Below are 230,310 nucleotides of genomic sequence, written 5' to 3' on the forward strand. Positions count from 1 at the left end.
GTGTCTGCTGATGTACCTTATAGTAGAAAACTCCTGAGAAACCAAATCAGTGGCCAAGGAAGATACTTGAGTGGCAGGGATCAATACGGGAAACTCAACAGGGAGAGGAGGGTGCTAAGAAGAGCTCTGGTCTGGAGCCTGATTCATTTTGGCAGTCCACAGGAGCAAGTACTCCTTGCTTTTCTTTCTGTGTCCCTCAAACTGGCTTCTCTGCCTTTTTCAAAGCAACATTAATAAGGGTACAACAGCACACCAATAGGAAGTCCAGCAAGAGACCACCCTGGCTTAACCAGGACATCTTGAATAATTTAAAAATCAGAGAGGAGTCCTATCAAAAGTGGAAGCTAGGTCAAAGTACAAGGAGCAAAATTAGAAATGTGAAGGCACAAAACGAGCTCAATCTAGCTAGAGACATAGGGGCTGTGTCTACACTGGCATGAATTTCGGGAACTGCTTAAAACAGAATACTATTCCGTTTTCAGTTTTTCCGGAAAAGGAGCGTCTACATTGGCAGGCTGCTTTTCCAGAAAAGCCCTTTTTCCGGAAAAGCGTCTGTGGCCAATGTAGACGCGCTTTTCCGGAAAAGAGCCCCGAGCGCCATTTTCGCGATCGGGGCTTTTTTCCAGAAAAGACTACTGGGCTGTCTACACTGGCCCTTTTCCGGAACAGTGTTCCGGAATAAGGACTTATGCCCGAGCGGAAGCAGAGTAGTTTTTCCGGAATAGCAGCTAATTTTGTACAGTAGAGCATCGTTGCTTTTCTGGAAATTCAAGGGCCAGTGTAGACAGCTCGCAGCTTATTCCGGAAAAGCGGCTGATTTTCCGGAATAAGTGGCCCAGTGTAGACACAGCCAGGGGGTAACAAGAAAATCATAGTACAAAAATATTAGCAGCAAGAAGATGACCAAGGACAAGACAGGCCCATTGCTCAGTAAAGAAGGAAAAACAATAACAAGAAAATGTGGAAATGCCAGAGGTGCTTAACATCTCCTTTGTGTCAGTTTTCACCAAGGAGCTTGTTGGCGATTGGATGTCTGACAGTGAATGCCAGTGAAAATCTGGTAGGTTCAGAAGTTTAAATAGGAAAAGGGAGGTTTAGGTGGGACATTAGGAAAAACTTCCTACCTGTCAGGGTGGTTACACACTGGAGTAAATTGCCCAGGGGGGTTGTGGAGTCTCCATCACTGGAGATATTGAAGAGCAGGTTGGACAGACGCCTGTCAGGGATGATCTAGATGGTGCTTGGTCCTGCCGTGAAGGCAGGGGACTGGACTTGATAATCTCTGAACGTCCCTTCCAGTTCTATTATTCTGTGTTAACAAATGGGGCCCCTACTGCAGAGACACAGGTTATGTTAATAAAAACCAGGACTATGTAGCACTTCAAAGACTAACAAGATGGTTTATTAGGTGATGAGCTTTCGTGGGCCAGACCCACTTCCTCAGATCAAATAGTGGAAGAAAATAGTCACAGCCATATATACCAAAGGATACAATTAAAAAATGAACATATATGAAAAGGACAAATCACATTTCAGAACAGAATGGGGATGGGGCGGGGGGGGGGGAGAAGGTAAATGTCTGTGAGCTAATGATATTAGAGGTGATAACTGGGGAAGCTATCTTTGTAATGGGTAAGATCATTAATGTCTTTGTTTAAACTTAGGCATAAAGTGTCGAATTTCAGTATGAATGGCAGTTCAGAGGTCTGGCCCACGAAAGCTCATCACCTAATAAACCATCTTGTTAGTCTTTAAAGTGCTACATTGTCCTGCATTTTGCTTCAGCTACCCCAGACTAACACGGCTACATCTCTATCACTATTCTACATGCAAGGTTATGTTCATGTTTGTCCTTTATCTTTGCGTCACTCTTTATTGTGTCAGCAGACAGGGGAGTTACAGCAGCAGGGGCACGTTTACACTTCCACTGTTTTGTCAGTAAAAGCTGATTTTTGTCAACAAAATTGTTAGTGGAGACATAGCTTCAGGAGTCCCCAAATGCAGTGAATCTTGTACTGCCTGAGTGACAGCTTGTCATACAGTTAGGGCATAGCTTAAGTCCGTTAAATCTAGAGTGCAGACATGGATTTCAAGTTCTGTAGTGCTAGTGGTACAGCTATACTGGTTTAATCCACATTAGTAAGTGCCAAAAGCCTTTGTGGTGTAGATAAAACAATATAGGTCAGTATCCCAATCACCCTTTAACAACCAAGACTCACACACAGCTCTTAGGTGACTTGTGCAAGATCACCCTCGAAGTCCATGGCCTAAATGAAGACACAATCCAAGAGGCCTGATTTCCTCTGGACAAGAAGGGCTCTATCGTTACAATGTCACCAGAACGTTATCCTGATTAACCCCCATCAAGTCCAGCCTGCCAGAACAGCCACAGCTGAAATCTTCCTCCTCCCTCCGTCCGGCACCCACCCCATCACACTGAATCAGTTAGCTTCCTGGGGCTTTTCCCATCATATTGGGTCTCCGCATCAACACCTACAGCCCACCCTCAGCTCTCATTTTCCTCTACTGCTTCTCCCACTCCCTAAGTGCTTCCAAGCTTTTGTGCTCCTTTCAACTCTTCCTTCTCTTTGCTGTGCACGCCTGCAGTACTCTCCCTGTGTTCATCTGGCAAGTGCCCAACCCCTTTTTACATTCCACCTTTTCCAAACTATCCCTCTCCTCCTCATGAATTAACCCCCCCTCCACACACACACACTCCCTGCCCTGGATAGTTGGCTTGTGTTGTTTGTCTGTCTTTATTTAGATTGAGCTCTCTGGGTCTCTTTCTTAAAGGGATGGGGAAATGTATGGGGCCAATAAATGTTTCAATATAAAATGATACGTCTCTGAATACTCACGAGCTAAGAAAACCCTTTTGTAACTGGGATAGAAGATTTTTGCGGAGAGCCATTACATAGAAATACTTGGCAAGCCAGAGAAAATTTGTGGTACACACACTACTCAAACTACACATTGATCTGTGATAGAAATGTAGCCGTGTTAGTCTGGTGTAGCTAAAACAAAATACAGGACTATGTAGCACTTTAAAGACTAACAAGATGGTTTATTAGATGATGAGCTTTCATGGGCCAGACCCACTTCCTCAGATCAAATAGTGGAAGAAAATAGTCACAGCCATATATACCAAAGGGTGCCATATATACATTAGACAGGATCACAAAGAAAAAACAGTTGTTTGCCATTTCAACCAGAAAGGACACTGTCTCAATGACCTACTCACCTGCATCCTACTTCAGAAGACATTCAAATCTGCACTTGAAAGAGAATCATCTGAACTGGCATTCATGCTAAAATTCGACACTCTCCGCGGAGGCCTGAACAAAGACTCCAGCTATCTTACCCATTACAAAGATAGCTTCCCCAATTATCACCTCTAACACTATTAACTCACAGACATCTACCCTTCCCCACCTCTAATATCATTAACTCACATTCACCTTCCTCCCCCCCCCCCCCCCCCCCGCATCCCCCTTCTGTTCTGAAATGTGATTTGTCCTTTTCATGTGTTCACTTTTTTTTAATTGTATCCTTTGGTATATATGGTTGTGCTATTTTCTTCCACTATTTGATCTGAGGAAGTGGGTCTGGCCCACGAAAGCTCATCACCTAATAAACCATCTTGTTAGTCTTTAAAGTGCTACATAGTCCTGTATTTTGTTTGCACATTGATCTCTTTAAGATAGATTTCAGCGTTAACACTCCATTAGGGGAAATGGGGCAGGGTGAGTTTGCACTGCTACTCTCTCAGAACTATTATTTCAATCCAGCTCCAGACTCAGGCCTTGACTACACATGAAAGATGGTTTTGGGTGTAACGTATTGTGAGAGTTATACTGATGTACCAGTAGACCCTTCTGTGTGAATGCTCTTATACTGGTGGATGAATGGCTTTTTTGGTGGCTCTTCAATCACTCGGGATGGGGTTTAAGCAAAGCCAGAAAAAGCCACTCTCCCTGCTAGAGGTGTGTGCCCAGACGAGGTGTAATATCAAGATAGCTATAGCAATGAAGTCAGTAAAGCTTTCCCAAGTAGGCAAGACCTCACACGTCTTAATTTCTCACTGGCAAAATTTTCCTTGCTGCCAGGAGGGAAAAAGTGATTCTTGCAGAAACCAATGTCTCTAACTGAAAGTGTGGCACATCACACCCCTGGCTGAACCTGACCACCATTCATGTCTTATGTAGGATTTGTGGAGAAAAGGTTCCTGGGGATAAATGTAGGACTGCCATTTTATGAGTGATGATGCAGGTCATCCCAAATAAGCATCAATGAAACTTTCCTATCCCTGTACACCATTGCATCTAGTGTATGTATGACAGAACTTTCAGAGTTAAAACTTTATCATTTCAGTTCCTTATCTCTCTCCACCAATAAGCCAGATTGTCTTAATTACCATGAGCAGACAGGCTTTCAAGTGTATGTATTATAGTTTTTCTAAAAACAGTTTGTTTAGAAAGGGAAATTGCTTCCCTTCTTCCTGATTTTTTATATATATAACATCACAGGAGATTCTGGCTCTAAGCTCCGTGGTCGGTTTGTGATCAGGCAAGAACACCTAGTACTGAAAAGCTATTGATGCTCACATCAGCAGCTGTTACAAACCCCTCAGTCAAGTGAGTTGGGCTCCTCCCTGCAAAGTCTATGGGTATGTACTTTCCAAAATCAAGTATGACAAAAGGAGTACACACAAAAGATAAAGAATATTTCAAATTCTAAGGAGAGGAGGGTGGATATGAATACATTGGAATCTACTCTGGTAAGTAATACCACCTCACTCTTGCCAGCAGTAAATCAAGTACTTTACAAAGTAGGTCAGTATCATCATCTTACAGTTGGGGAAACTGAGGCATGAAGAAGGGCTATGACCAGCCCAAGTCACCCAGCGGCAGAAACCAGATTAGAACCCAGGTTTCTGGTCTTCCAGCCCAACATTCTGTCCACTAGGCTTCTGCAGCCTAGCTTTGGAAAGTGCTAGTTCAGTAACAGCCACAGACGTGTCTCATCAGGGAGAGTGGACTTACTACAGTGGACTTACTCTTGAAGCTAGAGCACTTGAGAGCTGCCCTTCAGGAGGAGAACCCAACAGCCAGCATTACAGGGATGAAAAAAGCAAAACTGTCTCTAGCTGGTAAAGAGGGTTCCCCCTACCGGTCTGCTGATGAAAAGTGCTGTCTAAAACCTGGCTATTGTATTACCCCTTGTTCCCACCCCTACTGAGCACACATTCTTGAACATTTTCACAAAACAGAGAGTTCGCAGGCATACAGAGGTGTCCACATTGAGCCTATCATTGTGATGCTAGGGCATCTCCAGAATTAGGTATACAAATTCAGCCAGAAGAATCTGTGTACTCCACTTTCCCTTCAGTCACTCTGGATGTACAAAGAAAGGAATTCAGGTGTCAGTGTGTGCTACCAAGTCATTCTCATGTTATTGTGGGAAAGCAAGCACGAAGAGCGACGGCTTCCCTAGCGGTGAGATCTGGGCTCACTAATTTCTGGCGAAATCATCGTGCGTAGCTGGGGTCTTTTGCTTCCTTGCTGGGGCATAGGCCGTCACTTTAGATAAGCCTGAAGGTGAAGGTGGTGCAGCTGACTGTGATGGTATTCAACAGGAAAAGGCACAGCTCTTGCATGGATGAAAAAGGCATTTACCACAATTGCTACTGGGTTCTTTAGAAGCACCAAGGAGTGCAGCAGGACACCAAGACTATGTGTCGTCTCCACGGCTGAAGCATAAATACCGTCCGTGGTTATGGATTCAGTGAACTCTTCCAAAGCTTTCCCTTTCCTACACCACCAGCACCATCCTCTTGCCTGTGCTGCATTTTATCTAGCTGTTCCAGACACGGGGTCTGCGGAGTGATGTCACTCTACCTAGGACAAGGGATAGAGCGATGGCTTTTGTTCGAGTAATGCTGGCACTGTCATCAGCTCAGTCCTGGCCCAGTTAATCTCTCTCAACCAAGGGATGTTTTCAAAACGAGGAAAGGGGGTTCTCAGCTGTAGCAAGTGGCACATGACCTTGACAATAAAGGGGGCTGTACATAAATGCCTATTTTTCACCTGTTCATAGCAGGCCAAAAGAGCGTCTGAAAAGACAAACGAGGTACTCACGTTGATTGCATTTGGGGGCCCTTAAAGGGTCTTTTCACACCAGACTTCAAACTGTTTCTGTATAAAGCTATAAACCCTTCTGGCTCTCTGCTTCTAAGATACCAAGAGGACTTGAAATGCTGAATCAAGAACATTATGCTTCTGAAGTTGCACCCTGTCGGGGCCATCCTGGATATACAGTGCGCACTCAGAGTCTAAGGCCAGGCTATGTGACTGATAAAGCTGGCAACTCTCCCTAAGTAGATGGAGAACAGTAGCTGGCTGAGCGAGTACTGGGAGTCCTCCGACTTACCGCACAAGTCTGAGGAATAAATTGGGTCGTAAATTGAAATGTTGTTAAGTCAAACCCTCTTTTCCCATAGGAATCAATGGTGTAAAGGGAGGACTGGTTCCCGAATCAAGGTTTGATGTACTATTGTCACCACATTAACCCAGATTTTTGTGCTAAAGGAATTGGTTAATTTTCTTACTGTTGTCTTTGGAGAGCTAATATCTGGCCGATTCCTCAATTTACAGCACATTTTAGGCTTTGTCTACACTAGCAAGTTTTGTTGACCAAACTTATGTTGACACCCCAAAGTTGACATAAAAGCCAGAATACAGTCCATTGGTCAGACTAGCCCCCTGGTGACGGACCACGCTCACATTGGGGCACCACCACTGACTGCAATGCACGGCGAGGGCAGTAACGCTCACTAGCAGCTGTGGGAAGGCAGGGCAGGTTGTGACGCCTCTAGGGACTGTGCTAAGTGTCCCGCCACGCACTGCTTTCTGGCCCAGCCCAGCCCTCCACTGGCTTCTGACTAGCTTTTGTGCCATTTTTTCAACAGCCGTTCTTTGCCATGCGCCCCGGCATTTGTGTTTAGAAGGGATGGATCCCTCGCTTGTCACTGCTCTGCCAAGTGTCCTGAGGACGTTGCACGCGGCAGTGCAGTTCATTGGCAAGGGTCTGCCCGAGGAAGGCTGGCAGGTGTCTGGCACTGCGTGATATGGCTAGCAGCAACTCGACATTGCACAGAGGGGCCCACTGCTTCTGGACTAAGGACACCAGCACAGAGTGGAGGGATCAGATCGTCTTGCAGGTGGGAGACGAAGACCCGGGTGAGGTGACTGCCCCAGCACACGCCGCTGCCGCGTGTCTCTTCAGAGCCCCTGGCACACGCTTTGGGAAGCCTGCCCATGTGAATGCTGGGGCCAGACTCCTCTCCCGACGCTCTGTGGTGGGCCAGGCGGAGCAGCCAGCCGGCTATCCTGCCATGGTCACCTGGGAAGAGACGATGGGACCTTTCCACACGGAGCCAGCAAGCAGGAACTGGAATTTAGAATTCTCAGGGCTTGCAAGGGGAAGGGGCAGATTGCTGCAGAGCCGTGGAGTTCCATCTGCTTCTTTCCCTTCATACGCTCACTCCACGCACGTCAAACATTGCCACCGCCCTGTTCACATCACAGCCAGGAGCAGGGGCTCATCCGCTCTGCCTCTGAACTGCTGTACCGGGGCAAGCCTGCCTGTTGGGGTCCAGGTGCGCACCTCACTCTAAGGGAAGTGTCTGTCGGGTGGTGGGGCTCAAGGGTCCCCACCATGACTGTGCCTGGCCTGGATCACTAAGCGAGGGAGCCGAGGGCTCGGAGGGGAACAGGGACATTGGACTCAATGCAATCCCTGCTCAGTCAGTAGGTTGATTGGAGCCACGTGGAGTGTGGTCGGCATGTGGCTGCATGGAGGAAGACACGGGCGCTCTGTTGTGGTTTGGGAGTGGTGCTAGGACTCAGGTCCATGAGGAGGAATACTCTGAAAACGATGGGTGACAAAACTGACTTTTCTTCATTTACGAGACTAAACAGGGTAGCAAGGAGGTGCTGAGGTGATGCTTTTGCAGACACCTTCCTGACACAACTGGCCTATAAGAAGCCAGTTGTCCACCTATGGCAACACCAGAAAGCCTGGCATTGCATCTGGGCTACTACCGTGGCAAAGATTCTGTGACTAGCTGGGTGCTGTAGCAAGCCCAAAGGGGAGGATGTGAAACTAGGACATCTACATGGAAACAGGCATCTGTCCTGCCGAGAGCTACCAACCACACTCCCTCCTGAGGGGAGGAGATGAGAGAGACCAGCGTAATCAGTCTGAATTTCAGCTGTCAAATAAAAATGTTGAGTAGCTGAAGGTCCAAGATGGGTTTTCACCCTCCATCTTTCTTTGGGATATGGAAACTTGGGAATTAAGGGCCTCTCCCTTGGTACAGAGGTGGGGTGCATTGTCACCCCTCAGTGCAAAAGGGATTCCTCTGCCTCCTGAGGGTAAATTGTCCATTACGGAGTTTAGAAGGGTGGTGAGGAGATAAGGAAAGAAACTTATGGAGTAGCCCCGACAGATAATTTCCAGGACCCAGCTGTCAGTGGTGCTCTTATTCCAGCTGTGGCAAAGTGAGCAAGCCAGCCTCCCTCCAAAGGCATAGGCAGGGATACCTGCACCGTGCCCTGCATGTCAACACGAGACCGGGCCACACTGCTGGGATTCCACATCTTTTCTGAAGGTCAGCAACCATCTATTTTCCTGCATGTGGACCAACGTCTCACCTACATCTGCTGCTCCAAAACCAGCGCTGCCAAAAGCCTCTGGACCACATTGTCCCATGGTACAGAGAAGAGACAAATGCCATTCCACTTTGCGCCCCGTTTAAATGTTATTTTATTAAATATCTTCAGTTCAAGGTTCCATTGTAACAAAGCTATGAAGATTCTACCAACATTCAGACCAAACAAACACTAGCTAACTTTATTTCTATATCATGCAAAAATTCTGCATCAAGTGCCTTCCATTTCCTGTTTAAAATGTGATATTTATAATATATATTCTATAGATGCTTATATTAGCCCCGTAAGAGAACATTAAGAATGCTAAAGGTGTATAGCTATGCCTGATAATGGCCATACCAAGCTAAGGTTCTCATTAACTCAAAAGAATAAACAAAGAGCTTGTCTCCAAGCCAGTGCAAAATCAAAACCCATCCATTTTTAAAAGTTTTCTCTGAAAGATGCAGATACTAAATACAGAGGGTCGCTTAATCATTAATCATCATCAGGTAAAAAGATGAGAAAAGATCAGACCTGAAGAAGGCATGCACAATTTTTTGTATTTCTCCCTCAAAAACTGCATAATTATAATGTCCTGCTTGCTCTCTGTGTGGCTTTTTAAAAACAAATTGGAATAAAATATCAAAACTTTTCCTCTCTTCCTGACTCACTAGCTTATGCCCTTCTGAACATGTTCCCCAACAGTAGGAACCAGTGTTCGCCCGTTCCTGTCTCAGTTCCCACTCCACCCCCACATGTGGTTGGGACGGTGGAGGAAAGAAGAAAAGTATTTGTCCAGACAAACTGTGGGAAAATGTGAATGGACCTTTCCCCGCATCCTGGATTAGCTGCTCTAATCGTGTGTGGGATTGACCTAGGGGGCATGGAGGGATTTCCACAGCAAGGGAGCAACACCACGCAGAGCTGCAGCTCCCAGGTCCTTCCCACCGTTCCACTGAACCAGGATCAAGGATGATCTAGCTCTCCCTTTCCCTTGTCTATTGCAATGCTGCCTTCCCTTGAAATACACGGTCTGCTCTGTCCCTCTGAGGCGGAGCGCTAACATACTGTAAGGCCCCAGGACCAAACTTAGTGATTTGTAATTGGAGGGATTAAATGCTCATATCAATATCCCACAATAATGACCAAGTCCTTGCCCCCCTCTTGATCAGGCCACAGAAATCATGGGGCTTCTTAGTGCTAGAGGAGTCTAGTAAAAAGGCCTTTTGCTTCTCTGGGCCAGGATTAATTCATAGCAAGCTAAAATAATTCAACCTTCTCCTCCTAGCAAATGAAGGAAGGAAGATGAGTTTGCCCAAAGGACAAGCATCAGAGGGCCTGCTTTCCCCCTCTGTTTCATGAGGCCTGAGGTCCTCTGCCTACAGTTTGCTGAGATTCTGAGCAGACTGTTTTATAAGTTACGATATTACCATAAAGAAACAGAAAAGCTATCCAGAAGAACACCAGGACACATGACATTTACAAACAGATGCGGGGATGGGAGAAACACCTGCGCTTGGTTGTTAGCTCCCTCTGCTATTTTACTAGAGAACAACAACAAAAAAATCAAACTGGAAGCTGGTGAGCCCCTTAATTCTATGGTGCATATATTTCATATAAAACACAGGCTAATGATGCATCATACAGAGGTGGATGCGTGAGTCTCCATGAAAGAACATAACACTTAGTTTTCTCATCTGCTTCCTAAGGAACACATGTTCTGCAGCACTGCGAATCCCAGCTATGTACTACGAGAAAAAGAAAGCAATAAAAGAAAATCCCATACATGTACCCTTTTCAGCTAAAACCTTTGCTCGTCACGCTCCTTTTCTCAGCTGGGTGCAAACCTTCATGTTTGGCCACGGAGCGGCCACTTCTCAAACCAGGATCTCTCAAGAGCAAGTTCCTATTTATATTTTTATTTAAGCCATTTTTTACAGTCCACTGTTCCAGCCTTGGTTTTTACTCAACAGCCTGTTTTGGTTTTAGGACGTCTGTCGGCGCTGAGCAGCCAGCATGCTGCCGCATCCGCACCACTCTGAAGACTTAAGAAGAAACTCGGACTGAAGTCAGTCTGCTAGGCAGTGCGAAGGGGAGAAGTGTCATTCTTCCACCTTGCCCTCCCATTCTTCATCCAGGCCCCTCAAGGGTCTCCTTGCCACCTCTCACCGATTCAAGTCCCAGCACAGCCTGAATGCAATGTTAGCTTCCACTTTGCCTTGTGATCAGAGTTCGGCAGTCTGCTGCTCAAGCTGCCTTCTCCTCTTCTCCTCACTCGTGTGCTCTCGCCTTCGCTTTTGCTTCCCCCCTCGCTCGGTTTCTGAAAGATGCTCCAGTTGATGCCATTTCGTCAGCCCTGGAGGGGGGTGTTGGATAGTCTGTCATTTATTGATCATTATTCCTATTTATTTTATTAATACAAACAACATGTCTCTCTTAGATTTAAAAAACACCTTCGTACAGCAGAAACAGACACGATGGATCCATGGAGAACAGAGAGGCGGCAGCGCACAGAGCATCAGATGCATGCAGGGTTTCGTGCATTTGGCTGCTGCCTGTTTGTAACTTCTAATTTTTTTTTAAGCGTCAGAACGGATACGACCGTCGCTGTGACTCGGGCACTCCAGAGCTGCCGCTAAGAAGACATTGCCCTCCGGCTGAGTATCTCCAAAAGCTGCTGCAGCCAGAAGGCGGCAGTGTCCACCCAGAAAGGAGAGAGAAGAAGGGGGTGGGAGAAGGAAGGGAAACAAAGCCAAAAGTTAGTTGCACAGTGTATATAGAGACTTGCCCACAGCATGCCAGGCAGGGAGAAAACGCTGTCATGATGCAAGAGGACACCTCGCGCACACAGCATGCGCCAGAGCCGGGGCAGCGCACCTCCCTTCCACCCCGTGCTCCAGGAGGAAGAATCACCATTCCTGCAACTCCACTGCGGGCCGGTGACAGCAGAAGGGAGCCCTCCCACGTGCGTTAGAGGGGGAGCGGAATCCCAGCGTGCCAGCGAGAGCGCAGCTCAGAAGGCGCTGCCCGACTAGGCCAGGTCAGACCTGGAGACCATCTGAAATAAAGCCCAGCCCCAAGCGCGTGGGGATGGAGTGACCTGCCTGGAGGGACACTTGCTTCCTCGCCGAGTCACAGGCTGGCTCCTGCCCTGGCAGAGGCGGGTTTAGATCCCTGCCTCTAGCTTTGCCTGTTCCCCGCACCCACCGAAACCAGCAGGCTCTTTCTGCTACGCTGCTGGCCTCAGTGACGCCTCTAGCAGTGATTTCCTGAGCGTGCTGTGCTAGAAACGGGCCTCCGGTCAACAGTTCAACTGGCCGCTTTTCACCAACCTCTCCTCGTGCTCGCCGCTGCTCCTCACCTTGGATGCCTTCGTCATGAACTCCCTGCCCCCCCACAAGCAGCCGCCCTTCAGCACTCCCTCCCACTTTTCCCACGCAGGTGAGGAATGGATTGTGTGATGTGTTACCGGAAAGGGGGAGCTGCAGGATAGGGCCCATGCCCTGGGGTAAAGAAATCATTCTGCTTCTCTGCACTATCCTCGTCTTCCCCATTGTCCCTGGTAAGCTAGTGGATCCTCCCAGGCTCCTACAGGCCGCCCCCCCGGCATCCTGACGTTGTTACTGCTTTGGTATCACTGGCTACTTGCTCTTCACACACCATCTTCGCCTTCCCAGGTCCCATCAGACATGCTGCTCGGCATAATGCATGCGCCCTGCCACCCTCTTCGGGACAGCTGAACTGCTCTAGAACGCTCCGAAGGAGAAGCTATTCTTGACTTCGGCCTCGTCTACATTAGGCAATTTGTTTGGTGCACCTGCTGCTCAGGGTTGTGAAAAACCCACATCTTTGAATGATGCAGTTAAACCACCCTTACCCCTGGTGCAGACAGTGCTAAGTCAGCAGGAAAATTCTCCCATCGACTGAGACTGAGCACCTACATCGAGAGGAGAAGGTCGCCCGTTGGTGTAGGGAGCTGGAACAGTACAGCTGGGCCACGGTGGCATTTTAAGAGTAGGCAAGCCCCTTGTCCTACCCAGTACGCAGGACTAGACTGAAGAGGATCCACTTAGTAACAGTGAGCACAGTATTACCAAGTCCAACGCCCTCGCAGAAGAAATCGCATCACCCCTCACCCAGTGACACTCCCATTAGAAAACAGGAGGAATCCAGGCCTAAAGATTCTAACATTAGGAAACTTCCATCCTTGGACTCAGCACAGCAGCTACAGAGGCACACGCCAGAGGAGGCATAAGGCATGAGACACCTCAGCACAAGAGAAAGCAAGAAACGTAGGTAAACCAGCCTGGCTACAAATAAACCTCAAGACGTTATCTGAGCCAAATGCGTATCCAGCAAAATCAGCTGCTCCAAGCAGCAATTATTGGATGGCATCAAGCAATTGACAGTCAAACGTTGCTCCGCTGTGATGGCTGGCTTTTTTCATGTGGCCAGTGTAAGTTGCCCAATATTGTGTTTCATTCGCTTTATGTGTCTTTCATTTCTCTCAGTACATTCCAAATCGTTTTGCTGATTAGAAGGCTGGTGTTAATACTCTACTGGTCTACTTGTGTTCTTGTGGCTTGGGATGTGTGTCCCTCTAGACTGTAGTCTGTGGTCCTCCCTACACTGCCTGCTTACAACTAGGGAATTGGTAAGCTCCGAAGCAACTTCCCCACCTACCTCTCCAACCTCATCTGTCCTTCGCTGGATTGTTTATAAGGCAGGTCCGAGACTCCCAGTGACTTAGCACTGCACCATGCTCCCGGAGCTGCCAGGCCGGCTCGCCCACGCTTGCTGGGTGCCTCACTGCTATGCAGACAGGGCTCTCACAGCCATGAAAAACGGACCATGAAACGTGGGCTTCCCCGGGAAATCGGTTTAATAGGCTTTGACTCTGTCCTGTGCATCTCCCAGGGGAGATAAGCCTCTCTCAACTGGGGTCCTGACCCAAAAGGGAGCTGCAGCAGGGCTGTGGTATGGCCACCCTTCCTCTGCACTGCTTTGCGAGCCAGACAGCAGCGGCTCTTGGCCAAACGCCCAGCTCTGAAGGCAGCGCCCTGCCAGCAGCAAGGGACTGCCCCACCTTCCTTCTGCGCTGCTGCCAACAGAGCTGGGTGGCCTGACAGTGGCAAGTGCTGAGAGCCCAGCTGTGCAGACAGTGCAGACGTTAGGGTGGCAATACCACGCCAGGCCACCCTTACCTTGGCACTGCAGCTGGCGCTGACTGCCTCCGGACCAGGGCTCCTGGCCAGCAGCTGGTGCTCCCCAGCCCCGCTCTGCAGGCCAGGCTGCTATCAGCAGCACCGCAGAAGTACAGGGAGCGGCACCGCGATGCCCATGTAACAGCCTTGTGGGCAGGACCCCAATACCACCCGGACATTTCACACTGAAATACAGCATGAAATTTACCATTTTTAAAATCCTATGACCGAATGGGCCATGAATTTGGGGGGGTCCTACCTAATTGTATTCAGCACCTCGGTCTAACACCCTGTCGCTTTCCCGCAGTTTTACCTCTGGGATCTCAGACTGTCCGCCCCATAATGTCTGTCTGCTTTTTGCCCGGTTCTGTGCCTGTGCGGGATGGACACCGGTAGAAAAGATCCATCTCTGATCTACTTTCTCTTCAGGCAGCCCTCCCCCAACTCGAAATCACTTCCCAAGAGCTCTTCACACCTTCTGCCTGAAAATGGGACTTGCCTGCGCCCAGGGAATGTCCCTCCCCCAGGACCAGAGAGGTGGATCTCAGCACACTGCAGCCAGGGAATGTCCCTCCCCCAGGACCAGAGAGGTGGATCTCAGCACACTGCAGCCAGGGAATGTCCCCCCCCCCCCCAGGACCAGAGAGGTGGATCTCAGCACACTGCAGCCAGGGAATGTCCCCCCCCCAGGATCAGAGAGGTGGATCTCAGCACACTGCAGCCAGGGAATGTCCCCCCCCCAGGACCAGAGAGGTGGATCTCAGCACACTGCAGCCAGGGAATGTCCCTCCCCCAGGACCAGAGAGGTGGATCTCAGCACACTGCAGCCAGGGAATGTCCCCCCCCCCAGGACCAGAGAGGTGGATCTCAGCACACTGCAGCCAGGGAATGTCCCCCCCCCAGGACCAGAGAGGTGGATCTCAGCACACTGCAGCCAGGGAATGTCCCTCCCCCAGGACCAGAGAGGTGGATCTCAGCACACTGCAGCCAGGGAATGTCCCCCCCCCAGGACCAGAGAGGTGGATCTCAGCACACTGCAGCCAGGGAATGTCCCCCCCCAGGACCAGAGAGGTGGATCTCAGCACACTGCAGCCAGGGAATGTCCCCCCCCAGGACCAGAGAGGTGGATCTCAGCACACTGCAGCCAGGGAATGTCCCCCCCCCCCCCCCCCAGGACCAGAGAGGTGGATCTCAGCACACTGCAGCCAGGGAACGTCCCCCCCCAGGATCAGAGAGGTGGATCTCAGCACACTGCAGCCAGGGAATGTCCCCCCCCCAGGACCAGAGAGGTGGATCTCAGCACACTGCAGCCAGGGAATGTCCCCCCCCCCCCCCCAGGACCAGAGAGGTGGATCTCAGCACACTGCAGCCAGGGAATGCCCCTCCCCTCAACGCTCTGTAGTCCAATGCCGGGGCCTATCGTCTAACCTGAGTCCCCCGGTCCGTGCCCAGCGGCCCCGCACATCCCTCGGCTATCTTCCCCAAGAGCCAGCCCATCCCCTCCCTACGGCACACGGCCGGGGAAAGGGGAAGTGGGGTGGAGAGAGGGTTGTAGGTGCTCTGGCGAGGGTGCGGGAAACGTTTGACTGTCTTAGCTCCGCTGCACCTGCAGCCCGCTAGCAAACAGCCACCCCTCAGCGCCCCGGTCACACAACGCTCAGGGCTTCTGCCATGGACACACCTGTGTTGGAGCCTCACTGGAGCGGCGCAGCCGGGGCCCCCGAGCAGTGATAGTGCACGTTCAGCCACTTGCCGTCGCGGCGGTGCCAGACGCGGGTCTCCTCAGACTGCGTGGTGCGGGGCCGGCCCTGGCCGTCGATGTACTGCGTCAGGCGGATGTAGGCGATGCAGGCGGCGTCTTCGCCGATGACGTGGACGTGGGGGTTCAGGATGGTGGTGTGGATCGGCTTGCTGTTCTTGGACAGCACTGGGGCAACAGGCAAAGCCATTGGCATCACGTCCTCAGCAAGGGGAGCCTCGTGCGTCACCCGCCACACCCGCGTCCTCCTTCCTGCTCCCCCCCAGGCAGAGCCCACTCACGTCACGCCCCCTCCTCAGAGCCCTGCCTGCAGCTCAGCCAGCACAGCTGCTGTGCAAACCGCGAGGCACCTCGTGCGAAGGGGGCCCGTCCTCAAGCCCGGCCACGTCCCTTGTCCTTTTGGGGATGGAGGCAGGACAGGAAGCCACAGCAAGGACAACCCCGCCCCAGGGCATTTGCCTGTTGCCTTCACAGCCGCAGACACGGTGTCCCTGACCCAGCTGCCTGAGAGCCAGCGGGTGTGTGGGGCCTTGGCCTGGAGACATTCTGGGGCCCGACTGCAAAGAGCGATGATCTGCCGGCCCGGCGGCTGGGCAGGTTCCCCGGACTGGTGAGCCAGCACGCTGCCTGGAAACCCAGCCGCCACCGGCGATGCTGCCAAGGCACCTCGTGCCCGCACTCCCAGCCCCGCCCCAGGCTGCCGCAACCCGCCCACTCACAGTTCTCAAAGTAAAACTTGTGGAAATCCATCCCCTCCACGAGGTTGCCCAGCGCTTCGGGTTCAAACGAGGTCAGGCCCGGGTCACAGATCTTCCTGCAAGAGAAACCTGAGGCTTTACCCTTCGCGGCTCTCACGGACCCCCCCCAGGGGCCATGCGCCGTCTCTCACGGACCCCCCCCCCCACCCAGGGGCCATGCGCCGTCTCTCACGGACCCCCCCCCCCCGGGGCCGTGCGCCGTCTCTCACGGACCCCCCCCCACCCAGGGGCCGTGCGCCGTCTCTCACAGACCCCCCCCCCTGCCCAGGGGCCGTGCGCCGTCTCTCACGGACCCCCCCCCCCGCCCTGGGGCCGTGCGCCGTCTCTCACGGACCCCCCCCCACCCAGGGGCCATGCGCCGTCTCTCACGGACCCCCCCCCCGGGGCCGTGCGCCGTCTCTCACGGACCCCCCCCCCCCCCCGCCCAGGGGCCGTGCGCCGTCTCTCACAGACCCCCCCCCCGCCCAGGGGCCGTGCGCCGTCTCTCACAGACCCCCCCCCCTGCCCAGGGGCCGTGCGCCGTCTCTCACGGACCCCCCCCCCGCCCAGGAGCTGTGCGCCGTCTCTCACGGACCCCCCCCCACCCAGGGGCCGTGCGCCGTCTCTCACAGACCCCCCCCCCCCCCTGCCCAGGGGCCGTGCGCCGTCTCTCACAGACCCCCCCCCCTGCCCAGGGGCCGTGCGCCGTCTCTCACGGACCCCCCCCCACCCAGGGGCCATGCGCCGTCTCTCACGGACCCCCCCCCCTGCCCAGGGGCCGTGCGCCATCTCTCACGGACCCCCCCCCCCCAGGGGCCGTGCGCCGTCTCTCACGGACCCCCCCCCCCCACCCAGGGGCCATGCGCCGTCTCTCACGGACCCCCCCCCTGCCCAGGGGCCGTGCGCCGTCTCTCACGGACCCCCCCCCCCCACCCAGGGGCCATGCGCCGTCTCTCACGGACCCCCCCCCCTGCCCAGGGGCCGTGCGCCGTCTCTCACGGACCCCCCCCCCCCCAGGGGCCGTGCGCCGTCTCTCACGGACCCCCCCCCCCCCACCCAGGGGCCATGCGCCGTCTCTCACGGACCCCCCCCCCTGCCCAGGGGCCGTGCGCCGTCTCTCACGGACCCCCCCCCCACCCAGGGGCCATGCGCCGTCTCTCACGGACCCCCCCCCTGCCCAGGGGCCGTGCGCCGTCTCTCACGGACCCCCCCCCCCCCCGGGGCCGTGCGCCGTCTCTCACGGACCCCCCCCCTGCCCAGGGGCCGTGCGCCGTCTCTCACAGACCCCCCCCCCCCGCCCAGGGGCCGTGCGCCGTCTGTCACAGACCCCCCCCCCCCGCCCAGGGGCCGTGCGCCGTCTCTCACAGACCCCCCCCCCCCGCCCAGGGGCCGTGCGCCGTCTCTCACGGACCCCCCCCCCCGCCCAGGGGCCGTGCGCCGTCTCTCACAGACCCCCCCCCCCTGCCCAGGGGCCGTGCGCCGTCTCTCACGGACCCCCCCCCCACCCAGGGGCCGTGCGCCGTCTCTCACGGACCCCCCACCCCCAGGAGCTGTGCGCCGTCTCTCACGGACCCCCCCCCCGCCCAGGGGCCGTGCGCCGTCTCTCACGGACCCCCCCCCCAGGGGCTGTGCGCCGTCTCTCACGGACCCCCCCCCCTGCCCAGGGGCCGTGCGCCGTCTCTCACAGACCCCCCCCCCCCGGGGCCATGCGCCGTCTCTCACGGACCCCCCCAGGGGCCATGCCGCCGGCTCTCACAGCCCCCCCCCCTCCCGCTCAGGGGCCGTGCGCCGTGCTGCCAGCTCCCGGGGCTTGCTCAGACGCCACTGGTCTGGAGCCAAGGCCCTACGTTGCCTTCCCAGAGCCGGCGGGTTTCTTTCTGGGCTGTGCTCCGGTCAAGCCTGCCACGCTGGCGTCTGTCCCTCAGTCCTATCTCCTTCCATCCCCCTTCTGCCGGGGCCCTGGACCGCAGGGTGCCTGTGTCTGCCCTGGCCACAGCCCCCCGACTCCCCCACAGGCTGCCCCGGAGAACCTCAGCGCCCGGGGACACCGGACGTACGTGTACGCCTCAAAGTCTCCGTTGTTGATGGCTTCGATCAGCTGCTCCGTTATCTTAATGATCTCTTGCTTGCGCACTGTGGGCGAGAAGGAAAGGCAGGGTCACCGGCCTGCAGCGGGACTGTCGAGCGCCTCCTGCTGGACAAGTGCGGGAATGGCAGCCATCGCTCCAGGCAAGGGCAGGTGGTATGAAGGGAAATGACCCAGGGAGAAGGCAGCGGCTCAGTCGTTCTCTTCTCCCCAAGCAGGCCTGTCCCGGAGCCCAGGCTGCTCCCAGGGACTCAAAGGGCCCCAGGCTAGCCACAGCCGAACGTAGACCCTGGGACCAGCTGCCGGAAGGGAAGCCCAGCACGAGCAAGTTACCAGCCACCCTCAGCACCAGGCCCCGGGGGCACAGAGCCACCAGCGGGGCAGGCGGCTGAGCAGAGCAGAGCGGCGGCCCTACGGGCGCAGGGGACAGCTGAGCCCCTGCAGCAGCCGCGTGTAATGGGCCCAGGGGAGCCAGCACGGCTGGTGCCCCAGTTCTGAGCTGCCAACAGTCACGTGGCCGAACGCCTGCCTGGCGCCGCCCCGTCCTCTCGGGCCAGCAGCCTCTTTCCTGCCGCCAGCTGTACCCAGCCCGGCTCCCCTCGCCTCACACCTGGCACGCAGCAAAGCCTGTGCCAACCCGGGGCAGCTCCTCTTTCCTCCGGAGCGCTCGTGCCCGTGTGCACGCCACCCCCCGTGTCCCATCTGCACACACGCCCTGCCTCCGCACGCGCCCCCCCAGCACCTTCTGCCTCCGCACGTGTCCACGGCCCCGCTGCCCCATGTGTACACGCCCCCCCAGCACCCCCTGCCTCCGCACGCGTCCACGGCCCCGCTGCCCCATGTGTACACGCCCCCAGCACTCCCTGCCTCCGCACGCGTCCATGGCCCCGCTGCCCCATGAGTACACGCCCCCAGCACCCCCTGCCTCCGCACGCGTCCACGGCCCCGCTGCCCCATGGGTACACGCCCCCAGCACCCCCTGCCTCCGCACGCGTCCACGGCCCCGCTGCCCCATGTGTACACGCCCCCCCAGCACCCCCTGCCTCCGCACGCGTCCACGGCCCCGCTGCCCCATGTGTACACGCCCCCAGCGCCCCCTGCCTCCGCACGCGTCCACGGCCCCGCTGCCCCATGTGTACACGCCCCCAGCACCCCCTGCCTCCGCACGTGTCCACGGCCCCTGCATCCACCGCCCCCACTGCCCCCATCTGTACACACCCCCGCCCCCCTGCCTCCGCACATGCCCACAGCCCCCTGCATCCGCCACCCCCAGTGCCCCCATCTGTACACACCCCCGCCCCCCTGCCTCCGCACATGCCCACAGCCCCCTGCATCCACCGCCCCCATTGCCCCATCTGTACACGCCCCCGCCCCCACTGCCCCATCTGTACACGCCCTCGCCAGCCCAGCCCCACACTCCCACCAGCAGCTGGCCTGCTTAGGGGGCAGAGGCACTCAGCTGGCGGAAGAGGTGGCCAGGCCCGCTTCTGTGCCCCACGAGGGAAGCTCTGCTGTACGGCTCCTCAGGGACCCTGAGCCGGTCCCGGCGGCGGGGCTTTGGTGGGGCGCCGACGGGCTTGGGAACGGCCAGCGGCCAGGCAGCGACGCTGCGCGAGCAAGTCCTTCAGTGTCTCCCCTCAGGAGTGGCAAATGGGGCCCTGCCCCACGCAGAGAGCAGAGCCGGGGAGGGGAGCCTGAGGCCAGCTCATCTCACCCGTCTCCGGCTCCACACGGGCAGCAGCGCGCACTCCTCGGCAGGAGGGCACCGCTGCCTCCGGTCCGGGAACAGCCAGCAGGGCCTCCCCTGCTCTCCCCTCGAGGCAGGGGAATTGGGGACCAGGAGGCGCAACCCGGGGGCACGTCCCACACGCGAGCAACACCTGGCCCTGCCCACTCGCCAGCGTGCAGCCACCTCCGGCTGCAGACGTGGCCTGTGTACACGCACGCACAACTGGCTTCCACCACTCCCGAGACCCAGGGCAGCGACGGCGTCCTCCCGCAGCCAGCTCCCCACGGCTCTGCCTGGGGCCAGCCCTCCTCCCAGAGCCGCTGTGTGAGCACGTCCTCCGGACGCTGCCTCCCCGGCGGAAGCAGCCTGGGACCTCCCAACGCACCCTCTGCAGCAGGGTCAGCACGGCTGAGCTCCACGGCCCTGGCCTGCTCTCGCAGGCGCCTGGGCGACGAGGGGAACTAGGCGTCTCGCAGGAGCTGCGCTACTCCACTATGGCTAGCCAACCGCTAACTTACACGCTGCGCTGGCAAGTACAAACGGAACTACGGGAGTGAGCGCCGGCTCCGGCTGAGCGCGCGCTGACTCCAGCGCCTGCCCTGGGCTGTCCCAGGCAAGAAGCTTCTCCTCGCAAGACTGCGTGGCTGCAAAACAAAGGGAAGCGTTAAAACAGCGCCCAGCAGCACCAGACGGCAAAGCAAGGCAAAGGCACACGGCCCGAGGCCCCAGCGAGTCGGGTTTCGGAGCACAGGGGATCTCACCAATGCACAGGGCTGGAAGCAGCCCGCCCGCTCCAGGCAGAGACAGGAGAAGTGGGGAAGGAGGCAGGAGAGCCAAAGGCAGGACCGGGAGGGGAGGAAGCTTCTTCGCACTGCCCCGCAGCCAGGATGGCCGAGCTGGAAGGGCCCAGCTGACCCTCTCCCCACGCACGGCTCCTTCAAAGCCACCAGGCGGGAGGTACGGCCGTGTGAGCAGAGATCAATGAGGACAGGAGAGGAGAGGGCAGCTCTTCCCTCCCGCCCCTGTACCGGAGAGCTCCCATTCCCCTAGGCATCACTATGCTGGTGGCCTTCTGCACTGTGGCCCCCCTGGGTAGGCCAGGAGGGGACCAGAGCCGTCCCCACCCAGAGATTAGCTCTGCACGGCCAGGGTGCAGCGGAGCCCTGGAGATCACGCGGGAACCAAGGCACCGAGCGAGAGGATGCCGATGCGCACGCACAGCGCCTAGGCCACACACGGCGCTCCGGGCACAGGCCCTCCCCCTGGCACTCCAGCTGAGGCGCTCAGGGCAGGCACGTTCCTGTTCTACAGCCGGACACACGCAGGCGCGGGGACCTGAGCGAGACTGCCAGGGGAAGCCGGGAAATGGCGAATTCAGCATGTCGAGGAGGGGAATGGATTTGCTGATCGGCTGACGTGGCGGAAATGAAACTCCACCCTTGGGAGGGAGGGTCGTGGGGGTGGAGGGAGGGTGGGGGAGGCTGTGGAGCGCTGCCCCCTGGACTTACTGGCTGAGAAACAGAGAGAAAGCTGGGACTGCATGGACTCAGGCTGGGTTTTGCTCTCACTGTGCCTCCGTCCTTCAAGCACTGAGCTGCCATCCCCGGTGCAGAGAGGGGGCGCTAGTGAGGCCGGGAATCGAAACACAAAACAAACAGAACATGCCGTTCAGTACAGCAGCGAGGAGGGAGGCACATTCCAGACCCCGGCGCGGGGAACGCGCCCGGCAGGACCAAGGCAGCTCTCCGGACAGCTGCACTCAGCCGGGTACCGGGGCATCGCTGACCGCCTCCTGCCTAGTCTGCCTCCTTCACGCTCCTCCGTCCCCGGGGCCCGGGCTGGGCCAGAAGATCCTCCTCTGCTCAGCCGTGTCCTAAGACACCCCACAGCTCTGCCAGTCTGTGCCGCAGCATCTCCCACCATGCCAGCCTCAGGCTCCCTGCAGACCCCTCCGGCCCCTGGGCCTGGCCCACGGCCCTTTCCTCGCCACCTGCTACTGCCCTCCAGGACTGGGCTGCAGGACAGGGGTTCTGGCTCTGGCATGTGGACAAACCCAAACTGGTTCTGACTCGTGTCTCCAGGGATCACAGGCCAGTCTCCTGAGAGGCCAGGCCCGCCCCCACGCTGGCGTGGGAATGGAGCGAGGGCGGCAGCGTTCACGCGCGAGGCCGGGCCCGCCCCCGCGCTGGCGTGGGAATGGAGCGAGGGCGGCAGCGTTCACGCGCGAGGCCGGGCCCGCCCCCGCGCTGGCGTGGGAATGGAGCGAGGGCGGCAGCGTTCACGCGCGAGGCCGGGCCCGCCCCCGCGCTGGCGTGGGAATGGAGCGAGGGCGGCAGCGTTCACGCGCGAGGCCGGGCCCGCCCCCGTGCTGGCGTGGGAATGGAGCGAGGGCGGCAGCGTTCACGCGCGAGGCCGGGCCCGCCCCCGCGCTGGCGTGGGAATGGAGCGAGGGCGGCAGCGTTCACGCGCGAGGCCGGGCCCGCCCCCGCGCTGGCGTGGGAATGGAGCGAGGGCGGCAGCGTTCACGCGCGAGGCCGGGCCCGCCCCCGCGCTGGCGTGGGAATGGAGCGAGGGCGGCAGCGTTCACGCGCGAGGCCGGGCCCGCCCCCGCGCTGGCGTGGGAATGGAGCGAGGGCGGCAGCGTTCACGCGCGAGGCCGGGCCCGCCCCCGCGCTGGCGTGGGAATGGAGCGAGGGCGGCAGCGTTCACGCGCGAGGCCGGGCCCGCCCCTGCGCTGGCGTGGGAATGGAGCGAGGGCGGCAGCGTTCACGCGCGAGGCCGGGCCCGCCCCCGCGCTGGCGTGGGAATGGAGCGAGGGCGGCAGCGTTCACGTGCGAGGCCGGGCCCGCCCCCGCGCTGGCGTGGGAATGGAGCGAGGGCGGCAGCGTTCACGCGCGAGGCCGGGCCCGCCCCCGTGCTGGCGTGGGAATGGAGCGAGGGCGGCAGCGTTCACGCGCGAGGCCGGGCCCGCGCTGGCGTGGGAATGGAGCGAGGGCGGCAGCGTTCACACGCGAGGCCGGGCCCGCCCCCGCGCTGGCGTGGGAATGGAGCGAGGGCGGCAGCGTTCACGCGCGAGGCCAGGCCCGCCCCCACGCTGGCGTGGGAATGGAGCGAGGGCGGCAGCGTTCACGCGCGAGGCCAGGCCCGCCCCCGCGCTAGCGTGGGAATGGAGCGAGGGCGGCAGCGTTCACGCGCGAGGCCGGGCCCGCCCCCGTGCTGGCGTGGGAATGGAGCGAGGGCGGCAGCATTCACGCGCGAGGCCAGGCCCGCCCCCGCGCTAGCGTGGGAATGGAGCGAGGGCGGCAGCGTTCACGCGCGAGGCCAGGCCCGCCCCCGCGCTAGCGTGGGAATGGAGCGAGGGCGGCAGCGTTCACGCGCGAGGCCAGGCCCGCCCCTATGCTGGCGTGGGAATGGAGCGAGGGCGGCAGCGTTCACGCGCGAGGCCAGGCCCCCGCGACACGGGCCCTGTGTCAGAGCTTGTCCAGCCAGCAGCATGTGCCCCGGGTCGCTGTGACTCGCCAGAATGGCTGCCAGCAGGTCGGTGCACAGCGTGTCATGAGGCAGCCGGCCGACTGCCGAGCCCCCTTTGGCCGTGCCTCACTGCTTCCCACGGCCTCTCCCCCAAAGGAGACACTGCTCCCAGGGAGAGCACCACCTCCCTCCAGTGGGGCTGGAATTCCACAGCTCACTTACACCTCCCGGGAAACGGCCCGGCAGGCCAGGCTCGCAAGGAGAAAGGGTGGCACAGCGTGACTGCCGGAGAGGCGTACCGTCTCCCTCCTCGAAAGTGCCCCACGCTGGGACAGCCCGGGACTGCAAAGGGAAAACCGAACAGAGCGCCGGGCCAGGCACAGGGCAGCTGGCCAAAAGAAATGGGTGCAGAAGCAGAGTAACCCGGAGGGCAGGTGAAACCAGAAATCTCAGTCCCCTTCAAGCTGCGTTGACAGAGAAAGCACAGCTAGAGTCCAGATCCGCAGAGAGGAAGACATGGAGCGAGTGCCGCCCTGTGACTGGGGCGGGAACGGAGAGATTCCAATGCCCCAGGAGACAAACAAGACCCACTGCCCGGGGCCAGGCTGGCTACTTCCTTCAAGTAGACTGCCTGGTGCAGACCACGACCCCGCTGCAACAGCACAGCAGACAAAGCCACAGCAAACTCAAAGCCGACCCAGACGTGTCACACTAGGGATGCTGAACTCTGCACCCGCAGAGCCAGGCCGGCCCTCCAGAGGCTCCTGGCCATCGCCCAATGGCAGAGGGCACTGGCAGGTCACCCACCTTTCAGATCCTCGTCTTCAGTGGTGGTGTTGCAGCTCTCCGTGGAACCCTGCGTGGCACAAGACAGCGTCACTAGAGGCAAAACTTAACCAACAGCCAATAGTCTGGCAGCACTTTAAAGACGAACAAACCACGTAGACAGGATCGCGAGCTTTTGTGGGCACAGCCCCCTGCTGCAGATGCAGGTCAGTGGTGTGTGGTCTGCGGGAGAATGGGGGAGTGGGATGCGAGGAGGGGGCAGGAACGGGATGACCGAAGGCAGCACTAAGCCCTGGGAGTTTACAACTCCGCTCTCGCCTGGGCAGAGCTCTCACGTGAGGCAAGAGAAGGGAAATGGGGTCACCTACAACTGTACCGGCTGTAGGAACTGGTCTTCAGAGGCCCCTTGCTCACCAGGTGCACACTCATGGGGGGCATCTTGCAATCTAGGTCAGGAACGCTGACGTGGGAGCTAGTAGGGATCCCTGCCCAACTGTCCTGGAGGTCCACAGTCACCTAGCACAACCCTCCCCATGCCGGAGCGACTGTTCACAGCCAGCCCATGATGCACCACCGGGGTGCAGGAACAGGGCCGGGGGGTTTCTCTAAGGAAACAGAAGGACACGCCCCTTACCTTTATGCCATCGGTGGCATTGTGGACAACCGTCGTTTGAGGCTCCTGGGAAAAGAGGCAGTGGAAAGATTAAACACAGATTCCAAAGCGTACCCCATTGTGTTCACTCTCTAGCAAGCACAGAACAAGTGACCAACATGGAAACAGACCACAAAGAAACAGCTCCGAGCTGCCGACGCACGTCGACTCACGCCCCGGCTCCGAGGGCTCCTTGGGAAGAGGCGGAGCTGACAGCGCCCGATGCCCGCCAGGTCCCAATGGCCTGCTGAGCGTGGTGTTGGCACAAGCCCCTGAAGCAGTGACCAGCTGGCACCGGCGGGCATACGTCAGAAGGCGACTGACTGCACAAGTGCCCTCCGCAGGTTCTCTCGGAGAATGGGGGTTTTGAGGGGAAGAGGGAGGGCGGAGCAAGAGCCTTTGCCTCCAGTTTTCCAGTGAGGTGCCAGATGGTTTACTCTGAAAGGGGACTCAGAATTCCCGTGTCCCGGAGAGAAGCTGCGCAGGGGCCCGGGCTGCCACGGACAAGGCGGAAGTTGCTGAAGCAGGAGTCCCCAGACGAGGCAGCCGTGGCACACAACAGAATCAGAGAGGTGCCTTCAGCACCGCAAGAGCCGATGCGGGGGCAGCTTAATGAGATGTCCCTGGGAAACTCTGCGGGATGTGCCAGGCCCCTAGGAGCACAAGCTGGGCTCTGTCACCGCCCGCTCTCCAAACGCCAGCCAGGGTCCTGCCCCGTCTCTCCCGCCGCCCTCCCTCCCCTGGTCGATCTGCAAGAGCCTCGGGCACAGCAGGCCTTTCCATCCCGGCACACGGAGGAACGTGAATGCGCCGTGACAGCCGGAGCCTTCGGCCCACGGGGGTCCCTGGAGACCTGTGCGCCCGCCCCACCTACTCCCAGTGGCCTGGCGTCCAGGCCTCCTCTCCCGGGGCTGACATTGCTCACTCGCGGTCGTCTTTGCAGCCAGCCTCCCCCAGCCAGCCACAAGAGTTACCCGGGGATGGGGCGGGGCAGCCCCCCGCAGCAGGGGCAGACAGAACGAAGCCGACACACAAGCTCAGACAGAGCAGAACAAGCAGCGCTCCGGGAGACACGAGGCCAAGGAACCCGGCAGCAAAGACAAGGAAGCGGTAGTAATCAGGGAAGGTACCATGGACGTCTGCACGGGGGGAGTTTCTTTGGCTGGGCTTACTAGACTGGTTTGGTTGTTGCTCTGTGGCTGAGACAGAAAAACAGACTGGTTTAGTTCCGCTGTGGGGAGCAGAGGCAGCAAATCTTCAGGTGCCCCCTGCCGGCTCCTCAGCCCCCTCAGGACGAAGACGAGGGAACGCACCCGGGGGGCTGGAGACAGCAGATGTACCAGCCCCCCAGCGGGCTGCAGCAAAGGGAGAGGGGCCGGAGGGGGAGCTGGCGGGCTCCAGGAGAGGCCCTGGGCTGCAGGCAGACCGAGCGTGAGCGGACGTGTGGGGCCAGCGGCGTTAGGGCTGGGGTGGGAAGGAAGCCGGGGGCGTTGTGCAGCCGGTCTAGCTGGTTTGCAGCTTTCCCCGGCGGGTGTCTCGCAGACAGGGCAGGGAGCAGCGCCTCTGCGCGTCCCAGCTGAGGCAGCCAGCAGAGCCCGGGTCACTGCCCCGTCTGACCCGCTGGGAGGCCAGGCCAGCAGGTCCCGACTCCGCCATGCTGGGGGAACAGCCCTGGCCCACCCCGAGACGGGCCTCACCCAATCCCCTGCAGCTTCCTTGCTCCCCGGCGCCCCTCGGCTGCCAGGCAGACTCGTGGGGACTCGGCCTCGGGGCGGGCTGGCCTCCCCTTCCCCGCCCGACAAGGCAGTGCTGAGCCCAGCGTCTCCACCCCTCCCACGCAGGAGCCAAACCCCGGGGTGAAGAAGCGCGCGGAGCCAGACGCCTGGGCGAGTTCAGTCACCCCCAGTGCAAGCAGGTGCCACGGGACGGAGGTTCCCGTCACCCCCACCGCTCTCCTCCCCTCCGGCTTTCCTTCCACAGCCACACGCCCGCTCAGGTCCCCTGGGAGAGAGCACGGGGCCTGCCAGGGCTAGGAGCAGTCCCGGGGCTCTGGCCGCACACCCGACGCAGCTCTGGGCCCGGAGCCAGCGGGGCTCAGGGAAAGGAACAGCCGAGGGAGCCGCGGCTACAGCTGAGAATGGCCCTTCCGGGAGCAGAGCCACTGGAGCTGTCCAGACGCATGCAGCAGAACCACTCTCTGCCCGGCCCTGCCCCAGCACAACCCAAAGAAGATGTCGTAGGACGGTCCCGGCATTCGCCAGCCGACCGAGCTCCCGAATGGCGCCATTACTGGCATGCGCCGCACCGCGGTACCTCGGATGCAGATGCCTGAGCAAGTGACTTTTGCTTGCTTAGTCAATTGCTCTTCACTTTCACAGGCTGGCACCAATGTTCCCTCAAATCTTTCCCATCCGTGTGCAGAATAAATGTGTGCACCGAGGCACGTGCAAATGTGCACCACCACTAGAAACACAAACCTAGCTGGGGCACCCTGCTAATCAGTTGGGGGTATGTGAAGCGCTCGTGCGCAGCCACACAGGTGCTCAGCTGACAGAACACGCTGGCACCCCCATGGGCTACGTGTCCAGGTGAGCTGTGCACACTCCTCTGCCCCTCGCCCCACAGACCAAGTGTTCCGACAGGACCCTGCAGGACAGAGGAAGATCCTGACATGTAAAAGGCGGCGCCTAGGAAGCATCAGTCCACCGAGAAGAGCTCCCCGACAGACCAGCTTTGGCAGGACCCCTGAGTACAGTCAGCAAGACCGGCCGGCCACACAGAGGTGCAAGGGAGAGCACAGCGAGGATGCAGCGGTGAGGACGCAGGAGCCAGCCAGCTCGTCCTGCATTCCCTGGTTGCTCCTCCGCTCGCCCTCGCGACGGGGAAGAGGAGACGCCGGCTCCTCCGCTCGCCCCCGCGTCGGGGAAGAGGAGACGCCGGCTCCTCCGCTCGCCCCCGCGTCGGGGAAGAGGAGACGCCGGCTCCTCCGCTCGCCCCCGCGTCGGGGAAGAGGAGACGCCGGCTCCTCCGCTCGCCCCCGCGTCGGGGAAGAGGAGACGCCGGCTCCTCCGCTCGCCCCCGCGTCGGGGAAGAGGAGTCGCCGGCTCCTCCGCTCGCCCCCGCGTCGGGGAAGAGGAGTCGCCGGCTCCTCCGCTCGCCCTCGCGTCGGGGAAGAGGAGACGCCGGCTCCTCCGCTCGCCCTCGCGTCGGGGAAGAGGAGACGCCGGCTCCTCCGCTCGCCCTCGCGTCGGGGAAGAGGAGACGCCGGCTCCTCCGCTCGCCCCCGCGTCGGGGAAGAGGAGACGCCGGCTCCTCCGCTCGCCCCCGCGTCGGGGAAGAGGAGACGCCGGCTCCTCCGCTCGCCCCCGCGTCGGGGAAGAGGAGACGCCGGCTCCTCCGCTCGCCCCCGCGTCGGGGAAGAGGAGACGCCGGCTCCTCCGCTCGCCCCCGCGTCGGGGAAGAGGAGACGCCGGCTCCTCCGCTCGCCCTCGCGTCGGGGAAGAGGAGACGCCGGCTCCTCCGCTCGCCCCCGCGTCGGGGAAGAGGAGACGCCGGCTCCTCCGCTCGCCCTCGCGTCGGGGAAGAGGAGACGCCGGCTCCTCCGCTCGCCCTCGCGTCGGGGAAGAGGAGACGCCGGCTCCTCCGCTCGCCCTCGCGTCGGGGAAGAGGAGACGCCGGCTCCTCCGCTCGCCCTCGCGTCGGGGAAGAGGAGTCGCCGGCTCCTCCGCTCGCCCTCCCTGCTCCCTTTCCTGCCCCCCAGGAAGGCGGCAAGGCTGCAACGCTGCAGAGGATTCCCGTGGCTGCAGGCGTCCCTGGGACACGGCAGCGGCTCACGGGAGATACCAGCGCCTCGCCACCCCGCCAGCACCGGGACGCACGACGGGGGCACGGGGAGGGGGCGCGGTTCTGGATCCGTGCTGGGCGACGGAACAGAGACCTGGTAGCAGGGCCGGCAAACCTCTTCCGCACAGAATCATAAAGAAATCACACAGAGCAGCTTTACGCGCTGGGCAGCGCTGTGCCCACACCGGCCTCCTGTGCGCCACGGGGCTGCACCCAGCAGGGTGACCCCTATTTGTGCCACACTCCAGGCCAGACAGCTCTGCTCCGCAGGGCCCTCGCCTGCAACGGCGGGACACGGCCACCCGCATCGTCAGCAGCCAGTTTTCTGTACAGATCGGTGCTGGTGGCCGGCCAGCTCCTGACCAGCCCCGCGGCCCTCTCTGTCAGGACACGGATCGTGCACGTGGCAGATGGCTCCCTCCAGCCCCCGCACAGACATGCTATGGAGGGTGATGCGCACAAGCGGAGCGTGCATGGCATGAGAATGGTGGATGCACGGATCACAGGCAGCTTACGGGAGGTGCTCACCATCAAGTGCACACTGGAGCTGGACTTCCTTTTCTGGGCACACCATTGAGAGAGGGAAAAAGAAGGAAGAGAGGCGATGAGAAGAAAAGCACAGAAACGACTCACGCTAGCGCCACAACGCTCCCCGGGGCAGGAAGGAGAAGCAGAAGAAGGCAGACTCCCCACGGTGCACAGTGCAAGCATTAGCACAGAGCGCCTCGCCACACGCGGGGGGAGGGGCCGGCGAAGCCCGCCCCACGTGCAGGGAGGGGGGAGGCGCCCGTGCGCACAGAGCCAGAGGCGGGGGCCTGCGAGGGACCTGCCCAGCAGAGGACCCCACACATGCAGGCGAGGGAGGGGGCCACGTTCTCAGGGCGGGCAGGAAAAGGAAGGCCACGTGGAAAGGCTTGGAGGGAAAGGGGCACCCCGGGTGCAGAGACCAGGGAAGGGTTCCTCATGCACACAGACGGGGAGGTGACGGGCACCCCCAGGGGCAAGGGAGTTGATGCAACCCCCAGGCAGAGATGGGGGTAGGGGAACCCACATTCAGGGTCTGTCCATGCCACTCACGGTTAACGTGGCTCAGCTAACCCGTGTTAAAACAGCACTGACCACGGGGCAGCTCACTGTTACTTCAGCACAGCAGCTTCAGCTCAGGCTATGGGGGAGCTGGGGCGACCCCCCCACGCTGTCATTGGAGCGCGCCCCCGGGGTCAGCCAACCCCCCCGGTCATTGGAGCGCGCCCCCGGGGTCAGCCAACCTCCCCCCCCCCCGTCATTGGAGCGCGCCCCCAGGATCAGCCAACCCCCCCCCCATCATCAGCCAACCTCCCCCCCCGTCATTGGAGCGCGCCCCTGGGGTCAGCCAACTCCCCCCCCGTCATTGGAGCACGCCTCTGGGGTCACCCCCCCCCCGGTCACGCCCCCGGGGGGTCAGCCAACCCCCCCGGTCATTGGAGCGCGCCCCCGGGGTCAGCCAACCCCCCCGGTCATTGGAGCGCGCCCCCGGGGTCACCCAACCCCCCCGGTCATTGGAGCACGCCTCCGGGGTCAGCCAACTCCCCCCCGTCATTGGAGCGCGCCCCCGGGGTCACCCAACCCCCCCCCCGTCATTGGAGCACGCCCCCGGGGTCACCCAACCCCCCCCATCATTGGAGCACGCCCCTGGGGTCACCCAACCCCCCCCATCATTGGAGCACGCCCCCGGGGTCACCCAACCCCCCCCATCATTGGAGCGCGCCCCCGGGGTCAGCCAACCTCCCCCCCCTCCCGGTCATTGGAGCACGACCCCGGGATCAGCCAACCTCCCCCCCCCCATCATTGGAGCACGCCCCCGGGATCAGCCAACCTCCCCCCCCATCATTGGAGCACGCCCCCGGGGTCAGCCAACCCCCCCATCATTGGAGCACGCCCCCGGGATCAGCCAACCTCCCCCCCCGTCATTGGAGCACGCCCCTGGGGTCACCCAACCCCCCCATCATTGGAGCACGCCCCTGGGGTCACCCAACCCCCCCATCATTGGAGCGCGCCCCCGGGGTCAGCCAACCCCCCCCATCATTGGAGCACGCCCCCGGGATCAGCCAACCTCCCCCCCCTCCCGGTCATTGGAGCACGCCCCCGGGATCAGCCAACCTCCCCCCCCATCATTGGAGCACGCCCCTGGGGTCAGCCAACCCCCCCATCATTGGAGCACGCCCCCGGGATCAGCCAACCTCCCCCCCCCATCATTGGAGCACGCCCCTGGGGTCAGCCAACCCCCCCATCATTGGAGCACGCCCCCGGGATCAGCCAACCTCCCCCCCCTCCCGGTCATTGGAGCACGACCCCGGGATCAGCCAACCTCCCCCCCCCCATCATTGGAGCACGCCCCCGGGATCAGCCAACCTCCCCCCCCCATCATTGGAGCACGCCCCTGGGGTCAGCCAACCCCCCCCATCATTGGAGCACGCCCCCGGGATCAGCCAACCTCCCCCCGTCATTGGAGCACGCCCCCGGGGTCACCCAACCCCCCCATCATTGGAGCACGCCCCTGGGGTCACCCAACCCCCCCCATCATTGGAGCGCGCCCCCGGGGTCAGCCAACCCCCCATCATTGGAGCACGCCCCCGGGATCAGCCAACCTCCCCCCCCTCCCGGTCATTGGAGCACGCCCCCGGGATCAGCCAACCTCCCCCCCCATCATTGGAGCACGCCCCTGGGGTCAGCCAACCCCCCCATCATTGGAGCACGCCCCCGGGATCAGCCAACCCCCCCCCCCCATCATTGGAGCACGCCCCTGGGGTCAGCCAACCCCCCCCCATCATTGGAGCACGCCCCCGGGATCAGCCAACCTCCCCCCCCTCCCGGTCATTGGAGCACGCCCCCGGGATCAGCCAACCTCCCCCCCCCCCGTCATTGGAGCGCGCCCCTGGGGTCAGCCAACCCCCCCATCATTGGAGCGCGCCCCCGGGGTCAGCCAACTCGTTCAGTAGCCAGCCCTTCTGCAGGGCAGCGCTCCCCAACCTTGGTCCTCAAACCCTCTCTCCTCCCCCCACACGCCTGTGGATTGAGCACCCCCCCCTCATCAGCACTGTCTCCCAGCACACTGGGACATGGCCTCCCTGGCCACGCCCTGCCCCACCCCCCTGGGCACAGCCCCACTCCTGAGTCCAGCCCAGCATCCGCTCCCCGCCTCTCAGTGCCCGGCCACCTCGCGGCACGCCCCAGAACGCACCGTCCGCAGCGGAGGAAACGGGGCAGACAAGGAGCCTGCCCCCAGCACCTCCCCTGGACCCCTGCACCCCGCTTCGCTAGCGCATGCGTCCCGAATCTGGGCCCGAATCCAACCTCAACCCACCGCCCCACCAGTGGTCTCGCCCAGCCATGGAGGAAGCTGGAGACAGTCTCTGAGAGAAACAGACGCTCCCCCCGCACAGGGCCAGCCCGGCGTGGGGGCAGGGAGTGCGACACGAGAATTTCCTGCCTCGCTGAGTCTGTTCCTGAGAGCTCGGGCCTCTTGAGGAGCTGCGGAGCTGCACCATGCCCTGCCAGAGCCAGCAGGCCCGCATCCGGCCTGCGCCCAGGGCATGTGAGCATCTGCGCCAGCTCCAGGGCCACCCAGCGGCTGTGATGAATGGTCTCGAGGACAGAGCATTCAGAGAGCCGTTTCTGGGACGGTCCTTTGGCTAAACCAGCCTCGCCCGGGCCGGGCTGGATTGGAAAGCCAGCCCCAATGACTTGGGCATCGTCAGAGAGCGTCACTACCAGAAGCAAGGACGCGGCCAGCCAGCGGAGAACGCGCCTGCTCCTGCCCGCAGAGGCCAGCCCGTGTGCGTTCGGCCACAGCCCCACCAGGCCTGATGGAACCGTGACCCTGCACACCGGCCGTGGGCCCACCCCTCACACACTAGGCCTCGCCCTCTCCCACAAGTCTCCGGAAGCCTGTGGCAGTCCGACCTGTGCCCAGAAGCATCTCGGTGGGGGGAGAGCTCATTCTGAGCTTCGACACCTTTCTAAGAAGAACAAAAGGGAAGCGGGGGGGGGGGGGGGGGGGAGGCAGAGGGGACGAGACACACAGATCTTCAGGGCAGTTTTCAATTCCCACTCATACAGCAGCACCAAGAACGCTGGCCTAACGGACCAAATAACCAGCGAAGACCCTGTCTGGCAGGTCACAGTATAAAGGCAGGGCCTGACCAAGGAACACCCCCCCTTCGCCCCAGGAATTACTCGGGGAGGAGGGAATCTCTGCCTCTAGCAAACCGTAACCCGCTAAGCACACTGCAGCTCCAATGCAAACAACAGTAACCAACTGGGAAAGTGACGGGCCCTGCCTGGCCCCTGGAAGCCGTGTGGCCGTGCAGCTGGTCTCTGAGCTGTGCTCCCAAGTTCCACTCTCCCGTGGCAGGGAGCTCAGCTGACCGGCGGGGAGGGCAGCGTCTCAAGGAGCACACAGGGCAGTTCCCTGAGCAGGGAGCTAGGCGGGGGGAGTGAGGGAGGGTGTGAGTGGGCAGAGGAGAGGGGAGGGGAGGGGAGTTGGGAGAGTCCCGTCTGTGCCAGGAAAGGGGCAGGAACTCGGCACTGTCACACCTCCTGGGAAGGGGAGCTAAGGGGCTGGCTGCGTGGGGGGAGGGGTGCCAGGGCACTTGCTAGATTACATTTCAGACAAAGTTTACACAGATGTTAGTGGCTCAACAGGAGGGTTGGGAGGATCAAACTCTGCTCGTCATCGCTTTTGAAATCCCGTGGTATTAATACATGGGTCACTGCATTGTACTGAGGCAGCTCTTTGCTATGCGGTAGCGTGCTGGCTCGTGAGTCAGACGGAGCAAGTACTAGGTGTGACGCTAGCTGTTATGTAGGATGAAACCGGATCGGCATCTGTCTACAAACCCTGAAGCCATGTGTTACTGTATTTGTTCTGGGGCGTCCACATCTCTCTCTCTCTCTCTCAATATCTCTATATAAAATGTGTGTGGTTTTTTGTTTGTATTGGTGGTGCACATCCACACACTACCTCAATCATAGGGTTGCGCATAAGAAATGTCGACCCGCCCAAGGAAATGTTAGAGGGAACACTGATCCCCACCCCGCAGAACAGGGGGAACACAGCAGACAAGCGATACGAAGAGAATGAACAGATTTTATCACCCGCAGCCCTAAGGAAGCTAATCCAACCCTAAGGTGGTTCCACAAGACAGACCTCGGCGCCGCTACGGTTCAGCTGTGTTCAAGAACGTACCAAAGAAGCATCCATGTTAAAGCACACTTGAGACCACGTGGGCATCTGCTAATACAGTCTGTTGGGAGAAAAATGCAGCTGCCATGCCAGTCACCAGACTGCCGAGTGCGATACAGCACGTGCGTCAGGGCTGGAATGGTATCCAAACCAAGCCACCCTTCTCCACTCACGTGCCCGCCCAGGAGGCTCTGGCACACCAGCAGGAACGGTACGGCGGTTACCCCTGCAGAGAGGATAAACCACCTGCAGCACCTGCAGCCCACATCCACACTCGGTGTAAATAGCCCCATCCTCTCGTCTCAAGGTGTTGATGAGAACCACCTGCCAATGGCAATGAGCCAAGTGACCAGCGGAGCAGCACCTGTATTTTAACAGCCAATAAAAAGCAGGGAGAAATGCTTCGCTCGACAGCCAGCCAAAGGCGTTTTCTCCTCTGTAATGGCAAGAACCAGAGGGGTAGCCGTGTCAGTCTGAATCTGCAAAAGCGGCATCTGACCAAGTGGGTCTTTGCCCACGAAAGCTCATGCTCCAACACTGTGGTCAGTCTATAAGGTGCCACAGGACTCCTCGCCTCTTCTCTTTAATGGCAGCCAAAACCAAGCGTGTTTACAGATGCTGGAAATACGCCTGAGCCCACGGTGACGGTAAGAAACGTCTCGTATTTATGGCTTTTCCTGTCCCTGTGATTGTTCGGATGAGGCAACACTGTCCTACGAGACTGCCACCATGTAACCCGGTCAGGATCCGGGCCCCTGTGCATGAGACAGTCCTTGTCCAAAAGGCCTTAACACAGCGATGGGCAGCATCAGCTAGCGAGCGGCCACATTCATTATCCGCTGAAGATGAGTGGCCGGTCCTGCGGCACCTTGGAGACTAACAAATCCATCTGCAGTATCATGAGCTTTCGCGGGCAAGACTCACTTCCGCAGAGGAGCTGGAGCGGAGCAGGCAATTACAGTGATTAGATGCTTGGCTACATGGACGCTCTCCTCGCGTGCTGCCCTGGCTCTGCCCAAACAGCCAGCACAACAGGCCGCCCAAGGACTGTAAGATCCGCTAAGGGACGAAGGCAGCATAGACCGATCACGGTTACTACCACCGAGGGTACTAGGACGTGCCTGCCGGGGATGATGGTTGTCTGGCAGGACTTTCCATTCCCTGCTCGGCTGGCCCAGGATATTCACTCAGAGATACCTCTTCATACCCTCGTGCAGACAAGGGACGTACTGCCCCAACATGGCTCCTTGTCCCCCAGCTCCTTGGATGTCTTGCTTGGATTCATGGCACCGCCATCCCGGCCTTCTCTTCTAGGAGGGGCCAGTGTGTTCCTGTCACCCTGCGGAATTTTGTTTTACCATCCTTGATATCGGGATGTTCTGGTACCACCCCTCTGGAAGTGTGGGTGTGGCCGCTCTGTGCCTAGCACATCTTAGGAATGTGTGTTTCTGCACCAGCAGCCAATTGGAGCCTGATGTTTGCTAACTTCGCTTGGCTTGCTCACTACATTAGCTCAGACTTCATGCAAGACCAGTGACAAGGGCTTCTCTCAGGCTGTCTTCCTACGACACCCTCCTCTCGCGCACGCCAGCTTCTGGAATTCGAGGCGACGGCCCCCCACAGCAGGGGGCTGCACCCTGGGTAATGCACCTGTCCTCCAGGAACTGATGCACCTGTCCTCCAGGAACTTCTCTAGCCCAGTTTAGTTTTGGCCTCCACAGCGTCCCGACGGTGAGTCCGCAAGTTGGCCGTGTGCCGAGAGGCAGTGCCTCAGGCTGTTTGCTACCTAGTCGTGCCATGGGACAGGCGCGGACTGCTGCGTTGAGTAAATCACACTGCCTTTGTCACGCCCCGCCAGAGAGCCCCGCGCACATCCCCTCGTTCCGTCTCCAGGCAGAAAAGCCCCGGTCTTTTTCATCGCGCCTCCCCTCGTCATCGGTACGCCGCTCTCGTACCGTGCCCTGGTCTTGCAGAGCTGCTTTGCCACGGGGTGCTCAGAACGGTGGGGGCGTACCACGGATTTCTAGAGAGGCAGTACGATATGTTCCATGCTACTGTCGGTCCCTTTTGCAATGAGTCCCAACAGTCTCCTAGCAGCTGTCCAGAGAACTCTCCGCAGGGCTCTTCCGTGAGTGACCACAGCTACTCTGGAGCCCGTTTTAGATGTGCAGTTGGGATTCTGTGTTCCAACGTGTGCTACTTTGCACTTGTCATCTGCCGCCTAGCTGCTCAGGCACCCCGCTCTGAGACCCCTGCACCCCTCACTTGCAGCTTGGGGCTTCGCCGTCGGGAGTCATTCTGCACAGTTTGCAAACCGCGTCCCCACAAGGTTTACCCTCTTCCAGATTACACAGGAATGAGCCGAACAGCCCCGGACCCAGCACAGGCCCTGGGGACACCACTAGTTACCCCGCTGCATTCTGAAAAGTGACCCTTAGTCCTGCCCCGTCGCTCCCAGGGAAACTGGGGCTTCACCTGGAAGCACGAAGCAGGCGTGTCTGGAGGAATGAAGGAAGTGCTGGGGCGTGTGCCGACAGGCACGGAATCCCCCAGTCCCTGGGTTTTCTGTCCATCCCTGCTCTGGCCCGGTGTAAGCCACCCCTGGCACGGCCCCTTTCGGACCTGCAGCACCGAAGGCTGCTCACTGGAGCCCACAGGGCTCGGGGGTTTATTCAGCAGCAGGCCTGTCCCCCGTGCCACCACAGGCGCACACAGGCGGTGGCTTGAGACCTATCCTCTGCAGCACACACACGGCGTCAGTCGCCCCTCAGTGTGTGTGTAAGGACGGGCGGGACCAGCCAGCACCCCACCAGCCAGACAACACACACCACCGGGCTCCGGCACCGCAGGGCTCCCAGCTGAACGGTCATCCCCGTGGCACGGCACTGGCCCGGGACAAGCACTGGTCAGAGTGACCCCGAGGCCTCACGTAGCCGGTGGGACGCGGGCGGCACCAGGAGACCTGTCCTTCAGCAGGGCGCAGTGCCCCGGGCCCGGGGGCTGGAGAACGCAGCGGCTCCTTCCATGCTCACCTGCCCCGACCCCGAGGGGGGTCCCCCTCCCCACAGGCCCTGTCGGGGAGCTCAGGGCGAGACGGGGAGACAGCCACAGGTCTGTCGGCCTTTGCCATCCCCTGACAACAGCTCTGCAAAAAAGCAACATCTCCTCTCTGGAGCCAGCCCGGGTCAGACCCGGGGCTCTGCCTCAGGCAACAGCCAGCAGCAAAGCTTGGCAGGAGGAAACCCTCGGACACACCGGCCCAGCAGCTCCCTAGCCACCCATTCCTCAGAGGCCAGGCCTAGGAGCCGGCTGCTGGCTGGGAAACGGACAGGCAAGCAGGGGAGGCAGAAGAGCTGGGACCCACCTTCACTCCGTCTGACTTCTTGTTCAAGAGGCTTTTGGCAGCTGCAGAGAAAAGAGGACAAGCCGGTGAGGAAACCCTCTCTCCCTGCCCTCCAGACGGCCTGGGATTCTGGGCACAACCCCTGCGACTTTCTCTTGGTAACAGGGAAAGCAGCAGAGATCAGAGCGGGTCCGGGTCCGGGTCCGGGTCCGGGTCCGGGTCCGTCAAACTGTTGTGCCGCTGCCCATCACAAACCCAGCGCAGGAGGGGAAGGCAGCCCACCCTGCCCGTTCAACAGCGTCACGCCAGCAACGCCCCCAGCGGATTCTACTTCAGAGCCTCTCTCCCAGCCCCCGCCTCCTCCCACAGTCACAGCCTTTGCAGAGAGCAGCTGGAGGCACCTGCCGGCCTCTCGTGGCTGGACAGAGACCTGCCACCAAGGACAGCCATCGCCGTGAGGAGCGGACAACGCAGAGAAATCCTGACCCCTCCCAGGGGCAAATTAGCCAGAGGCATGTCTGGGATAAAGGCAAGGACTAAAACCGAGAGGGGAGGGGAATGCATTTCCTCACTCACTCACGCATGCACGCACAGTGCACGCACACACAGCGCCTGTGCACGCACACACACAGCGCATGCGCACAGACACACACAGCGCCTGTGCGCACAGACACACAGCGCGCGCACACACACGCACAGCGCCTGTGCACGCACACACAGTACGCATGCACGCACACACAGCGCCTGTGCACGCACACACACAACGCATGCGCACAGACACACACAGCGCGCGCACACACACGCACAGCGCCTGTGCACGCACACAGAGCGCACGCACACAGACACACACAGTGCCTGTGCACGCACACACATGGCACACGCACACAGACACACACGGCGCACGCGCACACACATGGCGCGCGCGCGCACACACACGGCGCGCGCACACACACGCACAGCGTCTGTGCGAGATGGCTAGCATGGGCACCCTGCCCCATTCCAGCGCACGTCTCCCGCACAGGCAAGGCCTGGAGGAGTCTGCGTAGGGATGGAGAATTCCCACGCAGTGACCCCTCCACTGAAGAAGCGATAAACCCATCGACTGCTCAGCAGGCAGCCAGGCCATGGGCGTCACGGATGGAAACACGGCTCCCACACCCTAATGGCCACTCCCCGGGCACCGTCCAGCGGTGCGGCCAGCCCCTCCCCGGCCGAGGGGACCGCTGGGGCCAGTCTAGCCGGCCGACGGGGCGGAGCCTGCGGCAGAACCGACTGGATTCCCCACTGTCCCGGGTGCCGTCTCCTCCCCGGCTCGCCACGGCCAGGGCCCAGCGGAGGGATTTCGGAGCTGAGCAGGACAAGGCCCCTTCACTTCTCCGACTCAGCAGTGTGTGTGTGTGTGGGGGGGGGGGGAACTTACCGGAAAAGTTCCGGGAGACCAGCATCGTCGTGAGGATGGCGCCCTGCGGGAGGAGAGAGAAGGGATGAGCAGCGCTGCCCACCTCCGACGGGCCACCCCAGACACAGGCGGCCCGGCTCCGCCCCAGCCGTTTGTCCAACCGTCACTATGGGCCAGGAGCCCGAGAGCAGGGCCGGCGACGGCTCTCAGGCACGGAGCGCTCCCGGGGGCAGGCCAGACCAGGCGGGTGCAGAAACCTGCCAGCCCCCAAAGACTCTTCCAGAGCACCTCGGCTCAGACAAACAGCAACGAGCTATCTCCAGGCTCACCTCTGGCAAGGCAGGCATGCGCCCAGGGCACAGAGGGAGAAACTGAGGCAGAGAGGGGAAGGGACTTGGGGCAGAGCTCGGAAGAGACCCCAGCCCCCTTCCCACGTAGCAGACGCCTGCTCACCTTCAACTTCCTCCGGGCGTTGAACTTCCTCAGGCACTCCACGGTCTCCTGCCTGTGCATCATGGAGGCCACGGTGGATCGTTGCTGGAGGACAGGAGCAAGGGGGGATGTTAAATCACTGCGAGCCGCCCAGCAGATGAGTTCCCCCTCCAGCTGCCGCCACGCACGCACCGAGCAGCTCAGCCCTGGGGCCCTGCGCCCAACAGAAGCCACCGGCCCGGCGGCGTGGCCGCCACAGCCACGAGAGCTGCCACGGGCCCTGTCTGAGAAAGTCACTGCCGAGCACCCGTCCCCACCACTCAGAGCCCAAGAACCAAGCCAGCCCGCAGCAGCGCACACCAGCACTTCCCGGGCACGGGGGCCTTGCCACTAAATCTCAGAAGGCAAATCCAGCCAGCAAAGGCCACTGCCTGGCAACCCCATGGCCCGTGGACCGGCTGCTCTGCGAACCGGGGAGCACCAAGCCAGCCTCTGCAGCCCGGCCTCGGAAGCGGAAGGCGGTCTCCGGAGCCACACGGCTCTACCGCATCAGCCGCCAGCCGGAGCGTCTTGTGCAGCCAGCAGGCGCCCCGGCCACACGAGGAGCACGGCCCAGGGGCCAGAGAGGCGGGAACGTTCAGAAATTAGCCGCCAGGCGCCCTAAAGCGGGGGCAGAGCCGGAGCAGAGGTGAACGAGCACGGCTCCGGGGCGCGGCCACTTCCAGCGCATACTGCGTGCACCACGCCCGCCAGCTTGCATCGCTAGGCAGAGCTCTCGGGGCGGGGACTCGTCAAGAGCAGCTGCAAGGGGCGACACGCGCAGCGCCCCAGCACGCGGAGGCACCTGTCTAGTGCGCTCGCTCCGTCACGCAAGGAGGCGGCAGCTCTCCCGGTTACGCTGCAGCTCCTCTGGCCAGCCATGCAGCAAGCGAGCAGACCTCCCTGCGCCTCCCGGGGAGAGGGCTGGCCACAGCCGCCAGCACCACGCTCTGGCCAGCCGCGCAGCAAGCGAGCAGACCTCCCTGCGCCTCCCGGGGAGAGGGCTGGCCACAGCCACCAGCACCACGCTCTGGCCAGCCGCGCAGCAAGCGAGCAGACCTCCCTGCGCCTCCTGGGGAGAGGGCTGGCCACAGCCGCCAGCACCACGCTCTGGCCAGCCGCGCAGCAAGCGAGCAGACCTCCCTGCGCCTCCCGGGGAGAGGGCTGGCCACAGCCACCAGCACCACGCTCTGGCCAGCCGCGCAGCAAGCGAGCAGACCTCCCTGCGCCTCCTGGGGAGAGGGCTGGCCACAGCCACCAGCACCACGCTCTGGCCAGCCGCGCAGCAAGCGAGCAGACCTCCCTGCGCCTCCCGGGGAGAGGGCTGGCCACAGCCGCCAGCACCACGCTCTGGCCAGCCATGCAGCAAGCGAGCAGACCTCCCTGCGCCTCCCGGGCAGAGGGCTGGCCACAGCCACCAGCACCACGCTCTGGCCAGCCGCGCAGCAAGCGAGCAGACCTCCCTGCGCCTCCCGGGGAGAGGGCTGGCCACAGCCGCCAGCACCACGCTCTGGCCAGCCATGCAGCAAGCGAGCAGACCTCCCTGCGCCTCCCGGGGAGAGGGCTGGCCACAGCCGCCAGCACCACGCTCTGGCCAGCCGCGCAGCAAGCGAGCAGACCTCCCTGCGCCTCCCGGGGAGAGGGCTGGCCACAGCCGCCAGCACCACGCTCTGGCCAGCCGCGCAGCAAGCGAGCAGACCTCCCTGCGCCTCCCGGGGAGAGGGCTGGCCACAGCCGCCAGCACCACGCTCTGGCCAGCCGCGCAGCAAGCGAGCAGACCTCCCTGCGCCTCCCGGGGAGAGGGCTGGCCACAGCCACCAGCACCACGCTCTGGCCAGCTGCGCAGCAAGCGAGCAGACCTCCCTGCGCCTCCCGGGGAGAGGGCTGGCCACAGCCACCAGCACCACGCTCTGGCCAGCCGCGCAGCAAGCGAGCAGACCTCCCTGCGCCTCCCGGGGAGAGGGCTGGCCACAGCCGCCAGCACCACGCTCTGGCCAGCCATGCAGCAAGCGAGCAGACCTCCCTGCGCCTCCCGGGGAGAGGGCTGGCCACAGCCACCAGCACCACGCTCTGGCCAGCCGCGCAGCAAGCGAGCAGACCTCCCTGCGCCTCCCGGGGAGAGGGCTGGCCACAGCTGCCAGCACCACGCTCTGGCCAGCGGCGCCCTTATGGAGATTTGCCGACAGCCGGGGACAGGCTGTTCACGCGGGCGCCTCCCTGGATGCCATTCAAAGCCCTGTACCCTGGGGGCTGCATTCCTTCTCTGAGCGGCAGTTACATGCAGCTAGGAGCCTGCAATTCGACGCACGACGCCCCGGCCCTGCCCCCACAGGGCCTCCCGACACTTACGCAGACCCACGGGTGCTTGAGGGCTTGGTCGGCCGTGATGCGCTTTGCCGGGTTTATCGTCAGCATCTGATTGATCAAGTTCTTGGCTTCGGGCGTCACCGTGTCCCACTCGGGCGACGGGAACTAGGAGCGAGAGGGGAGAGGAAACGCTGATCACACTCTCGGGCGTAGCCCCTCCGGGCCCAGTGCCAGTCTGCGTAGGACACCACGGTGGGCCCTGCCACGGAGCGTGAGGATCGGCTGCAGAAGGTGCACGCTGCATTCGTGCGGCTGCGCGAGGCCGGGCAGCCAAACGGCTCACAGAGCCTTCCCGGGGTCAGCCAGGCCCCTGGGCTGCGCTCGACCCTGCCCTGCAATTCCAAGCTCAGCAGCTTCCCCCCGAGCATCCGGTGCCGACACATGAAAACAGAGGCCCCCGTCCCCGCCCCTCGCCCCGAGCAGCCGCCATCACGCCTGCAAGATCCGAACGCCTTGCCGGGCCTGGGAGAGAGGCCACGGGCGGGCGACCCGGCGAGGAAGGGCAGAGGTCTGCTACCGCCGCGCCAGGGGCCGTTCGGCACTGCAGTGCGCCGCAGGGCAGAGCCCCAGGCCCGCTGAGGGGTGGCCGATGAAAGCCCCTGGTGCCCGCCGGCCCAGCAGCGCCAAGGCGCGACCCCGGATTAGGTGCCTAAGAGCCGCTGCTTGGCCCAGGCGGCGGGGGCAGCTGCTCCAGCCAGAGGGCTGGGTATGGAGCCCAGATCAGGCGGGACTGCAGGGGCTTGGCCCACGCTGCCAGCCAGGTAGCCACAGCTGCTGGGCTCATCTGAAAGCGCCAGCCTGAGCCGGGAGCCACCCCCTGGGGTGCAGGGCTCTGCCAGCGCGCAGGTGTTGGGTCCACGCAGCTCCAGGCTCACGCCCTGCCTCTGCTGCGAGCATCCCCTCCGCCTGTGACGTAGTGGGGGTACCTTGCTGGTTGCTATGCTGGGCAGGGGGCTGTGGGTGACCTCCGCTGGCTGCTGTCTGCAGCACGGCCCAGCAGGGCAGGGATGAGTCATTATGCAAGGGGGCTCCAAACCTGTCTGACCAGTTATCTCCCAGGGAGCGGAACAATGGGAAGAAGGGGAGTGGAGCCCTGGCTGGGGGCAGGGTGGGAAGTGAGTTAGTTTCTGGCTGGGAGCATGGAGGAGACAGCCTAGGGAAAGGGGCTGGGATTTAGGGGCCCAGGCTCCCCCATCTCAAGGGGGGCTGAGGCATCCTAGGCCTGCCCTGGAACCAGATTGCATCTGTGCTGTGCTGCATCGTGGAGAAGCAATAAACTCCCTCTGTTCTACTGGCTGGTGGAGTCTGTTCGTGCCATTACAGGGGTGCAGGAGACGGGAAAACCCCAACGCGCCGTCACACTGCCTAGGAGCCGAAAAGGGGGAGCCCGCCCTGCCCCGCTCAGCCCAGCGCTCCGCACCAGGGAGCGCCACGGGCACCGGCCTGGGTCACGGAGCCCAGGGCTGAGGCCAGTCGGACCCCGGCTCCCAGTCCAGTGGCCACTCCCCATTCTCTCAGGGGGCCGAAGGGAGCAGCGCACAGCTCCCGCGCCAGGGCGGGTGGGCTGCAGGGCGCTCGCTAGCCCTGCTCCCACGGAGCCGCGCCCTGCCACAGCCAGCACGCGACAGACCAAACCCGGCAAGCCAGCGGGAGGTAGGGGCCTTGGGCGCTTAGCTCCTCGCTCTGCCAGAGCCAGGCTCCAGCCGTAGGCGTGCTGAAAATCCCGCCGCACTCCTGCTTCACACATCGGACACGGACCGTCTGCTGCACCAAAGCGCAGCGAGCAAAGCCACAGAGGCCCGACCTCGGCAGGGAGCAGACGAGGCTCCGAATTCCAGAGGAAACGTCCCACCCTTGGGTCTATCTCCTGCTGCTCCGAGCAGGCCCGTGGCTGCCCACAGCTTCCCTGCCACGCGTGAGCCAGCCTCCGTTCTCCCACTCCAGCAGGCTGCCCTCGCTCGGGCGATGGATTCCCAGGGTGCCAGCTGTTGCTCTGCCCCTGGCCGTGCTGGTCAGACACCACAGGGCCCCCTGCCTCCACCTGCCTGCCATGGTCCCAGGAGCACAGCCCGGCTGTGCATCCAGCTAGAACCCCGGTTCCCTGTCACCTCCCTGCCCCCGAACCGGGGCTGCCAGGCAGTTCAGCAGTCGCTCCGCGGCGGCAGGGTCTCCAGAGCGCCCTTCGCCACGTGGGCGGGGTGACACCCTGCCGGTTCCCCTCGGAGCCCTCAGCGTCCGTGTCTCCGCCAGCACCTCCAGCGCGGAGCAGACGAGTTTGGGCCGCTCCTGACCCAACCCTGTGCCTGCCGCCACCCCCTGGCTGCCCCACACCACGCCGGCCGCAGAGAAACCAGAGGGGCACCCAGGCAGCACGGTGCCTCCTCGGCGGGCCCACTCCACACCGGTACTCGGGGAGAGTCCTTACGTCGTAGGCTCCGGCTTTGATCTGCTGATAGAGCTTGTGCTGGTCTTCATCCCAAAAGGGGGGGTAGCCCACGAGCAGGATGTACAGAATCACTCCTGCAAGGGAAAGGGGGGTTGGGGTCCGGTTCCCCGCTCTGAGCACTCCCACCCTCCGTTGGGCGCCCCGGCTGCCCTCTCAACACTCCCTCCGCGGCGCCCGTGCTGAGCCTGCCCATCTGCCCTCAGCTCCCGGGCACCCCAAGAGCAGCTCTGCTCCCCAGCCGTCAAGCGCCCGCCCCCTTCACGGGTCACAGTTCCAGCTGCTGCCCAGGACGGGAGGTTCTGCAGAGCTCCCGGTAGGGAAGAGCCTGGCCCCGAGCACTAGTCTGCAGCTAGAGCGCGTTGGCTGGGTCCCTGATCCTGGCACGCGGGGCCGCCGGCTGGCCCCCGGGCACAGCGCCAGGAGCAAGCGGGTCGCAATCTGCACTCCGACACCAGCTCCGTCTGCAACCCCCCGGTAACAACCCCCGGGCGGCACAGAGTGGCTGCCGAGCGGCAGGCAAAGGGGTCTTACCGCACGCCCAGATGTCCACGGGTTTTCCATACGGGTCTTTCCTCAGGACCTCGGGGGAGAGGTATCCTGGAGTCCCAGCAAACCCTGTCAGGAGAGGAGCGACACGGGGCGGGCAAGGCCCAGCTAGACGGGGCTGCCAGACCGTACCCTTGCGCCTCCCCGCGTCACTGCTCCAGGCCAGCGGCACAGGGAGGCGAGGGCAGAGACGGGCTGACAGCCCGGCCCAAGGAGCAGTGACTGGGGCCCCCCCGTCTCGGGCACAGCCAAAGGGGGTGAACGGGCTGCAGCTGCCCCCACAGCGCTTCTGGGGCCCTGCGCACGGGGCCTCTCGGGGCCGCGTTCCGCCGGGACAGGGCGAGTTCGCAGCGCTGCTGGGCCCACAGGGGCGTCCAGCTCCAGACCCCTCTGAGGCGCCGCCCCCGCAGACCCCCGCACGCCTGGCCCGCAAGGAAGGGTTGAACCGGGGCCTGGGCACTGCAGCCAGACCAGCCTCTGCCCAACGCGGCAGTGCACGCAGGCGGGGAAACGGGGGCAGGCAGCCTGAGGGCTCACGCCCGCGCCCATTTTCCCCAGCTACTCACAGAAGGGAGGGGAACTCTCCCCACGCCCCCGCCCCAGGGCGCTGGGCACGGAGGCGGGAACAGCTCAGGCCCTCGGCTGGCGGGGCACCGAGAAAGGGGAGGGCTCAGATCTTACCGAACCAGGCCTGCTGCTCGCCCTGCACTTCTATAGCCAGCCCGAAGTCAGCCAGCTTGACGGCCGCGCTCTTGCACTTACTCGCCAGCAGCAAGTTCTCCGGCTGGGCGAGGAGAAATCCGCATCAGCCCCTTTGCTCGTGGGAGAGCGGGGCCTCGCTCGGACACAGACCCACTCCTGTGCGCTCTCGGGCAAGCGCTCGGCCCCGCGCAGGCAGCAGGTGGCGCTGCCGCCCGGTCCCTCCAGGCCGGGATGCAGTGGCCACAGCCGTCCCCGCGCTCTCGGACGCCCCCCGGCCCAAGGCAGCGTGCTCGTGGGGAAGGCTCGGCCTGGCCCGGCAGTGCCTCTCCTCAGTGCTGCCGAGAACGCGCCGTATTCGGGTCGGGGCTCTCCCAGCGCTTCGGAAAGGCTCCCCCATCGTCCCCTGCAGAGTGGCGTGACGTGGCGTGTCTCTGGCAGTGCAAGTGCGACACAGACAGACCCTCCCGTGCAGAACACGCAAGGGCCCAGCTCTGCATCTGCCTCCACCGGGAAGCGCCCTTGGCTCTGGTGAATCCTAGTGAATCGCAGCATGAGCCCCTCTGGACGCTGCCCCTCCCCTCAGAACCCCCCCAAGCTACGGCTCCACGTTACCTTCAGGTCCCGGTGCACGATGTCGTGCTGGTGAATGTGGTTCACGCTCTCCAGGATCTGGTGAATACAGTGGCTGCAAGAGGAGCAGAGACGGGGTCACTCGCGGCTCACCACCCCCCCGGCCAGGCCCAGCAAGCGCCTGCCCCAAACAGCTCTGCCAACCCTGCCGGGCCACCGCTGGAACACCGCTGCCTAGCAGGGGCTCCCGAGACAGCCCGGCTGTGGGCCGAGATGGCAGGACACCCTGCCCACCCAGCACCGCCTCCCCCTCAGCCCCTGCCCGCGGGCCCGGCCTGGTTCCAGCAGCCAGGACACGCGCCCACACAGGCAGGAGCAGCAGCTCAGCCCAGACACTCAGCTAGGCCCAGCCCAGGCCTGCACGAAGCCCGCCTGCTCCGTCGCACTCGGCACGAGCAATCTGCATGCCTGCCTGCTCGCACGGCTTTCAGAGCGGCATGTCGGGCACAATGCGCACCCGCCAGACACTTTAACTCGTGGAGGGAGTTAAAGCAGCTGGAACCAGGACGTGCCACGCACCCCCCGCTTGCAGAAAACCAGCGCCACCCCGGCTTGTCAGGGCCACGGTGACGCCGCGGGAGGCGAGGCAGCCGGACGGGAGAGGCAGCAGCAGTTGGGGGGGGTCTACCGAGAGAGGGAGCCTCTCTGATGCAGAAAGGAGCAGGGACTAGCGGCTGTGGGAAGGAGGGGCGGCCCGTCTCCCTGGACACGCCATGCCGGAGCAGGCAGCTCGCGGGGAACACGCAGCCGGTTTTCCACGTCTCCGGGCCAGTCTCCTCTCTGGACCTCACAGCTTAGAAAGGGGGGACGTTTTCCTGGGAGCGCTACCCCCCAGCCCCTCCCGCTGGAATTGGCAGCACAAGCTCCAGGGTCAGATTCTGCGAATATCTCCCCGCTCCCGAAACCAAACAGAACTGTATAATTAGAACAGAGCCCAGCGGAGCGAGAGGCTTTCTGGCCAAACATGGCAAAAGCGCCGAGCGAGGGGTTGGCACGAACCCCACTCTCCCAGCCCGCCCTGGAATCCAGCGCGGCTTGGCAGGTGGCTCTGCGGGAGAGCTCTGCCCAGCGGGAGTCGGAGGGGCAGAGCCCCCGGGGCACCAGGGGCCTCGCCTGCTCGGGACGGGAAACGTCGCCCCAACGTGCAGACTGCACCGACTATTCGATTAGTCGACAAGGGCGCCAGGGCCCCCGTGTCCCCGCCGGGCTGCCTCTCTCTCAGACTAGTCGCCCACATCCCTACGCCCTGGCAGACACGCCGCGCCCCGTTCCCTCCTCTCCCCAGGGCCACGCCCCCCGGGGTCCTGGCTCCTATCACCCCCAAGAGCCCGCCCCCCAGGCTTCCTTTGCCTGCAGCGCACAGGGGAGGGGGATGCCCAGAGCTGCACCTCTCAAGCCAGGAGCAGCCGGAGGCTGTAACAACCCCCCCACCACGCTGGCACGGCCGGCAAGGGACGGGCTCTGTGCTTGTCTGCCTGCAGCCCCAGGCACGCCCCTCGCACCCGACGCACGCGCCCCCGCACGCCTGCTGGGCCCAAGGCTGCCCCGCGTGCGCCCAGCAAGGGACACTGCAAACCCACAACGCAGGGTGGCTGGAGCCGCCAGGAGCGGGCCCGCTGCAGGCTCGTTTAGGGACGCCAGCCCCTCGGCCGGGACTTGCCCTGGGCCCCGTGCTGACCCGTCCTCCCCTGCGACGTAACCCGGTTCTGCCCCTCGTGCTGCACCCCGCACACACGACGCTCCCGCTCGGCACCAGGCCCGCCCGCCCCCCAAGACAGCCACACCGAGACCCTGCCGGGACGGGCTTTCCCTCGGGGGAGCGCTGCCGTCACGCGGAGAGCTGAGCCCAGCGCCTTACCTGGCATCCGCCTCGCTGTAGTACTCTCTGGCCACGATGTCCTCGAAGAGCTCCCCGCCAGTCACCCTGGGCACAGACCACGGCCGTTGGGGAACGCCCACGTGCAGCGAGAGGCGACAAGCCGCCCCCCGCCCTGCGCGCGCCTCCCAGCCTCTGGGCCCAGGGCGCCCCCAGGACACCAGGCCCGGACCTCAAGAGCAGCCAGGGACCGTTACGCGAAGAGCGGGGCCTCCTGGCACTCACACCCACTGTGGGCTGGGACTGCTTCCCCCGCACGCATACCGGGGCACCCGCATCTTCCCTGCAGAGCTGCAGCCACTGCCCCCAACCCCCCACGCACCCTCTGCCCCGGCCTACAGCCTGTACCCGCCATGGAAAAGACCCCGTTCTCCCTATGGCTGCCCCCAACCCCCCACGCACCCTCTGCCCCGGCCTACAGCCTGTACCCGCCATGGAAAAGACCCCGTTCTCCCTACGGCTGCCCCCAACCCCCCACGCACCCTCTGCCCCGGCCTACAGCCTGTACCCGTCATGGAAAAGACCCCGTTCTCCCTACGGCTGCCCCCAACCCCCCACGCACCCTCTGCCCCGGCCTACAGCCTGTACCCGCCATGGAAAAGACCCCGTTCTCCCTATGGCTGCCCCCAACCCCCCACGCACCCTCTGCCCCGGCCTACAGCCTGTACCCGTCATGGAAAAGACCCCGTTCTCCCTACGGCTGCCCCCAACCCCCCACGCACCCTCTGCCCCTGCCTACAGCCTGTACCCGTCATGGAAAAGACCCCGTTCTCCCTACGGCTGCCCCCAACCCCCCACGCACCCTCTGCCCCGGCCTACAGCCTGTACCCGCCATGGAAAAGACCCCGTTCTCCCTATGGCTGCCCCAAACACACCACGCACCCTCTGCCCCGGCCTACAGCCTGTACCCGTCATGGAAAAGACCCCGTTCTCCCTACGGCTGCCCCAAACACACTAGCACCCTCTGCCCCGGCCTACAGCCTGTACCCGTCATGGAAAAGACCCCGTTCTCCCTACGGCTGCCCCAAACACACTAGCACCCTCTGCCCCGGCCTACAGCCTGTACCCGTCATGGAAAAGACCCCGTTCTCCCTACGGCTGCCCCAAACACACCACGCACCCTCTGCCCCGGCCTACAGCCTGTACCCGCTATGGAAAAGACCCCGTTCTCCCTACGGCTGCCCCAAACACACCAGCACCCTCTGCCCCGGCCTACAGCCTGTACCCGCCATGGGAAAGACCCCGTTCTCCCTACGGCTGCCCCAAACACACCAGCACCCTCTGCCCCGGCCTACAGCCTGTACCCGCTATGGAAAAGACCCCGTTCTCCCTACGGCTGCCCCAAACACACCAGCACCCTCTGCCCCGGCCTACAGCCTGTACCCGCCATGGAAAAGATCCCGTTCTCCCTACGGCTGCCCCAAACACACCAGCACCCTCTGCCCCGGCCTACAGCCTGTACCCGTCATGGAAAAGACCCCGTTCTCCCTACGGCTGCCCCAAACACACTAGCACCCTCTGCCCCGGCCTACAGCCTGTACCCGCCATGGAAAAGACCCCGTTCTCCCTACGGCTGCCCCAAACACACCAGCACCCTCTGCCCCGGCCTACAGCCTGTACCCGTCATGGGAAAGACCCCGTTCTCCCTACGGCTGCCCCAAACACACCACGCACCCTCTGCCCCGGCCTACAGCCTGTACCCGCCATGGGAAAGACCCCGTTCTCCCTACGGCTGCCCCAAACACACCACGCACCCTCTGCCCCGGCCTACAGCCTGTACCCGCCATGGGAAAGACCCCGTTCTCCCTACGGCTGCCCCGAACACACCACGCACCCTCTGCCCCGGCCTACAGCCTGTACCCGCCATGGGAAAGACCCCGTTCTCCCTACGACTGCCCCGAACACACCAGCACCCTCTGCCCCGGCCTACAGCCTGTACCCGCCATGGAAAAGACCCCGTTCTCCCTACGGCTGCCCCAAACACACCAGCACCCTCTGCCCCGGCCTACAGCTTGTACCCGCCATGGAAAAGATCCCGTTCTCCCTACGGCTGCCCCAAACACACCAGCACCCTCTGCCCCGGCCTACAGCCTGTACCCGCTATGGAAAAAACCCCGTTCTCCCTACGGCTGCCCCGAACACACCACGCACCCTCTGCCCCGGCCTACAGCCTGTACCCGCTATGGAAAAGACCCCGTTCTCCCTACGGCTGCCCCAAACACACCAGCACCCTCTGCCCCAGCCTACAGCCTGTACCCGTCATGGAAAAGACCCCGTTCTCCCTACAGCTGCCCCAAACACACCAGCACACTCTGCCCCGGCCTACAGCCTGTACCCGCCATGGAAAAGACCCCGTTCTCCCTACGGCTGCCCCGAACACACCACGCACCCTCTGCCCCGGCCTACAGCCTGTACCCGCTATGGAAAAGACCCCGTTCTCCCTACGGCTGCCCCAAACACACCAGCACCCTCTGCCCCAGCCTACAGCCTGTACCCGCTATGGAAAAGACCCCGTTCTCCCTATGGCTGCCCCCAACCCCCCACGCACCCTCTGCCCCGGCCTACAGCCTGTACCCGTCATGGAAAAGACCCCGTTCTCCCTACGGCTGCCCCAAACACACTAGCACCCTCTGCCCCGGCCTACAGCCTGTACCCGTCATGGAAAAGACCCCGTTCTCCCTACGGCTGCCCCAAACACACCACGCACCCTCTGCCCCGGCCTACAGCCTGTACCCGCTATGGAAAAGACCCCGTTCTCCCTACGGCTGCCCCAAACACACCAGCACCCTCTGCCCCGGCCTACAGCCTGTACCCGCCATGGGAAAGACCCCGTTCTCCCTACGGCTGCCCCAAACACACCAGCACCCTCTGCCCCGGCCTACAGCCTGTACCCGCTATGGAAAAGACCCCGTTCTCCCTACGGCTGCCCCAAACACACCAGCACCCTCTGCCCCGGCCTACAGCCTGTACCCGCCATGGAAAAGATCCCGTTCTCCCTACGGCTGCCCCAAACACACCAGCACCCTCTGCCCCGGCCTACAGCCTGTACCCGTCATGGAAAAGACCCCGTTCTCCCTACGGCTGCCCCAAACACACTAGCACCCTCTGCCCCGGCCTACAGCCTGTACCCGCCATGGAAAAGACCCCGTTCTCCCTACGGCTGCCCCAAACACACCAGCACCCTCTGCCCCGGCCTACAGCCTGTACCCGTCATGGGAAAGACCCCGTTCTCCCTACGGCTGCCCCAAACACACCACGCACCCTCTGCCCCGGCCTACAGCCTGTACCCGCCATGGGAAAGACCCCGTTCTCCCTACGGCTGCCCCAAACACACCACGCACCCTCTGCCCCGGCCTACAGCCTGTACCCGCCATGGGAAAGACCCCGTTCTCCCTACGGCTGCCCCGAACACACCACGCACCCTCTGCCCCGGCCTACAGCCTGTACCCGCCATGGGAAAGACCCCGTTCTCCCTACGACTGCCCCGAACACACCAGCACCCTCTGCCCCGGCCTACAGCCTGTACCCGCCATGGAAAAGACCCCGTTCTCCCTACGGCTGCCCCAAACACACCAGCACCCTCTGCCCCGGCCTACAGCCTGTACCCGCTATGGAAAAGACCCCGTTCTCCCTACGGCTGCCCCGAACACACCACGCACCCTCTGCCCCGGCCTACAGCCTGTACCCGCTATGGAAAAGACCCCGTTCTCCCTACGGCTGCCCCAAACACACCAGCACCCTCTGCCCCAGCCTACAGCCTGTACCCGCCATGGAAAAGACCCCGTTCTCCCTACGGCTGCCCCGAACACACCAGCACCCTCTGCCCCGGCCTACAGCCTGTACCCGCTATGGAAAAGACCCCGTTCTCCCTACGGCTGCCCCAAACACACCAGCACCCTCTGCCCCGGCCTACAGCCTGTACCCGTCATGGAAAAGACCCCGTTCTCCCTACAGCTGCCCCAAACACACCAGCACACTCTGCCCCGGCCTACAGCCTGTACCCGCCATGGAAAAGACCCCGTTCTCCCTACGGCTGCCCCGAACACACCACGCACCCTCTGCCCCGGCCTACAGCCTGTACCCGCTATGGAAAAGACCCCGTTCTCCCTACGGCTGCCCCAAACACACCAGCACCCTCTGCCCCAGCCTACAGCCTGTACCCGCTATGGAAAAGACCCCGTTCTCCCTACGGCTGCCCCGAACACACCAGCACCCTCTGCCCCGGCCTACAGCCTGTACCCGCTATGGAAAAGACCCCGTTCTCCCTACGGCTGCCCCAAACACACCAGCACCCTCTGCCCCGGCCTACAGCCTGTACCCGCTATGGAAAAGACCCCGTTCTCCCTACGGCTGCCCCAAACACACCAGCACCCTCTGCCCCGGCCTACAGCCTGTACCCGCTATGGAAAAGACCCCGTTCTCCCTACGGCTGCCCCAAACACACCAGCACCCTCTGCCCCGGCCTACAGCCTGTACCCGCTATGGAAAAGACCCCGTTCTCCCTGCGACTGCCCCAAACACACCAGCACCCTCTGCCCCGGCCTACAGCCTGTACCCGCCATGGGAAAGACCCCGTTCTCCCTGCGACTGCCCCAAACACACCAGCACCCTCTGCCCCGGCCTACAGCCTGTACCCGCCATGGGAAAGACCCCGTTCTCCCTGCGACTGCCCCAAACACACCAGCACCCTCTGCCCCGGCCTACAGCCTGTACCCGTCATGGGAAAGACCCCGTTCTCCCTACGGCTGCCCCAAACACACCAGCACCCTCTGCCCCGGCCTACAGCCTGTACCCGCTATGGAAAAGACCCCGTTCTCCCTACGGCTGCCCCAAACACACCAGCACCCTCTGCCCCAGCCTACAGCCTGTACCCGCTATGGAAAAGACCCCGTTCTCCCTACGGCTGCCCCGAACACACCAGCACCCTCTGCCCCGGCCTACAGCCTGTACCCGCTATGGAAAAGACCCCGTTCTCCCTACGGCTGCCCCAAACACACCAGCACCCTCTGCCCCGGCCTACAGCCTGTACCCGCTATGGAAAAGACCCCGTTCTCCCTACGGCTGCCCCAAACACACCAGCACCCTCTGCCCCGGCCTACAGCCTGTACCCGCTATGGAAAAGACCCCGTTCTCCCTACGGCTGCCCCAAACACACCAGCACCCTCTGCCCCGGCCTACAGCCTGTACCCGCTATGGAAAAGACCCCGTTCTCCCTACGGCTGCCCCAAACACACCAGCACCCTCTGCCCCGGCCTACAGCCTGTACCCGCCATGGGAAAGACCCCGTTCTCCCTACGGCTGCCCCAAACACACCAGCACCCTCTGCCCCGGCCTACAGCCTGTACCCGCCATGGGAAAGACCCCGTTCTCCCTGCGACTGCCCCAAACACACCAGCACCCTCTGCCCCGGCCTACAGCCTGTACCCGCCATGGGAAAGACCCCGTTCTCCCTGCGACTGCCCCAAACACACCAGCACCCTCTGCCCCGGCCTACAGCCTGTACCCGTCATGGGAAAGACCCCGTTCTCCCTACGGCTGCCCCAAACACACCAGCACCCTCTGCCCCGGCCTACAGCCTGTACCCGTCATGGGAAAGACCCCTTTCCCCCTGAAACAAACTCCTCATTCCTTAACATTGGATCCCAGTCACGGGACAGAACCTGCCGCCCGCTCGCCCCGAGCCTGCAGTCAGGCAGTTCCTCCGTCCATCCCACTCCCCCAGGGACTCCCCCCGTGCTGCTGCCTGAGCTCCCTCACACAGGGCTCCCCATCCCCCTCCCCCCGCACTCCAGCACCCCAACGCAGGTGCAGCTGGGAGGCTCAGAGGACCGTGCGCGCGGGCGAGCGGGCTTCCCCAGGCTGAGCTCTGGCCCAGTGGGGGTCTGGCGACAGCCCAGCCGGGGCGGGACGTGCTGCCCAGTGACTGTGCTCCCCGCGAGGAGGGGAGGGGGCTGCAGCCCGGCTGGAGGGGGCTGGGGCAAGGAGAAGGGAATGGAGCCGAGGGAGGCACTTACAGGTCGAAGACGAGGTAGTGGAACCCTTCCTCCGAGATGCTGTCATGGAGCCGGACTGCGGAAACACAAGCGAGAGAGACGGGCCTTCAGAGAGCCCACAGCCAAGACAGCGGTGCCCAGGCCCGCTCTGCCCCCGGCGCCCTTCGCCTGCTCTGCCTCCGCCCTGGGGGCACCGTGGGATGCCGGACCCCGCCCCTACAGCCCTGCTGTCACAAGCAGCTGCTGCGCCGGTCGCCCCACAAGCGCAGTGCGCAGCCAAACGGGGGGGGGGGGGGGGAACTGCGACCGGCCCGGAAGGCAGCGGGGGAGAGGAGGAAGCTGGCCCCACACGTCAGGAGCAGCGGGCCCCAGGGTGCTCCACAGGCAGGGAGACCCAGCGGGCCCCAGGGCGCTCCACAGGCAGGGAGACCCAGCGGGCCCCAGGGCGCTCCACAGGCAGGGAGACCCAGCGGGCCCCAGGGCGCTCCACAGGCAGGGAGACCCAGCGGGCCCCAGGGCGCTCCACAGGCAGGGAGACCCAGCGGGGCCCCAGGGCGCTCCACAGGCAGGGAGACCCAGCGGGGCCCCAGGGCGCTCCACAGGCAGGGAGACCCAGCGGGGCCCCAGGGCGCTCCACAGGCAGGGAGACCCAGCGGGCCCCAGGGCGCTCCACAGGCAGGGAGACCCAGCGGGGCCCCAGGGCGCTCCACAGGCAGGGAGACCCAGCGGGCCCCAGGGCGCTCCACAGGCAGGGAGACCCAGCGGGCCCCAGGGCGCTCCACAGGCAGGGAGACCCAGCGGGGCCCCAGGGCGCTCCACAGGCAGGGAGACCCAGCGGGCCCCAGGGTGCGCTCCACAGGCAGGGAGACCCAGCGGGGCCCCAGGGCGCTCCACAGGCAGGGAGACCCAGCGGGCCCCAGGGCGCTCCACAGGCAGGGAGACCCAGCGGGCCCCAGGGCGCTCCACAGGCAGGGAGACCCAGCGGGCCCCAGGGTGCTCCACAGGCAGGGAGACCCAGCGGGCCCCAGGGCGCTCCACAGGCAGGGAGACCCAGCGGGCCCCAGGGCGCTCCACAGGCAGGGAGACCCAGCGGGCCCCAGGGCGCGCTCCACAGGCAGGGAGACCCAGCGGGCCCCAGGGCGCTCCACAGGCAGGGAGACCCAGCGGGCCCCAGAGCGCTCCACAGGCAGGGAGACCCAGCGGGCCCCAGGGCGCTCCACAGGCAGGGAGACCCAGCGGGCCCCAGGGCGCTCCACAGGCAGGGAGACCCAGCGGGCCCCAGGGCGCTCCACAGGCAGGGAGACCCAGCGGGCCCCAGGGCGCTCCACAGGCAGGGAGACCCAGCGGGCCCCAGGGCGCGCTCCACAGGCAGGGAGACCCAGCGGGCCCCAGGGCGCGCTCCACAGGCAGGGAGACCCAGCGGGCCCCAGGGCGCGCTCCACAGGCAGGGAGACCCAGCGGGCCCCAGGGCGCTCCACAGGCAGGGAGACCCAGCGGGTCCCAGGGCGCTCCACAGGCAGGGAGACCCAGCGGGCCCCAGGGCGCTCCACAGGCAGGGAGACCCAGCGGGGCCCCAGGGCGCTCCACAGGCAGGGAGACCCAGCGGGCCCCAGGGCGCTCCACAGGCAGGGAGACCCAGCGGGCCCCAGGGCGCTCCACAGGCAGGGAGACCCAGCGGGGCCCCAGGGCGCTCCACAGGCAGGGAGACCCAGCGGGGCCCCAGGGCGCTCCACAGGCAGGGAGACCCAGCGGGGCCCCAGGGCGCTCCACAGGCAGGGAGACCCAGTGGGGCCCCAGGGTGCGCTCCACAGGCAGGGAGACCCAGCGGGCCCCAGGGCTGGCGGCGGAGCCGGGGGCCGAGCTGCTCGCCAGGGCTGGCGGCGGAGCCGGGGGCCGAGCTGCTCCCGGGGCTGGCGGCGGAGCCGGGGGCAGAGCTGCTCCCGGGGCCGGCGGCGGAGCCGGGGGCCGAGCTGCTCCCGGGGCCGGCGGCGGAGCCGGGGGCCGAGCTGCTCCCGGGGCCGGCGGCGGAGCCGGGGGCCGAGCTGCTCCCGGGGCCGGCGGCGGAGCCGGGGGCCGAGCTGCTCCCGGGGCCGGCGGCGGAGCCGGGGGCCGAGCTGCTCCCGGGGCTGGCGGCGGAGCCGGGGGCCGAGCTGCTCCCGGGGCTGGCGGCGGAGCCGGGGGCCGAGCTGCTCCCGGGGCTGGCGGCGGAGCCGGGGGCCGAGCTGCTCCCGGGGCTGGCGGCGGAGCCGGGGGCCGAGCTGCTCCCGGGGCTGGCGGCGGAGCCGGGGGCCGAGCTGCTCCCGGGGCTGGCGGCGGAGCCGGGGGCCGAGCTGCTCCCGGGGCTGGCGGCGGAGCCGGGGGCCGAGCTGCTGGGACTAGCTCTCCGCAGGCGCACCCAAGCGCTCGGACACTCTGCGCTTGCTCTACCGCGTGGCAATCTGGGCTCATTTCAACAAAGGGCACCTGCGCTGCAGCCCCCTCGAACACCAGCACAACCGGACGCTTCTCCTGCTGCTCAGCTCTGGACTGGGCCCCCCAACGGACCTCATCTGCTCAGGGCTGGGCTCAGGGAGCATCTGCCGCCCACTGTCCCTCCAGGGCACGAGGAGGGGTCACGTGGCCAGTGCCCCCGCCTGGCACTGCAAAGGGCACCGTGGGCAGGCAGACGAGAGAAGCTCTGCAGGACCCCCACGCCCGACAGGCTCATGTCTGCTTCCTGCGGCTGCCAGCTCCAGGGGCAGAGTTAAGGTTAAAGGGCCCAGCAGGGCTGCCCCATCGCTCTGTTTGCTGGCTGTTAAGTGAATTCGATGGGGAGGAAGGGTGCGAGGCCCCGCCCCTCAGCCCCTAAGGCATTAGCCCGCGCTTGCGTGCCACGCCGCTGCTGAAACACAGCTGCCTTTGCCGCAGGACCCAGCCCTGTGCCGGGACTCCTGGCCCCTGTGGCGCGGGAAGCGCAGCATGCAACGTGTGCAAGAAGCCCCAGTGGTACGGTCACATACCAGCTGCTCCTTCCAGCCGGCAGCAGCCTCGCATCTGGGCGGGTTCCACCCCCGCATGAGGCGCCGCTGGAGGGCTTGGATCCCTCCCCCCAGATGCCCTGGCGGGGTCACTTTACTGAGCTGGGGGGCAGGCGAGGCGAAATAAAATGAACCCTGCCCACCCCTCCCCCGAGGAAGCTCTCAGTAGCCAGAGGACGCTGCAGCTACAAATGCAAACACACATGGCTTGACAGATGGCGAACCGAACACGATCGGCAGCAAGGCCGCCAGATGGCCCCCGCCCACGCCCCTTCTCTCCACCTGCTCGCCCCCGGCAGCCTGCGAGAGAAACCAGCCGCCCACCTCCAACGGGCGGAGCGGGGCCGCGACCAGCCCTGCTCCCACAGAATCCGGCGGCAGCTGCTCAGGCTGCTTCGCAAAGGGCTTGCCTTTTCATTGGAATGGGCTACTGACAAGCGTTCAAGTGCGACACACAAGCACCTGCGGAGGCCGGCTGCTCCCGCCGCTGCGACCGGCTTCCCGAGACGGCGACCAACAGGAGCAGGGGTCTGCGCTCTGCCCCCGGTCCCGGAGCAGGGAACCCAGCTGGCTGCGTGCGCGGCCGGCCGGCCCCAGACGGCTCCCACTGACCGGCTGTCAGAGCGGTGCGCCCCCGCCCGGCCCCCCACCAGCCAGGCAGCCGAGGGGCCGGGCGAGGCCGCGCTGACGGAGCCCACGGGAGCACCCACCTTGTGATTCTTGGGGGTCTCAGGCCGGATGCACCAAGAACTGCAGCTGTGCAGAGCGGGGCCCGAGAGCAGCCGGCCCACCCGGGCACCCAACACGGCGAAGCACCCGCAGAGCCGTGCCCCCGAGCCGACGCGCCCTGACATTGGCCACCTCTGCCGGGATCCGGCACCGCACCCTCTGGCTCGCCTCGCGCTCCCCGGCCCCAGCCAGGCACGGAGGGGTGTCCGCGTTCGGCCCGCAGGGACCCTGCCGCTCGGGGGAGCGCCACAGGCGCGGGAGACTGCGCGCTCCCCCCATCATGGTCTGCGGGTGGGGAAAGGGGGGAAGTATCTGGCCCCGCCCCTTCTGCCTGAGGCCCCGCCCCTTCCAGTGTGGCTCAGGGCCACTTCAAACATTTCTGAAAAAAATGACCCCCCCCCCCCCCCAGCAAGACTCAACCTGGCAGCGGCCCCGCCCCCGCCCCCTGCCCACGGGGAGAGCTCAGGCAGGCGCAGAGGGGCTCCTGCCGACACCAGCACCTCTGCCAGCGCTAAGGGGGCACGCTCCCACCTGCACAGACAGCCCGGGGCGTCCAGCCACAGGAAGGGAGCAGAGCTGCAGGCTGGCCGGGCGCGGCTTTGCAGGTCACAGGAGGGCAGCAGTGCGGACGCGAAAGGGCCTGGGAGTGTTCCGGGCAGGCGCGGCTCACGAGCCGTCCCGACGCGGCAGGAGCCGGTGGGCGGGGGAAGGAGACGCCCTCCCATTCAACTTGTGGGATATCTGGGGCCACGGGGGCCACAGCCCCACCACCGGAGCTACTTGTGGGAAAGAAACCCCGGGACAGAGGTAAGCCTCCCCTGCAGCCCGCTACCGGAGCCTGCCGCCTGCCCGAAGGAGGCCCTCAGCCCTCTCCCCAGAGCCACCGGCCACCGGGCCCATGCTGGGCCCGCACCCACTCAGGCCCCAGCACAGAGCATGAAGGAAAGGGATGAGCGGGGCTTCTGGCAAACGTCCCTGCCACGGAGCTTGGCCAGGCACAAGGATCCCACGCCTGGGCCTGCAGGCGAGCGCATCGCGTGGGGGGGGGAGGGAACTTCGTTCTTCCCTTCCTTGACATTCAAGTCAGTCGTCCCCGCGCCTCAGCCCAACCCTGCAGCCGCCCCCCCTCGCTGGAGGAGACAGAAACCCGCAGCGGGATAACCATAGAAACCAGCCGGGAGCCGCACAGCAGACAAAGCCCTTTCAGGAACGGGAACAAGGTGTCAGCTCTTTTGCACACAGAGCCAGTGACCAGGCGGGCTGAGCGCTGGCGGGGAGCACACCGAACACAGCCCTTTCGGGGGCACCCAGGAGAAGGAAGTGGGGTGCATACGGCAGCGGGCTCCGGCCCCGGCAGCACCCCCTTGTGCAGCCACACGGGAGAGATTCAAATGCTGCCGGCTGATTAGCCGAGCGCCCACGGCTAGGTTTGTTGCTAGTGGTGGTGCACATCTGCACGCGCCTCCATGCGCATACATTTATTCCACACACCGATGCGAACATTTAGAGCAGGGAGCAGGACAGCGCTGCAGGAAGGAGGCCAGCACGGGGCGGGCGAGCAGTGACCGTCACCGGCCCTGCAACAGAACTTACCGATATTGGGATGCTTCAGGAGCCGGCAGATTCGGGCCTCGCGTTCCAGTTTCTGATGATCTGCAGAGGAGGAGGAGACAGGGCGTGAGCGGGCACACGGACCCTTGCTTAGCCCCCCGGGACAGACGGCTCAGCAGGAGGCTGAGCACAGCGAGGCGGAGCTCTCTGCCGGGCCGTGGGCGACCCCCGTGCTGGTTGGGTCTCCCCAGAGAGGTACCGCGGGCCAGCGTGCTGCCGGGGTGCCATGCCAGCCTGAGCTCGCTGGCTTCGGAGACTGGCCCCCTCTCTGGGCGGGCGTGTGGCACGAGCTCTGCCGGGAGTCGGTGCAAAGGGAGTGGCAGAGGCAGAGTGCCCCAGAACCCACCCCGAACGCCTCCAGGAAGTCGCGGCCTCCTCAGGGCTCCGGGGCAGCAAAGACCCACATTGTACAGGTCCCGGCCTCTCCGCCAGCCCGTTCTCCTCTTACCCAGTCCTCCCTCCCGCCCTAGCAGGAACCACCCCCGCAGGGACGACACACAAGCCCAAGGTAGTCCCAGGGACACACACGCATCACACCCGACACACCGGCCTTCGCGGGACCCCACGCCCAGGACAGGAGTTTGAGAGACGCAGACGCTGCACCCCTCCCAGCTCTAGGAGTGACAGCCGGGTGTCCAGACACCTGCCTCCCCACGGATCACACTTCGCAGATTTCCACACACCAGCTGTCAAGCCCACAACCCCCACAGCAAACAAACGCAGCAACGCGCGGACCTGGGGCGGAGGGATTCATCTGCTCAGCTCACCAGGGTCCAGGCGTTCATCTGGCCTGCCCTGCCTAGGGTCTGAGCAAGGAACCCAACGCAGCACCTGGAGCACTCGAACCAGCGAAAGGCCGACCTCCCACAGGTGTGCCCTGCAACCGTGACTACGGAGAGACGCCCGCACTGCTGCAGTGCCGGCCGTGAACAGCTCCACCGGGCACCACCGCGCCCTGGCACGGCGGCACAGGAACAGAACCCAGGCGGCCACCTCCCCTGCCGCGCCACCCTCCACTTCCAAGCGCACAGCGGCCTGGCCGTATTGGCGCAGCCATCAGATGGCTTGTGGGGCCGTGTCTCAGCAACGGGACAGCGCTCCGCCCTCGGCAGAGCAAGGCCATGCCGGCGAGGGCCCACACAGTGCTGGGCACGCCGGGACTCAGGCCGGCGACACGCACGGCGCTCACAGGGCCCAAGACCATCTCCCGGTTTGCCGCCAGGGCCCACGGCCACGCCAGCGTTGTCACTGGGACCCGTCTGGGCAGCCCAAGGAAATCGTCCAGCTCGCACGGTGTCAGGGTCTCGCTCTTCCTGGCACCACCCGCGCTGCCCGCAGGGCCCCAGCTCTCCTGCAAGAGACGGGCGCCTCCCCCGGGCGCCACGCGGCTAACGGGGATGGGAGCAGACCAGGCAGTAGTGTCCCTGCAGGCCAGCAGACAGCGTGCTGGGCCGGCTGCTACGGTAACAGCAGCTGCTTTCAGAGCCGACTCGTTAGCAGCCGGGAGATTTTGGAGCCAGGGACTCACCTGCACCGGCAAGGCCTTAGCCAGGGCAGTGTCAGCTCCTGAGGGACCTCGCTGCATCCCTGTGGCCTAGAGCCAGCAGCTGCCCCGCGCCCCGACCGCCCGCCAGGCCGGTGAGAAAAGCGCGGCCTGCGGGATTCCCAACGGCCCAGCAGCGACACGCAACAGACTTCAGCGCCGCTCCTACTGCCCCGCCTCTCGCTCCCCCGCCGGACGCCACGGACTCCCCTCGTGCGCGTGTACCCCAGGCTATGCTATCTCACGGGGAGACCAGTGGGGTTCCTGGGCGGGGGCACAAGGTTATTGTTTCTGTTCACGAAAGGGCTGTGTCCTCTGCTGAGGATGGCCCCACAGGGAGCCTCTTCCGGGGCGCCCAGAGGAAGGAGTGGGATGAACGCAGCAGCGGGCTCCGGGGACTGCGGAGGTCCCCGCTCTGCCCTGCACGAGGCGCTAGTCTGCAGCTCAGCCAGCGCCAAGGGCCCGGCAGTGGAGACGAAGCGGCAGGCGCAGGGTTTTCATGCTCCAGGGACAGCGCAAGCCGTCAGCACACTGCCTGGGCAGGGGCCCTGCGGAAAGGGACTGGGGTCAGAGCGGCCCACAAGCTAAATAGGAGCCAACAAGGTGACGCTGCTGCAAAACAAGCAGACCTGACTGTGGGAGGCGCACGCAGGCGCGTTGTGAGCAAGACACGAGTCGTCGTTCTTCCGCTCTGCTCTGTCCTGACTGGGCCTCACCTGCAGGACTGTCCAGTGCTGGGCACCGCGTTTCAAGAAAGATGTGGAGAAAGTGGCGAGGGTCCAGAGAAGAGCAAAGGAATGAGGAAAGGCCTAGAGAACGGGAGCTAGGAGGGGAGGCTGAAGGAACTGGGCTTGTTTAGTCTGGAAAGGAGAAGACAGAGGGGACATGGCAGTGATTTTCAAGTATTTAAAAGGGTGTCACGGGGGGGGGGGGGGGGGAATTGTTCTCCTTGGTCTCAACGGACAGGACAAGCGGCAATTGGGCTGAAACTGCAGCCAGGGAGGTTGAGGTTGGACATTGGGAAAAACTTCCTGCCTGCCGGGGGGAGGGGGGGGAACACTGGGATAAGCTGCCTGGGGGGTTGTGGAATCCCCACCCCTGGAGGTACTGAAGAGCAGACGCCTGCCAGGGCTGGTCTAGACGGTGAGGGCCGGGGACTGGACTCGACCTCGAGGTCCCTTCCCGTTCTAGTGTCTGTGATTCCTCCGGGCTCACTCCATCTCCGGACTCAGCAAGAGGGCGCCCAGGACCTGCCTCCAGAGACGCTGGAAATACTAAGCTGGCGGGTGCCCGACGACGCACACGCCTGCAGGCCCCTGTAGGTGAGGGGAGACCAGTGTCCGAGAAGGGAAAGCCAAGGCATGGGGGAGGGAGGGCAGCCCCAGCTGGCTCCGAGCCTGGGGAAGGCGAGGACACCCCAGGGCATGCCACGGGACGGTGGCGGGCAGGAACCTCCGTGGCGAGCAGCGACCCGACAGCTGCCCGTGCCCAAGGGCTGACGGCCGAGGCCCCGCTGGGACAAGATGCAGCATCCGAAGGGGACTCGCTCTCCTCGGAGTCCCTGCCGGCCTAGAGAAGTGCACTGCCGTTCAGCCGGCCCCCCCGCCCGGCCCCCGCAGCGCCCGGCCCCCGCAGCCCCGCCCGACAATGCGGCACAGCAGCCAGCAGGACACCGGGGTGGGACCCAAGCCCCTGGCCGGGGGGAGAGGCAATCCGGGACAGGACTCGTCCACAGCCCCGTTCCCCACCCCCGCCACCGAGGCAGCCGTGTGAGCCCAAGGCCTGGTTTCAGGGCAGAAGTTCAGGCAGGAGGGGACAGGGAGGCCATCAAAAGCCTCAAAAGCAGAAGCAGCCTAGAAACGAAACCACCAGCTCTGACCCAGGAACAGCCGGGCCCAGCTTCCCCTGCAGGCGCTCGGCTCCTCGTTTCCACAAGTGACCCCCAAGCCCTGCAGCCCCCTGTAAGTCAGGGCCGGAGGGTGTGAACGAACTCACCTGCAAGTCCCCCAGGAGAACAGGGCGAGCTCTGGGACCAGCCTGCCGCCGGCGTCCCTGCCCCGTTCGGGCCCTCCCCCCCCCGCAGACAAACCCAGCCCCCACCCACGCGCTGGCCAGTGCACTCAGCCGCGCCCGCGCCGGAGGAAGACGCTCGACGACGGCAGGCGCTGAGCCAAAGGCTGCTTGTGCAGGCGCCGGTTACAACTCCAGCTCAGAGCGAGTCCCCCACAGGCCCCCGGCGACGGCCCAGACCAGACTGCGGGCCAGGCCCCCGGTCACAGCAGAGCAGTCACCGGGAGGAGGCTGCGCGGACGGGGCGGCTGTCCACACACCGGGGGCCAGGCCCCCGGCCACAGCAGAGCAGTCACCGGGAGGAGGCTGCGCGGACAGGGCGGCTGTCCACACACCGGGGGCCAGGCCCCCGGCCACAGCAGAGCAGTCACCGGGAGGAGGCTGCGCGGACAGGGCGGCTGTCCACACACCGGGGGCCAGGCCCCCGGCCACAGCAGAGCAGTCACCGGGAGGAGGCTGCGCGGACGGGGCGGCTGTCCACACACCGGGGGCCAGGCCCCCGGCCACAGCAGAGCAGTCACCGGGAGGAGGCTGCGCGGACAGGGCGGCTGTCCACACACCGGGGGCCAGGCCCCCGGCCACAGCAGAGCAGTCACCGGGAGGAGGCTGCGCGGACAGGGCGGCTGTCCACACACCGGGGGCCAGGCCCCGCCCTGCTACACTCACGCCCCAGGGCGCCTGGCATCAGCCACGCGGACACGTCTCGGCCCAGGGCCGCTTCCTGCTCTGACAGACACGACTGCGAAGCTGCAGATGGAACACGTCCCCCCGTCCGGCTCCGGCGGCTCAGGCCACGAACATCCCAGCGCACGGCGGGTCCGTGCCAGGGGAGCAGGGACACAACTGTGGCTGCCGGGGCACCTGCGACGACCCCTCCACACAGCAGGCAGCTCCCGAGCCGGTCCCTGATCAACTGCAGCATGTTACAGCCCTGAAGCCGCCCCACACAGGGCCCCACTGCCAGCCACAGCGCTTGGGCCGAGGATCTAGGGCCGTGTGCTTCCTAAAAGGGGCGCTCCTATGGACCCCCATGGGCGCCCCCCCGCGGCTCCTACAGGCCCTCACGGGCGCCCCCCCGTGGCTCACATGGGCCCCCCCTGGCACCCCGCCCCCCCCGGGGCTCACACGCGGCTTTGATCAGTCGGGTGCAATCTCAGAGGCTGGTTACGGCCAGTGGAAGGGGCCAGCGTCCCCCGTCCCCTTGCTCAGGCGCTGCTCCCGCTGCGCAGGATTCCCCGGAAAAGGGGCTAGAGCAACGGGGGTCCCCTCGGGCTGCGCCGTGCCAAAGGCGGGGACGGCGGCTCTCCTGCCGCATGGAGGGCAGTGCAAGCGGCCAAACATTCCCCTCAACCACAAATCTCAGGCCAGGCTGCGGCAGCGTTGCTGGGCCGAGGCTGAAGGACTTGGTGCCAGGGTGCCCGGGGAGAGAAGCGGCAGCAGAGGAGGGGGAAGGCCTGGAGAGATTAACGTGTTTATCTCTTCGCTTACGTCTCCCGCTGGCAGCAGCAGGCCTGGACCCAAGAGCGCGGGCGGGGAAACGCTTCGCCCGGTCGGAAGGGGCCCTGGCGGCTCCGGTCAGCACCGCTGGGCGCACCAGTAACCGCCAGGCCGACCGGCTCCCCTCCGGCTCCGGGGGCATGGCATGGCCAGAGGGGATCCCCACGCTGCAGCTCCCGCTGGCCAGGGACCACAGCCCCCAGGGCATCTCTGGGCACACAGCGTCGCCGCAGCCTTGCTCCCTATGCTGCCCGAGGGGGGACCAGGGCGAGCAAGGCAGCCCCGAGCTCCAGGCCAGGGCGCAGACAGCCCGGCCGGGCGCTGGGAGAGCCCCTCCGGAAGCCGGCTCGCTGCTCGCCGGGCCTGCCGCCACGCCGGACCCCAGCGGGACGGACTGAACCTCACTCAGGCCCTCGGGAGTCACATGCAGAACAGCAGCGTCTTTCTGTCATCTGGGCAAAGGCTTTTCGTTTTCCAGCCGGCCGGCCTTTGGGGAGGGTTTGCAAAGGGCACGCTGGAAAACCCGGGGGCTTTCTGCCAGCCGGAGGCAGAAGAGTGCTTGAGTGCTTCCTCCCCCACCAAATGGCTGGCCCCTCCAATGACACCCCACCCAGGACTTAACAACCTCCACATCCCAGTGGCAGAGGCCAGTTCACAGCAGGGGAAACTGAGGCCCAGAAGCACCCTTTTACTGGGGAAGCCACTCTGACGCTGCGGGGCCCAGACTCGTGTCAGTGCGGCGTGCTCAAACAGCCCGCAGGTCCGGCGTCTCTAGAGCGAGAACCAGGCCCCAGGACGCCCGCCGCCCGCCCGGGGTAAAGGAAGCCGCGACCGCACGTTCGCACCCGGCGTTCGGGTTTTGTGCCTCATTTCAAGCCGCAGGGAAAGGGTTAAAAACAACATTGGGTGCCCACCTGAAAGTGCACCAGCGCCCCCTTGGGCCCCGCCTGCACACGTCTGCGTGGGGACCGCCCCCCCAACCTCGCCCAGAGAGGGGGTCGGGGCTGGGCGAGTGGGGGAGACTGGGCTCCCCGGCTCCCGGCCTTAAAGCATCTGACGGCAGGGGCGGGGGCATCTGCTGGCTTGTGTGGCTATTAGTGTTCGAGTGGGACCGCAGGCAGGGCCTGCGCCACACCCAGCCCCCCAGGCAGGACAAAACCACCCTCCTGGCCTGGCGCCGGGCCCACCTCGCCGCACCCGGGAGCGGAGCGTTCTCCTCCGCACGCGTGTCCTGGCGCCCGTACCGCCACGGGGCTCGCTTCCTGTTCGGCAGCCAGCCACTTCCTGCTCTGCGCTCGCTGCCCGGCGGCTCCCGGGTGCACAGCGTCGTCTGCCAGAGCCCGGCCCGGGGCGGCTCAAGAGCGGCTGAGCCCGGGCGTCCATCAGCTTCTACTTTCCTCCCGCTGCAGCAAAGGGGAGGCGTCAAACCTCAGCCGCGTCCACGCCACAGCCACGCCTTCTGCTCAGGCAGCTGCGCCTCCCCGTGTGCAAAGACCTCCCCCCCCAGAAGGGCAGACGGGGACCCGGCCCCAGGCCCTCGGTAAACACAGAGCTCTGCCTTGAGCCAGGCAGCCCTGCGCGGACGTTCGGGGACGACTCTCCTGGTGGCCAGGCCCCCTGCTCCTCACACCCAGCCGAGGGGCACGACGTGCAGCTTTCCCACTGCCCAGGCAGCGCGGCGTTACTCGCAGGGGAGCGGGGCAGCGTCACCGAGGGGCAGGGAAAGCGTTACTCGCAGGGGAGCGGGGCAGTGTCACCGAGGGGCAGGGAAAGCGTTACTCGCAGGGGAGCGGGGCAGTGTCACCGAGAGGCAGGGAAAGCGTTACTCGCAGGGGAGCGGGGCAGTGTCGCCGAGGGGCAGGGAAAGCGTTACTGGCAGGGGAGCGGGGCAGTGTCGCCGAGAGGCAGGGAAAGCGTTACTCGCAGGGGAGCGGGGCAGTGTCGCCGAGAGGCAGGGAAAGCGTTACTCGCAGGGGAGCGGGGCAGTGTCGCCGAGAGGCAGGGAAAGCGTTACTCGCAGGGGAGCGGGGCAGTGTCACCGAGAGGCAGGGAAAGCGTTACTCGCAGGGGAGCGGGGCAGTGTCACCGAGAGGCAGGGAAAGCGTTACTCGCAGGGGAGCGGGGCAGTGTCACCGAGAGGCAGGGAAAGCGTTACTCGCAGGGGAGCGGGGCGGTGTCACCGAGGGGCAGGGAAAGCGTTACTCGCAGGGGAGCGGGGCAGTGTCACCGAGAGGCAGGGAAAGCGTTACTCGCAGGGGAGCGGGGCGGTGTCACCGAGAGGCAGGGAAAGCGTTACTCGCAGGGGAGCGGGGCAGTGTCACCGAGAGGCAGGGAAAGCGTTACTCGCAGGGGAGCGGGGCAGTGTCGCCGAGGGGCAGGGAAAGCGTTACTCGCAGGGGAGCGGGGCAGTGTCGCCGAGAGGCAGGGAAAGCGTTACTCGCAGGGGAGCGGGGCAGTGTCACCGAGGGGCAGGGAAAGCGTTACTCGCAGGGGAGCGGGGCAGTGTCACCGAGAGGCAGGGAAAGCGTTACTCGCAGGGGAGCGGGGCAGTGTCACCGAGGGACAGGGAAAGCGTTACTCGCAGGGGAGCGGGGCAGTGTCACCGAGAGGCAGGGAAAGCGTTACTCGCAGGGGAGCGGGGCAGTGTCGCCGAGGGACAGGGAAAGCGTTACTCGCAGGGGAGCGGGGCAGTGTCACTGAAAGGCAGGGAAAGCGTTACTCGCAGGGGAGCGGGGCAGTGTCACCGAGGGACAGGGAAAGCGTTACTCGCAGGGGAGCGGGGCAGTGTCACCGAGGGGCAGGGAAAGCGTTACTCGCAGGGGAGCGGGGCAGTGTCGCCGAGAGGCAGGGAAAGCGTTACTCGCAGGGGAGCGGGGCAGTGTCGCCGAGAGGCAGGGAAAGCGTTACTCGCAGGGGAGCGGGGCAGTGTCACCGAGGGGCAGGGAAAGCGTTACTCGCAGGGGAGCGGGGCAGTGTCGCCGAGAGGCAGGGAAAGCGTTACTCGCAGGGGAGCGGGGCAGTGTCACCGAGGGGCAGGGAAAGCGTTACTCGCAGGGGAGCGGGGCAGTGTCACCGAGGGACAGGGAAAGCGTTACTCGCAGGGGAGCGGGGCAGTGTCACCGAGGGGCAGGGAAAGCGTTACTCGCAGGGGAGCGGGGCAGTGTCGCCGAGAGGCAGGGAAAGCGTTACTCGCAGGGGAGCGGGGCAGTGTCGCCGAGAGGCAGGGAAAGCGTTACTCGCAGGGGAGCGGGGCAGTGTCACCGAGAGGCAGGGAAAGCGTTAACTCGCAGGGGAGCGGGGCAGTGTCACCGAGGGGCAGGGAAAGCGTTACTCGCAGGGGAGCGGGGCAGTGTCACCGAGAGGCAGGGAAAGCGTTACTCGCAGGGGAGCGGGGCAGTGTCACCGAGGGGCAGGGAAAGCGTTACTCGCAGGGGAGCGGGGCAGTGTCACCGAGAGGCAGGGAAAGCGTTACTCGCAGGGGAGCGGGGCAGTGTCACCGAGGGGCAGGGAAAGCGTTACTCGCAGGGGAGCGGGGCAGTGTCACCGAGAGGCAGGGAAAGCGTTACTCGCAGGGGAGCGGGGCAGTGTCACCGAGGGGCAGGGAAAGCGTTACTCGCAGGGGAGCGGGGCAGTGTCACCGAGAGGCAGGGAAAGCGTTACTCGCAGGGGAGCGGGGCAGTGTCACCGAGGGGCAGGGAAAGCGTTAACTCGCAGGGGAGCGGGGCAGTGTCACCGAGGGGCAGGGAAAGCGTTACTCGCAGGGGAGCGGGGCAGTGTCACCGAGAGGCAGGGAAAGCGTTACTCGCAGGGGAGCGGGGCAGTGTCACCGAGAGGCAGGGAAAGCGTTACTCGCAGGGGAGCGGGGCAGTGTCGCCGAGGGGCAGGGAAAGCGTTACTCGCAGGGGAGCGGGGCAGTGTCACCGAGAGGCAGGGAAAGCGTTACTCGCAGGGGAGCGGGGCAGTGTCGCCGAGGGGCAGGGAAAGCGTTACTCGCAGGGGAGCGGGGCAGTGTCGCCGAGAGGAAGGGAAAGCGTTACTCGCAGGGGAGCGGGGCAGTGTCGCCGAGAGGCAGGGAAAGCGTTACTCGCAGGGGAGCGGGGCAGTGTCACCGAGGGGCAGGGAAAGCGTTACTCGCAAGGGAGCGGGGCAGTGTCACCGAGAGGCAGGGAAAGCGTTACTCGCAGGGGAGCGGGGCAGTGTCGCCGAGAGGCAGGGAAAGCGTTACTGGCAGGGGAGCGGGGCAGTGTCGCCGAGGGGCAGGGAAAGCGTTACTCACAGGGGAGCGGGGCGGTGTCACCGAGGGGCAGGGAAAGCGTTACTCGCAGGGGAGCGGGGCAGTGTCACCGAGGGTCAGGGAAAGCGTTACTCGCAGGGGAGCGGGGCAGTGTCACCGAGAGGCAGGGAAAGCGTTACTCGCAGGGGAGCGGGGCAGTGTCACCGAGGGGCAGGGAAAGCGTTACTCGCAGGGGAGCGGGGCAGTGTCACCGAGGGGCAGGGAAAGCGTTACTCGCAGGGGAGCGGGGCAGTGTCACCGAGAGGCAGGGAAAGCGTTACTCGCAGGGGAGCGGGGCAGTGTCGCCGAGAGGCAGGGAAAGCGTTACTCGCAGGGGAGCGGGGCAGTGTCACTGAAAGGCAGGGAAAGCGTTACTCGCAGGGGAGCGGGGCAGTGTCACCGAGGGGCAGGGAAAGCGTTACTCGCAGGGGAGCGGGGCAGTGTCACCGAGGGGCAGGGAAAGCGTTAACTCGCAGGGGAGCGGGGCAGTGTCACCGAGGGGCAGGGAAAGCGTTACTCGCAGGGGAGCGGGGCAGTGTCACCGAGAGGCAGGGAAAGCGTTACTCGCAGGGGAGCGGGGCAGTGTCACCGAGGGGCAGGGAAAGCGTTACTCGCAGGGGAGCGGGGCAGTGTCACCGAGGGGCAGGGAAAGCGTTACTCGCAGGGGAGCGGGGCAGTGTCACCGAGAGGCAGGGAAAGCGTTACTCGCAGGGGAGCGGGGCAGTGTCACCGAGAGGCAGGGAAAGCGTTACTCGCAGGGGAGCGGGGCAGTGTCACCGAGAGGCAGGGAAAGCGTTACTCGCAGGGGAGCGGGGCAGTGTCGCCGAGGGGCAGGGAAAGCGTTACTCGCAGGGGAGCGGGGCAGTGTCGCCGAGAGGCAGGGAAAGCGTTACTCGCAGGGGAGCGGGGCAGTGTCACCGAGGGGCAGGGAAAGCGTTACTCGCAGGGGAGCGGGGCAGTGTCACCGAGAGGCAGGGAAAGCGTTACTCGCAGGGGAGCGGGGCAGTGTCACCGAGGGGCAGGGAAAGCGTTACTCGCAGGGGAGCGGGGCAGCGTCACTGAAAGGCTTATGGAAGACGCAGCGTTTAAGCTCTCCGGTCAGCAATTAATACTAATATCTGCCTGTGCTTAGCTAGGACACCACCCCGGCTGTTGGAACCCCACTCGTGTGTGGCCTGCCCGCTAAGACACCCCCCTGGCTTCCAAGAGGCTTGCTGCCAAGAGCCAAACCCAGAGTCTTGGACTGAAGGGCTGGCAGGCCAGTCAGAGCAGAAAGCCATTTTCAAACACACCGGCCCAGCTCACGGCCTAGGGCAGCCCCGAGCTGGGAGCCTGGCCCTGAACCGGCGTCCAGCCGGCCGGCTCTCCGCGGTCACCCCAGCGGATGGCTGAAGCCAGCACTCAGGGCATGCAGTGGCCTGGCTCCCCAGACTCTCCGGATGCTCCCGGAGTCCCACGGGGGCCGGGCGGGCTTCAGCGCGGAACCGGCGGGGGAGCCCAGGTCGGATTTTAGCCCCGAGAGCCGTGCAGCGCGCCTTCAATGCTTCCTCCAGCCGCTCGTGCGCACCGGAGTCCTCAGCCGACGGCTGAGCACAGGCCAGGGTGCAGTCAGCACAGTGCACGCTAGTTAGAGGGCTGCTCGAACCTGCACTGTCGTGACTGCAATCCACTTCTCACAGCCAGGTACCTGGGACCACGGCTTCACGCCGCTTCCTCGCAGGGACGGCGCCTTCCCAGGCTGACTCGGCAATTAGAACTCCGGGTTCTTGCCACCAAGTCACCGCGAGGGACCGCACACCGCACAGCGGCTTCCTACGGACGCCCCACGGCACCGTTTCCAGCTCAGCAGGGTTCCAGCCCTGCCAAGGAGCACACAAGCTCCTACATAACCAGAGTCCGGTTTGAAACTTGGCTAATAATTGTCACTGCCACAGATGCCTGCTGACCGGCCCTGGCTCGCTTGGCCTCAGTGCAAACAAGCCAACTCCAAACAGCGCTGGAGCAGAGCGGGGCGGGATTCAGGGACCTCCCTTGGCAGTTCCTCCAATTACAAGAGCAAACTGACCCGCTCATCTCAAGTTTCAAGCTTCAGTGCAGGAGGGAATCTCTTCGATTACAAGCAAGGAGTCTCCTGCAGCCGGAGCCCAAAGGGCAAGGGTCAGGAAGTGCAGGTAACCCTGCACGTGTGCATTGGGCCAGGGACGCGGCAGACGGCTGGCGCTGAAATAAAGGAAGCTCAAAGCAAAGTGACGACAAACAACCTCTCGGCCACAGGTCCAACTGTTAGCAAAGCGCCCAGCGCCGGCCGGGCCACTCCCCCTGCATCGCGGCAGAGGCCAGCTTTCCTTCCCCAGAAGCGTCTCGGCCCGCCTGACCCAGGGAGTCGGCTTCCACCACAGACGACAGGTTCGCTGGGCAGAGGAGCCGATGCGTCGGGTCTCCCCGCAGTAGGGATGTGACATATCGGTGAACTGAATAGTCGATCAGCCTCACGAATTCTTATCGGGTACTCGACTAGTCGATAGGTCACTGGGCAGCCCCTGTCGGGGGGGAGGGGTCTGAGCTCCCGGACCCGGCGCGAGCCAGGACTGAGCCGGGCTGCCCGCCCGCCTGGCTCCTAACACACTTGAGATGCAGAGCCGCAGCGGGGGTAGGTCCGGACCCAGGACTGAGCCGGGCTGCCCACCCGCCTGGCTCCTAACACACTTGAGATGCAGAGCCGCAGCGGGGGTAGGTCCGGACCCAGGACTGAGCCGGGCTGCCCACCCGCCTGGCTCCTAACACACTTGAGATGCAGAGCCGCAGCGGGGGTAGGTCCGGACCCAGGACTGAACCGGGCTGCCCACCCGCCTGGCTCCTAACACACTTGAGATGCAGAGCCGCAGCGAGGGTAGGTCCGGACCCAGGACTGAGCCGGGCTGCCTGCCTGCCTGGCTCCTAACACACTTGAGATGCAGAGCCGCAGCGGGGGTAGGTCCGCACCCAGGACTGAGCCGGGCTGCCTGCCTGCCTGGCTCCTAACACACTTGAGATGCAGAGCCGCAGCGAGGGTAGGTCCGGACCCAGGACTGAGCCGGGCTGCCCGCCCGCCTGGCTCCTAACACACTTGAGATGCAGAGCCGCAGCGGGGGTAGGTCCGGACCCAGGACTGAGCCGGGCTGCCCGCCCGCCTGGCTCCTAACACACTTGAGATGCAGAGCCGCAGCGAGGGTAGGTCCGGACCCAGGACTGAGCCGGGCTGCCCACCCGCCTGGCTCCTAACACACTTGAGATGCAGAGCCGCAGCGGGGGTAGGTCCGCACCCAGGACTGAGCCGGGCTGCCCGCCCGCCTGGCTCCTAACACACTTGAGATGCAGAGCCGCAGCGGGGGTAGGTCCGGACCCAGGACTGAGCCGGGCTGCCCACCCGCCTGGCTCCTAACACACTTGAGATGCAGAGCCGCAGCGGGGGTAGGTCCGGACCCAGGACTGAGCCGGGCTGCCCGCCCGCCTGGCTCCTAACACACTTGAGATGCAGAGCCGCAGTGGGGGTAGGTCCGGACCCAGGACTGAGCCGGGCTGCCCGCCCGCCTGGCTCCTAACACACTTGAGATGCAGAGCCGCAGCGGGGGTAGGTCCGGACCCAGGACTGAGCCGGGCTGCCCACCCGCCTGGCTCCTAACACACTTGAGATGCAGAGCCGCAGCGGGGGTAGGTCCGGACCCAGGACTGAGCCGGGCTGCCCACCCGCCTGGCTCCTAACACACTTGAGATGCAGAGCCGCAGCGGGGGTAGGTCCGGACCCAGGACTGAACCGGGCTGCCCACCCGCCTGGCTCCTAACACACTTGAGATGCAGAGCCGCAGCGGGGGTAGGTCCGGACCCAGGACTGAGCCGGGCTGCCCACCCGCCTGGCTCCTAACACACTTGAGATGCAGAGCCGCAGCGAGGGTAGGTCCGGACCCAGGACTGAGCCGGGCTGCCCGCCCGCCTGGCTCCTAACACACTTGAGATGCAGAGCCGCAGCGGGGGTAGGTCCGGACCCAGGACTGAGCCGGGCTGCCTGCCCGCCTGGCTCCTAACACACTTGAGATGCAGAGCCGCAGCGAGGGTAGGTCCGGACCCAGGACTGAGCCGGGCTGCCCACCCGCCTGGCTCCTAACACACTTGAGATGCAGAGCCGCAGCGGGGGTAGGTCCGGACCCAGGACTGAGCCGGGCTGCCCGCCCGCCTGGCTCCTAACACACTTGAGATGCAGAGCCGCAGCGGGGGTAGGTCCGGACCCAGGACTGAGCCGGGCTGCCTGCCTGCCTGGCTCCTAACACACTTGAGATGCAGAGCCGCAGCGAGGGTAGGTCCGGACCCAGGACGAGCCGGGCTGCCCGCCCGCCTGGCTCCTAACACACTTGAGATGCAGAGCCGCAGCGGGGGTAGGTCCGCACCCAGGACTGAGCCGGGCTGCCTGCCTGCCTGGCTCCTAACACACTTGAGATGCAGAGCCGCAGCGGGGGTAGGTCCGGACCCAGGACTGAGCCGGGCTGCCCACCCGCCTGGCTCCTAACACACTTGAGATGCAGAGCCGCAGCGGGGGTAGGTCCGCACCCAGGACTGAGCCGGGCTGCCTGCCTGCCTGGCTCCTAACACACTTGAGATGCAGAGCCGCAGCGGGGGTAGGTCCGGACCCAGGACTGAGCCGGGCTGCCTGCCTGCCTGGCTCCTAACACACTTGAGATGCAGAGCCGCAGCGGGGGTAGGTCCGGACCCAGGACTGAGCCGGGCTGCCCGCCCGCCTGGCTCCTAACACACTTGAGATGCAGAGCCGCAGCGAGGGTAGGTCCGGACCCAGGACTGAGCCGGGCTGCCCACCCGCCTGGCTCCTAACACACTTGAGATGCAGAGCCGCAGCGGGGGTAGGTCCGGACCCAGGACTGAGCCGGGCTGCCCGTCCGCCTGGCTCCTAACACACTTGAGATGCAGAGCCGCAGCGGGGGTAGGTCTGGACCCAGGACTGAGCCGGGCTGCCCGCCCGCCTGGCTCCTAACACACTTGAGATGCAGAGCCGCAGCGAGGGTAGGTCCGGACCCAGGACTGAGCCGGGCTGCCCGCCCGCCTGGCTCCTAACACACTTGAGATGCAGAGCCGCAGCGGGGGTAGGTCCGGACCCAGGACTGAGCCGGGCTGCCTGCCTGCCTGGCTCCTAACACACTTGAGATGCAGAGCCGCAGCGGGGGTAGGTCCGGACCCAGGACTGAGCCGGGCTGCCCGCCCGCCTGGCTCCTAACACACTTGAGATGCAGAGCCGCAGCGGGGGTAGGTCCGGACCCAGGACTGAGCCGGGCTGCCCGCCCGCCTGGCTCCTAACACACTTGAGATGCAGAGCCGCAGCGGGGGTAGGTCCGGACCCAGGACTGAGCCGGGCTGCCCACCCGCCTGGCTCCTAACACACTTGAGATGCAGAGCCGCAGCGGGGGTAGGTCCGGACCCAGGACGAGCCGGGCTGCCTGCCTGCCTGGCTCCTAACACACTTGAGATGCAGACCGGCAACAGGCGCACAGAGATCATGGTCTACACCTTTCCCCCGCAGACAGGCGCACAGAGATCATGGTCTACACCTTTCCCCCGCAGACAGGCGCACAGAGATCATGGTCTACACCTTTCCCCCACAGACAGGCACACAGAGATCATGGTCTACACCTTTCCCCCGCAGACAGGCGCACAGAGATCATGGTCTACGCCTTTCCCCCGCAGACAGGCGCACAGAGATCATGGTCTACACCTTTCCCCCACAGACAGGCGCACAGAGATCATGGTCTACACCTTTCCCCCGCAGACAGGCGCACAGAGATCATGGTCTACACCTTTCCCCCACAGACAGGCGCACAGAGATCATGGTCTACACCTTTCCCCCGCAGACAGGCGCACAGAGATCATGGTCTACGCCTTTCCCCCGCAGACAGGCGCACAGAGATCATGGTCTACACCTTTCCCCCACAGACAGGCGCACAGAGATCATGGTCTACACCTTTCCCCCGCAGACAGGCGCACAGAGATCATGGTCTACGCCTTTCCCCCGCAGACAGGCGCACAGAGATCATGGTCTACACCTTTCCCCCACAGACAGGCGCACAAAGGTCATGGTCTACACCTTTCCCCCGCAGACGGTGGTACCCCCAGGCAAACAGACCGGCAACAGGCGCACAGAGATCATACTACACCATTTAGGTTGCCATGACCGCAGGGCTCGGAGGTGTGAACCCCACCCCCACCCCAAGGCTGCAGCGTACGCAGGGCGAGAGCGAGGGCAGCACGCTTGCTGGCCACTGCCCAGAGGGTGGATTCCCACAGAAAACCCCTGCACGTCACTGCGGCTGCGGCTGCGCCCCGGGGCCACGCCAGCAAACCTACAGTCCCGTAGCGAGACCACCGGAGTCCTGCAGGGCAGGTGTGCCCGGAGCTTGGCTCGACTCCCCTTCCTGCTTGGGAGGGAGCGCCACGTTTCTGCTCCCGCTTGGCTCCTTGGGGCAGAGATCTCGGGGGGGCTGAAGGAAATCACAGCAGAGAGGCAACGAGAGATCCAGAAACTAAACCCCGATGCCCGGAGCCTGGCAGCAGTCGCGGGAGCACCCCCGACAGGCAAAGGCTGCGCGGCCAAGCCCTGCCAGTCTCACCACGCCTCCAACAGCGCACTGGCTGGGGTCCCCCGTGCTCCTCAGCCGGGCTCCGGGGGGCTATTCGGCTCCAGCCCCCGGGGGCCAGGGTGGATTCGGGGGTTGCGAGCGCAGCGCCGGCACGAGGGGACGGCAAGCAAGGCAATTGCTAAGTGACGCCGCGCCAGACGGTTGGGTTCCAGCATCCAGCCAGGCTCCCGCCTGAACCCCAGGCTCGGTGCCTCGGCAGCAAGCCGTTTTCACGGAGCCGACGCTGGGGCACCTGCCTCCCACTCTTGCCAGGGGCAGAGCCGTGTGGCCAGGCTGAGAACCCCTGCTCTGCGCCCCCGCCCGCCTGCTGGGGCTGTCTGCAATCGCCCCTCGCCAGCCCCACACAGCCTGGCGCGAGCGAAACTCAGCGGTCCCTCCCAGCAGCACCTTACACCAGTTCCAAACCAGGCCCGGCCCTCCCTCCCTCACAGGCCCACCACTTCGCTGGCTCGGCTCCGGCCACCCGGGCCGGGTCTTCCTCCCCTGCAGGAGCAGGTCCCATTCTCCGCTCTCCCATGGGGACACCTGTCCCTTGCCACGGGGCCTGGGGTGAACCTAGCCACCGGCGCTCTGCCACAGCCCGAGCAACGCAAGGGCTAGCCCGGCCGTCTCCGCGCACGGCCCACAGACGGAGCTGCTGTGCGCGGAGGAGACCCGGCGCCGCCCAAGGGTGGGAGTGGGACTCACGGGCACAGAGCAACGCCGTGCCCGCCGGCAGGCCTGGCGCAGGGCGGGAAGGAAGCCGCCGGAGGAGTCACACCGACAGGACACACCCTTGGAGCAGCGCGAAGCACCCACAGCCCGGCTGAGCGGCAGCACTGCAGCAGGGAAGGAGCGCGCCGGAGGGGAGGCGCGCGCTTGCAGGAGAGGTCTCGGAGGATCAGAGCAATTAGAGTCTCAAAGCCGCCAATCTTGCCGCATTTCCCCGAGCAGCAGGGGAGCGGCTCTTAACTAAGCAGACCCCGGTAAGCACCGATCACATTCCCTGGGGGGCGGGGAGGCTCAACCCCCAACTCACCTGCCATTTGGATGGCCCCACCCGCCCCCTCCCCAGGCAGGCTGCAGTACAGGACAAGAGGACACAATGGGGCAGAGGTCAGGCAGCCAGGCTAGCGAACAGCCAAAGGAAAATCGGCCCCCTCTTGCATCCACGGATGAGAGGAGCTGCCTTGTCCCAGCAGACAAGCTATGGCTGCCAAGAGCAGCCGGGCCTTTGGCTCAGTACCTGCCCCGGAAACCCAGCCGCAGCCCCTAGGCCGGGGAAAGGGTCAGCCAGTTTCCTTGGGGCTGACTTAACAGGAGCGTGGTTCTGGGAGGCGCTGTGCCGTCCCACAGCGCCTCCGGGCCCCGCGCAAACCTCCCAGACGCTGACCAACGTTACGCCCTGGGCCACACCCCCTCAAAAGCACAGCCTCAGCCTTGAAATGCCCCCGGACTGCCCAGACCCGCCTGGCGCCACGCACCATGTCTGAAGAGCAGGCCCGTGCGCCGACAAGGGCCCCAGAGGCCCTGCGGCACGCCGCGGCCCATGCCCCTCGAAACGCAGGATGCTCCAGCGCGTCTCCCGAGTCACGGGCGGGGAGGCGGCGGAAGAGTCGTTACAACAGACACGCAGGGCTCCGAGCCCTCTCCTCTGTGCCTCGGGGACATTTCAGCGCCAGAACCAGACGTGGGCAGAATATCCCAGGACGCAGCCCCTAAAAATAGCTTCTTACAGCAAGTCAGCCAGGCGGCAAAGGGGGAGGGGACTCGGCTCGCACATGGTCAGAGCTGCAAGAGGATGAACGCTCGCTCGCTCGCTCGGGAGGAGGAAGAGTTTGCCTCACGGGGGAAAGGAAGGAGACCGGGCGACCTTTTGCAAAACGCCCTCCTGCGCTACCAACGCTGGCGCTCACTCAGTGCAGAGGAAAACCTGCCCAGCAACACTTCTGAGGGGATGGGAAAAATCGATCACCTCTAAGACAGAAAAACCGGATTATTTGTATTGCAATTCAATACACGTTTATTATTAACAATAAAACGGTTTAAAATCCAATTTGAAATCCATGACCTGAGTTCATAAAGGTTTTGTCTTAAAATCGTTTCGATTCGATTAAAATACGAAGTCGTACATGTCTGCTGCCAAGTTTTAGAGAGAGTCCAATACTGCCCGGGCGGAAGTTACCAGTCAAGCCTGCGGCCCACACTGACAACAGCAGCCTCTTCCGCGGGCGCAGGGACAGGAATGCTTCACGTCAGTTTAGTCAACTACTCATTCCAAGGGAAGTACCCAATGGGGAGCTCCACACAGGACAGCTTTTCTCTCACCCCCCGTCTTTCTGCACAGGGGGGAAGGCTATCGATTCCTGAAGGACATCGTGACCAGGAACAAAGCAGTTCAATTCATTAGCGACAGAGAATGCTTCCTTTGTGTAATAAGAGAGTTACATTCCAGTGCAAACCCCGCTCTGATAAACACCTTCTTTTTTATATAGCCAACACTTTTAAGGCAGTTTTATTTAATAACAAATTAAAATAACATGCACTAATTTAATTTAATTTCCATCCAAAGAAAGTGACACTAATCACAAGTAAAATCTTAGTCTTGCAAATATGAAATGCAGACGCTGTATTCTAAAAGAATCATGTACAATTAAGAATCTGAATAAATACAAGCTAAGCTCTAAGACTGCTTAAATAACCATGTGTAGAAAGAGCACAGCCCCTTGGCCAGCAAAATCAGCATCAACTTTAGCGTCAACGCTATTTTGTTGCAAACAACGTGCTTCAATGTTTACCAGGTAAACAGAAGCCACCTTGGGAAAACAGCTGAAAATGATAAATGCCAAACGTGATGAAGCTCTCCAACTGAAATCCAGATTTCCTCCTTGCTGATTTCAATCCATCTACCCCGGCTGCACCTCATGTGGACAGAGCCGAAGGATACACGTGCTTGTCCCCCACGTCTCCCCTCCCAGGCCACAGGCAGGCCCAGTCTGAGGGCAGCCCCGACCCCAACCCTGCGGCAGATCCAGCAATGCCTGTGGGAGGCGCTACTCAAGAGAGTCTGTTTTGGGTCCATTGCACTTACGGGGCGTGTGGGGATTTCCGTGGGCTGGGGTTCCAGGCCCCTCTCTGGCGACTGTACTGAACAACGTGCCAGACTAGCATGGACTCTGGGCACCAAAGGTGTCAAACGCCTTTCCTAGCAATATCTAGGTGGAGGGGATGCAAATTCCCCACCTCCAGCTGTGCAACAGCCCATCGCTGGACCTGCCCTGAGGAAGGGCCCTTTCTCTGCTGCTCCCCCACTACAGGAGGCCAAGAGCTAAGCCCAAGCTGGAGAAGGAACGCCGGAGCCATTCCCGGTGGGCCGGGCTCTGAGCCTAGGCAGTGCCGAGCGGGGAACCCGGCTGTGGGCTCTGAAGGACGGACGCCTAGCACAGCCAAGGCGGGGACTGGAGGGTTGCTGGGCGATGGGACGCGCAGCGCACCGCTCACAGCCATGGGGGGCAGGCTGTGTGGCGAGGAGAGGCACGTGAGCCTCCACCCTGGAGACAGGAGCGGGGGGCCCGAAGCAGAGGGGTCCCCGTGGTACAATTCGGGTGCCAAGACACCCCTAACTCCGAAAGCACGGGGCACATTCCTGTTGGGAGGTCAGGCCTGCGGCCGGGGGGGCAGGGTCTGCACCAGCCCCTTGGCACCCCGGGGGGGGGGGGTCTGCCAATGCCCCGGGGGCCGGTGTGTGGCAAATGGGGAACAGACCCCTGAGTGGGCCTCCCGGGCACTGCCCCAGGCCAGTGGTCCAAGAGCTCCCCTTGCCTGGAGCCCGCCGGAGCCCCCTGCTTGCTGAGGACTGTCCCTGCCCTGAGCTCCCCAGCCAGCCTGTGCAGCGCCGGGGAGCGGGTGCAGAGCTCTGACTCAGGAGCTCCCCGGCCCTCTGCCGCAACAGGACATCCTGTGTGCAAAGAGGGAGGGGATGGACAGCGCGAGCTGGTTTCCTCGTCCCGCGCCGGCCGCCCATTGTGCCTTTCCCAGCCCCGGGCAGCTGGCGCAGAGCTGCTCTCCAGGCGGCGTCTCCTAGCTGCACTGTGGCGTCCTGCCCCTCCCCTCGCGCAGAGCAGGCTCCTCTGCCGCGAGGCCCCACACAACCACAGGCGCTGGACTCGCCTTGATTTGCACAGCTCCCCGCTCACAGCTGCATTGCAGATGAACCCTCTTAAAGTGGACACGCTGCCGCCGAGGCGCCCGGGCAGGGAGCGAGGCGGAGGCAGAGGCAGAGGCAGATCCGGCGCTTGCTGGGGGGAGGCGGCCCCTGGGGTTCCAAGCTCTGCCCAAGCCCATCGCCACCTCGTGCACAGGGCCCCGGAGCCCTCGGCCAGCGCGCACCTCGAGCGCCCGCCCGCCCACCACGCAGGCGAGGGCTCGGCACGGCCGGGGGACTGGCTGATCTGCCCGGGGAAAGCAACTGGCTTCGCAGGGACCCACCCCGGAGTCACCCCTCCTGGACCGACACTTAGGGCTGGGTCCTCCTCTCACCTGGCTTCCCCTCGCCAGCTCCCAAAGCCACAGGCACTGCACTCCAGCAGGAGCGACCCAGCCCCACTCCCCCTCCAGAGACGTTCCCCGGGCGGGAGTGTCTCTGCCCACGGACCCGGCCTCCCCACGCACAGGAGCCCAGGCCGGCAGGGACAGAGGAAGTGAGGGAACGAGCCCTTCGCAAGCCTAGAAACGCCCCACGTGTGGCTGGTGCTGCCGATAAGCCCTGCTGCAGGGAAAGGCGCCATCTCAAGGGAAGTGCAGCCGCTCAGAGGCAGCATGTGCCCCAAGAGCTGGGCAGCAGCGCGACAAGCACCCAAAGTCCCCCAGGCCCTCTGGGGCATCTGGCTGCCGCACTCCTCCGCCCCCAGGATGAACGGGGCTGCCGGGGGTGGCTGCAGGAGAGGGTCCTAACGAGGCGCAGCAGACCTGCTCCTGCGCCGGGCGAGCGGCTGCTAGAGCTGGTGCGGCTCCCAGCTGGCACTGCCCGCAGACACCAAAAACTAGTGCAAGCCCACAGCAGGGGCCAGAGGTCGCCGCAGAGCCCTGGGTTGGAGCAGGAGCGCTCGGGTGGGTTCGGCACGCCCCGGAGAGCCACGCCAGGGAAGGCAAGAGCGCAGCTTGCCCAGCGGAGCTGCCAGGCCGGCCGAGCTATTTACCACACGCACCCGGACACCTCCCAGCAGAGAACCACTCTCGTGTGGCACAGCCGCCAGCCGGGCGCCGCTCCGGGCCCGGCACAGCCGCCAGCAGGGCGCCGCTCCGGGCCCGGCACAGCCGCCAGCAGGGCGCCGCTCCGGGCCCGGCACAGCCGCCAGCAGGGCGCCGCTCCGGGCCCGGCACAGCCGCCAGCCGGGCGCCGCTCCAAGCCTGGCTTCGCACGGGGGCACGCACGGAGGCAGGGCACAGCCCGCGGAACCGACCCCGGCCAGCGAACTGGCGCTGGCTCTTTGAAATCCGGCTGCGTTGGCTCCCTCCTGCCCCCTCCGCCCGGCCTGTAAAATGCTCCGTGTGGGGCTGGGCAAACGAACTCCCCCCCCCCAGCGGTCGAGGAGAGGGGCCCACGAATGCTGAGAAAGGGGGCAGTGAAGGACGAGGCCCAAGCCCACTGGGGCAGGTGAAGGGGTCGTGGGGGACAGGGCCAAAAGGAACTGGGTTTGAGGTTTGTAGGTTCCCCCTTTTCTACAGCCCCACTGACGAGCTCCCGCTCACACGTGACACCCACAAGCGGGACTCTAATCCCGCAGCTCGCAGGGGCCGGGGAAAGAAAATCCTTGAGGGGGAGGGGAGGCAGCTGGCACAAGCCGGCCTCGCGCAGCAACCTGCCATTTGGTACAAGAGGAAACAAATTCCCTCTTCAGAAGTGTCTGATCCGGGCTAAGCGGCTGCTCTGGCCGTGCCCGGAGAGGGAGATTAAACCCCTCCGTGGCGGGGAATTTCCACTCTCCCATCCCCCAAATTCAGCACACGCGCTCCGTGCAGCTCGGCTCTGCACGGCCCCCGCCCCCAGGGGCTCTGGCAGCCCGGCAGGAATCGTGCCGTGACACGCGGGCCACACACAACCCCCGGCTCAAAACCAGAGCGGGGGAGACGCCCCTTCCCAGGGCCGGCAGGCCCACGGCTGCACCCTGCCTTTGTTAGTGCCAGTAACTGGACACCCCAGAGCAGGGGGGCAGACAGGCAGCGAGGTGAAACCCTGCCTGCCCCGCTCCAGCGCCTTTATGAAATATACAGCGTAACCGAGAGGCAGCCCGGGGCGAGCCTGGCCCGGGGCAGGGCAGCAGGCAGCTTCCGGCCATCGCTAACCACAGCCCCAGCAGCCCCCCCAGGGAGTGAAATGCAGCCCGGCCCCTTCCCCGGCTCCTCTCCGAGGCCAGGGTCTCACACGCAGGGATAAAGCCCCATTGCAGCCCGGGTGGGGGCAGCGCTGCAGGAGGAAGAGGAGAGCACAGCCCGGGGGGCAGAGAAAGGCAGCTGGCGCGAGGTGCAAGGCTGCAGTTTATGACATCAGCGGATTAATACCCCTCCTTCCCCGGCTCACTTCCTGCTCCACGCGTGTGTGCTGCCAGCAGGGGCAGGGAGCCAGCCAGGCCAGGCCATGCACCCAGTGGAGAAGATCCGCCCCGCCCCGCCCCTTACCCCCCCACCCTCGCCTGGAACGCTGGCCACCCCCGACACTAGGGGGGTCAGACAGCCCCGAGGGAGACACCGGGCCACTTCCCACACCCCCAGGCAGCAGGGGGGCCGGGCAGGGGCACTGAGCAGCCAGGCCCACCCTGGCAGAGCCGCTGGGTTACTTCCTCCCCGAGCCCTGCTCTCGGGATTGCTCTCTGCCCTCACCTGGGACCCTGCCTCTGGCGTCTGCTGGAACCTGCCCTCGCCCGCCGGCAGCTCCAGCTCCTCGTGGGACTGAATCCAGGGCGGGCCGGCTCAGCAGCTGCCCAGCCCTCCCCCGAGAGGGCCACGGTCAGCCTGCTCCTTCGCGCCCCCAGGAGCACTGAGGGGCAGCAGAGACGCTCCTCCCCGAGACGGGAGCATCGTCTCCCGTTTCCACCGGCGGCACAGGAGCCACAGAACCGCTGCTGCTCTGGACCCCACAAGGGCCACGCTCCTGGAGAGCCACCCTGGGCTCCAGCGCCCGGTCGGGTGAGCAGCCCGGGCGCCACCTCCAAAGGGACATTTACCCTGGCACAGGTGCTGAATGGGAACAAAGACAGGCCTGCGCGCAGGGTGCTGCCCTCCCTGTGCCGGGGGCTCCCTTGCCCCGCCCCCTACCCGCCACCGGCCCCAGTGCAGCGCGGGCCCCGCCCCCTACCCGCCACCGGCCCCAGTGCAGCGCGGGCCCCGCCCCCTACCCGCCACCGGCCCCAGTGCAGGGCGGGCCCCGCCCCCTACCCGCCACCGGCCCCAGTGCAGCGCGGGCCCCGCCCCCTACCCGCCACCGGCCCCAGTGCAGCGCGGGCCCCGCCCCCTACCCGCCACCGGCCCCAGTGCAGGGCGGGCCCCGCCCCCTACCCGCCACCGGCCCCAGTGCAGCGCGGGCCCCGCCCCCTACCCGCCACCGGCCCCAGTGCAGCGCGGGCCCCGCCCCCTACCCGCCACCGGCCCCAGTGCAGGGCGGGCCCCGCCCCCTACCCGCCACCGGCCCCAGTGCAGGGCGGGCCCCGCCCCCTACCCGCCACCGGCCCCAGTGCAGGGCGGGCCCCGCCCCCTACCCGCCACCGGCCCCAGTGCAGCGCAGGCCCCCCCTCCTACCCGCCACCGGCCCCAGTGCGGCGCGGGCCCCGCCCCCTACCCGCCACCGGCCGCAGACACCGAGCAGCCGAACCACGTCCCTCCGCGGCGCCAGAGGCATCCACTCCTCCGCAAGCCGCTCAGACCTGCCCACAACGGGGAAGTTGGCCGAGGTGCTCGAAGCTCCGTCCCATTATTTTCCGGGGGCGCGTTTGTGACCACGACTGCCAAGAGCTGCCTGTCCCAGGAAGTCGGGGCAGTACCGGTTTGGTGCCTTTGCCCGTGGGACCCCTGCACGAGAGCCGGCTCCCTTCAGCATGTGGCTGCCAAGGGAACAAGCCGTGGTTTGCAGCTCGCCAGCAGAGCCCGTAGGACTCTCTGCCGTCTCTGGCCTACTTCCCTTTCCCCGAGCATCCCTTCGCTGCCTCTCAGCTCCCCCAGCGCCTCCACGCCAGACACCCCGCCTCTGCTCTTCTTGGGGCCGGGCCGTGGCAGGACCTTTGCCCACACAGCCAGCGTGGACACAGGGCCGTGCTCCTGGCCCTAGTGAGTCCTGGGGATGGCACGGAGGGACAGCCTGCTGGCAGACGAACCGCTGCACAGGGAGCACGAGATAGCACCCGGCAGGGCAGGGCCGGACCGCTTGGCCTGAGGCCGTCCCTTCTATCCCGGCTGAAACACAGGTTCAGCCCCCGGCTTCAGGGTTCCCAACCCTGGACTCGCCCCGGAGGCTCTTCCCCGAGTGCTCTCCCACGTATCAGCCCCTGGGCCCTCGAGCCGACGCCTCACGCCAGCGCGCTCCCGCCTTTGCCAGACAGCAGCGAGCTGCTTGGACCTACGCTCCCCGTTTACGCACTTGCAGGGTCGCGTCGCACCCCGCGGGGCTCCAGCTTTCTGTCCGAGTGCCCCGGCCTCACAGGGCAGCCTCCCTTGCAAACGGACAGGGTCTCAGGCTGTCCGCCCCACCCCGGGCAGGGCTGACACAGCACCGTGCCCTGAGGGGTCATGACCCTCAGCTTCTGGCCACAGCACCGCACTGGCATTATCCCCCACAAACCCCAAATCTTCTGTAAGGCCAGCCTGCATCTCTGGCCTAGGCCTAGAATCTGTTTGCTCCTGCCCTGTGAGCCATTCTCTTGGTTATTTACCACTCTCCTAAGCTTCGCAGGGATGACGCAATGCTTTCTTCCACGTGACTGATAAAAACGTTAAGTAGCGGAGGGCCAAGAACAGATCCCTGCAAGACGCCACCCGACGCACACACCACTCACTGCCAATTCCCCACTCACACTCTGAAATCTATCAGCTACCCGGTTTTGAATCCGCCTAGCACGTCCCGTGTCATTTCATGTCGCTAGAGGCGTTTTGAATTCAAGGGTGTGTGTGGACCCAGCCAGATGCCTCACAAAAGTCTGAGCAGGGACACCCCAGGGGATACCATAGTATGCGTAGAAGCCAGTTGGATGCATGCTCCCGACAAGGCAAGAACTAACATCGGAGGGGGTAGGGCAGGCAAAGGAAACCCAGTCTACTGCAGCATTCATGTCCCTGTCCTGCTGCCATCACAGAGCTTTTGAAAAAGAACTGCCCACCAGCTCCACCCTTTGAGTTGTTGATTCAGCTCCCTTATCACTGGGCACCAGCCCCGACGTCTCCCCAGCATTTCTACTTTGAATGTTTATCCAGCTAGACTCTTACACGGTCGTCATGTCTGAGCCCCCGTTCCCAGCAGCCAAGCGGAGCAGCGTCAGTTCTTCGCTGCCTTGCCTTTCCCTACTTCATTTCAGTTCCTTGGGGCTCTCAGATACTTCAGCGGGGCCTCAAGAGCCTGATCAGCCACTTCCTCTTCCTCTTCCTCCTCCTCCCAATATTTCTCTCTCGGTCGGTTTCAAGTTCTCACATTAGCTCTCTCCACATCAGATACTGTAGGACAGCTGTGTTCTACCAGCCCCGCGTCAATACCCTGGATTAACAGCACTCCCGCCCACTGGCACAGGAGCCCTACTCCACTGACTCTTTCAATCAAAGACTCCCTACCGGCAGGAAGTACATCAAGGAGGATTTCTCCTCTAGCTGGACTCTCTACTTCCTTTGCCTAGCGTGACACGCGATAACGTTCCCCGCCTGTTGTATTCAGCACTCCACAGCTGTCTGAGAACCTGGAGTCTGACCTGGCGCTTCTGGACTCCCTGGAACTGGCCTAGGAACGTTCTGTTCTCGTTTTCCTCTAGCCGTGTTTCCCAACCAGGGTTCCGCGGGTCATCGTCAGGGGTTCCGCGAGAAATCAATACTTTTTTTTTCACAATGTAAGCTGACTAGATATATAACAGCTCTTTACAAATAAACCTTCTTGACAATAATTTAGCAGTAATTGAATTGCGCTTCCCGCTGTCAACTTTTTCCGGCCAAGCAAACGTTTTCATCGGTAGGGGTTCCTTGGGATATGAAAAATTATTTTAGAGGTTCCTCCATGGGAAAAAGGTTGGGAATCACTGCTCTAGCCCCATAGCTTCGCTATTTCTTGCAACCTTACCAGATAATTTCACTACCACTCTGCTATGGGGAAACCTGTTTCCTGCTGCTTTGGTGAATTCCCAGTATTCCCCGCCCCTCCCTCTGAGGGACTGCAGCCCCGATGTCGGCCGGTTGTGTCCCTGGAACATTAGGGTTCAGTTTTGGCTGCTGGTCTCCCAAATGCCCGTTTCCTGCGCCGGTAGCAGCCTGCGTAACCAGCGCTGCTAGCCCACCCCCGTGTGCTCCCGTGGCAACTGCACAGCACAGACGCCAGTGCTCCATGAATCGACAGCCTTCCGGCCAAGCACGCACAGCTCCCTCGGCTGCTCCCTGGGATCTCAACTCGACTCCGACTAGCAGGACAAAGCCTCAGCCTGCAGCACTCCTCCCAAGGTCCCGAGTCATCCTCGACCCACCGATCCCCCCCTTGGCACCTGCTGTTCCCTGCCCGGGTGCAAGCTCCGCCAGGCACCCCCTTGCACCGGGGAGAAGCATCGCACCCCTTCCTCCTTTTATGAGCCAGCCAGCCTGAGCGACTTCTGTGCTACCGATCACCTGCCTCTCTGGGCTCGCCCTTTGGATACACCCTGCAGAGCTCAGTTTCCAGCTCCTCGGAGACTTTTATCCAACCCTTCGCCTCATCCCCGCAGGGTTCCCAGCCAGCTCCTCCCGCTGCAATCCCGTTCCCTTCACCGATTTCAGCTCCTGCCCAGGCACCTCCAGAGGGGACGCCGCCTCGCGCCTCATGCATACGTAACCCGGGTGCTGAAGTGAACCAGTGCAAGCCACAGGAGAAGTTCAGCAGCCAGGTCTGGGATGACAGATTCTCGGTTCCCTTCCACCCCACTGCCCTGAGCTTAGCTGACACGTCCCGGCTTTGAAGCGAGGCTTTGGAGGATGGTGGAAGAGAACAGAAATGTCATTCATTCCTTTCGGACAGAGCCCTTCCAGCCCGTTCAAACGTGCTTGGATTGGAGACAGGACTAGCTACAAAAGGAACGCACCGTCTGTGATACCTCCCGAAACAGGCCAGACGTTTCCTCTGACCAGGCTTCCAGCAATGCTGGCACAGCGAGGACACAACAGGCCCTCGAAATAGATGGCAGGAAGGACTCCCAGAAGTTGGGATCTTGCGACATTCCTTCAGGCTACCATTTGCATCACTGCTTATTACTTCACACTGCACGAATAAAACCAAGACAGCCACCTCCGGCGCCCATACACTTGCTGCAACTAAAATTCCAATCACAGCCCTCCTGTTCACAAAGGAAGGCTAATCCGGGTACTAACCTCTGGCTGACAGCTTTTTGGTGTTGATGATTTTTGCAGCATATTCCTGGGATGAACTTTTCTTCACACATCGGCGGACCACTGAGAAGGCTCCCCTAGAAGAAAGAGATCAGGGGCTGTGAAACTGAAAATAAAAAGACAACAGGCACAATTTCCACCCCACAACACAGACATGTCAAGTCAGCAAATAACACCAGAGACGACACCTAGGAACCCATTTTCCTCAGTTCTTGTCTTAGCTGGGCCACAGCACGTTAGACGAGACACGAACTCGCTACACCGCCTTCCCTGGGTAAAATACTCAGGGTGAATCCCTCTTCCCAGGTAACTTTGCATTTTAGAAATGCGAGCGACCGTTGCTGCAAAGGGCTGTAGGCAGAACAGACAGAGGAAGAGTTCCTAGGAGGAAAGGAAGATGGCACAAGGAAAAAGGAAAAAGGCAAGACAGCCCGAGCCCTAAGAGTTTGTGGGGAAGACGGAAAACCGGGAAAGGAGTCCCAACAGGAAAGCTGGTGGGGAGAGCGACAAGAGAACCAGCTTCATGGGAGAAAAGCTCCAGGAAGCCAGAAGGACGAGAAAGGGGAAGCTGCCAGGGAAGCAGCCAAGCCCTAGAGCAGTCCCCGGAGAGTCTCTACACCGGACAGGAAAACTTAACCCATTGGAGAGTTTCTGGCCCTAGGCAGCTGGGCCCCTCCCTACACTGCAGAGTCCGGACCTGGCCTCATTTCAGGCTCCCGGCGCGCCTCACACTGCAAGCACCGGGGCTGGGGGCTGAGCCGCAGGCTGCAGCAGCCACCTAGGAATGGGGATGGGGCAGAGACACAGCAGCGCCCAGAGCCTGGTGCAGGGAAGGAGGGGAAAGGTGCAGCAGTCCTCAGGGATCCCATGCTGGCTGCTGCATCACCTGCATGTCTGCACAGGGCCCCACTACAGGCCAGGGCCGCAGGGCGCAGCAAGGCCTGATCCCAATGCAGGGGGGGGCCCGTCCACAGACCCGGCCTCAGGCAGGGCTAGGACTGTGCCGGGGAGGAGGAAGAGCCAGGGCAGGGGTCCCAGCAAAGGCAGCAGTGGCTCTCACCAGGATAGGTGGGGGAGCAGGGTGCTGCAGCACCAAGCAGTCCAGGCATAGGGCTGGGAGATGGGAGTAAGTCCCGAGGCGGCAGGGCAAGGCAGGGGGGCCCTGGCGCGCAGTGAGGCCTGGGGGTAGAAGGGGAGGGACCCTAGAGCAGCAGTACCCACTCCCGGGTAGGACGGGGCCAGCCTCCTAGGCAGCCCTGGGGTGCAGCTGCCAGCCCCAGAGCCAGGGCAGCGGCACCAGCGAGAGGGGAAGCAGCACCGAGCTGAGCAGGGCAGCTGGGTGGTGCAACAGCTCCAGGGCTAGGGGAGAAGTGGCCCCAGGGCATGGCTGGGTGTGCAGGGGGGGTTGTTGTAGGCTCTGGGGCAGGGCTGGGGGCGTATGGGGAAGTCAGGCTTCCTGGGCCGGGCATGCGGGGGGAGGGACGTGGGGGGCTCCTGGCCAGGGCAGAGGGGTGCACGGGGGGGATCGAGTTCTGGAGCAGGGCAGGGGTGCAGGCGCCGGGGGTGCAGGCTCCGAGGCGGGGAGGCGCAGGGGGCCGGGTTCCTGGCCGGGGGGGGGGGCGCAGAGCTCCCGGCCGGGGGGGGGGGTGGCAGGGGGCCGGGTTCCTGGCCGTGGGGGCCCTGGGGGGGGCGCAGGGCTCCCGGCCGGGGGGAGGGCGCGGGGGGCCGGGCTCCCGGCCGGGGGTGCGGGGCAGGGGCGGCTCGCTCCGTACTTGCCGAGCTCCTCGTAGAGCTGGTAGTCGTCGGTGAAGCGGGTGCTGGGGGCGGGCGCGGCCATCGGGCCGGGCGGCGGGTCGCGCTGTGCCCCGGGCTCTGGCTCCGCGCCGCCCTGCACAGTCACCGCTCGCCAGGCAGCACCGCGAGATCTGCCGGGGACACTCCCCGCCCGCCGGCCCGCCCCGCTCCCCGGCCCGCCCGCCGGGCCCTCCAGCCGCCCGGGAGCCGCCGGGCCTGTGCGCGGCGTGACCGACACGGCGGCCCCTGCGCCCCAGACAGCCCCGGTACCGGCCTCGCCCCCCGGCCCCCCGCTAGAGCAGCCCCCCCGGCCCTCGGGGCTTGCAGGCTGCTCCCCCCCCGCTAGAACAGCCCCCCCCCCCCCCCCCGGCCCTCGGGGCTTGCAGGCTGCTCCCCCCCCGCTAGAACAGCCCCCCCCGGCCCTCGGGGCTTGCAGGCTGCTCCCCCCCCCCGCTAGAGCAGCCCCCCCGGCCCTCGGGGCTTGCAGGCTGCTCCCCCCCCCGCTAGAACAGCCCCCCCCCGGCCCTCGGGGCTTGCAGGCTGCTCCCCCCCCCGCTAGAACAGCCCCCCCGGCCCTCGGGGCTTGCAGGCTGCTCCCCCCCCCCGCTAGAGCAGCCCCCCCGGCCCTCGGGGCTTGCAGGCTGCTCCCCCCCCGCTAGAACAGCCCCCCCCCCGGCCCTCGGGGCTTGCAGGCTGCTCCCCCCCCCGCTAGAGCAGCCCCCCCCCCGGCCCTCGGGGCTTGCAGGCTGCTCCCCCCCCGCTAGAACAGCCCCCCCCCCCGGCCCTCGGGGCTTGCAGGCTGCTCCCCCCCCCGCTAGAGCAGCCCCCCCCCCGGCCCTCGGGGCTTGCAGGCTGCTCCCCCCCCGCTAGAGCAGCCCCCCCCCCCGGCCCTCGGGGCTTGCAGGCTGCTCCCCCCCCCGCTAGAGCAGCCCCCCCCCCCCGGCCCTCGGGGCTTGCAGGCTGCTCCCCCCCCGCTAGAACAGACCCCCCCCCGGCCCTCGGGGCTTGCAGGCTGCTCCCCCCCCGCTAGAGCAGCCCCCCCGGCCCTCGGGGCTTGCAGGCTGCTCCCCCCCCCCGCTAGAGCAGCCCCCCCGGCCCTCGGGGCTTGCAGGCTGCTCCCCCCCCCGCTAGAGCAGCCCCCCCCCCGGCCCTCGGGGCTTGCAGGCTGCTCCCCCCCCGCTAGAGCAGCCCCCCCGGCCCTCGGGGCTTGCAGGCTGCTCCCCCCCGCTAGAACAGCCCCCCCGGCCCTCGGGGCTTGCAGGCTGCTCCCCCCCCCGCTAGAACAGCCCCCCCCCGGCCCTCGGGGCTTGCAGGCTGCTCCCCCCCCGCTAGAACAGCCCCCCCGGCCCTCGGGGCTTGCAGGCTGCTCCCCCCCCCCCCCGCTAGAACAGCCCCCCCGGCCCTCGGGGCTTGCAGGCTGCTCCCCCCCCGCTAGAGCAGCCCCCCCCGGCCCTCGGGGCTTGCAGGCTGCTCCCCCCCCCGCTAGAACAGCCCCCCCCCCGGCCCTCGGGGCTTGCAGGCTGCTCCCCCCCGCTAGAACAGCCCCCCCCCCGGCCCTCGGGGCTTGCAGGCTGCTCCCCCCCCCGCTAGAACAGCCCCCCCCCCGGCCCTCGGGGCTTGCAGGCTGCTCCCCCCCCCGCTAGAACAGCCCCCCCCGGCCCTCGGGGCTTGCAGGCTGCTCCCCCCCCTGCTAGAGCAGCCCCCCCCCCCCGGCCCTCGGGGCTTGCAGGCTGCTCCCCCCCCCGCTAGAACAGCCCCCCGGCCCTCGGGGCTTGCAGGCTGCTCCCCCCCTGCTAGAACAGCCCCCCCCGGCCCTCGGGGCTTGCAGGCTGCTCCCCCCCGCTAGAACAGCCCCCCCCGGCCCTCGGGGCTTGCAGGCTGCTCCCCCCCGCTAGAACAGCCCCCCCCCCGGCCCTCGGGGCTTGCAGGCTGCTCCCCCTGCTAGAACAGCCCCCCCCCCGGCCCTCGGGGCTTGCAGGCTGCTCCCCCCCTGCTAGAACAGCCCCCCCCCCGGCCCTCGGGGCTTGCAGGCTGTTCTACCCCCCCGCTAGAACAGCCCCCCCCCCCGGGGCTTGCAGGCTGTTCTACCCCCCCACTAGAACAGCCCCCCCCGGGGCTTGCAGGCTGTTCTACCCCCCACTAGAACAGCCCCCCCCGGCCCTCGGGGCTTGCAGGCTGCTCCCCCCCGCTAGAACAGCCCCCCCCCCGGGGCTTGCAGGCTGTTCTACCCCCACTAGAACAGCCCCCCCCCCCCGGGGCTTGCAGGCTGCTCTACCCCCCCGCTAGAACAGCCCCCCCCCCGGGGCTTGCAGGCTGTTCTACCCCCCACTAGAACAGCCCCCCCCGGCCCTCGGGGCTTGCAGGCTGCTCTCCCCCCCGCTAGAACAGCCCCCCCCGGGGCTTGCAGGCTGCTCTCCCCCCCGCTAGAACAGCCCCCCCGGGGCTTGCAGGCTGCTCTCCCCCCCGCTAGAACAGCCCCCCTTCGGGGTTTGCAAGCTGCTCTCCCCCCTGGCCGCTAGAACTGTCCCCCCTCGGGGCTTGCAGGCTGCTCTCCACCCCGCCCCTGTTCCAGCCAGCCAGGAGGGCTGGGGTTGCTGCCCAGTGCCGGGGGCCCGGAGCGGAGCTGGGGCCACGTGGCTGGCTGGCTGCGTCGGGGGCCAGTAGGAGAAATGTGGTTGCTTGGCCTTCCAGGGTGCAGGGCTGGGGCTGTGCAGCTGCTCAGTGCTGAGGGCAGAGGTGCTAGCCTGGGGCTGGGACTAGCGATCACAATGGGTGCTGGGCTCCAGTGGGCAGGAAAGGGGCAGGGTCCGGGGGAGAGGTCTCCCTAAGCCAGCCGTTCCTCGCTGCCCAAGAAGGGCCCGCTGTTGACTCTCACCCCTGTGATCCCCCCGTCCTCTTCCACACAACTGCCACTTCGCCAGCTGGGCCCATGGGATTCTCCCATCCTTGCGGTGCTGAACCTCATTTCTTTTGGCCCAATCCTCCAATTTGGCTAGGTCCCTGGGGACCCTGTCTAGCCCTATCCTCCAGTGCATCTCCTCCTCCCGCAAACGTGCTGCGGGAGCAGTCTGTCCCATTGTCCCATCGTTGATGAAGAGGTGGAACACTGCGAGATCAGGAAAACCAGGGGGCTGGTGTGAACTGGGAAATAGAGAGCTGCTAGCCCCGTGTTCATAGGCACCGACGGGAGAGGAAAGCAAACGTGCCACGGGGTGCTTTGTCTTGTTGGCTACATGCAGAAGTCGCTGAGGAAAACAAGCAGCTGGTGAAGATGGGACAGAATAGCAACATGCGTGATGCCTTCAGGCCGACAGAGCCGTGTCCTGCAGTCCCACATGCACTGCGGTGTGGGCCGTGGCCCCACAAAGGTGCCACCGGCGGACCAGCCTCACGCGCTCCAGCAAAGTAAACCCGACTCCAACCTGTCTCTGCTGTGCAGCTGCTTGCCACAGCCACTTTAGAGGCTCTCTGCTGCTTAATGATTCTGTGATTGCCACCATAATAGTCTGTGTTTTATGACAAAGCAGGTCGAGTGTGGAACACGGGCTTTGGGCAGGCTGCCCTCGCTGAAGAGGGCACACCCGCGTTGGCTCTCCAAAGGGCCAAGAAAAGGAGCAGATTACAGACACGGAGACCAGCAGTAGCATTAAGCTGCTGTGAAGCTGGAGCACACCGTCGAAGTAGGTCTTGTTACTGCACGTGCAGCAGCAGCAACGAGGCATTTTGCAAAGTGACAGTAGCGCACAGCCGCAGCAAACAGTTGTCTGTCTGTCCGTGTGTTTCCCTGCTGAAACGTGTAGAGTGAGGGTGCTGAGAACCCCTGGACCAAACTGTAAACCCCGGATGGGGCAGAAACAACTTCCAGTTCCAGGGGTGTCAGTGCCCCCACGCCCAGCACCTACGGATCCAGCAGCTGCACACCTCGTGGCCGGGTTCTGCGGCCCACATTCCATCCGCCAGTCAGTGCAGAAAAGGGGCCAGCAAGGAGCACTCAATTCCCAGCTTGCACCAGGCTGAACCCAGCTTGTGACACAAGTTACAGCAGTCCCTGGGCTGCTCCAGCTTGTGTCTGCTAGCTCTGGTCCGATGTTGCTGGAGCAGAGAGGGTCAAGCTGTACTAAACAGAGTGGGGACAGCCTGGGCTCCGAGACGGAGCAAGCAGGAAAGAGAGATGGAGCCCTGGTAGAGGGAAGGTGCAGCAGAAAAGGGAGCAAGGGAAGGCTCGCGAAGGAGGAAAGAGAAGAGTGCACAGGGAGGCAGAATGACAGACACACAAAACATGAAAACAGCTTCTCAAAAAGCCAGAAAGTCCCTTCCGGTTTGAAAATTGTTCCACAGAATGTCGTTCCTGCCAGAGCTCGTGCGAACCCCGGGAGGTATTAGGCACTGCACCGGCAGAGGCAGCTCTTGTCCCAGAGACTGCCAGTGTAGATTTGGTTGAGAATCCATTGTCGGCTCATGATCCAGCACTCTGTTAGAGCCCATTTTAAACCCCATCTCTGACCCTGCCCACTGAGAGGAAGACGGACAAGAGTAGCAAGGAGAAGGGGAAGACAATTCTGACCTGTCTTTCGGCCCCATGTCAGCTAAGTGCCTGCAGGCTCCTAAGAGCAAGCCTGGGGCATGTGCACCAGGAACCAGGATGAGTGGCAGTTCCCCGGCCATATCCAGAGATGCAAGACCCAGGATCCGCAGCAGCTGTTCAGTAAAGGGTCCAAAATTGACAGCACGTGACATACTAGAAACCAGAAAACCTGGAGTGAGCAAGAACAGTTTGGCGGGGTCAGAGGGGACACGTGACTCCAGGGACCACAAGCAACCACTCTTGTCTTTAACCCCAGGAGGGGAAGGGCATTGCCATTGGAAAATAGCCACCGGGCCAGCAGTGAAGTCAGGGGACTTTTCCATAGATGCCAATGGGCTTTGCATCGCGCTCACCCAGGTGGGGGAGTTCAGTGTTTTGAGCATTGGCCTGCTAACCCCAGGGTTGTGAGTTCAGTCCTTGAGGGGACCATTTAGGGATCTGGGGCAAATCTGTCAGGGATGGGGCTTGGTCCTGCCAGGAGGATGGGGGACTAGACTTGATGACCTCTCAAGGTCCCTTCCAGCTCTGTGAAATAGGTAGAGCTCCATTTAGTAGGGACTCAGTATGTCTGCACTTGCACTCGACTGGCAAAACTTTTGTTGCTCACGGGTGTGCTACATCCCCCGCCAATGACAGAGTTTTGTGGCAGCAGGTGAAAATGTGAATGCTGCTTTCCTGTCGCCAGAGGGAAAGCTGCTCACGGGGAGTGGATGTTTTATCAGCAAAAGTGCCGACAAGCAGCATTTTCACTCGCCAGCGTTTAGCAACCAGATTGCGTCGACGGTGCCTGGTCGCTAAGAGCCGCGTAGAGCAGGCATGCCCTCCGTGACTGAGCAGCGTGCTGATCCCGCAAAACCAGGCCCTTTCCTAGTCACAAGTGCTCCAAGGTGAGTGGAAGGGGGGTTGGGGCATCGAAAGGAGGCTGGGAAAGCCGGGCGCGTGTTCTACACTGCCAGTGCCATGGGAGCAGACGCGCGAGCACGGATTTGGAAGCTCGTTTTCAGAAACTGGCACCGCAGGGGGACGAAGTGCTGGGCACAGAGCTTGCTGAAGGACTCTAGGAGAACGCAGCCGGAGGAGAATGGAAGGGCTGCGCGTGGGCTAGCTGGCCCGGCAGGTGGGACCTGCGTGGCGCGAAAGGAGAACGCTGCGGTCAAGGGGAGGCCTGGCTGGTGTCTGCACAGAACTAGGTTGTAGAAACTAGAAAATCCATGTAGTGGTAAGGGAGGCTCTTGAAAAGGGCTCGTCAGTGGACCCAGGGGGTTTCACTGGGCCATTGCCTCTTCTCAGTTACCCCACTGAACGTCTCAGGGCAGTCCAGGGCCTATCATGGAGTAGTCCAGGTTTCCAGAAAATGATAGTGAGAGCTCTCATGGAGGTAGTACAGGTCTGCATCCTTACCCCCTCAAGCAGGCCAGCACGTAGTCTGGGTTTAAGAACCAGCACTCCGCTAGGTATGCTCAAACCCAAACCATGCAAAGCATAGTTCTGTATGCAAGGCCTACTGAAATCAATGGGCCTTTCCATTGTTTGAATGGGTTTTGGATCAGGCCACAGGCACCCCAGAGCCAGGTTGGAGAGCTGATGAGTCTCCGGGGAAGGGCAGGAACACAAAGCCCCGCGTGCTGGGCTACAAAACAAGTGAAAGGACATTGGCTGGAATTCAACTCCCAGTGGGAAATGGGAAAGTACAATCTTTAGCTGGCAGGGAAGCTGCACACAGCCGTTGCTCCAGTAACATTAAACAAGCAAAAGGGCAATAGGTACTAATGTGCCAAGCAGGGTGGTGCCAGAGATGACCAGACATTGACAACGATAAAGGAGATGGGAAGGCTGAGGAAGCAGAAAGAGAAACAAATGGGGGGGAAATTAGGAGGAGCCAAAAAGAGATCAGCAACAAATTAAAAAAACTAGTGAACTATCCAACTCAAATTGTCATTAGCCCTAATAAGCACGGAGTCCAGGACTATCAGCAGAGTGGGAGCCAGGGGCTAAAAGCTGGTGAGTTGCAGGAATACAATGGATACATTCTGGGTCTTGTCCAGACTCCCACCAGCAATCCCATTGTAACTCACGATGCAGACTCTCATGCCTACGCTCTCCTCCCGCCTGTAGTCTGTCTATTCAGAAAGCCAGTTCTTTGAGGCAGAGCCTGTTGTCCAGCACAGAACACAACAGGGCTCTTGGTAGGCTCTCTTGGCAACTGTACGGGTGGTATTATTACATGCACATAATAAAACCAGGCAGAGGACAATATAAAATACTGAGTGCTAAGAGTGAGGAGTTGTTTGCTTCAGTCTTTGGAGGGGTGTGGAGGGCTGGCTTAATCAGGCACTGGCCCTAGGGGTGACAGCCGAGGCACAAGGCAGCATGTACAGATCCAAACAGATTCTAAAACTCTAGAGGGCAGGTTTTGAGAACAGAAGTAGTCAACGTCAGGTGCCAAACTTGACTTTCAAAAATACTGAGCACCCACCAGAAAAATCAGGTTCCTTTAAAGCAGCGTTTCTCAAACTGTGGGGGTTGCGAGCAACTTAGACGGGGGGTCGCAGCTGGATTCAGTTTTCCACTTGCGACCCCTCTCTCCAGGGCCACAAAGAGCGGTGGAAGGTAGCCGCCAGCAAGCCGTTCAGCATGGCCAGGGCCACGGGACTCCAGGAGCACAGCTCAGCTGCAGCAGGAGGCAAGGCGGCGGGAGAGTGAGGCCAGCGCAGGAGCGGACGTGTGAGGGGCTGGTTGGGGCACAGTTGCTGGGTGACTGAACGCTTCCCCAGCTGGGAGAGGGCAGGGTCCCTCAGGCAGCGGGCTGGGGGATTGGGTCGGGGCAGAGGACCCAGAGGTAAATAAGGGCACGTGGGGGTCAGAGGAGGAGGCAGAGGAAACACGGGAGAGGAGAGGAGGAACCAACCAACCAACCAAAGGGACGTGTAGTGGAAAAGAGGCACAGAGGAGAGAGAGACGGGGGGGAGGGCGTTGAGGACCGCAAACGCCATGAAGGAACCCCAGGAGGGCAAGGAGTCTGGTGAGAAGGGGGGAGGAAGCGTCCCAGGGCAGTGAGGGTGGGGGGGGGTCATATACATTCATTTAGCATTTTAGGGGGTTGTGGTATCACAAAGTTTGAGAACCCCTGCTTTAAGGTCTTTCAGGCTGGGCACCCAAAAGGCGAGTCAGCCAAAATCCCTGCTCATTTCTGACAGTTTGCCCTGGGTAAATGTCTGACTCACAGGTGCAGGTAACACACATCCTCAAGCACAAAAGGAAACAAGGAAACAGAGCAACTTTTAAGCAGACGAGTTTAAAATGGTTACATAAAAACTCACTACTGGAGAACTGAAGAGACAATCGTGGGATTAACCTCATTTGACTTTACCAATCCACCCTCCATTTCATTCAGTACGTTGCCTCCATTAGGAACTTCAAGATGATAAACATGAAGGAAGAGAAAAACCCAACAAGAGACTCATGTAACACACACATTTGTGCAATACTGTATTATGGAGGAGTGTTCCCTCCGGTCCCCTTCCTAGCTAATATTCAGAATATGCCCTGAAGTAGGAGGACTGGTAGCACTTGCAATTTTACTCCTATCTTGTATCAGTACAGGTGCCATTCTGTTTCATGTCAATGCCTAGTCATGTTTTGATTCTCACTAAAGATATTGAGTCAGTAATATCCTGCAGCATGGAGTGCCATGAGTTAATTATATAGTTCATGCACAACAGGATCTGATAACACCGTAAACGTGTTCTAAGGTCACTGTGTGCTCACAAGTTCTCATGGAACAGGGAAAACAGGCACATCTAATGAGCACCCCTGTTTTACATGCCTATACCATGGCACTGCAAAGCACAGGAAGGTTGCTCAAAGAAATGGGAGAGGACTGATTGCTACTCTCAGGAGAGTCTGCACCTTTGGCTGCTGTGGGTCTCGGTTTAGCTGCTGGCTCACAGGACTCCTTTGCCAAGAACTGGAGTACAGGGCTCTCAGTAGAAGAGAAGTGTGGCTTTCTTCTCACTCCTCCGGGCTCAAGACTCTGGATTTCTTAAGTGAAGCTTGGATTGTGGCATACAAGATGGCTGTCTTCATATGTGTGTTGCTGCAAGCCTGCTGAATTCACCCTCCGTGTAGGGGACTTGTGGGGGACCTCGGGTAGCACATATCCAGGGACACCATTGCAAGTGGAGAGTAAGGGGGCCTCTCGCCCCCCTTACCTCCAAGTTTCGTACCCAAAGTCTACTCCCAGGGCACACCCTGCCCCAGATGGAGCTCCTAACTGCAACACAGCTTGAGTCTCACTGAGGCTTTGTCCACACACTTCGTAGCTTAAAGCACAGCTGCAGCTCTACGGAAGCCACTTCGGCGAGGGGAGTAGCTAGCAGCACTGGTGCCTGACAGCACAGTAACTTGCTGCACTCGGGGATGCATGCGTGTGGTCTCTTCACACCCTGGAACCAGACAGTTACAGCGCTGAAAAGGGCCAGGAGACTTGGCCTGAGTTCTAAAGCTGGGGAGCATTACGGACATTTGGGACAGGGAGTTTTCTATACACAGAGGCAGGCTGATTAACAAATGGCTTGTCACTAATGTCAAGTAAGGACCCAGAGATGATTGTGAAAGCATTGCCAGGCACGCCGGATAAAAGATGGGAAAAAAGGGTAGGACTAAATATTGAGATTGGAGAGAGGTAAAGAGTGGAGTCGCCGAGGGACCAGCACTTGTTCAACAATACTGGGAAAAGCGCTACACAGTGAGATGGCAACATTTAGAGAGGATACAAAATGACTCAAAATAGTTACGTCCCAAGCTGGCTGCAAAGAGTTACAAGGGATCTCACAAAGCTGGGTGACTGCAACATAATGGCAGATGGAATTCAATGTTGATAAATGCAAAGTAATGCACATGGAAAACATAATCCCTACTATACACATAAAATGATGGGGTTTAAATTAGCTGTTACCACGCAAGAGAGAAATCTTGCAGTCATTGTAGACGGTTCTCTGAAAACATCTGCTCAATGTGCAGTAGCAATCAAAAAAGCTAACAGAATACTGGGAATCATTAGGAAAGGGATAGATAACAAGACAAAAACATCCTATTGCCCCTCTATACACCTCTGGTGTGCTCACATATGGAATACTGTGTGCGTCTCAAAAGGATATTCTGCGTTCAGAGAAGGGCATCAGACATGAGGAACACCCCTATGAGGAGAGATGAAAAAGGCTGGGGCTTTTCCACTTGGAAAAGAGACAACGAAGGCAGGATAGGAGAAGTCTACATAATCATGGCTGCTGTGCAAAAATCAAGAGAGAAAATGTCATTTATTCCCTCGCGTCACACAAAAACGAGTCGCTGCCCCATGAAACCACCAGGCAGCAGACTGAAAACAAACCAAGTATTTCTCCACAGTTAACCTGTGGGACTCTGTCAGGGGTGTTGGGAAGGCCCCAATTGTAACAAGGTTGCAGTAAAAGCGAGACAAGTTCATGGAGGCTAGGTCCATCAATGGCTACTGGCTACACTATGTTCTCTCTCTCCCTCACCACTGCTGGCAGAAGCTGGATCACTTGTTGATTCCCTGTTCTATTCATTCCCTCTGGCGCTGGCCACTGTGGGCAGACAGAGCACTGGGCCAGAGGGACCTTTGGGCCGACCCAGTCTGGCTGTTCTGATGGTCTTAGATAGAACCCAGATGTATCTGACCTGCTCCTCTCTGCTGTAACCACTAGTCCTCACTCCCTTCCCAGAGCCGAGACAAAGCCCAAGAGTCTCTGGGAAGGGAGTGGGGTCTAGTGGTTACAGCAGAGAGCAGCAAGGTCTTAGATCCCGGTCGTCCCCTCCCATGGCTGGGCAAGTGAGAGGCAGATACTCCAACAGGTTGTACCTCTCTAGTACGGCCCCTCAGGACTTGAGTGGTGCTGAACCAGAAAATCTGCCGAGCCAGGGGAGGTCTCTATTTCCCTGAGACAAATAAATGGAACAATGTTTGCAATGGTGCTTACTAATGTAGGGCTGCACTGATATGCCCTGGCTAGGCATAGGCTTAAGCTGCTCGTGCTGTACACAATTTTACTGTATTGGCACAAGGAAACAGGTAGATCAAATATAGAAAAGACGCTTACACTTAACAGCATCACCAACACTCCCACTGCTGACCGGGCTCTCAGAAGACATGTAGGGTAAGTCAGAGCTAAACAGCAGCACAGAATACGAAGAGCCAAGACAGGGGGCTGTAAACAGACTTCATGGGGCTGCACCCATAAGCAGACATCAAGCTAACTAAAATCAAGCCAGACCATGGATGTTGCCGGACTAGAGAGGTTCAACCTGTTCTAGATTAGATCAAGTGGGAAGGGTTGGTGTTTCTGGAGTGGAAATCCCTAAAATCTGGCCCTGGCCCTGACCTTGAAGACTTCTGCCATGGGATAGGTGCAATGGTGATGCAAGATTCTCAACACTCATCTTGAAATGGCCACCAGGGCAGAGCAGTCAGCAGCCACTTTGAGAGTCACGTTCTTTGTTGTACCACGGTTATGCCAACGCAATGGCCCTTACGTCCACGACTAGCACTGTGTGCACTCCCTCACCTCCGAAGAGCAGAGACTGGCAAGAAGGGTTCCCCTTAGTGCCAGATGTGGCGAGTTTTGTGATGTAGGCACTTAACCACAGAGAAATAGCCTCCTTGCACTTAGGCCACTGAACAGCCGACACGCTTTGGGTCACCATGGAATGCAGGCTGGATTCAGCCCCACACTGAAAGATCCATTGTTCCAGAGTTTCCTCGCCCCGTCTTTGACCCTTCCTCCTGTTGCCCTCTTCGCTTGTGGGACAAACTGGTGCTAAGTTCAGGGTTTTCTGGGAGGTGCAGTGACCTCAGCCCCTGCTGACAGACAGCTAGTGAAGGCATTCCGGCTCAGATCCTCCAAAGATATACTGGTGCCTGACTCCCATTGGTTCCAATGGGCGTTAGGTACCTACATAGGACCTGAGATTCTGGGCCTTGCAGGATAGCCCTCATGGGGCCCCAATCCTCCTGTGAGTTCTGTGCATGCAGACTCCTGAGCTTGTAGTCAGTAGAGCTCCCTGGAGGCTCAGGGTCTGTCCACCTAGAGCTCACAGCAGGATCAGGGCCTGAGCTTACTATTCTCTTCTGGGCCGACACACCCTCTGAAATTGTTTTCTACTGCGAACAGCTTTGCAGATATAAGAGAGACATGAATACACATTAATTGCCTTTTTTGCCATTTCCTCATACCCACCATGAGATTTTAAACCACACTGGAGTTATTTAAATTCAAAAGATACATGAAAAAGGCACAGGGTTTTCCTGTCTTCCAACTCCAAACTAGCTGAATGGAGTCCGTCAAGCGTGAGACATTCCAGAGACAAAAGGGTTAACGTGGCCAACGTTAGCAACTGAAACGTGACTTTTGATTCGAACCCCCCTCCCCAGCCACACCCTCATGGAATACCCTCTGGCAGCCAGCAGAGTAGAGTCTTTTTCCCCTGTGACTTGGTTCAAACACGAGCCCCTTCTGCAGCAACTGAGTGTAGGGAGCCTGGACTCCCCTGCCTTGACAATAATTGGAGATGTCTGCCTGTCCAAAGTGCAGACCACTAAAAGCAAAACCCAGGCCTGTCTCAAGTCTGGTGCACATAAGCACGCAGGCTCGGTCGAGGGAGAAGCTGTGAGAGGCAGGAATGTTTTGAACAGCAATGCAGATTAAGCATGGCACGCGAGACCATGCCAAGCACACAGGACAAGCGGCCCTGTACTGGTACTTCTGTTTCTGAGAAGCAAAAATGGGTTGCAAGCAGCACATTCCAGGGAGGCTGGTGTAGCAGGCACACCCCCGGGAGCGCTGCACGCCCCATAGCACGAGGGTACCCAGCTGGCATGCAACCAGTGCTGGGTTGTGACTCCTAGCGCCAGAGGCTCCCCCGTGGGCCCTCGTGAATAAGGGTGCACGATTCAGGCAAACGCCCCCCATTAGCAGTCACAGGCTGCTCCTGCTGATTACAGTGAGCCAGCAGCAGGGTGCCACCAGGGCCAAGGGGAGTGAGTGGGGTGCAGGGTCCCAAGCTGTACCTGGCCCCAGGATGGCTCTCCATCACCTGGCCCCTGGCTCAGTGGTGTATTGCTCATTTGCCGCCTCCTCCCCCAGGCATTTGGGGGTGCCAGTTCTCCTGCCAAAGACAAAGGGCACTCTGAGACCTGCCTGGCAACTGTCAACTGCGCAGAGCAGCAACACCCTGAGCAGGATGCACTCCAGATAGGGGCAGTGGGCATTGCATGTATCCTGCACAATACGGAATCAATTGGCAAATATCATTAGAACGACCAAGTCTCGCTTTGCTAGAAATTGGGCCTAGTAAGAACAGTCAATGGGAGGAAATGGGCAGGATTGACCCACAGGTCCTGCCCCATGTAACTAGAAGTAAACAGGCCCTTCACACCGGCGACCCAGTGCCTGGCGTTCCATTGTGTGGGAAGAGAAGGAACCACAACCTCCTGCCTGGCACTGCAGGTAGCATACGGGTGACGTGTAAGTGAATTGTATTATAGTAGATCTTCTATTAATTGCTTTTGCATTGCTTTGCGCTGTATTAATTGCTTTAGAATTTATAGTATTTAAGGTTGAAATTGTCCAGTCGTTTTAAAGGCTTGGAAACCTTAAACAACTGTATTAACTGCTTAAAGCTTGCAATATGTAAGAAAGTGGTTACATAGCCTTGGAGTGTCCTGGTTTCCCTTGGATCTAACCACATCGAACCACCCGAGACTGAGGGGCCATGACAACCTACCTGGTCATGGTGCAATGTGAAATCCATTGCAAAGCACCAGCCCACTGCCAGCTTCAGCAGAGAGGGAGTGTGGAGCCGGGATCACCCACACAGCACTAGGGCATCCCTCCAGCTCAGGGCCGAGAACCAACAGGAAGCAGGAAGCTGGCAGCACTACGGCTCACACACTAGCTGCAGGTGAATAAATAAGAGTCCAATAGGCCACCACTCTCCAAGGCCAGCCAGCCAGCACCTTCCGTCAGCCCTAAACTCTAACAGATCCATTAACGGAAGACCTAGGCTTGGGTTCCCTCTGAATCCCCATAGTCCAGAACTCTCTCTCTCATCTGTGTAAACACAAACTTGGATTTTAAAAATGTCAGGGACACGTTTAAAGGAGCCGGCACAGCTCTTCCTCTGAGAGACAGCCAGATTAACATTTATGCATTAAAAAACCCAAACAAACACGTTAACCAAAGCTGCTGAGTGTTCATGCAAGGAGAGACACATTGTGCATGACTCTTCAAAGAACATTGGCAGCAATTTCCTACCCAGAGTAAAATAAATTAATTAATTAACACACATCCTGTTAAACATCATATGAATATTTGGCTCCAGAGAACAATCCGAGAGACAGGCCCTGCGCCTGTTTACCAACAGAGGCTAAGCCAAGAGAGGCAGCCAAAGGGTAGTTGGGATTACAGGTCTCCATGAATTAGATCCTCCAGTTTGTCAGGGGTTCAGTTACTCTCCTTGTGTGCAGGTACAAGTCTATCTGCCAGGGAAAGGCACATTTTGTTGACTTTAATGTGCCTAAGTAATGATAATACAGCTGTTCACAAGCGGTGAGTCCCTACAACGCCCATAGGAGAAGGGTGGTCACACAGTATGCTGCATGGGGGGAAGGGGAGGGAAATGAGCCAGAGAGAAGTGCAGGAATCTGGCCAAGGCCGCGGAACAAGGCTTAGCCTTCAGCATCCCTGTCAGACACAGAGGCAGAGGCTCATCTAGCCACACACACACGGTGGCACTAAAGCTTCTGACTTTCCATCAACTCCAACCGCCATCCATCACTGAAAACTCCCCAGCAATGGGCTCCCAGCCAGGCACCAGGTGCACTTTTTCAGGGAGTGGCTGCACGTTCTATTGCCTCATGTCCCCGTCTGGGCATATTTTGCATCTTGTAAAATAAACTGCAAAATGGAGGGTGGATGGGTGGAAATGGGTCTTGGCAGATTAAAACCGTTCCTTCCAGATCTGCCTGGGCTGGATCTCCACTCAAAAGCCACTACTGGGACCTCCACAGTCACAAGGACATCCTCCCAGATGGGCAGAAGGAACATGCTGGAACAAATATTTGCTCATCAAAGCACCCACAAATATTCAGAGGTGCATCTCAGCCAGAGAAGATGGTACCATTCCAGGATGAAGTAGCCCCTTGGCATGGAACAATGGCGCTCTCAAACACTGCCTCGTAGCTACAGAACAAGATCTCCCCAGCCAGGAAAATGGTTCCTGGAGTATTTGCACATCGCAGGAGCGTGTGTGGAGGAAGTGGGGCCCTGGTTCCACTCACACGGGTGTGGAGGAGTGCACAGGTGTGCGTGCACAGGTGTGCGAGTGTCCACCTGGGACCAGGACAATCGATATACACAGGGCACAGTGGGCACCAGACTGCTCATCTAGAGGAAAAAGGTTTATACCTGTGCAAGGATTAGGGCTCCTGATGAAGCGTTTGTATGGGCACAGGCCTGCCCTTGTCTGGATTTCGTCTCTGCAGCATGGTGGAATGGAACCTGCACACTGAGGTGCTAGCCATCGTTCCCAGGAGAAGAGCCCCTCTCTCACAGTCTGCAGTTTGCACCTGACGCGTGCCGATAAAGCCAGCAGCACAAAAATCATCTTTCGAGATTTCATTTGCTTTCGGCAATTACCAAAGGCACAGCCTGCCAGGAGCCGAGCGTCCGCAGCTACCAAGAGCTGACACTACTCAACTCAGCACCTCCCAGGATCAGAGCCCAAGTATCAGTGTTGCTGGCTGAAACCCCATAGCAAACGGTCTGTTTCGGTGGTCTAGGGTCCCTCTGCTGGGAGGCGGGAGTGGCTGTATCAGCACTTTGAAATTAAATTCTGTGCCCGAAGCCAGTCAGTTTCAGCGGGGCTCAGGGGTTCTTCCATTCAATGGCTGGTTCTTTTCCTGCCAGGGACTTGCACCCAGAGTCCTTTCATGCTGGCACCAAACCCATTCTTGGGCCCTTGCAAAGCAAGTGAACCCCTGGCAGCAGCCCTTGCTTTCTAGCAGGCACATTACTTTAGGCAGGCTTCTAAAAATGCATTTGCATGGATTTGTACTTAACTAATAAAACGCAGCACCGAAAGGGGGGTCACAGCACGCGCCAGAGCTGGGACACACGACACTGCGGCCATGCCTGCCGCTTCTCTCACCACAAGGTGGGCAAGCAGTGCTTAGACCAGGGCTACTCCGCTTTGGAAGCCCCGGGGGCCACAATGATACTCACAGCACATGCCCAGGGCTGCCACTTAAGTGTGGTTGCATAGACATGCAAATATATATGCAAATCTATGCAAATAGCTTCTTTCACACTGACGGGCATGATACAAAGATGAAGGCAAGACGACACAACACGCAGGCCCCTTTGAAGTCCGTTCTGCTGATATTAATAAAATGCAACATTTCCCCCATTTCCACCCCAGGACAGCACTTGGAATGAGCAATGCCAGTCCAGGAATGTAACTAGTAAAACGCATCTCAACCGACAGCCGTTCTATTGACTCCTTTTTGGCTCCCATTCACAGGCCACTTGTTGAGTCCTGCGTAAACCCAAACTGCACTGCAGGCCGCTGGGGTGTCGAAGGGGTTTTGCTCGGGAGGCTTCAGGCAGGCTGCTGAAGCGCTCTGTGGGACTGGTTTGTGGCCTGTTTGGAGAGGTCACCAGTCTGGGGGCTGTAAGGAGCCCCGGGTTTGAGCAATTCGCCCTGAGCGGACGCCCTCAGCTATGCCCGGACACAGCCCGGTCCGTCACAGTCATAAAAGTGATAGTTGCTCCAGACTGACACACAAGCCTGTGTTTTCCCTGGTTCCAAGGAACTACGCAGCTGGAAGGGCTTGCTTTGCTTTTTCTTTTCAATGTTTCTTTGTCAAGATCAGAACCAGACAGGCTATTGAACATAATTAGAAGTGTGAACACTCCTAACCTGCATCTCCATTTTACTAGGCCAGCTACACCACTCCATGAGATTTGCATCTTTCTGTATTCAGATTCCGTACTGCAGAAAGCGTGGTTTACACAGACGTGGGCATGGAGCTCACGTAGTCTGGGCCTCCTCTGGAGGTGCCTTGTACATTCTGTGCATAAACTTAACCCTGTTTGTTTGCATCTGGTCTAAGGGCGGCTGCTGGGTCAAACCCCAGGCAAATGGAAGTTTTGTCAGCAGTGGATTTGGCACTTGCTTGTATTTGTTGATGCACCACCCCACGGCTCACATTTTGTTAACTAAAAGTTTTCACATAACTCAAGAGCAGATAAACTGCAGCTGCATTTTTCTGCTGACCTGAAATGGCTTCCGCTTTTATCCTGGCTTCAAGCTAAAGGCCAAGAAGGGGATTATTCAAACCCCTATATCTCACTGTGTTCATACAGTTACACACTCAGGGCTATGTCAGTGCCACAATGAGACTTGGAACTGTACAAAACCCAAAAATCCACAGTTACAATTCACAGAGCAGCTTTTCTCCGTGTGCCAGAATGCAATCGGCAGCATCCTGCGTCTGCTGGAACTCAGGGGCTGGGATAGGTCATGAAGTGAGGTCTTGACATGCAACTTCTTTCTAGCGCATCCTCTTTCTCGTGCAATAGATTAGCAGATGGGCACACTCCCATTATGTCCCCTCTGGGGACAGATGTTATCTTTCCCTCGCTCCCATCTGCTTTCTCTCATTCTGTCTTTTTTCCTTTCGTTTTGTCCCTGTCTGGTTTTGTGGCTGCCTTTCTCTGTTCCCCACCACAGGCAGGAAGGCTGCATGCTGCTTGGGCTGGCTTTGTGCAGCCAGATCACCCCTGCTCCTGCAGCTTAGCTCCATAGCATGGGAGCCCAGAAGCAGGAGCCTTACCCTACAATGCTATAACATGGGCTGATCCTGCCATCTGCTAGAATGGCAAGATTGAGGATAGAGGGTGGGCGGTTTTCAAAGAGCTCCAGCCATAGAGTTGCACTGGGGACGGGTCAAACTGTCTCCAGCCCCATTTTCTTCCATGACTCTGGATCCCCGATGCGCTGAGGCCCTCTCGGTGCCCGCCCCATGTGGAGAGCAGCAGCCCAAGTGCGAGGAGAGACACAGCCTGGAGGACAGCAGCCAAGGCTGCCAGGGGTGCACACGAGAAATGCTGCAGCAGTGCTGACGGGGAGTTTGCAGGCGTAAAACCTCTGGCAGAGATGCCCAGGTTACAGTTAAGGCAAATGGGAGGTAGGAGCAGAGGAAGGAGAGAAAGTCTCTGAACGAGGGTGACAGGAGGAGCAAGCCTGGACCTTGAGACCGAGGGAGAGGGCTAGAGTTTTACCAACACAAGTCGGATTGACAAACCAAGGGCTACATAGCGTCTCCTGCCTGGTGCAGAGCGCCCCCAACTGCGCCAGTGGGGGGAAGGCCCACCGCCCTGTCACAAGAAGCGCTCAGCACTGGGTGAGGTCTGGCCCCACATCAAATCCGCTGTTGGCCTGTGTCCACTAGAAAGCAGGCTGCATGGCTACGCAGATGGTTGTGCCACTGCAAGGAAGGTGTCTAGGTAGCCGGGAAGATGCGTTGCACAGTGCCGCCTAGTGGGGAGAAGTGACCGTTGCATGGAAGAGCTGCTACAGAACAGAGAGTGGATGCCAAACTGCCCACGAAATGCTGTGGTGTCAAACCTTTTCCCTCGGCCCAGGTGAAGGAAACTGTTGATGTCCACAACCCAGCATAATGCAACTAGAGTGTGGGCTCAGGGGTGGGGCTGAGAGCTTTGGGGTACAAGAGGAGGCTCTGGCTTGGGGGGCAGGCAGGGCTGGGGCAGAAGGGGCTTATCTTCCGCAGTTCCTGATCAGCAGAGTATTGAGGGTGCTAAGACCAGACCATGCTGAACCCCAGAAGCAGCCTGCAGCAGGTTCCTGGCCAACAGGAGTGCGGAGCTAGTGCTCAGGGCAAGGGCAGTGCACAGAGACCTGCACGCTCTCCCGCTCACACCTAGGGGCCAGGCCTGCTGCCGGCCACAGCACAGTCTGCCTTAGTACCCCACCGGTCACCTGAACCCCCTGCAGCAATGAGACCCAGTGCCCGACATCCCACCAGCCAGCACTGAGCCACAACCCTACGCTTGAAGGCTGCTGCCCTGGTAAGTCTGTTAGGGTCTGTCTACACTACCACCCTAGTTCGAACTAGGGTGGTTAATGTAGGCAACCGAAGTTGCAAATGAAGCCCGGGATTTGAATTTCCCGGGCTTCATTTGCACCTTGCCGGCCGCCGCCATTTTTAAATGTCCGCTAGTTTGGACTCCGTGCCCGCGGCTACACGCAGCATGGACTAGGTAGTTCGGACTAGGCTTCCTATTCCGAACTACCGGTACACCTCGTTCCACGAGGGTTTTTAAATGTATCCTTTGGTATATATGGTTGTGACTATTTTCTTCCACTATTTGATCTGAGGAAGTGGGTCTGGCCCACGAAAGCTCATCACCTAATAAACCATCTTGTTAGTCTTTAAAGTGCTACATAGTCCTGCATTTTGCTTCTTTCTGGCCTGGCGCTGTAGTGGAATACAGGAACAGTTCTAGGGTGCAGGCAAATTAATAACCGGCCAAGAGGATGCCTGCTCTGCCCGGGAGACACATAGGAATGACCTCCACCTGAGAGAGCTGTAACACAGCAAATCGGCTGAGCCCAGTAGGCTCCCTTCTAGCTCACCTGGTTCCAGAGGGTCCTGAGAGGTGCTCGGAGCAGTTTGTAGGACACAAGTCATCCGGTCGGGTGAATCCATTTAACTGGTTGCTCTTGCTCTAGTGTCTGGCGACCGGGGGGAGGCTCAGAGGCCTCGGCCACACTATGCTGACAGGTTACATGCACACCTCTGCTAAACGTAAGAAGGCCTTAAGCAAACCTTCCTCTCCAGCAGGAATTAAGGCCACATCCAGTTATTTACAGTAAGGGCTTAATTACAGAGCGAATGGAGACAATGTGCTTTCCTCTTAAGGAGCAACCAATCTAAGCTACCCTCTCCTTCCCTCCCTCCAGAAGGCAGCACTGTTTTCAGCCAAGCTGTTTGAGAGGTATGCTAAACAAGGCAGCTACTGCTTCCCAGCCCATGTCTCCTCCCATTCATGCCTCCTCTCACACTGTCCTCTATGCCAGCTAGTCTCCCAGAAAGACCCCCTCTGGGGAACTGCCTCTGGATCCTGTCCTGTGCAGTCTCAGCTCCTGAGGAAGGGACTGTGCCGGTGCATGCGTGAATACAGCTCATCGCAATGCATACCAATGATACAGCTGTAGTATTACTAAGCTAGAGGTCTTCACACAGGCAAGACTCCCAGTTAAGCCAATGGAGATTTGCACAAGAAAGGACAGAGTTGAAGCTGGATGCTCCATATTCCCCGTCATTTCCGTTAGCTGAAGGTAGCTACAAACCAAACTTTAGACTGAAGAGCTAAATGGTCTTAGTGTTAAGGACACTTATCACAATGTGGCCTCATCTCAAAGTAAAATTGTTACCCTTCCCCCCGGCCCGAAATCATTTTGGAGCGAACTGCAAAACACCTCCCTGCAGAGTGATGAAAATCCTTCACTGAGCGAGACACCACTGGAGACACACACGGACAAAGGGCAAGGGAGGAAGAGAAAGTGTAAGCACCCCTGGCTCTGACCATCATCAAACAAGAGCCAATGGCTCTGGCCTGTGCCGTTTGGTTGGTGTGGTGCCAGGGTTAGAAGAGCGACCAGTCTGGATGAGACCAATGTGCGGAGCGACACTTAATACCCAAAGACCTCGGGAACGAAGTCACATTAATGGAATCAGCGCCTGGACTCCCTTAGCCGGGGAAGGGGCAGAAACGGGTGTTACGTAGCATTTTCAGAACTGGGAGAGAGCAGATGCCTGGGGGAGCTGGGTAGAAAGAAGAGGAGCATGGGAGCTGGGCGGGGGAGGTGAAGGAAGGACGAGCGGCACCCAAGCCTCAAACTTCCACAAGATGCTAGCGGGTGGGAGGAGGAGGAGGAGATGTTGACATGGTGGGGTGGAGCAATGTTACCAGCAGGGACAGGACAGGTGCGAGTGGCTCTGCCCCTCTAGAGCCTGCACACAAGGCTGTAAGTCCACCATTGCTGAAGCTGTCTGCCCTCCAGTATCACCTCACTGAAACCCAGGAATGAACAGTGCCGGGAACAGAGATGTCTTTTGCTTGTATTAGTCATAGCCCATTGTCACAAATGTAACCACTTCCCTTCAGATACTGAGCCTTTGGCTCCTACGCTGTGCCTACAATAGGCTGCAGTGACACCTTAACTATGCCTGGCGTCCCATTCATTGAGAGTTTTCTTTTAGATAACAAAAAGGCAGATCAATATGAAGTACCATCCCTTGCAGGGAGGCCCATGTAACTCATTTACACAAGATACTGTCTCAATGAATGGATTATGACTCGTCACTTGCTTCACACTGCAAGATCCTAGCCTACTACATATTTACTTAAGACTTCTCTATACATAGGGTTGTTCTGGGATAAACTGTCAACAACCTGTTCCAGAATAAGTGCCTTTTTCCAAATGTAGCTTACTCCACTTCTCCGGAATTTCATCAAGGTACAGAATTAGTCGTCAACACTATCTTCTCCTGTCATCTCTAAATATGCAAAAGGACTACTAAATGTTTCTGCTCCGTTCATTTAAAAGAGCAAACTTACATGAAGCATGAGAAACTAGTTTTCAGAAGCAAACGACATTTGCAGGGGAGAAAAGTTTTATTGTAGAGCTATCATAACTATTCTTCCCATTTCAACAGGCAACCTGGGTACCAAGACAAATGTAAGAGGGTCCATTGCTCATACCTCTGAAAACCGATCTTTAGACAGTACAGATGGAAAGAGTATTTCTGATAGACGTAGGGCTCTAAGTGAGGAAAAGGAAGCAGTGGAACAGGGGAAATACAGGTCCTGCAGCTGTAGAGCAGAATGCATTGGTAGACTACGGGGGAAGTTTTCTACAAGGCCATAGGTCATATAGAACTCAGGACATATTACATTTGAACACTGTCTTATGGCAACTCTCCAGAGCTCAGTGTAGATTTCAGCTTCTGAATGTAGCTCAATAACAGCGGCAGTAAAAAAGCAATTTCCTGAGAAACGGGAAGGTTTCCTAGCCTCAGAAGGAATAGACACACAGCAACATTACTAGTCTGACATCTGCTATACGTAAATACTTTGCCAAGGCATCCCCTGGCTACTTCAGTGTTCCACAATAACAACTTGTACATTTGGTGCAGTTCAAACCTTAGGAATATGACAAGTCCACCTGAGTCATGACCCAATTTTTGTATTTTAGGAAAAAGCGTCCTTTTGTTGTAGAAATTTCATCGTTTCTCTAGTTTTTTGTACTTGGCTTCTGCAGAAGAAAGAGAGAATGGTTATTCGAACTGAGAGGAGAACTAACAGATCCAACCCTGTAAACTGTTGCGTATTCTAGACTCCCCTTGACTTCAGAGTCACAAGAGGCACTTCAGACAGTTTTTCAAAGGTATTTAGGCACTTATCGTTGCAAGCGGGTGCTTTTAAAATGAACCACTAGGTGGATCGCTCCTATGGAAATCAAAGGGATTTATGCACATACTCTCCTTGGATATCTGGTGGAATTTTTATCTGCATCTTTAGGCACCAGATACCTGATCACTTTGGTGCCTTACAGAATCAGGTGGTGTTAATAATTACATTGCAACAATACCCACACTTCAGTAAGCCTTGACATAAGGCCTGCTACTTTTAATATACCCAAGTTACTATATGCTTCTTGCTGTTCCCAGTATACATCTATTACCCAGCTTCCTGAAAGGAGGACACTCACAGATAGGGACATACAATCCTATTCCTTGTTTAACTGGTTCAAGGGGAGGGTGAGTGGGGTGCGGGTATGTGCAATGGCCCTCCTGCCTGCCCCTGGGCTGGAGCAAACCCTTCTCTCTGCAGGCAAGGGCTCCAGCCCGGCCAGAGCAGCCCCTGTCTGCAGCGGGCCTCCCACAGGGCTGGAACAATCCCCTGCCTGTGGCAGGCAGGGAGCTGCTTCAGCCTCTCCCTGCTTCAGCCCCACCGGTAAACCAATTAACCATTCACATCCCTACTCACATACTGCATCTTCAGAGTTCCCACATGGACCAGTGAAACCCTCTATGAAAAGGACGCCTGGCTTCTTCCAGCTACCTTGTATACCAGGCTATCCTGCTCAACAGTAACAACACTGGAAAATGGTTACCCAGTTTTTTCGAATAGGCATCCAGCTTGTAGGCTGCCTGCTCAAGAGCTGCCACCTGCTCTTCTATCAGGTTGATTTGTTCCAGATATGGCTGAAGACCAGCATCTTAAAAAGGGAAAGAAACCAGATCAATCCATTCTTACTCATTCACTTACTGGTCACAGAGGGAACAGTTCAGACCTAAAACCAAGAGCTTCTCAGAAGGTGGTTTGGCAGAATATTTTACAGATGACAAAAAGAACAAGTGTCTGGAGATCAAGTTGTAAGTATAATACAAAATTGAAACTATACACCAAACTACAACAAAAAAAAATGGAATTAAATCAATGTAAGTATCTTCTCTTCAAATTTTCTGTTTCTAGTTTATTTGCTTTCAGCAGATTAAGTATGTAGCTCAGTTACATGAATGAAAGTAAAACCAATTTAATTATAGGCTTTGTAAGAACTACAGTATGTCGTTTTATAAATGGTATACAAAGACAGACAAGTGCACAATTTTTATCATGCACTTTACACATAGATCCTTGAAATCTCCATCTTTCAGCAGCAATCTAGCAGGACTGATTCATCATCTTCACTGATGTTGAATTGCAAAGCTATTTTAGAAGGTTGGAAAACAAGCTCACCTGTACATTTCATTAACATAACCCATATCTGTGATAGGAGGTACATTACCAAGTGTTACACCAATACGGATTTTGAAGACCCATTAAAGTGCTTCCTAAAAAGCCATCCAAACCTTAGAAAGAAACATTCACTCTTACAGCTACTCAATAAAAAAACATTATTAGGGCTCTTGAAAGGTAGATAAGCACATATCCTGGGCCAAGGTATTCACAATGGTGATACAAAGCATCAATATGGCTATAATATGGTTTCCTTTAGGTGAGAAATCACTATTTAATATCTCTCTCTCTCTCTCTCTCTCCCCCCCCCCCCCACACACACCCTTACATTTTTTTTCCTTTACCGTATCTTATGCATAAACTAAGTAGCTGAAATAACTAGTTGGGAAAATAATACTGAAGAAGGGCAAAATATTTCAGTGGATTAAATCTTTTTATCCCTATGTCCCATTGATGTAAATATTATTGCCCCAATGTACAGATGAGAACAGCGATCAAAGTCTGTGAAATCTTGAGTTGGATCAGACACTAATTTGGCCCAATGCCACAGAGGGACTCTGACAGAGCTGGGAACGCAATCTAGGTTTCCTGGCTCCACTTCTGTTAGTTAATCACAAAACCATCCTTCATCTCCCACACAAAAGCAAAGGGAAGAGGATTAGTACTATTCAGAGAGCTCCATTCATTTAACCATCAACTTCAAATGAAACTTATTCTAGGACTTATCACATATTCTAGGCACACACAACCTTTATAGAGTCTCTCTCCTTCAGACATTAATGGGAGTTTGAACTATAGGCCCCTAGATGCTTCATTTACTGTCTAACATTTACTTACTATAGTCATTCCTGATTTGTTTTTACTTACACTTTTGATTTAGGTCTTTCAGGTTTCGACTAATGTTTACGGCAATATCTTTCATTTCCAGATATTTCAAGCTAGTCAGCTTGTTCATGTTTTCCAGAAGTTTGTAGTCTTCACTGGTGGCTTTAGAAAACATAGAAAATATGTACATCTTTATTAAAACTACTAGCAGAATTTAGAATCTATGTGCATGCTGCTCTGAGCTGAAGAGTCACTGGTCACATGAGAATGGCAGCCCAGCTCAGTTCCAAAGTCAGCTTTGGTACAGTTATGAGGAAGCAATAGGATGTTTATAGGTCACCCTTGTTCTGTGTCTGTTCCCGCCTCACCTGGGGCTTGTCTATCCGAACACTTAGGTCAACGTAATATGGTAGTATAGACTTGCTCTAACTTATGTCAACATATAGCTACCACAGTAATTACATTGCTTTTGAATGTCCACACTATGTTCCTTGTCATCTGAAGAAGTGGGTTTTGCCCACAAAAGCTCATGATCCCATCTATATGTTTTGTTAGTCTTTAAGGTGCTGCTAGGCTATAGGTTGTTTTTTAAGTTTTTCTTGTGCTCCTTGTGTTAGCCGTGCACATCCTCACCAGGAGTGCTTGTACTGACTAGACTGTCAGTTTGGGACATTGTGGGATGGCTTCTGAAAAGCAGCAACAGTCAATATAAGCAATGCCATGTCTACACTGACACTGATCGGCCTAACAACATTAATCTAAGCACTATGCTTCTTGTGCAGGTGGAGTTAAGTCGAAGAAGTGGGCCAGTTACATCAGCCAGAGCTATACTTTAGTGTAGACACTTAGGCTGTGTCTAGACTGAATCTCTCTGCCGACAGAGGGATGCAAATCAAGCACTTTGGAAGTGCAAATGAGCCCGCGAGTGAGTACAGGATCTGCCAAAAAAGCTCTGTGCTGTCGGCAGAACTGCGGCTACACTTGACTTTCACTTTTGACACTGATCCTGACCCGCACAGCGTAGGAACGTGAGTATGCAAATGAAGTCCGGTCAGAGGGATGCAGTCTACACGCAGCCTTACAGAGTTAGGGAGTAGATTAAAGCACACTAGGGAACTTTTAGCACATGGCAGCAGAGTCCACATAGGCATTTAGTGCATGGCAAGCAAAAGTGAAATAGATTTACATCTCAACTTGCTACAAACCGTATAGACTAGCTCTCAGAAGATGAAATAGTTAGCTTGATTCATTACCATACCAAAAACTTTTTGAAAGATTAAGTCATGTTAATCTGGGGACTTCTTTAGCTTTACATTCAGATGCTCAGACTTTCTACCTCAATGCATGATCCAAGTGACAGCCATCTAACTGTCCATGTGACCTGCTGACAGATAACATGAGTTAACAGTTCACTAGAATACTTAGTCCTCTTTGAAACAGGGCTAGCTCAAAGCACATTAACAAACTATTAATGCACATCAGCAGTTTGGACATGGACAGTTAGACTGGCACAGGCTAGTGCAAGATAGAGTCACAACCTTACTTGCTAAGACCTACTTACTTCTGTAGATAATACCACTGCTAAATTATATTAAGGTCACTTTAATTTTTCCCACACATGAGGCTGAATGCAGTTTAACTAACCCACTTTTAATTCACACTTTTAAATAATTTAGATTAATTTTCCTGAGTGTTCCTGTAAAGACAAGCCCTAAAACAAAAAGCAAAAGCACAATTCTTTTTTGAACAGTTTACCTCCATGCTAGCCAGTTAGTTCCACAGCTGGACTTACCTGTCAGTTCACCTGTTAAGTAAGTGGCCATTTTGCTGAACATATCCTTGCAAAGCTCATTGATATCTGCTTCTGCTGGTTCCTTAGCTTCCTCTGCCGTCTCCACAGCAGGATCCTCTAATCGTGTTATAAATGAACAACACAAGATGTAAGGAAAAGTCAGTCAAAAACTGAAATATGCACAAGATTGTAAAAACAGTACAGATCTTTTTGTTACATTGATTTTCAACAGATTTTAGATTAATAGACAAATAACCCATAAAATTATCTGTAAAACAGCATAAAGTTCATTTAACAGCTTGATTTTAAATCAATACATATTTTATCTATTTCAGGGGTGGGCCTATTATTACTAAGGCAAAAATTAATCTTGGTAAAGATTGGATGATGTGACGAAAATGAGTTCAAGAAAGTTCTTTGAGTTCAACCACTTCTGTTGGCTGTACCTCCTGTCATTTATTTTTTCCATCTTTGATCACTGATTGAGAACTATTTCCTCTGCACCTTTCAGAAGGTGCTGCAACAGTCCCCCAGTTATGTCCACTACACTTTTGCTTCTCCTTCAAATCCCTTTCTTCCTGTTCTTCTCCACTGCTTCGCCTGTGTATTACTATTCTGTACTGTATTTGCTTGTCTTTTCTTCACAGGGCTCAATCCTGAGAGATGCCCAAGAACTCATACCTCCAACTGACTTCACTAGGAACTGAAAGCATTTAGCAACTCCCTGGGAGAGCTTGGCATCCTGCAGGATCAGGCATGTTGGAGCAGGGAACTGGACTTACTCTGTGCTTGGCACAGCGTGATGATAATTTGTCTGTTATATAAGTCTCAGAGGGATACCCATTTTAGTCTGTATCTGCAAAAACATCGAGGAGTCCTGTGGTACTTAGAGACCAGCAGATTTATTAGGGCATCTCCTTTCATGGATAAAACCCACTTCATCATATGAATTGGAGTGGGAGTTACAGACGCAGGAGTATAGGGATGTAGAAGCTCTTTACGCCAATATTCCACGACTACAAGCTGTCATGAACAGTATCTCCAATGAGGCTACTATAACCTGGTGGCAGAGCTGTGTGACTTTGTCCTCACCCTCAACCATTTCTGATATGGGGACAATTTAAACCTTCATGTGAGCAGCACTGCTAAGGAGACTCGCAATATGCCAACATTTTTATGGCTAACCTTGAACTATATTTTCTCAGCTCTTGTCCCCTAGCACCTTTCCTCTACTTATGCTATAACGAGGACATCTTTATCACATGGACCCACAGGATGGAGACCCTTGAAGAATTCCACAGGGATTTCAACAATTTCCACCCCACTATCAACCTCGGCCTGGAACAATCCACACAAGAGATCTACTTCCTGTTCACTATAGTACAAAAAAAATGATGATCACATAAACACCACCCTATACCAGAAGCCTACTCACTGCTATTCTTACCTACATGCCTCTAGTTTCCATCCAGGACAAGCGACAAAGAGTCCTGTGGCACTAACAGATGTATTGGAGCATAAGCTTTCGTGGGCAAAGACCCACTTTGTCAGATGCAGGACACATCACACTATCCACTGTCTACAGCCAAGCCCTAAGATACAACCGGATTTACTCCAATCCCTCAGACAGAGGCAAACACCTACAAGATCTTTATGGGGCATTCTTCAAACTTGACTCTCCACCTGGGGAAGTGAAGAAACAGATTGACAGAGCCAGATTAGTATCCAGACGTCACCTGCATCAGAACAGGCCCAATAAGGAAAATAACAGAGCACTACTGGTTGTCACCTACAGTTCCCAAGTAAAACCGCTTCAGGGCATCATTGACAATCTACAACTTGTCCTGGAAAATGATCCCTCCTTCTCACAGCCTGTGGCAAACAAGCTAGTCCTCACCTACAGACAACCCCCAACCTGAAGCAAATACTCATCAGCAGTCTCACACTACACCACAGATACACTTACCCAAGAACCTACCACTGCAACAAATCCCACTGACTACTCTGTCCACACATCTATACAAGCGACACCATCACAGAACATAACTACATAAGCCACACCATCAGGGGCTCATCCACCTGCACATTCACTAATGTGCCATGCCATCAAGTGCCAGCAATGCCTGGCTGCCATGTACACAGGCCAAACTAGAGTGTCTCTGCGCCAAAGGATAAATGGACACTAATCAGACATCAGGAATGGTAACACACATAAACCTGTATTAAGGGAACACTAACTTCCCTGGACATTCAGTCATGGATTTGAAAGTAGCTATCCTTCAACAAAAGAATTTCAAAAACCAGTTACAAAGGGAGACAGATGAACTGGAATTCATTTGCAAATTTAACACTATCATCTTAAGACTGAATAAGGATCTCTACTGGTTAACAAAGTACAAAGGCAATTTCTTTCTCTGAATATTCACAGCTCCAGACCAAATGCTGTGAATGACCCACTTCCACTCTGACTTCATCTGATGAAGCAGGTTTTGCCCATGAAAGCATACGCCCTAAGAAACCTCTTAGTCTCTAAGGTGCCACAGAATTCCTCCTTGTTTCTGCTCTGTAGGTAGTCAGTAAGCATCAGTTCCTTCTGCAAAGAACTATCGCAACATAGCTAGGTGGGGAGAGCTTGATAGGAGTAGGGATGTCAGCGACTACTTGACTACAGGTTGGTCAAGTAGGAACTCAACTCGTGGCTCCCCCCCACTTGCTGCCTCTATCAGAGAGAGGCAGCAAGGGGAGGGAGGGAGAGAATGAGCCAGCGCTGGGGGAAGTCGGCTTAAGAGCTGGTTCCCCCCAGCACCGTGTCCGCAGGGGGCAGGGGAGGCAGAGGCACAGTGGAAAAAGGGCACAAGTGGGGACTCAAACAGTTGTGACACTACCTGCTCCTGCTGGTCCCAACTGCGGCTCCTCTGCCTTGGAAACATACAAGAGCCTGCGGTGGCCCCTGTGCATTTCAAAGGGGAGATGCAGCGGGGCAGCGAGCGCCCCCTTATCGCCCAATCGACGGAAATTCCCTCAACTACTGGATTAGCTGATTAATTGCAATGTAACATCCCAGACAGCACAACCCACAGGCTCGGGGAGCCCCTCCCGCCCCCCAGCCAGGCGCCTTGGCCCAGGAGCGGGGCCACTTGGTCTGTGGGGCCAGAGACTAACACGCCAGCTTCCCTGGGCTGGAGCCCCCTTCGCCCCGGCCCCCCCACTCCCTGCCCCCCAGCCGCGCCCCGCGGCCCCGCCCCGCCCCCCCCACTCCCTGCCCCCCAGCCGCGCCCCCCGGCCCCGCCCGCGCCCCCCACTCCCTGCCCCCCAGGCCACGCCCCCGGCCCCGCCCGCGCCCCCCACTCCCTGCCCCCCAGCCGCGCCCCCCGGCCCCGCCCCGCCCCCACACTCCCTGCCCCCCAGCCGCGCCCCCCGGCCCCGCCCCGGCCCCCCCCGCCCCCCCACTCCCTGCCCCCCCAGCCGCGCCCCCCGGCCCCGCCCGCGCCCCCCACTCCCTGCCCCCCCAGCCGCGCCCCCCGGCCCCGCCCCGCCCCCCCACTCCCTGCCCCCCAGCCGCGCCCCCGGCCCCGCCCGCGCCCCCCACTCCCTGCCCCCCAGCCGCGCCCCCCGGCCCCGCCCGCGCCCCCCACTCCCTGCCCCCCCAGCCCCCCCACTCCCTGCCCCCCCGGCCGCGCCCCCCGGCCCCGCCCGCGCCCCCCACTCCCTGCCCCCCCGGCCGCGCTCCCCCGGCCCCCCTTACGCTTGGCTCCTTGCACCCGGGCCTCCGGCGGCCCCTCGGCGGCGGTGGCGGTTGCCATGGCGACCGACCCCCCCTCCAGTAGGACCAGACCCGGCCGTTTCCGCGTTCCCCCGCCCTCGCCGAGCGCGCGCCCAGCCCATGCCCCTTACTGCGCAGGCGCGGGCCCTGGCAGCTCGTCGCGCGACTGCGAGGCGTGTGGCGCCCGGCTTCTGCGAGGAGCGGAGGCCGGTGGCGAGCGCCCCCGTGCGGGGCGGGTGTGCTACTGCCCCTTGGCGTCCCCCAGCTCCCTGCCCCGCGCAGTCCAGCATTGGAGCGCACCCGGCCGGGGCTCTGCATCGCGGGGTGCGCCCGCCCAGCGCCCTAGGCACCGCCACACCACTGGCATCTGGAGACAACCAATTTCGCTTCCTTATCTCTGCGCTATTTACACCCCAAAGTGTCATCGCCCGCACGGCTGCAATGAAGTTGTTTCAACAAATGTGTTGCAATGGCAGAAAAAAAATGGTGTGTCTGAAAACTGTAGGTACTGGGGGTACTTATGTGTGTAGATATGTTAAAAGAGGTATGTGGTGGCGTGTCGGGTACCCCCCCCCCCCGATCCTGCACCCCGTCTGCAGCAAGATGAGACTCTGCCAGCCAGGAGAACAGAGGGGTTTATTGCTTCTCCAGGACACAGCACAACATAGATGTGATGTGGACATAAGGAGTCAGGGGCTGGCAGCCCTGAGCCTCTTGGGGTGGGGTCCACAAGCCCCTGAACCGTCAGTACTCAGCTTAGTCTCCTCTCTTCATGTTTTCCCAGCAAAACTGCCCAGCTCCCAGGCGCTGCCCCCCACCTCCCTCCCTTTGTCTCTCCCCCTGGGAAGAGCCTTGTTATCAGCTCAGGCTGGGCCTGGGTGTCTGGGCCAATCCACGTGTGGGTGCGTCAGTGGGAATTGCACAGCCCATTGCAGGGGGACCAGGGTCACAGAGCAGACAGCCCCCCCCCACGTCACAGGGTACTTTATAAAAGAAGGCTGAGAAACACTGCCCTAGACCAGGGCTACTCCACTTTGGAAGCCCAGGGGCCATGATGATACTCACAGCACATGCCCAGGGCAGCCCCTGACATGTGATTGCATAGACATGCAAATATATGCAAATAGCTTCTTTCACACTGACGGGCATGATACAAAGACGAAGGCAAGACGACACAACACGCAGGCCCCTTTGAAGTCCGTTCTGCTGATATCAATAAAATGCAACATTTCCCCCATTTCCACCCCAGGACAGCACTTGGAATGAGCAATGCCAGTCCAGGAATGTAACTACTAAAACGCATCTCAACCGACAACCGTTCTATTGATGACTTCTTTATTTTGGCGCCACCTATGAGCCGCCTGCTGAACCCCATGTAAACCCAAACTGCACTGTGGGCTGCAAACAAACAGGCCAGGGGCCACATGTTGAGTAGCCCTGCCCTATGGGGGTGCTTTGCCGGCTGGCCACGGGGCTGGGGCTGCAGTTATGGCTGCAGGGGCCAGGACAGCCATGTCACCCAGCCAGCAGCAGGGCTGAAGGAGCCGGCAGTGGGTTGGGACAGAGGCGCAGTGGCTGGTGGCAAGGCACCTTCCCTGGTCCAGGAAATTCCCCCCACCGGACCACTCAGGTCCCAAGGGTGCCAAACCAGGGAGGTCCAACCTGTGCTGGAGATAAAATCTGCCCCGTGCCCGGTTTGCAAAGCGAGGCGATTCAAACCACTTTCTAGTCTTAAACCTCGGCGCCTCCTAGAACAGGCCTCTAGTGTGATCCAGTGGCACTAGCAGTGCAGAAAACCAGTCATGCTGTACCACGCTGGGCAGAACAAAAGGTGAGTGCCGGAAGGAAGTCTGGTTCATATTCATTTATAGGTTTAAATATTTTTCCCTGAGATATTGCAGACAGTGGTCCCTGAGTAAGGACGTTATAGACATGGCAGTAAGAGAGCTTGTGAGTGTAACAATCCCTTACAAACAAAGTACAAATTCGACTACAGACAAAGGCAGAAATGCTGCTCAGACTATCACGCAATAGACACCCGTTGCAAGCAACAAGTGGCCCTGTTTTGCACTGTGGGCTCAAGCCAAGGCCACTGAATTTGTCACCCGTCTTCAGTGAGCATGGGGCTGGCAAACTGCAGCGCCAGGCCCTGAGGTAAGTGGCAGCGCTGGGGCGGGGGAGGCTAGGTGAACTTCTTCATGAAGCGGAGCTTCCCGTAGGCGATCAGCAGGAAGATGGCAGTCATGCAGCTTAGAGCCACGATGTTCTCCCACATGGCCCAGGTGGTAGGCTCCACCCCTTGGCTGTGCAGGTACGCTTCGCCGGAACACCTGCGGGCACACGGGGCAGAGTTAGGGTGACCGCGAGCCCCGAAGGCGGCTACGTTCTGCAGAGACGTTTTCCCCCAGAGACACTGAGATCCCCGTCACGCAGTGCTGAGGCAGCGCTGGGACACAGACTGCCCCTTTCCTGTTGTCTAGCCCGCTCTGGCTCCTGTATCAGCTTCAGAGAGCCAGCCACACCAATGGGTCAGCACAGGGACCGGCAGCCCTCATGGCTCCCCATGGCCAGACGGGCCTCACCTCTCTCCATGCCGGACTCATCTGAGCGGCTGTGTCCTGCCTGGTCTGCACCGTGCAGGGCCGCAGGAGGGGGGAGTGGGGCACAGCTGCGCTGGGGATCTGAAAGGGCCTGGGGCGCCGTCCCTGGATGGCACGTGCCCAGCAGCGCAGAAGGGCTGGGTGGGGGAGGCTAGCCCCTGCCCCACCCCTCTGCCAGACACCTCACCCCTCCGGGTTCGGTGAAGGCCGGTCTCAGCCCTGGAACTGTGCCGGGGATGTTTTCATTATTCCTAGCCCACCTCAGCAGGGCCCCTTTTCACAGGGCATAACCGCTCCACAGCCGCCCTGGGGTGCCCCTCTGGGCACAGGTGGGGGCTTTCCCCTTTGCCAAGGCAAGCAGGCTCCCCTGCTCCATTTCTGATGGGCGAAGTTCAGGGGCACACCCTGATCACACCGCCCCAGGGCGGCTGACCCCTTGGGGGAGTTGGCCTCAGATCCACCTGTGTTGGCTTGGCTTGCGTGACTGCACAAGCCGCTTAGCTGGAAAGGAGAACGGCAGAGGGGGCCGGGACGCTGGGGCGGAGCTCCGTCTGTGGAACTGACGTTGGTTTGTCCCGACGAGCTGTCCGCGGGGGCTGAGTGAGCTGAGGATGGTGTTCCTCCTCCCAGACCAGCCGCCCACGTCCCTCCTGACCCAGGTTCGCTACTTACTCAGTCTCCAGGAGGCCCTCGTGCTGACGGCTGCCTCCCAGGAAACACCCCTGCCAAGCGCCCAGCGGCACGCCGAGCCAGGGACTTACATGTCTCCAAACGCGGCAGCTTTAGTGGAACAATCAGCCGCTTTCCCCGGGCGCCTGCTCACATTCTGGCTGTTCTCACCACAGAAGTAAAGGTCTCGAAATTCGTTGACTTCCAGGGCCTTGGGGAGGCAAGCAGACGGCAAGATGTAATAAGCCCCCGCACCCTCCGCTGGCACACGGGCTGTAGGTCCCATCGTCCCTGAGAGCCGTGCCAGGGGGCCTGTCACCTAGCAGGCCCCACGTAGCGCCCGAGGATGCCGGAGGCCGTTCAGATTTGGGTGCCCAGCCTTGCTTTGCTGTCCCTGGCCAGCAGCGCCTGGCAAACATGCAGCGTTTGCTCCTCGCCTCGCCTCGCTGGTTCCCACCCAAAGTCAGAAGGCACTGTCCAAACGGAACAGCCTAGACTGACAAGAGCGGCCAATGGAGCTGGCCTCAGCTCCCCCGCCCCCTCCCCCCCGGACCATTTGCTGCTTCTGAGGACCTGGCCTGGAAAGGCCGTGCGGTTCTACGGCGCAGGCCTGGTGGCGGAAGAGCTGGCGCGGTGGCTGGCGCAGGAGGCACACTGCCGATGGTGAAGGGTTCGGCCCGGTGGCAGCAGGTACCAAGTCCCACCCACCTGGCAGCCTGCTCCCACGCCAGGGGCTTCTGCACTGTCCCCAGAGCTGGTCGCTCTGGGCCAGGGTGAGCCCGAGAGGCATGGCCGGACAGGCGGCGTGCCCCGCTGCTGCCCGTGCGGTACCTGCTTTGTGCCTGCTAGGGGAGCTCATTCTGCAGAACTTCCAACAGCCGCTCGCGAGAGCCCTGAGCAAGCCAGCCGCCCGCCTCGCAGGAGCAGTGCCGCGCCCACTCACCGTGAGGCCGTACCGCGGGATGCTGAAGAACTTGAGCCAGTTCAGCCAACCCATCACCGAAGGGAGGTTCACCAGCAGGCCCGAGAAGATCTGAAACAGCAACGGGGGAGGTGGGTCGGCGCCGCGCACTGAAGGGCTCATGCGCTTTGGGGCCGTGGCCACACACGAGTTGGGCCACCGCCAGCGCAGCCTGTAGCGCGGGAGCACGTGGCCGCCCCTCTCCCCGGCTGGGACGCGCACCCGCCTGTCTACCAGGCTGCTCCCACGCCTCAGGCTGCACCCGCAGAAAGCCCATCGCCCCTCTGTGGGCGGGCCCCGCCTGAGACGCACGCGGCAGGACCGACCCTCGCCCCGAAGGACTCCAGGCAAGGAAGCGGCGGTGGATGGCAACGCAAGGCCGAGCCAAAGCAGAGAGGGGAGGGTGAACACTGACTCCTCTTCGAGCCACAGGCTTGCCTTTGCTGGAGCTGCGCCCACTAGTGCTCTCAGCCCAAGCCTCGTTTTGCCACCCACCCAGGCAGCCACGAGGCTGGGGAGCTCGCCTTGCCAGCGGGCGGCTCTGGAGGGCGTGCTCCGGGCGGGGCCAGGATGGAGGAGCAGGCCTGGTGCTCTGGCGGTGTGCTTGGCGCTAGCCTAGCAGGGAGCCTGGCAGGCCAGGGTGGGCGCACTGCAGAGCGGGACTGGACTAGCGCCCGCTGCGGCGGGTCCCGGGGGCAGTGCGCTGGCTGGGGTGGTGGGAACAGCAGAGGGCACAGGAGCAGGGTTCCACTGGACTTAGCAATGTGGGCCCCGGGGCTGCAGGTCCGGGCTGAGGCCTGCAGCATCAGATGGAAGCCCGGGACTGGAGCTGCAGGGCAGAACCGAAGAGCACTGGTGGAGCTGGGCGTGTGATCTTGGACTGCAGTGCCAGGGTTCGGGAAGCCAGCACTGCGGGCCCTGGGGATGGGCCAGGGCCAAGCCTGCCGGAGCATCTCCCACTCCATTAATCCATCACGTCCATTCGATCAGAGTCGTAGGACTGGCAGGGGCCGCGAGGCCCCACAATGACGGGTCAGTAGAGGAGGTTTTGGGACAAGCTGATAAACTGAACAGCAACAAGTCACTGGGACCAGCTGGCTTTCACCCAAGAGCGCTGAAAGAAATCCAATGGGAAATTCCGGAACTATTAACCGTGGTTTGTAACCTGTCCTTTAAATCAGCTTCTGTACCCAATGACTGGAGGATGCTAACCTGACGCCAATATTCAAAAAGGGCTCTAGAGGCGATCCCGGCAATTACGGACTGCTAAGTCTAATGTCAGTTGAAACTATAGTAAAGAATAAAACTGTCAGACACATGGATGAACATCATTGTTGGGGGAAAGTCAACACGGTTTCTGTAAAGGGAAATCCTGTCTTACTAATCTGCTGGAGTTCTGTGAGGGGGTCAGCAAACATGTGGCCAAGGGGGATCCAGTGGATATAGTGCACTTAGATTTCCAGAAAGCCTTTGACAAGGTCCCTCACCAAAGGCTCTTACGTACAGTAAATTGTCATGGGATAAGAGGGAAGAACCTGTCGTGGATTGAGAACCGGTTTAAAAGACAGGAAACAAAGGGTAGGAATAAATGGTTGGTTTTCCAATTGGAGAGGGGTAACTAGTGGGGTCCCCCAAGGGTCAGTCCTGGGACCATCCTATTCAACTTATTTATAAATGATCTCGAAGAGAAAGGGGAAAACAGGGAGGTGGCAAAATGTGCAGATGATTCTAAACTGCTCAAGGTAGTTAAGACCAAAGCAGACTGGGAAGAGCTTCAAAAAGATCTCACCAAATTAGTGACTGGGCAACAAAATGGCAAATGAAATGTAATGTTGATAAATGTAAAGAAACGCACATTGGAAAAAATAATCCCAACCCTACATACAATATGATGGGGACTAATTTGGCTACAACTACTCAAGAAAGAGATCTTGGAGCCATTGTGGCTAGTTCTCTGAAAACATCCACTCCGTGTGCAGCGGCCGTCAAACAGCAAACAGAACGTTAGGAGTCATTAAAAAAGGGATAGAGAATAAGACAGAAAATATCTTCTTGCCTCTATATAAATCCATGGTACGTCCACATCTTGAATACTGCGCACAGATGTGGTCTCCTCATCTCAAAAAAGATCTATTGGCCCTGGAAAAGGTTCAGAAAAGGGCAACAAAAATGCTGAGGGGTTTGGAACGAGTCCCATATGAAGAGAGATTAAAAAGACTGGGACTTTTCAGTTTAGAAAAGAGGAGACTAAGGAGGACATTATAGGGGTCTATAAAATCATGACCGGCGTGGAAAAAGCGAATAAGGAAAAGTTCTTTACTTGTTCCCACAATATAAGAACTAGGGGTCGCCAAATGAAATGAATAGGTAGCAGGTTTAAAACAAACACAAGGAAGTTTTTCTTCACTCTGCACACAGTCAGCCTGTGGAACTCCTCGCCAGAGGACGTGGTGAAAGCTTGAACCTTAACAGGGTTCAACAAAAGAGCTAGACAGATTCATGAAGCTTAGGTCCATCAATGGTTATTAGCCAGGATGGGTAGGAATGGGGTCCCTGGCCTCTGTTTGTCTGGAAGTGGGTGACAGGGGAAGGATCACGTGAGGATTCCCTGTTGTGTTCCCTCCCTCTGGGGCACCTGGCACTGGCCACTGTCGGCAGACAGGACACTGGGCTAGATGGACCTTTGATCTGACCCCGTGTGGCTGTTCTTATGAGGGGTCATCGAGTCCAGTCCCCTGCCCTCCTGGCAGGACCAACCACCATCTAGATCATCCCTGCCAGGCGTCTGTCCAACCTGCTCTTCAATATCTCCAGGGATGGAGATTCCACAACCCCCCTGGCAATTTGTCCCAGTGTGTAACCACCCTGACAGGCAGGAAGGTTTTCCTAGTGTCCAACCTCAACCTCCCTGGCTGCAGTTTAAGCCCCTTGCTTCTTGTCCTGTCCTCAGAGGCCCAGGAGAACAATATTTCTCCTTGTGACACCCTTTTAACTACTTGGCCACTGCTCTCATGTCCCCTCTCAGTCTTCTCTTCCCCAGACTAAACAAGCCCGTTTTTCAGTCTTCCCTTCTAGCTCCTGTTTTCTAGACCTTGAATCATTTGTGTTGCTCTTCTCCAGTGTGTCCACAACTTCCCTCAAGCGTGGCGCCCGGAACAGGACACAGCCCAGCAGCTGGAAGAGCGACTTCTCGAGTCCTGCTCGCAGCGCTCCTGTCAAAGCATCCCTGGCGACGTTTGGTTTCTGAGCAGCAGGCTCACTCTCTGGGCTCATAGCCGCTTGTGCTCAGTGCGCTCCACCCCGCCCCCGCCAGCCGCGCTCCGTACTCACAAGCATGAAGACAAAGCAGATGGTGATAAGCAGGTTGGCAATGGCCACCACGTCCATCCCAGCGCTGATAGCCAGCGCCATGGCTGTGGCTGCGTAGGACACGAGCACCAGCGTCAGCATGAAGAAGAAGAACCGTCCTGCTGCTGCCTGATAGCCTGTCAAGAGAGCGAGCGTGGCCGGTTACAGAGCCCGGGCAGCGGCCCACGGTGGCGGGTCACTCGCGCAGGCCAGGAGCAGCGGGCTTGGATTTGGCTGCTGTGAAGCAGAAGCCAGATGGCCAGGAATTCAGATGAGAGAGCAAGTTTTCTAGCATGATTCCTGGCCGCGTTTCCCTCCACGCGCTGTTCCTGCTCACCACGCTGCACGTAGCAGCCTCCCAACGTGCGCAGCCCACGCCGGGCAGGAACCCTGCAGCCGCTGCCACCCCTTGAAAACCGTTTGTGTAGCTTAGCTTAGAAACAAAGAATCGGAGTCGGCCGCGCGAGACTCAGAGGGGCTTGTGCAAGAACAAAGGGGAGCGGGAAAAGCGGACGTATCAATTCTTTACCAATCATCCAGTAGCATATGCAAGAAAAGATAATGCCCGGAGCCGTTCTCATGGGCAAGAGGTCTCCAATCAGCAAGGCAAAGAAGTACGCTGAGACTCGGTAGTACCCGCTGGTGTACTGGTGGCTGGGAGGACGGGAACAGATCAGTGTGCATGGTTAGAGGCGGTCAGTATCCACGGGCACTACCGTCAGCAACGTCTGCCTGCCCAGGGCGGGGGCGGGGGCACGGGCCAGGGGCTGCTTTTGGGCCCCCTGGCAGGTGGCGGGTCCGCCCTCCCTGGGCTGCTCTGACCCAAGCCAAGCTCCAGTTTCTGGCCTGGGCAGGGCGGGGCAGCGCGTTGGGCTCTTCCCTGATTCTGGGTGGCCTTGTCTCTACCTCTTGCACGCTGCTGTGCGGCTTCCCCGCCATCTGCTTCACCCACCCCAGCCTGGACGCTGGGGTCCCTCCCCCCGGATCCCAAAGCAGAGCAGGGGCCCTGCCTCGCAGCATGGGCTTTGTTAGAGACAGAGACAGACCTCGGGGGGGCCTGGCGGGTGAGACTCCACAACCCCCCTCCGGCCCCCCTTCCGACACGCAGCTGGGGGGGGGCTGGCAGGTGAGACTCCACGACCCCCCTCCGGCCCCCCCTCCGACAAGCAGCTGGGGGGGTCCTGGCAGGTGAGACTCCACAACCCCCCTCCGGCCCCCCTTCCGACAAGCAGCTGGGGGGGGCCTGGCAGGTGAGACTCCACAACCCCCCTCCGGCCCCCCTCCGACAAGCAGCTGGGGGGGTCCTGGCAGGTGAGACTCCACAACCCCCCTCCGGCCCCCCTTCCGACAAGCAGCTGGGGGGTCCTGGCAGGTGAGACTCCACAACCCCCCTCCAGGCCCCCCTCCGACAAGCAGCTGGGGGGGTCCTGGCAGGTGAGACTCCACAACCCCCCTGCGGCCCCCCTTCCGACAAGCAGCTGAGGGGGTCCTGGCAGGTGAGACTCCACAACCCCCCTTTGGCCCCCCCTCCGACAAGCAGCTGGGGGGGTCCTGGCAGGTGAGACTCCACAACCCCCCTCCGGGCCCCCCTCCGACAAGCAGCTGGGGGGGTCCTGGCAGGTGAGACTCCACAACCCCCCTGCGGCCCCCCTCCGACAAGCAGCTGGGGGGGTCCTGGCAGGTGAGACTCCACAACCCCCCTCCGGCCCCCCTTCCGACAAGCAGCTGGGGGGGGCCTGGCAGGTGAGACTCCACAACCCCCCTCCGGCCCCCCTTCCGACAAGCAGCTGGAGGGGTCCTGGCAGGTGAGACTCCACAACCCCCCTCCGGCCCCCCTTCCGACAAGCAGCTGGGGGGGTCCTGGCAGGTGAGACTCCACAACCCCCCTTTGGCCCCCCCTCCGACAAGCAGCTGGGGGGGTCCTGGCAGGTGAGACTCCACAATCCCCCTCCGGCCCCCCTCCGACAAGCAGCTGGGGGGGTCCTGGCAGGTGAGACTCCACAACCCCCCTCCGGTCCCCCCTCCGACAAGCAGCTGGGGGGGTCCTGGCAGGTGAGACTCCACAATCCCCCTCCGGCCCCCCTCCGACAAGCAGCTGGGGGGGGCCTGGCAGGTGAGACTCCACAACCCCCCTCCGGCCCCACTTCCGACAAACAGCTGGGGGGGGCCTGGCAGGTGAGACTCCACAATCCCCCTCCGGCCCCCCTCCGACAAGCAGCTGGGGGGGGCCTGGCAGGTGAGACTCCACAACCCCCCTCCGGCCCCCCTCCGACAAGCAGCTGGGGGGGGGCCTGGCAGGTGAGACTCCACAACCCCCCTCCGGCCCCCCTCCGACAAGCAGCTGGGGGGGCTGCTACTCACACGAACAGCTTCTTGTCCTTGATGAAGAGCTCGATGGCGGACACGCTGGAGAAGCACTGGTTTGTGGTGATGAAAAATAAGGAGCCAACCCTGGGAAACAAATCCGGACGGTTGAGGAGCAAGGCCCAGGCTGCATCTCAGAACCGCAGGCACAGACACTGGAACGGGCAGGGACCCGTGAGGCATCGAATCCGCCCCCCCCCGGCAGGGCCCATGTACCAGTCGCCAGCGCCAGGACCTACTCCAGGATCACAGCAGCTGGAGATGCCAAAAGCCTCTGGCTCTGGCCCGGCCCCCGCACCGGACGCCAGGGAGCCACGGCGAGCGTGGCCATGCCGGCTGTTGGACCCACACGGCCTCCTGGGGAGACCAGACACGAATCGAGGCTGCACGTGGCTGTGCCTGCCTCTCGTCACCCCCCGTGAGAATCCTCCGGAGCGGCCGGGCCGGGGACACCGCCAGCTAGGCTGTCCAACCCCCTCCCCCTCCTGCTCTGCATGCAGCCCCGGGCCCCCGATTGCTCCAGGAGACGAGCCTTACTCCAAGCCTCACCGGTTCTGAATGCCCTGTTGGTCCAGCGTGGCCCCGAAGAAGATGGCCCCCACGATCAGGGCCAGGAGGACGGTGACGGCGACCTGGAGGAGCGCAGAAACAGGTTGTGCGGAGGGACGAAGAGGGAGGCGTCACTAGGCAGAGGTCACTGGAGGCCCAGCATCCACAGCGGTCGCTGCCGGCCGGGGCAGTGTTTGGATGCAGGACAGAGACTGGGCCAAGCCCTCCTCGGCCACGCCCCGCCCGCCCGAAAGCCCCAGCCACACCCCGCCCCACAAGCAGGGGCCTGGCATCGTTCACCCTGAGTGGGGCTAACGGCTGTGGCCACGTCCCCCAGCTGGGGAACGGAGCGTTCACTGCGCGGCACTGAAGCTGGGATCCTCTGTGGGTCGGTCAAGGGGGCTGGTTCTCCTAGGGGCCTGGGACACGCCCCCCTGTTTTGACAGGTGCTTTATGGGTAGCCAGGGACACAGCGGGGTCTGGACTCGGCTGCTTCTGAGTCCCGGATCGGACTCCAGGCAGCGAAGCTGGTCAGTGGCTCCTGTGAAATTCCACATCTCACTGGGCACGTGGCCTGGGGAGGTTGCGAGGTCCCGGACTGTTCTGAGAGCTCAGCCCCTGGCCCCCACTTGCTGCTCATTGCTCTTGGTCTCTGCCCTGGAGGAGAGGGACTGGACCCTGTACCGAGCAACGGCTTTGGGCTGCAAAGACACCCCCATGAGTCGCCAGCCGGCCTGCTCTCAGCCTGCTGCGCCTGGAGTTTCACACAGGTCACCAGCCAGCCAGCGGCCAGCCACGGCTCTTGGCCTCTGCCAACCGGGGCTGGACTCAAGCCAGGGAAGCGGCATAGCGTGGCCCGGCCCAGCAGTGTCAGCGTCTTACCTGTGCCACGGAGGCCTGGGGGTTCCGGAGGAGGTTCTTGATGGAACGCTTGGACACCCAGTAGAGCTGGGTGAAGAAGCCGTTGGCATACGTGACCTCGTTCACGCGCCTCGGTTTCCCCTGCTCGTGCCGCTGGCTGAGCTCCACTTTCTTCAGCACATCCCGTGTGTCCCGGTAGTGGCTGGAGCTCAGGTACTGCTGGTGCAGCGCTTCCACCACGCTCTGGTCCACACTCTGCTCCTCCTCAGCCATCCCCCCTGCAGCAAAGGGTCCAAGACAGGGTTCAGCCCGGCGCCGCTGGCGTGAACGCAACCCCCAGTCACTGGGGGGCCCGGGAAATCGTTCGCTCACCAGGGGTTGGAGTCAATGCGGGAGCTTCCCATGGGGTTTGCTCCAGGTTTCCTATCCATGGAGCCCGCTGACGGGGCTGCTGGCTGATCTAGACCAGGGTCCAGTTCTTCCAAGGTACTTAAGTGCCTAATTCCCAGTGTAACAGATCAGTAGGTGCTAGGTGCCTAATCCCCTTGAGGAGCTGGATCCAGGGGACACACTCTTGCTAGCGCCATGGCTTGAAAGGTGGAGGAGCCGAGTGTGCAGCCACCGCAGGGCGAGTCTGTACAGCAGGGCCTTGGTCGCACGAGGCACCGTGCAGGCTGCGCACGAGGCACCGTGCAGGCTGCGCATGGCACATGCACATGCGGCTGCAGAAGAAGGCTGGCTTGCGCATCGCGCTTCCCTGGAGGAGCAAGGCCTGTTTAATCAGGCAAGGAGCATGGGCTAGGAGTCGGGACATCCGAGTCCTGCTCCCAGCTCTCTGGCTGCCTCAGGCTTCTACCCCATTGCCCGTTGCTGTACTGTCTGAGCCACATGCACCAACGGTAATTACCGACATCCCTAACGACTGTCAGGCAGTCTGTGGCACGGCTTCCTTTTCAGGGTCAGAACTCTGCTTGGGTTTCAGTCGTCTCTGCCACCGGTTACCTGGGTGACCCTGGGCAAGTCACCTTACCTAACTCCATGCCTCAGGTTTTCCGCATTGTAAAGCAGGCCTGGCAGCACAAAGCCACCCGCTCAAAGTGCTCAGGAGCGTGCAGGCTCCTGCAGAAAACGCTCTCTGTGAGGGCACAGGGCAAGGAGGGAGCTACAGCGACAAGCCCTCTCACTAGGACAGAACACAAATCTACTCTCACTGCTTGCAACTTCCCATGCAGTCTGGCCAAGGCCTCGCGTCTCCGGCACTGGCTCACCTCCTCCGGTGTCCACACTGTCCCGGGGCCTCTGCTCGCCTCTGCTCGCTGCCACGGCGGTGGAGTCCCCATTGATCACGTCGAGGAAGAAGTCAGCCGGGTTGTTGAAGGGCTCGCACTGGTAGCCTGGAACAAGAGCCAGCAGGCCATGGTGGCGGGGGAGACAGGGTACACGGTTCCGGCCAAATGAGCGGAGAGCGGTGCTGGGGGGTGCGGGCCTAGAGCCACATGGAGCAGCCAGCTGTTCCGCAGCAGCTAGGAGCCTGCCTGCGGGTTCCATGGTGCTACTGGCCAGGAGCCACCTAGGGAAATGCCTCCACCCCGCCCGCACCTCAATTCCCTGCCCCAGGTCACAGCTCCCCCCCCCACACTGCACCTCCTCCCACAGCCCTCCTCCAGGCCAGGATCCTCTGCTGCACCCATCCCCCTTCCCGGAGCCTGCACCCCACCCCCCACCCGAGCTCCCTTCTGCACCCAACCTCTGGCCCTTGATCACTCACCACAATCTTTGATGGGGGGCACTCCACAATTATTGCCCCCCCTGCCCCAGGGCATGATCTTGCCTCTCTCCCCATCTTCCAGCAGCCTATGGGCCCCACCCCCAGGCCCCCGTGGTCCACAGAGCTCAGCACGAGAGAGCCCAACTGCCGGGCCCTGCAGCCCCCTCTTGCTCCTCCGAACGCTCCGCGCGGCCCCTGGGGCTGCAGGGCGTGTCTGGGGAAGGCAGCAACAGGCTTGGCGTGGCCGGAGCCGGGATCAGCCCTTAGCGCCAGGGACGATGTAACCATCTCCCTGGAGACACGCAGCAGGGCCCAGCATGCCCGGCCGACCTACCGATAGAGGTAAAATAGTGCAGGGCCTGCTCCGCGGGGCCATGGTACAGCACCTTTCCCAGCGCCAGCAGCGTCAGGCTGTCAAAGAGCTTGTAGATGGAGTAGCGGGGCTGGTGGATGGAGAAAATGATGGTCCGGCCTCTTCTCGACAGCCTGGGGGAGCAAAGAGTCCGGATCTCATCGGCACCCGCTGCCCGCCTGACGCCGGGACTGGGCCACGGGGCAGGGATCACCTGGCGAGTCCTGGCTCTGTTCACTCCCTCTGGTCACCTGGCACTGGCCGCTGCCGGGACGCCGGGCGAGACGGGCCTTGGGGAGACCGTTCTTACGTAGCGATTTCATTAGGGTGTTTCTCAGCCGCTGGCTCCCCGGACCGGACCGCTAGCACCCGCTTTTCCTTCGCGCCCTTGGCTGGAAGCCCTTTCACCCAGGGGCTGTAGCGTGGAAGAAAGTCCAACCGCCAGCCCTGACCGGGTCTGCTCCCAGAAAGCTCCCTAGCATGCCCAGCCCGCACGCTGCGAGCCCGAGAGGGAGGGAGCCATCTCCGGCGGAGAGATTCAGCAGCCTGTCTGGAATGCTTGTTAGGGACAGTTTGGTCCTGTCTCCACCCTGCTGTCAGTCTGGCTGAAGCCTCGGCTCCGAGAGACCAGAGGAAACTCCTGGTGGAACGAGGTGTACTGGTAGTTCGAATTAGCGAGCCTAATTCGAACTACCGACTCTGTGCCGCGTGTAGTTGCAGGCACGGAGTCCGCACTAACGGGGCTTTAAAAATGGCGGCGCCCAGCAAGATGCAAATGAAGCCCGGGATATTTAAATCCCGGGCTTCATTTGCAACTTCGAATGCCTACATTAACTACCCTAGTTCGAACTAGGGTGGCAGTGTAGACATACCCTAAGATAGTCTTTCAAATCTTTCCATTCTTTGACCTTTGCAAAGAATTGTTCCAAATGTTGCTTTGAAGCAATTTCTTTCGTTTCAAAATTTCCTCTCGTCGTACTCATACGCAAACGGGCCCAAACGGAAACGAACCGTTTCCAATTTGTCAAGACAAACTGGGTCCTTCAACCCACGAGGAGCTGGGATGTGGGGAGGTTTCCATTTGCTGAAAATGGTTGAGAACCCACAACAACGTTGGTTCAACCCACGATTGTTACTTCTGGGAACCGCAGTGACGCTTGCAAAACAGATACCTCGGCATGGGGACAAGGTGCAGAAAAGGGCAACAACATGCCGAGGGTTTGGAACGGCCGCCACATGAGGACAGGTTGATAAAACCAGGACTTTTCAGCTTGGGAGAGAGGAGGTTAAGGAGGGGCTATGATTGAGGTCTCTAAAATCATGCCTGGTGTGGAGAAAGTAAATAAGTATTATTTGCTCCTTCTCATAAGGTAAGAACAAGGGTCACCAAATGAAATGAATAGGTAGCAGGATTAAAACCAACAAAAGGAAATACTTCTTCACGCAGCGCACAGTCAACCTGTGGAACTCCTTGCCAGAGGATGTTGTGAAGACCAAGATTTTAACAGGGTTCAAAGAAGAACTAGATCCATTCCTGGGACAGGTCCATCAGTGGCTAACAGCCAGGCTGGGGCGGGGGGTGTCCCTACCTCTGTCTGTCAGAGCTGGGAATGGGTGACAGAGGAGGGATCATGTGTTAATTTCCCGTTCTGGTCCCTCTCTCTGGGGCACCTGGCCTTGGCCGCTGTGGGCAGCCTGGACACTGGGCCAGATGGGCCTTTGGTCTGACCCCGTCTGGTCGGCTTGGCTCAGGCCCCAGGGAGAGATGCCAGGCTGCGCAGCCGTGGGCTGAGATGAACAGCAGAGCAGCTGGCGTTCGCTAAGACCCCGGCAGCCCCTACCTCTTCAGGAGGAGGAGCACCGCGTTGGCTGTGCTGGCATCCAGGCCGGTGGTGGGTTCGTCCAGGAACAGGACCGGGGGCTCGGTGATGAGCTCCATGCCGATGTTGGTTCTCTTCCGCTCCCCGCCCGACACCCCGCGGATCAGTTCTGTGCCTACCTACGGCAAAGAGCCGCGGTTCGGTACGGGCCTGCGGGCGGGTGTCCCCGGGCGGGGGGGCGCGCGGCCCTGGCAGGAGGCCAGGCCAGAGGGGGGGAGCGGAGCCGAGCCAGGCCATGCCTGCTGATGCCATGTGGAGATCACACACAAGAGCCAGGGGTAAAGGCAGCCTCGTGCCCAGAGGGGCTCAGCTCCAGAGCTCCCAGGGAGCCAGAGACGGGGCCGGGATGTCTCTGCCCCCCCATGGAGTCACCCTGGTGGGGGATGGGCCCTTTCCGGCCCAGCCACCACAGCGATGGGCATGGACCAGACGGGCGATTGCCACCTGGGCCCTCCTGCCCCTGCTGCGGCTCAGCACCGCGCCTGGCGCCCTCCCCGGCTGCAAGCCCGGAGGTGGCTGCCCAGGCGGGGCCGGTGGCCGAGGCAGAAGCATTCTCCCCCGGTCCCACCTAGCTCGCACTCCTCGCACGGGGCCCAGGCTCCCCCCTCCCTGGAGCTCAGCAAGACTTACAGCTGCCTGCGGGGCTCAGCTGCTCCTCCTGTCTTCCCTGCAGGCCCCCCCGACCCCCATCCCCCTGCCTCCCGCCCTTCCCTGCCCCCTCGGCTGCAGTGGGGCCAAAGTCGCACAAGGGACCCTGCCGAGAGCATCCCCGGCCGGGCAGGCCCCTGCCCCTCACCTTGGCATCGGCCACTTTGGTGAGCCCCAGCTCGCTGACGATCTGTGAGACCCGCTCTTCCTTCTCGCGCAGGCTGATGGAGCCGGGGAGGCGCAGGGCCGCGGAGAAGAGGAGGTTCTCGCGCACCGTCAGCGTGCCCATCACCACGTCGTCCTGAGAGCAGGGCAGAGTCACCACTGCGGCCCTGGTGGATCCGTGCCAGGCACCTCGCCACGTGCCTTCCCGCAGCACGGAGCAAGCCCCCGGGACACGCCCCTTGCGCCTGGAGCTGTCCGTGCACGCAGCCGCCCCGCCCCGCCCCACCCTGGGCAGTGTAAATAGCCCCCGGGACAGGCCCCTTGCACCAGGAGCTGTCCGTGCACGCAGCCGCCCCGCCCCGCCCCGCCCTGGGCAGTGTGCAGTGTAAATAGCCCCCGGGACAGGCCCCTTGCACCAGGAGCTGTCCGTGCACGCAGCCACCCCGCCCCGCCCTGGGCAGTGTGTAGTGTAAATAGCCCCCGGGACAGGCCCCTTGCACCAGGAGCTGTCCGTGCACGCAGCCGCCCCACCCCGCCCTGGGCAGTGTGCAGTGTAAATAGCCCCCGGGACAGGCCCCTTGCACCAGGAGCTGTCCGTGCACGCAGCCGCCCCGCCCCGGGCAGTGTGCAGTGTAAATAGCCCCCGGGACAGGCCCCTTGCACCAGGAGCTGTCCGTGCACGCAGCCGCCCCGCCCCGCCCCGGGCAGTGTGCAGTGTAAATAGCCCCCGGGACAGGCCCCTTGCACCAGGAGCTGTCCGTGCACGCAGCCGCTGTCACGTTGCTGAATTGGAGGGAAGCATCCAGATCGCTGCTGCACCCCTAGGTGGGGGTGTTGGCCCCAGAAATTGGTATGGGGGGAGCCATGTGGGGTATTGAATGGGAGATTATTGTTTGTTGATCTTATGTACGCTATTTATGTGAGTGTATAATGTCCATGTGTGTAGGTAGGAATCTGTAATCTGTGCAGAAGCTGAATATTTCTGTGAATGTGGTTGAGCATTGCTATGGACAGGCTGAGTAGTGAAGCCCTGTGGAACAATGGCACTTGATGGCCCAAGGACACACCTAAAGCAGGAGGGCGGAGACCCAAGAGCTGCCAGCAGAGAGAGGCTGAGGACCAGGTGACCTGCTGCATACCAGAAGGGGCCGGGAAGGGGGTATAAAGAGGCCATGTGGTCGATGCCATTTTGTTCTCAACTCAGCACTTCATCCCAGAGGCAGCACTGCAGGGATCGAAGAGCCCGGAAGACCTGTGAACCCATCCTGATCGTAGGATGTGCAATAAGAACTTTTAAACCAGCAGCTGCAACATCTCTGCTAGAGCCTGCATCGAGGACTGGGAGATTCGGTGCACGTAACGTACTGTACTTTAATAACCTTACTCTCATGCTTTTCTTTCCTGTAATAATAAACCTTTAGATATAGATTCTAAAGGATTGGCCCAGCGTGATTTGTGGGCAAGGTCCAGAGGGTAAATTGACCAGGGATCTGTGGCTGGTTTCTTGGAACCGGACAGAACTTGTTCGGGGTAGGTGGGATTGGGTGCTAGGACCCCCCACCCGTGTATAGGCCCGGGGCCATCTGGGGCACGGATATTGCTGGGGTGTCGGAGGGGTTTTGCTCGGGAGGCTTCAGGCAGGTTGCTGAAGCGCTCTGTGAGACTGGTTTGTGGCCTGTGTGGAAAGGTCACCAGTTGGGGGCCGTAAGAAGCCCCGGATTCGAGCAATTTGCCCTGAGCGGACCCCCTCAGCTGTGCCCAGACACGGCCCGGTCCGTCACAGCCGCCCCGCCCCGCCCTGGGCAGTGTGCAGTGTAAATGGCCCCCGGGACAGGCCCCTTGCACCAGGAGCTGTCCGTGCACGCAGCCGCCCTGCCCCGCCCCGGGCAGTGTGCAGTGTAAATAGCCCCTGGAACAGGCCCCTTGCACCAGGAGCTGTCCGTGCACGCAGCCTCCCCGCCCCGGGCAGTGTGCAGTGTAAATGGCCCCCGGGACAGGCCCCTTGCACCAGGAGCTGTCCGTGCACGCAGCCGCCCCGCCCCGCCCCGGGCAGTGTGCAGTGTAAATGGCCCCCGGGACAGGCCCCTTGCACCAGGAGCTGTCCGTGCACGCAGCCGCCCCGCCCCGGGCAGTGTGCAGTGTAAATGGCCCCCGGGACAGGCCCCTTGCACCAGGAGCTGTCCGTGCACGCAGCCGCACCACCTGGGCAGTGTGCAGTGTAAATAGCCCCCAGGACAGGCCCCTTGCACCAGGAGCTGTCCGTGCACGCAGCCGCCCCGCCCCGGGCAGTGTGCACACAAAGCATGACAGAGACGGGAAGTGACCTGCCCGGTGACCCAGCAGGGCAGACCCGTCGCCTTGGCCAAGGAACCACGCCGCCACGGGGGGGACGCCTTTGCACTCTCATGCCACCCCCTACAAGAGTGACCACCACTCGCTCCGCTCTCCAGCCGCTTGGCTCCTCCCAGCCCTGGCCAAGGGAGCAAACAGACACCGACCTGCACGACGTAGCCCGAGATGCACTTGAAATTCGGAGGCTGTGGGAAGCCATCCACCAGCACCTGCCCCGACAGGCCGGCAGGGTCCTTCCTAGCCGCCAGCACGTCTAGGAGACTGGAGACAAGCAGCCGTCCTCAGGGTACTGCCGTGCAACTGCTTCATCCCCCTGGGCGCCCGCCCGACTAGGGCTTGGCATGGCTGTGGGGCTGGCGCAGCCACGTGCTCAGAGCATGCTGCCACCTGACTGGCCTCAGCTACAGGCAGGGCAGTGGGACGAGGCCCGAGCCTCCTCTACGCTGGGACCTTAGCGCTAGGGGCACATGCTTAGTGGAGAGGCAGTGGCACAGGCTCCATGCAAACAGTGCCTGCCGCTTGCGGGCTGTCCTGGCACCGCCCTGCCCCCGGGAGAACTGCAGGCAGCATGGTTGTGTGCCGACAGCGCAGAGGTGACTGCACCGGCACTTGGCAGAGCCCCTGCTGATTTCCCCACACTGGGTGCAGAAAACCCCAAGCCACAAAACCGCTCTGAACGTCTGGAATTCCATTTCAGCCTTTTCAGTGCCTGGACTCAGCCCCTTCCCTTTGGAACGTCTCCTCCAGCTGCGCAAACACTGAACCCGGGACAGGCGCTCACAGCTGTGACCCACACATGCTCAGGGGTGGGTCAAGCCCAGACGTCGGTGAGACCCAAGACCTGTATTTTCTGACTTTTTGATTCACCCGAAATGTCAAACCTTGTTTTCTGTTTCCAGTTTTTTGGACTGGCAAGCCTGTTATTCGCCCCATGCTAAGCAGTGGCTCTAATCCCAGCTGAGACAAGGAATGAGTCTTCCTTGGATCTCCGCAGAGCATGGTTGCAGATGCAGATACACATTTGGTATCTGCTCAGGGCTCTCTCTCTCTCTCTCTCTCTCTCATGTAGGCATGATGGATACAACTGACTTTTTTGAGGAAAAAATTCTATACCACATACGTGTATTTAATCAGATTTTTTTGGTTGTATTTAAACTATAAAAAGTTTAAAACGCAGGTTGAACCTCTCTGGTCCAGTAGCGTCTGGGGTCCAGCACGCTTCGAGTTAGAGGGGTGTCCACTTACCGTGGGTGTGGCCAAGTTTCCCGAGGTCCCATAAAGCTTGTTTCCAGCCCCCAGCCCTGGCTCTCAGTGCTCTGGGCTGTGCCCTAGCTCCGATTGACCCCCAAAGAGCCTAGCAAGCAGTGGAAGTGCCGGTCACGCGGCCAAGAGGAAGCATGTTTTTATGCTTCAGCGACTTATTTCCTTGTGCCCATACAGTAACACTGGGACAGCCTAACACTTTGCTACCAAGAGAGCTGATCATGCAGCCCCGGAGCAGCCAGAACAGACTCCGCCAGCCAGCAGAACAGGGGGTTATTGCTCCTCCAGGGTACAGCCCAGCACAGACGTGACGTGGCTACAGGGGTCTGGGCCAGGATGACTCAGCCCCCTTGGGATGGGGTCCCTGGGCCCCTAGACTCCCAGCCCCCCTCCTTAGATTGGTTCCTTCATGATTCCAGCCAGAAACTGACCCTTCCCCCAACACTCCCTGCCTTTGTTCCCTCCCTTCCCTTAACTGGTAGGACCGGTTCGGTCACTGTCATGGGGCCCTCAAGGTGCCCTCCGCTGGGCCGTGCTCACAGACAGAGGCTCACGCCCAGCGCCCAGCAAGGTACTGACACTGCATCCCATAAGCCATGGCCAGGCACAGGCTTATCCAGGGTGTCGAGAGTTGCCAGATGGTCTCCCAAAAAATACCGAACACACGGGCTAAAAATTTGTCGAGCCACCCACACCGAACACACACCCTGTGCGGGTGCTGCCAAGAGCCACCAGGCTGGGAACAGTGGGGGAGGCAGCAGAGCCTGCCTGCCAAGCAGCCACCTGCTCCCCAAAGCAGAGAGAGGCAGACCCCGGGGCAACACAATGGCGGGCGACGGGGGGGTCCATGGGTAGGAAGGTGACTCCCCCACAGCCAGGTCTTTGGGTGTCCCACACCCAGTGGGAAGAAGCAGAAACCCTGCCCCAGTCGGTTTGTCTGGGAGCCCCTGGAAGGTGCCCACGGACTCCTCTTGGATCCTTCCGGCTACTCTCCCCCGCCCCAGGGACTCAGCTCGGGGAGGAAGCAGAGAAAGACTCACGAGGATTTGCCGCTCCCGGTCGGTCCCAGGATGGCGTTCAAGCCCGGTCTCATAATGCCACTGCAAGAGACAGGAAACGGTTACTCCTGAGAGGGGATGGGCCCCCAGGGGCCCTCGGCAGAACCGGGGCGTGCCGGGGATCCAAGCGAACTCCACGGGCTGGCACGCTTAGAAACGTTCCAAATGACAAGGCGAAAGCGCCCCTCCCCCAGCCCCACGCTCCCGTCCTGGGCCCTGGGCCCCGGGTCTGAGCGGAGGCGCTGGCGGATTTCGCGCCTCCCCCTCGCCAGGAAGCAGGGACTTACTACACGTTGTGGAGAATGGTCTTCTCCGCGGCGGGGCGCTTGCAGAGGCGCCCGCGGGGCCCCGGGACGGAGTACTGGATGTCATGGAAGCTCACGACGGAGCCCCGCGGGCGCTGGAGGGACTCCCGCGTCGGGACAGCGCGCAGGAAGCTGCCGGGCCCTGCGTCCTCCCCCATGGCTAGGATGCTGTGGTCCTTGCTGCGGAATCTGACCTCCACGGGAGGGAGCTCGCTGGGGTGCTCCATGGCTCCCATCGGCCGGGCCGGGCTGGGCGAGGAACAGGGCAAAGGGCAGAACAGTGACGGGCTTTTGCAAGGAGGTAAACAAGGCTGAGGCTGAAAACCCAAACCGCCTCCCTCCGCAGAACCCCCCCGAGCTGCAGCCCACGCACGGGGGCAGGCACTAGAGCGTGTCACGCGCACAAGAGTCGCCAGCGTGACTCTCCCGGGGCAGTGAAAGCAGCAGCCTCCCCCACGTGCATCGCCAGGGGCCACTAGCCAGGCACGTTCCAGCGGTGCAGCCCTGACGTCCGCGCGTGTGAACCCCTCGCACCAGCGACACGAGGCCCAGGGCGAGTTTTCCAAGTGGCAGAGATGTCTTGGACATTTCTTCTCTGACTGCTATCCCATGATGCAGCGGGGCTCTCTGGAGTTAATGTTACAGGCACGTGCAGCCAGCCACTTTACCCACCAAGTGTCCCCCAAGCCCTTGAGCTGAGCATTGAGGAGCCGAGGGGCGGGCTGCGAGGGAGCTGAGGGGCCAGGGAGCTGAGGGTGAGGGAGCCGAGGGGCGGGCTGCCAGAGATCTGAGGGGTGAGGGAGCCAAGGGGTGAGGGAGCGGAGGGTGAGGGAGCCGAGGGGCGGGCTGCCAGAGATCTGAGGGGTGAGGGAGCCAAGGGGTGAGGGAGCGGAGGGTGAGGGAGCCGAGGGGCGGGCTGCCAGAGATCTGAGGGGTGAGGGAGCCGAGGGGTGAGGGAGCGGAGGGTGAGGGAGCCGAGGGGCGGGCTGCCAGAGATCTGAGGGGTGAGGGAGCCAAGGGGTGAGGGAGCGGAGGGTGAGGGAGCTGAGGGGCGGGCTGCCAGAGATCTGAGGGGTGAGGGAGCCGAGGGGTGAGGGAGCGGAGGATGAGGGAGCCGAGGGGTGGGCTGCAAGTGATCCGAGGGGCGAGGGAGTCAAGGAGCGAGGGAGCTGAGGGGCAGGCTGTGAGGGAGCCGAGGGGAGGTCTGTGAGGGAGCCGAGGGGCAGGCTGTGAGGGAGCCGAAGGTCAAGGGAGCCAAGGGGCAGGCTGTGAGGGAGCCGAGGGGCAGGCTGTGAGGGAGCCGAGGGTCAAGGGAGCCGAGGGGCAGGCTGTGAGGGAGCCGAGGGGCAGGCTGTGAGGGAGCCGAGGGTCAAGGGAGCCGAGGGGCAGGCTGTGAGGGAGCCGAAGGTCAAGGGAGCCGAGGGGCAGGCTGTGAGGGAGCCGAGGGCTGAGGGGCAGGCTGTGAGGGAGCCGAGGGTCAAGGGAGCCGAGGGGCAGGCTGTGAGGGAGCCGAGGGCTGAGGGGTGCTCTACACCCTCGTTAGTTCGAGCTAGGTAGGCAAATGAGGGCAAGCGGAGTTGCAAATAAAGCCCGGATTTAAATATCCCAGCCTTCATTTGCATGTTCCCGGGCGCCGCCATTTTTCAATCCCCCTTAGTCCGAGCTCTGTGCCCGCAGCTACACGTGGCCCGGAGTAGGTAATTTGAATGAAAGATTCTAATTTGAATTACCGTTACTCCTCATGCCACGACCTAACGAGCTAGCGTGGACATAGCCACGTTGCTCATGCACCCTCTGTCTTGGCTTTCCGGGAGCACGTAGCGGTCCTTCACAGCGTGGCCCAGGGGATGCTGGGGGGCCTGTCCGCGCGGACCCAGGAAGGGGAGAGCCGAGCGAGGGGGAGAACGGGTTCAAAGGCAGCTGGCAGAGGGATTCCCCGGCATCTGGCCCTGCCTGTGTTGCTCCCCGGCGGCTATCGAGGGCCCGGGGGCTGGGCGGGGGTTTTATTTAAGTAATGAAAAATTCTGCTGCTTGGTTTTGCTTTTCCCCTTGGAAGCGCCGCTGAGGCCTCGCCCGGACTCCCGACCCGGCGCAGGGGCAGCGCCGTTTGCCTCTCCTGAAATACAGAGCCGGCCCGGCCTCCGCCCATAAACAGCGGGAGAACCAGGGAACCTGACGTCACCAGCACCCAGCGTGGCGGTGCTCTGCCCAGTTCACCTTTCCTCCGGATTGCCAGGCGCTTTAGTGACTGTTTGCTAACGAAGGGCTGTGACCCTGCTCCCAAGCCAGCTTCACCCGAACACACGCACGCTAGGCCAGCAGGGTGGATTTCTCACAGCCCTGGGCAAAGCGCCGGCTCAGTCTCATTTCCTAGTGTAGCCCGGCCCGGTCGCACCGGAGACATGATTGCAAACCCAGGTAGTTAAAGAGGTGCCGCTCCAGGTGTGGACACTTCAGTGGATTTAACCCAGGCTGAGCTCAGTTTCAAGAGCAAGCTAACCAGTTTTAAAGGGATATAAAGCCTCCCCAGGCAGGGGGGTTGCCTCAGTTTGTAAATTAAAGCAGGATGTGTGTGTGGTGTGTGCATGTGTGGGGCTGTGGGGGGGCATGCAGGCATAGAGGTGTGTATACATGGGGTGTGTGCGTGCACGGGAGGCGTGCATGGAGTGTGTGTGGGGGGGAGCGTGCATGGGAGGGTGTGCATGGGGGTGCGTGCGTGGGAGGGTGTGTGGGGGGAGCGTGCATGGAGTGTGTGTGGGGGGAGCGTGCATGGGAGGGTGTGCATGGGGGTGCGTGCGTGGGAGGGTGTGTGGGGGGAGCGTGCATGGAGTGTGTGTGGGGGGGAGCGTGCATGGGAGGGTGTGCATGGGGGTGCGTGCGTGGGGGGCGCGCGAGCATGCGGAAGCCCAGCGTACGTGTTTCAGGCTGTCTCTGCGTTCCCCGTGAATGCAAAGGGCTCGGAAGGGGGACATCGGGGCCCAGCCGGTGGCGGTGGGCAGGGTTCTCTGTGGGGAGAACGCAGGTGGCCTATTCACGTGCTTGCACACAGGGCCCTGGAATCCACCCTGAAGAGAAGAGTTGGGAGCCCCCAGATCTCACAACTAACCGGGAGGGGCCAAGCTTCGAGCAGCAGCGACCGCCCGTAGGTCGGGGGAGGAAATAACCCAGAGCCCCTTTCCCGTCTGCCTCCCTGGCCATGGCCGAGTGACTCTGGCCGCGCCCCGGCCCTAGTGGAACCAATGCTCCCTCGTGTTTTTTCCGTCCACATGAGGAATACACGTTGGCCATGTGCACCAGGCGTGTGCGGATGTGCACCCCCAGGAGTGGCCCAGGCAGGCAGCTGTGGGGCTGTGCTAATCAGTGGGGCGGCGCCGGAATCTCTCCGGGGCCGCCCGAGCGCCCAGCGTGCAGGGACCGCCGCCGAGAGCCAGGAGCCGGGTTCTCCCCGGGAGCTATTTCCTGGGCGCGCTCCCTGGTTTTCCAGCAGTTGACGTTTGTAAACAGTGACAGCAAAGACTCCGTCAACCAGCCATCTTCCCCCACGCTGCCGGGCGGCCAAGCCCAGAGCCCAGAGCCCCTGCCCGCCCCGGCCGAAGGGCGCATTACCTCCGGGTCCCTAGAGCGCGCTCAGCTTGGCTCCGCTCCGCCGCTGTCTCCGGAGGGCTCCCAGTCGCGCGTGTGGGCAGCGCGGCTCCACTCGGGGCTTGCGGTTCCCGGCTCCTTACATAAACCCTTCTGCTCACACGCCAGCTGCTGGGAGTGTCAGATTACCGCTGTCATGAACTCCACCCCGGTCACTGGAGAAGAAGTCGCGTGCACAGTGGCACATGCCATCTGCTTTGGGGACAGCCGCTCTGCACACCCGACCTATCCCAGAGACACCGGTGCACGAGGGGCTGGAACTGGGGGCAGACCCCCAGCCATTCATTAACAGGCCGTCCCTGTAACCGGTGTTCCCTCTCATTATTTCCAGCCACTGAAGAATAAATTTTGTCATGTGCACCGAGGCATGTGTGGATATGCACCACCTGCAGGTCAGACCTCAGCACCACCCTGCTGCCAGCCCAGCACGTGTTCGCCAAGAGGGGAGAGCAGCAACTGCCGCTGTCCCTGTCCTCAGCCCTCAGCCCCACCCAGGAGATGGCAGGGCCTGCGGGGGACAGGTGGGCTGTGCCCTGCCCTGATGGACGCCTGCCGAGACCACCGGGTGCTTGTGTGGGACTTAGCTGGGAGGGGGCCGAGGCTCAGGCTACCCGAGGGGTGAGTCGCTGGATGCTGCTCCCACACCCTGGGCTGGCCCACCACAGCGAAGGGGTCCCTGCCCGGGATCGCTCAGAGCCAAGCACAGCGCTAGACTCTAGCCTTGCACTGGCGATGCCGCTCCCCCCACCCCGAGACACAGAATCCGGGTTCTGTCTGGCCGGGGTCCCTCGGCAGCTCCCACCCTTTGGCTGCATCGACCCCAAATACCTTCTGCCCCTGGAGTTCCACTTATTCCCGAGTCCTTTTCCTACTCAGCAATTGCCAGGCTCTGCCCCAGAGGTGGCTGCATTTCCCAGGTGGATGAAGTGATCCTGGTAAGCAGACTGGAGAGCAGCTTAAGTACTTTGGGATGAAAGGTGCTAGGGGACCAAGGAGAGGAGGGATGTGCACATGGGTCTGTGCACGTGGGTCTGTGTGTGTGCAGGTCTGTGCACATGGGTCCGTGCACCTGCGGGTCCGTGAGCGTTCAGGTCTGTGCACATGGGTCCGTGTGCCTGTGGGTCCGTGTGCCTGCGGGTCTGTGCGCGTCTGGACTTTGCTGGAGCTGTGCTTCTGGGCATGGCGTTGTCTCCACTCAGCAAAGCAGTGCCCTGCTGTATTTGGAAGGCACCGACCTTTCCCGGGAGGTCAGTTTGGCTCCCGCATCCTCCCGGAACGGCTCCGTCGCTGCTTGTTCTGTCATTTCCACTGGCTCCTGCACGTCGCCCCAAGGCCATGTCTACGCTCGGAGCATTTTGCCAGCAAAGAGATGCCAGCGTCCGTCCAGCGCCTGCACCAGCCCTGCCCTGCCAGCCGGCTAGGGGCTCCTCCCCAGCACAGCTGGGCCGGTCGGGGTTGCCCCTCGGCTGGAGGGAGCTCAGCCAGTTGCTCTTGCCTGAACCCCTTGTGCCCCAAGGCGACTCGCCTCCTGCCACTTTCACTGTCGCCTTGGGCTCCCTTTGGCCTGGGCCTGCACCCGCACCATCCCCTCTGTCCTGCCTCGCCCTCCGTCTGCTCCGCACCGCTGACTGCTCGGGGGCCTGGCCCCTGGCCGGAGGGCTGGCTTCCTCTGCAGCTGCCACGCCGGGCTGGGGTGGGGTAGGGGTGGGTGTGTGCTGGAGTTTATGCAGGGGGAAGCCGACTGGCTGAATGGGGCTCAAAGTGCCTGGGGGCGTCCATGCCGCTTGTCTCCCCTTGTTTCGCTCTTCCGGGTGTGCAGCAGTCGGGAGGCAGAGTCGTCAGTTTCACTTGGGAGTCTGGTCAGTTTCAGCCCCCCTCCTCCATGCTCAGGGGCCCAGTGGCAGGGGAAGCTCCTGCCTTTGGGAACGCAGGTTTGCTCCCTGAGGATTCCTGCCACGTGCTCCTTTCCCCGGAATGATCCAGGCTCCCCAGCCAGTGCCGCCCGCGGAGGTGTGATTGCCGGGCAGCGGCCCCAGCCAAAGGCGCTGGCTTGGCTTTCTCCCGCCGCCAGCCTGAGCCGCGAGAAACAAGGCAGGGCTTCCCCCCTGTCCCGCGTCCTGTGGGCAGCGCTGCCTCTGCCCCTTCCCCGGCTGCAGCCACGCAGAGCCCACGCTGCTGAGGCCCAGGCAGGGGCAGGCGCCAGCCCCCGGCTGCAGCCACGCAGAGCCCACGCTGCTGAGGCCCAGGCAGGGGCAGGCGCCAGCCCCCGGCTGCAGCCACGCAGAGCCCACGCTGCTGAGGCCCAGGCAGGGGCAGGCGCCAGCCCCCGGCTGCAGCCACGCAGAGCCCACGCTGCTGAGGCCCAGGCAGGGGCAGGCGCCAGCCCCGGGCTGCAGCCACGCAGAGCCCACGCTGCTGAGGCCCAGGCAGGGGCAGGCGCCAGCCCCCGGCTGCAGCCACGCAGAGCCCACGCTGCTGAGGCCCAGGCAGGGGCAGACGCCAGCCCCCGGCTGCAGCCACGCAGAGCCCACGCTGCTGAGGCCCAGGCAGGGGCAGGCGCCAGCCCCCGGCTGCAGCCACGCAGAGCCCACGCTGCTGAGGCCCAGGCAGGGGCAGGCGCCAGCCCCGGGCTGCAGCCACGCAGAGCCCACGCTGCTGAGGCCCAGGCAGGGGCAGGCGCCAGCCCCCGGCTGCAGCCGCAGCGCAGAGCAGGAAAGACCCTGAGCTCAGCAGCCCTGCGGCCGGGGCACCCTGGGAGCGGAATCGCTGAGTCAGGCTCGTTTTCACAGTCGCCCTCCAGGGCAGAGCTGCCTTTCCACTTGTGACCTGGCTTCCTGGCTTCCTCTTTCCAGCTGCCAGCTGAAGTTCATCGCCTCAGGGTTTCCTCCAGAGATGCATGTTCAGCCAGGGCCAGGCTGGGGGATGGGACCCAAACTCCTCTCTGCCGAGTCACATCCCAAGCCCCTTCCCGGCCTTGCACAAGACTGAGGCAGCCGCGCACGTGTGCGTGTGTGTGCATGTGTGTGTGCGTGGGCGTGCGTGTGTGCACACGTGTGTGTGTGTGTGCACGTGTGTGTGCACGTGTGCGTGCGTGGCGTGCGTGCGCCTGTGTCCGAGGCCCTGCAGGCTGCAGGGCTTGTTGAAGTGAGTGGGATTAGGCCCTGCTAACTGCCCGTCATCGCTGTTCCCCAGCCCAGACTCTGGTTGCTCCTAGGTGGAGCCCCACAAGCTGCCGTGGAGGTGGGACGAGAAGCAGCTGGGACAGGCCCCTCGTATTCTGAGCTTGCTGGCCATGGGCCTGCCCCTGGGCCGCCGGGAGGTGGGAAGGGAGCCGACTCCGCGTCATCGGGTTCTGGCTGCAGACGGGCCCCCCCCAGCTCCTCACCTCCCATCCCCCAGCCTGGCCCTGGCTGAACTCCAACCCCCCCGTCAGCGGAGCAGGGGTCCTGGGCTGGGGGAGGGTCCAGGCGCTGTGACCGGCTGTTCCCTGCCCTGGGCGTGGTGCCGTCACGCAGGGAGAGACAGAGTCTGTCCCAAGGAGCTTCCCCGGCGCTTAGGCACCTAACTCCCATGGCAAGGTGCCCCCCTCCCTGTCCAGATGGGGGCCGCGCCATCTGGCAGACGAGGCCGAGACGGGGGGGGCCCAGACGCGCAGAGCAGGGCACTCACTGGCCCACAGTCGCACGTAGGAACTGGGAAGAGCACCCAGGTCTCCTGCCTCCCAGGCAGTGCCCCTCCCACTAGGCCTCACTGCCGCTAGCCCTTGTGAGAAGGGAAAGGCTGCTCTGTGCGGCGGGCGCCGGACACGGGCAGAGCCGGGTCATGGCGGCAAGGTGCCCAGACCGCGCCCTGCCTGGGGGCTCCGCATGCTGCGGGCGGGCCTGGGCGGGCCCACGTTTCGTGCCAGCAGAGCCCCGGGGGCGCCGCACAGTTCGGCTGCGGGGCTGTTCACGGGGCTGCAGGTTTCCTCTCGCCCCAGGTACGTCCTTGGCTCGGGCTCACCGCTGGGTGTGAGTGTTGACACATCACGCACGGTTACCGCTTGTGTAACCCGCCTGTCCCGGGGCAAAGTGCACCCGGCCCAGCCGCGGCTCCCAGGGACCCACCCTCCCCGCCGTGTGTAACAGCCGCTGGGCCGGCGCCGGGGCAGAGCCGGAAGGAAGGGGCTCTGCCCTGCTGGGACGGAGGAGGGGACACTAGAGCGGCCGTGCGGGGTCAGGGCGCCGGGCCCCAGGGAAAAGGCTGAACGGGGCCGTTACTGGGCGAGCCGGCCAGGGCAGGTGTCCTTAGGGACACCTAGAGCCTGGGCCTGCGCCCTGCCCATGCTGGCTCCGGGCCGCCCGTGGGCCTGGCTCCGGGGCCGTCTCGCGTTGGGCCCGCGATGCCCGGTCTAGCCCCCACGGCGGCTGCACGACAGCGCCGGGGCCCAGCGTGGGCTCTGGCTGTTCCCACCCCGCTGCGGTGGCTTTCCCCGCCTGGGCCACGCTGCGCCGCCACGGCTGGGGGCCCCACGCGGGGCTGAGCCGTGCAAGGGCAGAAAGGACGTGAGCCTACCTGGGGCTGCCGCGGGGGGTCACGTCCTCCGGCCGGCGCTCCGGGCTGCCTGCAGGCTGCAGGTCGGGTCAGTCAGTCTCACATTTTCGGGTTCCCAGGTCCCTGCAGCTGGAGCAGCCTCCATAAAGCCATTGCCAGAGCGTGACCCTGCTCCGGCCTTGCGCCACGGCGCCCCGCCCCGCCACCAAGAGCCTTTACACTGAGGCCAGACCGGACCTGCTGGGGGGGGCTGCTGCCCCCCTGGCCTTGTGTCAGCGTGGGGCTACCGACCCCCCCCCCCGGCCTTGTGTCAGCGTGGGGCTACCGACCCCCCCCCCGGCCCTGTGTCAGCGTGGGGCTACCGAACCCCCCCCGGCCCTGTGTCAGCGTGGGGCTACCGACCCCCCCCGGCCCTGTGTCAGCGTGGGGCTACCGACCCCCCCCCGGCCCTGTGTCAGCGTGGGGCTACCGACCCTCCCCCCGGCCCTGTGTCAGCGTGGGGCTACCGAACCCCCCCGGCCCTGTGTCAGCGTGGGGCTACCGACCCCCCCCCCCGGCCTTGTGTCAGCGTGGGGCTACCGACCCCCCCCCCGGCCCTGTGTCAGCGTGGGGCTACCGAACCCCCCCCGGCCCTGTGTCAGCGTGGGGCTACCGACCCCCCCCGGCCCTGTGTCAGCGTGGGGCTACCGACCCCCCCCCCCGGCCTTGTGTCAGCGTGGGGCTACCGACCCCCCCCCCGGCCCTGTGTCAGCGTGGGGCTACCGACCCCCCCCCCCGGCCCTGTGTCAGCGTGGGGCTACCGACCCCCCCCGGCCCTGTGTCAGCGTGGGGCTACCGTCCCCCCCCCGGCCCTGTGTCAGCGTGGGGCTACCGACCCTCCCCCCGGCCCTGTGTCAGCGTGGGGCTACCGAACCCCCCCGGCCCTGTGTCAGCGTGGGGCTACCGACCCCCCCCCGGCCCTGTGTCAGCGTGGGGCTACCGACCCTCCCCCCGGCCCTGTGTCAGCGTGGGGCTACCGACCCTCCCGCCGGCCCTGTGTCAGCGTGGGGCTACCGACCCTCCCCCCGGCCCTGTGTCAGCGTGGGGCTACCGACCCCCCCCCCGGCCCTGTGTCAGCGTGGGGCTACCGACCCTCCTCCCCGGCCCTGTGTCAGCGTGGGGCTACCGACCCTCCCCCCGGCCCTGTGTCAGCGTGGGGCTACCGACCCCCCCCCCCGGCCCTGTGTCAGCGTGGGGCTACCGACCCCCCCCGGCCCTGTGTCAGCGTGGGGCTACCGACCCCCCCCCCGGCCCTGTGTCAGCGTGGGGCTACCGACCCCCCCCGGCCCTGTGTCAGCGTGGGGCTACCGACCCCCCCCCCCGGCCCTGTGTCAGCGTGGGGCTACCGACCCCCCCTGGCCTTGTGTCAGCGTGGGGCTACCGACCCCCCCCCCGGCCCTGTGTCAGCGTGGGGCTACCGACCCCCCCCCGGCCCTGTGTCAGCGTGGGGCTACCGACCCCCCCCCCCGGCCCTGTGTCAGCGTGGGGCTACCGACCCTCCCCCCCGGCCCTGTGTCAGCGTGGGGCTACCGACCCTCCCCCCGGCCCTGTGTCAGCGTGGGGCTACCGACCCCCCCCCCCGGCCCTGTGTCAGCGTGGGGCTACCGACCCTCCCCCCCGGCCCTGTGTCAGCGTGGGGCTACCGACCCCCCCCCGGCCCTGTGTCAGCGTGGGGCTACCGACCCCCCCCCGGCCCTGTGTCAGCGTGGGGCTACCGACCCCCCCCCGGCCCTGTGTCAGCGTGGGGCTACCGACCCTCCCCCCCGGCCCTGTGTCAGCGTGGGGCTACCGACCCTCCCCCCCGGCCCTGTGTCAGCGTGGGGCTACCGACCCTCCCCCCCGGCCCTGTGTCAGCGTGGGGCTACCGACCCTCCCCCCCGGCCCTGTGTCAGCGTGGGGCTACCGACCCTCCCCCCCGGCCCTGTGTCAGCGTGGGGCTACCGACCCTCCCCCCCGGCCCTGTGTCAGCGTGGGGCTACCGACCCTCCCCCCCGGCCCTGTGTCAGCGTGGGGCTACCGACCCCCCCCCCCGGCCCTGTGTCAGCGTGGGGCTACCGACCCCCCCCCCCGGCCCTGTGTCAGCGTGGGGCTACCGACCCCCCCCGGCCCTGTGTCAGCGTGGGGCTACCGACCCTCCCCCCCGGCCCTGTGTCAGCGTGGGGCTACCGACCCTCCCCCCGGCCCTGTGTCAGCGTGGGGCTACCGACCCCCCCCCGGCCCTGTGTCAGCGTGGGGCTACCGACCCTCCCCCCGGCCCTGTGTCAGCGTGGGGCTACCGACCCTCCCCCCGGCCCTGTGTCAGCGTGGGGCTACCGAACCCCCCCGGCCCTGTGTCAGCGTGGGGCTACCGAACCCCCCCCGGCCCTGTGTCAGCGTGGGGCTACCGACCCCCCCCCCGGCCCTGTGTCAGCGTGGGGCTACCGACCCCCCCCCCCGGCCCTGTGTCAGCGTGGGGCTACCGACCCCCCCCCCCGGCCCTGTGTCAGCGTGGGGCTACCGACCCTCCCCCCCGGCCCTGTGTCAGCGTGGGGCTACCGACCCCCCCCCCCCGGCCCTGTGTCAGCGTGGGGCTACCGACCCCCCCCCCCGGCCCTGTGTCAGCGTGGGGCTACCGACCCTCCCCCGGCCCTGTGTCAGCGTGGGGCTACCGACCCTCCCCCCCGGCCCTGTGTCAGCGTGGGGCTACCGACCCCCCCCCCGGCCCTGTGTCAGCGTGGGGCTACCGACCCCCCCCCGGCCCTGTGTCAGCGTGGGGCTACCGACCCCCCCCCCGGCCCTGTGTCAGCGTGGGGCTACCGACCCTCCCCCCCGGCCCTGTGTCAGCGTGGGGCTACCGACCCCCCCCCCCGGCCTTGTGTCAGCGTGGGGCTACCGACCCCCCCCCCCGGCCCTGTGTCAGCGTGGGGCTACCGACCCCCCCCCCCGGCCCTGTGTCAGCGTGGGGCTACCGACCCCCCCCGGCCCTGTGTCAGCGTGGGGCTACCGTCCCCCCCCCGGCCCTGTGTCAGCGTGGGGCTACCGACCCTCCCCCCGGCCCTGTGTCAGCGTGGGGCTACCGACCCTCCCCCCGGCCCTGTGTCAGCGTGGGGCTACCGACCCCCCCCCGGCCCTGTGTCAGCGTGGGGCTACCGACCCTCCTCCCCGGCCCTGTGTCAGCGTGGGGCTACCGACCCTCCCCCCGGCCCTGTGTCAGCGTGGGGCTACCGACCCCCCCCCCCGGCCCTGTGTCAGCGTGGGGCTACCGACCCCCCCCCCCGGCCCTGTGTCAGCGTGGGGCTACCGACCCCCCCCCCCGGCCCTGTGTCAGCGTGGGGCTACCGACCCCCCCGGCCCTGTGTCAGCGTGGGGCTACCGACCCCCCCCCGGCCCTGTGTCAGCGTGGGGCTACCGACCCCCCCCCCCGGCCCTGTGTCAGCGTGGGGCTACCGACCCCCCCCCCCGGCCCTGTGTCAGCGTGGGGCTACCGACCCCCTCCCCCCGGCCCTGTGTCAGCGTGGGGCTACCGACCCTCCCCCCGGCCCTGTGTCAGCGTGGGGCTACCGACCCTCCTCCCCGGCCCTGTGTCAGCGTGGGGCTACCGACCCTCCCCCCCGGCCCTGTGTCAGCGTGGGGCTACCGACCCTCCCCCCCGGCCCTGTGTCAGCGTGGGGCTACCGACCCTCCCCCCGGCCCTGTGTCAGCGTGGGGCTACCGACCCTCCCCCCGGCCCTGTGTCAGCGTGGGGCTACCGACCCTCCCCCGGCCCTGTGTCAGCGTGGGGCTACCGACCCTCCCCCCGGCCCTGTGTCAGCGTGGGGCTACCGACCCTCCCCCCGGCCCTGTGTCAGCGTGGGGCTACCGACCCTCCCCCCGGCCCTGTGTCAGCGTGGGGCTACCGACCCTCCCCCCGGCCCTGTGTCAGCGTGGGGCTACCGACCCCCCCCCGGCCCTGTGTCAGCGTGGGGCTACCGACCCTCCCCCCGGCCCTGTGTCAGCGTGGGGCTACCGACCCTCCCCCCGGCCCTGTGTCAGCGTGGGGCTACCGACCCCCCCCGGCCCTGTGTCAGCGTGGGGCTACCGACCCCCCCCCCGGCCCTGTGTCAGCGTGGGGCTACCGACCCCCCCCCCCGGCCCTGTGTCAGCGTGGGGCTACCGACCCCCCCCCCCGGCCCTGTGTCAGCGTGGGGCTACCGACCCTCCCCCCGGCCCTGTGTCAGCGTGGGGCTACCGATCCCCCCCGGCCCTGTGTCAGCGTGGGGCTACCGACCCCCCCCCCGGCCCTGTGTCAGCGTGGGGCTACCGACCCCCCCCGGCCCTGTGTCAGCGTGGGGCTACCGACCCCCCCCCGGCCCTGTGTCAGCGTGGTGCTACCGACCCCCCCCCCCGGCCCTGTGTCAGCGTGGGGCTACCGACCCTCCCCCCGGCCCTGTGTCAGCGTGGGGCTACCGACCCCCCCCGGCCCTGTGTTAGCGTGGGGCTACCGACCCCCCCCGGCCCTGTGTCAGCGTGGGGCTACCGACCCCCCCCCCGGCCCTGTGTCAGCGTGGGGCTACCGACCCCCCCCGGCCCTGTGTCAGCGTGGGGCTACCGACCCCCCCCCGGCCCTGTGTCAGCGTGGGGCTACCGAGCCCTCCTGGGCCTGTGGGAAATATCTCCCCCATCCCTGAGTGACTTGCAGATGCAGCTACTAAGCCAGGTCTGCAGCCTGGGCCCAGGGGCCCAGCCCCGAGTGACTCAGCCAATGTGGGCCGAGATCCACCCCAGCGCCCCCCACGGCCATGGGGGTATTGGCGGCTCCGCAGTGGGGTCCCGGCTCTGGTTCTCCAGGGCTGCGTGTCTGGCCTGGCCCAGCAGCGGCCGGGAGGCCCCAGGGCGGGGGAAGAGCAACCCCCCCCCAACTAATGCACCCTGCAGAGCGCGGCCCAGCTCACGCCCTGGAGCGGCTGCCTCTTGGCAGGTAGCCCCATCACTGCAGCACTTCCACGTCTCCACTCTGGGGTGTTCCCTCCTGCATGGCTGCCCCTTGCCTGCCCAGGGCGCTGGGCCTGGCCCTGCACGAGCCAGGGCAGCGGGGCACATTGCTGAGCTGGGCTGGGGCGGGGCGGGGCTCGCCTGCGGAGACACACAAAGCCCACGGCACCTCCTGAGTCACGGTGATTAATTACACAGAACCTGCCGCCTGTACCCCGAAAAGCAGCCCTCGGGGCGGGGCTGGCGTGGGTCGGACAGACCGGCCGGACAGACGCCCTTCCTAGTCACCCCCCAAATCGCAGCCCTCGGGGCGGGGCTGGCGTGGGTCGGACAGACCGGCCGGACAGACGCCCTTCCTAGTCACCCCCCAAATCGCAGCCCTCGGGGCGGGGCTGGCGTGGATCGGACGTGGGTAGTGCTAGGCACAAGAATCATGCACCCATGGTGTGGCCACGTTACAGCCCCATGTTGGTACCACTAGGCGGTAGAATCATGCGCCCGAGTGGCCACGTTACAGCCCCACGTTGGTACCACTAGGCGGTAGAATCATGCGCCCGAGTGGCCACGCTACAGCCCCATGTCGGTACCACTAGGCGGTAGAATCATGCGCCCGAGTGGCCACGTTACAGCCCCACGTTGGTACCACTAGGCGGTAGAATCATGCGCCCGAGTGGCCACGTTACAGCCCCACGTTGGTACCACTAGGCGGTAGAATCATGCGCCCGAGTGGCCACGCTACAGCCCCATGTCGGTACCACTAGGCGGTAGAATCATGCGCCCGAGTGGCCACGTTACAGCCCCACGTTGGTACCACTAGGCGGTAGAATCATGCGCCCGAGTGGCCACGCTACAGCCCCATGTTGGTACCACTAGGCGGTAGAATCATGCGCCCGAGTGGCCATGCTACAGCTCCATTTGGGTACCGCTAGGCATTAGAATCATGCACCCCAGTGCGGTCACACTACAGCCCCATGTTGGTACCGTACACAGCGGTCACACTACAGCCCCACCGTTGGTACCACCATAAGGTGGTAGAACCATGTGAGCCCTCCCCGAACTCTCCAGGGATGGCGGGGGCTCTGCCGGAGGGGTGAGCCCCCCCTGAACTCCCCAGGGATGCCGGGGGCTCTGTCGGCCGGAGAGCCCTCCCCGAACTCTCCAGGGACGGCGGGGGCTCTGCCGGAGGGGTGAGCCCCCCCCCGAACTCCCCAGGCATGGCACGGCTGGAGAGCCTGTCCTGCCCTCCTCAGTGAAGCTGACCTGGGTCTGGCAGAGCGGCTGCAGCTTTGGAGAAGAGCTGTGTGTGGCTTGGGGCCTGTCTCTCTCACCCGCAGAAGATGGTCCTACACAAGGTTTTGACAGCCCCCCCCTCCCCCCCCCATCTCACACCTTTGGAGTTCTCCTTCCTCCTCCCACCAAGCACGTCTCCAATTAGCCAGGCGGTGTCACCAAACACCCCCAGCTCTACACACCCGTTTGGCCAGGCCTGCTCTGGGTTAGCATCTCTGGACCAGCAATTCTCGCCAGGTTAGCATCACCATCCCCACCGGTAAACTGAGGCGGCAGGGCTGGGGGCGGGAGCTGACTTGGCCAAGGCCTCAGCAGCAGAGCTGGACGTGTCACTGGCTCTTCTGTTCCCGGGCTGAACGGAAAAATGAAACGTAACTAAAATCCTTGTGGGATCGTGAATGGAAAATTCCAGGCACTCCCAGGAAATGGCAGCAGGAAGCGGAGTGTGGCGTTCGGATTCGAGGGGCTGCAGCCGTGTGTGTCCCCTGCCAGCCTGTGCCCGCAAGCCCCTCCCTCCCCACCACGCGGGGAAAAGCCACCGCGGGTACCAACGGCACAGGGGCGACCCGGCCAGGGAGCGTGGCTAAGGGATGCTGTTCCGCGGCCAGCCAGCAGATGCCATCCACACATCGGACACAGACAGGCCAAGCCAGGGCCGAGGACGCCAGCCTCGGGGAGAGCGGTTTATCACGTCACATACACGGGCGCAGGTGCCTACAGACATTGCATGGAGCGGTACAGGGCAGGGGAAGCACCGGTGCAGACAGAAAGTGCTTTGCAGGGGGGTGGGAACCCAGCCCCCGGCCAGACCAGGCGTTACACAGGGCGGGGGAACGAGGCTTCCAGCTGACAGCGGGGCAGAGGGAACCGGCTGCAGCCCTGCTGGGGTCAAGACTCCAGTCCCGGGTTGAGACAGGAGCCAGGGGTCCCAGCAGACCCGGCTGATTTTGGACCCATGGGCCCCACCATGATCCTGCGTCCCCCGCCCCTCTGTGGCGCTCTCCCATGGGAAGGGTGTGGGGTCCCTGCCCCCCATGCCCCGAGCACAACTGGGCCATGGCTGCCTTGCTGCCCTGGGGGTCTTCTCCATCCCCCCGCTGCTGGGTGGACCCCCAGGCACCCGAATGAAAGGCCCCTAGAAGGGAACGGGGAAGCTCAGAACCCTCGCAACCCCCTAGCCGGGTTCAGGACCCTCCGTTCCCCGCCGGGGCAGAGCCAATGGTCCAGCTCCACGACTCAATCCAGGCCTGGGGCCATCAGCGTGCGTGGGGCTCGGGGGATGGGGCGCCCCCCGTGCTGCACTGGAGCAGGAGAGCTGGGCCAGGCTCTAAGCCGGGGAGCGGCGGCATCACAAACGCTCTTCTATTCGCAAAGGGCTGGAGGGGCTGGTCCCGGTCCCACGGTGCCAGGGGCCTCGGCCGGCTTGTGCACTCAACATGCTCGTGGCGGGGCCCCGGTGTCCCTGGGGGACTGCAGCCAGCAGGCTCTCCGGGGCATCCCTCGTCTCCCTGCCCGGGGCCCTTGCACTGCAGTCACAGACGAGTCACTGCAGCGTGTGCTCCACGTTCCAGGGCCGGGTAACGGGGCTCCAGCGCCCCCGTCCGTCAGAGACCTTTCCTGGGCAGCGAATACCCGGCAGCCCTTGGGATGCAGCTGCGATTCGGATCTCGCCCCCGCCTGGGACGTGCCTATGCCCTGCTGGGCATTAGCGGCCGGCCTCCGCCCCAGAGGTGCTGCATTGCAGTGGTGCGGGAGCCACCCTTTGTCTGACCCATTCACATTTCACTGGCCACGGGGGTGCTTTGGGTGGGCCTCTCTGAACTCCCAGATCTCATGCGGGCCGGCTGCTCCTGCCAGGGGGCGTCTCAGAGACCCGCAATGGCTGGGGCCAGCATGCACGTCTGTGGGCAGGACCATGCCCGCGATGACCCTGCGCTCGGGAATGTAGAAACACCTGGACTCTAAGTGGTGTGAACGCGCCCCACCCAGTTCACTGCCAGGCGCACCAGCTAGAAGCCAGCCCAGCCTCTCCCTCCAGCGCGGAGAACACTCGACAGGCGCTGAGACGTCACCAGTGGTTCCATGGCACAGCCCTTCTCAGCCCCAGAGCTAGAGCCACGGGACCGGCCGGCCTCGCGAAACGGCCCCTCTGCCGCTGGGCCAGGAAAACGGGCAGGCCAAGGCCCTGAGAACCGGAGCCTCAACAGGTGAGTTGGAAGCAGCCTGGCCACAGGGCTCCTGCCGCCCGGCTGATGGGCGGGGCTCCGAAAAGGGGCGGGGCCTGTCCGATTGCAGGGCAGCAGCTTTGGGAGCAAATCGCTGACAGTTGCCCCTCAGTGACCCAGCTCAATCGGCAACCCCTGGCAATGCCCCCTTTCAACACTGCGGTCAGCAGCACAGCCCCCAGACCCAGACTGCAGCCCCACGCCTCGGCTCCCGCTGGGCCAGCAACCGGAGCGGGAGGCAGGGCTGCCAGCCAGGGACGGAGGGCAAGTGGAGGAAGTGTGTGTGTGTGTGTGTAAGGGTGGTGCATGCATCCCATTGTGTGTGTGTGTGTGTGTGTGTGTGTAAGGGTGGTGCACGCATCCCATTGTGTGTGTGTGTGTGTGTGTGTGTGTGTGTGTGTGTGTGTAAGGGTGGTACAGGCATCCCGGGGTGTGTGTGTGTGTGTGTGTGTGTGTAAGGGTGGTGCATGCATCCCATTGTGTGTGTGTGTGTGCGCGCGCGCATGCGTGTTAGGGTGGTACAGGCATCCCGGGGTGTGTGTGTGTGTGTGTGTGTGTGTGTGTGTGTGTGTGTGTGTGTGAGAGATGTAGCGGGGGTGCTGTCCATTCAGACATTCCCTGGTCGCTATGCTTGGGCTGTGGGTGACCCCTACTGGCCTGTGTCTGTGAGCACTGCCCAGTGGGGGGGTCGCCCTGAGGACCCTCAGGTCACCTAATCCACGGCCCAACTGGTTCTTACCTGTCCCAGGAAGGGGTCTGAACAAAGGAAGGGGGTGGCTCGGGGAAGGGGCAATTTTGGCTGGGAAAACATGGAGAGAGGAGACTAAGCTGGATGCTGAGGGTTGAGGGGCCTGTGGACCCCTCCCCCAAGGGGCTGAGGCTGCCTGGCCCTGACTCCTGTAGCCACATCACGTCTGTGCTGGGCTGTGTCCTGGAGAAGCAATAAACCCCCCAGTTCTACTGGCTGGCAGAGTCTCATCTTGCTGCAGACGGGGGTGCAGGATCAGGGGTACCTGACGTGGCCACAGTGGGTGTGTGTGTAAGGGTGGTGCAGACATCCCGTCGTGTGTGTGTGTGTGTGTGTGTGTGTGTGTGTGTGTGTGTGTGTGCACGCGCGCAAGGGTGGTGCATGCATCCCGTCTTATTCGTGTGTGTGTGTGTGTGTGTGTGTGTGCACGCGTGCAAGGGTGGTGCATGCATCCTGTCTTATTTGTGCGTGTGTGTGTGTGTGTGTGTGTGTGTGTGTGTGCATGCGCACGCAGGGGTGGTGCATGCATCCTGTCTTATTTGTGCGTGTGTGTGTGTGTGTGTGTGTGCATGTGCGCGCGCAGGGGTGGTGCATGCATCCTGTCTTATTTGTGCGTGTGTGTGTGTGTGTGCGCGCGTGTGCGCGCAGGGGTGGTGCATGCATCCTGTCTTATTTGTGCGTGTGTGTGTGTGTGTGTGCGCGCGTGTGCGCGCAGGGGTGGTGCATGCATCCTGTCTTATTTGTGCGTGTGTGTGTGTGTGTGCGTGCGCGCGTGTGCGCGCAGGGGTGGTGCATGCATCCTGTCTTATTTGTGCGTGTGTGTGTGTGTGTGTGCGCGCGTGTGCGCGCAGGGGTGGTGCATGCATCCTGTCTTATTTGTGCGTGTGTGTGTGTGTGTGTGTGTGTGTGTGCGTGCATGTGCGCGCGATCCGCTCTGGGTCAGATTTCCTCAGTTCAGGCGTGTCAGATCTTGGGGAGATGAGGCGGGGGACGGGAGGAGTTCAGCCGGTGTAGAGACTTTGGAGCCAGCAGCAAAGTCTGCCTGGAGGCCCGGACGCTCCCTTTCGGCCGGCGGCGCGAGCCTGGAGCCCTAGATCTACGCGTTACACAAGCTGGCAGCGAGCACAACCCACGATTCCGCACCCGCCAGCTGGGACAGGCGGCTCGGGTGCAGCCTGTGTCTTTGCGGCTAGTCTAACACAGGGGGATGAGCTGAGACTGACTGCGGGCCCTGGGGTCCCGGGGGAGCTTTCTGCTGGGGGTCAGAAGTGCACGTTGGGTTGGGGCCGGGTGTTCTTGGGCGCCGGGGTGCCCAGCAAACCCGCCGTGGGCAGGCTGGGGTAGATGCTGTTGCCGGTCGGGGGACAGCTTCCCGGCACGTGCTCTGGCTCCCGGCCGTCCTGGCTCTCCTGCGCCAGCGGGTCTAGGTTCCGATGGAGCAGGTCTTCCTGGCTGGGCTCCTCCTGTTACCGGGGGGGAGAAATGCCCGTTTGCACCACGGAAGCCACCAAAGTTTCCGCCTGCAGCGATGGGGAGGGCCCGGCAGGCTGGGCCACGGGCGTCGGGCTGCACACTCCCACTGGGGTCTCCTCTCCAAGCCCCGGAGACCTACCAGGCCCACCAGGGCTGGCTAGAGCGCTTGAACAGGGGCTCAAAGTCCTTGTGCCAGGCCAGGGCTGCTCCTTGCTGCCTGCAAGCCTGTCTGGCAAAGGCCGGTTTCCAAGGCCCGCTCAGCAGAGCTCTGTGCATGCGGCACAGCCGGGGGGGCTCTGAACAGCGTCCACAGAGCTGGCCATTAATCGGCCTGGCCCGCCGACAGCGCCACCAATCCACCACCGTTGGACGGCATCCAGGGAGCTGCTCTTATCGAGGCCTGGGAGTCATCCGATCAGGAGCAGACGGGAGCATGTGGTTTAGGCAGAGAACAGCGGGCACAGCCCTCGCTCCGGGCAGCGCGTTGCGGGCACAAAGCCGCTCGGCCAGCAGTCGCAAACAGCCCGTCTGAGCGCAGCCGTGGTCTGCAGGCGACGTGCAGCCCGAAGAGGGGGCTAGCGCTGCCCCCGCCGCGTCCTGCCACCGCGAACCCGCATCGCACACCACCTCCCCAGCGCGACGAGCCGAACCCTTCCAGCGCCCCCAGTGGCTGCCCCGATTTTGCAGTGTGGGAAAGGAAAGCCAGAGACAGTGGGGTGTGTCTACACTTCAGCCATGGGGCGCAGCTGCAGCTCCCGGAGATGTGGCCAAGCCGCCTTTGGTCTCATCAGCCTGGGTGCTGCAGCAGGGAAGTTTCTTGTGGGCAGCCCCACAAGAAATTACCCAGCATCTTGGGCAGGCAGGCACAGGCGGAGTGAAGCCTGCGATGATGTGCGGCCTCGCTGCTGTGGTACCCACGCTGGCTAGCTCCTGCACATCTCCATGTGCTGCAGGGACAGCCCGCGGTTGCAGGGCAGACACCCCAGGAGCCTGGCCAGCATCACTGGAGGGCTGGTGTCAGCAGTGGGATTAGAATGCGGGTGGTCCAAGCCCGTGTTCTATGCTCTGACCAAGCCGTTCATTTCAACCCTTGTCAGACGACAGGGTTGGCCTATCAGGCTCTCTGCAGGAAGGCTGGAGCCCAGCCCCACCACCAGGAAGACCTCTGACCTCCAGCAACGTCTGCCCTCCCTGAGAGGAAGGACAGAGGCCTCCTTGCTGTCCTAGGGCAACCTCAAACCTGGGCCAGCAGGCGCAGATCTGCTGCCGTGTCGGGTGGCATCGACCGAGCCCCGGCGCTGTGCTCCGGGGGGCCTGGACAAAGTGGCAGCTGTCGCCCGAGCCGGGGGCTGGAAGCCCCGCAGACGAGAGGTCTGGCGTGGCAGTGGCCCTTAAGACACAAGGCTCGGTCCTGCACGGCCCCGAGCACCCTCGGGCCGCCGGCCTGGCCACGCCGGGCCTGGAGAACAAGGCGCTCGCGGACAAGGGCGGGGGCTGCCCCCGCCGACTGACCTTGCTGATGTTGTAGAGCAGCTTCCCCACCAGGTCCTTCCGCTGCTGCTTGTTTCTCTCCAGCGCCTCCAGCTTGCTCACCACCGCGTCGATCTTGGGCACGAGGCCGGCCAGGGCGCGCTCCAGCGGCAGGACCCGGCGCAGGAGGCTGCGGAGGAGAGCGCGAGCCCTGCTCAGCCTTCCCCCGCGACACAGGGCGGGGCAGCCACCGCGAAGGCGTGCCAGGCCAGATCCCCGCCGCCGCGGCTGGCCAAGCGCCGCTCTGCCCCCACAGCGCTCTGCCGAGAGACCGGCCGAGGATCTGGGCCCGGGACCGCGCGTGAAACAGGCGGGGTAGATGGAGCCACGATCTCTCCCATGGGGTAGCCGCCCCCAGCCCTGCCCCAAGTGCATCTCGGTGCCTGGCCGAGGGCCCTGCGGTGAGTCGGTGGCAGAGCAGGCTCTCTGGACCCGCGGTGCTGGGCGCTCAGCCCGGCCCTGCTCCCCGGGGAAGTCGTCCCGTGCAGCCTGCACCCTCCAGCCCAGAGAGCAGGGCCAGCCGCTCAGCGGGCGCGAATCAGGGCGACTCCGCCGCTCAGACTTCTGCCATGCGCCAGCCACCCCTCCGCCCTCTGCCTGCAGCATGGCCCCGCCCTGGCTCCCTAAGGCAGGGGTGAGCAGTGGGGGGCTGTTTGCTCCAGCAGCCCTTGGCCCCCTCTGTGGGCTGGGGGTGACGCCTACTGGCCTGCATCTGTAGCACTGCCGGGGGGGGGGGGGGGGGAGCCCTGAGGGCCTCATGCCACATAGACAATGGCCCAGCTGGCTCCCACCTGATGAGGGAAGGGGTCTGAACAAGGGGAGGGGTGGCTGGGAAAACATGGAGAGAGGAGACTAAGGGGTCAGGGGCTGGTGGACCCCACCCCAAGGCTCTGAGGCTGCCTGGCCCGGACTCCTGCAGCCACGTCACATCTGTGCTGGGCTGTGTCCTGGAGAAGCAATAACCTCTCTGTTCTACTGGCTGGCCGGGTCTCATCTTGCTGCTACAGGGGTGCAGGTTTGGGGGGTACCTGACCTGCCGTCACAGGGGCTGGACACAGCCCTGCCTGGCCGGGTGTCACGCTACCGGATTTTAAGGGGATCAGACACGTCACTGCTGCACCCGGGGGGGGGGGGGGGGGGTTGCCCCAAAAGTTGGTAAAAGGGGCCATGTGAGGTGTCCAGTGAGAGCGTGTGCTCTACTGATTCCGAGTGTGCTATTCGTGTACTTGCATGAGACCTGTGTGTGGCGTGAGAACTGTGCGCTGCGCAGGGCAATGGGCGAGGAAGGCTCAGCCAGTGGCTATGCTGATGGGGGCGCAGGGAGAGCTGGGGTGCCTGGGGGGTTTGCTCGGGAGGTTCCGGCTGGCCGGATTGGCGGCTGGAGCGTTCGGTGGGACGGGCTGTGGCCTGTTTGCAGGTCTCCAGTCGGGGCTGCAAGGAGCCCCGGGTCTGAGCGATTCGCCCTGAGCGGACGCCCTCAGCCATGCGGGGGGCCAGGACCAGGTCATGCCCGCGAGGCCCAGGTGGGCGTGGCGCCGCGAGGGGGCGGGACAGCAGGAAACCGTGCCCTTTGCTTCCCGGCGCTGGCCCAGCCCCCGCAGCGACCCACCTCTGGAATTCCTCCTCGGACACCCAGGCGGCCTTGTTGGCGTGATTGTTCTTTGCATCCACGAGGCTCAGCTTGTCCCCTGGGCTGTCGTCACCGTAGGACTTGCCCAGGTTTTCAATCTCGGCGCTCAAGGCGACCTGGAAGGCAGAGAGCGTCGGCCGGACGGCAGCGACCAGGCCTAGGTCGCTCACACAGGCCAGGCTGTCAGAACGGCGCCTTCCCATCCCCGGCAGGGCGCGCAGGAACGCAGGCACGGCTGCCCCAGTCCCCAGGCCTGCCGGGGCACAGGGCCCAAGGCACTCTGGAGGGGGAGCTGTGTCACCACCGGCTCCCGACTCAGCCCCCGCCTTTACCCGTTTCTCCTCTAGGTCGTTCCTCATGCGCTTCTGCTCCTCTTCGTCCAGGATCTGGTTCCCGTCGGTGTCAAACCTGGAGAAGGCGGCTGTGATCTCGTGCTCTGCGTGGCCCAGCCTGCGGCGGGAGGCAAAGAGGACCCAAGGCAGGTGACTCGGTTCGGCCCCACTGGTGACGTGCCGCGGCATGAGAGCAGCACGTCGGGGGCTAGAAGAACCCGAGGTGGTGACATTGGATGGCAGGTGTGTTTGGTTTCGGCAGATCCCCCCGGAACGGCAACACACAAAACGTTTTGAGAATTCACAGCTGCGTGGCCAAATAGCGGAGAACACACCCCGCACAGCCGGCCGCGCTTTGCTTTGACACGGTGTGACGGCGCGTTGGGGTCCCCCGTCTCCTGCACCCCGAAATGGCACAAACAGACCGCACCAGCCGGTGGAATAGAGGAAGTTTATTGCCTCTCCAGGATACAGCACAGCACAGATGTAGTCTGGTCACAGAGCTGGGCTAGGCTGCCTCAGGCCCCCTTGAGATGGGGGAGACTGGGCCCCTAACTCCAGCCCCTTTCCCTAGGCTGTCTCCTCCATGCTCCCAGACAGCCAGCCACTAACTCCCTTCCAGCCCTGCCCCCCAGCCAGGGCAGCATCCACCTTCCTTTGTTCCTCTCCATGGGGGGTGTCTGGCCACTGGTTTGCATAGTGACTCATCCTGTTTTGCTGGGTCGTGGTACCCACGGCAGCCAGTGGGGGTTACCCCAGAGCCAGCAGCATAGAAACCAGCCAGGTACCCCCACTACGTCATACTCGGTCCAGAGGAAGCATTTTGATATCGGGAGACCAAACGGCTGTTTGGAGAGCCAAGGTACAAAGGTCAAAAACGCAAAAGCCAAGCCAAAGTTTCTTCAACTCTGCTGAAAAAATTAAAGTTTTGGGTCACCCCAAACAATCGCCTGGCCCCAGTTTTTCAGAACTGCCGGGGAACCGAACAATCCCTTGTTGACACAGCGCCGACAGGAGCCACCACCCAACGCCCCCGGCACAGGAATGAGCCTTCTTACTGCGCGGCGTGAAATGGAGGGGAAGGGCGGGTTGCTTTCCCAGTGCCCGCAGGGAGCCACCTGCTTCCCGGGAGCCGGCTGGAGACCGGAGGGTCTAGATCCATCGCTCTAGTTAGCGGAAGCAGAGAGCGCCCCGGCTGGGGGTACAGACCACGGCACAGCGCCGCCTCCCGCCCAGCGTGGAGAGCCAGGGAAAGCCGAGGCAGGTCGGGGCAGGAGCTCGGGCCAGCTGGGTTGAAAGCGACCCAGCAAGCTGGAGCTGGCTGCCACGGGGGCGGAGGAGCAGGCGCCGGGCGGCAGCGGCTCTGTGGATGCAGTAGCTGGTTCTCTGCCTGGACGTGCTGCCCGCTGTGGAAAGCAGGGCTCGGGCAGGGCGCACGGCAGCGGGAGGGGAGGGACCCGCCCGGGGGGCAGCCCCCGACGAGGGGAGCAGGGCTCGGGCAGGGCGCACGGCAGCGGGAGGGGGGAGGGACCCGCCCGGGGGGCAGCCCCCGACGAGGGGAGCAGGGCTCGGGCAGGGCGCACGGCAGCGGGAGGGGAGGGGAGGGGCCCGCCCGGGGGGCAGCCCCCGACGAGGGGAGCAGGGCTCGGGCAGGGCGCACGGCAGCGGGAGGGGGGAGGGACCCGCCCGGGGGGCAGCCCCCGACGAGGGGAGCAGGGCTCGGGCAGGGCGCACGGCAGCGGGAGGGGGGAGGGACCCGCCCGGGGGGCAGCCCCCGACAAGGGGAGCAGGGCTCGGGCAGGGCGCACGGCAGCGGGAGGGGAGGGACCCGCCCAGGGGGCAGCCCCCGACGAGGGGAGCAGGGCTCGGGCAGGGCGCACGGCAGCGGGAGGGGGGAGGGACCCGCCCGGGGGGCAGCCCCCGACGAGGGGAGCAGGGCTCGGGCAGGGCGCACGGCAGCGGGAGGGGAGGGACCCGCCCAGGGGGCAGCCCCCGACGAGGGGAGCAGGGCTCGGGCAGGGCGCACGGCAGCGGGAGGGGGGGGACCCGCCCAGGGGGCAGCCCCCGACGAGGGGAGCAGGGCTCGGGCAGGGCGCACGGCAGCGGGAGGGGGGGGACCCACCCGGGGGGCAGCCCCCGACGAGGGGAGCAGGGCTCGGGCAGGGCGCACGGCAGCGGGAGGGGGGGGACCCGCCCGGGGGGCAGCCCCCGACGAGGGGAGCAGGGCTCGGGCAGGGCGCACGGCAGCGGGAGGGGGGCAGCCCCCGACGAGGGGAGCAGGGCTCGGGCACAGCGCACGGCAGCGGGAGGGGGGGGCAGGGGCGTCCGGGGACACGGGGGCCGGTAACTGGCCAACTTACTCTCTCAAACTGTTCTTAAAATCCTCAAACTCCAGCTCCCTGGCACCGCTCTGGAGCGCTTTCTGCACGTCCGAGATCCGCTCCTTCTTCAGCTTCAGCCTGGCCAGCGTCCTGTGGTAGCCCTGGGCCACGGTGCACAGGGGTCACTGGAGAAGTGGGGCAGGCCGGGGCCCTCGAGCCTCAGCGCAACAGGCAGACCCCTGCGGCGCCTGCCCCTCCCCCCACTGGGCTGGGGCGCGGGGCGAGCTCGCTTCCGGGGGCCGCCCTGGCAGACAGGCTCCACCTCGGGGCTCTGCCCGGGGGCTCTGCAAGGGGAGCCCAGTTCACGTCAGCGGTGGGGGCTCTGCCCCGCCCCGGGCCCCGATCTGTGGCGGGGCCTGGAGGGACGGGAGCTTGGGAGAGCGCCACTGCCCATGGCTTGGTCCCTCCCCAGCTCCCCCGCTTTGCTCGCCCTGCCCCGCGCCTCGGGGGGCACGGACCGGGGCCTGGCAGGGGGGCAGCCGTCCCTGGCGTGGGAGGCTGGGCGAGGGCTCTGCCCCACAGCGCAGGCCCAGGGCCCACCAAGCTGGGCTCCAGAGGTGGCGCCCCCCTGTTCCTGGGCCGGGCTGCGGGGCGGGCGCTGGGCCCTGGCTCCAGAGTGTGTTAGGACAAAGCTGGGGGGGGGGGGGGGGGGCCTACAACCTGCTTCAGGATGTCCGAGAGCTGCAGCTCGCTCTTCTGGCTGGACAGCTCCTCCTTCACCTCCGAGTAGGTGTCGTTGATGATGGCCAGGAACATGTTCTAGCGAAAGGAGCAACGGGCTGGAGCAGACGCAGCCCCGCCGGCCACCCCCACCAGCCCCCGCCCGCCCCCGGCCCCCGCTGGCCCCCGCCGGCCACCCCCACCAGCCCCCGCCCGCCCCCGGCCCCCGCTGGCCCCCGCCGGCCGCCCCCCGCTAGCCCCCGCCCGCCCCCGGCCACCCCCACCGGCCCCCGCTAGCCCCCGCCGGCCCTTCGCCTAGCCGTGGGGTGGGAAGAGGCCACGTGTGGGCGCAGGCCGCTGCACTACACAGTGTCTGTCACAGGGATTGAGTGGGCACCTGGCCCCCAGTGACACTGCCCCTGACAATCCGGGGCGAGGGAGGGCGCCTAGAGGGGCACGGAGCTCTCAGAGCGGCGGAGCGGCTCACCGCAGTGGGCTGAGGCAAAGCCTGGCTCTGCAAGGATCCCCCTGGGCCCTGCGCCCCACGAACCCAACCCTGCTGCTCCCTCCGGAGCCGAGAACGTGGGTCTGCCAATCCCTCCCGTTGGTGGGCGTGGCCCGAGCCTGCCTCGCCCCCCTCTGCACAGGGACCCGGGGGCAGCAGCCTCCCCGGCACCACTAGCCCAGGGGCGGGAGCCACCCTGGTGCAATCCCCCTTCCCCTGCTGGGAGAAGGGCTCTCCCCCTGGACCTGAACCCTGGGGCCAGGAGGAGAGTCCCTGCGCGTCTGACTCTCCTGGCCTGCGGGGCCCGGCCCTGGGGCGAGCTCTTACCAGCAGCACGAAGAAGACGAAGAACACGTAGGTGACGAAGTAGATGGGCCCCAGCACCCTGTTGGCATTGTCGATGGCGTTGTAGTCAAAGTCCCCAAGGATGATGCGAAACTGGGTGAAGCTGGGGGCAGAAAGGGCCCAAGGTCAGCAGCCCAGTGCCAGCCCAGCGCCTCTTCCCCTAGGCATCGCCGCCCCCCCGCTTTCCCAGGTGGCTTTGAGATGTCATACAGCGTGCTTGTGCGCGGCTCCCGTGCCTCTGGCACGCTGCCCTGGGTGCCGAAGGGGTGCGGGGCAGCTAAGTGACAGAGAAGGATTTTGCCTCCCTTGAGGGGTGCAGAATAAAAGTCGTCTCCGCACCCCGCCGGGGGCGTCCCCCAGTGTTTGGCTGGCCTGGCTCTGATGAGCCCCCTGCCTCCTGTTTCGGCCACAGCAGGGGGCTGCTGTTCACTGGGCGTTAGTGTTTGCACGCAGCCTCGGGGGTCAGGTGAAGAAACGCCCCTCACGTTCAATTGCACCCGGTTGGGCATTGGGCCCGCTGACCCAGGGTAAGGCAGGAGCCGGGGCTAAGCGATGCCAGACACCTCCCCAGCGACCCCACCGGCCCAGAGCCCACGAGTGAACGCGCCGAGCTCGTGTTCCAGCTCCGCCTCCTGCGCTGGTCCCGCCGCCCCGGAGCCGCAGGGATGCCGTGCAAATCCGCTGGGGTTCTCCCAGGGCCGTTTGGCTACGTGGGACAGAGGCCCCCACTCAGGTCACGCTGCTGGGAGGGGGACGGCTGGCCCGGCTGGGGCCGAGGAGGCTGGGACTTTTGCTTTCAGCTAGGAGGCACAGAGCGGCAGGAGGGGAGGGGGAAGAGGCAGCCGCGGAAGAATCCCTTCGCGGGGCTCGTTTCCCCGAGATCAGCCACTTCCTGCCTCCTTTCCTGAGCAACTTTATGGGGCTCGCCCCCGGATTTCCAGCCCTCGTAGGGCGATTTCTGGGAGGGGGATTTCATAGACCCCCAGGCTAGAATGGAGGGACACGAGAGGTACCAAGTCCAGGCCCTGCCCTCCCGGCAGGACCCAGCACCGTCCCCGAGGTGTCTGTCCAACCCGCTCGTCCAGATCTCCAGGGATGGCTGGCTGAAGACGTAGAAGATCTCCAGGGATGGCTGGCTCTGCTTCTCCCCCGCCTCCCTGGCAGGCCCTGCGGTGATCGGCCACACACCGAGCTGTAGGCTGTGGTCACTTGTACCCTCCCGGGATCAGAGCAGGGCTGGGGTCAGGGCCAGGGTCAGGGCCAGGGTGTAACAGCTGGCTGTGCCAGAGCGCCCGCTGTGCAGACAGACCGTCCTGCCGGCAGGTAGGTGTGACGTGGGGGGGGGGGCTGTCTGCTCTGTGACCCGGGTCCCCTGCGCTGGGCTGCGATTCCCACTGACTCACCCACACGTGGATTGGCCCAGATACCTAGTCCCAGCCGGAGCTGATAACAAGGCTCTTTCCAGGGGGAGTGTGACGTAGTGGGGGTACCTGGCTGGTTTCTATGCTGCTGGCTCTGGGGGAACCCTCACTGGCTGCCGTGGGTACCACGACCCAGCAAAACAGGATGAGTCACTATGCAAACCAGTGGCCAGACACCCCCCATGGAGAGGAACAAAGGAAGGTGGAATGCTGCCTTGGCTGGGGGGCAGGGCTGGAAGTTAGTGGGTTGGTTGCTGGCTGTCGGAGGGGATGGAGGAGAGCCTAGGGGAAGGGGCTGGAGTTTAGGGGCCCAGTCTCCCCCATCTCAAGGGGGCCTGAGGCATCCTAGCCCAGTTCCTGTGACCAGATTACATCTGTGCTGCGCTGTGCTGGAGGAGCAATAAACCACCCTCAATTCCACTGGCTGGTGCAGTCTGTTTGTGCCATTTCGGGGTGCAGGAGACGGGGAACCCCCAACGCGCCGTCACAGGGAGACACAAAGGGAGGAGGGGGAGACGGCAGTTTCTGGCTGGGAAACACGAAGGGAACAGACTAAGCTGGGTGCTGGGGGTCTAGGGGGGCGATGGATCCCTACCCCAAGGGGTCTTGGGCTGCCTGGCCCTGACTCCTGCAGCCACGTCCCGTCTGTGCTGTGTCCTGCAGCAGCAATAACCCCCCGTTCTACTGGCCGGCGGGGTCTGTTCTGGCTGCTCCGGGGGTGCAGGGTCGGGGGCAGAGGGCCCCGCTCTGAGTCAGGGCTGATAGATCATTCTCTGGCAGCCGCAACTCAACGGGCGTTTCCACGGGCGTCTGCGGATCAGGCCCAGCCGGTCCCTATTGGACCCAGCCAGGGCGCTCAGCACAGCCCCCGCGCAGGCCGAGGGCGGCTGGGTGTGCGGGGCCCGCAAGGCGTTCCCATCCCCGGGAGTCGGCCGGCGTGACGCCGAGTTTCACTGTGCACGGAATCGCGGAGACGCCGTTTCCCGAAGAACGAAAAGGGCCGGCGGCCCCAGCCCAGCGCCCGGAGCCCCCCCAGGAGAAGGCCAAGACGCGCTCCGTTTCCGTTCCACGGTGCAGCTGCCCGGTGGGCTGATGCTGAGCGAGTCGGGCGGGGAGCCAGCTCTGTTCCCCGGACACGTGGGCTCGCAGGGCCTGCCAGGCCGTCACAAGCAGCGTGTTTCACTAGCAGCAGCCACTGGGCCCCCGGGCCGGGCTGGCGCAATGCGACTGCGTCGTGCCTTCCCGGAGAGGAGGGCGGCTCCGGGCAGAGGTGGCGGGAGGGAAGAGGAGGGAGGCGCACGTACTTACATGCATTTAATAAAGGTGCTAAAGTTCTCCACCTGCGTCCCGAAGAGAAGGTAGCCCAGCTGGGCGTAGGCGAAGAACACAATGAAGAACATGATGGCAAAGCCCAGGATGTCCTTGGCGCAGCGCGCCAGCGTGGAGGAAAGCTGGGTCATGGTTTTGTTGAAGCTGATGTACTTGAATATCTAGGAGAAGAAAGCCGGGGGTGAGGTAAGGTGTGGGCGCCTCCCAGACAGATGCACATGCCGAGGGGATCGTCTGACAGCAAGAAACGCTGCGGCAGGGCAGAAGAGAAGGTAGAGAAGAAAGGATGTCCAATAGCTCAGGTGTCCAGGAGGTAGAGTAGGTACAATTCCTGCCACAGACTTACTGTGTGACCTTGGGTGAGTCACTTAGTCACCCTGTGCCTCAGTTACCCCATCTGTGTAAGGGGATAACAGCACTGCCCTGCCTCCCAGAGGGCTAGGGAGGATAAAAGCACTGCAGGCTAGGGACATGAGGGCCAGAGAAGGGTAGGATACCACGTAAAGCCCAGTGGCTCTGTACCAAAGGCCGGTCGCTGCCTAAGTCCGAAAGGGTCTCAGCAGGCCCAGCGTGGTCTGGTGGCTGTTGCCAGCTGCTGGGTGGCCAGTGGGAAAGGAGCCGGCTGTCTTAGCCCAGGGGCGGCCTCGGCTAGCGAGAGCGTCTCACGAGTCACCCTCCTTCACCAAAGCTGGCTGCGAGTTTGTAACCGCAGCGCTCTGCGGGCCAGGGCGGTTTGGCTCCCGGCGTGGGCGGGCCTAGAACAGTGGCGGGGGCGACGGCACGCAGCAGCGCTGGACTGGACACCCAGGGAGTCTACAGGCGTGTCGCCTTCGCCAGGCTGGCAGGGAAGCCTGCACCGACGGACACCAGCGGTAAACAAAGCGTCTCGCGGGCCACCCGATGGGCCGCCGGGCTGCCCACCACCGCCCCAGCGGGTCCACACTGGGAAAAGCACCACCCGGATCAGCTCCAGCTGTCACCCCTCTGGGCCACGGTCCAGCGGGTCTGGAAAGTGACCTTCCCGTCGGCCCTAGGGGGTCCGGGCAGGGCTGGCGGGACACTCCCTGCGCGGCGCGGCGGGTTCGGAGGCCTGCCACTGCCGGGCTGCGGAGACGGACATTGCCAGGCGCCTGTGTGCAAAGGGCTGGCCTCTGATTTCGCCTGCGGGCTTGGCTTTTCCAATGGGCAGACTTGGGGGGACGGGACTGAAGGGCATTTCAAAAGGAAACGTTATTCGATCGAGCCACGAACCCACGTGGGGGATTGTTTTGGGTAGTGGCTGGGGAGAACCACGTCGCCAGCTCCCCAAGCACAGAGCCCACGGGGCAGAGCGGCCGTGCGGAGGGGGGAGCCCCGGAGGGAGAGTCCCCTCCCCTATCCTGCGCCTGCGCTCGGTGCGCAGAGGGAGCCCGGCACAGCGGCCGGCCAGCAGGCGCACCTTGATCCAGGCGAAGAAGAGGTTGACGGCGTTCATGTTGTTGTACTGGGTCTGCCAGAAAGCCAGGAACTCGAAGTCCGCGTAGATGTCGGGGTGCCGCAGCAGCTCCCCCATCAGCCGGTTCACCTCGATGGTGCGGAAGATGTGGAACACGATGGCGACCATGGAGAGCTGGAACGAGGAGGGGCCGGGTTATGCGGGGCTGCAGGATCCCTGGGGCTAGAGACGTCAGCGAGTCCCGGGGGCTACACGGGGTGGCAGCGAGGCTCTGGGTTAGCCCCGTGTGCCGTGGGGGGGGCTGTCTGCTCTGTGACCCGGGGCCCCTGCGCTGGGCTGTGCGATTCCCACCGACTCCCCCACACACGGACTGGCCCAGACACCCAGGCCCAGCCTGAGCGGGTAACAAGGCTCTGGGTTAGCCCTGTGTGCCGTGGGGGGGGCTGTCTGCTCTGTGACCCAGGGCCCCTGCGCTGGGCTGTGCGATTCCCACCGACTCCCCCATACGCGGACTGGCCCAGACACCCAGGCCCAGCCTGAGCGGGTAACAAGGCTCTGGGTTAGCCCCGTGTGCCGTGGGGGGGGCTGTCTGCTCTGTGACCTGGGGCCCCTGCGCTGGGCTGTGCGATTCCCACCGACTCCCCCACACACGGACTGGCCCAGACACCCAGGCCCAGCCTGAGCGGGTAACAAGGCTCTGGGTTAGCCCTGTGTGCCGTGGGGGGGGGGGGGGGCTGTCTGCTCTGTGACCCAGGGCCCCTGCGCTGGGCTGTGCGATTCCCACCGACTCCCCCACACACGGACTGGCCCAGACACCCAGGCCCAGCCTGAGCGGGTAACAAGGCTCTGGGTTAGCCCCGTGTGCGGGGGGGGGGGGGGGGCTGTCTGCTCTGTGACCCGGGGCCCCTGCGCTGGGCTGTGCGATTCCCACCGACTCCCCCACACGCGGACTGGCCCAGACACCCAGGCCCAGCCTGAGCGGGTAACAAGGCTCTTCCAGGGGAGAGAAAGGGAGGGAGGCGGAGACGGGCATGCAGAGAGGAGACTAAGCTGGATGCTGGGGGTTCAGGGGCCAGTGGACCCCACCCCAAGGCTCTGAGGCTGCCAGCCCCTGACTCCTGCAGCCACCTCACGTCCGTGCTGGGCTGTGTCCCGGAGAAGCAATAAACCCCGTTGCACCGGCCGGCGGAGCCAGCTCTTGCTGTCCGGGGGTGCAGGGTGGGGAGCCCCGAGGCGCCGTCACACCCCTCCCCAGCCAAGCACTCAGGCGTGCACAAGTCACGGCCGTAGCGCCTGCCGCCGTCTCCCTCTCGCCCCCAGCGCGGCCCAGGGCCCGCCCCTCACCAGGATGACCACCACGTCCAGGACGTTCCAGACGCTGGCGAAGTACTGCAGGCGGTGGATGCGCAGCTCCAGGCCCTCCTCCACCACGTAGTAGAAGATGAAGACGCAGAAGACGACCTCGCAGGCCACGATGAAGAAGTCCCAGGTGCTGACGTAGCGGATGAGCTTCACCGTGCGGATTTGCCAGGAGGGGATTGCGCCGCCGGTGGCGGGAAATTCAACCACCAGCCTGGGCGGGGAGAAGGAAACGCCCGGGGGAGCGAGGGAGAGTGTTGCACGTTAGTGCGAGGCCTCCAAAGGGGAGGGAGCCCCGAGCCTCAGCGGCCCCCGGTCACGGGAGAGCCAGGCACTCCCCCCGTGGCAGGCAGACGGGACCAGCGAGACGCCGTGTTCTCACGGGACAGCGAAGGCTCCTTATTAGGCGGGTGGTGGCCGCCGACAGGCTGTCAGAGCCGCAAGGGGACGCAGGGCTGGGGTCTCACTGATTTCCCTCACACCCTCCCCTTGCAAAACTGCTCCGCTGCCGTGGGACGTACAGCGCCTTGCACAGCAGCGCCCAGTCTCAGCAGGGCCTCTGAGAGGCAACGCGGAGCTGCGGGCCGGGGGAGGAAGTGGGCCTGGGGAATGTCACAGGAGTTGATCTGGATGGTGTCTACTTTTCGTCTGCATAACAGCCTGGCTAGCCACTGCTGGCCCAGGAGCCCTGCCCCAGCTGAGCTCCGTGCCAGCGTGCGAGGCTCCCCTTCGCACGCAAATCGGCATGCCCCGGGCATGGCCGCCGTGATGCACTGTGCTCACAGGGACCCGCCGCCGCTCTCTAGTGCTGGAATCGGGCCGTGGCTGGCACCGGGGCGACGTGGCTCTGGTCGGAGATTCACCCCTCCTCCAAAGTCAGAGCTCACTCCCCCATCCCCTCTGGCTAGAGGTGCCTGGGTTCTCATCCCGCCCGCCAAACAGCTCCTTACAGGCTGGGGGCAAGTCTGTGAGGACAGCCAGGGCCGCCCCAATGGGGCGCCGGGCTGGGATCACTAGGGCAGGGCGCTGAGGCCAGTCAGGGGCTGAGTGCACTGCGGGGGCACGCATGGGGGCCAGGCTGGCCAGGCTGAGTGCGCCGGCGGGGGCGCACATGGGGGCCAGGCTGGCCAGGCTGAGTGTGCCGGGGGGGGGGGCGTGGCCGCACAGGGGTCGGGCAGGCCACGCTGAGTGCACCATGGGGGGGGCAGGCCACGCTGAGTGCACCATGGGGGGGGCGTGGCCGCACAGGGGTCGGGCAGGCCACGCTGAGTGCACCATGGGGGGGCGTGGCCGCACAGGGGTCGGGCAGGCCACGCTGAGTGCACCATGGGGGGGGCGTGGCCGCACAGGGGTCGGGCAGGCCACGCTGAGTGCACCATGGGGGGGGGCGTGGCCGCACAGGGGTCGGGCAGGCCACGCTGAGTGCACCATGGGGGGGGCGTGGCCGCACAGGGGTCGGGCAGGCCACGCTGAGTGCACCATGGGGGGGGCGTGGCCGCACAGGGGTCGGGCAGGCCACGCTGAGTGCACCATGGGGGGGGCGTGGCCGCACAGGGGTCGGGCAGGCCATGCCGCCTACCTGAGTACGCAGAACAGGTTGATGTTGGCGTTGTACACGGAGAAGTCGGTGAAGACCACGCGGGTGCCACGGTCCAGCCACAGATTGTCCTTCAGGACTTGCAGGGCGTCGGCACTCTCCTCCCGGGTCAGCTTGAGGTCGATGTAGTAGCCCCCCCCGCTGTAGCTGGTCAATCGGCCCCAGTGGGACGAGCCGCCCAGCTCCTGCTCCGAGTGGTACCGCCACCTGCCCAGGAAGAGCCCACGGCAGTGACTCGGGCCTGGGACGAAGCCGGTCTCCCTCTGCCCCGCCACGGAGGAGTGTTGGCTCCAGGGCTGGGGCTGCCACGTGGTGTCTCCAGTGACGAGGCCTCGCCACCAGGCCTGTGGCCGCTCCCAGGGCCGAGCCCCACCGCAGCAGAGAGATTCTCTAGCCAAGGCCTGCGCCAGGCAGAACTACGGCACTAGAGAGACCGGGCCCAGCCCAGCCCACCGCCGATGTGCATGTCCCATGTGGGGGGGCTGTCCATCTCCGGCACGGGCGCGGGGCAGAGCTAAGCCTCCAGCAGAGCCACCCAAGGCTGTCCAGTGTGCGTGGCAGACTCCTCCTGCAGGTCACAAGCTAGCCCTCCCCCGACCGACGTTCCCGCCATTGTTTCCATCCATGTGCAGAATACATTTTGTTATAATGCACGTGCGGATGTGCACCACCAAGAGAAACGCAGGCTGCCGGCTGTGGGCGCTCTGCCAAGCTCCCGGCGTCCAGCGAACACTGCCCAGCCCCTCCCCTTAGACAGTTCCCTTTAATGCCTCTTCGCTGGTTGTGCTCACCCTGCTTCCAAAGCCCCAGCGACTGCGGCTTTAGCTGTGTCTGGCCCTGCGCCAGCCGAGCAAACCTTGCACCTGCTACCGGCAGGATGGAAACTCCCCAAACTGTCCGGCCCCCGTGTCTTGGAAGTGCCCTGCGAGCGCTCGCTCAGCGGCTGCCTCCTGGCTCCATTGCGTGGCTCCCCCAGCCTGAAGCCAGCCCGAGCGTTCGGAGAGGCGTCTCCTCGCCGGGGGGCCCAAGCCCCCCCTGAGCTGGCCTCTCGCACTGCGGACCGCGGGTCGCAGCTCCACGTTCCAGTGCCTGCCCGTGGCAGCCCCACTCGCCTCCAGCGTGGGCCCAGGTCCAACGGCAGGCGGCTGGTAGCCCAACGGCCCTAGCACCTGGGGCTGGGCTGAAAACAGGCTCCCAAGGCTGGCGCGTTGGGCCTGGTGCAAACTCTTCCCCCCAGGGCCGGCTCGCCAGCCACGCAAACAGACACCAGCTCTGCTGGGCGTGGCCGAGCCCCCGGCAGGAGGCGGGGGGAGTTCTGCAGCCCCCCCATCTGCTCACCCCGGGACTAGCCTTCCCCCTGTTCCCGCAGACGCTGGCCACGGCCCTGGGGGCGCCCGGGCAGGGCGTGAGGCCAGAGGGGCACTTACGCAGTCCCGTTGAGGAGCCCAAAGGGGACCCGCTCCTCCTTGTCCTGGGCGTAGGCGTCGTAGCAGCCGGCAATGTCCGCCTTGAAGGTGTCGTGCACCACGCAGGAGTTGTTCTGCACCTTCAGCTGGCGCAGGCGCGGCACGCCCAGCAGCAGGTTCTCGTAGTAGATGTAGGACTGGGCGCTGTGCGCCAGCGACTCGTTGTTGTACCACTTGGTCCAGTAGAGGCTGTCCAGCAGTGGGCCTTGGGTGTACTGCGGAGCAAGAGGCGGCAGGCCCTTGGCTGAGGGGATGCCCCGGGCGGGGGTCTTCCCTGGAGGCTGCAGCCAGGCTCAGCCGGCCTTGCCCCATTGCTAAGGAGGGGCGGGGGGGGGTCCTTTGGGCGCGGGGAGGGTGGCAGGGGAAGGTGAACCATGCAGGGGCAGCAGGCGAAAGCCAAGCCCCGGCTGGTTGCAGGCTGCTGCTGGCAGAAACAGACAAAGCAGCTCTTGGCACGCTGTTCCTAGCTGTCTGAGCTGCACAGGGCGGGGGGTCGCACGAGCATTTGCACGAGCACTCGCACGAGCACTGCTCAGCGCATTCTTCGGTAGCAGCCCAAAGGCTCCTGTGCACCTGTCCCACCCTTAGCCACGGCTCTGGTGAAATCAGCCGGGACTAGCACCCCAGGGAGCTCCCACGCCGCCTGCCTGGGGCTGGGCCTGCTGTTCCCAGGAGGATTAGGGTGCCGCAGGAGGCTGTCACACCGATATCAGAACACGCTGCTTGTTCACGCCCGGCGGGCCCCGGGCCCAGCTCTGCCAGGATTTGCTGCAGGACTCAGGGGAGCCTCTCTGCCCAGGGGTTCTGTGAAATGGGCGTAAGCGCAATTCCTGCCTCCCAGCGTGGGCCTGCCTTGTCCAGCGCCCGGCGCAATGGGGCCTCTCAACGCCCCAGGCCCGGGAGTCACCCCCGGACCCAAAGAGCCCGTCAAAGGACGTCCCTACAGGCCGGGAACTCAAGCGGGCAGCCAGAGGAGCCGGGCACAGGCGGAAGCAAAGGGAGCAAGGCCCCGCGGGCCGCCCGGGGTGGGGCTACGTGGCTTCAGCCCTGCCTGCTGTACTCACCGCCCAGAACTCAGCCATGCTGCTGATGGACTGGAAGGAGACGCCGCTGTCGGAGGGGGTGTGCAGGAACAGGTCGGACATCACCTTGGTGTAGTAATAGGCATTGGTGCTGGTCATGCCGTACGTCACTGGGGAGCAGAGAGAGGGGCTGTTCCCGGCACAGGAATGCTGGAGACCAGCGGTTCTCAGACACCAGTCTGGGGCTGGCTTGGACTAGCTGGGGCCTGAGCCCCGGGTCCCAGGACTCTGGCTACTGGCCCCCCGCTTGGGGCTGAAACCCTTGGAGCTCGGGCTGGCAGCGTCGCTTTTACTGTCCTGGGATCACGGGGCGGAGGTGTGGGAGCCCCAGGGGAGCCGGGGGGGGGGGGGGAGAGGGGCTGTCTGCTCTGTGACCCGGGGCCCCTGCGCTGGGCTGTGCGATTCCCACCGACTCACCCACACGTGGATTGGCCCAGACACCCAGGCCCAGCCTGAGCGGGTAACAAGGCTCTTCCCAGGGGGAGAGACAAGGGGAGGGAGGCGGATCGGCCGCCTGGCTGGGGGCAGGGCCTGGGAGCTGGGCAGTTTCTGGCTGGGAGGACGTGAAGAGAGGAGTTCGGGGGGGGGGGGGGGGGGCTGTGCACCCTGCCCCAAGGGGTCTAGGGCTGCCAGCCCCCGACTCCTTATGTCCTCATCCCGTCTGTGCTGGGCTGTGTCCTGGAGACGCATTAACCCCTGTTCTACTGGCCGGCGGGGTCTCATCTCGCTGCTACGGGGGGCAGGGTTGGGGGGTCCCCGACGCGCCGTCCCAGCCTGCAGGAACCTGCCTCGAACTCCCTCCCTGGGCTCCATCCGCTCAAGCCCTCAGAGCCAGGAGCACCGAGCCGCCCGGCCATGCACGCGGCTGGTCCAGTGGCTCTCTCCCACAGGCCTCGGGCCAGGCACCGTGGCTGCTCTCAGCCGTGGCCCTGGGCCTCTCGTGGCCCACTCGGCACAGCTGTGGCCCCTGCGACAGCCTGAGAGCCGTGCCGGAGGCAGCCCACGCTGGGATCACGACCTCGCCGCACCTCCCGGCCAGAGGGTCACCCTGTGGCCCACCCTGTGGCCCCTGCGCCAGGCTTGGCTGGGGGCCCCACTCTGGACCGGAGGCCCCCGAGGGCCTTGCCTGGGTGGGAAGCTCACTCAGCAGGGCGCTGGCCTTCGCGGGGACACGCTCGCGCCCCGCCCGGCAGACCCCGCCCCCCGAGTGCCTGAGCGCTAGCCGCCCCGTGCGCAGCCGGCCTGCCAGGGGGCATGAAATACAAGCCGCTGCGCCAGGCAACGCACAGGTGCGCCGTGCAGATAACAATGAGCCTTCGCCGAGCAAACAGCCATTGTTCTGCCCACACAAAGCCCGGGCGGCTTCGGGACAGAGCCGCACTAAATCGTCCCCCAGGACAATGCGAGCTGCCAGCCCAGCGCTCTCCCGCCCCCTCCCCGCGCGGCCTGACGTCCGCCAGGCGGGCTCAAAGCAGCCCACGCCGAGGCCCCCAGAGCAGGGGGCTGGTCTGACGTCTCAGGGCCACGTGCCCTTCAGCAGGGCTGGCGTGGGCCCCCGGACACCCTGTCCCCGGGGTGAGTCGCCGGCACGTGTGTGCGCACAGCCCTGGCGTGGCTGCGCGGCTGAGCGCTCCGGCTCTGTCCCAGGGAATCGTGGGAGAACGTGGCGGGGCTGCAGGGCAGTGCGGGACGGCACTGAGGGGAGGACTAGAGCATGGCCACGGCGTGCGCGCTGCCAAGGAAAGCACCCCTGCGCTCTTAAGCCCAGAGCCCGGCTGGGGCAGTCATCTTGGGCTGAACGCCCTGGGCAAGCCGGGTGTGTGGACGGGGGCAGGGGAGACGCACGCAGGAGCTGTTCCCTTCTGCTTATCTTGTGCGGGACTCTCCCCCGGGACATGCAGGGGTCTCCCCTGGGACGTGGGGGGGAGGTCTCCTCTGGGACGTGGGGGGGGAGGTCTCCCCCGGGACGTGGGGGGGGTCTCTCCCCCGGGACGTAGGGGGGGAGGTCTCCTCTGGGACGTGGGGGGGGTCTCTCCCCCGGGACGTGGGGGGGGGGTGGTCTCTCCCCTGGGACATGGGGGGGGTGGTCTCTCCCCCGGGACGTGGGGGGGGAGGTCTCCTCTGGGACGTGGGGGGGGTCTCTCCCCCGGGACGTGGGGGGGGGTCTCTCCCCCGGGACGTGGGGGGGGGTCTGCCCTCCATTTGCTGTCTGGACTCAGCCAGGGCATCAGGCGCCGTCCAGAGACCCAAGCAAGTGCTGCTGCTGCAGAGGCCAAATGGGGATGTGGGTCTCGGCCCTTCGAAGGGCAGAGCCCTGAGCCCTCCCCAGCACCTTGGCTCCCCCTTGCAGGGAGCTGGGCAGGCGGCACCCGTCTCAGAGCCGCCGGGGCCAGGGGATCCCAGAGACTCACCCCCCAGCTGGGCAAAGATGCCCTCCCCCCACCCCAGGGAAACGGAACATTTTCCATTTGCCCCCAGTGTCTGTGAACAGCTGAGTGGGGAGCCCCTAACCGGGGCTTTTAAAAACGCGGCTTTTTGTTTTGAACCCAAAAGTGTTTCCTCCCCCGCCGCAATCCCGGGGGGTCGCCGCGCTGCGCGTGGGCCAGACAGCCCAGTGGAGGCTGCGCTGCGGCTCCCGGGCCTGGCTTTGATCAGCCGATTAGCGCATCCGAGCACTTTCCTCCAGTCGATAAGCTGCTGCCCGTGGCGCGCGAGCCGCCCAGTGTGCCGCGCTGTCCTGCAGCCCTGCCGGGGGGCCCTGCCAAGCACAGCCCCACCCCGCACGGCTACTCACGGAGGCAGATGTCCACCAGGAAGACGACGTAGACCAGCAGCTCCCGCAGCGTGGTCTTCACGTACAGCTCCCGGTCGCCAGCCGTGTTCTCCGTCAGCGTCGTCCCCCAGAGACCTGCGGGCCACAGAGCAGCGCCAGGTCGACGGAGGGAGGGGCTGCTGGCATCCCAGCCTCGCTGAGGCAGGGCGCGGGCCCGCAGAAAAGGACAAGAGTCTACTATAGGCGCCAGCTGAGGGGGCTGCTCCATTAGCTCAAGGGGCGGAGGGTGAAGAAGGCCATCACACAAGCCTGCCACCCATGCTGGCAGCATCCCCTGCTCCAGCGGGACACATCTGTCTGGTCCCCCCGCCCGCCAGTAACCGCGCCCGTCTGCACCACCCCCGCCTCAGCTGTGCCCCCCAGCCACCCCACCGGCCTCCACCAGGCCCATGGAGTCCCTCCGCCTGCTCCAGCCTGCCCCGGGCCGGACCATGGGTGCGCAGTGACTGGCCAGGTGGGGGAGGAACAGCTGGCAGGCAGCCGCCCTGGCTATGTGAGGACACTGGCCATCCAGGCCAGGTGCTCCAGGGTCAGCAGGGGCCTCCCTGCGCCTCCGAGACCCCCAGGCCCCTGGGCATGTGTGACGTAGCGGGGGGTAACCTGCTAACTCCCTGGCTGCTGTCTGTAGCACCACCGAGCAGACAAGCGGTGAGTCACTATGCAAAGGGGATCCCGACTGGTTTGGCCAGCTGACCCCCATGGAGAGGAACAAAGGAAGGTGGATGCTGCCCTGGCTGGGGGCAGGGCTGGAAGAGGGGAGTTAGTTCCTGGCTGGAAAGCAGGGTAGAAGGAACTGGGGAGGGGGCTGGGATCCCCCCATCTCAAAGGGGGCACTGAGGCCTCTTAGCCCCAGTTCCTGTAACCAGATTCCATCTGTGCTCTGCTGTATCCTGGAGGAGCAATAAACAACCTCCATTCTACTGGCTGGTGGAGTCTGTTTGTGCCATTTCGGGGTGCAGGAGACGGGGGACCCCCAACGCGCCGTGACAGCATGGTGATGCCCGACTCCCCCAGAGCCCCACAGCCTGGGGCTGCCCCGTCGCAGGAAGCGGAGGGGCTGAGTCCAGTGCAGCTCCCGCAGCTCGCTGGGGGTCGGTGCCCGGGCGCCCGTGCCATGAGTCTCACCCGCACGCCGTGGCACCGGGCGGCAGCGGGGACCCCGACTAGCTGGCGTGGCCAGGGGGGTTGCCCCGTGGGTTAATGCATCCTGCAGCCTGGGGTCCGTTTCTCAAGCCGAGACTCTGCCGTCGGCTACAGCCGCTGCTGGGCCTGCCCCCGACACAGCCTGAATCCGTGTTTCTGGTCGCCCCTCCCTCTTCCAGCCAGCCCCTGCCAGCCCGAACACTCGCCTCCCCGGCCCGGCCACCAGCCCCCGCAGCACTCTTCCCCCAGAGCCCGGCCACACAGGGATCCCAGGCACAGCCACTAGTGGGGCGGGGGCTTTGCAGCTTCCCGCGTTACAGCGTCTCGCTAGCGGACGTGCTGACCCCTCCTCCACTCACTGCCCGAGCCCCTTAGCGCCTCAGTGTTCCCATCTGTGAAATGGGGCAATGGCTCCCTCCCAGGTGAGGCCGAAGGCGGGAACAGGACTCCGGGCTCCTGTCCCTGGAGCTGCCCCAGCCTCGCCGGAGGGAGCAGCCGCCCAGGTTCCGCAGTGCATCCAGGCTGGGCCGCGCCTCCCGCAGGTTTATAAACCCCAGACCGGAGCCGCAGGTTTTACCTCGGATGCCTTTGAAGACGTGGAGACAGCACCTGGCCCAGGGTCTCTTGGTCCCGCCCTCAGCCTCTCGCCTCTCCCGCGGGTAGGGAAGGGGGTCCCCCGGCGGCTCCACGCTCTCGTAGGGGTTCTCCACAATGGCCTTGGGGTTGTAGATGGCTCGGATCTTCAGGGAGGCGGCGGGGGAGCCGGTGTAGCCAGGGTTGTCCCAGGCTCTCTTCCCCAGGGCGTCCAGCTCGTGCTCCTCCTGGGCTCGGAAGTGGCTCTCGGCGCGGTTGTTCAGCCGGGAGGAGCTCATGGCGTCTCCCCGGGGAGCGCTGGGCTCTCAGTGCGTCGGCTGGGGGCTGTGGGAGGCAGGGAGCCGTGTGCCAGGGGCTGAGACGGATGCACGCAGGCTCTCTCTCCCTCCCTTTTATACTCGCGGCCGGTGGCCTGGCTCCGAGGGCGGCGCAGCCCGGGGGGAGCGGCTGCAGGGCTACTCTCTGGGAGCGCAGCTGCCGTCGGGGGCTGCCCCTCCCCGTCCGGCCGGGAGAGACGCTGCCAGGGACCGGCTCTCACTGCGGGAGCTGGAGGCTGGGGAGGTACCAGGGCACCTCCGGCTGCCGGCGGCTCAGCCGAGCACCTGGTGCTTTCCGGTGATCCGGACGGCGCGGCAGGGGCCGGGAGTTTCGAGGGGCTCCGGGGCAGACGGGGCCAGGAAGGAGCCCCGAGGGGCGGGGCAGGGAGCAGCGACCATGGAGATCTGTGGAGTTTCCAATGCTCAGCGAGCTGCCGGGGCCGGGCCCCCGTGTGTCAGCCTCCGGGGCCTCGTGGCGGTGCGGTCCGAGAGCCCATAGAGCAGGCTGCACAGGCCCTGGGACTAGGCTCGGCCCCGCTGTGGTGCAGGTCTCGGCGACGGTGTGTTTGCGCCCCAGGCCCGACCTGCAGGAGAAAGCTTTGTTGGCCCAGTGCAGAGCTCGGATGCGCCTCTGCTCCTGCAGTCGGCCCTCGGGCAGCAGCCCCAGTGGGGATGCACTAGTCCGGCGGGGCAGCGCCACCCCCCACCCGGGACACCGCGAGCCCAGCTTGCAGCGTCAAAGCCTGGGCTGACCAGTCCCAAACGTGTGGGCTGCGGCTGGGAGCCACACAGAGCAGGCCGAGGCCCGTCGCCCCGGCCCTCCCCCAGCGGAAGCGGCTCAAAGCGCGCCCGAAAGTGCAGCATCGATTTATTGGCAGGCGCGGCGGCCTGATGGGCCATTAGCCGGTGATGTTAGGGACATGAAAGGAGCGCTGCCCCTCCTGCCCCAGGCACCCGGCTCGCTGCTGACAAAGCAACCTGGGCGGTTTGATCTCTGGATCAGCCCCCCGGCGCGTTACCCCCCACGCTGTGCAGCTGAGGAAGCCGGCAAGGGCAGAGCTGCCCCCGGCAGGGCACCCCCCGTGGGCCAACGGCCCAGCTGCTGCCCCGGGAAGCCTCCCGTGCACTTGCATACCCACCGAACACAGCAGGCAGCTCCCTCTTACCAGCAAGGGCAAGGGTGGGTTGTGCCAGGACAATGGGACGTGCCGGGAATGGGACTGGTTCTCAACACCCTACAGAACAGAGACAGGCTCACCAGACAGATGAAAGGGGCTGGCTGCGGGTGCCCCTCCTCTGGGACCGCCCCAGCCCTGAGCCTCCTCCTTTGGGGGGGGCGGAGGGGCTAAAACTCCCTCCCCCCGATTCGTATGGGAACCTTGCTGGCTAGTCCCCGGGGGCAAGTACCCAGTTTGCTGCATCCCTCCCGCTGGCTGGGTAGCGCAGGGGGCAGACGAACCTGGACCTGCCCCAGCTGGGGGACACGTGCCCCGCCCCTGGCTGTGCCTGCTGGCGCTGCAGCAGCCACGGAGAGGAGCTTCTCCCCTGGCCCCAGGGTGCTGCAGGAGAGGGGCTGGGGCTGTCCCCTCTCCCCGGGGCAGTCGGCACCTGCCCCCTCTGCCCCAGAGCAGTGACTGAAAGGAAGAAAAACCAAAACGAATGGAGTTACAGACCCGCTCAAGGCCAGGCAAGTCTGGACACAGCGCTGGAGTTCGAACCCGGATCCGCGCCCGGCCTCGCCTCTCGGGCGCCAGCTACTAGCCTGCCCCAGAGTAAACCTGGGGGATCAGAGCGCGTTTCGCTCACTGAAGCAAGAAGGTGGAAAGGAGCCCCGGGACATGGAGAGGCATTACCCCCCCGCAGCGCGCCCCTGAGACCGGGCCCCCCCCCCGCAGCGCGCCCCTGGGACCGGACTGGCCCCCCCCCGCAGCGCGCCCCTGAGACCGGCCCCCCCCCGCAGCGCGCCCCTGGGACCGGACCCCCCCCGCAGCACGCCCCTGGGACCGGACTGGCCCCCCCCCCCCCCCCGCAGCGCGCCCCTGAGACCGGGCCCCCCCCCGCAGCGCGCCCCTGAGACCGGGCCCCCCCCGCAGCGCGCCCCTGGGACCGGCACGGGCCCCCCCGCAGCGTGCCCCTGGGACCGGCACGGGCCCCCCCCGCAGCGCGCCCCTGGGACCGGCACGGACCCCCCGCAGCGTGCCCCTGGGACCGGGCCCCCCCCCGCAGCGCGCCCCTGGGACCGGACCCCCCCCCGCAGCGCGCCCCTGGGACCGGGCCCCCCCGCAGCGCGCCCCTGGGACCGGCCCCCCCGCAGCGCGCCCCTGGGACCGGCCCCCCCCCCCGCAGCGCGCCCCTGGGACCGGACCCCCCCCCGCAGCGCGCCCCTGGGACCGGACCCCCCCCGCAGCGCGCCCCTGGGACCGGACCCCCCCCGCAGCGCGCCCCTGAGATCGGCACGGCCTCCCCACTCCACTGTGTGCCCCTGGGACCGGCCCCCCCCGCAGCGCGCCCCTGGGACCGGACCCCCCCCCGCAGCGCGCCCCTGGGATCGGCCCCCCCCCGCAGCGCGCCCCTGGGACCGGGCCCCCCCCCGCAGCGCGCCCCTGAGACCGGCCCCCCCCCCGCAGCCGCCCAGCCCCCCCCCCGCAGCGCGCCCCTGGGACCGGGCCCCCCCCCCCGCAGCGCGCCCCTGGGACCGGGTCCCCCCCCCCGCAGCGCGCCCCTGGGACACTCGCTCCGCAGGGGCCGTCCTGCCCCCACCCGGTACACGGAGAAATCCGCCTCCCAGCCCCTGGAGCCAGGCCCCCCCCCCGCAGCGCGCCCCTGGGACCGGACCCCCCCCGCAGCGCGCCCCTGGGACCGGGTCCCCCCCCCGCAGCGCGCCCCTGGGACCGGACCCCCCCCCCGGCCTCCCCCCCGGTCCCCCCCCGGGCCCCCTGGGACCCCCCCCCCCGCAGCGCGCCCCTGGGACCGGGTCCCCCCCCGCAGCGCGCCCCTGGGACCGGGTCCCCCCCCGCAGCGCGCCCCTGGGACCGGGCCCCCCCGCAGCGCGCCCCTGGGACCGGGCCCCCCCCCGCAGCGCGCCCCTGGGACCGGGCCCCCCCCCCGCAGCGCGCCCCTGGGACCGGGCCCCCCCGCAGCGCGCCCCTGGGACCGGACCCCCCCCGCAGCGCGCCCCTGGGACCGGACCGCCCCCCGCCCCCCCCGCAGCGCGCCCCTGGGACTGGGTCCCCCCCCGCAGCGCGCCCCTGGGACTGGGTCCCCCCCCGCAGCGCGCCCCTGGGACTGGGTCCCCCCCCGCAGCGCGCCCCTGGGACTGGGTCCCCCCCCGCAGCGCGCCCCTGAGATCGGCCTCCCCCCGCAGCGCGCCCCTGGGACCGGGTCCCCCCCCGCAGCGCGCCCCTGGGACCGGGTCCCCCCCCGCAGCGCGCCCCTGGGACCGGGCCCCCCCGCAGCGCGCCCCTGGGACCGGGCCCCCCCCGCAGCGCGCCCCTGGGACCGGACCCCCCCCGCAGCGCGCCCCTGGGACCGGACCCCCCCCGCAGCGCGCCCCTGGGACCGGACCCCCCCCGCAGCGCGCCCCTGGGACCGGACCCCCCCCGCAGCGCGCCCCTGGGACCGGACCCCCCCCGCAGCGCGCCCCTGGGACCGGACCCCCCCCGCAGCGCGCCCCTGGGACTGGGTCCCCCCCCGCAGCGCGCCCCTGAGATCGGCACGGCCTCCCCACTCCACTGTGTGCCCCTGGGACCGGGTCCCCCCGCAGCGTGCCCCTGGGACCGGGTCCCCCCCCGCAGCGCGCCCCTGGGACCGGGTCCCCCCCCGCAGCGCGCCCCTGGGACCGGACCGGCCCCACCCCCCTGCAGCGCCCCTGGGACCGGACCGCCCCCCCCCCACAGAAACACTGCCCAGCACGCCGGCCTCCGAAGGGTTAACCCATCCCGGGGCTCCCAGCGGCTGGGCCGGGCAGGGTGGACCTGGCTGTGCAGGGCACGGCGGGTTTGCAGGGATGCGCCTGGAAGGGGCCGCCTGGGGCGCAGGGAGCCCCGAGGGAGCGGAGCAGGAACCACGACCCGGCTGCCCCCGGCCCCCCGCTCCCAAGGGGCAGGAGCAGGCTGCAGTCACCACTAGGCAGGGCCCCCACTCTGCCGGGGTGCGAGGGGAGCTTTTCCCTCCTGGCCTCGCCCAGAGCCTGGGGCGCTTAGCCCTGTGCCCCTGGCAGGGCGAGCAGGCGCTGGGCCAGCTTGGTGCTGCCCCCTGGGCGTGTGGCCTGGCAGCGCCCGCTAGGCCAGCCCCCCCGCCTGTTGCTGCCCTTTCGCACAGGCGTTATCGCGGCCGGCCGGGCAGCACGGCCCATTGTCCGCGGAGCCGGGCCTGCGTATCGGCCACCGGCATCTGGCAGCTCCCAGGGCCGCACAAAGAGCGACACCCCCAGCACCGCTATCTGGCCACACAGCCGGCTGGCTGCACAATGCCTGCAGGAGCCCGGCGGGGGGGCAGGGGAGCCGGCGTTCCGTGCCCCGAATGCGTCATTTCTCGTGGGTTTGGTTTTTGCAGACCCCTCCTCCGCACCCCACGCCCTGGTCGAGCCCCTCGGCTGCGCTCCCCGCAGGAAGCAGCCCTGACTTCTGCAGGCAGCTTTCATCCCCCGCCGCTGAGCCGGAGGCTAGCAAGGCAGGGCTGTATGTAGCAGCCTGCCGGACACCCGCACCACAGTACTAGCGTGTTCCAGGGGATTAGAGGCCCTGCCTTTGACGGCTCCTCCTTGAGCGCCCTCCTGGGCAGGCTACAGCAGAACAGGTGTGCCTGCCTCAGTTTCCCCTCTGCTGACCCATGAAAGCAGCACGGTCTCACAGCCCCATCACAGCCTCCCACTTTTGGGCACAATGGATTCATCTCCTCCAGCACAGCTGTTCCCCCAAGCCCTGGGCGTACCAGGGTCCAGTTCCCTTCACAACCCAAACCCTCCCCTCCCCAAGTGGAGAGAGCCCAGGAGTGGTCCTGACAGAGCGTGTGCGTGTGCGTGTGCGTGTGCGTGTGCGTGTGCGTGTCTCTCGCCCTGCAGAGCTGGGAACAAAGCAAGAACTTCCCTTCAGACTAACCAGGGGCCACAAGACGTCAGAACACGCCAGCATTGGAGCCGGGGGTCTGATTTCTGTCTTTTCTATAGGCTTGGACACGGGGCTCCGGCCGGCTTACTGCTGAGCTCTCTGCCAAGCCCCTGGAAAGACGTGATGTGCGTTTGGGGCGGGGGGGATAGGGGGTCTGTCCCGTCCCCCCGCCGATTCGCCGCTTGGCTTGTACTGAGCATGCTCGGTAACACTGCTGGGGCCACTGTGCCAGGCTGCCCCCCCACTGCTCCCCCAGGCACAGGTCGGCCCAGCCGCACAAGGCTGCTGTGGTGCTACGGGCCCCAGGAGCTACAAAGTCCATCCTGGTCTGGGTCCCGGGTGGCTCGGGGCAGGGCCCCTCCCGCACCAGCCACGACAGCCTAGCCGCCAGGGTGCAGCAGAGCCGGGGGCTGAGGCGAGCTCCCAAAGGACAAACGTAGGCCTGGCCCAGCCTTCTGCCCCGGCGCTGGCTACCCTGGGCTCTCTAGCACTAGCTCAATCCGTACATCGTACCCAGCAGAGCAGCCAAACCTTTACTCACCTCCTCACACCTGTGAGCACCTGCCGGCCGCTGAGTCTCTTGGGGTCCTGCAGGGTCAGAGTCTTCTGACTGTGCTGCGCTCGTGCGAGCGGGCGGTGCGCTCGTGCGAGCGGGCGGTGCGCTCGTGCGAGCATTCACAGACTCTGTGCTTAGCTGCACCCGTGGTCATTGCATGCCTCCCACGAGACTGGCGGGGGATGCTGCCTGCCCCCCAGCAGGGGAAGAGCTCAGTGCACAGGCTTCCTGGGGCCCAGAACACTGACCCGCTGGCAGCAGAGGGTTGCTCGGGCTCTCCCAGCTGCCCTCTCCGATCCCAGCAGTGAATGGCCTGGCCTGCACCTGGCGCGTGGCCCCTCTGGCTGCGCTGCTCGGGCGTGGAGCACGGCGGGAGCGGTGGCTGAGCCGAACCCCAGGCTGACGGAGGATGCACCTGTCCCGCCGCTCAGGGAGGTGGGCTACACACGGCCAGGAGGACCCCGTGATGAGGGCCTCCCCCCCGAGCACTGAGCCAGCCCGGGGCTGCCTGGCTTAACACAGCCAGGCGTCCCCATCAGGGGGCAGTCACGCCACACCGCACGGCCACTCAGCCGGAGCCCAGTTCTAGCCAGCCCCGGCCTGTGGAGCCTGGGGCACGGGGCTGGAGGGAAGGGAGCAGTCGGGCGGGGGGAGCTTGGAGAAAGAGGGTGGAGCAGGGCAGGGGAGGGCTTGTTCCAGGCCCCAGTCTCATGGCCGTGACCCTGACTTTCCCTACAGCCCTGGGCAAGTCACTTTGCTGCTCTCTGCCTCTCGTGCCGTGCACAGGGCGGCGGGGCTGTGGGCTGGGGCTGGCTGTGGAGCCCACGACACCGCAGGCAGCTGCCTATGGCCCCACGAAGTCTGGGCAATGCGGTGCCCCAGTCCGGCGGCGCCTTGGCAGCTGGGCGTTTTGCTCGGGTGACAAGGGCAGAGTGGGCGGGGGCCGCGCAGGGTCTCAGCACAGCGCTGCCAGGCCTCGGGGAGCTGCCAGCCCCGCGGGGCCAGGAGCCGCAGCAGGACAGCCTGGACGCTGCAAGGCTGATGCAAACCAGAGATTCAGACCCGGCAGGGCCCTCGAGAGGCCCTGAGTCCAGTCGCCTGCCCCCACCGCAGGGCCCAGCCCCGTCTCCACCATCCCCGACTGCTTGAAATGTCTCCAGGGCCGGAGACTCCACGGCCCCCGCGTGTGACCACCCGACAGGCAGGACGTTTCCCTAGTGTCCAACCTCAACCTCCCTGGCTGCAGTTTCAGCCCCTTGCTCCTTGTCCTGTCCTCAGAGGCCCAGGGGGACAAGTTTTCTCCCTCCCCCTTGTGACACCTTTTAGATCCGCTCTGTCCCCTCTGTCTTCTCCTTTCCAGACGATTCCTTCGGCCTCCCCTCCTAGCTCCCGTTCTCTGGCCTTTCATCATCCCTGTTGCTCTTCTCTGGACCCTCGCCAATTTCTCCCCAGCTTGCTTGAAACGGGTGCCCAGCACTGGACACTGCCGCCCACTCAGCGCAGAGCAGAGCTCGCCACACTCCTGAGCACGCAGCCCACAACCAGGTTTGCTGGTTTTGCAACAGTGTCACACTATTGACTCATTCAGCTTGTGGTTCACGCTGACCCTGGATCCCTTTCTGCCGGACTCCTGCCTAGACAGCCCCCTCCCGTTCTGGTGACACGGATTGTTCCTCCGAGCGCAGCACTTTGCACGTGTCCTTATTAAACTTCACCCCGTTTACCTCCCACCATTTCTCCAGCTTGTCCAGATGCTCCCGTGCTTCTGTCAAAGCTGGTGGGGGCGCGGGGTCTGGAGGACGTGCTGGTCGACGGGGCTCCGCTCCCTGGCCTTGGCATGCCCTGCGGCTGGCTGCCCTGGCCGTTCCACAGCTGGTGGCTGCAATGGGATAGCCAAAGGGGGCAGGGGAGGGGCAGGTTTGCCACAAGCCATGCCCAGGCCAGCCCTGGCATTGGGACAAGGGCAGCGCTGCCCTGCCACTGCCCCAAGCGTTGCCCTGGCCCTGCCCCAGGGATACAGAGGGGGCACCTCCCTGCTAAGCTCTCAGCAGCCATGGCCTGTGGGGTGCACACCCTGCACTCCCCCCCAGCCTCAGCAGGGAGCCCCACTGCAGGGAAAGTGGATGAGCTGTCTCAGAGCGAGGGGACAAGCGCAGCCAGCTCTCTGGACGCTTCCCCCTCCAGCAGAGTGACCAGGCACCCCACCAGCAGCAGCCAGGCATCCCTGCCTCAGTTTCCCCGTCGCACTCAAGGCAAGTGCCTGATACTAAGCCCCCCTCCTCAGGGCATAATTTATTCTGCGCTGCCCCCAAACCCTTGTGGTGCCGCCCCTGAAATCCCCACAGCGTGGGGAGATGCGGCGGGGTTACCCTATCCCCCTAGGGAGTCAATGGGAGCCCTGCAAATCCCAGCCCCAGCCCCTCCTGCCCCTGCTCTGGGGGTCCACTCTCCCCAGCCCACCCCCAGCTTCTGGGCACGGCACCCTGCCCCTCAGGGCCTCAGCCTCTCACTCGCCTGGGCAGTTCTCTCCCACTCAGGCTCTCCTTGGGCAGGGTCACTAGGCCAGCTCTGCTGAGCCCAGCCTCCAGCCCAGCTGCCCTCTCTTAACCCGTCTGGGCAGTCAGCTGGCCAGTCAGGGTGCTCCAGCCTCCTCCCTTAAAGGGCCAGTGCCAGCCCAGGGCCCCACGTGCCTGGTGTCGTGCAGATCCATGGCAAGAGGGGCCCTGCCCCACGGAGCTTCCAATCAATCAGTTGCCCCGGCATGCTACCGAGCCTCTCCCGCAGGCTGCAAGACGCAGAGATGGGCCCGCCCGCCGGGAGCCGGGCAATAACCAGGGCTCGGGCGCCCGCCCGCCGGGAGCCGGGCAATAACCAGGGCTCGGGCGCCGCCCGCCAGGAGCCGGGCAATAACCAGGGCTCGGGCGCCGCCCGCCGGGAGCCGGGCAATAACCAGGGCTCGGGCGCCGCCCGCCAGGAGCCGGGCAATAACCAGGGCTCGGGCGCCGCCCGCCAGGAGCCGGGCAATAACCAGGGCTCGGGCGCCGCCCGCTGGGAGCCGGGCAATAACCAGGGCTCGGGCACCGCCCGCCAGGAGCCGGGCAATAACCAGGGCTCGGGCGCCCGCCCGCCGGGAGCCGGGCAATAACCAGGGCTCGGGCGCCGCCTGCCGGGAGCCGGGCAATAACCAGGGCTCGGGCGCCCTTTGCTGCTGCGCTTTCCCTGGCCGGCGGCCCAGCCCTGGTGCCGTGCTCCCCTCAGCCCTGCTCCAGCGGCTCCGTTTGCAGCTCTCCCTCCCCAGCGCGGGGCCTGGGCTGCGGCGCTCTAGTGACCGAACACAGGCCCGGGAGCCGGGCGCTCCGGCCCCCTCCGCGCCTCGTGCAAGGCACTTGGCCGGGGGTGGATGCGAGTCCCGCCCCGCCTGCCGGGAGACTCGCCGTCTGCAGCGCTTGGAGAGGGTCAGGCGTGGGGCACGTCCCACGGAGGAGGGACGCGCCCTGCGGGGTGGCTGCTGCAGCCACAGCTGAGCTACCTCTACCCTTGGCGAGGCCCGGGGAGTCCCGCCAGGAATGAACGGCACCCAGAGTTGGGGGGTCTTTCTTAGGGAGGTTGCCTAGTGGTTAGAACAGAGGCCTGGAACCCAGGGCTCCTGGGCTCGCCCACTGGCTTGCAAGTCTGGAAGGGTCCCTGGGAGTCCCCCAAGCCACCCCGTCCCGTGCTGAGGCAGGCCCTAGCACACCACGGCCACCCCCGCTCTGTGTGCCAGGCCTGGCTTTTACACCCTGCCAGGCTGGGTTTCCAGCACCAGCAATGAGCACCTGTTCCGCCGCCCCAGTCGTCCCCAGGGCCAGCCTACGTCTGGCGCCACTGGCACGGAGAACACGGGCTCGCAGCCGTCTCCCAGCTCTTCCGATACCCGCGGCGTCCGTCTCCAGCGGGGCGCGTCCGTTGCCTCTCGCCGTTCCTCAGCGGCAACGTCTCCAGCCCGGGGGGTCATTTCTGCTCTGCCCTGGACTCGCTCCGCTTTGGCCCATCCTCCCTAGCGTGGCACCAGGCCTGCAGCCGAGAGATGACGGACGCCTGTGCGCGTGGCATTGCCTCGTCCACCCCTCTCGGCCCCGGCTGTGTGGAGGGTGCGCCTGCCCCGCCAGCCCCCTTCCGCCGCCGCGCATTCGACCCCCCCGGGAAGCACTTGGCGCGCGACTTGCTGAGTCCCACTGGGCTGGTTTCAGACCAATTCTCTGCTTTGGCCACGTCGCTTTGAGTTAACCCTGCCCCCCCAGCCGCGGGCCGCCCGTCACGCACGCCGGGAAGGACAGCGTTGCATGGCCCTGGGCCCAGGACGGAGCCCCGCGGGACCCCACTGCACACGCTTGCTCGTGCATTAGCCAGGCTCACCTTTTCACCAGTGGCCTCTAATTCTGTGGGCTGGTCTGCAGGAAGGGCGGATCCCACGGACCTTGTCACCTCTTAGACCCAGCCGCGAGGGCTGGGGTGGCCGAAGCCGGGCACTCAAACTCAGGAGGTACTTGTGAAAGGTTGGGCCGTGGTGCCCGTGTGGCAGTCCTTACTCGCACACGGGGGCGGGGGGGTGGTTTGTGAAGTGCTGAGGGGCACTGGCTGCCCCCCCACCCTGGCAGGCCAAGCTTCCCCTTATCGGAGGCCTGGCACGGCCTGGAAGCCAGGACCCCCACGGTGCAATCGTGGCCGTGACCCTGACTTTCCCTACAGCCCTGGGCAAGTCCCTTTGCTGCTCTCTGCCTCTCGTGCCGTGCACAGGACGGGGAGGGTGCGTGTGAGCCGGCTCCCGGGTGCGTGGAGGGATCAGGCGATGGGCAGAGGCTCTAACATGCCAGGCAGGGCTGCTGACACCCCGCTGTGCTTGGGAGCCAGCTGCTCGCAGAGCCCCGGCCCGACCAGGCGTCTGCGTGGCCACAGAGCTGCAGCGAGCCCGGCCCGCCTCCAGACCCAGCTGCCTCCGCGCCCACCCGCCCGGGCCTGCCAGGCCCTCGGCTGCGGCTCCCCTGGGCGGCGCGTGAGAAACGAAACACGTTTGCTAAGCTGCCTGCTTCCCGTGGGGCTCAGGGCTTCCCTCCCCCTTGCCACCCCTGCGGGGCGGGGCCCAGCTCCCCAGGGCATCCTCTCCGGGCGCTGGAGGGCGGGGCGGGCGCCGAGCAGGGACCCACCCGAACGCGCCTTGGCAGGCTGGAGTTAGGAACACGCTGCTCCCCCTGCGCCCCTCCCTGCCCCGCCTGGGGGCTGCTCCCCCTGCGCCCCTCCCTGCCCCGCCTGAGGGCTGCTCCCCCTGCACCCCTCCCTGCCCCGCCTGAGGGCTGCTCCCCCTGCACCCCTCCCTGCCCCGCCTGGGGGCTGCTCCCCCTGCACCCCTCCCTGCCCCGCCTGGGGGCTGCTCCCCCTGCGCCCCTCCCTGCCCCGCCTGAGGGCTGCTCCCCCTGCGCCCCTCCCTGCCCCGCCTGGGGGCTGCTCCCCTCCCTCCCTGCCCCGCCTGGGGCCTGCTCCCCCTGCGCCCCTCCCTGCCCCGCCTGGGGGCTGCTCCCCTCCCTCCCTGCCCCGCCTGGGGCCTGCTCCCCCTGCGCCCCTCCCTGCCCCGCCTGGGGGCTGCTCCCCTCCCTCCCTGCCCCGCCTGGGGGCTGCTCCCCCTGCACCCCTCCCTGCCCCGCCTGGGGGCTGCTCCCCCTGCGCCCCTCCCTGCCCCGCCTGAGGGCTGCTCCCCCTGCGCCCCTCCCTGCCCCGCCTGGGGGCTGCTCCCCCTGCACCCCTCCCTGCCCCGCCTGGGGGCTGCTCCCCCTGCGCCCCTCCCTGCCCCGCCTGAGGGCTGCTCCCCCTGCGCCCCTCCCTGCCCCGCCTGGGGGCTGCTCCCCTCCCTCCCTGCCCCGCCTGGGGGCTGCTCCCCCTGCGCCCCTCCCTGCCCCGCCTGGGGGCTGCTCCCCTCCCTGCCCGGCCTGGGGCCTGCGCTCTCCGGCTGGGGATCCCGGCAGGCGCAGTCCATGCCTTGCGGGTTCCCAGCGGGGCCGAGGCTGTCCGGGTGGGAGCTGTCCCGGTGCGCGTGCCTGGGCTGGGGAGGTGCCGGCGCTGGGTCCCCGGCTGGCCAGCGCCAGGCACTACAAAGGGGCCCTGTTCCCCTGGGACTCGGGCTCCAGGCGAAGGCAGCCGGGCTGTGCCGCGGGCGGGGCGCTGAGCTCATCCCGGGCGAGAGCAGCACCGCGGCGACACAATGCGCCCTTGTGCGGCTGTGCTTGTTCTGTTCCCAGCACAGGGCTGGGCGCCAGGCCGGCGGGGGAGGGGAGGCAGCCGCGGGGCCTGGGATGAGCCAGGGGAGAGCAGGCGCCGAGGGCCTTTCTGATAACCTGTGGGGCTGTCAGGCGGGGGGAGCCTGGCCCCTGGCCAGAGCGGCTCCCCCGATCCATCGCCCCTCAGCCAGCCCGTGTCTCCCTGCCATGGGGGCCGTGGGCTGCACCCCAGGCCAGGCTGGGGGAGACGGCACCAGCGCTGGGGAGCCCTTCACAGGCAGCGTCTGCTCGGGCCGCCTCCGCGAGGGGCGGTATCTGCAGGGGACGCCCTGGTAACAGTTCCGGCCAGAGCGAGGGGGGCTGGTGGGAGCCCAGGGGGTCGGTGGGACCCAGGGCGCTCTGGCTTGCAGAGGGAGCACTCAGGTGGGGAGACAGAGGCGGGAGCCAAACTCCTGTGACTTGACAGGCAATCTCCTCGGAGCTGGTGTTTTCCCGGAGTCACGCGGTCCCAGAGCATCTCGGCTCTGATTGAAAAGTCCGTCTCGAGCCCTCGTGGCTGCAGAGAAAACCGGGGAAATGGAACCGTTTGCTCCGAAGCCTCCACATCCCGGATAGGCCATAAGCCACCCCCAGCCTGGCAGCGTGTTTAAGAAGCTTGTGACTTTTGTGGGGCTTGGCTTGTGAGGGTGGAAGGGGTGCGCTGGCCGGACCGGGCTTAGCCAGCGCTGCACGTGCCTGGCGTGTGCATGGGGATGTGCTGCTCGCAGAACGGATCAGTTACTGAGTGTCAATATTGCCATGAAACCGCAGACAGGGAAGCCAGGAACTTTTGGGGTTTGAGGCCAGTTCCGCCACTGGCTCAGTGTGTGGCCTGGGGCAAATCACTTCAACTCTCTGGGCCTCAGGGAAAAGAGGCACCAGGACCAGGCTGGATGCATTGGGTACTGTGCCCTGTAAAGCAGCTAGTCGACGAACTCCAGCGGCTGGTGTGTGACCAGGTCCATGAGCCAAAGGGCAGTCATGTGCCGTGGGGGTGACAGAACACAGCAAGGGAGAGAGCTGCGCCGGCTGGCGCTTGGGTGGAACGAATCCGTGGCGTTCGGCGCGGCTCTTAGCTTAGTACCTCTGAGCTGTGCTGAAACCCAGGGGCATTTTCAGAAGAAACAAATGAAAAAAGTTGAAAATTTTCTATGGAGATTTTGGGGGGGGGGGGGTTGTTTTCAGTTCCCACTCCCCTTCCTGTCTCTCCCCCTGGCCTTTTCCCATTTCCACTGACAACATGGGAAATGGGGCGGGGGGAGCCAAACCAAACCTTGACAACCAACATTGTTTCAGTCCTCAGCTACTTCCATCTTTGCCAGGGGAGGAGGTCACTGAAGACTCCAAAAATGTCAGTGCAAATGGACACATTCCCGCAGGGAGTTTGGTTTCATTAACTTTTTTGATGAACATTTTTCAACCAAGCCTAGATGAGTCCCTCCAGGGCAGAGTGGGGCATGTCGCTGGGGCAGCAGGGGGCACTGGACTGGACCGCTGAAAACCTGATTCCTAATCCCAGCTCTGCCACTGGCCTACTGGGTGGCATTGGGCAAGTCACTTTGTCTCCTGTACTTCTGTTTCCCCAGGTGTTAAACAGAGCGCACGCCTCTGACCGCCTGTGTAAAGTGCCCGTGAGCTGCTGCTGACAGGTGCCATGCCATTCCCCTCGCCTGGGATCAGGTCCACTCTGGGTTTCAGTTCCCAGGCCGGCTTGGACCACACTGAGCCTGGGGGAGGAACGTGGCTACAGGCCGCCTGCCCAGGCAGACGAGGTGGATGAGGCATTTTCAAACAACTCACCAAACTATCCGAAGTGCAGGACCGGTAGTGAGGGGAGACGACAACTAGCCAGACATCTGTTGGGAAACTAACCCAGCAGGGCCCGGATTGTCCAGCACCTCCCTGGATGGCACCGGAGGCGATTTCTTGTTTCGGAGGTGGAGACGGATCCGGGGGGGGGGGGGGGGGAGGGGAGGACTGGCCAAGGCTGGATTCGAACGAGCAGGAGGAACGGGCTGAGAACTGGCCGTGGAAGGCAGCCGGGTGAGAGCGGTAGGAGCTCATGAGGCTAAGGAACGGCAGGAGGGCGAACAGCAGAGCAGAGACAGCGGTGTTCGGAAAGGCAGGCCTCAGGGAGCGGGTAGATGAGCCCCCAGGAGAAGCAAGTCTAAGGGGAAAACAACTCAAGACATTGGCTGTTTTTCATTGGCCGTTATTCTGGGCACAAGAGCAAATTATCCCACTGCACAGGAATGAGAGGACGTTTGGCAAGAGACCTCCCTGGCTTTTAGATCATCTTCAACGATCTGAACAAAAATAAGAGTCCTATCAAAAGTGGAAACTAGGCCAAAGTACCAGGGATGAATAGGAACAAATAACTCAAGAATGCAGGGACAAAATTAGAAAGGCCAAGGCACGAAACGAGATCAAACTAGCTAGGGACATCAGGAGTAAAAGAAAACATTCTCCAACTGCATTGGGAGGAAGAGCAGACCCAGGACAGCGTAGGGCTGCCACTCACTTGGAGGCGGGGGCGGGGGATGTGGAAATGGCAGAGGTGCTTAATGACGTCTGGGTTTGGGTTCTCACTGAAAGGTTTGAGGTGAGTGGGTGTCTAACATCGGGCATGCCAATGAAAATGAGGTAGGATCCCAGGCTAACACAGGCAAAGAACAAGTATCTTAGATACATTCAGTGTCCTCAAACAGAGCTGGTCTTAGGGGTAGGCGAGCCGGGCGGTCGCCTGGGGCCACCATCGTCACGGGGCTGCCGCCAGAGCCGGTCTTAGGAGTGGGTCACAACCACATCTCGGCCCGACCTCCCGAATCCTCCCCTCAGATTTCCCTGGTTACTCTCCCCGACCCCCCTTTTTTTTTTGGCTCAACAAATTTTCTCCGCTTTTGTTTTTTTGCTTGTCAGCCCGGGTCTGCCAATTGGTGCCATCAGGAGCTGACTGAGGCACTGTCTGAGCCATTAGCGAGTATCTTCGAAGTCATGGAAGTCAGGAGAGATTCCAGGGGGCTGGAAAAGGGCAAATATAAGGTCAGTCTCTAAAAAGGGAAATTAAATCAGACCAGTCAGCTTCACTTCTGTACCTGGAAAGATAATGGAGCAAATAATGAAGCAATCCATTTACAGACATGTAGAAGATAATGAGGTGATAAGTAACAGCACTGATTGCCAAGAACAAATTGTGCCAAACCAACCTGGTAGGTTTCTTGACAAGGTAACAACCCTTGCGGACAGGGAGGTAGCGGTAGCCATGGTATAATTCCAAAGTCTCCAAGGGGCGGCCGGGATAGTCTGGGACCGTAAAAACACGTGGCCCTATTGCACATTAGCCACTGATCTTTTTGTTAGTCTTTACGGTGCCACAGGACTACTCGGGGTAGATCTTGGTCACGTGACCTTCCCATGAACAAACCAGGAACGTGCAACCTAGATGGAGCTGCTATAAAATGGGGGCAAAACTGGTCAGAAAACTCCGGTAGTCCCAGAGCGTAGTTAGCAATGGGGCAGTCATGCTGCAAGGGCAGAATGAGCGGGGCCCCCAGGGATCAGTTTTGGGACCAGTTCTGGTCAATATTTTCATCAACAAATTAGATATCGGCATAGAGAGGACACTTCTAAAGTCTGCAGATGATCCCAACGGGAGAGGTGGCAAGTCCTTTGCAGGATGGGGCAGAATTCAAATTGATCTGGACAAACTAGAGCAGGGCTACTCAACAACATGGCCCACAGACCGCATGTGGCCCGCGGCCCGTTTGTTTGCGGCCCGTGGGTGGGAGCCAAAACAAAAAAGGAGTCACTAGAACGGCTGTCGGTTGAGATGCGTTTTAGTAGTTACATTCCTGGACTGGCATTGCTCATTCCAAGTGCTGACCTGGGGTGGAAATGGGGGAAATGTTGCATTTTATTAATAATAGCAGAACGGACTTCAAAGGGGCCTGCGTGTTGTGTCGTCTTGCCTTCATCTTTGTATTCATGCCCGTCAGTGTGAAAGAAGCTATTTGCATATATTTGCATATATATTTGCATGTCTATGCAACCACACATAAGTTGCGGCCCTTGGCATGTGCTGTGAGTATCATTGTGGCCCCGGGGCTTCCAAAGCGGAGTAGCCCTGAACTAGAGAAATGGGCTGAGGTCAATAGGATGAAGTTTCACGAGGACCCATGCAAAGTGCTCCACTCAGGAAGGAACAATCAGTGTCACACACACAGAACGGGAAGCGCCTGTCTAGGCAGGAGTCCTGCAGAAAGGGATCTCGGGGTCAGAGTGAACCACAAGCTAAACATGAGTCAACAGTGTGACACTTGCAAAAAAGCAAACCTGCTTCTGGGCTGCATGGACAGGAATGTTGTGAGCAAGACACGAGGAGTTGTTCTTCTGCTCTGCTCTGCGCTGGTTAGGCCTCAGTTGGGGTATTGTGTCCAGTTCTGGGCCCCACATTTCAAGACCGATGTGGAGAAATTGGAGAGGGTCCAGAGACGAGCAACAGGAATGATGAAAGGCCTAGAGAACATGAGCTAGGAGGCAAGGCTGAAAGAACTGGGCTTGTTAATTTAGAAAGGAGCAGACTGAGAGGGGACATGAGAGCAGCTTTCAAGTGTCTAAAAGGGTGTCTGTGGCGGCACGTCGGGACCCCCCCGACCCTGTGCCCAGTCTGCAGCAAGATGAGATTCCGCCAGCCAGTCGAACAGGGGGGTTTATTGCTTCTGTGAGGTACTGCCCAGCCCGGGTTCTATGTGGGTCTCGAAGTGAGAGGCCAGGCAGCCCCAGACCTCTTGGGGAGGGGTCCACAGGCCCCCGGACCCCCAGCACTCAGCTCAGTCTCTTCTCTCCATGTTTTCCCAGCCAAAACTGACTCTTCCCCAAACCACCCCCTTCCTTTGTTCCAACTCCATCCCTCTCAGGGGTGACATGAGGGCCTGCAGGCCGACCCCCCGCTGGGCCGTGCTCACAGACAGAGGCCAGTAGGGGTCAGCCACAGTGCCCAGGGAGTGGACCGTACCCCGCTACATCACAGTGTGACAAGGGGGAAGGAGACAAATTGTTCTCCTTGGCCTGTGAGGGGAGGACAAGAAGCAATGGGCTGAAACTACAGCAGGGAGGTAAACGCTCCCGGGCAGGGGGTGAAGCCCTGGAATAAATCCCCTGGGGGGTTGTGGAATCCCCATCTCTGGAGATACTGAAGAGCAGATTGGACTGTCAGGGATGGGCTGGGTGCCTGGCCCCCAGGGCAGGGGAGTGGACTCCCTGAGCTCTCCGGTCCCTTCCAGGGCTAGGACTCTAAAATCCCAGACGGGACTCTGGGCTCTAAAGCCAGTGGGACAGGATGGGGGTTCGGGAAGCAGCAGCTGGGCTCTTTGGGCAATGGGGCTTCGGAGACCCAGCCAGGCCCGCGTGAGGACCTTGCCCCGGGCCCGTCGCCCATGTGGGCGCAGGCTGGGAGCGGGCAGGGGGCAGCAGAGAGGAGCCCACCCAGGGGGCGGCAGCGGGCCCCCCAAGGGCGGAGGGAGGCCGGGGGCTGCTCATTGCAATGAGCAGGAGGGAGAGGCCCGGCTCCTGGAAGGCCTAGCCGAGAGCCCCCCCCAACTGCCCGCCAGCTGTTTCCTGGTGACCCCCAGGGAGGCGCCGGCTGCGGGGATCGGCGCTAGGACCCGGCGCGGCCAGACCTCCTGACCCACTTTCCACGCGAGGTAACTGTCGGGCAGCGCGGCGCAGCGCAAGCCCCGTCCTGCGCGGGCCGAACAGCAGATTGCGGGCAGCCAATGGCGAGGCAGCTCGAGGTGGCACCAAATTCCCGCCAGCCAATCGGGTGCCCTCGGCGAGTCTAAAGGCATCATTAGCCTGGCTCCGCGCGCCCCGGCCTCAGCATCTCCCGCTGCAGCACCGCGCCCCGATGCCCGCCCGCGGGCTCCCGGAGCAGGTAGGGGCTGCGGGCCGGGACGACAAAGAGTAGACCTCCAGCCCCACGGGCAGCGCTCCGGGGGGGGGGGAACAAAGCCTCCAGCCCCACGGGCAGCGCTCCGGGGGGGGCTGAGCAAAGCCTCCAGCCCCACGGGCAGCGCTCCGGGGGGGGGGGGGGGCTGAGCAAAGCCTCCAGCCCCACGGGCAGCGCTCCGGGGGGGGGGCGAACAAAGCCTCCAGCCCCACGGGCAGCGCTCCGGGGGGGGCTGAGCAAAGCCTCCAGCCCCACGGGCAGCGCTCCGGGGGGGGCTGAGCAAAGCCTCCAGCCCCACGGGCAGCGCTCCGGGGGGGGCTGAGCAAAGCCTCCAGCCCCACGGGCAGCGCTCCGGGGGGGGCTGAGCAAAGCCTCCAGCCCCACGGGCAGCGCTCCGGGGGGGGCTGAGCAAAGCCTCCAGCCCCACGGGCAGCGCTCCGGGGGGGGCGAACAAAGCCTCCAGCCCCACGGGCAGCGCTCCGGGGGGGGCTGAGCAAAGCCTCCAGCCCCACGGGCAGCGCTCCGGGGGGGGGCGAACAAAGCCTCCAGCCCCACGGGCAGCGCTCCGGGGGGGGGCTGAGCAAAGCCTCCAGCCCCACGGGCAGCGCTCCGGGGGGGGCTGAGCAAAGCCTCCAGCCCCACGGGCAGCGCTCCGGGGGGGGGGCTGAGCAAAGCCTCCAGCCCCACGGGCAGCGCTCCGGAGGGAGGGGGGGGGCTGAGCACAGCCTCCAGCCCCACGGGCAGCGCTCCGGAGGCGGGGGGGGCTGAACAAAGCCTCCAGCCCCAGGGGCAGCGCTCCGGAGGGGGGGGGGGGGGGGCTGAACAAAGCCTCCAGCCCCACGGGCAGCGCTCCGGAGGGGGGGGGGGGCTGAACAAAGCCTCCAGCCCCAGGGGCAGCGCTCCGGAGGGGGGGGGGCTGAACAAAGCCTCCAGCCCCAGGGGCAGCGCTCCGGAGGGGGGGGGGCTGAACAAAGCCTCCAGCCCCAGGGGCAGCACTCCCGAGGGAAGGGGGGGTGCTGAGCACAGCCTCCTGCCCCACAGGCAGCGCTCCGGAGGGGGGGCGGGCTGAGCACAGCCTCCAGCCCCACAGGCAGCGCTCCCGAGGGAAGGGGGGGTGCTGAGCACAGCCTCCTGCCCCACGGGCAGTGCTCCGGAGGGAAGGGGGGGGCTGAACAAAGCCTCCAGCCCCACGGGGCAGCGCTCCGGAGGGGGGGGGCTGAACAAAGCCTCCAGCCCCACAGGCAGCGCTCCCGAGGGAAGGGGGGGGCTGAGCACAGCCCCTCTGCGGGGGGACCTCCTGCCAGTGACGGATGCGGTTTTATTGACACTCCCCCTGAAAAGCTGCTCCTGTTCCCTCCCAGGTGCCATGGACACCGGTGCAGGAGAGGCTGCACAGGGCCCCCCTCCCCCCGCTCTCCTGGGGACTGGACTGCGCTGTGGCCCTGCTGCCAAGGGGCAGAGGCGCCCTGCTCAGAAGGGCCTGGCTGGGGCGGGAGGGACCCTCTCTGCAGCCCGGGCTGCCGCCTTGCTTTCTTTGTTAGCCCCTGTAGGGACCAGCTGGGACGGGCCCATCGCCTGCCTTCTGGGCTGCGTGGGGCGCTGGCATCGCCCGGCTGGGCTCTGGCCCTGCCTCCTGCTCTGGAACCTCCCGGTGTGGGGAGAAGCATCTGTCCTGCCCCGGGGAGCTGCAGCCTGAACAGGGGCGCTCGGGAACTGATCGCGCTGCCCCCCACCCCAATGCAGCCCTCGTCTAGTCCCATCCTCGCTGGGCAGCAGCCAGCCCGGACAGAGCAGCCCTTGCGAAATAACTCCCCTCCCCCGCCGATCTCCACTGAGTGGCTCCTTAGATCCAGGGCCGTGAGCCCTCGTGGGGACAGTCTGGGACAAGCGTGTCCCTGCAGGGCGTCTCGCTGGTGCCAGCGTAACCAGGCCGGCGCGTTGCCCTGAGCCTCCTGCGAACGGTCGCTCCGCAAGGACGTGCATCCTGAGCCGGGCAGACACCTGGGCTGCCTGAGAGCCGTTGCTTGGGGTCTCCGGGCTGTTCCGAGCCCTCTGGCCTCACAGCGGGGGGCAAAGAGGGCGACAGCCTCCCAGTTCGAAGCTGCTGGCAGCCCGGGGCAAACCCAGCTCCCCCTTGGCCGCAAGAGACCCTCCGGGGGACTTCTCTGCTGCCGTCCTGGTGGGAGGGGCGCTGGCCCTCTGCCCCCGCCCTCGGTGGGCACCCAGCATGGAAAGCACCTATGGCCTCCCCCAAGGACGGGGCGCGGTGGTGCCCTCCCGCCAGGAGGAACGTCCGTGTGCCCTGCCCCCAGGGCCGCCTGTCCAGTGAGGCCTGAGGGGCCCCGATGCGCAGACACAAAGCGACCGCGGCTGCCTGAGAGGAGGCTCAGTTACTCCGCCCCCTGCCTCGCCCGGTCACGGGTGCACGACCCGTTCAGTGTGCACACGGGGGGCCCGCTCGGCCAGGGCGTGTGAGGCATGAACCTTGCGTCAGGGCTGCGCCAGGACTCCTCGGGTCTGTGTTTAGCTGTGCCACTGACTCACCGAGCGCCCTCAGGCATGTCGCTTTGCCTCTCTGGCTCCATTTCCCCTCTGAACGTGGGTTGTAGTGCTATGAGTGGTGAATGCCAAGCACTCGGCGCTTGCTCTCCGCGCTCCTCCCCCAGGGATCCCAAAGCACGCGGCGGGTCGCCCGCCATGGCGCTCCCCACGGGGCCGAGAAGGGAAGCGAGGATGTAAAATGCCACTGACAGCCAAATGCGAGTGATTCCCTGCCCCCGCGCCAGCCTCAAGGGCGTCTCTGCTAGGGCGGGTCTGAGTCTCACTGCCCTCGGCACCTGCTCTCCAGGCCCCCAAGCTCCGGGAACGAGACGCCCCCTATGCAGGGTGCCAGAGAGGCTGAAGACACTGGAGTGGGCATCTGCACCCTCACACGGCCCCCTGGGCAGGGTGCACCTGGGAGAGAATGCGCCCTTGGCTGGGGCCCGGCCAGAGACCCCCGAGCAGGTCCCGCTACCGCCCCCAGGCTGTCTTAACCCCCTTCTCTGCCCCGCTCGGGGTGTGCCAGGCAGCATCCAGGGGCCACACCCAGCCCTGGGCCTGCTGCCCCTCTGCCCCAGGGGTGGGTGTGATGGTGGCAGGGAGCGGATTGTAACAGGTCCTCTGTTTGCACTCTCCCCTCCCGACACCAGCTCTCCCAGCACTTCCCTGCCTCCAGCAGCGCTGCCAGGGCCACAAGCAATGGGGGCGCAGGCCTGGAGCGGGCCCCGGCCAGCCAGGAGGACCTGGGAGCAGAGCGGGGTATGACGGACGACATCTTCGACACCAGCTACCATGAGAAGGAGGGCCCCAAGCCCGCCCGGCGCTACGTCTGGAGGAACATCGTCCTCATGAGCCTGCTGCACGCAGGGGCCTTGTACGGCCTGTGGCTGGCGCCTGCCGCCAAACCGCTCACCATGGCATGGGGTAAGCAGGGGGCGCCCTCTCCCGGCCAGCCCCCAGGGCACAAGAGGGGCCAGTCCTTGCTGTGCTTCCCCAGGCCCCCTGCTGCAAAGCGAGACCTGCGCTGACATTACGCGAGGTGCCTGGGGGCCCGTCGGGCTGGTTCCCTCCCAGCCAGCACCAGGCGTGCTGCCACGGCCGAGCGACGGGGCAGAGACTCCCCGCTGAAGCCTGTGGCTGCTGGGAGACCCACATGCCCCGGGGGGACCCCACTGGCTCTCCAGAGCTGTGGGATCCAGCGCCCATGCCGCCTTCCCTGCCGCTTCTGGGACCCCAGGCCCGTCGGTAGGGCAGGGGGTGGAGCGTGGAGCAAAGCCCCTGAAGGCCCGGCTGCTTCTCCGCCCCCAGGCTCTGGCTGCTGCAGAAAGGGAGCATTTAAACCAGCAGCGTGTGTGTCGGGGGGTCTCGTTCATTACGCTGCCGGGCCAGCGAGCGGAGCCTGGTGCGACCTGGTGTCATCTGCCTGACCAGTCCCTGTGAGATCTGCCTGGCACCTCCTGCTCTCCTGCCAGGCTGGGGCTGGTCTCGCCAAGGCTCCCTTCAGGCTGCCTGGGCCTGGGGACGCAGCTGGCGCTGGGAAGAGAGCGCTTTCCAGAGGCGGGGCGGGGGGTGGGGGGGTTGTTGTCACCCCTCTGGTTCCCCAGGGCTGGGGTGATGGTAGCAAGCCGCGGCTGGCGGGGCTCCCAGCCTGCCCAAGGCGGGTGGCTAAGGCCCCGTGTGACGCCAGGCGCACAGGAACCCGGTTGGGAAACCGAGCCGCTCCAAGGCCGCTTCGCCGCTGAGCAGGGAGCCGCACACGCTGTCCCCGGGCCGGCCTTGCAGGGGAGTCTGTAGCATCAGTGTGTCCTTGGGGGGGCAGCCAAGGCCTTGGCACTGCTCTGCACACAGGCCGCTTGGCTCCTGGCCCCGCTGCGGCACGTGTGTTCGGCGCCATCCTCGCCCGCAGCTCAGGGAACCCTGACACGCCAGCTCCAGGGCGGGGCCTCCGGCTTCACCCCCCGAGCCGGTGGGGTGGAAAGGGGGCTGCTTGGGGGGCTTTCCCTGGGAAAGGGGCTGCTGGGCTCTGTGTGGGAGCTACGGGCAGACTGACAGGCGGGGGCTTCTCCTGTGAGCCGGCCTGCCCTCTTCTCTTTCCAGTTGCTGCGCACATCTGTGGGGCAGGGCAGGGGTAGGACAGCCCTTCTTCCGGGTGTGCGCTAGTCGATGCTCTGCTGCTCCGGGCAGAGACCGTGGGCCTGGTGCATTCTGGACGGGATTGCTCCTGGCTCGACCGTCCTACACCGCTCCTCTGTCTGCTGCAGCCCCACCCTCCGTCCTAGAGACTTGGTTGTACCCCGTGGGCCCAGCCTGCCACCTCTCCACAGGAAGTTCTCTTGGCCTGACGCGCTCTCTGGCCCTGCCGGCTTCGACCACACGGTCCCTGGCCCGGAGCCCCCAGCACGCCCCGTATTGCTGCTCAGGCATCTGGGGCTTCCCGTGCCTGTCAGCGCTGCTGCTGCTGAGCACCTCCCCGCCCGTTACTGCCCAGGCCCAACCCGGCTTTAGGGCCTGGTTCAGCCCTCTACAGGAGAAGGGGTATGCAACAGTGGGGTGGAAGCCCCCCCACTGCCCTGCACCAGGAGGCCACTCTGTGTATGTGCCCTCCTTGTGCTGGGTGGGTCAGCCTGGGGGTGCCCGACTTACAGCCCCGAGGGGCTGCAGAGGGTTGTTCAGGGAGTCTGACAGCGCCCTGCTTCCCGCACTAGGGCAGACGCGGTGCCGGGGGATCCTGCCTGCACTGCGGTGACGCCTCCCTGCGCTCAAACCAGCTGCACTCACCTTGGGTGGGAGCGGAGAGGCATGCCCAGAGAGGAGCATTAAGGGCTCCACCCCCAGGGGCCACGCAGTTACGGCAGGCTAGCTAGCCGCCAGGAAGCGTGCAAACGCCGGCAGTGGCACAAGGAGTCCTGGGAAGAGGGGACCGTGCCCTGGCGGCGCCAGACGAGCGAGGGTGCCCCGGGAAAGCTGTCTGGCTCGTCACCGTGGCCCTTTGCTGTGGGTCTAGCGCAGAGCGTGGCGGAGCCATGGACTCTAACCGCGCCCCTCCTCTTGCCCGCAGGGTTCCTGTGTTTCTTGCTGAGCGCCCTGGGGGTCACCGCGGGCGCCCATCGTCTCTGGAGCCATCGGTCCTACAAAGCCAGCCTGCCCCTGCGGGTCTTTCTGGCCTTCGCCAACTCCATGGCTTTCCAGGTAGGCACCTCCTCGCTGGCTGGCCTGGCCTGCGGGTCCCGACGTTGCCCACTCGTACCGTGGAAAGCGGGTTCGAGTCCCATTCCCGCCACTCGCCTCTGACTGCTGCACCCCCTGTGCTGCCTGAGCAGAGCACTGCCCCTGTCACGCGGCGGGGGGAGACCGAGTAGCCCTGGAATGGCCAAAACAAAACTCCCATCAACACGGGGCCTTCCAGCCACTGGGATTCGGGCACGCTGGGGTGTCCCTTGGCTTCCTCGGCCACCTGGTCTGTATGGCCCTGGCGCCAGAGCTTGCGGGGCTGCTGCCCATCCCGCCATGTTCCTTGCAGAACGACATCTACGAGTGGGCCCGGGATCACCGCGTCCACCACAAGTTCTCCGAGACCAACGCCGACCCCCACAACGCCACGCGGGGCTTTTTCTTCTCCCACATCGGCTGGCTGCTGGTGCGCAAGCACCCCGACGTCCTGGAGAAGGGCAGCAAGCTGGAGCTGGCCGACCTGAAGGCCGACAAAGTGGTGATGTTCCAGAGGAGGTGAGCTGGGCATGGCTGGCGAAGGGGCGGGGGGGGGAGGGGGAATCTCTTGCCTGTCAGGGGCCACTGACCCCCAGAAATCAGTTGTGGGTGTGCACAGCTGCATGCCAGCTCCGGACTTCCCCGTGGCTTCTAGGCTTGCCAGTTTCCCGACCGGATGCCGTTGCCATGAACGGCAGCCTGCCTGTCTGTCTGGCAATGCTGTAGGGCCCAAAAGGAGGGGTTCAGGGTGCAGGAAGGGATGCCAGACTAGGGCAAAGGGTTGGGATGTAGGAGGGGTGAAGGCTCCGGTTGGGGGTACAGGCTCTGGGGTGGGGCTTGGGATGAGGGTATTGGGGTAGGGGTGCAGGGTTTGGGTGTGGGAAGGGGCTCGGGTGGGGCAGAGGTCTAGGAGGGAGTTAGGGCTGCAGCAGGGGGTTTGGGGCACTTACCTCTGGCAGGTCCCAGATTCAAAAGCAGCCAACATGTTCCTGGGGTGGGTATAGGGGGCAGGAGGCTTCATGCACTGCCCTCACCTGCAGACCCCAGCCAATGGGAGCTGTAGGGGTGGCCCCTTCAGGCAAAGGTGGCAGTTTCAAAAGCCAGCTGAAGATAATTCTTTGCTTCCCATCCCTTTAATAGTTTCCCCAAAGCAAGAATCCTTTGTTCAATCCTTCCCATCCCTCTGGAAAAATACCCAATTCAAGATGGATTCCAGGACCAGGTGGCCTGGCCACATGTCTTCCTAGGACCAACCACAGCTTGGGCTCACAGGGCAGACCAAACCATTCACAGATTGCTGTCTTGAGCTCTGGGTCATTAAGTTCCCTAAGTACTGCTAATGGCTTTCATGAGAAATTCTAAATGAATAAGCAGTTTCTACTCCATATTTCTAACTTCCTAGGCAAGAATGATACAAGTGGAATATACACATACAGGGGATCACAGGCTCTTGAATGGGCTTACCTGCCCCGCTTTGCATAAAGCCTATTCAAGTTATGCATATTCATATCCAAAACCATTTTCCCTAACCGTCTAGGGGCAAAGCATCCCAGAGCACCTCTCCCTGGAAACACCGCCCTGGTAGAGGACCTGACCTGCCCTTCCCCTCCATGCACCCCATGGGATGTGCCTGCCACTAACGCTCCCCCATCCGCTCTTTCCTGGCAGGTTTTACAAGCCTTCCGTGGTGGTTATGTGCTTCCTGCTGCCCACCCTGGTGCCCTGGTGCTGCTGGGAGGAGTCTCTGTGCAACAGCTTCTTCCTCCCCGCCATCCTGCGCTACGTGCTGGTGCTGAACGCCTCCTGGCTGGTGAACAGCGCCGCGCACATGTTCGGCAACCGGCCCTACGACCGGACCATCAACCCCCGGGAGAACCGCTTGGTCACGCTGGGGGCCTTAGGTAGGTTGGCGGTGCTGCTAATCCCAGCCTGCCCGCTGATGGACTGGGCGTGAGGCAGGCTGAGGTCACTGCAATGCGGCTGCGTCTGGGGAGGAGCCGGGGAGAGCAGGGAGGATGGCACATCCCTGTCCGCAGGCGGCTGTAGGGACACTACGCACGCTGCCAGCCTCCGAGCTTGTGTGCCATAGCTCTGTGGTCCTCGGCGCCCTGCTCGCTCTCAGCGGCTGGGCCGCGGGCCCCGGACTCACGGGCGAGAGGCTGGAGCTCAGCTCCTCCGGCTCTGGGGCTGGAAGGAGGGGGATGAGCCCTCGGCGGGGCAGGACTCTTCCGATCTTGCCCGGGTCCCGATGGCTTCTCCGTGGGAGCTGGAGGAGTCGGATTCCGCCACAGGCCTCCCGCCTCTGAGGGTCCCGTTGTAAGAGCTTTAAGGGGAGGGCCAGGCTGGAAACGGCTTAAGTTTTCTCCCCTCCAGAGCATCAGGGAAACTGCCGGCCGAGCCCTGGTCTGGCCCATGCGGCGCGCTCCCCTCCCGTCTGCCTGGCCTGCGCTACCCAGAGCGCCAGCCTGGTCCTCTCTGGCGTGGGGCCGAGGAAACGGGGTGGGGGGTGACGTTCCCCGGGGGCGAGAGCCAGTGTGACTAGCACGCTGAGTGCTGGAAGGGGGGAGCAGCACAGACATGCTTGGGGCGCACACGGGGGAGCGCTGCCCCCCTGCCTTCAGCGTCTTCTCTCTGCTCCTGCCTTGCAGGGGAAGGGTTCCACAACTACCACCACACCTTCCCCTACGACTACGCCACCAGCGAGTTCGGCTGGCACTACAACTTCACCACGGCCTTCATCGACCTCATGTGCCTGCTGGGGCTGGCCAGCGACCGCAAGAAGGTCTCCAGGGAGGTCGTCCTGGCTCGGAAGATTCGTACCGGCGACGGGAGCCACAAGACTGGCTGAGGGCCCGTACCCCGCCCCCGCCCTCCCCTCCCCCCGCAAGCTGGGCGCAGGGTTTCTGTTCTAGTTACTAACAACTGAGCTGTCTCAGGCGCCGATGGATTTTAACCGCCTCCCGCACGGCGTCTGAAACGATGCACGTCCGGCCCGTAGCTGCCCCTCCCCCCGCCGCTCGTTCCGCCTCCGGCTTTCCCTCCAGGCTTCGTTCGCTCCCCGGCTCTGCCTCTGGGCAGGGAGCTGGCGACAGCCGGGCTGGGGGAGAGGGGAGCCAGTACCAGCCGGCCAAAGTCAGGGTGTCTCTAGAAACTCTCCATGCCCCCCCGCCCCGGGCTGCTGACCCTGAGTGGGGCCCAAGCAGCACAGGCCTCTGCCAGGGACAGCAGCCATGTCCCCGTCCTCGCTAGCAACGGGGGGCCAGGCTGTCCGTGGGCCCGCTGTAGGCACAGGCAGGTGCTGCAGGGCTGGGACCAGCGACCCGCCAGCTGCAGAACATGGCGACAGGGCGCTCGCCAGCTGCCTTCTTGCCTTGCTGGCGCTGCTGGGAGCGACTCGGGCTGGGCAGCGGGAGGCCAGGCCATCCTGGGAGATGAGGGGCGTACTCCATGACACTGGCTGGGGCCCGGAGGCGTGGAGCCCTGGCTGGCATTTCCCAGGAAGCCGGGGGGCAGGCGTGGGAAGGCGGCGGCACGGAGCCCCGGGAGCCTGGTGTCGATGCAGACGGGCTCCCTGCAGCCAGTTCCCACCTACCTGCTAGAATCTGACACCAAACCAAGGGCCGTGGAGAGGGGAAAGCCGGAGAAAGTTCGAGGGGCCCAGCCCAGATGCTGTGGGATCTCTTCCCTCCTCTCCCCCATACCTGGGGGGAGCCACCTCTGCTGGGCAGCTCCAGGCTGGGGGTGGAGCCATGGGCAGGGGCTCAGTCACCCCCCAAAGTAAATCAGATGCTGGGGGGCTAAAGCATCTCGCGTGTGCCGCTGCTGGGGCCCATAACGCCCCCAGCCCTGCGGGGTGAGAGCAGGCCGGCTGCTGGCCGGTGTGTAATTAGCCCCTGCAGACAGGCCCGTCCCGGCCGGCCCCAGGTGCCCGCTGCCCAGCACTGGGCAGGGATGGGGCCTGGTCTCGCTGCTCGGGACAGAACTGCCCAGAGGCTTCTGCCAAGCCGGCTGCGCTGGCGGCCGCCCAGGCAACGGCCCGCAGTTCTTCCCACGCGCATGATCTGGCAAGCTGCGTGATGTAACCTGCCGATCAGCTGCGTGACCCAACAGGCAGCAGCCCCGGGAGGAAAGCAGGGAGTCCTGGGCGCTGCCGCGGAGCAGCCCCAGCAAGCGGAGCGGAAGTAACCAAACAGGACTGCTGTTGGGCGGGAGCTTGGCGTGCATCTCTGGTGCCTTACGCCCTTCACTATACATAGGAGTATGACAGCTAGTTGCAGGGTGTTATTTTTCTTTCTCTGATGTATTATGGAAACTTAATTATTAATTATTTAATTGCCATCGTGGCGATGTGGGTGCTTCTGAATGGACTGAGTTAATTTGCTGGATGGAGGAATTGTTGCATCACTGTCAACAGGCCCTTGTTTGCTTTGCATTTTCCTTCTGTGGCATGTTGGCCTCCTAGGTGCGTTCTCTGGGTGTAGCTAAAGTGCGGCAGGGCGAGAGGTGGGCGTAGACAAAGCACCTGCATGCCTGTGGCTGGAGCAGCAGGCTTCCAAAGCTTTGCCACTGACTCAGTGTGAGGTCTAAGTCCAGTCACTTAACCTCTGCTTCCCTCTCTGAAACTAATACTTGTGAAGCCTTGTGAGATCCGGCTGTGGAAGGCCTGGTGTGCACGTGAGGGGTGGTGGTGGTAGCAAATGACGGGCTTGTAAACAGGATTATCAGCCCCTCTGGTATCCTGGGGACGGGACTTGTGGGTGTTGGCTAAGTAGCAAAGGGTTGGACGGCTGAGTCTGTGCATTGTCTAAGCTGTGTTGCTATTGAAATGTATGTGTGGGATGCAGTGTCCCCGCATTGGAGGCTCTCCATGTTTTGTCTACTGAAAATGTTTTGAAATAATTTCTACTAATCTGACTCAGGCGGCGGATTGTGCTGACCTGAACCGGTATCTGTTCGTAATAAAAGTTTCCTTTACAACTCGACTGCCTGTCAGCGAAGGGCGGGACTGGCAGGAGGCTGCTGGTCCTGCAAATATTTCCCCCTCGCGTGGGTGGAGGAAGGGAACCGGCCGTGCACCCCAACTGGTTTGAGGGCGCTCGCTCCCAGCCACGTGCAGGGCGGTCACACCCCCGTCCCTCCTTCCTGAGCCTGCTTTGGTTTAAATTCCACCCAGGGCCTCTCCCCAACGCCGCAGCTGCTGACAGATCTGCAGGCAGCAGCACACGTGACACCAGCGGCTCAGCCGCGTGTGGCGCAGGAGTTCAGGAACCGCGTGCTGCAGGGGAGGAGAGGAATTTTCCTGCAGTGACAGAGCAGCACGGGAGAGCCCTCCTGCCCCCCCTCCCCTCTGCAGCTGGGCAGGGTGGAGACAGCCCCAGTCACTGCAGGGCGACAGACCCCCCCTCCCCACTCAGGGTACATTGGGCTGGGAAGCTGCAGTACAGCTGGGCTGTTGCTGCCTGGCCCCTGCAGAAGGAATCGCTGCTGCCTTTCTGGTGGCCACCTTTAGCCACCACTTGTAGCCCCTAGGTAGCGGGGAGGGTCGGGGTTTCCCCAAGAGCTCAGTGCTGGTGGCCCGGTCACTTCCAAAACCGCGGCGCTCTTGGGGAAAGTCCGGCTCCGCGGGAGGGCTGGGGGGGCCAAGGCCTGGCCCGTCCTGCTGGCCGGGAGTCCAGCGCAGAAGGCAGAGCTGCCAGCTGCAGTGAGAAGGAAGGGGGGCCGCTGTGGTTTGCGCTGGAGGAGACGCTGCACTGCCTCTGAGGCTCCACGTGGCCGGAGCAGGGCCGTCCACACGCGCGGTCGAAGCCTCCCAGCCGTTGGGTAACGCTGCCCTTGCATGGCGCTGGCTGCGTGGTGCTGCACTCCGGCTGCGGGCTCTGCCTCCGCGTGGGGGTTGTTATTAAACTCCTGGCCGAATCCCTTTCCCAAACAATAGCCTCCCCACCCCCAGCACTGACTCAGCATTCACCATCCCTGCCGTGCTGCTGCTAGGGCTTGAAAACAGCGCTCCAGGGAGACTGCTGGAGGTACCACTGGGAAGGAGGGTTCCTTCCTGTAACTGAAATGGCCCCAGATCTCCTACCCCCCGGACAGGAACCCTCCAGCGCCAGGACACAACCCCTGGTGCAAGGAAGCGAAGGCAAATACAGCCCTGCGTGTTGAGACTCGGCTGTGCTGTCCCGCCGCAGGGCAGAGGCTGGGAAGAGCAAACCCAGTGCGGCCCAGCAGTCAGGTTCAAGGCGTAGCCGGGGGCTGGACAAAGTGCCAGGGAGCTACCACGGAAGCCGCCCATGACCCCTGCCGCGTGGAGCGAGTACAGGACCCAGCCCTGCCACGGCCGGCTTTCCCTGGGCTGAGGACCCCGCATGGTGCCGGCCGTGCGCACTTTGCTGAGAGGGCAGCATCCAGCTGCCTTTCTGGTGCTGGGGGACGCAGGCCTGTCTGACCTCAGTGGAGGGCAGGGGCCATGGAGCGGCCACGGGGAGCTGATCACTGGGAGCAAATGGCGCATGCGAGGCCAGGCTGGTGGCAGAGGAACAAGGAACCAGCCGTGGACAGTTCTGGCCTCTGAGCACCAGCATGGCCCACCCAGAGCGATGAGATTGGCTCCCACCCCCGGGAAAGGGGAGGAGCCAGCCAGGGGCCCCATAAGGAAGCGGGGGCCACATCCCAGCGGGCTCTCTGGCCCTGGGGGACATGGCGTGGGGACAGTCCAGGTCGCTGTGCACGGCCCCTGGCGTTTCACCGCCGCGTGGGCACCTGCGCCCGGGGAAGCAGCCGACACCCCAGCCCCCGCACCGCGAGCCCATAGAGCGTAAAGGGACAGTGACGGGGCAGGAGAGCCCACAGTGGCAGAGACCCCTCTCCCAGCGCTGGCCCCCCACACACACTTCACCTGCTAATTCGGGCCCGCGTGGGCCGAGCTGCCCCTTCTGGCTTCCCTCCCTCGGGCGTCCCTGGGGGAGCAGGCCAGGCTCAGGTACCTAGGCGGAGCAGCAAGCGTTTTGGAGCCCGGAGTGCAGAGATAAAGGCTGGGCTATTAGGGAACCAACTCCTGTGGGCAGCCAATGGGCTTTGGGTGCTTAATTCCTCCCCCCCAGGAATCCCAGCCAAAGGCTCTAGCATCCCCTCTTCCCCCACCCAACCGGGCTGCAGTTCACAGGGGAGCCCGGTTTCCCAGCAGCCCGCACACTTCCGCTGCTCACTCCCAGCCCCGGGCCCCCAGCCCCTACCCACTTCCTGCCTCGCCGGGTGTGACAAGCTCCCCTCCTCCGGCAGCACCTCGCCCAGAAGGCAGGGATGCCAACTCTGCCAAGTACCTGGGCCAGCACCGTTTGTGGCCATGCCCTAGGAAAGGAGAGCACAGACCTGAGCTGCAAGGCGCTGGGGCTGGGTGCACACAGGCCGGCAGGCTAGGCAGGGAGGGAGGGCATGGGTTGTGGGGGACGGACAGCGGGGATGCATGGGATGGGCAGTGGGCGCTGGGATTACACAGGCTAGGGGGTCTGGAGTGCATGGGTTGGGGAGCCAGGCAGGGAGGGGTGCATGGGCTGGGAGCATTGGGGGGCAGGCAGTGAGGTGCCTGGGTTGGGCAGCAGGATGCATGGGGCGGCAGGGGGTAGTGGGGTGCATGGGCCCGGGATAGGTAGTGGGGATGCATGGGGTACCATCGAATCATAGAATACTAGGACTAGAAGGGACCTTGAGAGGCATCAAGTCCATTCCTGTGCCCCCATGGCAGGACCAAATACTGTCTAGACCATCCCTGACAGGTGTCTAACCTGCTCTGAAATATCTCCAGGGATGGAGATTCCACAACTCCCCTGGGCAACTTATCCCAGTGTTTCACCCCCGGACAGGCAGGAAGTTTTTCCTAATGTCCAACCTGAACCTCCCTTGCTGCAGTTTAAGCCCCGTGCATGGGGCAGGCGGTGGCGGGTGCAGGGGGCGGTCAGTTGCGGCGAGTGCAGGGGCGGGCGGTGAAGGATGCACGGGTGGGCGGTGAAGAGTGCATGGGGCGGGGTGCACGGGGCCAGCGGGCGGTGAAGGGTGCACGGGGCGGGGTGCACGGGGCCAGCGGGCGGTGAAGGGTGCACGGGGCGGGGTGCACGGGGCCAGCGGGCGGTGAAGGATGCACGGGGCGGGGTGCACGGGGCCAGCAGGCGGTGAAGGGTGCACGGGGTGGGGTGCACGGGGCCAGCGGGCGGTGAAGGGTGCACGGGGTGGGGTGCACGGGGCCAGCGGGCGGTGAAGGATGCATGGGGTGGGGTGCACGGGGCCAGCGGGCGGTGAAGGATGCACAGGGTGGGGTGCACGGGGCCAGCGGGCGGTGAAGGATGCACGGGGTGGGGTGCACGGGGCCAGCGGGCGGTGAAGGATGCACGGGGTGGGGTGCACGGGGCCAGCGGGCGGTGAAGGATGCACAGGGTGGGGTGCACGGGGCCAGCAGGCGGTGAAGGATGCACGGGGTGGGGTGCACGGGGCCAGCGGGCGGTGAAGGATGCACGGGGTGGGGTGCACGGGGCCAGCAGGCGGTGAAGGGTGCACGGGCGGGTGGTGAAGGATGCACGGGGCGGGTGCACGAGGCCAGCGGGCGGTGAAGGATGCACGGGGCGGGTGCACGGGGCCAGCGGGCGGTGAAGGGTGCACGGGGCGGGTGCATGAGGCCAGCGGGCGGTGAAGGGTGCACGGGGCGGGTGCACGGGGCCAGCGGGCGGTGAAGGACGCACGGGGCGGTTGCACGGGGCCAGCGGGCGGTGAAGGATGCACGGGGTGGGGTGCACGGGGCCAGCGGGAGGTGAAGGGTGCACGGGGCGGGTGCACGGGGCCAGCGGGCGGTGAAGGGTGCACGGGGCGGGTGCACGGGGCCAGCGGGCGGGGCGGGTGCACGGGCGGGCGGTGAAGGACGCACGGGGCGGGTGCACGGGGCCAGCGGGCGGTGAAGGGTGCACGGGGCGGGTGCACGGGGCCAGCGGGCGGGGCGGGTGCACGGGCGGGCGGTGAAGGACGCACGGGGCGGGTGCACGGGGCCAGCGGGCGGTGAAGGGTGCACGGGGCGGGTGCACGGGGCCAGCGGGCGGGGCGGGTGCACGGGCGGGCGGTGAAGGACGCACGGGGCGGGTGCACGGGCGGGCGGTGAAGGATGCACGGGGCGGGTGCACGGGGCCAGCGGGCGGGGCGGGGCGGGTGCACGGGCGGGCGGTGAAGGGTGCGCGGGGCGGGGCGGGGCGGGGGTTACTGGCGGTCGCGGCGCGGCCAATCGGCGGCCCGGCCCCTTGTCTGATCCGGCTCCGCCAATCGGGGCCGGCGGCGGCTCCCGCCCCTGCTGGGAAGGAGCGGCGGGCGCACTTAACCCCTCCCGCGCCGGGCCGAGCAGGGGGCGTGGCTGGACGCGGAGCTCGGTGCCCTGCGGAGGGGTAGCGCGGCCCAGTGGTTAGGTTGCTAGGCGAGGTCCAGCGCGAGCCTGGCCGGTCCCCGGGCTGCAAGGCGGGTTCCCAGGCGCTCGGGCACGTGCAGCCGGCGCCCCAGGCCTGGCACCAGGGCGCACGCAGCAGCGGCCAGCGCCCTGGCTCCGGAACAGCCTGTCCCCGCGGGCTGCCAGCGCCCCCGCGTGCCTGCGGGCTCTGGGCACGGGATGTCCCGCTCCTTGCCCCGGGCTTGGCGCCAGCCATGGCTGCATCCGGGCCACTAACGGCCGCTAAAGGAACGCGACGTGCCGGGACTAAGGACCGAGCCACTGTCTGTCCAACCTGCTCTGAACAGCCTCCGGGGATGGAGACCCCCAGCCTCCGCGCCCCCCCAGCCTCCGCGCCCTGCATCCCCGCTGCCAGGGCGTTTCCTGATGTCATGTCCCACCTAAGCCCCCGGCTGCTTGTCCTGGCCACAGAGGCCCAGGGGAACAATTTGTCTCCCTCCTCCTTTAACAGGTGCAGCAGGGGGCTGGGCGCTGGGAGCCTTGGCCATGCCACTGACTCACTGCGACCTTGGGCCAGTCACTTAGGCCCACAATAAGAGCCACGCCCAGCTCTGGTCTAGCACGTCTCATCTGCCTGCTGAAGCAGGTGGGTGTTGTTCTTAGAAGTGCCCCTTTAATTGTGGGGCATTTCAGGCTGCACCAGGCTCCCCAGGCAGCTGCAAGAAGGGTCAGGTGCCGGGTGCCTCAAGGCACCCAGAATTAAGGAGCACATTTTAATATGGAGGGGAGGCCTCCAGCTCTCTGCCTCAGGCTGTTCTCCTTCCTGGGCTTTGCAGGGCACGCATCACCACAGCGTGAGAAGGAGTGTGAATGGGGAACACCACACCCGCCACTGAGCAGCGGGCTCAGGGCTTTAGACATCGGGACTGAATGCCAGCACAGGGAAGAACCACAGGGATCTACACCCCAGACGCCAGGCCCTGCCTCCAGGAGTTTACTGTCACAATAGGCAAAAGAAATGGCACTAACCCAGGGAAACCGAGGCACAGAAAGGTCACATGACTGTGACAAAGCTGGCCTGGAATCACCAGCTCATCCCTCCAGCGCACGTCAGAACCATTTCAAGTGTTTTATAAGCGGGGCCCTTCCCAGAGAAACACGTGGACAGTGGACGCTGAACTCTCAGTTTGGGGCTTTTTCTCTCTGCCCCAGAAGGTTTAGATACAAACTCCTCCTGCGAGGCTTGCGCCTTCCCTTATGGACTCACATGCAGCTCCCCTGCGCCCACAGGGGCTTGGCTTCCAGCCTCCGCTGCTGGAGCGTGTGCCAGCCCAGTGGCCAAGTGCTCTAAGGAAACAGAATGCAGATTTCTAGGCGCTTCCCGCCAGTGGCCTCACAGCGCAGTCCCATTCGAAAGCCCCCTCTGCCGAGCGCCAGCTTGTGCCTGCAGGAGCGTTGCCTGTATGTAGCTGGCGGATTTCCCTACAGTTCAGGCAAAGTACAGGGCAAGCTGCTAGTGACCTGACTGTGTGGACACAACCCTGCCCCTTTGCCCGCCCTTCCAGCCCCCTGGGCAGGAACAGCATGTCACTTGCACTTGCCGCAGCAAAACTTCTGCTGCTCAGGGGAGCCTTTAAGCACCTGTGAACAGGAGCGTTGGCCAGTCGCAAGCAAACAGCCTTAGAGTTCATGAGCCCATGGTTTTGCTGGCCTGGAGCCGGGAGGGAAGAGCTCTCAGCTGCCTTTCAGCCCACTTCATGTCCTTTCACAAGATGTTCCATCACAGCTGTGTCAGGGTTTGCTCCTTATCTTTGCCTAGCTTGCATTGCCCAACCTGCGCACGGCTCCCTGCGGGTTTAGAACGGCGGAGCGGGGGCGGACAAAGATTTCTGAAAATTAACCTTCGACTAGTCCGGCTTCACTAAAACGTGAAACGCTTCAGAGAGGCAGCCGAGTTAGTCTGTGCAGGGCAAACGTAACCAACCAATCGTCTGGTAGCACTGGTCCTCTGAGGAAGGGGGCTGTGCCCACGAAAGCTCAGGACCCCAGCTACATGGTTTGTTTGCCTTAAAGTGCTACCAGCCCATTGGTTTAAAACTTTAAAGGCAACCAGGGTCAGAAAGGGCCTGACCCCTTCATCCTGTGCTATTGTAACGCCAGCGTCACCCTGCCCCCCTGCTTCAGGGCAGGAGCTAATCTCCTCCTGGGTCAGGAAGCAATTCACCTCCCCACCGCAGCCTGGCAGAAGCGAGCAGGTGCTGGAGGGGCTGACACAGCCCTGCGGAGAGGCTGGCATTGGTGCTACAAGCACAGGGCTCGTGGGAGGATGGAGTACCCGGCCACAAGGGTGTAGCTAGCAGGCTGCCTGTGGCCCTGCCGTGTGAACGCACAGAGATGAAATGAGCGTGGGCCAGGTGGCCGAGGCGCCGCAGTATGTACGTGCCGGCGGGTCAGCGGCCTCCCGCGCAGACAACGGCAGGAGCTGCCGGGCGCTGTCGACAGGCTGGCCTCTCCCGTGTGACCACACGTGGTACAGCCCTTCTGAGAACTGTGCTCCAGGTCTGTTCACCGCAGCCACGCCCTCACGGGCAGGGAGCAGATAGCGCCCCCCCGGCAATAGAGCCTCTCCCCCTTGTGCCCGGACAGGGGTCTCAAACCGGCAGCAGGCCAGTCGGCCAAGTCAGGGCTGCTCCCCACAGCCTGTTTGCTCCTGCGCGGGCGGCTGCTTCCATCTGCGGCCCCGCTGCCCGGCAGCCTCTCACCGATCCCTGCCCCAACCCCTTACCTGGGGGGCAAGCTGCCGGTCACCGCGAGGGGCCCCCTGGGACAAGGCGCTCCGGAGGGGCGTGCCGGGGGTGGGGGGCATTCACTCGCAGGGCTGTGCAAATAACCCCCTTGCGACAGCGAACTTCCTCCCCGTGACCCCAAGCACACGCTGCCGCCAGCGAGCCAGGGCCTTCCCCTGCTTCCTGGCAGCAAGCCGATCGGCCAGAAGGGTCACCAAACGCCTGTGCCCAGGCAGGCCGCCCTCAGCGGCTCCCTGCCCGCGGCACCTCCCCCAGCAGGCAGAGCCGACAGCAGCTGAGGCCCGAGCGCACGGGCAGGGAGCAGCAAACAGCCACGGGAGCCACGCAGCGGACCCAGGCGTCCTACCTGCGTGGGCCTCGCGCCCCGGCCAGCCCCAGGCAGGGACCTAGGGACCAGGGGAGCTGGGGTCCCTGAGTTGTGTCCATGCTGCTAGCTAGACAGCAGAAACCCTCTGCCCCCGCCCTGGGCAAAGCCCAGCTCTCAGCCTCCCTCAAAGGGTCCCTCAGCTCCTTCTCCCCTCAGCACGCGGCCAGCCCCAATCGCCCCGCTGCTGGTACTCCAGGCCGCCCCCTGGGTACAAGGAGCTCCCGCTGTGCCGGGTGCCGCACGCAGGCCTTGGCCTAAGCAGAAGCCAAGTGGCACGGGGGAGCCGGGTCGGAAGCCAGCTCTCCAGACGGGCTGCCCAGCGGGGGCGAGGCAGGCTGCGCGGTGGGGCTCTGGACCACGCGGCACAGTGCGGAGAAGGCTCCGGGAGGGGCGGGCGCGGACAGCTTGGCCAGTCAGGGATGGCCCCTTGTCCAAGGACCAGCTGATCTACAGGCTCGAGGGCCACAGGGACCTTGTTGGGCAGCTCCGCTAAGGCCCCGCCGGCAAGGGCCCAGGAGTGCTGAGCACGCGGTGCCCACTGGGGCCTGGCTGGCACTAGCCCTGGGCCAGCTGCAGAGCCCAGACCTCAGGGTGCTCTGCCTCAGAACAGGCTCCCGAGGCCCTGGACCCAGGCTCGCCCCGAGGGAAATGCGCCCACACAGCTCCTGCCCCCAGCAACAGAGACCCCCTAGCTGGGGTCAGACCCTGCTGCCGCCGGAGTCCCCCTTCTCGGCCCTTCTGACACTAACCGCCCTGGCAGTCTGGCCTGTCTCTTGCGCAAATACCCGCCTGCCTCCCCCTAGTTCCTGGCCGTGCCAACAGGCCGCATGCCCTGGACACACGTAACACCCGTGGGGACCGAAGTCACTGAGGCGGTGTCCTGACAGCCTCTTGCTCTGGCCAATGCCGAGGACGGTTCAGTGGTGTGCACGCGTGTGTGCCCGCTCCCCTGGGTGCCGCCCTGGCTCTGTGCATGCAGACAGCACGGCAGATGCCAAGAGAGCCCCGAAGACCATAAAATCAGATCAGGGTCCAAGGCACCAGGCCAGGCTTATTGTAAACAAGGTCGGTCCCAGCCTCCCCGGCTCAGAGGTCTACAGTCAGGCTGACACGTGCCTGCTAGGTACAACGGATGCAGCTCAGTTGGTAACACGGGGTCTGCCGCTGCCCCTTGGCCGGAGAAAGAGTTAAGCCGAGGTACCCGCGTTTATAGACCGACACAGGCTGGGACACCTCCCCTGCGTGGCACCTCTCTTACCCCTTGGACGTTCCTCCTGGTACTTCAGACAACGCATTTCGCCTGCCCCGGCACCGCTTTGTCCCGCTGCTGTACCGCCTGCCGCTTGGGGTGTCCTGGCGGCAGGTGTTGGCGTGGCCCGTGTGCTTTAGCCGTGCTGGTGCCGAGTTCACGTGCTGGACGCTGGCAGGCAGGCAGGCGTCGGCTGGGACAGGGCGCGTGCTCATGGCAGAACCCTTGCTCACTTCGGTTCATGCCCGTCACACACCGCTGTGGCATGCCCAGGCGTCTCGCTGGCTCTCCGGTTTGGACACTTAAGGGTTTCCTTTGCGGGTAGAGTCCCTCTCTGAAATGCAGCCAGTGCAGCTGGCCACAGCTGACTGTCCTGGTCCATTAGCTAGTCACTCCTGGCTGTCTAGTGCCCCCGCAGTTCAGGCAAAACACCAGCAGCTGGCAGCTTTACCAGTGGGGCTCATGGTTTGCCAGCTTGCTCGCTCGTTTTACATGCGGCCGAAAGCGCCTCTTGTCATAGCCCCGGGCTCTTTTTAACAACATTCAGCCTGCTGCTTTCCCAGGCTCAGCACCCGCTCCCATCACCCTGCCTAGGGCGCTCACCCCAACCACATCCTGGCGTGTTCCCCCCTGGGCTCCTGTTCTTTGCCCCCGCTAGCCCGGCCTTCGCACTGGACCTGTCTTCAGTTTCCAGGCTGCCCTCCCTCAGGGCCAGAAATCATCCAGCCCCTTCCTCCTCCAGGCGGAGCTGGCTCACCTGCCCCAGCCACGGCCCACACCCAGCACCTGGCTCACAGGGGATTAGGCACAGCTGGGTCTGAGCTCAACTCCCCAAAGGCTCAGATCCCCAAACCAGGTCTGTGGTTACAGCTGCAGGTGCTGATTTCCCCTTGAGCCCAGGGGTGTGCAACTCTCCCTCTGCCCAGCCCCGTCCCCTTCCCACCCCCACTCAGCCCCATGCCCCCCTTCCCACCCCCACTCAGCCCCATGCCCCCCTTTTCCCACCCCCACTCAGCGGGGCCGGAGCTCGGCTGCTCAGTGCCTGCTCCTGTTTTCCCATGGGCCCTGCAGCCCTGGAATCGGTGCCTTTGGCTGACGCTCTAGACTGTCGGGCCCCCTGTGGCAGGGGGGGCCTGTCTGCTCTGTGACCCGGGTCGCCTGCGCTGGGAGGGGAGATTCTCACTGACTCTCCCAAATGTGGATTAACCCAGACACCCAGGCTCAGCAGCCCAGGGAGAGACAGAGGGAGGAGGGGGAGACCAGCACCTGGCTGGGGGCAGGGCTGGAAGAGGGTTTTAGTTTCTCTCTGGTATCATGGAGGAGGCAGCCTAGGGAAGGGGCTGGGATTTAGGGGCCCAGGCTCCCCCATCTCAAGGGGGCTGAGGCATCCTAGGCCTGCCCTGGAACCGGGTTACATCTGTGCTGGGCTGTATCCCAGAGAAGCAAGAAACTCCCCTGTTCTACTGGCTGGCAGAGCCGGTTTGTGTCACTACCAGGGTGCCGGAGGCGGGGAACCCTGACGCACCGCCACACCCCGACACAGGCAGTCCAGACCAATGGTCAGAGCAGGGTCAGACCTGATGCTGAGCAGAGTTGTTGGGTTTCAGGGCCCAGATCTGGTGACGAGGCCCAAATGAAGCTCAGGATGGGAACTGGGCAGCTACAGCAGCCCCACGCTGTTGCCGGCACGCCCCGTAGAACAGCCCTAGGGTGTCCAGAGGGTGGGGAGCCAATCTAGGAACCGAGTCCTGGCAGAGGGGCCCTGGCTAGGGGTGGTGTCGCTCCCTCCCAGTGCCACCGGCCCCGGTTCAAGCCCTGCTGGTGGCCCCTACCAGGGCTCTGCAGCGAATGCCAGGCCCAGGGTGAGGGGCAGGGATCACGGCCTCGCCAGTAACAGGTGGTGAGGGCTGGTACACCCGGCTGTTGCCGTGCAGCCCGTCCGACTGTGGCGTGTACGGGTGACCCGGCTTGCAAGCGCCAGGCTCTCACCTGTGAGCCGCCCCCCAGCGAAAAGCCCCCTCTCCAATGGTACCCTGGCTCCTTCCCTGTGGGGTGGAAATCTCGTTGTGGGGTGCCCCTCTGTTGGGGCCTGAGTGCTCCCACTCCAAGCTTGCTGGGCGAGGGCAGCCCCTTGGGGGCTGGAAAACACCCCCTGGGGGAACAAGGCCTCTCCCACATCTGTGGTAAACCTGCGCCCAGCATCACCAGGCCTGGGACCCAGCCACGGGCCTGGGCCGACTGTGCCTGTTCAGAGACGGCCGCCGTGGGCCCTCTGCCCTACTTGACAGGAGCCCAGGGCCCTGCGGGCAGGAAGCCCCGCGTGTTCCGCAGCTCTCGCCCAGGATTTCGGAGGGGCCTGTCTGTGGCTTTGCCAGCGGTGCTATTTGTGGAGATTTCAGCACGACTGTTCACTTTGGCAGCTGGCCGGTCTCCCTCTCCGCCTGTGCCCCAGACGCCTGTCAAAGTCCTCCTGGCTGGGGCACTGAAGTTTACCGGGCGGGACGATTTGGCAGAAGAGCCCAGCTGAGTCAGCAGCGCTGGCGGGCGTGAAGGACAGCGGGGAGCAGGGGGACCGGACGTAACACAAGCTCTGCTGCACCATTTGCAGGGGGCTCCATGCCCGGGACTGACCCTCCCTGCAGCACTGTGCGCAGCGGCTGTTGGGCACGGGTCACCACTGCCCTTTGCCGGGCCATCACCGCGTCACTGCCCTGTACTGGGTGTAGTCAGCGGGGAGTCTCCTTAGCTTGTCGAGGCCAGTGGGTTTAGAACGGAGGGCGCCGAGTCCGTGACGCTCAGAGGGCCAGTAGGCATGGACACCTCTGGTCTAGCCGCCATCAGATCCAGCCGAGCGGCCAGAGCCCGGCGCGGCCTGCCCCACTGTTGGCCTCCCTGGTGTTGCGGGGCCCTGCGGTGTTGCCGTGAGCCCCGGCAGAGCTGGAGTTTGGCTGACAGGCCCAGCTCCCGGGACCCTGGGCTCAGGGGATTGCAGCGTTGGTGCGCACAAGCCTGATTCAAGCGCTCCTGGGTGCAGAATGACAGCCGGGAAAGGGGGCCAAGCGCCGCCCAGAGACTCGGAAACACAAAAGCCACAAGAGTGGAAACCCAGGGTTTGTAAATGGAATGGGTTAAGCTCGGAGGCACCCCAGAGCAGCCACCCCAAAGCACAGGGACACAAAGCTACACGCACCCCCCACACGCACCCCGGGCCCCTCCAATCCTCACTCGCAGCAGCCACGGCTCAGAAGTCAGTTCCCAGCCGCCAGGTGGGCCTGGGCCGTGCCAGGACAGAACTGTCCCTGCGCCATCATCAGAGCGGCCCCGTGCGCAGTCACCGCTGGCGAGCGTCGGGACCGGCCCGCACTGGGCCCTGCACAGCCCCCCAAAGGGCCCGGCCGGGGGAGGGGTGCAGCACCCCGAAAGTCCCACCCGAGCGCTCGGCCAGGGGCCACTGAGCCAACGCACGGGCCCGGGGCGCCCTCTGGTGGCTGCTGGCCGGCGTGCTGGGAAATCGCCCCTGGGAAGAAAGCGGCCGGAGTGGAGTGGCCCTGCAGCACCCTGGGGACTGTCGCAGAGCGGGACACCAGGGCTCCGGGAGGCGCGTCCGATCGCCCCACGGCGCTGCCAGCCACTGGGCGCACACGCTCCCCGCGGAGCCCCTGGCGAGGCCGCGTCCTACGGAGCAGTGCTTCTCGGGCCGGGCGCGCCCCCGCGAGGGCTCCCAGGACGTGCTCAGCTGCCCGAGAGCGCCCGGCCGTCCAGCGGCTACCTGGGGCACTAGCGCCGGCCGGCCTGAGCCCCGCGCCGCCTGGCTTCGGTGCCTGCAGCGCTCCGGCAGGGCAGGGCGAGGGGGACCAGCCAGCGCACTGGGACGGCTGGTTGCGCGAGCAAGCCCTTTTTAAGGGAGGGGACACGTCGGTCCACACGTCACGCCAGGTGTCGGAAAGGGGCTGCAGCAGTGCCCAGTCCCGGGCAGGGCTCCCCCCACGGTGCGAGGCACAAACTCGGCCCCAGCTCCCCACTCTGCCCCACAGCTCCTGCCTCCCCCGTGGCCACAGCTGCCCCTTCCTGCTGGTGCTGAAGCACCTGGGCCTGGCTGCTTGCTGGATCCCAGGCCCCCTCCCCTCCCTGCCCAGGGCCCCAGGGCTTAGGCCCAGGCCCTCCTAGGACCCCCCGAGGAGCGTGCCCCCTCGCAGGCCTATGAGGTGACAGTCTGGAGCCCTGCCCCAGGTGCCCTCGTCTGGTTAAAATGTGCCAGCACCAGGCTCCTGCCATTCCAGCCTGCGCCCTGGGAGCGTGTCCTGCTGGCCAGGCTAGAACGTGCCTCAGCCATTCCCTCCCACCCCGAGCGAGCACGGAGCCTCTGCTGCCCACCACGCGGCCCTGGCAGAACCATGCCAGCAGCAGGGTCCCGGCTCAGAGAAGGCAGCCACAGTGCTGGGGGCTTGGGACAGCTGCTGGGGGAGGAGGGGCTAATAAGACGGGGACTGTTCGGCTTGGAAAAGAGCCGACTGGGGGCTACACAATCACGGCTGGGGTGGAGAAAGCGGATAAGGACGTGATTGACTTGTTCCCATAACACAAGAACTGGGGGTCACCCAATGAAATGAACAGGCAGAAGGTTTAAAACAACCCAGAGGCAGCACGCGCACAGTCGGCCTGTGGAACTCCTCGCCGGAGGATGTTGTGAAGGCCTGGACTTGAACAGGGTTCAGAGGGAGCTAGATACATTCATGGAGATTAGGTCCATCGAGGGCTGTGAGCCAGGCTCGGCAGGGAGGGTGTCCCTCTCCTCTGTCAGAGGCTGGCAATGGGCGACGGGGGGGGGATCACTGATTCCCTGCACCCCCAGCTAGAGCCCTCACCCCCTCCTGCACCCAGGCTGGGGAAAGTGAGGCTGGGGGGAGTCAGGGAGGGCAGATGGCGCGAGGAGGGGACCCTACTGAAGGAGCCGGGGGCGGAGGCTCCTTCCTGGGGCTCTCTTGGCGCAGCCTGGGGCCCCCGTGCGCACACTGTGAGAGCTTTGGGCTGCTCGTTAACAGGCCTGGCCTGTCCCCGCCCTTTGCCACTTTGGGGGCAGCTTGGGGCTCCTATTAGGGGGTCGACTCACCGCCGCGGCGCCTCCTGCTGGTGGCACTGGGAATTCACTCTGTTGTCAGCGGGACGCCTCCCTCTGGCCCGGGCTCCACCCCTCATCCCGCTCCATGCACGCTTGGCCCCACAGTGCCCTCTTCGGGACACCACCCCCCTCAGGCAGCACCCATCACGGGGGTCTCACCCCCTCCCGGGGGTGCCAGCAGTCCTGAGCCTGGCACCTGCCCCAGCCTCAGTCTAGCCCCTCACCCCAGGGGCCAGCCACAGCCCTTCAGGTCACACGTCAATGGTGGCCAGACGCAGAGTGCGGGGGACCCAGGCCCACCCCCTACTCTGGGTCCCGACCCAGACACCCTCCGGCTTCAGCCCTGTCCTGCCCCCTCTACCCCCTCCCTGCCTCTAGTTCCCTGGGCCACTTCGCACAGCCTGGCAGGGGTCAGGCGGGAGCCTCCCTCTCCAGCCCAGGAGCCGAGCCGAGCCGAGCCGAGCCGAGCCGAGCCGAGCCGAGCCGAGCCGAGCCGAGCCGAGCCGAGCCGAGCCTGCCCTGGGCAGCCTCCTTTCTGCTGGGCAGCTCCTTATATACAGGGCTGCCCCGGCAAGCTACGCCTTGATTGGCTCCTCTCAGCCCTTCCCTAATTGGCTGGGGCTCTGCGCAGACCCCCCCCAGCCTGCTTTTGGCATTCAGCCAGGACGGGGCAGTGCCCCCCCCCCCCCACCGGCCCATTTTGTGCCCTGTTTGGAAGCCATTTTCGACACTTGGGTGTGCTGGGGGCAGCTGGCGGGCACCTTTGGCTCCTCGCAGGCCTTCGGGCGGCGTTGCCTCCCCGCCGTGGTTGGGGCTGGCAGTGAAGCGACATGGGAGGCGGGCGCCCGCCGTACGGGTTAGCAGGGGCTTGCAAGCGGCCCTGGCTGGAAGTCCAGCGTGCAGCCCTGCCGGAGCCACCGGGCTGTGCCCGTGGCTGCCTCTGCCTCTTCCTGGGGCACGTGGGCGCTCTTGGGCGGCCCCTTCCACACTGCACTGAGCGCCACGGCTGCCACAGGAGCGTTCCAGAGACACGTGCAGCTCGTGGCGCAACTCCACCCCTGCAGTAGCCAGCAAAGGCCTTTTAGATACCGTAAGGGGCGAATTGTAGCCCCCTGCGGGCAATTTCCTGAGAGCGTGGGGCCGCGCGGGGTGCTTGTTAGACTGACCACGTGGGCCGGCTGCTGGCGCTTTAAAGAGCTGCCCTGGACCCTGTGGGGGCCGTGCGCCATGCTTCGGGCACGCTGGGCGCTGAGAGCTCTCCACGTTTTATCCCTTTCGTGGCGGCCTGGGCAGGGCGAGGTCCTGGGCCCTGGGCGTTCAAGCAGGGCCGTCGAAGGGCTGCAGCGACTCCGGGATGTCTCCACACCGCTCCGGAAGAGCCACGGGAGGCAAAGACAAGTTAGAGGCTCGCCGGGGGTACGTGGGTGTAAGCCTGGGGCCGGCTGTAGCCGGGGCTCTCCCAGCTGGGTGTAGCAGGCTCCCCCAGTCCGGTGCCTCCTGCCACAGCCGCCCCTGGGTGTCAAGACCTGCCTTGCATGACTCAGACGGTCAGGGTCTGCCCCATAGACCATTGTGCCAGGACCTTCTGCCGCGTCTTCGGCCTGGCATCCTGCTGCCCCTTTCCCCGGGCTTCCGCCAGTGCTTGCAGCCGGGGCATGAGCCGTGCAGCCAGGGCAAGCTGAGCGCTTCCAGGGGGCTGGCAGGAGAACCCGCCCCTCCTCCAGCCAGGACCCTGGGGTGAGCAGCTAAGCTCTGCTCCCCAGGCTTCTGGGGGCCCCCTGCACCGCTCCCCACCCCGGCCTGCCTGCAAACCCCTTCCCAGCTCTGCAGTGCTCTCCCAGCCTGCCAGGGCTTTCTCCTTGCATCCGGGCACGGCGCAAGTGCCTGCCCAGGCCCTGCTCCCTGGGCCTAGAGCCCTGAGCTCCCTTCGGCGAGAGCAGTGGGGGCTGGATGAAGGCCTCTCCCTCCCCGCTGGGCTGGCAATGGGTCAGTGGCCCGGGGGCTAGTTACCCCCAGACTCTGGTCAGCTGCCAGCGTGGGGCTGGGTGGGTCTCAAGGCTGCGATGGGCACAGGGGAGCTGCTCCCGCCATTCACGGGTCTCTTCTGGGCTGCAGCACGTCCCAGGTCCCAGAGGTACTTCGGCACCCGGGAAGTCAGTGTCTTGGGGCCAGCTGAATGCTTTGGACCTCTGCTCCCAGGACCCAGGGGGCTGCATGCAGTGGCTGGCTGAGTCCATCGGAAGCGCCAGTCAGTGCGGGCACGAGGAACAAGAGCCCGGCTCTCGCCCTGGTTTGGTGGGACTCCTGGCTTCACGCGGCAGGAGAGGGGAGAAGCCAGGCAGCGGCGGATATAGGGCAGGGCGAGTGGGGCGGCTGCCCCGGGCCCCACGCTTAAAAGGCCCCGCGCCCCGGGCCCTGCAAAACTCTCATCCGCCCCTGGAACCAGGCCAATGCTTTTTTTCTTTTTTGCCAAAATGCAAACCAGGCAGACGTAGGCCAAGGGGAGCGCTGCGCAAATGCACAAATGCGCGGTGGCGCCGCAGTGTTTTGGCTGCAGAAGTGTCCCGAGAGCCATTGCGGTGCTTTGTTGGGACAGCTCTGGCGAAGAAATGGGCTGATTTTTTTCAGTGAGAAATTACTCGACTACGTCACACTGCAGGCGTCTTGCGCAAGACCGGATGTTCTTGCACCAAAACTTGCGGAGCGTCTACACTGCACGCGCGTTCTTGCACAAGTAAACTTACAGTAAGGCGTCGGAACAGAGGGCTTCTGGCACAAGGGTTATGCCTCTCCCCACGAGGGATAAGCCCTCTTGCACAAGAGGGCAGTGTGGACGGGCAACAGGGGTTTCTTGCGCAAGAGAGTGACCACACTGCCATCGGAGCTCTTGTGCAAAAGCACATGGCATTGTGCGCATGCTCTTGTGGAAGAACTTTTTGCACAAAAAGTTCTTGTGCAAGAAGCCTGCAGTGTAGATGTAGCCTTGGTTTGAAATGTTCATTCCCTTTATTCGCAGACAGCACTCAGCACTTCACTGACACCGTAAACGGCACATCTGGGCCTTTTTCAGTTCACCAGAAACGATGAAAAACGTTCATTTCCGCTCAGCCCACACGTGGGCTGTTCTGTGTCACCCAGCAGCTCTCCCCAGGAGCAGCATGGCTAACCTGGAGCATCCAAAACTCGCGTGGCAGACCCCCGCCCAAGGATGAGGTCGGCTTGGATCGTACGTTTGGGGGCAGTTTTCTCTGTTGCTCTGGTTCTGAGCCTGTAAGGCACGTTCGGGGCAAGTTTCCGGGCTTGTCTTTGCTGCCGCGCGGGTGGGAAAGGTGCTCTTTTCTTGAATGATCGCTGAGCCACCGCCCGTCATGACGCCAGGTGACAGGGCGCTGGGTGATGCCGGCTGTCTGGAGACGGGCGATGAGGCACGGTGAGAACTCGCACGGCTGGCCAGGGCTAACGCTAAAGAGCTGGTGGTGGGACTGAGCACGGGGCTCTGAGCTGTAGCGTGGGCGTCCGGCATGCAGGGCAGGGAAGAGCCACCTGCGGGGACTGGGAAGGGAGAGGCAGCAGGGGGTGGAGGAGTGGGGCTGCTGGCCCTCTGGCTCTGGCACTCGGCACGCGAGGCCCCAAGAATGCAGGGCCCCCCGTGCCCAAGGGATGCGGGACAGGGACGGTTTTGGGGCCAAGAGCCTGGAGCGGCTCTTTGCAGGGTCCCCATCGGCATTCCCCTCCGGAGGGCGGGGAGGCTGCATGGCTGCTGGCCCGGCAGTGACCTAGGTCAGGGCTTAGGCCTGGCTGAGATCACGGGACCCAGCCGTCTGAAGTGGCACTTAGCAACATCCAGTTTGCAGCCAGCCTGCTCCGCACTCCCGCTCTTGCTGCCCCCTCCCCCCACGGGCGGGGCACCGGGTCCGACAGGAATGAGTTTGATGGGTCTCAGCCCAGGCCCCCCCTGCAGCAGGGCCAGGGCCACGAGGAGCAGGCTGTGCCAGGGTGGGTGTGAGCACTGTGGACGGACAGCCAGGAGGCAGAGCGCAGTGGGTGTGTGAGTCCGCGGAGGGGTCCGTCCCTGGGTGCCGCCGGGGGCATCAGAGGAGTGGCCCCAGGCCCGGGGTCACAGGCAGGAATACCCCTTGTGACAGCCGGATAGCGCCACTGCCTGCTGCTCTGCAGCTGTGTCAGAGCCCCTGTTCTGTAAGGGGATTCGCTTTCAGCAGGAGGGACAGGTGGCTGAGTGCCCCATCCACAGGGTGGCTGCGAAACTCAGTGCTAGGGGCAAGGCCAGGGGCCTGCTCAGAGCAGCTAGGGGGTGAGAGGCGGCCAGGCCCTGCGCCTTCAGGGCCCCTCTTGCAGGCGGGCGTGCAGAGACCTAGCAGGGAGCAGGTGACGCCCCCAAAGGGGAGGCTGGGGAGACAGGGCTCTCGGCAGGTCACCGAAAGAGGAAGGCCACTTGGCTCTAGGCGTGGGCCCGGCTGCTCCTCGCTCAGCAGGGATACTAGTGACGCGCCCTCGCCGGGCCTGGCCCGGGGCCTCTGGGTGCCCACGCTGGCCCGGAGCGGGGTGGCCCCCATGCCTGGAGCCAGGCCAGGTTCGCTCTCCCTGCCCCGCGCACGCCCGTCCCCTGCAGGCCGGCAGCAAGGCGAGCCTCCCCCGCTGCCTTTGGGGGGCTGCAGAGGCGGGGGTGCTGGTGGAGATTGCATCCAGCCAGTGTTTGGAGGGATTTGCTTTGTCTCTTTCTTTCTGCCTTTTTATTTCCCCTCTTATCCCTTTGGTGGGGCATTTGTCTTCTCGGAACCTGGGGTGTTCTTTTGATCAGCTCAGGCGCTCTCTGGCACTTGTGTCCTGATTGGCTGAAGGACTTAGGGAAAAAAACTCTTTAATTAAGTAGATAATCTCTTCTTCGGCCGTTCTGCGGCTCCGTCCCACCACCCCCGTGAGCGCTCTTTGGGATTGGCCACCCTCCCGAGAAGTTGGGACTCAGGGGACATGCAGCTCCTTATTGTACTGGGAGCGCCGGGGCGAAAGCAGCCCTAGCCCGTCCTTGGCTGGCCTGGGATTGCCCGGGACCTGAGCCCGCGTTCTCCCCGCGCCACCCGGACTCCGCTTCCCATGGACCCTTATCTATGCACCTTCCTTCTCGCGTCCTTCCTCTGCTTCTGCCAGGCCTGGTAAGTCGCGCATCTCGCGTGGGCGCGGGCAGGCGGCCCCAGGGACTGCGCCGCGGGTTCCTCTCGCCCCAGCGCCCTCGGCCTGGTCCGGACGGAGCCCAGACTCGCCACTGACCCCAGCGGGAACGCCTCTGAGGACCACGCGGGGCACCTTGCCCGTCGAGCCAGGGCCAGCGTGTGCGGCTAGTCCCAGTCTCCCCGGACGTCTTGCTTCCCAGCCCGACGAGGGGCTGGGAGTCGGGTTCCCCGCAGAAGAGCCACCTCGACGGCTGCATCCCTGGGAGCCAGAGGCGCCTGCCGCCCTGACGGGAGCGCGTTGGGCTTGCCCGAGAGGAAGGCTTCACTGGAGCCGGCTGGCGCGCAGCGTTCCGGGCTAATGACGGGTTCTGGGGCGCAGCTCGCTGGAGTCTGGCACCGCGGGGGCCTGGGCTCACTAACCCTGCACCATCATCGGGCCCCAGCACCCCCGGCAGCCCAGCGGCCGCCCCCAACAGGCAGCCGTGCCCGGTCCTTTTCGCTTTCACTGCCGGGGTCCCCGGAGCACAGCCCCACCCCCAATACGACAGGCGCCTGCCCGGCCCCGGCAGGGGGAAGGATGAGCTGGGGGGGCTTGTCCATCTGAAATTCCTGGCAGGGCTAAAGTCCCCGTCCTGCCCCCTGGTTCCGTCCCTCGCCCCGGGGACCCCGCGCTGGGGAGCTGGCTCATTCCCACCCAGCAGGGAGCCCCCTGTGCAGCCAGGACCCACCGGCCACCGCGGCGCCGGAGCTATTCGCGGATGAATGGAAGAACAAGCAGGGTCCGGGCGCCCCGAGTCGGGAATCCCCCCAGGAACCGCCCGAGAGTTGCCCCCGCTCTGCCGCACACAAGGGGCAGTCTCTCGCGCCCCCGCCTTCCCTCCTCCACTGTCTGTGCCACGGCCGAGGTAACTCCTTCCTCGGTAGCCAGAGCCATTACTCGGTGGTGACGCTCCGCAGCAGCTCCTCCCGTCTGGGCTGCCCCGGCGCCCGCACCCCTCGGCCCCGTGAGCAGGCTTAGAGGGTGAAGAAGAGCATCAGGGTATGTTAGGGATCGCTCAGGACACAAATGGGAGTTAAGCATTTGTCCTCTGACAGCTTTCCTGCCTAAATGCCCCCCGTGTCTTTGGAAACCTTCCCAGGCATGGAAAAGCCGGGGCCACGGGCAGCCTGCTTCCCGGACCGGCACCGCCAGCCTGCGAGCCGGGGGTTGCAGGGACTGCTTCACATCTAGCTGCTAACAGCTCTCCCTCCCCTGCAGACGCAGGCAGGTGCGCAAATGCCGTAGACTGCTCCTGCCTCCATTCCACGCCGCTCTTCGCCCCGTCCGGCAGCTGCCAAAGAGCACGACTTCGCTTTCTAGCCCCCGGCGCAGACAGGACACTGGGGCTTGGGCGGGCAGGCTGTTTTTAATGCCTTTGAATCCACGTTCTTTTCTCAACTGGGGCGTGGGCCAGAGCCCGGGCCGCTGCAGCTGTGTTGGACGGTGCCTGGGCTGGAACAGAGCACGGGGTTACCTTCCTTGTGAGCTACGGCAAGGGAGGGGAAGGGAGGCTGAGTGGAAAGGAAAAAGGGCCATTGAGCCCCAGATGCTAAGAAGCCGGGTCTCCTTTGCAGCCTTTGGGAGTAACGGGTCCGGCTCTCACCTTGCAGTTTGCTGGTGGCTTTTTATTCTTCCATGGCTGTTGTTGCCAGGCGTTCCTGCCGTATTCCGGAGCTGGAAGGGAGGTTTTCTTGCAAGTGAGCAGCGTGGGGACCGAAGTGGGTCCATTGGTTGGTCTTGCAATAAGTAAAGCAAGAGGGAAATAGGAGTAACTCATTCAGAGCCTTTCTTGTAAGCAAGTCCCTCGAGGAGAAATCCCTTCAAGCGAGCCAGGCTCTGAATT

General features: G+C 63.4%; 5 protein-coding genes across 25 annotated transcripts; 1 reads left to right on the forward strand and 4 right to left on the reverse strand.

The window, feature by feature from the left end:
• Nucleotides 1-8,808: 8,808 nt before the first annotated feature.
• Nucleotides 8,809-88,925, reverse strand: CAMK2G (calcium/calmodulin dependent protein kinase II gamma). 15 transcript variants are annotated; one of them, XM_075934609.2, is made up of 23 exons: nt 88,739-88,925; nt 86,949-87,043; nt 59,315-59,374; nt 53,997-54,051; nt 47,965-48,030; nt 46,089-46,161; nt 45,456-45,558; nt 44,760-44,843; nt 44,208-44,302; nt 41,765-41,887; nt 39,398-39,481; nt 38,966-39,008; nt 37,567-37,607; nt 29,507-29,539; nt 26,266-26,334; nt 25,118-25,162; nt 24,505-24,553; nt 21,735-21,848; nt 20,745-20,870; nt 18,469-18,544; nt 16,394-16,488; nt 15,597-15,842; nt 8,809-11,385 (listed from the first exon to the last, which is right to left on the reverse strand). In XM_075934609.2, the coding sequence occupies exons 1-22, from the start codon at nt 88,801-88,803 to the stop codon at nt 15,610-15,612; spliced, it is 1,827 nt and encodes a 608-aa protein (XP_075790724.1). In that variant the 5' UTR covers nt 88,804-88,925; the 3' UTR covers nt 8,809-11,385; nt 15,597-15,609. The 15 variants fall into 15 exon arrangements, with proteins under 15 accessions (XP_075790724.1, XP_075790725.1, XP_075790723.1 ...); XM_075934610.2 differs by having other exon boundaries at nt 8,809-11,067; nt 88,739-88,924; XM_075934608.2 differs by having other exon boundaries at nt 8,809-11,388; nt 88,739-88,924.
• Nucleotides 88,926-110,107: 21,182 nt separating this feature from the next.
• Nucleotides 110,108-118,779, reverse strand: BLOC1S2 (biogenesis of lysosomal organelles complex 1 subunit 2). 2 transcript variants are annotated; one of them, XM_075934606.2, is made up of 5 exons: nt 118,616-118,779; nt 114,871-114,987; nt 113,121-113,240; nt 111,628-111,732; nt 110,108-110,766 (listed from the first exon to the last, which is right to left on the reverse strand). In XM_075934606.2, the coding sequence occupies exons 1-5, from the start codon at nt 118,671-118,673 to the stop codon at nt 110,735-110,737; spliced, it is 432 nt and encodes a 143-aa protein (XP_075790721.1). In that variant the 5' UTR covers nt 118,674-118,779; the 3' UTR covers nt 110,108-110,734. The 2 variants fall into 2 exon arrangements, with proteins under 2 accessions (XP_075790721.1, XP_089636131.1); XM_089780005.1 differs by lacking the exon at nt 118,616-118,779 and adding an exon at nt 117,756-117,917.
• Nucleotides 118,780-120,482: 1,703 nt separating this feature from the next.
• On the reverse strand, nt 120,483-143,565 carry LOC102452280 (broad substrate specificity ATP-binding cassette transporter ABCG2-like). 2 transcript variants are annotated; one of them, XM_075934603.2, is made up of 16 exons: nt 143,383-143,565; nt 139,759-140,025; nt 139,454-139,513; nt 137,297-137,411; nt 134,782-134,934; nt 133,947-134,104; nt 132,088-132,239; nt 131,254-131,379; nt 130,007-130,263; nt 129,125-129,207; nt 128,573-128,662; nt 126,741-126,865; nt 126,194-126,348; nt 122,846-122,935; nt 121,995-122,113; nt 120,483-120,963 (listed from the first exon to the last, which is right to left on the reverse strand). In XM_075934603.2, the coding sequence occupies exons 2-16, from the start codon at nt 140,010-140,012 to the stop codon at nt 120,816-120,818; spliced, it is 2,085 nt and encodes a 694-aa protein (XP_075790718.2). In that variant the 5' UTR covers nt 140,013-140,025; nt 143,383-143,565; the 3' UTR covers nt 120,483-120,815. The 2 variants fall into 2 exon arrangements, with proteins under 2 accessions (XP_075790718.2, XP_075790720.2); XM_075934605.2 differs by lacking the exons at nt 139,454-139,513; nt 139,759-140,025; nt 143,383-143,565 and adding an exon at nt 138,396-139,359.
• Nucleotides 143,566-154,511: 10,946 nt separating this feature from the next.
• On the reverse strand, nt 154,512-191,536 carry PKD2L1 (polycystin 2 like 1, transient receptor potential cation channel). Of its 5 annotated transcripts, none has more exons than XM_075934600.2 (17): nt 182,309-182,512; nt 181,802-181,870; nt 180,302-181,219; nt 178,543-178,656; nt 175,731-175,858; nt 174,628-174,881; nt 173,183-173,407; nt 171,589-171,817; nt 170,248-170,418; nt 168,789-168,970; nt 166,042-166,162; nt 165,210-165,308; nt 164,529-164,650; nt 162,169-162,286; nt 161,816-161,952; nt 160,189-160,336; nt 154,512-158,666 (listed from the first exon to the last, which is right to left on the reverse strand). In XM_075934600.2, exons 3-17 carry the CDS (start codon nt 180,594-180,596, stop codon nt 158,466-158,468), a joined length of 2,544 nt encoding a protein of 847 aa, XP_075790715.2. In that variant the 5' UTR covers nt 180,597-181,219; nt 181,802-181,870; nt 182,309-182,512; the 3' UTR covers nt 154,512-158,465. The 5 variants fall into 5 exon arrangements, with proteins under 5 accessions (XP_075790715.2, XP_075790716.2, XP_075790717.2 ...); XM_075934601.2 differs by having other exon boundaries at nt 181,775-181,870; XM_075934602.2 differs by lacking the exons at nt 181,802-181,870; nt 182,309-182,512 and adding an exon at nt 187,619-191,536.
• Nucleotides 191,537-198,359: 6,823 nt separating this feature from the next.
• SCD (stearoyl-CoA desaturase) lies at nt 198,360-209,263 on the forward strand. The gene is made up of 6 exons (XM_075934595.2): nt 198,360-198,518; nt 201,725-201,998; nt 204,133-204,263; nt 204,595-204,800; nt 205,950-206,182; nt 206,930-209,263. The coding sequence occupies exons 1-6, from the start codon at nt 198,492-198,494 to the stop codon at nt 207,127-207,129; spliced, it is 1,071 nt and encodes a 356-aa protein (XP_075790710.2). The 5' UTR covers nt 198,360-198,491; the 3' UTR covers nt 207,130-209,263.
• Nucleotides 209,264-230,310: the final 21,047 nt, after the last annotated feature.

Source organism: Pelodiscus sinensis, chromosome 8 (genome assembly GCF_052426305.1).
Source record: "Pelodiscus sinensis isolate ZL-2025 chromosome 8, ASM5242630v1, whole genome shotgun sequence".
Taxonomy (NCBI): Eukaryota; Metazoa; Chordata; order Testudines; family Trionychidae; genus Pelodiscus; species Pelodiscus sinensis.

What these genes read in the sequence shown, in the direction of transcription:
- CAMK2G (XM_075934609.2), bottom strand. Translation starts at nt 88,803, where the DNA reads ATGGCCGCGCCCGCCCCCAGCACCCGCTTCACCGACGACTACCAGCTC. An exon ending in TCGTGCACCGGGACCTGAAG is followed by an intron (nt 45,559 to 46,088) that starts GTAACGTGGAGC and finishes CTCCTCGCCCAG; the next exon opens with CCGGAGAACTTGCTGCTGGC. An exon ending in CCCCCGTGCAGACGTCCATG is followed by an intron (nt 25,163 to 26,265) that starts GTACCTTCCCTG and finishes CTCTTTTCCCAG; the next exon opens with GAGCCTCAAACGACGGTTGT.
- LOC102452280 (XM_075934603.2), bottom strand. Translation starts at nt 140,012, where the DNA reads ATGGGAGCCATGGAGCACCCCAGCGAGCTCCCTCCCGTGGAGGTCAGA. An exon ending in CAGTGTGGACACCGGAGGAG is followed by an intron (nt 130,264 to 131,253) that starts GTGAGCCAGTGC and finishes CCTTTGCTGCAG; the next exon opens with GGGGGATGGCTGAGGAGGAG. An exon ending in TCTGCTTTGTCTTCATGCTT is followed by an intron (nt 122,936 to 126,193) that starts GTGAGTACGGAG and finishes TTGCTGTTTCAG; the next exon opens with ATCTTCTCGGGCCTGCTGGT.
- PKD2L1 (XM_075934602.2), bottom strand. Translation starts at nt 180,596, where the DNA reads ATGAGCTCCTCCCGGCTGAACAACCGCGCCGAGAGCCACTTCCGAGCC. An exon ending in CGTCTTCAAAGGCATCCGAG is followed by an intron (nt 178,657 to 180,301) that starts GTAAAACCTGCG and finishes TGTGGCCCGCAG; the next exon opens with GTCTCTGGGGGACGACGCTG. An exon ending in TGCTCTACAACATCAGCAAG is followed by an intron (nt 158,667 to 160,188) that starts GTCAGTCGGCGG and finishes CCCCGGTAACAG; the next exon opens with GAGGAGCCCAGCCAGGAAGA.
- BLOC1S2 (XM_089780005.1), bottom strand. Translation starts at nt 117,828, where the DNA reads ATGCACAGGGGCCACCGCAGGCTCTTGTATGTTTCCAAGGCAGAGGAG. An exon ending in CTTAACAGGTGAACTGACAG is followed by an intron (nt 113,241 to 114,870) that starts GTAAGTCCAGCT and finishes TGTTTTCTAAAG; the next exon opens with CCACCAGTGAAGACTACAAA. An exon ending in GAAAGACCTAAATCAAAAGT is followed by an intron (nt 111,733 to 113,120) that starts GTAAGTAAAAAC and finishes TCCCTTTTTAAG; the next exon opens with ATGCTGGTCTTCAGCCATAT.
- SCD (XM_075934595.2), top strand. Translation starts at nt 198,492, where the DNA reads ATGCCCGCCCGCGGGCTCCCGGAGCAG. An exon ending in CCCGCGGGCTCCCGGAGCAG is followed by an intron (nt 198,519 to 201,724) that starts GTAGGGGCTGCG and finishes TCCCGACACCAG; the next exon opens with CTCTCCCAGCACTTCCCTGC. An exon ending in ACCGCTCACCATGGCATGGG is followed by an intron (nt 201,999 to 204,132) that starts GTAAGCAGGGGG and finishes TCTTGCCCGCAG; the next exon opens with GGTTCCTGTGTTTCTTGCTG.